General features: G+C 42.0%; 4 protein-coding genes across 8 annotated transcripts; 2 read left to right on the top strand and 2 right to left on the bottom strand.

The window, feature by feature from the left end:
* Positions 1–35,494: 35,494 nt before the first annotated feature.
* Positions 35,495–163,441, bottom strand: rreb1a (ras responsive element binding protein 1a). 4 transcript variants are annotated; one of them, XM_060922493.1, is made up of 13 exons: positions 162,908–163,440; positions 116,525–116,589; positions 91,600–91,701; positions 89,212–89,432; positions 64,833–64,922; positions 64,500–64,663; positions 50,075–50,228; positions 48,614–48,759; positions 45,134–45,323; positions 40,855–43,387; positions 40,534–40,698; positions 38,491–39,243; positions 35,495–38,387 (listed from the first exon to the last, which is right to left on the bottom strand). In XM_060922493.1, the coding sequence occupies exons 3-13, from the start codon at positions 91,697–91,699 to the stop codon at positions 37,942–37,944; spliced, it is 4,962 nt and encodes a 1,653-aa protein (XP_060778476.1). In that variant the 5' UTR covers positions 91,700–91,701; positions 116,525–116,589; positions 162,908–163,440; the 3' UTR covers positions 35,495–37,941. The 4 variants fall into 4 exon arrangements, with proteins under 4 accessions (XP_060778476.1, XP_060778475.1, XP_060778474.1 ...); XM_060922492.1 differs by lacking the exon at positions 116,525–116,589 and having other exon boundaries at positions 48,614–48,756; positions 162,908–163,441; XM_060922491.1 differs by lacking the exon at positions 116,525–116,589.
* Positions 163,442–170,665: 7,224 nt separating this feature from the next.
* Positions 170,666–179,448, bottom strand: ly86 (lymphocyte antigen 86). 2 transcript variants are annotated; one of them, XM_060920721.1, is made up of 6 exons: positions 179,255–179,448; positions 174,593–174,676; positions 174,379–174,507; positions 171,405–171,454; positions 171,197–171,301; positions 170,666–170,750 (listed from the first exon to the last, which is right to left on the bottom strand). In XM_060920721.1, exons 1-5 carry the CDS (start codon positions 179,424–179,426, stop codon positions 171,218–171,220), a joined length of 519 nt encoding a protein of 172 aa, XP_060776704.1. In that variant the 5' UTR covers positions 179,427–179,448; the 3' UTR covers positions 170,666–170,750; positions 171,197–171,217. The 2 variants fall into 2 exon arrangements, with proteins under 2 accessions (XP_060776704.1, XP_060776703.1); XM_060920720.1 differs by having other exon boundaries at positions 170,671–170,754.
* Positions 179,449–191,040: 11,592 nt separating this feature from the next.
* LOC132886304 (coagulation factor XIII A chain-like) lies at positions 191,041–225,780 on the top strand. Its single transcript, XM_060920855.1, has 14 exons — positions 191,041–191,179; positions 191,793–191,972; positions 198,410–198,661; positions 198,759–198,877; positions 200,330–200,437; positions 200,640–200,817; positions 207,857–207,992; positions 208,513–208,616; positions 214,649–214,737; positions 214,937–215,087; positions 217,220–217,255; positions 224,166–224,357; positions 225,179–225,339; positions 225,640–225,780. The coding sequence occupies exons 1-14, from the start codon at positions 191,041–191,043 to the stop codon at positions 225,778–225,780; spliced, it is 1,986 nt and encodes a 661-aa protein (XP_060776838.1).
* A 14,412-nt stretch (positions 225,781–240,192) lies between these two features.
* Positions 240,193–247,686, top strand: nrn1a (neuritin 1a). Its single transcript, XM_060920719.1, has 3 exons — positions 240,193–240,638; positions 243,527–243,671; positions 245,483–247,686. Exons 1-3 carry the CDS (start codon positions 240,584–240,586, stop codon positions 245,712–245,714), a joined length of 432 nt encoding a protein of 143 aa, XP_060776702.1. The 5' UTR covers positions 240,193–240,583; the 3' UTR covers positions 245,715–247,686.
* Positions 247,687–278,205: the final 30,519 nt, after the last annotated feature.

Genomic DNA, 278,205 nt, shown 5'->3' with positions numbered 1-278,205 from the left:
CTGCAAAGTTTGAGACAACAGTAATATTCTTTTTATGAGGAAAAGAAGTTTTGTAGGTTTACTGAAAATTCTGTTCGTAACTCATGGCCAAAACATATCATACAACACGGCTGTGACGTCACATTGGTTGCAAATTTCCTGTCGCATATTATTATGGCGGACATCCATCCATTATCTGTAGCCGCTTATCCTGTCCTACAGGGTCGCAGGCAAGCTGGAACCTATCCCAGCTGACTATGGGCAAGAGGCAGGGTACACCCTGGACAAGTCACCAGGTTATCGCAGGGCTGACACAGAGACAATCAATCATTCACACTCACGATTACACTTACAATCAATTTAGAGCCACCAATTAGCCTAACCTGCATGTCTTTGGACTGTGGGGGAAACCGGAGCACCTGGAAGAAACCCATGCAGACACGGGGAGAACATGCAAAAACCACACAGAAAGGCCCTTGCCGAACCCAGGACCTTCTTGTTGTGAGGAGATAGTGCTAACCACTACACCACCATTCCGTTATGGTGGACAATAAACGCAAAAAAAAGAGGAGGTTGATTTTTGTATTGCCGGAGCAGCAAATAATGTTAGTTGTATGAACACAGCTTTTACCCTTGGTTTAAGGATGCATCAGTTCCCATCTGATCTAGCTCTGAGGAAAAACTAAATCAAATTTGTGCAGTAGCAGCATCCAGACTTTCATAAACCTCTGAGCAAATATACTGCACTATCCTCAGCACATTTTGAAAATGGCTATTAAGAAAGAAGGTATTCTATTCCAACTAGAGACTCCGTCACAATAAAACCACCAGAAATAATCAGTGAACACCAAAAAAGACAAGTATGTTTAGCCACTTGGTACCAAACTTCAGCTTGGTGTTCTATACTGTGTATACCCTTTTCAGGTCTGTTGCACATCAACTTCCTGTTTACTGACTTAATGTATTTACAAAACCTATAACGTGGCTTTTTCGTAACACTTTTCTCAGCAATTGCAAATCACAACTGCTTGATATTTGGTAGTCAAGTTTATTTTTATAGCACTTTTAACAATAGACATTGTTGCAAAGCAGCTTAGCAGAATTTAAATGATTTTAAACATGAGCTAATTTTATTCCTAATCTATCCCCGATGAGCAAGCCTGTGGCAATGGTGGCAAGGAAAAATTCCCTCAGATGACATGAGGAAGAAACCTCAAGAGGAACCAGTCTCAAAAGGGAACCCATCCTCATTTGGGTGATAACAGACAACGCGTGATGATAACATTAACAGTTTTAACATGAAGTCAGTTTCGTTGATGTTATAACTCTTCATTGATGGAAACTTGAGTGCAAAACTGTTCATGGCAACTGCAGTCCTAAAGTTAGCAAGTCAACTGTAGTCCACAGCCATAAAAGCATTACTGTAAGTGTCCAGAGGGTCTTCCAAGTGTGACTTTCAACTGTCCATATGGGGCCGTCCTACACAGGAGCGATGTGATGAGACTCCAACCAGACGTAAGGCATCAGGATGGATCAGGCAGGTCCGAGGAGCAGAAGAAGTCAGCATCTTGATCTCAGGATAGATATGCAACTCAGAGGGACGGGGGGGACTCAGGTTGTTAGCAGTGTCACCTGATCAGTAGAAACAGTATACATTTTGCGCTGAGTGAGCTTGAGCTTGGGGTTCTATACCGTTTATACCATTTTCAGGTCTGTCGCACATCGACTTCTTGTTTACCGACTGAATGTATTTCTGAAACAAATAGCGTGTATTTACAAAATTTTTGTAACATTTTTCTCAGCAACTACAAATCACAACTGCTTGATATTTGGTACCGAGCTTCAACTTGGGGTTCTATATTGTGTATACTGTTTTCAGGTCTGTCGCACATCAACATCCTGTTCGCCAACTTAATGTATTTATGAAACATATAGGGTGGATTTTGATGCTATTTCAAGAAGCAAAATGCTATTTCAGAATGACAGTTTACCAGGAAATCCCTGGGGAGAACACTGCTCTTTACTTACTTGTTTCAGGGTTAATTATTTGTTGAAGTCAACATTCATAATAAGTGTCCGAATCCTTCAATTGCTTGCATTCTGATATAAATGAGAGTGGGGGTATACGTAAGTGAGCAGTAGTTCACAGTTGATCATGTTTTTCTTACTGTTCGTTGCATGGACCTTTGCTGCAAGTAAGACTATTAAGACATATTCTTGTAGAGATGGAATAATGAATAAACATTTAGACTTGCCTATTTAATATTCATTATGCAAGAAAACTAGGTATTGCTTCGTACAGAGCCTCATCCATATCACTAAAGGTAAAATTAAAATGAAAGGCTAGGTGTCATGTTGTATTTCATGCTGTTATGCCAGCGGTATCGCTCGTTGTCATGTCACAGCACTGATCTCTACAGAGATCCGTCTATCACTGTCATACAAATGGCACTGCATACAACACACAATTTGTTTTGCTTTTCCTTTCCTTCAAGGAATGGTTTTATTCAAATAATGCAGTTTAAAACTTACCAAACCTCATCTGCTACCGTTCTTTCAAAATGTGCTTCTAATTATTACATTACATAAACTCAGAGGGACGGGGGACTCAGGTTGTTAGGTATGCCCAGTGTCACCTGATCAGTAGAAACTAATATTGACTAATATTGTTTAAGACCATCAATATCGGCTTGTTCATCCATATTGTTGTCTTGGTCTTGCTCATCATTGTCTTCAACATCAGTGAGTAGTTCGTCTTTGTATGGTGGATGCTTTTGCTTGCTTGGTCCTGTAACCCTACCCGGGGTTGTGTGGGCTCTGCTTGAGTGAGTGTTTCACCAGCCTTCTCCACTGTGTGCAGTCATGGGCAATTCTTTGTGTTTCTGCAAAGGTCTTCTTGGTCCATTCACTGATGTCGGCCCACTTTTTTTCTGTCTGCCCCACCTCCTTGCTTCATTGACTGTTCCTTGAAGGATGGTCTTTGACAGCCCATGTGATCTCATTATGTGTCCATACCAATTTACCTTTCATTTTTTCACTGTTGTAAGCGGGTCCTCCTACTGTCTCATGTGGTGTTTGATGGTTTTGTGTATGTCCTCATTTGTAATGTGGTCTGTGTACTTTATGCCAAGAATCTTCCTGTAACATTTAATTTCTGTTAGGACTGGGACTGTTTTGGCCTCTAGAGGCTGCTGTTATCTTTCTTGTCATGTTTGTTTTGGCCTCTAGAGGCCGCCACTGTTCCTGTGTTTTGTGTTTGTCTTCATTGCCTGTTTTGTCTTCATTAGTGTCACCTGTGTTCAATTTATTGTGTGTATAAATACCCCTCTGTTTGTTCCCTTGTCATGGAGTCTTTTTCCTATGCTATGCTGTTAGTGCTAGTTCCCTCTGGCCCATGTACCTTGCCTGTGTCTTTGTGTTTTTGCTTCTTTCTTTTGGACTTTGTGAATTTTGTTTTGACCTTTTGATCTTCTGAGCGTTTGAGTTTTTGCCTCTTCTTTTCTTAGTTGGATTTTGGACTTTGACCCTTTGGATATTTTTTTTGTACATCTTCTGAGCTTTTGGATTATCCTTTTGTTTTTTCCTTTGGACTGTATATAGTGTAAATAAACTGTTTTTGATACTCTACTTTCGCCTCATGCCTCTGTACTCGAGTCATCACCCTGGTGGCCTAGTGGGGGTTTGCTGGATTATCACGCCAGTGACTTGGGTTTGAATCCCAGCAAAACCCTAACAATTTCTACAGCTTGTATTCTCCTTTGAAGTTTAGCAGTCAGTGTCTAGGACTTGCCTGTATACAGAAAAATGGAGAGCACAAGAGCATGTAGTAGTTTGGGTTTAAGGCTGATGTTCTCATCTTTCCAGATGGGTTTTAGTTTGTCTCAGGCTTTAGCTGTTAATGCTGCTCTTGCCAGGACTTCTGTCTTGGAACTGTCTTCACTGATTACTGCTCCCAGATATTTGAATTTCTTTACAGTCTCAAGTTCATGGCTGCTAACTGTGATTTTTGTTTTGATTGGTTCCTCCTTGTTTGTCATCAACTTTTTCTCAGCACTTATTTCCATGCCATACTTGGCGGATGTTGCATCCATACAGTTCACAAGTTTTGAAAGTTCTTTTTCCGACCCAGCCAGCCCGTCAATGTCATCAGCAAATCTAAGATTTGAGATGATGCATCCTCCAGTACTGACCAAGCAAGAATGATGCTCAAGTGCATCATACGTTATGTTCTAGAAATGCATTGAACAAAGTAGGTGAAAGGAGACATCCTTGGTAGACCCCTACTGATGTGTGAAACCATTTCCCCGCTGTGCCTTGGACAAGTACAGTGCTGCTAGCTTTAGAATACAGTTGTCTCATGGTTTGAATCAGTTTTTTGCCCATGGTGAATTTATTTCATTGTTGCCCATAGTGCATCATGCCATACCCTATTGAATGCCTTTTAAAATCAATGAAGATGTGGAAGCTGTGTTGATGTTGGTACTTTTTGCCTAGGAATCTAAGATTGAATATTTGTTCAATAGTGCTTTGCCCAGTGGCATGGTGGTGTAATGGTTAGCAAGAAGGTCTTGGGTTCGAGCCCAGCAGCCGATGAGGGCCTTTCTGTGTGGAGTTTGCATATTCTTCCCGTGTATGTGTGGGTTTCCTCTGGGTGCTCTGGTTTCCCCCACAGTCCAAAGACATGCAGGTTCGGTTAATTTGGTGGCTCTGAATTGACCATAGGTGTGAATGTGGGTGTGAATGGTTGTTTGTCTCTGTGTCAGCCCTGCGATGACCTGGAGACTTGTCCAGGGTGTACCCTGTCTCTCACCCATAGTCAGCTAGTACAGGCTCCAGCTTGCCTGTGACCCTGTACAGGATAAGCGGCTACAGATAATGGATGGATTGATGGATGGATAGTGCTTTGTAGTTTTGACATTGCTGTAGGTTACCTTTCTTGGGGATTGTAATGATGAGCAACTGGGTCCATGGTGTTGGCCATTCCCCAGTCTGCCAGATCTTGTTACAGATCCTGGTAAGAATATCTATCACAGTGTCCCTTCCATGTCTTAACAGTTCAGTAGGCAAGTTATCCACACCTGGAGATTTTCCACTTTTAAGTGATCTTATGGCTATTTCCACTTCCTCACATAGGATTGGGAAGTCCTTGTCATTTGATGATTCTTGTCCTACAAGGACACCAATGTCTCCTTGGATTCTGTGGTTGTAGAGATCTGCACAGTATTCAGTCCACCTCTCTATAATGGCTTTTTCCTCTGTTAGGCAGTTCCCTCTTTATCCTGGATAGTAGCAATTCCTGACTGTCTCTACCTAGTGAGGTCCTTTACCACTTTGAAAGCTTTTCTGCTATCATTCCATTCCAGGTTTATTTCAATTTCTGAGCACTGGTTCTCAATCCAAGTTTCTTTTGCTTTTCGCATGCCTTTCCTAATCTCTTTGGAGATCTTTTTGTATTGGGCTGCTCCTGTTGTGTTTCTGGTTTTCTTCAGGTTCTTATGTGTGTCACACATTTCAAGAATGTCATTTGTGGCCCAGGGTTGAGGTTTTCTACACTGTTTCCCTAGTATCTTGCATGTTGTTTCCGGCATCACATCATTAAAACTAGTGGTCACTGTTTCTACATCTTTGTCTTCGTCTATGGCAAGCAGTGGAACAAACTTGCCTCTGATCGTTGCTTGGAAGGCTTCTGCAATGGCAGAGTCCTTCAGTCTGTCCAGGCTGAACTTTAGCCTGGTGTTCTTAGGGTTTTTTTTTTATCATATTTTGAAGTTCAGGGCAGCACGGTGGTGTAGTGGTTAGCGCTGTCACCTCACAGCAAGAAGGTCCGGGTTCGAGCCCCGTGGCCAGCGAGGGCCTTTCTGTGTGGAGTTTGCATGTTCTCCCCGTGTCTGCGTGGGTTTCCTCCGGGTGCTCCGGTTTCCCCCACAGTCCAAAGACATGCAGGTTAGGTTAACTGGTGACTCTAAGTTGACCATAGGTGTGAATGTGAGTGTGAATGGTTGTGTGTCTATGTGTCAGCCCTGTGATGACCTGGCGACTTGTCCAGGGTGTACCCCGCCTTTCGCCCGTAGTCAGCTGGGATAGGCTCCAGCTTGCCTGCGACCCTGTAGAATAGGATAAAGCGGCTAGAGATAATGAGATGAGATGAGATTTTGAAGTTCATGATCACTGAACTATATCTGCACCTGGGAATATCCTTGTCTTGGCCCTGTTGATACCAGATCGGAACCTGTTTTGTACCAGGATGTAGTTGATCTTGTTGTGGTGCATGCAATTTGGTGTATGATGGATACTGGCTGTTTAAAAACTTCATACTCTGCTTCTGCTTCATTTGAACTACTTTGAGTGCTAGACACTGGTGATTCACATAAACAAAACTTTGTGAAAAACAAGCACTTTGCAACCAATGTGACATCATCAAAGTGCATCCCAGAATAAAACCCAGCCCCTTCCTCCAGACATTTTTTTTTTAGCTATAGCTGGGGTTGTTGACTAAAATTTAAGAATGTTTTCTTTTTGTTCTTATTAACTTTCCACATACAAGTGTTTTTATTTGCTTCTTGCACAGTAAGTAAAAACAAAAAAATCACTTCATGTACACTTTAAAGTTAGTCTTCTTTTATATATAGAACTGTGACAGTGTTGAGTGTTTAATGGCTTTTTTGCAGTTGAGAAAAAGGCTCTTTTTTTGTTGTTGGTGACATTCAAACTACATCACAGTTGCCTTCACGCAGCCTGTTATTATATTCTGTCTGTCAATTACACTGTAAAAAGTAATTTATCACCTTAATTAAAAAGACAGTGAAGTTAATTCATTTTTGCATGGTTTTCACTCCAAGCTGTTGTCTCTTTGTTCTAGCATCACAAAATTTAAGTCAAACGGTTACCAGATACCTGTCATTTTTCAACTAATTCATTCATTTATATTCAATAAGCGCTTCATCCTGGTCCATATCAAAAATCCAGAGCATGTCTTGGGAAAGCTGAGTGTGATGCTTGAATTGACACTAGACCATCAAGAACACATACAATTCTAGTTTAAAATAGCCAGTCTACCTAACATCATGTTTTTTGGAAGTGAAAGGACATTTGGAGAACATGCAAAACGCCACACAGTCAGTAGCCCAAGCTCAGGAATGATACAGCAACCCTGGAGCATGATGTTTGATATTAGTTATCTTAATTACATGGTGGTGTCATAGGTAGAAATGGGGCATTACAACTTCAAGGTCTGCAGTTCGATCCTGAGCTTAGGTTATTGTCAGGGTGGAGTTTCAATATGTATCATATGGTATGTTTCAATATGGTATCAATGTGTCAGTGGGTGAACGTGTGTGCATGGTGCCATGCAATGGATTGGCATCCCATCCAGAGTCTATTCCTGCCTCATACATAGTGTTGCTGCATTAGGATCTGTAGCCACTGCCTGACCAGATTAACATGCTTACTGAAAATAAGTGAGCAAATGAATTGATTAAATGCAAAAAAAAAAAAATTTGCCATACCATTGTGTTTCCTGCTTAAACTTCTAGAATTTCCAGCCATAAATGCCTTTCCACATCCCAGAAATGTAGCATCATGTCATGGTTTTGCTTTCACTTACTGAAATTCACACCAACACTCTTGGTAACTGATGTGTCGTTCTCTTATAACATGGGTAAAGTCTTACTTGCTTGAGTGTCCTGGCTCCTTAGTGGTGGACTAAACATCCCCTACCAGTCTGATGCTAGACAGCTGAAGTTCAGTAAAACATTGCCTTGTCTTTTTCCAATCTTCAACTGTCAAGTTTCAGTCAGTGCGTTTATACGCACATAGAGAAAATCGAATTTCTGCCATTGCTCGACTGAAATTGAAGTTCTAAATGCCATGGAAACACCTTAGCTCGGATGAAATCGAACCAAACTTGATTTCTCGTAATCGAGCTACACGACCTAGATTATGCGATTTTAGCCGAGCTACTTAGTGCATGTAAACCCAATCGAGCTACGTAGTCGAGCTACTTACTTCAGCACTGCCCCTTCCGGAAGTGACGAGTGATGAGACCACAAGCGGGAAGCACAACAGCCTCAGTCGGCATGACAACGGCATGAATCTTTTCTTTTTGTGGCATTGTTTGCACTGTTAAAATTTAGCTCACTTACTGTATCACCAAATACATCTGTACAGCTGTTGCATAGCTGTGAATTGTGTACATAAACAAGTCATTGTATTTGTGTGTGTGTGTGTATATATATATATATATATATATATATATATATATATATATGTCCAACATCTGAAGAATGTCAATAAAAACAAAACAATTGAACTTTGTGTTTATTAAGATAAGTTAAATTGTAAGCAAAAAGCAAAAAAAAATTTTTTTTGTAAGCAAAAAATGGACTTTAGAAAAATATACAATTGTGCAAAATACATTGTCTTACAAAACAGTGGTCTGTGCAGGACAGTTTGTAGCCATACAGTCTGTTAGAGCAAGCCTAACAGCTTGAGCACGGAACTTGTGAACATGGAACTGCCAGTGTTGCCAGATTGGGCGGTTTTAAGTGCATTTTGGCAGATTTGAACATGTTTTGGGCTGGAAAACGTCAGCAGTATCTGGCAACACTGCTGATAACTTTGTTTATACTCTTGAATAGCTCTTCTTCATGATGACAACCGGAAGTGTGCCAACACGATGGGGCGTGTAGCGCCACCTGTGGCTCGGGTGCACAATGAACCTCACACAATAGCTCGATTCCCTTGTGTGCATGTAGGATTGGATTTCTCTGGCACCCCTGCTGGGACCCTTAGCCTGATTACCGACAGTAGCTCGATTTGGATGTGCATGTAAACGCACTGACTGAGCCTGAGCCTGTGTTTGCCTCAGATTCCTGTTCATTGTGATCTGCTGCTGTTATAGACCATCTGCCTCAAGTGATGTTTAATGTCTTGCGCATTCTGAGCTACTTTTCCACTCACCACAGTTGTAATGTGTGCTTATTTGAATTGCTGTAGCCTTCCTGTCAGCTTGAACCAGTCTAGCCATTTTCCTAAGACTTCTCTCATCAACAAGGCATTTCTACCCACAGATGGTTGGCTGGCTGGCTGGCTGGTTAGTTGGTTGGCTAGCTGGCTGGACGGTTTTCAGAATATTCTTTGTACTGTAATCTCTTTGTAGATACTGATATATATATATATATATATATATATATATATATATATATATATATATATATATAACATACATACATACAGGAGGTTAGTATTTTCTGAAATACTCAAACCAGCATCTACTGCAACCATGCTATGGTCAACATCAATGAGATCACAATTTTTCTCCCATTCTGATATTTGATCTGAACATTAAATGAAGCTCTTCACCTCTATTTGCATGATGTCATATATTGCACTGTTGCCCCATGATTGGTTGACTGGATAACTGCATGAATGAACAGGTGTGTTCCTATTAAAGTGAGTGTATATACTCGTATAGAACTCTAAATAAACTATTCAACTATTACCTTACTTAGGTTTAAAATGTGAACGATCCTCTCATGCCTGTAAAACCAGCATTAGTATTTCAGCTTGTTAATCCTTCCAGCTTCTCAAAGTCCTTTGTGCCATTGTACAGCCAGCTGTTTGCACTTTCTACAAATCTTCCAAATGACTTTAAGTAAATATACAGCCTGATGTATATTTTCAGCAAATGCTTCAAACTGCATAATAAAGACTGGGGGGGGGGGGGGGGGGACATATTATCTATTACTTGAAATAAGAAACATTAAGACCAATAGGACTTCTGGGAACTGAAGGTACATATGTAATCAAATCTGTTTCTTTGCCTTCTTGCTGTGAGGCGACAGCGCTAACCACTACACCACCGTGCCGCCTGGTTATAAATATGTATTTATATAAAATAAATAATTTTAAAAAGGGCGGCACGGTGGTGTAGTGGTTAGCGCTGCTGCCTCACAGCAAGAAGGTCCAGGTTCGAGCCCCGTGGCCGGCGAGGGCCTTTCTGTGTGGAGTTTGCATGTTCTCCCCGTGTCCGCGTGGGTTTCCTCCGGGTGCTCCGGTTTCCCCCACAGTCCAAAGACATGCAGGTTAGGTTAACTGGTGACTCTAAATTGACCGTAGGTGTGAATGGTTGTCTGTGTCTATGTGTCAGCCCTGTGATGACCTGGCGACTTGTCCAGGGTGTACCCAGCCTTTCGCCCGTAGTCAGCTGGGATAGGCTCCAGCTTGCCTGCGACCCTGTAGAACAGGATAAAGCGGCTAGAGATAATGAGATGAGATGAGACATTGTTCTACTCTGAGGTTTTATTCTTTCACCTGTACTCCATCTAGTGGACTTGAAGTCCTATTACTCCACACACACATCGTAGTGTGTGAATTAATTCATTCCTTTTCCATGGTACATGAAGTTTAATTTTCCTAAAGCGTGTGCAAACACCTGAATAACTAAAAACAAAAGCTTGCTAGTGTTCAGAGGTGGACAGTAATGAAGTATATTTACTTGAGTACTGTACTTAAGTAGACTTTGAGTATCTGTACTTTACTTAAGTATTTTTTTTTTTAAACTTATGACTTTAACTTCACTACATTTGAAAGACAAATATTGTACTTTTCACTCCACTACATTTCTGTCAAGGTCCTCGTTACTATGAAGCAGCTTTGAAAGTGGAAGTTTTTCCTTTTCTTTTCTAAAACGTGATTGGTTTTTTCACACGTGACACTGAGACAGGCTATCAGTAATCACTAGGGTCACGTCACATCCACAGACTGTATAAAATCAAGTTCATTTTTTTTCTCCACAGCATTATTTAACACGATCAGTTGATGGCAGAATGGAAGGAGGCGGTTCTTCTGGAGAATGCACACGCACCCATGACTTTACCTGGAAGCCATGTTTCAGTTTTCTGAAAGGATTAAAGATTTGTTTCGTTTTAAATGTTTGCTTTGTTTGCCAAAAACGAACCACATCACGGCCTACAAAAACTCGCCATCCGACCTGCAGAAGCATATTGAGGTATATAAATGTTTTATTCCAAGAGAAAGCTTGTAATGAAGTTGTCTGTGCTTTTAGAGCATAGCGATAACGTTGCAATAGCTATGCAGTCTGGTTAGTCAAATGAGTTTCTGTGGATTTGGCTGCCAGGTTGCCATCGCCTTGTCCACGGCTAACGTTTACACATAGCTAGTTAACTTGGACACTGTTAGTTAGCATGTAAAAACAGAGTTGCGCTAACATGAATAACGTTAACTTATCTGAAGTCCTTTCAGAAATATGTTTTAGCATAATCTTGCCAAATAAACAGAATGTAGAAATCTTTCTTTCCTAGTAGCGTTAGCTACCCAATATGATTTCAAACTTGAAAAGAGTTTGCTAGCATGTCAGGTGGAGTTTCACTGACTAGCTAGCTTAACATTAAACCACCATGATGGCACAGCATGCGTTCATTTTGTGAATTCACATTTCTGTCTTTGGTAACGGCATTGGGTTTTGTCAGTGTTGTGGCAATAATACAACAATACGTTGACAGAAAATGTACTTTTAATACTTAAGTATTTTTAAAAGTACCGGTAAGTACTTCAGTACTTAAGTAAAAAATTGACTGGACAACTTTCACTTGTATCAGAGCAACATTTGATGAGTGGGCTCTGTACTTTGACTTAAGTAATGAAGTTGGGCACTTTGTCCACCTCTGCTAGTGTTATGAAAAATTTGTTAGTGTGACCAGTCTCTTCCACATTCTGGTTTGATGAACAGTGTTGGAAGAAAGGAAGAACTAGTTTAAAATATTCCTTAATCTAACTGAAAATTATACTGAAGTCATATAATATTGGTTAACCTACATGACAATGTGGTCAATAAGAGTAACCCCGACTACTAAATTTATGACTTGCAACAAAAACATGGATTTAATTATATTTCCTATCCTATTTCAGACATTTTCAAGACTTTTAAAATACAGTTATCAGCAAAGTGGTATGAAAAATCCTCCTGTAGAGACTAGACCTACTCTTCGTTCACTTCCTGTATTCACAGAATTGAATAAGATTTCAATGGTCTGCTAACAAATTCCCCTTTTGATGATCCTATCACTGTATACTTTTAAAATATGTTATAAAAATATGCACCTCTGTCTTAAAAACGATCTCATAATTAACTACTGCAAGCAGGCTGGATCCTGCGATTACTAGATGACTTTTTAAACAAAAATAAATCTTCCTTTAAAGCATGACATCTGTGTTATTTTGATAAATGATGATGAGTTGCAGATGTCACACTCAGAAAGAGGTTTTATAGATGAGCTCAAAACCATGACAGTTTTAATTAATTACCAAAAAAAGCTCGTTAAAAGCACATCAGCATCATGAGTAGCATTGCTACAGCACAGTGCCAGGGTCCTGGGTTCGGGTTGTTGTCTGCGTCCAGTTTGAAATGTTCCTTTTGTGTTTTGTGTGGGTTTCCTTCCACTGTTCCTAAACAGGCGTGTACGGTAGGCGAGATTGGTTATACCAAAGTGGCCAAAGGAACCTCGAACTAAAGCAATGCTCTAACTGAGGCTGAATGTGATGCAGACTGGAGGAAGACCAGGGAAAGGAAATGAGTTTATATTTAAATGACTTTCATGACTCTAAAGCTAATCTGCCTCATAAATAAATATCAAGAACAACACTTTTGTAAGCCTGGACTTATGATCATATTGATCAGAATCTGTAAGAGCACTTTTGAGAGTTATGATTTTTTAAAGGAAAGGAAATGAGACCTTTCTCCTGTGAATGATGAATCTCGATCAGCATATATTTGAAAATGGGCATGGTTTCACAAACTCCCACTCACAGGCTTTCTCTTTAGGGATCTAAATTTCAATCTATATACAGATTACTGTAAAGCTGCTTCGTGACTATATTCATCCATTATCTATACCACTTATCCGTCAGGGTCATGGAGGAAGCTGGAGCCAATCCCAGCTCACTTTTGAGCAAGAGATGGCGTACACTCTGGCCTGGTCCCCAATCTATCACAGGGCTAACACAGATGTTCACACTAAATATAACCTAACATAAACGACCATTCACACTCAGACAATTTAGAGTAGCCAGTTGATCTAATCTGCATGTGTTTGGACTATGGGAGGAAACCGGAGCACCTGGAGGAAACCCACACAGGCATGAGGAGAACATGCAAACTCCACACGTCTCAGTTTGCACCCAGAACCTTCATGCTGTGAGGTAACTGTGCTCACCACTGCACCACCATGCTGCCTTTATATATATATATATATATATATATATATATATATATATATATATATATATATATATATATATATAAAGTACCAAACTGTTGACTCATATGTCAGCATCCACCTTGCAATGTTCAGGATGGTTTTAACCAGTAGGGGGCGTTTTGAGCCTTTTCAACCCATAAAATGGTCTTTTTTTTTTTTCCATATTAATAACAGTATTGATGTAATCCAGCTACTTGGGGTGCATAAGCGTACTCTTGGTGCTGGTCCCAAGCCCGGATAAATGGAGAGGGTTGCGTCAGGAAGGGCATCCAGCGTAAAACTGTGCCAAATCTAACATGTGGATTGAAAAGAGAAATACTGTGCCCGACTGATCTGGTATGGGCCCGGGTTAACAACAGCTGCCTCTGGCACTGTTGGTCAACAGGGTGCCAGTGGAAAGTATGCTACTGTTTCACCAAAAGGGAGCAGGAGAAAGGGGGGGGTTGTTAGGAGAAAGCATGAAAGATGGAAGGGAAGGAGCTTAGAATTGAGGATAGGAACACTGAATGTGAAAACATTGACTGGCAGAGCGAGAGAGTTAGCAGGTATGATGGAAAGAAGGAAGTTGGACATTTTGTGTGTGCAGGAGACGAGGTGGAAGGGAAGCAAGGCCAATAACATTGGAGGTGGATGCAGGTTGTTTTATTATGGCGTCGATGGAAAGAGAAATGGTGTTGGTATTGTTTTGAGGGGAGAGTCGGTCAACAGTGTGATTGATGTGAAAAGGGTGTCAGAGTGATGGGCATGAAGTTGGAGATTCAAGGAGTGGTAATCAATGTTGTGTGTGCGTATGCCCCACAGGTTGGATGTGAGAATGAAAAGAGAGTTTTTCTGGGAAAAGATGGATGAAGTGGTAGAAAGTATACTGAGGGAGGAGCGCATGCTGATAGGAGCAGATTTCAACAGACATGTTGGCGAGGGAAACAGAGGAGATGAGGGCATGATGGGCAGATATGGTGTAAGAGAGAGAAAGGTAGAAGGGCAAATGGTGGTTGATTTTTTTTCAAAGAAGATCTCATCTCATTATCTCTAGCCATGTTATCCCGTTCAAATGGTCTCCCAGTGGCCAGATTTGGTCTCCTAGTCAATGCCAAACCAGCTTCACTGGGAGACCAAATTTTAAACCAAGTTATGTCTTATCATTTGGTTCAATCTGTTGCAATTAATTAACCAAGTATCATGTAAGTATACATTTAACAAGGAAAACTTGGCACTGCATTAACTATGTTGATATTATGCTGGCTGAAACAAGGATTCGTAATGCGGCAATTTGCATCACAGAATATGCCGCAGCGGTGCAGCCGCATGGACTCTGGGGCCTGTGATTGTATTGCCCAGACCAGTTGGTCTCCTAGTGGAAAATCCTTAAAAAATGCTCTGGCAGAAGGGGTAACCTGAAGGAGATTGGAGACTGTAAGATGATGGCAGGGGAGAGTGTAGCTACAATACAATACAACAATACAATTTGACGTTGACATCAACGTCAACACGTGTCACGTTTGATCTCCACTGCTTAATTAAAGAACCTACAAGAGTTACTCCAACAACAGAAACCTTAATTGATCTTATTTTGACCAACAATAAGCATCGTTTCCTATCTTCTGGTATCACTGAGTCTCATATTAGTGATCATTGTTTGGTGTACACCGTTATGAGAGTTAAATCCACATTTAAAAGGTCAAGAAAAGTCACCTGTCGTAATTTTAAGAATTACGACAAAGATGGATTTTTTGCCGACTTGAACACTGTTCCTTTTCATGTTTCATCTATCTTCGATGATCCAGATGACAGAGTATGGGCTTTTCAGAAGCTGTTGTCTAATGTGATTGATGAACATGCACCAGTCAAGACTTTTCATATCCGAGGTGGACATGTACCATACATGACTCCTGCCTGGAGGAAAGCCATTAGACATCGTAAAAGACAATGGAACAAATACAAGAAATCTCCTACAGATGAAAATTGGAAGTCTTACAAGCAACAAAGGAACATTACTACTTCTATGAGAAGAAAATTGATCTCTAACTACAGTGGTGCTTGAAAGTTTATGAACCCTTTAGAATTTTCTATATTTCTGCATAAATATGACCGAAAACATCATCAGATTTTCATACAAGTCCTAAAAGTAGATAAAGAGAACCCAGTTAAACAAATGAGACAAAAATATTATACTTGGTCATTTATTTAGTAAGGAAAATGATCCAATATTACATATCTGTGAGTGGCAAAAGTATGTGAACCTCTAGGATTAGCAGTTAATTTGAAGGTGAAATTAGAGTCAGGTGTTTTCAATCAATGGGATGACAATCAGGTGTGAGTGGGCACCCTGTTTTATTTAAAGAACAGGGATCTATCAAAGTCTGACCTTCACAACACATGTTTGTGGAAGTGTATCATAGCATGAACAAAGGAGATTTCTGAGGACCTCAGAAAAAGCGTTATTGATGCTCATCAGGCTGGAAAAGGTTACAAAACCATCTCTTAAGAGTTTGGACTCCACCAATCCACAGTCAGACATATTGTGCACAAATGGAGGAAATTCAAGACCATTGTTACCCTCCCCAGAAGTGGCCAACCAACAAAGATCACTCCAAGAGCAAGGCGTGTAATAGTTGGCGAGATCACAAAGGACCCCAGGGTAACTTCTAAGCAACTGAAGGTCTCTCTCACATTGGCTAATGTTAATGTTCATGAGTCCATCATCAGGAGAACACTGAACAACAATGGTGTGCATGGCAGGGTTGCAAGGAGAAAGCCACTGCTCTCCAAAAAGAACATTGCTGCTCATCTGCAGTTTGCCAAAGGTCACGTGGACAAGCCAGAAAGCTATTGGAAAAATGTTTTGTGGACGGATGAGACCAAAATAGAACTTTTTGGTTTAACCCTTTGGTGACTGACCCCTTGAAAATGGTTCCTCCAGGAACTATGACTTTTCAGTTGTCAAGACAACAGAAGAACTAAAATACAAAAACAGAAAGATACGTCACAATGCTCTTGTGCACAAAACAAAATGCTCTTGTATTTTAGTTTTTCCGTTGTCTTGACGACTGAAACGTCATCGTTCCTGGAGGAACCATGTTCAAGGGGTCGGTCACCAAAGGGTTAAATGAGAAGCGTTATGTTTGGAGAAAGGAAAACGCTCCATTCCAGCAAAAAAGCCTTATCCCATCTGTGAAACATGGTGGTGGTAGTATCATGGTTTGGGCCTGTTTTGCTGCATCTGGGCCAGGACGGCTTGCCATTATTGATGGAACAATGAATTCTGAATTATACCAGTGAATTCTAAAGGAAAATATCAGGACATCTGTCCATGAACTGAATCTCAAGAGAAGGTGGGTCATGCAGCAAGACAACGACCCTAATCACACAAGTCGTTCTACCAAAGAATGGTTAAAGAAGAATAAAGTTAATGTTTTGGAATGGCCAAGTCAAAGTCCTGGCCTTAATCCAATCGAAATGTTGTGGAAGGACCTGAAGTGAGCAGTTCATGTGAGGAAACCCACCAACATCCCAGAGTTGAAGCTGTTCTGTATGGAGGAATGGGCTAAAATTCCTCCAAGCCAGTGTGCAGAACTGATCAACAGTTACCGGAAACGTTTAGTTGCAGTTATTGCTGCACAAGGGGTCACACCAGATACTGAAAGCAAAGGTTCACATACTTTTGCCACTCACAGATATGTAATATTGGATCATTTTCCTCAATAAATAAATGACCAAGTATAATATTTTTGTCTCATTTGTTTAACTGGGTTCTCTTTATCTACATTTAGGACTTGTGTGAAAATCTGATGATGTTTTAGATCATATTTATGCAGAAATATAGAAAATTCTAAAGGGTTCACAAACTTTCAAGCACCACTGTATTTCTCTCATAAGACATTAAATTTGTCATCCAAGTCTAAGCAGTTTTGGAATACATTTGGTCCTCTGTTTCACACTAAACGTAAACAAATTAATGACATTATACTTCAGAATGATGACAACAATCTCATATCTGATAAGACCAAAATTGCTCATTTGATGAATGACAATTTTACTAACATTGCTGTTTCTGTGCAACAACCTGATGCTCTTCAGTATGGAACTGACTTTTTCAATCATCCAAGTATTCGACTCATCAAAGACAAGATATGCACAAATCATTCACAAGATGCCTTTACCTTTACATCAGTTCATCATGGTGTTCTTACTGATATTGTTATGGCACTTTCTTCATCCAAGTCTATGGGGTATGACAATGTACCCATTCGTCTCATCAAGGACGGTATTGATGCTATTGCTAAACCATTGGCTACATTGTTAAACTCGTGTATTGATGCTAATTACTATCCTACTTGCTGGAAGTATGGTCAAATTACTCCCATTTTCAAGAAAGAAACTGAACATTATAGAACTGATTATAGACCTATTACTGTACTTCCTATTTTAAGTAATATCTTTGAACGTGTTTTAGCTTATCAGTTAAATTTTTTTCTTTGCCGATAAGTTATCTGATTTTCTGCCGGCTTATCATAAGTTTTATAGTTGCCAATCTACTTTATTACGTATTGTTGAAGATCTTAAACTTGCACTCGACAATAAGAAATTATCTGCGATATTTGGTTTAGATCTTTCTAAGGCTTTTGATTCTCTTCCTCATGACCTCTTACTTGCTAAACTTAAGGCCTATAACTTATCTAATAATAGTATAGGCCTTTTAACTAGTTATCTTAGTGATCGATCCCAGAGGATTAAAATCGGTGACACCACATCGGAGTGGTCCACCGTATCCAGAGGTATCCCTCAGGGATCGGTCCTATGACCTTTGTTGTTTAATATTTTCATTAATGATCTTATGTTTCTTGACCTTACTTCTAGTGTTAGTTCCTATGCCAATGACACGCAGTTATACTCCAGCGACACTATAGCTGATTCATTTCAACAAGCAATTAATGCTGATCTTGATATTATCAATGAATGGTTTACTAATAAATGGTATGCTTGTCAATGCTTCTAAGAATACTTCAATGCTTATGAGTCGTAATCCTAGTTCTCTAGATAATATCTCATTTAAGCTATGTAATGAAGATATTGCTATTTCCAACACTATGAAATTACTAGGTGTTACTACTGATAATAAATTTAATTTTAATGAGCATGTTGCCGATATAGTTCGCAAGGTTAGTAATAAACTTCAAGTTATGAAACGCCATAAGCATCTAATTCCTGAACATGCCAAGGTTACGCTGTATAAAGCATATTTCTTATCGCAATTAAATTATTGTTCCGCTGTTTGGCACCATTGTGGTAAGCGAAATTCTGACAAGCTAGAGAATTTAAATCAGCGCTGTTTACGATTTGTATTTAACAATTATCAGGATAGTTATGATAACTTACTTAAACGCATTGATCAACCCAGCCTATTGCAGTCTAGATATTGACATTTTAGTTTTAGTATACAAGGCTTTACATTCTTTATCTCCTCCCTATATAAGTAAACTTTTTAATAATAGACAGACATCATATAATTTAAGTGGGGCGCGAGCTCTAAAAAATACCTTTTCTTTGTACCACCAAATATGGTTTACATTCCTTAAGGTATTTCAGAGCTAAGCTTTGGAATTCTCTATCTGATTCTTGTCACAAATTATCCTTTAATGATTTTAGATCTGCCATTAAGGAATTAAATTTTATAGCATAGTGCTGATTATTCTGTAATTTTTAAATAGATGAATATTTTATTTATTTAATTTTATTAATAATTGTATTATGTTTTTTTAATTACATTTATGTGTATATTTTTATTATATTCGGAGATATTAGCATGTATTTGCTATTTTAAATTCGAATTTAAATAAAGTTTATTGTATTGTGTGGAGTGAATGAGAAGTATATTAGAGTGGTGCAAGACATGTATGAGAACAGTGAAACAGCAGTGAGGTGTGCAGTTGGAACGACTGAATGGTTCAAGGTGAAGGTGGAACTCCATCAAGGATCTGCTTTGAGTCCTTTCTTGTTTGCCATAGTGATGGATAGCTTGACGGACAAAGTGAGGCAAGAGTCACCATGGAACGTGATGTTTGCGGATGATATTGTGATATGTGGTGAAAGTGGAAAGGAGGTTGAACTGGGTTTGGAGAGATGGAGGTATGCATTGGAACGAAGAGGAATGAAGGTGAGCAGTAGCGAAACAGAATACATGTGCATCATTGAGAATGGGGATGAGTGTAGTGAAGATGCAAGGAGTAGACGTAAAGAAAGTTGGTGAACTCAAGTACCTGGGGTCAACTGTGCAGGAAAATGGGGGCTGTGATAGTGAGGCGAGAAAGAGAGTGCAGGCAGGGTGGAGCAGTTGGAGAAGGATTTTGGGAGTCATTTGTGATAGGAAAGTCCCAGCAAAAGTGAAAGGTAAGATGTATAAGACAGTAGTGAAACCAGTTGTGATGTATGGATTGGAGACCGTACCCTTAACGAAGAGACAGGAGGCAAAGTTGGAGGTGGCGGAGTTGAGGATGTTAAGGTTTGTAATGGGAGGTTGGACAGGATAAGGAATGAGCACATCAGAGGGACAGCACATGTGGAGAGGTTGGGAATTAAGCTAAGAGAGATGAGACTAAGATGGTATGGGCACATCCTGAGAAGAGATGCAGAGCATGTTGGAAGGAGAATGCTGAGGATGGAGCTGCCAGGCACACAAAAATGAGGAAGGTCAAAGAGGAGATACATGGATGTGGTGAAAGAGGACATGAAAGTGGCAGGTGTGGTAGAGAAGGATGCGGAAGACAGGGAGCAATGGAGATGAAAGATCTGCTGTGGCTACCCCTAATCGGGAGCAGGCCAAAAGAAGAAGAAGAACAGTATTGATGTGTTTCATCATGGTAGTCACATCATTTAGTTTACAGCTAAAAAAAAAAACAGTTAAACATACCTCTTTAATGTTCCTGTCAACTAGAGTTATGAACAATTGCAGTCTGTTGCAGATCAAGTCCCTCCCCATAATTAACCACCACTCAATGGAATAATCTGTTTCCATGGAACCCTGCCACACCTTTTAGAAGGCCAATCACAGTCGAGCAACCAAAGGCACACCTATTGTTAATAATAATAATAATAATAATAATAATAATTTATTATTATTATTATTATTATTATTATTATTATTGTTATTACATTTGTTAGCGCAATTTTGTTTGAGCAAATAAATTTCCAGCAATAATAATAATATTATTATTATCACTATTATTTTATTATTATAGTGGCACGGTGGTGTAGTGGTTAGCACTGTCGCCTCACAGCAAGAATGTCCGGGTTCGAGCCCCGTGGCCGGCGAGGGCCTTTCTGTGTGGAGTTTGCATGTTCTCCCCGTGTCCGCGTGGGTTTCCTCCGGGTGCTCCGGTTTCCCCCACAGTCCAAAGACATGCAGGTTAGGTTAACTGGTGACTCTAAATTGACTGTAGGTGTGAATGCGAGTGTGAATGGTTGTCTGTGTCTATGTGTCAGCCCTGTGATGGCCTGGCGACTTGTCCAGGGTGTACCCCACCTTTCACCCATAGTCAGCTGGGATAGGCTCCAGCTTGCCTGCGACCCTGCAGAACAGGATAAAGCGGCTAGAGATAATGAGATGAGATGAGATTGTAATTTTAATTAAAAGCAAAACTCAAGGTGTTGCACTAAATATCCACCAGGCGGCGCCAAAGAGAGGCCCGAGTGTAAATTGGTCAGACTTGATGTAAGGGTGATTTTATACCCTTATGTAGATCACCTATGAAAGCAGTTTTAGGGATCAGATGTTTATTTACACACACACACACACACTCATATATTATGTACCTGTTAGAAATATTGAGTTGATTTTGTACTAAAAGAAAAGTAGATATATTTTTAGATCCTTTTGATCTTTGTGTACTAAGAGTAAGAATAAAAATCCAACTTTTCAGAATTTATTTATCTCATTCTCATCATCTCTAGCCACTTTATCCTGTTTTACAGGGTCGCAGGCAAGCTGGAGCCTATCCCAGCTGACTACGGGCAAAAGGCAGGGTACACCCTGGACAAGTCTCCAGGTCATCACAGGGCTAACACATAGACACAGACAACCATTCACACTCATGTTCACACCTACGGTCAATTTAGAGTCACCAGTTAACCTAACATGCATGTCTTTGGACTGTGGGGGAAACCGGAGCACCCGGAGGAAACCCACGCGGACACAGGGAAAACATGCAAACTCTGCACAGAAAGGCCCTCGCCAGCCACGGGGCTCGAACCCGGACCTTCTTGCTGTGAGGTGACAGCGCTAACCACTACACCACAGTGCCGCCCAGAATTTATTTATTTTGTTTTTTTTAATTCTGTATTTATTTATCTGGGTTTAGCATATTTGCTCTACTTACATGGCAGCGCCTGCATGTTGTGCACATGGATGATGGCCAGATCCCCAAGGACATACTCTATGGCAAGTTGGTTACTGGCATATTATTCTTCTCTTAGGATTGGCTATGTATCCAAATCCTTTAAACTTGCAGTTATCAAACCTCTGATTAAAAAACCTGACCTTGATCCCTGTCAGCTGTCCAATTATTGGCCAATATCAAACCTCTCCATCTCCAATATCCTATAAAAAGCTCTGGCACAGCAGTTATGCTCATATTTGCATCCATGCAATGTATCAGTCAGGATTTAGACCTCATCATAGCACAGAAACAGCACTGGTTAAAGTAGTAAATGACTTACTGTTGGTGTCTGATCAGGGCTGTGTCTCACTGCTTGTGTTGCTTGACCTTAGTGCAGCATTTGATACCATTGATCATTCCATTCTTTTGGATAGACTACAAAATGTTGTGGGAGTTAAGGGAACGGACCTCTCCTGGCTCAGCTCTTATTTAACTGATCACTATCAGTATGTTGATGTAAATGGTGATTTTTCTAAACCTACTGAAGTAAAGTTTGGTGTTCCACATGGTTCTGTCTTAGGCCCACTGCATTTTTCTTTATATATTTTACCTCTGGGTGATATTATTTGTAAACATGGTATTAGTTTCCACTGTTATACTGATGACACACAGTTGTATGTTTCTGCAAAACCAGATGAGACACCAGCTTAATAGAATTGAGGAATGTGTGAAGGACATCAGACACTGGATGCTTATGAACTTCCTTCTGCTTAACTCTGACAAGACTGAAGTACTTGTACTAGGACCACATGCAGCAAGAAGTAGGTTTTCTGATTACACAGTAACTCTGGATGGACTTTCTGTTTCTTCATGTGCAGCAGTAAAAAACCTCGGGGTGATTGACCCCAGTCTTTCATTTGAAACTCATATCAATAACATTACCCAGATAGCTTTCTTTCATCTCAGAAATATTGCTAAGATAAGAAATTTTATGTCACTACATGATGCAGAAAAACTAGTTCATGCTTTTGTTACCTCTAGGTTGGATTATTGTAATGCCTTACTGTCTGGATGTTCCAATAAGTGCATAAACAAGCTCCAGTTAGTTCAAAATGCAGCAGCAAGAGTCCTTACTAGAACTAGAAAATATGACCACATCACGCCTGTTTTATCCACACTGCCTTGGCTCCCAATCAAATGTTGTATTGTTTATAAAATACTACTATTGACCTTTAAAGCACCGAATGGTCTCATGCCACAGTACCTGAGCGAACTTCTGGTCCTCTATGACCCGCCACGCCTACTTAGATCAAAAGGTTCAGGCTATCTGTTGGTACCTCGTAGAGTGAAGGCTACATCAGGGGGCAGAGCCTTTTCTTACAAAGCCCCACTGTTATGGAACAGCCTTCCAAGTAATGTTCAGGAATCAGACACAGTCTCAGCGTTTAAGTCTCGGCTGAAAACATATCTGTTTAGTCAAGCCTTTTGTTAATAGTGTTTATGAGGTAAAGGTGTAGATCTGAAGGGTCCTCAGACAGTGTTTGGTAAACTGGGATGTATGGATGCTGTCAGTCCCCCACTCACTTGCTCACTTGAGTTTGTTAATGGTGTAATGGCTGCTGCTTTATGTCCCGGGGCACTCTCATGCCTGTGTTACCTTCTGGCTCTCCCCTTTTAGTTATTTTAGTTAAAAATTAGCTCTTGTTTAAAGTCATTAAAATTCTATCATATGTCATATGCTGTCATAGTTAGTTTTGCCGGAGTCCCTGCTTGCGCTGTGTGCAAAATATATACTGTTCTTACTCTTTAGGTGACATTGAGCATACCTAACAACCTGTGTTTTCTCTCTCTTTTTCTCCCCCCCCGTCTGTCCCTCGGAGTTACAAGTCAATCCTGAGATCGAGATGCTGACCTCTTCTGCTCCTTGGCCCTGCCTGATCCATCCTGATGCCCTACTTCTGGCCGGAGTCTCATCACATCGTTTCTGTGGAGGATGGGCCTGTATGGACAGTAGAAAGTCACACTTGGAAGACGCTCTGGACACAGACATAAAAGCATTACTGTAAGAGGACTACAGTTGACTTGCTAACTTTAGGACTACAGTTGTCATGAACAGTTTTGCGCTCAAGTTTCCATCAATGAAGAGTTATAACATCAACAAAACAGGATTCATGTTAAAAATGTTATCACGTTGTCTATCACCAAAATGAGGATGGGTTCCCTTTTGAGTCTGGTTCCTCTCAAGGTTTCTTCCTCATGTTGTCTGAGGGAGTTTTTCCTTGCCACTGTTGCCACAGGCTTGCTCATTGGGGATAGATTAGGGATAAAATTAGCTCTTGTTTAAAGTCATTAAAATTCTGTAAAGCTGCTTTGCGACGATGTCTATTGTTCAAAGCGCTATACAAATAAACTTGATTTGACTTGACATGTTTGAAGGCCTGCCCTTCACTACAAAGATGTCTGTAAATGAGATCTGACAGCAGGTGATATTAACCCAGCAGACCTGGAGACTGTGGTCAGCTATCACAGTATCTAGAGATCAACTGTCAAGGAGTGTATTGAGTGAAGTGAGGAAAAGAGAGAGGAGAGATGAGTAAAGAGAAGAGTGCAGACAACAGAGGACTGTACTGGCACCTCCAAAACCAGGTGCTGAATTCACTTGCAGAAACTGGAACAGAGCCTGCCGATCCAGGATCGGTCTGTACAGCCACAGCAAACACTGCAAGCCCATAGATTGAAGAGGTCAAGACACCAAGGCGCACTACTCCATTGTCTCTCGAGACCGATGGATGCTGACAATATCTGGGTTTTTAAAGTTGGATTTATTTCAGTTTGTTAGCTGTTAGAAATAGAGTTAATTTTCTACCAAAAGAAAAGTACTAGGTCTATAAAAAATCTTAAAGTAAGTACAATTAGTAAATATCCACCTTTCAAGAATGTAAAATGTAAAGGTGTTAATAATTTTGGCATACATTTTGGGAGAAAATATGTTTCGTAAGTAGTTGCAATAAATTTAAAAAAAAAATGTTGGGTTTTTTTTGTTTGATCACAGGTACTTTCTTCTCATTTATTTATTAAGTGTAAATTATCGATTGGTGCGCGTTGCCGCAATGGGCAGCACTGCTGCTTCACAGTTCTCGAGGGTCTCCGATTTGATCCTGACCTTGGGTTACTGCATTGATGAGGTTCACATGTTTTCCTCATGTGCCTGAGTTTCATCTGGGTTCTCCAGTTTCCTTGCACTGTCCAAAAACTTGCCAGTAGGTGGATTGGCTACACTATATTGGCCCCCAAGTGTGAATGACTGCATGAATGTGTATGCGTACATGCAATGTACCGATATCCCATCCAGGGTGAGTTCTCTCTCCTTGCTCACACTGTTACCGGGATATACTCCAGCTCCATCACACCCCTGACCATGATAAAATGCTTACTAAAGATGAGGGAATAAACATGTTATGTTTATTGTACACAATATGTTGTGTTTATTGTACACAATGATTTGATGAAGGGTGAGAGTAATTCTGGAGGGTACAGTAGTGACAGGTCAGGTTGAATAATAAGTTGTGAGTCAGGCTACGAGCTGAGATATCAGTAAAAATTGGTGGCATTATAAAAACATTTGCTACATGCTGGTAATCATGCATCACTCTTGTGGCAGGAGCTGTTTATTGTCTCTCAAGTGAGACGTGAAATCTGTTGTACAGTTCTGTAGAGCAAAGCTGCCTTAAGTTATATAGTTTATGTATTAAAACTATACTAGAAAGAGCAGTAAACAGTAATAAATGAAACGGTCAATATTTGGTGTGAGACGACCCTTTGCTTTTAAAAAAAAAAAGTAGTCTCAGGTCCAATGAGTGCAGTTTTATGTGGAAATGAGCTGTAGGTTTTACTGAGCATCTTGCAGAACCAGCCACAGTTCTTCTGGACACCTTGACTGTCACACTTGCTTCTTCATTTTGCACCAAAACCCAGCAGCCTTCATTGTTTTCTTTTTTAATCTGAAAAGTGCTCGCTTATGTAACATGCTGCTCAGATACAAACATTTTTTTTTCTGTAACATTTAATTTTGTGTTGGAAAATGAACATTTGGACCCTAAAATGTTTTTGTACTGAATCAGTAATGTAGAAGTCATAAAATAACACACGACCAGCCTAGCTGATTGTTTCACTGAGTATCTGTGTACCATAGGAAGGAAATATTTCTGCTTTCCACAGGTGAGACACTCGACCACTGGACACAACATTAATGAGAACTCTGTTATGAGTCGGGATTATGGGAGGAAAAGTAAGAGCCTTAGTGTGTAACTGGAAAAATCTACTATGTTTTGACAAAAACGATTACAGCATCAACCACTTGTGGTAAATCTGTCCTATCTGCTAGTTTCACCTCCTACAGCCTGATAACACTTTGCTTGCACAGGAGAGGAAGGATTTTTGTCCAAAAACATTGTTTCTCTTGAAACTTTGTGTACGAAGATGAAAATTTTCTAACTTCTACCTTTAACACTGATATGATTAACTAATTAATTGGAAAACACCTTGCTAGCATGACAATTCAGTATAGATATTGTTTTAAATCAGAATTTAGAATAGTACAGTGTCTTGCAAAAGTATTCATCCCCCTTGGTGTTTGTCCTGTTTTGTCACATTACGAGCTGGAATTAAAATGGATTTTTGGAGGGTTAGCACCATTTTGATTTACACAACTTTAAAGGTGCACTTTTTTTTATTGTGACACAATAAGATGAAAAAACAGAAATCTGGAGTGTGCATAGGTATTCACCCCCTTTCGTATGAAACCCCTAAATAAGAGCTGGTCCAACCAATTCACTTCGTAAATCACAATTAGTTGATTAAGATCCACCTGTGTGCAATCAAAGTGTCACATGATCTGTCACATGACATCTGTATAAAGCAACCTGTTCTGGAAGGACCCTTACTCTGCTACACTACTAAGCAAGCAACATGAAAACCAAGGAGCATCCAAACAGGTCAAAGACAAAGTTGTGGAGAAGTATAGATCAGGGTTGGGTTATAAAAAATATCCCAAACTTTGAATATCCCACAGAGCACCATTAAATCCATTATAGCAAAATGGAAAGAATAGGGCACCACTCCAAACCTGATAAGAGAAGGCCACCCACCAAAACTCACAGATCAGACAAGGAGGGCATTAATCAGAGATGCAACAAAGACAACACTGAAGGATCTGCAAAGATCCACAGTGGAGATGGGAGTAGCTGTCCATAGGACCACTTTAAGCCGTACACTCCACAGAGCGGGGCTTTATGGAAGAGTGGCCAGAAAAAAAGCAGTTGCTTCAAGAAAAAAAAAAGAAAATATGTTTGGAGTTTGCCCAACAGCATGTGGCCGACTCCCCAAACACATGGCAGAAGATTCTCTGGGCAAACTACACTAAAATTGATTTTTTTTTTTGCCCATTTGAGGAACTGCCATGTGTGGCGCAAACCCAACACCCTGAGAACACCATTCCTACAGTGAAGCATGGTGGTGGCAGCATCATGCTGTGGGGATGTTTTTCATCTGCAGGGACAGGAAAGCTGGTCCTTATTCAGTACTTATTCAGGTGACATTGGGCATACCTAACAACCTGTATTCCCCCCCAAATCTGTCCCTCTGAGTTACATACATGTCGGTCCTGGGATCGAGATGCTGACCTCTTCTGCTCCTCGGACCTGCCTGATCCATCCTGATGCCCTGTGTCTGGTTGGAGTCTCATCGCATCGCTCCTGTGGAGGGCGGCCCCATGTCAACAGTTGGGGGTCGCACCTGGAGGATGCTCTGGACTCTTGCAGTGGTGCTTTTGTGGCTGGGGACTGCAGTTGGCTTGCTGACTCTGGGACTACGGTTGTCGTGAACGGTTTTGCGCTCGGGTTTCCATCGGTGGGGGGTTTATAGCATCAAAGAAGCTGACTTTATGTTAGGACTGTTAATGTTATAGTCATGTTGTCTCTTGTTGCCCGGATGGGGATGGGTTCCCTTTTGAGTCTGGTTCCTCTTGAGGTTTCTTCCTCATGTCATCTGAGGGAGGTTTTCCTTGCCAGCGTCGCCACAGGCGTGCTCATTGGGGATAGATTAGGGATAGAATTAGCTCATATTTTAAGTTGTTCAAATTGTGTAAAGCTGCTTTGCAACAATGTTTATTGTTAAAAGCACTATACAAATAAATTTGATTTGACTGGTCAGGACTGAAGGAAAGATGGATGGCACTAAATACAGGGCAATTCTGGAGGAAAATCTGTTTAAGTCTGCCAAAGGTTTGAGACTGGGATGAAGGTTCACGGTCCAGCAGGACAATGACCCTAAACATACTGTTAAAGCTACACTGGAGTGGTTTAAAGGGAAACATTTAAATGTCTTGGACTGGCCTAATCAAAGCCCAGACCTCAATCTAATTGAGAATCTGTGGCATAACTTGAAGATTGCTGTACACCAACGCAACCCATCTAACATGAAGTTGGAGCAGTTTTGCTTTGAGGAATGGGCAAAAATCCTAGTGGCTAGAAGTGTTAAGCTAATAGAGACATACCCCCAAGAGACTTGCAGCTGTAACTGCAGCAAAAGGTGGCTCTACAAAGTATTGACTTTGGGGTGTGTGAATACCTATGCACACTCCAGATTTGTTTTTTCATCTTAATTATTGTGTCACAATAAAAAAAATAAAAATTTTCACCTTTAAAGTGGTAGACATGTTGTGTAAATCATATGGTGCATAAATACACTTGTTCTGTGAAGGCCTCAGTGGTTTGTTAGTGAACACTGAAGAACAAACAGCATCATGAAGATCAAAGAACTCACCAGACAGGTCAGGGATAAAGTTCTGGAGAAGTTTAAAGCAGGATTAGGTTATAAAAAAAATATCCCAAGCTCTGAACATCTCAAGAAGCACTGTTCAATCCATCATTCAAAAATGAAAAAAGTATGGCACAACTGCAAACCTACCAAGACATGGCCATCCACCTAAACTGACAGAGCGAGTAAGGAGAGCACTGGTCAGAGAAGCAGCCAAGAGGCCCATGATCACTCTGGAGGAGCTACAGAAATCCACAGCTCAGGTGGGAGAATCTGTGCACAGGACAACTATAAGTCATACACTCCACAAATCTGGCCTTTTTGGAAGAGTGGCAAGAAGAAAGCCATTGTTGAAAGACAGGCATAAGAAGTCCCGTTTGCAGTTTGCCAGAAGCCATGTAGGGGACACAGCAAACATGTGGAAGAAGGTGCTTTGGTCAAATGAGACCAAAGTTGAACTTTTTGGCCTAAATGCAAAGCGCTATGTGTGGCGGAAAACTAACACTGCTCATCACCCTGCACACACCATCCCCACTGTGAAACATGGTGGTGGCAGCATCATGCTATGGGGATGCTTTTCTTCAGCAGGGACAGGGAAGCTGGTCAGAGTTGATGGGAAGATGGATGGAGCTAAATACAGGGCAATCCTGGAAGAAAACCTGTTGGAGGCTGCAAAAGACTTGAGACTGGGAAGGAGATTCACCTTCCAGCAAGACAATGACCCTAAACATACAGCCAGAGCTACAATGGAATGGTTTAGATTCCACACCACCTCCATCCTTGTACACAGTCTTGTCACTTCCCGCATTGACTACTGTAATTCTCTCCTCTTTGGTCTCCCTCAAAAATCCCTTCATAAGCTCCAATTGGTCCAGAATTCAGCTGCCCGTATCATCACCAATACGCCCTCTTTTCATCACATCACCCCAACACTACAGACTCTCCACTGACTCCCTATCAAATACAGGATCAACTTCAAAATTCTCCTCCACACATTCAAGGCCATCCATAATCTTGCTCCTCCATATTTGTCCAATCTTCTCCACATTGCTACTCCCTCTCACTCCCTCTGATCCTCCTCCTCCATCCTCCTCACTGTCCCCTCTGCCCGTCTCAGTACTATGGGGAGTAGAGCTTTCAGTCGCTCTCTCCCCCCCCCCCCCGACATACGTAATATCGACTCTCTACCTCTATTCAAATCCAGACTGAAAACTCACTTGTTTCAGTTAGCATATTCACTGTGACTTTTACCATCTTTAAATTCTCTGTTTACTTTCTCTGTGCTTTTATTGTGTTTTGTTTTACTGTTTTTACTGTTGTTTTTATTCTTGTTTTTACTGTTTGTATAGTGTCCTTGAGTGTTTTGAAAGGCGCTTTTAAATAAAATGCATTATTATTATTATTATTATTAGATCAAAGAATAATATTCTTTGATCTAATAATAATAATAATAATAATAATAATAATAATAATGTCTATGGTAGAGACATACCACAAAAGACTTACAGTTGTAATTGCAGCAAAAGGTGGCTCTACAAAGTATTGACGCAGGGGGGCTGAATACTAATGCACATCACATTTTTCAGACTTTTGTTTTAAAATTTTGAAGACCATTTATCATTTTCGTTTCACTTCACAATTATGTGCTACTCTGTGTTGGTCTATCACATAAAATCTCAATAAAAAACTTAGGTTTGTGGTTGTAAGGTGGAAAAATGTGAAAAAGTTCAAGGGGTATGAATATTTTTAAAGGCACTATAATTTATCATGATGATATATATTCATCATTGTGGCAGCGGGGGCGTGGTCAAGCGTTGGTCTGTGACCGAAGGGCAGAGTCAGGGAAGGTAAGTGGCAGAATCACTACACCTGATGTCAATTAACCTGTGTTTGTGTGTCTTCCCAGCGACCACGCCCGATATAAGGAGAGAGAGAGCAGAGGAAGAGAGCTCTCTCCCCAACCAGATGACTTGTGTGTGTGCGTATGCGTGTGGCTGGGAGAGGGTGTTTGCTACTGAAAAGTGCAAATAAAGAGTTTTTGGAAACTCAGTTCTGGCTTGCCGTACTTCTGTGCTCCACCCACCCGCGCAAAGTTCAACAGTGGTGCCGAAACCCGGGAACGGAGCACAGAGGAGAACAGCCCCATGGAGTCCTCCCCCTTCGTAGACCTGATCCACGCCCTTGCCACGGCCCAACAGAGCCAGCACCAGGCGCTGCTCGCCCTCCAAAAGGAGCAAGAACAACAGTTCGAGGCCCTGGTGCTGGCGCAACAGGAAGATCATCAGGCGTTCCAGCACCTCCTCGCGTCGGCGGGGTCCACCACCTCCACGGGCCCACCCCACCTCACCATAACGAAGATGGGCCCGCACGACGACCCCGAGGCCTTCCTCACACTATTCGAACAAGCAGCAGAGGCCTCGGGCTGGCCGGTGGAACAACGCGCGGCGCGCCTCCTCTCCCTGCTAACGGGCGAGGCGCAGCTGGCCACGCTACAGCTCCGCCGACAGCCGGTTGGTCTATGCGGACCTGCGCCGGGCCATCCTCCAGTGTGTGGGGCGCACCCCCGAACAACAACGCCAGCGCTTTCACGCTCTATGCCTAGAGGAGGTTGGCTGGCCATTCACGTTTGGCCAGCAACTCCGGGACGCCTGCCGGCGATGGCTAAGGGCTGACAACCGCGACGCCGAGGGAATCATCGATCTGGTGGCACTGGAGCAGTTCATCGTCCGGCTTCCCGAAGGAACAGCGGAGTGGGTCCAGTGCCATCACCCGGCGTCGCTGGATCAGGCCATCGAGTTGGTGGAGGATCATTTGGTGGCTGTTCCCACAGCAGGACAGCAGATCTTTTCTCCTCTCTCTCCCCCTCCCCTTCTGTGTCTTGTCCTCGCTCCGTTCCCCCACCATGGAGGCGGGGGCCGGCTCCACCCCAGCCGCCCTGCCGCACCTGCGGTGCCCTCCCATTTCCCGCTTCCATGTCTGTCTCTCCCCCCCTTCAGGTGAGTGAGCCCCAGAGCGCCGGTGCAGAGAGAAAGCCCGGGCCGGTTTGCTGGCACTGCGGGGAGCCGAGGCACCTCCAGCATCAGTGCTCAGTAATGGAGGTGGGTGTGGTGGTCCGGATCCCCGACGCGCCAGGAACCGCTCTCGATCGGGCCGGAACGTATCGCATACCAGTGAGTGTCCAAGGGGATTCGTATCAGGCTTTGGTGGACTCTGGCTGTAATCAGACCTCAATCCACCAAAGCCTGGTGCAAGGCGAGGCATTAGGGGGAGCACAATTGGTGAAGGTGTTGTGTGTGCACAGGGATGTTCACAACTACCCTTTGGTGTCGGTCCACATTCAATTTCGAGGGGAGAAATCTAGTGTAAAGCCGGCGGTTAATCCTTGCCTTACCCACTCGATAATTTTGGGGACTGATTGGCCGGGATTTCGGGAATTAATGACTCATTTAGTAAAGAGTGGGTCCTGCTGTAGTTCAGCGGGGGGAGGTCCCGGAGTGGCATTGGCAGGAGCAGCTGTCACAGAGCCGTCTACGTCATCTTCGCGTCAGAGTGAGGAGCCGCAGGCTCCTCCTCCCTCTCTCGGGGAATCCCTTGCAGATTTCCCATTAGAGCAGTCACGAGACGAGACTCTGCAGCATGCATTTGACCAAGTGAGCGTAATTGATGGTCAAATGCTCCAGCCAAACGCCACCCCGTCCTTCCCCCATTTCTCCATTATGAGAGATTATACTGAGTGACGCAGGACACTCAGACTAAGGAGCAGATTACACAGCTTTTGATTCCAAAGAGCCGCTGGGAATTGGTTTTCCAGGCGGCTCACTTTAATCCCATGGCTGGACACTTGGGGCAGGATAAGACACTAGCCTGAATAATGGCCCAGTTCTATTGGCCAGGGATTTGCAGCGATGTCCGTAGGTGGTGTACGGCATGCCGCGAATGCCAGTTAGTAAATCCAGTGGCCATTCCAAAATCGCCTTTGCGCCCTCTACCATTAATCGAGACCCCATTCGAAAGAATTGGGATGGATCTCGTCGGGCCATTAGATCGGTCAACACGAGGGTAATCACTTTATTTTAGTTTTGGTGGACTATGCAACGCGATACCCGGAAGCAGTTCCTCTTCGCAATATCTCAGCATGCAGTATTGCGGAAGCACTCTTCCACGTCATCTCCCGAGTCGGAATCCCCAAAGAGATTCTGACTGATCAAGGCACTTTGTTTATGTCACGCACACTGCGCAAACTGTATGGGTTATTGGGAATTAAGCTGATCCACACCAGCGTTTATCACCCACAAACGGACGGTTTAGTCGAACGGTTCAACCGCACCCTCAAGAATATAATTTAAAAATTCGTCAGCGAGGACGCACGCAATTGGGATAAATGGCTCGAACCCCTGCTATTCGCAGTGTGAGAGGTCCCACAAGCCTCCACGGGGTTCTCCCCATTCAAATTATTATATGGGCATAAGCCGTGCGGCATCCTAGATGTACTGCAGGAAAATTGGGAGGAGGGACCTTCACCAAGCAAAAACAAAATTCAATACGTTATTGACCTGCGTGCAAAACCACACACACACACACACCTAACCCAGGAGAATTTGCAGCAGGCCCAAGAACAGCAAATCCGCCTGTACGACAGGGGTACGTGCCTTTAGGGAGTTCGCACCGGGAGATAAAGTACTCGTACTGTTGCCCACGTCGAGCTCCAAATTGATCGCCAAGTGGCAAGGACCCTTTGAGGTCACACGGCGAGTCGGGGACGTTGACTATGCGGTGAGGCGAATGGACGGGGTGGGGCGCTACAGATTTACCACCTCAATCTGCTTAAACCCTGGAACGAGGAGGTCCCTGTGGCATTGGTATCGGTGATTCTGGAGAAGGCAGAGCTGGGGCCAGAGGTTCAAAAAGGAACATTGACATCGCTTACCTCTCCGGTCCCCTGTGGAGACCACCTCTCCCCGACCCAACTCATGGAGGTTGCCCAGTTGCAGACCGAATTTTCGGACGTGTTCTTGCCCCTGTCCAGCCGCACCCGCCTCATAGAACACCACATTGAGATACCCCTGGGGGTGGTAGTGCACCACCGCCCTTACAGGCTACCTGAACACAAGAAAAAGGTGGTTCAGGAAGAACTCAAGGCCATGCTCGAAATGGGCATCGTCGAGGAGTCCCACAGTGACTGGAGCAGCCCGGTGGTCTTGGTTCCCAAGGCCGACGCGTCGGTCCAGTTCTGTGTGGACTATAGAAAAGTCAACGCGGTGTCTAAATTCGACGCGTACCCAATGCCTCGCATTGACGAGTTGCTGGATCGACTAGGCACGGCTCGCTTTTATTCAACACTGGATTTGACAAAGGGTTATTGGCAGATCCCCTTGACTCCATTATCCCGAGAAAAAACGGCCTTTTCCACACCGTTTGGCTTACACCAATTTGTCACACTTCCTTTGGGGCTGTTTGGGGTGCCCGCTACGTTCCAGCGGCTCATGGACAGGGTCCTCTGTCCCCACGCCACCTACGCGGCCGCATACTTGTACGACATAATAATCTATAGTAATGACTGGCCGCGGCATCTGCAGCACCTGAGGGCCGTCCTTGGGTCACTGAGGCGAGTGGGTCTCACGGCCAACCCGAAGAAGTGTGCAATTGGGCGGGTGGAAGTATGGTATCTGGGCTTCCACTTGGGCAATGGGCAGGTGCGTCCCCAAATTAATAAGACAGCAGCGATTGCGGCCTGCCCGAGGCCCGAGACCAAAAAGGGGGTGAGACAGTTCCTGGGGCTGGCTGGCTACTATCATAGGTTTATACCTAATTATTCAGATGTCACCAGCCCGCTGACTGATCTCACTAAAAAGGGGGCACCAGATCCGGTCCAGTGGATGGAGCAATGCCAGCGGGCTTTCTCTGAGGTAAAGGCTGCACTGTGTGGGGGGCCACTGTTACACTCCCCTGACTTTTCTCTCCCCTTTATGTTGCAGACAGATGCATCGGACAGAGGGCTGGGGGCTGTTTTGTCCCAGGAGGTGGAGGGGGAGGACCGCCCTGTGCTGTATATCAGCAGGAAGCTGTCAGTGCGTGAGGGGCGCTACAGCACAATCGAGAAGGAGTGCCTAGCCATCAAGTGGGCGGTCCTTGCCCTCCGCTACTACCTGCTGGGACGCCCTTTCACCCTCTGTTTGGACCACGCGCCCCTCCAGTGGCTCCACCGCATGAAGCCAATGCGCGGATCACCCGTTGGTATCTGGCACTCCAGCCCTTTAACTTCAAGGTGATCCACAGGCCGGGGGCGCAGATGGTTGTGGCGGACTTCCTCTCCCGTCGGGGGGGGGAGTCAGCTGCAGGCCGGACGGCTGCCCGGCCTGAGTCGGGCAGTGGGGGTATGTGGCAGCGGGGGCGTGGTCAAGCGTTGGTCTGTGACCGAAGGGCAGAGTCAGGGAAGGTAAGTGGCAGAATCACTACACCTGATGTCAATTAACCTGTGTTTGTGTGTCTTCCCAGCGACCACACCCGATATAAGGAGAGAGCAGAGGAAGAGAGCTCTCTCCCCAACCAGATGACTTGTGTGTGTGCGTATGCGTATGGCCTGGAGAGTGTGTTTGCTACTGAAAAGTGCAAATAAAGAGTTTTTGTAAACTCAGTTCTGGCCTGCCGTACTTCTGTGCTCCACCCACCCGCGCAAAGTTCAACAATCATATTGCCCAGCCTGAGTCCCTACAGCTGCAATCATTGTCATTCTGGTGCATGCCCTATAAATTCAGATGCTGTTCAGGAAAATAAGAAATGACTAAAGAAAATTGACACTACAACCAAGAGTGAACGCCTCACAGTTTATAGTTGGGCTACTGAGATTGAGAATATTTCTCCTCAGACACTCATGAGCCACACATGTGCACGTCGATGCATCTGTCAGCCAGGAGAATAACTAGTTAAAATTCATTAGTTTTATAAGTACAGTCGAATTCCTTTCTTCACGTATTAAGAGTCAAAGTAATGTTCTAGCGCCCCGGGAGTTTTAATCACTTCTCTATAACCAAAGCAGGCACATGAGACATGTTTGCATTAATACAATTTTATTGCTTTAAAGGTTTGATACAGAACAGCTTAAATTTCTGATTTCAAAGCACTCATGTGAAGAGCAGGAGTAGTGTACCAAAATACTATCCATGATTCTGGTTCCGTTCAAGTCCAGTAGAATTACTTTTTGTGTGTAGCAGCGACACAAAGCTCCCTTTAATATCAACCAGGTGGGTAAGACTGTACATTTTGTAGTTTTTGCCATATGAGAAGGAGAAAAGGGCATGGAGGAACCAGGAAGAAAAACAACCGGGGGAAAAAACATGGAAAATAAGCAAAGTGATGAGAGGAATGTGGGTGTGCATGGATTCAGTATATCCACCCCACTCGTTTTAATTCACAGTCAAGTGCTAGAAGTAGTGATTGACAGTTCAACTTGTTCCAAAATCAAGAGTTGGGGAGAATATTTGCAACTCAGGAAGGTACATTACAAATAAGCATCATGTAAAAACCCTGAGAGCAAAACAGTGTGAGAAGGAAGGGACAGAAAAATACCCACTTAACATAAAAAGGTTAACATGCAAAACTATCCTAAAGATTTACCCAGAACAGAACAATAAATTTCACAGTTTTATATGCCTCGTATATCAAAGAAAGAAAGAAAAAGAAGAAAACCAAAACAAAACCATGAACTCATATCTCATCCAAACTGATATAATAGTGATAATAATAGCCCCCAAAAAAGAGACAAAATAGATCAGAGTCTATAAAACATAAAAACATCTACATAAAGCCTTTGGATCAATAGTGATTATTGCTGGGGGGGAAAAAAAATAAACACCCAGATCAGCTGGGCGACTAAAGTATTGAATTTGAATCATTTCTCTCTGCAGCATATTTAATACATGGCTTCTCCATATTTTTACTTCTTGACCCACACTGGGCTACAATAAATACATTTAAAACAGTCCGTGTGCATTCTCAACAGGAATATATACACATGTGGATACACACACAACACACTCACACACAACAACCCAGGAAAAGGCATTAGGAGAAACAGAGTCTGAGAATACAAAACGCAGACTGAGAAAGAGATTGCATTATTTTCATTCAAGTTCATCCAACACTAGTCTTGCACCAGTGGCCACTGTGGTGAGGAAATACGTCATCCAATACTGGATTGCTCATCACCTGTCAAAGAAATGCTCGCTTATTAATACTCTTTCATAGCACTCTCACCACAATTTCATTTTTTTTTTGTTTCCTGTAAAACACCAGAGGTGACTGTGGTAAATGGGAGTTGTCCAGTCAGCGAGGACTAGTCTGGAAAAACGCCGTAATTACTCTGCCAGTTCGGTTTGCTGCTGCTCTTTGAGGTGAGGTTCACTTTGAGTCTGAGGTTTACACATTTGATGGAAAAAAAAAAGAAATGTAAAGTTACAGAAATACCCAACTCCACATATGATTGACCTGATATCCTACCAGGAGAGATGCTCAGGAGGAGGAGGAGGATCCTGGAACTGGTGCTGTATCCAGACAGGAGGCAGCAGGGTGACAGCTTTCAAGTAATGAGATGAGAAAAACTAGCATTTGGACACAAGAGGCTTGTCTAAAACCTCTGCAGGAATACAAGTAAGGCTTGAAGTAGAAGAGTTTTGGAAGACATTTGATCTGGATACAGGACTAGTTCTTTTTTTTTTTTTTAACTCTCTTTGTGTGTTCTAGGTGATATTGGAGCTAGAGCCCTTCTTCTTGAGCCCTCAAGATTATTAAAAAAAAATAAAAATACGCTTCCCTCAGTAAAATAAAACCCTGTCCTTCACTTTCTTCCAAAACAAAAAACGAAGGTTAAAAACAGGACATCTGACATGGTCAGCGTAGCTGGAAACAAAATCATGCTATTATAGGCAAATATTGCCCAGATATTAGATGCTGAGAGTTGTTGCACACTGCTCAGAGTGTTACCCATAATGCAGCTTTTCCTTCCAGACTCAAGCCTCTGTAACTCGCTGTGCCCTCTGGGATGTAACACAAAAGCCAGAACACAAACAATTCACTGTTTCAGACATTCTGGAGACTTTTCTATTACTAAAGCTGAAAGGTGGATTGGAGTCCATGAACAGCCCTTTCTTTGAAAAATAAGCACAGTTGTACATATTCCAGTTATACACAAATCGTCACACAGTAGTCTCAGTAGCCATGTGCCAGCTTGTTTGCAGCCTCATATGATCATTCTCTGTTCTGTCCCTTAAATCATATACAAATCATTATACTCAATTGTTCATTTATTTATTGCTTAATGTGGCATTTAAAAAAAAAAAAAAAAGATTTTTATAAAATACTCTAAAAATCAACTAGTAGTAGATAAAGATATAGCCAAAAAAGTAGCAAGGCACTTGTAAATGGTCTTTTTGTTGCTGTTTAAAAATGTCCTGCAGTACAAAAGTACTTATTGTATGGCACTCGCATTTGGAGTTACTCTTTCACTCGACCCCGAGGAGACGAGGCTCACTGGTAGGGAGGATGCGCTCAATGTCGGGCTTGGAATGGATCTCCAGCAGGCCTTGCAGAAATCCGGCCGGTTGCTCCGCTTCTGAGGGCGAATCCGAGGCGAGGTCCTCTTTGGGTGTTTCTGTAACTGGTGTGGTTTCTGCCTTCTCTGTGACAGAAGCTTCTTTATTAAGTTCACGCTTCCTATTTGTAGCAGAGGCAGACTCCTGCTCTTTCTCCTTCATGCTTTCACTCTCGTTTTCAGATGGAGGGTTCGTGCTGTTAGGGGTGGATTCCCTCTCGCTAGCCGAGCCCCCGCTGAATCCCTCCTCCTCTCCAGTTGCACCACGGGGTTTCTGGTGTATACGCTGGTGCCTGACCAGGCTATGTTTCAGAGTGAACGTGCGCTCGCAGGTCTGACACTTGTACGGCCGTTCACCTGTGAAATATGATGGTTGAAGCATCTGATGTTACTCATACTCTATGAATCAAAGAGACCTAGGTTATAAAATTCAGCCCTTATTCATTCAAATTGTTCTTACCCGTGTGAGAGCGCATGTGTCTCGTCAGATCCTGAAGGCTCCAGAAGCGTTTGCCACACACCCCGCATATCTTCTTCCTCTTGTCAGTTTTGCTCCTCGACAATCCAGTGCGCCCTTCACAGATCTTTGGTTCAGTCACACCTCCGTCTTCATCACTCCTCTCCTCCCTGTCCTCCTCAGAGCCACTGTCCATCACACTGCCTGCTCCTTCACTTTCTGCCATCCCGTTTCGCTCCACTTTCTCCACCTCATCTTCTACATCATGCTTTTTCAGTTCACAAGACTCCGCTGCATCGTCCACTTTAGAGTCCACGTTAGTGATGTCGGCTGCACTTTCTAACACGTGAACTTTTTCATGTCGCGCCAGAGTGGCGGCGTATCTGAAACTCTTGTTGCAGCTCTTGCAGATCAGCTTGGACTCTTCCTGTTCATGTGAATCGCTGTCTACAGCAGGAGAGGACCTCTGTTGTTCCCCCTCTGAGAATGTAAAGTCAATTAATTTGCTGGCAAAGTTCAGGTCCAGGCTCTTATTACTGTGGGTATCCTCATCAGTGACTGTGCTTTTTCTCTTCAATGACTCGTGCACATCTTGGTGTTCGGGCTCCCCCTGGTGGAGGAGAGGCTTTACTGCAGCTGCCTCTGTGGGCTTGGCTGGGGAGGGTTTCTCAGCATCCGATGCGCCTGGCTTTTCAGCTCCAGAATGCGTCAGCTCCATTGCCTCACCACTAGGGAGCTCTGTTTCAGACATGCTTTCTAAAACAAATTTAAAATACATTAAACATTGCCACTGAAAGCATATAAAATCTAGGGTCACATTTTATGCCTGGAAAGAAAATTAAATGAATAATGTCTGTGATGATATTATACAAAATTTAATATTTTTATTTTTTCTTGCATTTACTCAACACATGTCTAGCTTTATCCCAAAGCAAGTCCAAGACATACTGTAATATCCAACATACCCTAAACACTGTAGAATATAAATCAGGGGTCTTCAATCCTATCCACAAAGGGCCAGTGTGGCTGCAGGCTTTCATTCCAACCAAGCAGGAGCTACACCTGATTTCACTTGTTTAATCATTTCACCCTCGTCTCCAGTCAACAATCAAGTGAGCCTCCAATTTGGCTGTAATGAAAGCCTGCAGCTACACCGGCCCTTTGCGGATAGGATTGAAGACCCCTGATATAAATATTTATTCTATCCACATTCACTGGATATGAGCAATCATGCACTCTGATTGGCTACTCTACTACTAAGCTATCAGCTCATATACCACGAGTAGAGAAAAACAAAATAGAAAAGCGTGTTGCTGAACCAACCGAGGACGAAATAAAAACTCTACTCAAAAACAAAACCCCCAAAAAATACAAAAAAAGGAAACACAATATGGAATAAAAGTATATGATGGTAAGAACATAACTTTTTTTATTTTAAATTTTTCAAGAATCATTATTATTATAGCATTTTTCACAAATTGCTACTGTCATTTCACCGGTTTCTTTACATTCTAAGCAGAAATTATTTTATCGAACGTTTTGTATAAAGTTTTTATTTATCGCGTTTGGGAAAAAAAAAGCTCCGTTTCTCAAAATCCAGTGAATGTGGATAGAATAAAACAGTTATTCCACTCAATCTCGTCATACATGGCTTATAGCCAACTCGGTGCTACGCACCTCATCGGCTATCAGCTCATGTATGACTCGATTTCATGGAATAACTGTTAAATATTCTAACAAGCAGCTTATCTTACAAACAGCAATCTGACAGTCAACAATTACAGGCAATAAACATGTTCTGTATCTACTGTATTTCATAATTTGTCCCCATTTAATCCCAAACATGACTCAGTATCTTTAAAGCTTACATTATGTCACTTAATACAACAGTGATTTCTATTATTCATTTTATTTAAGATGAAATTTACAGACGAGTTTAACCACAAAATTTTACTGCCTATAATTTCCAGGACACTGGCCTCGATAATTGTTATTTAAAAACATAATAATAATAAAAAAAATTTCGATCTTACTCTCTCTCCTTACCTGCACTCTCTTGTGAGCACTCCTCTGGCTCCTTGGCTTTAGTTATTGCACCATTCTGCCGGAGGATTCTATTGGTTACACCGTGCTTGCGCAAAAGATGGCGCTCACAGTTGGACTTGGTTGAGAACAGAGCTTCACATTTAGGGCAAGGGTACGGCTTTTGACCTAAACCACACAATTATTTGACCAAATTATGCCACATGGGAAAAAAAAGCGCTAAATTCACATCACATTCATATCACACTATTTTTAAAACTAAACGATATTTAAATAAATATCGAGACATCCAAAGACCTTAGAAACAGATGATTTGCATGTTACCTGTGTGTGTCAGCATGTGTCGTTGGAGTGAACTGGCCCATGGAAAGACTCTGGGACAGAATGGGCAAGTCATCTTTTGCACAGAGTTTGAGTATGCATTCTTCTTCCCTTTGGACTGCTGGGGCTGTGAGGTCTGCTTGATGTGCGTCTGGTTTTCATCTTTTGCGTCTTTCTTGTCACCATTGCATGATTGGTCTCCTTCTTTCCTTTCTAGCTCCATTATGTTGGTTTTTAAGTAGGTGCTAAATTTATTGGCATTACTGGTAGCCAGCATCTTCTCCACACTGGCAAATTCCCCACTGGACTCAAGATCAACACTCGGGTCTGTTGAATTCATTGCAGGCTTTTCCCTAGCCATGTTTATGGCTTGCCTTTTATTGCTTCTCCTTTTGGATCCCTCTTGGAGAAACTCCTCAGCTGAGGTATCCGAGACAGATTCAGGACAGCCATTAGGGCTGTCTCGTTTCAGGAGGTCGGGAGCACCAGAGACAGAGGAGATAATCTGGGCAATGGAGGCCAATGGTGGGAGCTCCTTCACACCAGAAGAATTGGGTTTAGGTAGCAGGGGCTTTAGCCGCAAGGCACGACCTGCAGAACTGGTTGTACCAATGGTGGTCAAGACAGCGGGAATATGGTAGCATCCAAACTGCTGTGGTTTCTCATCAATAGCTTTATCTGTTACCAGGCCTGGGGCAAGAGTGTGATCCATTATATTTAGGGATGTTTGTTCATTTTTTACTTCTCTTTGCAACACTGGATCAGTATTTACCTTCATCTTTTTATCAGGATTCTTGGGAATAGATAGATCAATGGGCTCCATGGAATCATCATAAGTGGAAGACTCCATTTTGATTCTAGGAGAAACACTGATGTTTCCAGCATTGTTACCTATCCGGTTTTTGTTTGAGAAGTCCAGCGGTTCATCCTGATCTGCACCATAGAGGCTTAGATCCTCCACTTTAACAGGACAGAGCGAAGCACTTAGTGGCACTCCATTGAGTGGAGGAAATTTGGGAGTTGTTTGAGGAAGAGGAACAGTGATGGTAGCTATATGCTCTTCTATGTCCTGCTCTTTAATCTCAGGGTGCTGTTTCAGTAGGTGGTGGATACAGTTACGCTTAGCCAAAAAGGTTGCTCCACAGCATTTACACTCAAATGGCTTTCTCTGGAAACCATTGTGGACACGCATGTGGATCTGTAGGGCTCGGTAGGTCTTACGGTCCTCACCACATAAACGACAGATTGTGTCGCCTGAGCCAGTTCGTTCTAATGCATCAGGTGTTGACGTGGATGAGGTAATGTATTTGATATTTTTCTCAATTTCCTTACGAGTGTTCTTCATGTGTTTCTTGCGAAGGTGGCGCTCACAGTTGGCTTTAACAGTGAATGGGTAATGGCAGACTCGGCAGACGTAAGGTCGCTCACCACTGTGGGTGCGCAGATGACGAATCAGTGTGGCTTTGTCAGGAGCAACATAGTCACAAATATTACATTGATGGGGCAAGATACCCAGATGATAACGCATATGTGCGTGTAGTACCCCTGAATATGCAAAGACCTGGTCACAAAAGCGGCAGGGGTATGACCCTTTGCGACCTGCTCCCTTTTTTCCAGATGACTCCCTTATCTTGTCTTCTGCCGGCTTAATTTGTTGGTCATCTGTGTCCATGGGTGTGTGGGCATCACCCATGCAATCAGCTTCCATTTGCATTTTTTCCATAGAAGCCTGGTTGCAAGTAGAAGATGATGAAGAGGAAGATGGAGACAGTTCCTTGGCAGCCTTTGGGAACTGGCCAGCAGGTGGTGGTAGACTGGGGCTGATGCAACCTAGTGATGCCTGCTGGGTGCTTAAAAGGGGAGGAGGAGTGGAGGTTGTCATATTGGTCCTGGGAGCCACCAGAGGCTTTGGCTTGAGTGGGGGCATCTGCTTGTAGTTTGACTGCACTGCACTGCATGGTGCTTTGGACAGGGGAGGGAGGCTGATCTGGTTTGGGGCAGCAGAAGCCACTTTGAGGATCTGCTGTATGTCAGCCAGTTCTATTCCAGTCTCACCACAAACTGGCTTTACTACCATTCCACCATCCGGCTGGACAAGAAAACCAGTCTGAAATGGCTGTAAAGAAAGGAGTTTAAGTGCTTCATGCTGAGGCAGACCCCGGAGAGATGTTGGATCCACCAGAGACAGACTAATCCCACCAAGAAAGCTAGACTCCTTTTGGACCAACGATGGCTCCACATGAATTACACGGATATTATCTAGCTCTGCTTGTAAGGCATCCTCCTTTGAGGGTACAGGTTTGACCTGAGCAATGTGTTGCAAACCTATAGAGGCCATGAAACTATTTTTCTCAGATACAGGGGACTCTGTATTGGAAGGCTGGCAGGAAACAGACTCTTCCTTGGTTTCAGGAGTGTCATGCGTGAACTTGTGCAAGTCTAATGCAACATTTAAAGGGAAAGCTTTGTCACAGGTCTCACACACAAAGCGATGAAGCTGGCTGGAACAGCGGCGTAGATTGGTTTCACACCAAACCTATTAATTTGAATAATTAAATAATTAAGTATGACTAATATACAGTAGAAACACCAAGAACTTGAATACTACATAATAAAAATTTTATGATTAACATTCAATTGGAGCTGAATATACAACCCCGATTCCAAAAAAGTTGGGATAAAGTACAAATTGCAAATAAAAACGGAATGGAATGATGTGGAAGTTTCAAAATTCCATATTTTATTCAGAATAGAACACAGAGGACATATCAAATGTTTAAACTGAGAAAATGTATCATTTAAAGAGAAAAATTAGGTGATTTTAAATTTCATGACAACACATCTCAAAAAAGTTGGGACAAGGCCATGTTTACCACTGTGAGACATCCCCTTTTCTCTTTACAAAAGTCTGTAAACGTCTGGGGACTGAGGAGACAAGCTGCTCAAGTTTAGGGATAGGAATGTTAACCCATTCTTGTCTAATGCAGGATTCTAGTTGCTCAACTGTCTTAGGTCTTTTTTGTCATATCTTCCGTTTTATGATGCGCCAAATGTTTTCTATGGGTGAAAGATCTGGACTGCAGGCTGGCCAGTTCAGTACCTGGACCCTTCTTCTACACAGCCATGATGCTGTAATTGATGCAGTATGTGGTTTGGCATTGTCATGTTGGAAAATGCAAGGTCTTCCCTGAAAGAGACGTCGTCTGGATGGGAGCATACGTTGCTCTAGAACCTGGATATACCTTTCAGCATTGGTGGTGTCTTTCCAGATGTGTAAGCTGCCCATGCCACACGCACTAATGCAACCCCATACCATCAGAGATGCAGGCTTCTGAACTGAGCGCTGATAACAACTTGGGTCGTCCTTCTCCTCTTTAGTCCGAATGACACGGCGTCCCTGATTTCCATAAAGAACTTCAAATTTTGATTCGTCTGACCACAGAACAGTTTTCTACTTTGCCACAGTCCATTTTAAAGGAGCCTTAGCCCAGAGAAGACGTCTGCGCTTCTGGATCATGTTTAGATACGGCTTCTTCTTTGAACTATAGAGTTTTAGCTGGCAACGGCGGACGGCACGGTGAATTGTGTTCACAGATAATGTTCTCTGGAAATATTCCTGAGCCCATTTTGTGATTTCCAATACAGAAGCATGCCTGTATGTGATGCAGTGCCGTCTAAGGGCCCGAAGATCATGGGCACCCAGTATGGTCTTCCGGCCTTGACCCTTACGCACAGAGATTCTTCCAGATTCTCTGAATCTTTTGATGATACTATGCACTGTAGATGATGATATGTTCAAACTCTTTGCAATTTTACACTGTCAAACTCCTTTCTGATATTGCTCCACTATTTGTCGGCGCAGAATTAGGGGGATTGGTGATCCTCTTCCCATCTTTACTTCTGAGAGCCGCTGCCACTCCAAGATGCTCTTTTTATACCCAGTCATGTTAATGACCTATTGCCAATTGACCTAATGAGTTGCAATTTGGTCCTCCAGCTGTTCCTTTTTTGTACCTTTAACTTTTCCAGCCTCTTATTGCCCCTGTCCCAACTTTTTTGAGATGTGTTGCTGTCATGAAATTTCAAATGAGCCAATATTTGGCATGAAATTTCAAAATGTCTCACTTTCGACATTTGATATGTTGTCTATGTTCTATTGTGAATACAATATCAGTTTTTGAGATTTGTAAATTATTGCATTCCGTTTTTATTTACAATTTGTACTTTGTCCCAACTTTTTTGGAATCGGGGTTGTATTTGCAGATTTGATGCAAGTAATTACCTGGGCAATGTGAGGAAATTTGTGGCAGGAGAAGTCAATGAAAGCCAGATCATTGAAGCCTAGCGGTATGGAAGGGTTGTTCTGAATGAATGGGTGTCCATCGGGGTCAGTTGGCAGCTGCTTATGGATAACTGCATTGTGACGGAGCAAACCTCGATGTGTCCGAAATGAGATGCAACAATTCTCACACCTGTGAGTAAGAACGTTTTTTAGAAAAAGGACTGTCACTAAACAAAGACTGTTTAACCCTTAATACAAAATATTTAACCAATATTTGTGACTGTTGAGTAACACTCAGATGTTTGTGTTTAGAAACAAGTATTACTGAATTATAACCAGTGTTGTACTCGAGTCACTAAACCTTGAGTCTGAGTCCAGTCTCGAGTCCCCAGTGTTCAAGTCCAAGTCATTAAAGAAAATTTTGAGTCGAGTCCGAATCGAGTTCACTACTGGTCCGAGTCGAGTCCAAGTCGACTCCGAGAACAAGACCATTTGACGGTGGCCTTTGCTGCCTTTATGTGAAACCTTCTCTGCTACTGTGTTGGACTAACATTACTGCTTGACTGCCCCATTTTAGTTAATAGGCTACAGACAAAAAGCTTGTTCATCGCTCAGCAAGCCCCGCCCACTATCAACAGAGCAAATAACATGAGAGAGGGTTAACACTAGCTAGTTCATCGCTCAGTAAGCAAGCCCCGTTATCAACAGAGCAATGAACATAGCACTTCACTTACTTCTCCGGGTGGAGTCTTACCAAATGACAACTGAAGTTCGAGGTTGTCCCCGTCGTCTCCTCAATAGTTCATCTACATATGGAACACATAGCAGTGCATTTTTTCCCCACTGCACGAGAAGTCTGTATAAGCAAAGTGGACAAACCTATGGGCGTTCTCTCCAGGCATTTTAGCACCATTAACATTAGTTTCATCCTGAAAATGACATATGAACAGGTGAATGTGCACGAAATTAGTATAAATTTTAATGTCGATATAAATATCTTATGGGGCAGCACAGTGGTGTAGTGGTTAGCACTGTTGCCTCACAGGAAGAAGGTCCTGGGTTCAAGCCCAGTGACCGATGGGGGCCTTTCTGTGTGGAGTTTGCATGTTCTTCCCATATCTGGGTGGGTTTCCTCCGGGTGTCTTTTTACAGTGTAATCTTTGTATTACCGTGTTTTAGCATGTAGGGGTTTGGTGGTGGGTGGCATGATGGTGTAGTGGTTAGCACTGTTGCCGCACAGCAAGAAGATCCTGGGTTCAAGCCCAGTGACCGATGGGGGCCTTTCTGTATGGAGTTTGCATGTTCTCCCTGTGTCTGCGTGGGTTTCCTCCGGGTGCTCCGGTTTCCCCACAGTCCAAAGACATGCAGGTTAGACTAATTGGTGGCTCTAAATTGACCGTAGGTATGAATGGTTGTTTGTCTCTATGTGTCAGCCCTGCAATGATCTGGCGACTTGGTCCAGGGTGTACCCCACCTCTCGCCCATAGTCAGCTGGGATAGGCTCCAGCTTGCCTGCGACCCTGTAGAACAGGATAAGCAGCTACAAATAATGGATGGATGGATAAATATCTTATACCAGATTATTATGGCAAGTTACAAAAAATAAAGAAAAAAATCCAAGTCCTCATCTCCAACGTACGAGTCCGAATGCAGTTAATGCATGAGTCCGAGTCATCAGTGCTCAAGTCCAAGTCAAGTCACAAATCCTTAAAATTAGGGCATGAGTCGAACTCGAGTCTGAGTCCTGGGCTCGAGTACTACAAGCCTGATTACAACTGACAATTGCAAACATGTCAGTGAAAACATGGAGTAAAATCTGGGTAAAAATGGAGCTGCAAATAATGAATAATGGTTGGTTGGTATAATGAATGACGGTTGGTGACAGACAGCTTCCACAATAACTGTGACAGTTCTCCATTTCTGTTTGCCAGGCATTATAAGAGACAGCTGGCTGGTGTCTATGACGTTGCACACAGCTCTTATCAATGGCCACACCTCTCAATACTGTCCCAAGGTGCATGTGGTGACCGTAAGCTGCTTTATCTAAAAGCGCACACACACACAGAATGGTGTGACCAGGCCAACAACATAGCAGGTGTGCCTTCACTGTATATATTTTAATGTCAGTTTATATTTTAGCAAACATAGGTGCACATTTTTGTGAGTGCTAGTCATGAAAAACAGCAACATAACTGCCAAACCTGTTCTCCGCTTGTGTAATGAGTCAGTGAGACATTTTGTTTATATTGTGCATGTGTGTGTGTGTGTCCCCGAAGGGAGTCTCATATAACCGAAGTGCTAACTCCCTTCATTACTGGATGCCTCTGAGTGCGTGACTAGACGTGTAACAGTGTGCAACTGAAAGAGACAGATGACAAGTCCTCATCATGTGAGCATCCCTGTACTTGCATGCTTGTGGTCTACACTCAGCCGTATTAAGCACCCGGTTCACTGCAGCTCAGATCCTCTTAACTAGCTCTCTTAGCTCTAGTGATTACACGGGATTAGTCCTAAATTTGCTTCCATACAATAATGGTGTTGTGAAACCGAATCCAGGCAGGCTCACCTCACAATGAACCAACTCCATGAAGCTACCCATTAACTTGTGTTCAGAGAAGTTGGTCATTGCATGAGTGGGTTTTAGGGCTGGAGTCTGTGGACTGTGATGTCTCCAAGGATACTCATCCCTACCCCCCAACAGAGAGGTCCAGCCGACTGCGTCCTGAAGTCCAATTCTGTGACTCATTAAATCCCCTCACCACACACACACACACACAACCATCATGGTACTTTCCCCCTCCTTCCTCTTTCCTCCCCGATTTCCTCCCTCTCTCTTCTCAACACCACTCCCTACTCTGGCGCCTAGGGGCCAAACGGGGGGGAAGGGATGAATCCGTTAAACTTCTTGTGACTGAGAACACACAAACACCATTAGAAGCAACTCAGGTATGACCCTTCTCCATACACATTACTCATTAAACTCTGAGTTGACCCTGGAGACCTTGAAATAAGACCTTCTGCTTCGTTGTTAATTCAATTTAGAATGCAAACAGGACATCAGAAGTCCTTAAAATGTTTAATGATGAGGAAAACTGCAGCAACTATAGGAACCAAGCTATAAGCAAGCTTGTGAAACAACACCCCAATTGGTATGCAAGAAGATTCTGCTCGGATGTGTTAAATTATGACCATCTTTCAGCACAAAGAATGCCTCTATAATCTCCCAGCAACTGCTGCAGTCCTCCCCAAACCTCCAACCTCTCGAGTCCTCTTTCAACACGGCTCTCAGGTCAAGGACAATGCAGTCTTTCCTGACCATAATGATATTTACATTTTGTCGAAAAGCAGTGAAAAATTGGCATAATCTGAATAAATGGGGACTAATCTAAACTTTTCATCACCGTTTACAACTTTTGAGGTTTACTACAATCCAGGTTGGGAAAACAGAATATATTTGTTGTGTAGAGGTGCTGTTCGAACCTCAGTGCAGTGTCAGGATGGGTTTCCATATGAGTTTCCAGTTCATGTTTGGAGCTGAGAGTCTTGAAGCAGATGGGGCATGGGAGCTGCTCCTCCTGCACCTTGCTCACCGTCTGATCATCAACTCCACTATCTTCTAAAACCTGCTACAGCAAGGACAGAGTAGTGTCGGTCACACTTGCTGATGTTAGAAGGTATGGGTGGTCAGGATGTAATGAGTAATCGATTATGCAAATTACACAGATTTTTAGGCAGCCAGACATAATCCATATGCATAACATTCTTCCTCCAGCGGATTTATTCTCAAACTTATTTTCAGTAAAAGTAGTCACAGATTTCAAAAATCAAACTTTCATTTTCAGAGACCAAATAGTGTTCGAGCAAAATGAATTTTCTTTAAAGTGCCGGATGGGCTTCCTGCGGTGGTGACGTATGTGATGACGTCAGGTAGTGGTCGCTTGGAGCAACTCAGCTGTTTATATTCCCTGTTTACATCATAGTTTTGCTAGTTTTACAAGTATTTTTACCGACTTTAACAGTTTTTAAATAAGCATGCCTCATTGTGCAGCATATAAATGCCACGATGATGCTAAAAAGAAAGCACAAGCTGGAACTAGACTGCATTTCCACAGAGAAAATGCAAAGTGTGCTTGCTCAGCTGTAGCAGAGGCTCACTGACAGAAACTGGATCAGACATGAGACCTCGCGCTGTAAAATCTTTTTTTTTTCACATGATCTACAGAAAATGTGTGCGCGGCAAAGTGTGTGTAGTGTGTGTGTGGTTGCGTGGTCTAAAATCTCGGTTTAATGGCTCAGCTTGCAGCTTAACATGGCACTTTGTGCTCTAAAATCTTTTTTTTTTACATGATCTACAGCTGGTGCTGGGTAGATTAACAGAGAGTGGATGTGGCATGGTTTAAAACAGAGCATGAAGCATCATGTCACACTGCGAGCTGAGCCATTTTAAACCGAGATTTTAGAGCACGCAACCACACACACTTTGCCACACACACACACTTTCTGTAGATTACGTGAAAAAAAGATTTTACAGCGCAAGGCCTCATATCTGATCCAGTTTCTCTCGGTGAGCCTCTGCTACAGCTGAACAAGCACACTTTGCATTTTATCTGTGGAAATGCAGTCCAGTTCCAGCTTGTGCTTTCTTTTTAGCATCACTGTGGCATTTATATGCTACACAGTGAGGCATACTTATTTATTTAAAAACTAAATATGGCAAAAATACTTCTAAAACTAGCAAAACTATGATGTAAACAGAGAATATAAACAGCAGAGTTGCTCCAAGTGACCGCTAGCTGACATACGTCACCACCACAGGAAACCCCTCTGGCATTTTAAAGTAAATTATTTTTTCTCAAACACTATTTGTTCTCTGAAAATTAAAGTTTGATTTTTGAAATCTGCGCCTACTTTTATTTAAAATAAAACAGCCACAAATCTAACCCGTTTGCTGGATGGCTCATCAGCTTGTTCTCCATCATCACTCTGGCTGGGTTTCTTCTTGGAAATAACAGCACAGGGGCGTTTCCGTTTACCGGATGATGGAGGGCTGGTGGGGCTGGAGAGGGAAGGATCTTTATCATGGATCTTCATGTGCCTGCAAATTAAGAAGGAAAAAAAATTATGGTAGAACTTCTCCATGCATTTAAAATAAATAACTGGCATCTTTTAAATGCATTACTTTTAATAACGGAAACTAGAACCTACATTAATATCAATAGTCACTAATTTTCTTGAATAAATTACACTTCATTGTGGCTGAGATTTGAGCTTGATGCTTAAATGACCTTCATGGCCTCCATTAGAATGGCAGTTTATTTGCGAATCAGATATCTGAGCCCACTGGGCGGGTTGCTCGTTTGGAGTGCCTAGTTGATGGATAATCTCCAAGTACAACTGGACCGAGGAATCTTTCATGCTTCCTGATGGAAATGGCACCAAGAGGAAAAGTACTAATGGGCTAAAACCCCCTGCAATTATCCCGGTGCATGTGCATGCCCTTACATGGATAACATGCACAGGAACAGGCAATGTTCCATGAAGAGATCCAGAGGCAAGTCCTCTTCATTTTAGTAGTCAGGAAACTAAATGGGAGCTTTTTGATTTGTAAACATGTAGGAAAAGCATGCTTCTACCCTCTAATGACACCACCATCTCTCGCTCTCTTTTCCCTTGTCTTTTCTACTACGGCTCCCACGCTCCATGCCAATGAGAGGTATTAAAAAAAAAAAAAGATCTAAAGCAATTCAACTTGGGCAAAGAATCAAAGTTTATAGAAAGTGTTATGTAACAGGCCTGTGCTGACAAGAACATATTTCCAATAACACAGAGCATCAAAACAGGTATTGCCTGTGCACATCTTTTACAAATGTCTCTATTAACCCTCTGTGGCTAGATTTGTGCATATAAATATATAAATATTAGATCTGCACTTGTGCATGTGTGAAAAAAGGTCAGCCATCGCAATCTGTAGTCCTGCAAGTTTCATCTTTCACTCACTAGTTTATTAATAGCAGGCTGTGAATTGGCTACCCATGTTGGGATTTGATTCTTTCTCTGCTCTGGACTCTGACCTCAAGCACAACAAATCACAGCAGACCTGCACTGCCAAGTCAGCGAACCACAACTGGATGGAGATCACCAAACGCGTCCCAGACGTACATACGTTTAAGCTGTTTGAACATACTTTAATAGCAGAAAAGCATTGACCATGCTAAACATATTATTTAAACTACATAAAGAAATCATAATAAGCTTTGGGACCAAAAGGTCACCGGTTCGATTCCCTGGACCAGCAGGAATGGCTGAAGTGCCCTTGAGGAAAGCACCTAACCCCTAACTGCTCCCCAGGCTGCTCTGGGTATGTTGTACATCGCTCTGGATAAGATTAAGAGTGTCTGCTACATTCCTGTAATGTAATGTAAAAATCAAGTGTACAAATTTTTCCCCAGTGAAACTCAGACCCAGTTTTATTTGTTCTCAGCTTCTTGGCCTTGGATCATGAGTGTTTCTTTAGAAATTATAGGAGTCAGCTAGCTAATCTGTAAAGGATCATAAAACTTGTTGATGCCTCAATGAGTCCATTCCTGACATTCCAACACAGCACCACGGTGGAAGGCAGGGGGCGCTGTGTGGTCAGGTTCCCAGTGCAATGTCACATCAAAGGCACTACTCTTAACTCTGTGCCTGTTTAGCAGTGTAACCAACGCCGGAGGAGTTTAAGCAAATAAAAGCAGCCAATCAGCTCGCGTGTGGCCACCCTCCTCTGTCAGTTGTGATCTCTGTCTCTCTCCTTGACAACGGCGACTCCCTCCTCCCTGCCCCCATTTCCATGTGATGCTTGGCACAAAATGGTGGCCTCCTTGCCAACAACATAGACAACTTCCTCATGCATCAGAGTTTGCAACAGCATGAAAACTTTAACATAAACTGTCATGAGTTCACGACTGTGCATTATGAATAAATAAAACGAACAATACTGTTGAGCTCGATCAGACAATGAGTAAGAAAAGGGAGGAAGATTACATTCTTACAGCCACACAGACACCAAGAGACAAGAACACACAGTAAAGGGAGGCAAACAGACCAGTTTCTTGACTCATCACTCATCAGGAAGCACAAACTCTCAGCAGCTCTGGCCTGATTAACAGCCTCACACTGAAAACCAGGTTCATATTTCTTTTTTTTTAATGTTCATTCAGGTGAAAACTGTTGGGGGTAACATTCTCTCTGTCCTCCATGCCTCAACACCATCAGCCCCTGAGCCTCGGGGAGGATGTTGGTGTTTGCCCCCTCCACCACCACAGCTTGGTGGAAGAAGATACCACATGTGAACAACGAAGACGGAAGCGCTTCAAAGACGTCCATTTCCTGTGCGCAGTCCTTCTTTCATAATAAACTGTCTCTGTCCTGTGCACATTCACAAGTACCTTAACATGCACAACACACACACCAACGCCCATCTACTATCTCAGTGACACCCTTTTTTTTTTTTTTTTTTTGTGTGTGTGTGTGTGTGTGTGTGTGTGTGTGTAATCCATGGAGGCAGGGTGGTGGTGCAGCATCAGGGTGAGGTTCTGACAAATTACTCAGAAAGCCAGAATCAGGAATTAATGATCAGTTTTGTTTTTTGGGTTTTTTTTTAAACAGATCTTAATTAAATAACTTTCAGGAAAAAAAAAAAAAACATTATATGATGCATCACAATATCCATGTCAAACTATTTACTAATTATTGAGGTTTTGCTACCAAAGCGACAGCAAATCAGTTATAAAAAGAAGGCTGTTTAAACTTTTTTTTTTAAATGCATGTAAATAAATAATCAGGAACCAATCACAGTGAGTAACACTGAAGTCATTATAACTCTCTTATGCTGTCGTGGAAGAACCACATTGCGCTGATCCAAGTTTAATCCACTCTTTCCTATTAGCAGCCATACACAGTGCCTCGTTATAATTAACTGATGTCTCTTTTAGGTCTCTTTTAATTACGTCCTTCCAACTTAATTTTTGACGCCCAATTCTTCTCCTGCCGCTAGGCTCCCACAACAGTAATCTTCGTGGCATTCTTAGCAGATGACCAAAACCATGTCAATCGCTTTCTTCTAAGGTGGGTGATAAGTGGAACCCGTTTAGTCCTTCTCCATACTTCACCTGTCACTCGATCTCTCCAAGTAACTTCTAGTATCCTTCTTAGACATCTGTTATAAAACGCACATAGTCGCTTCTCATCTGTTATGGTGATGTTCCATGCCTCAGCTCCATACAACAGTGTTGACAGTACTACCGCTTGAAATATCCTGGGTTTAGGTTTTAAATTGATGGACGCATGTTTCATCAAAGGCTCCATTTTATTGTAAGCATCCGCTGCCTTTCCTAATCGATTGTCCACCTCCAAAGTTAGGGCCCCATTAAAACTTCCAAGATATACAAATCTATCCACATTCTCCAATATGATGTTATTATCTATCATTATACTAAGTGGTGTTTTTTTTTCTTGTCCAATTGACATAACTTTTGTCTTCTTGGAGTTTAGCAGGAGACCAACTTTAGCACTTTTTTCTTCTATTTGACTGGTGGAATACTGAAGCCGCTCTTGGGTTTCATCTATGATGGCACTATCGTCACTTTTGACACATAAATTCAATAATATTGGAGTAAATCAGGCACCTCCATATTCCAGCTTTCGTGACATACAGGGTTAGTCAAAATTATATTAACACTAAGGGATTATTTTTCTCCTGAATGTGTGGTGCGCCGTGACCGCTGCTGGTGTAATTGGGCCCTACTATTTTGACACCCCAACAGTGACGTCAGACGTCTACTTATAGATGGTGCAGCAGTACGCCATTGATGAACTTCCACGACAGATCCGATTGGTTTCTACCATTTAAGTGTTAACATAATTTTGACTAACCCTGTACACTGACCCAAATAAAGCCGGCACGAAGCCGCACCAGTGTGTGTGTTTTACATCGTTAGCCGGCGTTCCACAACCAAAGGCGTGACGCATTACAATGGAATGTCAGTGTCTAGGGTGATGCATTTATGCATCAGAAATATGAACACACCAAGAATACTGGAATTGCTTTGAGAACAGCAGCGGGTGAACTGAGTGTTGAGCTGCTTTTGTTAACTGTGCAAACGACATGATGACTATGTTCTTTGAGCTATTTCTGTTAAATACTTGATAACGTGATATATCTGACTTGATGCGCTCCACCATTTTGTTTTTCTCTACTCACGGTATATGAGCTGATATCCTAGCAGAGGTGGACAAAGTACCCAACTTCGTTACTTAAGTCAAAGCACAGATCCCACTGGTCAAATGTTACTCCGATACAAGTGCAAGCTGTCCAGTCAATTTTTAACTTAAGTTAAAAGTACTGAAGTACTTGCTTTTAAAAATACTTAAGTATTAAAAGTACATTTTCTGTCAACGCATTGCTGTATTATTGCCACAACGCTTACAAAACCTAACGCCATTACTAAAGACAGAAATGTGAATTCACAAAATGAATGCATGCTGTGCATCATGGTGGTTTAACGTTAAGCTAGCTAGTCAGTGAAACTCCACCTGACGTGCTAGCAAACTCTTTTCAAACTTGAAATCATATTGGGTAGCTAACGCTACTAGAAAAGAAACATTTCTACCTTGTTTATTTGGCAAGATTATGCTAAAACATATTTCTGAAAGGACTTCAGATAAGTTAACGTTATTCATGTTAGCGTAACTCTGTTTTTACATGCTAACTAACAGTGTGCAAGTTATGTATTAATGTTAGCTGTGGACAAGGCGATGGCAACTTGGCGGTCAAATCCATAGAAAGTCATTTGACTAACCAGACTGCATAGCTATTGCAACATTAATCGCTAGCTCTAAAAGCACAGACAACTTCATTGGAAGCTTTCTCTTGGAATAAAACGTTTATATACCTCAATATGCTTCTGCAGGTTGGAAGGCAAGTTTTTGTAGGCCGTGATGTGGTTCGTTTTCAGCAAACAAAGCAAACATTTAAAATGAAACGAATCTTTAATCCTTTCAAAAAACTGAAACATGGGTTCATGGGCCCTGAGTGCGTGCGTTCCTCAGAAGAACCGCCTCCTTCCATTCTACCATCAACTGATCGTGCTAAATAATGCTACTGAGAAATCATTGAACTTGATTTTATACAGTCTATGGATGTGACGTGACCCTAGTGATTACTGATAGGCTGTCTCAGTGTCACCTGCGAAAAAATCAATCATGTTTTAGAAAAGAAAAGAAAAAAACATCCACTTTCAAAGCTGCTTCATAGTAACGAGAACCTTGATAGAAATGTAGTGGCGTGAAAAGTACGATATTTGTCTTTCAAATGTAGTGAAGTTAAAGTCATAAGTTTCCAAAAAATAATAACCAAGTAAAGTATAGATACCGCGAGTTGGCCTAGTGGTTAGCGTGTCTGCCTCTCGATCGGGAGATCGCGAGTTCTACTCACGGTCGGGTCATACCAAAGACCATCATAAAAATGGTACCTACTGCCGCCTGGCAAGGCACGCTGCAATACAGATGCGAGTGGGGAGTCAAACTCTTGCGGTTACCAGAGGACTAGCCCCCCACCATAACCCTAGCTGTGAAATAGGCGAGAGGCCGAGGGCTACGGAAACGGGGATCGGCGCCGCCCTATGGCGTGGGAAGGACTTTGATTTGAAAGTACAGATACTCAAAAAGTGTACTCAAGTAAATGTACTTCGTTACTGTCCACCTCTGTATCCTAGTAGTAGAGCAGCCAATCAGAGCGCGTGATTGCTCATATCCAGTGAATGTGGATAGAACAAATAATTATTAATATCTAAATGTCAGCTTTTCTATCCAATTCCTGTGCATGTTGCATGCATACAGAGATATGTCCGCATACTCAATCAAATATGATATTACTCTGCTTCAATCTCTGGCAATTGCATATCAAATTTCATTGCACACGTCCAATAAGCAAGTAATTTCTATTCACTTTTTATAGAAAGCAAATCAAGCAGATATTTTCATTTCCATGTCTAAGAGAAGCTCACACACACAAGCACAGTGTACACTGTTTGAACATTCCCCTCCTCAACCATTCCTGACTAACCTCATTAGCTAATGAGAGCCTTTCAATAGTCAATTAGCTGTGTTAGAAGAGTGAGGAAGCTGAACCACTGAGCAGTGCTGCTCTGCCAAACCAACACTAGGGAAAAGGAGCATCATGTCTTTATCTCTTCACAACACACTGAGGCTTGGATTATCCTTCTGCACCCGTGTAGTTATGAACACATGAATGTACTCTGCACAAGTGAAACATGAACATGTCCACTAGGGGGCAGAAAATAGAAAAATTCAAAAATTAATTTCACTGCAGAATGAATGGAGGAGCAGCAGCAGCCCTTTACTTTCTGGTTCGAAAATCACAGATAACATACTGGAAGGTATTAAATTAGAAAAGACCTGGAACAGTTTGAGATTGTTCAGATTTTCTCCACAGACAATGATCAGGAAGTCAACTGTGGAATATTGTATATTAAAGAAGAACTGAAGTCATTTATAAACTTGCTTTATTTCTTAATTAACGTGTTATTCAATTATGTTTTCGGTTTTAGTAACCTTATATCGTGACCCGTATTGGCAACTAACTGCAATTAAATATTATGCTTATCGGCCTATTCGGTTTTTAGCCATGTTGAATTTAGTTCGTTTGGTCCACGGCAGGCGTCGCTTATCCGCACGATCTTCACGAGACTTGTGCGAGACTTCGAAACATGAAGTGTCAGCCAGGTGTCAGTGCCGCCATTTTGAAAACTGTTTTCCAAATGAAATATTGCACAAAAACGAGTTTAAATGACGATTACTGCCGACTTTTTTCAAAACTTTCCTGATTGCTATCAAAACAAACAACTTCCCTCTTGATTACATCAGCATTTGAAAGAGGGCACGCGTGTCTTTTGACAACGTTGGCAGATGTTGGTGACTTTGATTTCCGCTGTATGTTTTACTTCCGTCCTACGATGTCTTGCACAGGTCTCAGCGAATCTCATTTACAGCCATTGCTTTGACATATGGACATATGGACATATTACAGAGCATATTTCAAACACTCATAACTTGCTATAGCAGTGACAAAATAGCGATCAAAAATGCATTCCTATGTTTAATAAAATGAGATAGAATTTTGATGATAAAAAATTTGCCTTCAGTTCCCCTTTAATATAGAATTTTATAAGCAGCCCTAACCCTTCCCTTGAGCGGCATTTTTTTTTTTTAAAGTCTCACCTAACATTCATGTTTACTACCAGATGACCATGAATTATATAAACAATATTACTCTGGAACCCTTGAGATAACATGCTCTCCATGGAGCAGATTGTGCCCTGTTGCACCACTGTACACACCATGCATACCCTTACACCCCCTCCTCTCCATGTCCCAATGCAAAACCGCTTCAACGGAGAGGTATAAACCAGCCCTGACTTGTCACGTCTACCGAGTGCCTTCAGAGAGGAGCTAGAAAATGTGAGCCACTAAGAATCTTGCATCACAGTGGGAGATGTCTCCCTCACACACACAAATGCTGAATCCTCCAGGATACGCAGTCATTGCTAATCTTGGGATTAGACCTCATTGTTGGGAGCCTAAGCATGAGGCAGAAAGCCACAGGTGTCTGTCTGGATGGTCCAGTTCACTCACTCACTCACTCACATCCCTGTCTCACACTCTCTTTGTCATACACACACGCACGCACACAAACTCCTGCTTAACCACCACAGATGAGTCACCTGTACAAATACTCACCAGCACTGTTCAGACGTGTGCCCTTGGCTCCATCACAAAACCATTTCAGCATTTCCCATCAATATAAACCTGGATGTTTTTTTTTGCTTGTTTTTTGTTTTTTTTTATGGAAAAGTTTCAGTGCCTTGTATTGAGCAATTTGTCAGTCCTCAACGTGAATAATATAATGTGGTAAACGAGTGCCAGCCATCTTGGATCAGAATGGCCTTAAATGGAATCTCAGTGGTTTGTTTCTATTTGGATTGAGCTGCATTTGAGGGATGTGTGGGTCTTTTAGGGTGGGCACAGTTGTCTCGTACAGTGCCCAAGTATGATCGTCCATCATCCTCGCTGCACTCACACTGCTCTGGGCCCGAGTACGATTACAGGGTTTCCCCTAATGTATCATAGCATAGTGGCCCTGCTATGTTTAATTTATTGACCGATACGCTTAGTGACATGCTGTGATGCTTACAATTTAGGCCTACAGAATAAAGCTACAATCAACATGCATGTGCTTTGTAGCCTTTGAGCAGGTAATCAATACAGTCCATGCAAACCCATGGCCCTGAACTTGGCCTAAGTTCACAGCTGATGTCAGAGAAGGGTATTCCACACTGATTGGCTGAGTGTGTGCGGTATCCCGCATTGATTGGATGATCTATCCATTATCCATAACCGTTTATCCTGTGCAGGGTTGCGGACAAGCTGGAGCCTATCCCAGCTGACTATGGGTGAGAGGCGGGGTACACCCTGGACAAGTCACCAAATCATCGCAGGACTGATACATAGAGACAAACAACAATTCACACTCACACCTAAAGTCAATTTAGAACCACCAATTAACCTAACCTGCTTTGGACTGTGGGGGAAACCGGAGCACCCAGAGGAAACCCACACAGACATGAGGAGAACATACAAACTCCACATAGAAAGGCCCCCGTCGGCCACCGGGCTTGAACCTGGAACTTTCTTGCTGTGAGGCGACAGTGCTAACCACTACACCACTGTGTCGTCCTGATTGGATGAGTAATGCGCAATTAATATTCATAGGTAACTTATGCAAAAATTGTGGAGCCGTCAAGCTCCACCACGAGTGAGCAAAACATTGACAGGTTGCAACTTAGAGTTTTTCACAAAGAAAACTGCGGAAAACAACTCAGCAACAGTGGTAGACCATAGTTGTGAGACCGCGATGGCCAGTTCGCTGCATGTTGCTGACCAGCTTGAGTCTGACAGTGAGAGTATTTAGTCACCCGCACTATTGGCCAAATTTAATGATCAGTATTTTGAACAAAAGGTGCCATGTTGTAGCACCACAGTGTTTCCCACAGAAATTTTGGAGACTATGGGGGCAGCCCATTGGGGCGTGGGGGGGGGCATGGCGTGCGTGTCCAGTTGAATTGCAGGGGTGCGCGGGGGGTTGTTTAGCGCGTGGCGCGCGTGTCCGGTTGAATTGCAGGCATGCGCGGGGGTTGTTTAGCCTACTAATGGCCCTTTTCCACTACCCTTTTTCAGCTCACTTCAGCCCGACACAGCTCGCATTTCGACTACCTTAGAGCAGCACGACTCAGCTCGCTTCAGTCCTACTCAACACCCAAAACTCGCACGGTTTTGGAGTAGGGCTGAAGCAAGCCAAACCGAGCCGAGTGGGGCTAGGGGCATGAGGAGACACTCCCCTGTGCACTGATTGGTGAGGAGGAGTGTCCTCACATGCCCACACGCCCCGCGAGCACACTGGGATCTGTAAACACCGTAAACCCGGAAGAAGAAGAATTACGAGAATTTTTGAAGCCTTATGCGCCTCGCCTCATCTATGCGCTCTTGCCAGTATCTGTTGGCGTTGTCAGTGAGAACAAGCCACAGCACCAAGACCAGCAACACTAACGACTCCATGTCCTCCATGTTTATTGTTTACTATCCGGGTCGTGAGACTACCGCTTAAAAGGTCACTGATGTCACTGTTTGCGCCGCCTAACGACATCACGTGACGTCCACCCACTTTCGCTAACTCCACCCAATGTGTCCACCCACTTCCGGCCAGCACGGTTCAGCGCAGTTGTAGTTGAAATGCAACTCCAACAGCCCCACTCAGCCCAACTCAGCACCGCACGGCTCAGCCCAACTCAGCCGCGTTGGTAGTGGAAAAGCGGCATAATACTACTAAACTAAGACTAACAAAGAACAAATACGTTGGTATTGGTTATGCACCTTGTATTTTAGCATGTTGCTACAGAGGGCAGTCCTACAAGAACAACATATTACAGATAGCAACCAAACCAAACCAAAAATCCTACAATACTTCACACCCTGAACTCCTACAAAACAATGACTTCTAGCTCTGCTGTATGTCAAAAGTGACCCTGACAAATGCCTGCGCTATTTACAAAGGCCACATCCTGCACTTTTGCATTTGATTTTTCTTGGCTTTGAGGAAAAAAAAAAAAAAAGAGTTTGAGTGCCCCTTCATAATTTATATCTTCTGGTTGTGGCCCGTTAATGGAAATCCTCAAGCAGGCGGCCAGGTGCTTTCTTTGCAGTCTGTTACGAAGGTCTGTTTTGACCTAAAATGGCAAACAACTTGTTACTACAATGAGTCATGTGATTGTAGAGCTAACTCAAATATTTAATTAAGTGAATGTGAGATTGAACTTGGGTGGGATTTGAGCATAAAAACAATGGGTAAATGTAAATTGAAATTCACATCACTGGTTTGCCAATAACACAGAAAATATACATAAACAACTGAAAGAATCAATTACTGCTCCTCTCTCATGAGTTGAACTTACCTGTTTTCCCTCCCTCAGGAGAGACGGTCTCTCCTGCTGCCCCTATGGTACTTGGCCCTGCTGCCCCTGTCTGTATGTCTGTCCCTATACGAGAGTCTGCTTCCTCTGCCCCTGCTGTCTCTTCTACTACCTGAAGAAGCTGTCTTTTCTGGTACAAAGCAATAAATTACATAATTACAATTGCAATTACTCAAATTATGTATTTAAAAAGCCTATGAATACCAATTTGACATCCTGACAAAGACAGAAAGCAGTTGATGTTAGGCCTACCTCAGTCACTACCTCTTCATCCTGAGGTGAATTTCGATCCCTCTTTTTGAAATAATTCAAAATGCTCATGATCTGAATTAACGAAACAAATTTAGCATCAGTTTAATAAGGATCGGAAATTTTCTGTTACAGCTGTAGCGTCTACAATAAAGCTGACATCGTCACCTGACATTCACCATGTTGCATTAAGGCCTACGTTAGTGGAGAAACACTCTTCATCAGTAAATTTGAAAACGATCAAATTCGAGTCAAGAAGTTAATTTAATTAAGTAGGTAACTAACATTACATTCCCTTAATTATGTGGCCTAATAGCTTCACCTTTAGAAGGTAGCCTATTAGAAAAGGCTAAAAATAATTTAACGTCTTCCGTCTCACCAGTAACAAATCGCGTTAAGGCTACTAGCACTAATTCTCAAAAGTGGCATCGAAGTTCGCTCTCTGTTAGAATAGACTACTTTTCCCTTTTCACATGTACATGCAGACCTAGATTAGTTTATCACTGCTGTCACTTCACGTCTCCATCACTTGGATAGACTGCGCACATACAATGTCAAGCGGGAAGCACTTCGCCGGTGAATTTGGAAACGACCTGATCCTGGTAGGATGATAAAGTTAATTTGATGAATTAGATAACTACGTAGGGCTAACTAATATTCCCTCAAAATAGCCTACTGTTGCCTTACAGAAAAGGTAGGTTTGCCAGTACGAAATGAACAAAGTAATTTTACTGAAACAACACACTTAACATCATCCATCAATCAGTCCCCCCAGGATTTCGCAGGCCTTTTCTGTGATTGTTGCGGGCTAAAATGTCTGATGTTGCGGGGGTTTCCAAAAAAATTGTGATGAAAGTTGCGGTGTTTTTTACGTTTTTGTTGCGATTACATTGCGGGAGGAAGTGAAAGTTGCGAGAAATTGCTGCGATTTTCTCTTTTTGTGATTAAAATTGAGTGATATATTAAATATTAAGTTATTACTGAAAAACTATTAATTAAAAAAAACCAGACACTGAGAAATGGTCCTATAAACAACTTTACCAATATAAAAGATTACCAGGAATACAAAAATGCAGAAAAATAGGCTTTACTTATCCAAATGCACCTGTTGGTTCAAAAGTTAAAGTGCATAGAACCTCACAGCACAACATGAAGTTACCTTAAAATATAATATAAATGCCTCAGCTTTCATGTAAGAAAAAAAAACTATTAATACTAGTACTGTGTGCAGGCAGTCTCTCCTGAAGACTAAATTAAACAATAATTATAAACTAATAAAATAAATGCCTCAGGCTTCATAGAAGAAAAAAATAACAATTTGAACAGAATCTCACAGTATGATGCTGAAGCTGCCTAAACAATGGAAAATAAAATACCATTTTGGCAAAAACGTTGGCATCCATTAATTTCTTGTATTAAGTAAAAAAATAATGTAAAGTGCACACAGTCCTTCACTGTAAACATAACACACTTTCAGTAACAGAATTTAAGCCTATGTAAACACTGACTCGCACATGCAGTGTTGCCAGATACTGCTGACGTTTTCCAGCCCAAAATATGTTCAAAACCCGCCAAAATGCACTTAAAACCGCCCAATCTGGCAACACTGCGCACATGCTGCTTCTCTTGAACGTATACACGGAAGTAAGGCGGAAGGTAGTTTGTCGACGTCACCTCAAGACGACGCCAACGATTGGTCAAATTTGTGGGAAAGTTGCGGTGATTGGATATAATTGCAACCCCGCCCTGAATTTGTGGGGATTGGTTGAATTTGCGTTGAAGTTGCAAATCTCAATATCGCGAAATCCTGGAGGGTCTGATCAATGCGCTCTCCATATGCCTATAAAGCGCAATAGCATAGCCTAAATGTCACCTTCTCAATCGTGTCAAAGGCTACATAAAGTTGCATAAACTTACGTTAACATGTAGATGCAGACAGGATGTAGCTTATCAGAGTTGTCTCCTCACACTGTCTCAGATAGGCAACGCACGCAATGTCAGGCCGGGTGCGTCAGTGTCACCGTGCGGGCAGGCGCGGACTGAGACTATGGCGGCCCAAATTAGACTGTGGCGGGCCGCCATAGTCTCGTCAATGTGTGGGAAACATTTCACCATTCAATTTGTTTGATGTGAAATAAACTGCAGTCTCCTTTGGAACAGGACACTGCTCATGAGATTCAAATGGGTATTGTATTTGGGTTTTTTTTCTTGTTTGTAGGGTGGGAATTCAGTAAAATTCTAAGTAAAATATAGCCTTTTCCCCAACATGTTGACCTAGTAAAAATCAGCTCTACACGTCACCAGAAGCCACGAAATGAACCCTTCTATTTCAACATTTTCCAGGGGAGCATGCCCCCTGGACCCCCTAGCTTACACACCGCCTCTGACGGCGTGTTCTTTGCACCTCGCTGCACTCAGGGGACCACTACTCTTTTCAGTTTTTCTAGGTGAAACTCTGGATTACATCGTCACAATGCAACTTTATGTTGAAGCAAAACACTCACATAGGATAGAGATGATGGAGACTGTTTTTACATTGTGGCTTATTTGGAGTTGTTTCAGGTCTGGTGACACACAGCCTTCTCACATGCCATAGGACTACACACTGATTTTCGTTAAATCATGCTGCATTCATAAGCAGATTTTTACAGAGGCAGCTGATGTTGAGGGAAGGATTTGCAGCTTTACCCGGCAACTAAAATTCGCATTCATTAATAAGGTGAGAACCAGACCAGTTATTCACCCAAACATTCACAAATGAATTGAAAAGTGCATGTCACAGGGTTTGAATTCTGTGCTAGGGCACGGGTAACGATCAGACTGATGCGTACTGTGCCCGAGTCCAGCTGAACGGTGCCGGCACATGGCAATCAAATTAGTCAAACAAACCGGACATTGGGGGTCAAATGTGCTCAGGTACAGTACATTGCCTAGTGTGTATTACACCCTTAATCTCTGGTCTGAAATCAAAAACCTGGAAGCATGCACACTGATATCAACAGAACACAAAGATGTGGTAATAAACTATGGCTTGCTTAAATAATTAATTAATTTTTGCAAGTATCTAAAACTATCAGTATTATCATGCACCGTATTCAGCATTTCCTTTTGTTTCTCACTTCAGTTACCCAGAACACTGTCCTCCAACACCTATTTTGCATATTGCATGCTCAATACTCTCAACCTGTAAAACAGCATATTTGGTTCAGTTCCCGATGAATCATCATCTCACTGCAGTGAAAAAGGATCAGACCAATTCAAGGTCCTTATTCAAATGTGTTTGCTGTTGTGTTCACGCCTTCCCAAATGACCCGTATGCCAGGGTTCAAATGAAAAAGACTAAACTCTGCAGAAGTGAAGATACAGTACAGCAGAATCCATCCAAACTTCAACTCTCTAAAAGAGAGTGTTAAACTAACACATAGTTTTGAAGGCCTCAGACACGCAGCAGCTTCCAATGCCCTGAGAAGGAGTTGTTTTATGGTAGCCGTCTTGCTGAACAAAAACGTGAAAGACTTTGCCATGTGTCTGACCTGTGCATGTTGCCGTTGGTGGTGAAGGTCTGGCCACACACAGAGCATTTATATGGCCTCTCACCGCTGTGCACCAACATGTGGCGGTCCAGAGAGCTGGCCGAGCTCAGACACTTTCCACAGATACTGCACGAGTGATCTGAAGCTCCAGTATCAGAGTTATGCTAAATAAATAAATAAATAAAGAAAGAAAGAAAGAAAGAAAGAAAGAAAGACCTCATTATAATCATAATGTGGTTGAATCTCAACTGTGGCTTAAAACATACACGTGTGTGTGTGTGTGTGTGTGTGTGTGTGTGTGTGTGTGTGTGTGTGTGTGTGTGTGTGTGTTACCTGGCGAATATGCATTGTAAGCTGGTGCTGAGTTTGACAATTTTTGTCACACAGTGGGCAGATGAGAGATGAGGTGTCATCCTTGGCATCCTAAACACATAAAAAAATTACATATGAGTGGAATAACTGTCTTATTCTAGCCACATTCACTGGATTTTGAGAAATAGAACATTTTTAATTTTTTTGAAAATTTGATAAATTAAATCTTTATACAAAACGCCCGACAAAATAATTTCCGCTTAGAATGTAAGCGAAATGACAGGAGCACTTTGTGAAAAATGCAATAATAATAATTCTTGAAAGAAAAAAATATATATATATTATATATATTTTTTTCTTTCATAATATATATGTATTATATATATTCTTATGCTTTTTTATTTTTAGGGTTCTGTTTTGGAGTTGAGTTTTTATTTCGTCCTCGGTTGGTTCAGCAACACGCTCCACCATTTTGTTTTTCTCTACTCACAGTATATGAGCTAATATCCTAGTAGTAGAGCAGCCAATCAGAGTGCACGATTGCTCATATCCAGTGAATGTGGATAGAATAAATAAACGTATTTTTTTCGCGGTCCGGTTTCCATCAAATCCTGCGCTCCGATTGGCTGGCGAGCAGGTCCGTATCCTACGATACGGACCCCGGTTACGGACCCCGGATATGGACCTCTGGCGACTCGCTTGTTCACAACAACAACAAACAACATAGTAGCAATTTTTGTCAACATTTATTTTCGCATTTCTCAGAAGAATAGCATTAATTTTACATCATGGATAGCGATAACGACAGTGTTCACAGCGAAAGCGAGTTTTACTACCCTGAGGAAGAAGAAATAAAAGAAAACATTTCAGGAGAAAGCTAAAAACCTCTAACTGTTGCTAACGCCAAGCAAAAACATGGCTGAATCCTGAATGACTCAATTTTGTATAAATAGGGGACTACATAGGCGGCAAAATGTAGTTTTTTTCCTGCCATGGAAGTGCACTTGTATACCGAGGAGGAAGCCATTTGCATTACAGCCGTGAATGAGGATTCAAAATGCCGGCTCGCATCGGCTCGGTTTTCCCTTTCGGGAGCTCTCGTTTTCTGTTAGAATTTGGTAAAGAAAAAAAATTATATATTATTTACCAGCTTAAGGTCGGTCCGTATGGTGAAATACCGTGACCTCGGCCTTGAATACTGACCTCGGCCCAGAGGGCCTCGATCAGTACTTTCAAGACCTCGGTCACGGTATTTCACGATATGGCCCTCCCAGCTGGTAAATAACATATATATGTCCACACAACACATCATATGATGACAGTGAGACAACACAGGTAGGTCAGTGGTTTTTTTAGGATTAATCACCAATACAACATAAAATTAAGACTGTGGTTTTATGTCTCAGTCTGGCAGATACTAAATTTAGAACAACAATAGAACCATGGCTGTATATAATACAATCCCAGAATTGACAGAAGTGCCGCATGTCTGTTTTTGTCTGCCTGTACTAAAAACAGAAGGGAGTGTGGGTAAAATCCCATCTGGTGGCCTTGTCTTCTGCGTTTGACTGTTTCATTAATCCTTGCTGTATGTAGATTCTGGGCTAAATAAATACTCAGCTCCATAAATAAGACAATATGATGATGTGGCCTTTCAGCCACATGCATGGCTGCTCTTCTATGGGACACTCTGAGCCTACAGAATTAATCCAGATATCTTATTCATCAGTGTGAAGTCAGATTGAAACAAACTGTAAGCCTTTCTGAACCCTATACATGGTACCAGTGCCGACTCATTCATAGATTTTTCTGTATTGTGACTATTTTCTACATTGTAGAACAAGACTGAAGACATCAAAACTATGAAAGAACGTATATGGAATTATGTGGCAAAGAAAAATGTGTTATAACACATTATTTAATATCCCCCGCTGGAAACTATGCCATAACTCTGGTAAAATGCGACTGAATTGAACAAAATTGCAATATGTGTATTACCGACATATAACAAAGAATCCTGTCAAGTTTCCTGAAATTCCTTCAAAAATTGTGAGAGGAGTTGATTTCAGAAGGTGAGCACCCTTCCCGGGACAGACGGCCGGACATTACCAAGATATAATCCCTCTTCAGTACAAGTTATTTAATCAAAAGGTAATCAACTCTGGTAAAATTTTCACAAACGAAATTAAATCACAATATGCTTATTACCGTCATATAAAAAGGCCTTTTGCCAAGCTTCGAGAAATTCGTCCAAAAATTGTGAGAGGAGTTGATGTCAAAAGGCAAGCACACCTTCATGAAATTGTCAAAGTACAAGGTTGTTAATCAAGGGCTGTAACTCTGGTAAAATGTGACCAAATTGAACAAAATTGGAATATGCGTATTACCAACATATAAGAATGCCTTTTGCCAAGTTTCATGAAATTCCTCCACAAATTGTGAGAGGAGTTGATTTCAGAAGGAAAACGCACTCTCTTGAAACTGTCAAAGTATAATTTTGTTAAATTATACTTTGACAAATTCAAAATATTATACAGACGGGCATAAAAATTGTGAGGGAAGTTGATTTGAAGCAAGCACACCTTGATGAAACTGCCAAAGTACAAGTTTGTTAATAATCAAGGGCATAACTCTGGTAAAAATTGCCCAAATTAAAAGAAATTTCAATATGCGTATAACTGTCATATAACAAAGCCTTTTGCCAAGTTTCGTGAAATTCCTCCACAAATTGTGAGAGGAGTTGATTTCAGAAGAGCGTACACCCTCATGAAATTGTCAAAGCACAAGTTATTTAATCAAGGGTCAAAAGTCTGGGAAAATTTTCACAAATGAAATTAAATTGCAATATGCATATTACCGTCATACAACAAGGCCTTTTGCCAAGCTTCGAGAAATTCGTCCAAAAATTGTAAGAGGAGTTGATGTCAGAAGGCGAACACATCTTCATGAAATTGTGAAAGTACAAGGTTGTTAATCAAGGGCTACAACTCTGGTAAAATGTGACCGAATTGAACAAAATCACAATATGCGTATTACTGTCATATAACAATGCTTTTTCCCAAGTTTTGTGAAATTCCTCCAAAAATTGCGAGAGGAGTTGATTTCAGAAGGAAAACACACTTTCATGAAATTGTCAAAGAATAATTTTGTTAATCAAGGGCTGTAACTCTGATAAAATGTGACCGAATTTAATGAAATTACAATATGTGTATTACCCATATACAACAAAGAATCCTGCCAAGTTTCGTGAAATTCCTCCAAAAATTATGAGAGGAGTTGATTTCAGAAGGTGAGCACCCTTTCCTGGGACGGACAGACGGAAATTGCCACGACATAATCCCCATTCGGGCCTTTCAACCAGCAGGGAATAAAACCTCAATATGTTTCATATTTTAGATTGTTCAAAGTAGCCAACGTTTACCTTCATGACGCTTTGCACACTATTGGCATTATCTTAACCAGCTTCATGAGGTAGTCACCTGGAATACTTTTCAATTAACAGATGTGTCTCTTCAAAAGTTAATTAGTGCAATTTCTTGCCTTCTTAATGCATTTGAGATCAAACAGTAAATAGTAAATAATAAAAATACAGTAAATAGCCCTATTCAACACCACAACTGTAGTAATCCAGATTATGTCAAACACCGCTCGACTAAGTAAAGAGAAACGACATCCATCATTACTTTAAGACATGAAGAAGTGTCGTTTAATTCATAAAAATAAAGTAATGGCATTGAATTAGAAAGTGCATCCAAACTTTAGAATGGTACTGTGTACTATGCAACTCTCTTACTTTACATCTTACTTTTGTTTCAACCAGATTCTTTTCACAGGAATGGTCCATTTTCCAATATGTGGCTAAAACAAGTTAAAGGTACATTTGTGCGAATGTGTGTCAAATGTGTGCGCGTGTTCCTCTTTCACCTTGAGTGGCAGATCATTGTAACCCAACACCCTGTGCTCCCTCCCACTAATGTTGACAGTAGAGCAGATCATTAACTCGGAGTTCGGTGTGTAGCCCTGCTCGACTCTTACTGCACTCCCACAAGGCCGCATCCAAGTTGCACACCATGCCATCGCAAACACACACGACTCCAGAACAAAATCACACAATCAAGAACATGAGCACTTCAGATACTGTGACTCGTATGCTATATAGGTTTTCCCTCCAGTAACATACAGACCCACAGGATAAAGGCCAACTCACATCAAACCAACAGAAAATGATACACACCATCAGCATCTCAAAAATAAATTGTTCACTGCTCAAAAACTGTGTGCAACACTTCTCCTAAAACAACTTCACCAGCTTTATCAGGTCAAGTCGCAGGATCGTTTCAGGGTTAGAAGGCTTATATTATAAAGCATCTCATCTCATCTCATTATCTCTAGCCGCTTTATCCTTCTACAGGGTCGCAGGCAAGCTGGAGCCTATCCCAGCTGACTACGGGCGAAAGGCGGGGTACACCCTGGACAAGTCGCCAGGTCATCACAGGGCTGACACATAGACACAGACAACCATTCACACTCACATTCACACCTACGCTCAATTTAGAGTCACCAGTTAACCTAACCTGCATGTCTTTGGACTGTGGGGGAAACCGGAGCACCCGGAGGAAACCCACGCGGACACGGGGAGAACATGCAAACTCCACACAGAAAGGCCCTCGCCGGCCACGGGGCTCGAACCCGGACCTTCTTATTGTGAGGTGACAGCGCTAACCACTACACCACCGTGCCGCCCCATTATAAAGCATCACTGTCTTTAAATAAAACACTTATTTAGAAAGCTTTAGGATCTGAGAGCAGCCATTTTTTTTACGTTTTTACTGGTTGCTCTTGGGCCAAATCCTTCAAAGAAGCTTAAATTCTTTGATTCAGTTCTAAAAATACTTATTTGGTATATTCCCATATTTATCCGTAACAAAATATACAATTCTGGCAACTCTGTGTGATGAGAGGTGCTGTTGTTCTGCTGTAAGAGTTTATAAAAAAAAAAAAAAAAAGGAGTTGCTAGTTATAGTGACTTGCAATCACAGATCAAATAGCAAACTGAAAAGGATTCAAAAGAGCCAAGGCCTCAAAGCTAATCATTACATTTTTACATTCTCCAAATATATACTATTTACTTTTCCATGTTTTATTTATTTTAGTTTAAGATGGAAAAATTGGAACTGTTATACTTGCTGGGTCACTTGTCAGTGTGTGTGTGTGTGTGTGTGTGTGTGTGAGTGAGAGAGACGATCATGTCTGAGCTGAACAGGTCCTCTACACACAGTTTGTGTATGCTGATTAATGCATGCTGATTGATGCAAAGTTAATCCAGACAATGTACCATAAGCCACTTCTGATTTCTCCAAAAAATAAGAGAAGCCTGAGCAAGCGAGCAAGAGAGAGACCATAAGGTCACCCTTTTTTCTCAATAAACCACTACTTAAAGGAGATACGCAGAACCATGGCCTCACTTTTTGTTTATAAATGCCTTGAAACCTCAAGAATGGCATAAGAATAGTTTTAAGCATTAACAATAAATTAAGTAATTTTTACGATTAAAATGATGCATATCAGTAGCCGTCTGAGTGAATGACCCTGACATCTGTGACGTCACCGCAGGAAGGCTAATCGGTCTCATCACCATTTCCACTATACTAAAACAGAGCTAACTGGAACTTCGAGCTTCCATTTTGAGCTAATTTATCGCCATACCATGTAGATGTGTTGCTGGCCGGTGCAGCAACACAACAGAAGGTGGATTTACGTTGCATTCGTGGAATGTTCAAACTGCAAAGATTTGGACGCGTTTTGCGAGAAATTCACAGGCACATTGGGCGCCTATGAAGTGGTCTCTCCTCTGCTCTGCACATTTTACTGAAGACTCGTACGAAACCTCTGATCTGTTGAGGAGCGTTGGCTATAAGCCCGTATTGAAAGAGGGTGCAGGATCAACAATTAAAGGAAAAGAAAACTACAAGAAAAAGAAAGTAAGTTCAGTTGCACCAGTTCTCCCGGAGTGTGAGCCGAGGGTTGTTGCTAAAACCTGGAACAGAATGGGACGGGACGGGACATATTATCACTCAGGCAGTGACTTCCCTGCGGTTGTTGCTAAAACCGGTGACGTCCCGTCCCGGGTTTTAGTAATTGCCTGAGCCCAGCAGTAATCGCAGAGTACTCAGTATGGAGAAAATGGAGAATGAGTGGACCAGTCATCTGATTTTTCTGCTGGATATGCTTGCCTCAGTAGCAATATCTCGCCCTTACGTGGAAGAAGTGAATGAACGAACAACTGAAAGTCAGATTGTTTCAAAACAAATCGGCCACAAGATCGGCCTTCAAGAAGCGAGAACACAGACAGGTAAGAAGCGACTTTCCTTTGGTTACCTGCATTTAGATTAAGGGTTGTTTTACAATCAGGGTACGCAAGCTAAAAATCACATTTAACACTTATTATCTTCAATATCAAAACGCTTGACTAAATAAACTTGGTTGTTTATTGTAGCCCTGTGATAGCTCTATTTACCATGCAAAAAAAAAATTTGGTGATAACGTTATTTTTGGTGAATGTATGGCAATATGTGTCATATTTAGCAAAATTACTCGTGTCATTTAGAAAAAGTGCTTTTTTGACCACAGGTAGCTCCAAAAGGGATGCACTTACATCATTCTTTATACCATAAAACACATATTTGGTTCCGTATCATTGGAAACATAGTTAAGTTTTAATGTTGAATGCCAGTAAGTTTTCAGACTATTTTGATCAAATTAGTATGCAATTGTGTCAAAAAAATGTCCTCTCCGAGACAGCTAATTTTTCAATATAAAATAATATATCTAAAATGATTATTTTCATCCTAAAATGTGGTCAAGATAATGGGACATAAATATTAGAGACAACTAACACAAAGCTTACAGCCTTATATTTAAAAGCACTATGGAAGTAGTGGATTCTGAATTGTCAAAAAAAAAAAAATGTCCTCTCCGAGAATCACTTCATTTGTTTCTCCCATCCCTGCTTAAAGTGTTGATGACACGAAAATGACTCTATGCAATTTCTTAAATAAACTATACAACATGGCAAACATGTTAGATTTCTGTTATAATTACGTGAAAAGAAGCTGTTGTTACGCAAATATCCAACTTTTAATTGCACAGCGCAAGAAAACTGGGTCCGTGGCTCGCGGCCATGTTGTGACGTCAGCGGGAGAACACGCTGCGGTTCACTGGCTGTTCTACTCTGGTTCTACTCAATGGAAATGGCGCATGAAAACGCCGGTGAACTCTCTAGTGGTAGCTCTTCCTCTTCTGGGAGTCTCGAATTGTGTTGATCTCTTCCGAATAGAATCTATGATAGCCTACCCTCTTTACCCTTTGCCTCTCGTTGCTAGGCGGCAGTTACATGAAAGCCGCAAGCTTTCACAAGCAAATACATGACTGATATCACGCCAACTTTATGATTACATTTATGATTATCATGTAGAATCTATAGCTCTACGTACCTTTATCTTATGTCGTTTCACAACACATGTTCTGACAGGAGGACAGTCTTTGGATCCGGCATAGCTACTAGTAGACCCCCTCCGGAATACTGGCAGTGTTGCCAGATTGGGAGGAATCCTGCCCAGTTGGGCGGTTTCAAGTGCATTTTGGTGGGTTTTGAACATATTTTGGGCTGGAAAACTTCAGCAGTATCTGTTGCCAGATACTGCTGACGTTTTCCAGCCCAAAATATGTTCAAAACCCACCAAAATGCACTTGAAACCGCTCAACTGGGCGGGAAACCTCCCAATCTGGCAACACTGTGTAGGCACTGCTGATGGTAGTAACACACGTTTGTGCTGAACTGAACATCCAAGAGATTCTTTTAAGCTGGGAAGGGTGTCAAAACAATCCAAATCGAAGTGTTCAGAGCACAGAACGGATGTTGGTGAGGGCTCCCACTTGTCACGAGTGCGCCTGACTTGCTTCACCCACTTCGCATCCAGCTCGGGATCTCTGGGAAACTTGAATAAACTTACCCCATCCTTGTGGGTTTTGGAGCAAAAGCCGGCAACACAACGTGAAAGCATAATAACACATATATATATATATATATATATATATATATATATATATATATATATATATATATATAATAATGTATAATAATAATACTAATAATGACAAACTGAACACCTGTCGCATCAACAACAAACTGGTAAGTTAGGAGGAAGGTTCTTTCGCTGACGTCATATAGCTCCTCCTCCTCTTTCGTCTCCTGGGTGCTGCAGCCCCGTCAAATTTGCCCAAATAACCGCGTTTATCATAACTTGTAAAATAGGCGCCTTCGTGAATTAATATATGGATCATCGGGAATTACTTTTTATGTTATAAAACATCGCCAAAGACGTCAAAAACGTGTCATCAGCACTTTAAAGCTACACTTAATCTTCTTTATCTTATAGCAAATTACACAAAACTACCATACACACGTGTCAAAAAATTACCTGAAATCTGTTCTTTAACTTGTCCTTCACTTAAAAACTGGTACAAGAACCAGTTTGAATCAATTTGAATTTTGGACCCCTGTGACACAAACTTTGTACCCTGATTGTAAAACAACCCTAAATACATATAACTTGTATTGTGTATTTAAGTGACCGGTATGAGATTATTTAATTTGCTTCAGAATGCGATTGTCTCAGTTCATCTGATTATTTAATTAGCCTTTTACATTTTATCAGTGAAAATGCATGCATGTACATGTGTGTTGCATAAGTTATAACACCTATCCTGTTTTAATGAGAGTCAACCCACAATCAGTGAAGTCAAATCAGTCTTAGTTGAGCAAGTCGGTGACGGTATTTATTACTTTCACCATCAATTTTTATTTATATGACTTTGGTCTATAGCTGTAAAAGGCCTCGGCCTTAAAACCGGTTCCTACTGTGACGTCACGCACTCAGGGCTGGCTGGCTCAGCGGGGCAGCTCGAATGCCAACTTTGCGGTCGATTTTAACTCTCAAAAATATATACTTTTTTATTCCCATTTATGCAGCATGCAAGATTCAAGGATGGAGATACTATCAACTTAGAAATGTATTTAAAAATAAAGGTTCTGTGTATCTGCTTTAAGAAGGCTTTCAGGACAAGTTTTACTCTTTAAATACTTTTCAACTTATATTTATGTGTAGACAAATGGGAAAAAAAAAAAGTCAGAATTCAAATCTTCTTTAACAGGGATGGATCCAGACCAATGCAACAGATGCAGATGCATCGGTCAGGAATATATGTGCACCACTTGGCATCGGTCACGGAGCGTTTGTTTACTTTACCGCTAGCCGACTACATGGGCCAGGCTCAACCAACAGACCAATGGTTCAGGATCCGACCACCTGTGGTAAGTGGTAATGCTCACCTGACCTAATTACCTGTATTCTCATGATGCTTTGTATAGTGTGACCTGAGACAATGGATCTAGGTCAAACCAATAAAATGCTCCAGAAAGAGGTCGAAATTTGAAATTTGCCACGAATAACGGGCTGAGCCACGGTTGTAGCAGACCGTGCCTCAGCTGTTTCGAAAGGTCTCGGGGAGCTAGGACTTTCAGTGGCTGAGTTATGAATTTTTAAATCCCTGTGTGCGCGCGGCTGGAGCCAGGGCTCATATTAAAGCTTTCAGCGAGTCGCACTAGTGCCGGGGGGGGGGGGGGGGGGGGGGGGGGTGTCAGCAGGCCGAGCCGCGATCATAGCGGGCTATGGCTGCCCTCTTCGGAAAGGGTTCGGTATACTCTATGCTCCTGTGAAAATCCATAGCGATCTGGTAAAATTAGTGAAAATATTTCTGCAAATGTGTATCTGTCAGATTCTTGGGTTGGATCCGTCCCTGTTTAGGAGCAAGATCAATGTAATTCTCCTATTTTATATTAAACTTTGATCAAATATCTGTAACATTCTACATTCTCTGCATTTTTTTTTACCTTGCACAATACCAGAAAAATTCAGTTGAAATCGAGCCATTTGAGGCGAATTGGTCCGCCTCTGAAAAAACTTGGCATTTGAATTTCCTGGGAAACATTGATTTTCGTGACGTTATCTGCGGGACGCCTCCTTCTGAATCCTACGTAAGCGCTGGTTTGTTTCTGAGAAAACGACCTGGTGGTTTTCTGCAAATTTCTTCAACATGATAACGTAATTATTAAAATGGTTAACAGATGTATCGTAGAAGGGTGTAGCAACACCAATCTTGATAGGATTAGTACTCATCGTTTCCCAAAAGACCGGACAATGAGAGAGAAACGGGAGCGCTTGGTCTACACAGGCTGTGCACTGAAACCGTGCAAAGCTCGCGCAGCCTGCTGGCACTTCCGCAGGTGACGTCACGAGTCTGGCTCCAGACTCCCTTGGGATTTTTCCAGAAGCGTTTTGTCATTTTATTTTTTTCTGCTGTAGACAGATGGCCTTGTGCAAAATTACCCTTCTGGATGAGTGTGTAAAAGGGACATACTTTCATATAAAAAAAACAAACAAAAAAAAAACAACACAAAATTGGTCCAGAATATGCCCTTTAAAGATCTCAGATAACGAGGAATGTAAAATCTAGTGGCAAGAAGAATAAATAAAAATGCAAATGCATACGAAACCTTTATGATAGAACTGCCACTGCCTCCTTATAATATTCTTTACTTAAGTCAAAACTTCAGTTGAAGGCAGTTTCATCTTCCATGATTTACATGATACAAATGCTATTACTTTCAGTCAAAGTATAAAACTCATAAGTAACTAAAATGCTAATTTTAATGATTATACCATTCCTACTATCTAATAGTTTGAAAATGCATGTTCAAACCTGTGTTTATCCATTCATCTATTTCAGAGGTGGACAGTAACGAAGTACATTTACTTGAGTACTGTATTTAAGGACACTTTTTGAGTATCTGTACTTTACTCAAGTATTAAACTTCACTACATTTGAAAGACAAATATTGGTACTTTTTACTCCACTACATTTCTATCAAGGTCCTCGTTACTCATTACTATGAAGCAGCTTTGAAAATGGATGTTTTTTCTTTTCTTTTCTAAAACGTGATCTTTTTTTCGCAGGTGACACTGAGACAGCCGATTAGTAATTACTAGGGTCACGTCACATCTATAGACTGTATAAAATCAAGTTCAGTGATTTCTCAGCAAAAATATCTGAACTAGATCAGTTGATGGCAGAATGGAAGGAGGCGGTTCTTCTGGGGAATGCACATACGCCCATGGCTATACCTAGAACCCATGTTTCAGTTTTCTGTACAGATTAAAGAGTCATTTCGTTTTAATTGTTTGTTTTGTTCGCCTAAAATGACCCACATCATGGCCTACAAAAGCTCGCCGCCCAACTTGCGGAAGCATATTGATCTAAATAAACGTTTTATTCCAAGAGAAAGCTTGTAATGAAGTTGTCTGTGCTTTTAGAGCTAGCGATAATGTTGCAATAGCTATGCAGTCTGGTTAGTCAAATGACTTTCTATGGATTTGCTCGCCAAGCTGCAGTAGCCTTGTCCACGGCTAACGTTTACACGTAGCTAGTTAACTTGGACGCTGTTAGTTCGCATGTAAAAATGGAGTTACGCGAACATAACGTTAACTTATCTGAAGTCCTTTCAGAAATACGTTTTAACGTAATCTTGCCAAATAAACAGAAAGTAGAAATCTGTGTTTAAAGGCGTTTATTCTACAGGTTCTACAAGCTAGTCAGTAAATCTAGTCGGTTGCTTCAGAGGCATTAGGTTTAATAAGCATTGTGTCAATAATATAACAACGCGGTGAAGAAAATGTACTTCTAATACTTGAGTATTTTTAAAAGCAAGTACTTCAGTACTTTAACTTAGTAAAAATTTGACCGTACAACTTTCACTTGTATCAGAGTCACATTTGACCAGTGGGATCTGTACTCTGACTTAAGTAATGAAGTTGGGTACTTTGTCCACCTCTGATCCATTTCACTGAGATGAGTTTAAAGGACTAGTGGGGACCAAGGGGTCAGAATTAACACCTGTTATCCCCACATGAGGGCACTTCCAGGCCTGAAGTGCACGCTTTAATCGGCACCATGTGATGATGAGCTTCGGGTACAAAAGGAGGATTGAGGGGCTGAGGACCATGTGTCCTTCTGCTTCAACTCACGAGGACACACTGTCTGCATGAACACGCACACACTCACCTGCGTCATCCTCCCCACTCTCAATGCAGAAAAACACACACACACACACACACACACACACACACACACACACACACACACACCTGCTACTGGTCAAGTGAACAATACAAAAGCAATGCTGTATCATTCCAGCTGACGCCTATGGTTTATCTGTGCCCGTATGCTGCGTATCAGCTGCGAGACTCTTGCCAAGCTGCTACTCTGATGGACATCTCATATATCTGTTGAGCTCACTTGCACGTTTGAAATACCAGACACCAGCATAGAACACCGTCATTATCCACCTCCTACTACGTATATCTGGTTAATGACTTTATAGTCTGGGTAACAAATGCATGTGCATACACAAGCACACATTTTTATATAGAACATGTTCTGTCTAGAACACATTTTGTACTGAACTGAGAAGAAATAAGCAGTTCAGTGAACCCATAGAAATGGTATTACCATTCTGGATTTTATCCAATTATACTGGCTAGCTTGCAAGCTTTTCTCCTTAATAATAATAATAATAATAATAATAATAATTTTATCATTCATTTTCTATACTGCTTATCCATTCAGGGTTGTGGTGGATAGGGCTGGGTAAAAAAAATCGATTTAATCGATTTTGGATCGATTTCATTTAAATTTCACACTATCGATTCACAGGGGATGAGATCGAGTTTGGTTTTTTTTTTCCCACAACACAATCTCGTGTGTTGTGTGATTTTCCTCCCTCAGCCGTCTCGTGCGTGATGACGCAGCTGCGCAGTCGTACGTCGTGACGTTCAAGCACGCACACAAAATGGCTGAGGCCAGAGCCATGGCTGAGGCAGGGAAAACACCGCTCGGCAAGCCGTCTCAAATGAAATCTGACGTGTGGAATCACTTCAAATTTAAAACGACAAAGGACAAAGAGCTTGATAAAACCAAGGTAGTTTGCAAGATATGCCAAGCAGAGCTCAGTTACATGTGAACTGTCAAATTTACAAAATAAAGATGTGTATTTTGCAACGTATTGTATGGAGATATTTTCATTATTTAAGAGCAGACTGAATTGATTCAGATTGAATCGAATCGAATCGTGATTAATCAATTTAAAACCCTAAGAATCGAAATCGAATCGATCTAGGAAATTGACTGTGATACCCAGCCCTAGTGGTGGAGCTGGAGCCAATCCCAGCTGACTTCGGATAGGAGGCGGGGCACAACCTGGACAAGTCACCAGTCTATCAAAGTTCTAACACAGAGAGACAGACAGCCATTCACACTCACATGACATTACATTACAGGCATTTAGCAAACGCTCTTATCCAGAGCAACGTACAACACACTAGGGTTGGGCGGTATTACGGTAAGAAGGTATCCCGAGGTATCCAAAAGTACCAACGGTATCGGTCTCATTACCATCATTTAAAAAAAATATATAATATCTAAATAAATATGGAGTACATGAGGTCATAATATAAAATAATAAATTGAAGATCATCCCGAATAACTGTGTGATCGTATTTTCACTAATTCTATCAATTTCCTAAAGAAGTTCTCATTGCGTGCAGGGTTGTTTATGTCGTTACCATGGCAACCCTGCGTGATATTTGGAGTCTGACAGAAAGCTTTGCAAGAGACTGAGACCGCGGTTGAAAGATGGCAAGTCAAGATAACGAGTTAGTGGCAAAAAAAATACAACATCGGCAGTGTAGCAGTATTTTGGTTTCAAACCAAACGAAAAGGGAGAGCCAGCAAACACAGATGAAGCTGTGTGTAAAGTATGTAAGAAGACGATCACGGCGCGAGAGGGGAACACCTCCAATCTGAGTGTTTTGAGTAGGTTACATGAGTAACAACAAGGTAAAATAATATAACGTATGACATTTGGGATGTGGGTAATAAACGTTTGAAATGTCATCTACTGAAGAAACGGAAGAAAACATCGTAGCGTAAAGTGTTAGGTTTCTGGTGGGAATTAGCAATGCGCTTGCTATCTTTGTTGGGTGTGTTAAACCGTATGGATTTAAGTGGAATAATTGTAAGGAGTTATGTGATCAAGACAACGTTTTAAGCAAGGTAAGGCCATTTGATTATTAATTTCCCCGCCATGGCATGATGTGGGCCCATATGATTTTGCCTTGTGCAGCTATCATGCATTTGAATTAGGTTCGCCTCATTTGCGCTGAAGAATATGGTTTATCGCGCAGTCTAAACGGACTTGGGTGTTGGTTGATTCTTTTTCTTTTCTTTTTTTTTATTTCCCATGCTTGAAAGGGTATGATCCTGCTCATCGTGCACTTTTTTTTGATGGAGTAGGTGAAATAGTGCTGCAAATGGCGTTTCAACGCAGACATGTGTAAACGACAGCTGAATGCTATTTTCAAGATGAAGGAAGAGTTGCGTGATGCTTTGAAATATCTCTTAATCCATTCATCAATGCACAAAATTCGCTTTGCTGCTTAATCCATACCACAATGCACACAATTCGCTATGCTGCTTTTAAATAGTACATTTGAGGCATAGGCGCAGGTCTGGACAAGGTCCGCCGGTATAGGCGCACGTTACACAGTAGGCCGAAACAAAATATTTTTTTCTTGGTAATACCGTATACCCCGGGAAAACACAGACAGTTTAAAGGTATCAAAATTTGGATACCGCCCAACCCTACAACACACCCAGAGCAGCCTGGGGAGCAGTTGGGGGTTAAAGGGGAACTGAAGGCAAATTTTTTATTATCAAAATTCTATTTCTTTCATTTTGTTAAATATCGGAATGCATTTTTGATAGCTATTTTGTCACTGCTATAGCAAGTTATGAGTGTTTGAAATATGCTCTGTAATACATCAGTCCATATGTCAAAGCAATGGCCGTCAACGAGATTCGTTGAGACCTGTGCGAGACATCGTAGGACGGAAGTAAAACGTACAGCGGAAATCAAAGTGACCAACATCTGCCAACCTTCCGTGTCTGAAATCACTCACTCGTTCACTACTTCCTATATAGGGAATGACTATATAGAGGACTATATCGTGAGCTCATTGGTAAAATGAAAAAACGCTTTCGGACACTAGTCCGTCGCGCTGGTATTTACGTCATTACTGTCGCACAATTAAAACGTGCCAGATCAGTCGGCTGGTTGGTTTTCAAAATAATAAATACACGCATGTATTTTGTGATAAATCCATATTATACTGAGCGCATTTCCCACATTAATCAATACAAAGCACCTGCATCTTTCAGTTTTGTTTTGTTTTAAAATCAAGGCTGAATACTTTCTTCTTGCCGGCTGCCTTTTATTAAATCAAATATGAGACTTTTAATTTGATTTCTTTTGGCGTGACCGCAATGCATGATGGGATACATTGCTTTGGTTAGTGACCATCGGTTGTACACTGCTTTTCGTGATTCATTGTGGGATACTTTGAGTGCACTATATAGGGTGTAAATAATCCTCACTAAGGTTTCGGACAGCACTACAATATGGTGCCCTCACTATTGTTAGGGTTTTGCTGGGATTCGAACCTGGTTCGTTGGTGTGATAATCCAGCAAACCCCCACTAGGCCACCAGGGGGATGACTCAAATGCAGAGGCGTGAGGCGGAAGTAGAAAAAGAATCAAAAGGTTTATTTAAACTATATACACTATATACAGGGTAAAACAAAAGACAAAAAAAAAACCAAAGAGTATAATCCAAAAGAAAAGCAAAGTGCAAAAATTCAAAAGCTAAGAAGATCAAAAAACATAGTACAAAGGAAACTGGAGATAAACATAACAGCACAAAGACTCCGTGACAAGAGGACTGAACTCAGGGGTATAAATAGACAAACTAATTAAGGACACAGGTGAAGATAATTAGGCAATTAACACAAACACAAGACACAGGAACAGTGGCGGCCTCTAGAGGCCAAAATGAACACGACATGAAAAGGAAATAACAGCGGCCTCTAGAGGCCAAAACAGTCCTAGTCCTAACAGGACCCCCCCCTCTAGGAGCGTCTCCTGACGTTCCCAGGGCGATCCGGATGGGCCGAATGGAAGTCCCGACATAGTTCTTTATCAAGGACATCCCGAGCAGGAACCCAGCAGCGCTCCTCAGGACCATAGCCCTCCCAGTCCACCAGATATTGCAACCCGCCGCGGACCCGGCGGGAGTCAAGCAGGCGATTCACAGTGAACACAGTCTGCCCCTGGAAGATGCGGGGGGGGTGGGGGGTTCCTAGGGGCAGGGGCATACGTAGACGTCAGTACGGGCCGTAACAGGGAAACATGGAAAGTGGGGTTGATCCTCAGAGTCCGGGGCAACTGGAGCTGGTAGGAGACAGGGTTCACCCTGCGCACCACCTTGAAGGGGCCAATGTAGCGAGGAGCAAGCTTGCGGTTCTCCACCCGCAGTGGAAGGTCCTTAGTGGACAGCCAAACACGCTGCCCAGGGCGGAAAGCGTGTGCAGGTCTTCTATGGCGGTTGGCCTGAGTCTGGTTGGTTCTGGAGGTCTGTATGAGGGTCTTCCTGACCTTGCTCCAGGTCTTGCGACACCGTCTCACATATTGGTTGACCGAGGGCACCCCCGCGTCCTCCTCCTGGTCCGGGAACAGAGGTGGCTGGAACCCGAATTGGCACTGGAATGGCGACAGCTTGGTGGCCGATGACTGCAGGGTGTTGTGGGCGTACTCCGCCCATGGCAGCCAGGTGCTCCACGATGTCGGGTTATCCATAGCCAGGCCTCGCAGGGTGGTTTCCAGGTCCTGGTTGAGCCTCTCCGTCTGACCATTGGACTGTGGGTGAAACCCAGAGGAGAGGCTGGCAGTGGCTCCGATGACCTTGCAGAACCCGTGCCACACTCGGGAGGAGAACTGGGGCCCTCGGTCTGAGACGATGTCCTGTGGAAGACCAAAGACTCGGAAGACATGATTAAACAAAAGTTTCGCAGTTTCAAGAGCAGAGGGGAGTTTGCACAGTGGTATGAAGCGGCAGGCCTTGGAGAATCTGTCAACTAAGACCAAAATGACCGTGTTACCTTGTGACTCAGGGAGACCCGTGATAAAGTCGACTGCCACGTGGGACCAGGGACGCCGGGGAATGGTCAGAGGATGCAGGAGACCCTGGGGACGCTGTCGTGGGTTCTTGGTTCTGGTGCAAACCTCACAGGACAGGACAAATGACCTTACTTCCTTCTCCATGTTAGGCCACCAGAAGCGTCTTTTCAGGAAGTCCAGGGTCCTCCGAGCTCCCGGGTGGGCGGTGAGAGGGGAAGAGTGACCCCACTGGAGAACCTTGGCCCGGGCTTGATGTGGGACGTACAAGAGGCCTGGTGGCCCCATCCCAGGACCGGGGTCCTGGCGTTGGGCTCGTCGGACAGCCTCCTCAATACCCCAGCGGACAGGGGCCACAATCCGGGACACAGGGATAATAGGCCCGACTTCATTCTCCCTGTTAGTGGCAGAGAACAGTCTGGACAGTGCGTCAGGTTTGGTGTTCTTGGAGCCGGGGCGGTATGAGAGGGTGAAGTCAAACCGACTGAAAAACAGGGCCCACCTAGCCTGTCGAGGGTTCAGTCTCTTGGCTTGCTGGAGGTACTCCAGGTTCTTGTGGTCAGTCCAAACCAGGAATGGATGTTGTGCTCCCTCCAGCCAGTGCCTCCACTCCTCAAGGGCCAGTTTGACCGCTAGCAGTTCTCGATCCCCCACATCGTACCGGGACTCAGCAGGACTCAGGCGGTGGGAGAAGTAAGCGCAGGGGTGCAGTTTTCCTTCCGAACGTTGAGAGAGCACCGCGCCGACACCACTGTCCGAGGCGTCCACCTCCACGATGAATGGTTGGGAGGTGTCCGGGAGAACCAGAATGGGTGCCGTGCAGAAGCGGTCCTTGAGGTCTTTGAACGCCTTTTCTGCCTGAGGAGACCAGCCATAAGATCCACCTGTCTCTTTGGTGAGGTCTGACATGGGTGCTGCCACAGAACTGAAGTTCCTGATGAACTTGCGGTAGAAGTTAGCGAATCCTAAGAACCGCTGAACCTCCTTAACGGACTTGGGAGTAGGCCAATCCCGGACGGCCAGGGTCTTGGCAGGGTCCATTTGGAGTTGGCCTGTCCGTACAATAAATCCCAGAAAGGAGACCTCGGGAACATGAAATTCGCATTTCTGGGCCTTGGCGAACAGATTGTTCTGTAGCAGCCTCTGGAGAACCTGGCGGACATGGTGGCGGTGCTCCTGCACGGTCTTGGAAAAGATAAGGATGTCGTCGAGGTAGACAAAAACGTATAGGTTAATCATGTCCCTTAAGACGTCGTTGATTAGGGCCTGAAAAACAGCTGGTGCGTTGGTGAGTCCGAAGGGCATCACCTGGTATTCGTAGTGCCCAGACGGGGTGTTAAAGGCAGTCTTCCACTCGTCTCCCTGTCGGATACGGATGAGGTGGTATGCGTTCCGTAGGTCCAACTTGGTGAAGACGGTGGCGCCTTGGAGCAGGTCGAAAGCTGTGGACATCAGCGGAAGGGGATATCGGTTGCGCACAGTGATCTTATTCAGGCCCCTGTAATCAATACATGGTCGGAGCCCCCCATCCTTCTTGCCGACAAAGAAGAAGCCGGCTCCAGCAGGTGAAGTGGAGGGTCGAATAAACCCAGAGACCAGGGCGTCTTTGAGGTATTCCTCCATGGCCTTGCGTTCTGGCTGAGAGAGTGAAAACAGTCTGCCACGAGGAGGGGTAGTCCCAGGGAGCAAGTCGATGGCACAGTCGTAGGCCCGGTGCGGAGGAAGAACGGCGGCCCTGCTCTTGCTGAATACCTCCTTGAGATCCCAGTACTCTGTGGGAACTTGAGATAACTCGGTGAGATCAGGGGGCTCGGCAGGAGACACAGGAGAGCTAGAGAGCAGACAAGAGGCATGGCATGCAGGGCCCCATTCCACAACCTGGCTTGTTACCCAGTCTATGCGAGGGTTGTGGCGAGTAAGCCAAGGAAGGCCTAGAATAACTGGGAACTCAGGTGAAGGAATCAGGTGCAGGGATATTTCTTCCTTGTGACCTTGAGACTGGAGGAAGACTGGAGAAGTAACTTGGGTGACTCTTCCATCACCTAACGCTTGGCCATCGAGGGCAGACACAGACAGTGGGACTTCAAGAGGTGCAGTCGGAATATTGATGCTTTGGGCGAAGTGAATATCCATAAAGTTCCCAGCCGCCCCTGAGTCTATCAAAGCTTGACAAGAGTGGACAGACTCACCCCAGGAGATGGAGACCGGGATGTAGATTCCTTGGCCAGGGAGTCCGGGAGAGAGGGTAGGCCCCGTCACAACCCTCCCTCGGCTGGACGGGGCGGTCCTTTTCCCAAGAGTTCGGGACATGATGCTCGGAAGTGACCAGGCTTGCCACAGTAGATGCAGCACTTGTCCCTCCTTCTGCGCTCCCTCTCAGATGCGGAGAGGCGAGTACGACCCACTTGCATGGGTTCTGGACAGTCACTGAAGGAGGTAGACGGTCTCCAGGTAGAGGTAGGGAGGCTGGGGGGGCTCAAGGCTTGGTGGCGTTCTCTCATCCTGTTGTCCAGACGAATAGCATGTGAGATGAGGGTTTCGAGGTCACTTGGGCATCCAATAGAGGCCAGACCGTCCTTGATGGGGTCAGACAGACCATGGTGGAAGGCTGACACCAGGGCAGTCTCGTTCCATCCACTTACTGCTGCGAGTGTTCGGAACGAGATGGCGTAATCTGCGACGCTTCCTCCTTGCCGGATGGACATGAGCTTTCGGGCTGCGTCGGTACTGATGTCTGCCTGATCGAAGACCCGAAGCATCTCTTCAGAAAACAGCTGGAAATCAAAGCACTCAGGTCCCTGTCTTTGCCAGATAGCAGTAGCCCAGGCTCGCGCCTTACCAGCTAATAAGGTGATCACAAAGGCAATCTTGCGGCGATCCGTAGTGTAGGTGGTAGGCTGAAGCTCAAAGGTGAGTTGACACTGGGTAAGGAACTCTCGGCACTCACTGTGCTTGCCGTCATACCTCTGTGGTGCAGGAAGGCTGGGTTCGCGAGGTGAAGAAGGCAGCATTGCAGGAGGCACTGGAGCAGGAGTGGGAGCTGGATCAGGAGCAGGAACTGGATCAGGAGCAGGAACTGGATCAGGAGCAGGAGATGCAGGCAGAGATGTCAGCTGTGCCAGGGTTTTCCCAATTTGCTGAAGCAGTTCCTCGTGGCGAGCGAGGGCCTCACGTTGGCTGGTGAGCGTACGTCCATGAGCGTCCATGGTCGCTCCGAAGCGTGTCAAAGCTGCCATAATTCCCTGAAGGTTGGCCGGGTAGACAGTTGAAGCAGCCTCTGCTGAGTCGGTCATGACGGAGTCTTTCTGTTAGGGTTTTGCTGGGATTCGAACCTGGTTCGTTGGTGTGATAATCCAGCAAACCCCCACTAGGCCACCAGGGGGATGACTCAAATGCAGAGGCGTGAGGCGGAAGTAGAAAAAGAATCAAAAGGTTTATTTAAACTATATACACTATATACAGGGTAAAACAAAAGACAAAAAAAAAACCAAAGAGTATAATCCAAAAGAAAAGCAAAGTGCAAAAATTCAAAAGCTAAGAAGATCAAAAAACATAGTACAAAGGAAACTGGAGATAAACATAACAGCACAAAGACTCCGTGACAAGAGGACTGAACTCAGGGGTATAAATAGACAAACTAATTAAGGACACAGGTGAAGATAATTAGGCAATTAACACAAACACAAGACACAGGAACAGTGGCGGCCTCTAGAGGCCAAAATAAACACGACATGAAAAGGAAATAACAGCGGCCTCTAGAGGCCAAAACAGTCCTAGTCCTAACAACTATATAGTGAGTAGGGAGAGATTTCGGACACAGGGGTAGTCAAAAGACGCGCGCGCCCTCTTTTGAATGCTGATGTAATCCAGCCGGAAGTTTTGTTTGTTCTGGTAGCAATCAGGAAAATTTGAAAAAAGCAGGCAGTAATCGTTATTTAAACTCGTTTTTGTGCAATATTTCGTTTGGAAAACAGTTTTCAAAATGGCAGCACTGATCTGGCTGACACTTCATGTTTCGAAGTCTCGCACAAATCTCGTGAAGATCGCGTGGATAAGCGACGCCTGCTGTGGACCAAATGAACTAAATTCAACATGGCTAAAAACCGAACAGGCCAATAAGTATAATATTTAATTGTAATTAGTTGCCAATATGAGTCACGATATAAGGTTACTAAACCCAAAACGTAATTGAATAACATGTTAATTAAGAAATAAAGCAAGCTTAAAAATGACTCCAGTTCCCCTTTAAGTGCCTTGCTCAAGGGCACTTCAGCCATTCCAGCTGATCCAGGGAATCAAACTGGCAACCTTTTGGTCCCTAAGCTGCTTCTCTAACCATTAGGCCATGACTAACTTCATTCACACACACCCTCCTCTAGTCACACCTATGGGCAATTTAGAGTAGACAGTTGACTGAGGCTACATCCACACGACAACGGCAATGAGATTTTTTTTTTTTAAATATCGCGTCCACATGGGCAACGGATCAGTAAAATATCAGGTTCATATGGCAACACAATGCTTGCTGAAAACGATGCAATACACATGCCACACCTCTACGTGCGCTGTAAGACGGTCCCATCGGAGAAACCAGAACAATAGAAGAAGTAGACGCATGCGCATAAACCCCTTCTTCTGTAGCATTAGCCACAAAGTTTTGATTATTAATCAGTAGTGTAAAACGAAAGATGCGGAAAGAGGAATGAACGGGGGTAGATGGAAGCCGGTACGCCAACATTCTGAGATCCTCCAGAATTCTTGAATGGTCCGGAATAAATTGAATGCTACACGTTGATGGATTACTTTGTTCTTCTATGCCCTTTTTGAGGAATGTATTGTCGGACTTAAACCAACATCTGAAGAGGCGAGATCACTCCTTTTTTTTTCCCTATTTTTGCTGGTGGGATTGTCATGTGGTTGTGACGTCATCGTAAACAAATCCGTTCTACTCATCCAGATGACTTCGCAACGGCGCCGTTGCCAGATTTTTTCACTCTGGAACCCGTTCTCAAAAGATTTCGTTTTGGGGCACCCAAAACGCCGGTGCCGTGTGGACGCCAGGCCGAAACGATAAACAATTTTATCAGATTCACCTGAATCCGTTGCCGTGTGGACAGGGCCTGAATCTGCATGTCTTTGGACTGTGGGAGGAAACCTGAACACCCCGGGGGTTAAATCACACAGGTATGGGGCGAATACGCAAACTCCACATGGAATAGCCCCATTCGACTGGCAGGTTTGAACCCAGAACCTTCATGCTGGAAGGTGACCATGCAAATCACTGCACCAGCATGCCACCCAAATACTCATAAATCTTAGTTTTATTTCTCAACCTTTAAGTCTTACCCTGGATTTGAGGTTGCTGCCTTTAGCTTTACTCCCTTAGGGGGTTACACAGAGTTATATAGCATTACACACTGCCTTAAAGTGAGCCATATTTAAATACTGCTCTCTAAATGTGTTAGTTTCAGCATATTAAGATTCTTATATTTATTCACGGGGTGGCACGGTGGTGTAGTGGTTAGCGCTGTTGCCTCACAGCAAGAAGGTCCGGGTTCGAGCCCCGTGGCCAGCGAGGGCCTTTCTGTGCGGAGTTTGCATGTTCTCCCCGTGTCCGCGTGGGTTTCCTCCGGGTGCTCCGGTTTCCCCCACAGTCCAAAGACATGCAGGTTAGGTTAACTGGTGACTTTAAATTGACCGTAGGTGTGAATGTGAGTGTGAATGGTTGTCTGTGTCTATGTGTCAGCCCTGTGATGACCTGGCGACTTGTCCAGGGTGTACCCCGCCTTTCGCCCGTAGTCAGCTGGGATAGGCTCCAGCTTACCTGCGACCCTGTAGAACAGGATAAAGCGGCTACAGATAATGAGATGAGAGATATTTATTCACCTACAAGAAATTTCCCCATTTTCAACACCGTTTTGGTTTTTCCATTTGCCCTCGACACCGCAACCGGACAGGTCATGTGACAAAAAAAATAAAAAAAAGTGCTAAAAATTATGCCAGCTCCAACAAAGAAACATCAGTTGTATCACTTTTTAAAACTGGTCCTGTTCTGACCACCTGGTGCCTTCCTGTATGTTTACATGTAAAGATATGTGTGGCCTAAAATAGTTCCTTCTCCATGGTTACATCACCTCCATCAGATTTTGATGTTTGGCTGAGTTGACTTATCTCAGAGTTTACAAAAGCCCAATGTAGGGCTGAATTACAGGAGAACTGAAATCATTTTTAAACTTGCTTTATTTCTTAATTAATGTGTTATTCAATTACGTTTTCGGTTTTAGTAACCTTATATCGTGACTCGTATTGGCAACTAATTGCAATTAAATATTATACTTAATCGGCCTATTCGGTTTTTAGCCGTGTTGAATTTAGTTCGTTTGGTCCACGGCAGGCGTCGTTTATCCGCGCGATCTTCACGAGACTTGTGCGAGACTTTGAAACATGAAGTATCAGCCAGGTGTCAGTGCCGCCGTTTTGAAAACTGTTTTCCAAACGAAATATTGCACAAAAACGAGTTTAAATGACGATTACTGCCTACTTTTTTCAAACTTTCCTGATTGCTATCAAAACAAACAAAACTCCCGGCTTGATTACGTCAGCATTCAAAAGAGAGCGCGCGTCTTTTGACAACGTTGGCAGATGTTGGTGACTTTGATTTCCGCTGTACGTTTTACTTCCGTCCTACGATGTCTCGCACAGGTCTCAACGGATCTCGTTTACGGCCATTGCTTTGACATACGGACTGATATATTACAGAGCATATTTCAAACACTCATAACTTGCTATAGCAGCGACAAAATAGCGATCAAAAATGCATTCCGATATTTAACAAAATGAGAGAAATAGAATTTTGATAATAAAAAATTTGCCTTCAGTTCCCCTTTAAGTGGTGTAAATGTAATCAGTAGAAGCATGCTGATAGGCTTCATAGGCTTTAAAGGAACAAACAAGAACATCTATGAAAGTGAATTAAAAAGCTTTGCATGTGAGTGTAAAGTCACTTAAGGGTTATTTTAAATAGTTCATTGTTGTAGCATTTGACTTGGAACCTTTTGTGAAAGGAAATGCTTCGTAGAAGCCACAGGACAAATCTATTGTGCTAGACAGAACTTTTTTCCCCCTCTGACAGTTTATATGGAAGTTTCTGAGCACGAGCAACATGGCTGAGCCAAGCTGGTTAGTGTATGTGAGTGCCCGAGGCTCTATATATACCTGACTCTTCCTGCTGTACCGGCTGGCACTGGGGCTCTTACTAGAAGTCTTGTTGGGGGGTTTGGTGGAAACCTCCACCCCTCCGTTCAGCTGGGCTGCTTTCATCACAGTGCTCATCATCGAAGTGATGGACGACAGGTCTGCTCCATCCGTTCCCTCTTTCCCTGCCTCCACTCGGATCTGTGCATACCCTAGACTCACCGCCGACTTTCTGGGACACTCTGAGGAAGAATCGCAGATGGTTTGCTGATGTGGAGTTCCACAAACAGGCTGTTTCTCATAAATGAATAACATGGCTTATTATTATACATACAGGACGCTTTTTCAATGGAATAAAATCATGTATTCTATTCTCTTCTAGCAGGTTTCATTCATTTGGTTCGACAGCAGGCAATATTGTTAGCATATTGCTTATCCTAGGTGTATTACGTCACTCTACCTAATGGAGAATGAGTGTTGAATATGGTTTACGATATTGCATGGTTGTCAAGACATGACGTCACATGTCGGAGCTGATGTGAATATCCAATGACAAAACTTTTCTGCTGTGCATGCGCAGAACCATTTCTTTGTCTGCCGGGAATGAAAGAAAACAAGGCTAATCCAGTGCTACTGCTTGTATCAGCTATGCTATAATTAAGCACTAAATAAGTAAACGGAAAACTGAAACTAAAGACGTGTTGAACACCCGAAAGGCTACCAAAACGTCATTATAAAATTTTCACGCATATTTACAAGAGAAAAACATACCAACGGACATCGAAAAACTGGAAAATAGACACATCGGAGATGTAAAACTTCTGTGCGAGTCAGGGACTGTGACAATTTGTAAACAAACATGGCCGCCAAGTTTGCTTAGTTAAAAACGGAAGATTTTGAGAGAATGTTGGCTGCCAGGTCACTCTGTTGCATGTAGCTGTCGATGTTGATTTTAAAAGTAACTAAGTAGATTATGTAGGGAAATAAATACTTAAGTATGAGTGAAAAATACTGTGGTGACCGTGCGTGGAAGAAGAGTCTGGAGACAGAAATCTTAGTTTCTCAGTCGTTAGCCTATGCTGCTAACTCTCAATAGCGCTGCCTTGACTGCACTAGCATTGGCCTTCGCTAACACTACTGCTGAATGCTACACTGGTGGGAAGGTGACTTCACTGCCATGCTAACAGTACCAAGTCACAGACAAGCTAGCGTTGGCCTTCACTAACACTACTGATGAATGCTACACTGGCTGGAAGGTGACTGGACTGCTGCGCTAATAGCACTGAGTCACAGGTAAGCTAGCGCTGGCCTTCGCTAACACTACTGCTGAATGCTACACTGGCTGGAAGGTGACTGGACTGCCACGCTAACAGCACCGAGTCGCGGGTAAGCTAGTGCTGGCCTTCACTAACACTATTGATGAATGCTACACCGGTGGGAAGGTGACTTCACTGCTGCACTAACAGCACCAAGTCGCAGATAAGCTAGTGTTGGCCTTCGGTAAGACTACTGATGAATGCTACACTGGCTGGAAGGTGACTGGACTGCCACGCTAACAGCACCGAGTCGTGGGTAAGCTAGTGTTGGCCTTCACTAACACTATTGATGAATGCTACACCAGTGGGAAGGTGACTTCACTGCTGCACTAACAGCACCGAGTCGCAGATAAGCTAGTGCTGGCCTTCGGTAAGACTACTGATGAATGCTACACTGGCTGGAAACTCACTGGACTGCCACGCTAACAGCACCGAGTCATGGGTAAGCTAGTGTTGGCCTTTGCCAACACTACTGCTGAATGCTACACTGGTTAGGTGACTGGACTGTCGCACTAACAGCACCGAGTCGCAGGTAAGCTAGCATTGGCCTTTGAGTATGCTGATATGAAGAGGGTGTGTATGTATAATTAATAATAATAATAATAATAATAATTGCTTTTTTCGTGGTATATCAGATATATTCCATTCAGCTAGCATGATATTGAACTCATCTGCAACTCGTTCGGTATCATACTAGCTGAATGGAATATATCTGATATACCACTCAATGCTAGCCAATATTATTTAACTTTGAAAGTTCAAATATGTATACATCGTGTGTCATTGTTATTACAATAAATAATGTAATGGGGAATATCAGTAGTCCTACATCCTCATCGAGCCTCATTTTTGCTCAGATTAACAAGTAGCTTCTCTTTTCTACCTTAAAAATATTTTACCTTAAATATTTTAGCTGGGATATATTCTTTAATAATTAAAAAAGGACATATTATAGCACTGTCAATTCATTGGTGGATTTAAGATGAGCAAAACAAAATACTGTGGTGATATCAATTATATGATGTGCACAGTTCCATATCTTGAAGCATTAAAATGATAGTTCTAGGTGTAGGGTTTCCAGTGTGTGTCTTACCAGTGTGTTGATCTGTCTCCTCCGTCTGCTCGGCCTCCATGGTGCCGATGGCGGAGCTGACCTCCTCCCTCATCTTCTTCTCTTCTGCTGAACTCTCCATCACTGCAATGCAACACAGAGAAGATAAGAGATGTTTAGACAGAAAAGATGAGAGAAGGCTTGTGTATGGATGTGTTTAGAGATCTTTAGACACTTGCACCATAAGCAAAACCATCCACAACTGTCCATGTTCCGGAGTAAGCAAAGTAAACTAAGCAGATACGGGGACATTTTAACTTTAGAATATCTATTCGGGGTTCGCTCGGCTAATCTTTCAACACCCAACATCAAACCAGAGGACAGCATCAGGAGTCTGAAACTTATTTCCAGAGATGCATGCCTCACAGAGCAGAATGTCCTACCGCTCACACATGGACATGGCGCTGGCACAGTACGTGCTTTATGACTCCAGCACCTGACTCCAGAGCACAAGGGAGGGAGGGAGTGTGCGCGTGTTTGTGTGCGCATCTGTCTATCTCATGACACGACAAGTGTGGCAGATCCTAACACAAACACACAAGTGATCTCACAAGAGGTCAAAATCAAAATATTGTCCCCACTGAACCCAGGGGCCTGTACTTATAAATGTTTCTTGTTTGCAATAGACGTCACTTCCTATAGTGATCCGCTTCATTATGTATTCAGATTTCCAGCTGATGGGCAGGCGTCGTATTTGTTTAGTCGCTTTGCAGTAGTTTCTTGTGTTTTGCTTCCAAATATGCCCGATTGTTGCTCTGTATTTGGATGTTCAAACCGATCAAATTGAGAAAAAGACAAAAAGGTATTATAGGATACCAAAAGAAGTCGTGCACAAGGGTGAAAAGAACAAAAAAATCTCAAAAAGACACCATGAAAAATGGCTCGCAAAGTTTTCACTGTGTTCAAAAGGAATTGCTAGTGTTTGCAGCGATCACTGTGTTAAAGGTACATACATCATGATACTTTGTGTATCTAAAATCAAAACTTCGAATGCGAAATGAGTTTTCTTACATTTTGGATATCGTAAAACAAACCGTTGATGAAACGATGAAACTAGTTTGCAGGTCGGCCTTGACTCAAATTTATGTATTTTTTCAGGTTGTCCAATGATGTCACTTCATTAGTGTGAGGTATGTCTGAAATGTCATGAAATAAAATGCAAGTTCATCATCTAACACCATCTCTGCCTGCGGCAGATTGCGCACTAATATGAGAACTCTCCTTCCATAGTTTCCTGTTATGTGTAGCTTTGTTAAGGTCGTTGACTATTGAGACCGGACCATTGGTATATATCAGACCCGGGCATTTTACGGCCCGCGGGCCGCATCCGGCCCTTTGGTTCATTCTGACCGGCCCGCGTAAGATTAATTAGAAATTACAAAATAAACGTATTTTCTAATTTTACCTCATGCATGGACTGAATGTGCATTGCTTTTATTTTGAAGTTGTGTTCAACAAAAACGCAATGCGCGCGACATGAACATGACATGAAATCCCACGAAACCTAATCCCGCGATAACTACTTCCGTAATTTGTCCAGACCAACCACAAACTTGTACGTCATCCTTCAAACGGTCCAGCCAATCACATAGTGTGACGTCACCAGCAGGCGCCGGAGCCCGAGCCGATCTGTAGATCTGATACCTACACCGAATCAACTGATGATCATCTGTCAGCTGTGCTTCACATCTCCACCTCAGACATTCAACCTGACTCTGATGCACTCGTTAAAGACCAACAGAGACTAGATTTCTCTCACTGAACAAATAAAAAACTGAAAAACACCAAATGAGGTGATTAGACTACAAATGTGGGCATCATTATTATAATATGATGTATTTTGCTTGATATGTGGAGTAGAAAGACAATATTGTGATGTCTTTATTGTGTTTTGGGGTGAATGTGACTGAAAAAAAAAAAAGGTACAAACGTTCACATTTTGTTAACCATTGTTTTGGGAAATTTGATTGAATAAATGACATTTTTTGTATGGCAACCTCGATTTTTCCATACTCTTACCAGTCTTAGCAGCTTGTAAAAACAATGTTATTTATTGCTTTATATAAAGAAATACAATTAATATTATGCAGAATTTAGTTCAGCCTTTTGGTCCGGCCCTCCACTAAATTTTCTGTTTCTCATGTGGCCCCATGGAAAAAATAATTGCCCACCCCGGTATATATTGTCTCGCCAACGCTTTCTCGATCTTCCTCTGTTCCGTTTGCCTTCGACACAGATCTTAGCAAATCTTCTTTCTGCTTGTTTTACATGGCCAAAGAGTTTGAAGGTTTGGCTCTTGATTACATTCATTATGGGAGTCATTTTAGTAGCTTCAAGAAGATCCTCAATTTTGACGTGGTCTGTTAACCTGTGGTTTTTCATGAAGCTCAAAACTGTAAGCTATCGTTGCAAAAATGCCAACAGCAGCTCCGACTTGAATCACATACTACACTTCGGTTTACATTACTGACCCTCGCAAAAATTAAATGATTATTGTCCTTTACAAGTCTTATTCCAGCATCATGAACCCAACCACAAATGAAAAAGTTATCAGCGTCAAGACTTTTGAAAGCTTTCATTTGATTCTTTGTGTAAAACAATGCTTGATGTTTGGACTACCAGATAATTGGAAATGTCCGGAAACTCTTATGGTTGGAAAGTTGCTGAAATTGCTTGAAAAAGTTGTAGGGGTCCAATCCATTGCATAAATATATTTTTTCTTGATATCTCGAGTTTGCTTTTGGTTCTAGTCCGTTAACATGGTCAGATGGAAAATGTTTTCCACAAGATGATGACGGACGCGTACTTGGCTTGGACGCCATCTTTGATTGTTGCCTGTCACTTGGAAACCCGAAGTGAACCAGGAGGCAAAAAGTTATGTGATTGCAAACAAAGAATTAAACGAGTAGCAGTTTTTCCCCAAAGTTGAAGGAATTTAATTATTTGAGGGTTTTTTTTCTCATCCTCATAGGTAGAGAGATGTGACTGGTAGAAACTGATAAGCATCATTAAAGCGGATGGGGTTTTATGTGAAGTACTGAGTGCTTCTTAAGAGGCAACACACACACACACACACACACACACACACACACACACACACACACACACACACACACACACAGTTACATACTGTATGAGCTGGGCAGCAACAGGCTAGCTTTGACACAACTTGAGGAATGGATCCCATTGCAGAAAAAACAAGAGGCGAGAGAAAGAGAAAGAAGAGTCAGAGAGAGTGAGAAGAGGGAGAGAGGAGAGGGGTGAAGTAACAGGCTTCTCCCTCGACTAATTGCCGTTTCCCGTTTACAGCCCCACAGGAAGCTCTTCTCCGGTCCAGGCTACTTCCTCCTCACCAGAGAGTGGAAACAGATGGACAAAGAGATGGGGAGAGAGAGAGAGAGAGAGAGAGAGAGAGAGAGAGAGAGAGTGAGTGAGTGTGTGTGTTGGTCGGTGCAGATGATGAGAATGCCATGACACTGCAGTGAAATGGATGTGCTTATCAGGAGATGCTACTCAACACCAACAGGACAAATGTTGGTAAATTCACACACACACACACACACACACACACACACACACACACACACACACACACACACACACACAGGTTGTAGATCAGAGTCACACTGGGTGCTGCTCGACTCACACCCACATCTACAATTAAATTTCAGTGCAAAATTAATGAACTGAAGGCAAATTTTTTTAATCATCAAAATTCTATTTCTCTCATTTTATTAAATATAGGAATGCATTTTTGATCGCCATTTTGTCGCTGCTGTAGCAAGTTATGAGTGTTTGAAATATGCTCTGTAATACATCAGTCCATATGTCAATGCAATGGTCGTAAACGAGATTCGTTGAGACCTGTGCGAGACATCGTAGGATGGAAGTAAAAAGTACAGCGGAAATCAAAGGTGACCAACATCTGCCAATGTTGTCAAAAGACGCGCGCGCCCTCTTTCGAACGCTGATGTAATCAAGCCGGAAGTTTTCCGTGTCCGAAATCGCTCCCTACTCACTATATAGGGCATGAAATAGTAGGGACGCCATTTTGTAGTGCTATCCGAAACCTTGGTGAGGATTATGTGGGAAATGCGCTCAGTATAATATGTATTTATCACAAAAATACATGCATGTATTTATTATTTTGAAAACCCACCAGCCGCCTGATCTGGCACGTTTTAATTGTGCGACAGTAATGACGTAAATACCAGCGCGACGGACAAGTCCTTATCCTATCGTCTTTCCAACTCTTCTCTACTCTACGTTGGTTCAAAGTCGTATGGAATAATTATCATCACTGATGAAGCTGGCAAATCTCAAAATTAATCTAAATTGGAATGATCTGGCTGCTGTGTAAACAGTTTTCAAAATGGCGGCGCTGACACTTCATGTTTGAAGTCTCGCACAAGTCTCGTGAAGATCGCGTGGATAAGCGATGCCTGACATGAACCACACGAACTACATTCAGCATGGCTAAAAACTGAAAAGGCTGATAAGTGTAATATAATATGCCAATACGAGTCACGATATAAGGTTAATAAAGCCGAAAACGTAATTGAATAACACGTTAATTAAGAACTAAAGCAAGTTTAAAAATTACATCAGTTCCCCTTTAACATCAAATAAGCTTCCAATCAGCTTGTAATTTCCATTAAAAACACAAAAATACTGCAATATTTCTGAAAAGTGCATTTGTCTCAGTTTTTTTAACATCAATATTATTTTATGCTTTTTTTCCATTTAAAAAAAATTAATAAATCAGGTAGCGCGTCGCTGAAGCTACCGAACTAGTTTATAAAGACCTTGGAAAGCACTGCTACAAGAGCTAGCTAGCTAATAATAGCACAAAACATGGCATTCAAAATATTACACCAAGGGGTTGTTGTTTATTGGTACCAGAGGGGAACCATCAGGGCCTTCTAGTCCTTCAGATAAGGCCCAAACATATCAGCATTTCAAATGTTATATTTCATTTCTTTCATTCTTTCATAATTTCATGAATTATTCTCTTCTAATTTGGCCTCATTTTCTATCAAATTTGCTTCAGAAATGAAAGGGCTACTGTCCTAAAAACATTAAAATAGAGTTTTAAAAATGAGATTTGTTTGTTGGATGGATGGATGTTTTTTGTTTGTTGTGTCTAGGCTGAGAAGAGTTTAGAGCTGCCCACTCACTGGTTAGAACTTCATTGCTGGGACAGAAGGCCATGGCAGTGTATGTTTATGTAGGAAGTAACAGATGAATTAACCAATCAGATTTTGATTCATAGTGGGAGGGGCCAAAAATGTATCGCCCTCAGCCTTCTCGAAGGCCAACGTGAGCTTAACCATGAGTCGGTGCCGTCAGCGCAGCGGTGAAGTCACCTTCCAGCCGGTGTAGCGTTCATCAGTAGTGTTAGCGAATGCTAATAAAGCGGTCAAGCCAGTGCTATCGAGAGCAAGTAGCACAGGCTAACGACCGAGAAACTAAGATTTCTGTCTCCAGACTCTTCTTCCACGCTGCACACTCGCAACAGTATTTTTCACTCAGACTTAAGCATTCATTTCCCTCTGTAATTTACTCAGTTACTTTTAAAATCAACATCAACAACTACACACAACAGAGCGACCTGGCAGCCTGCCGCTAATCGCTTACAAAATCCTTTGCCCTGTTGCTTTTTGGTGTCTGGCTAAGGTTTGGCTGAGCTTAAGTCCCAGCTCTAATAGTAACAGTCCGTCACTGGTTGTGAGGTAGCCATAAGTAAGTATTTAAACAAAATACGGCATTAAATAATTGGCGCTGAACTGAAACACTGCCAGTGCAGTAGTGAGTGCAGATATTTCCGGCATAAATCTATTTCTGATTGAGTTATCGCTAACGCAATGCCATTTGTACTGCAGGGCTCGAAATTCGCGGTGGTCCGGTCGCCCGAGGTGACTTAATTTGTCATTTGGCGGGTAATTCCTGTCACTAGCCAGCCTGGCTGGCTAGTTGAACATAAAAAATATATATGAAGCGAAGATTCAGACTAGGGCTGTGCGATATATCAAATATACTCGATATATCTCCGAAAATTGTGTGTGAGAGACATATACTTATTATATTGTAACTATCGAGTATTTTATGGTCATCTGCTGACTTGCGTTTGTTTCATGTTTGTTGCGTTTGTTTAAAACATTTTCCGGTGGTTTTCTCCTTGTCCCTCAGGCAGTAACGTGAGAGGCTGCCTAAGGGTAAAAAAAACAATAACGTCACGCACTCGCCAACCAATCTCAGGCAACATCTCGGTGCTGAAAGGAACTTGCGGGGAGATTTCCTAGTTTCGGTTTACAGCGCTGACTCAGTTCGTGCAATCGCTGGCGTTGCATAGGCTACCGTGTAAGCTCTGTCAATTTCAGCGACAAATTAAAAATGGAAGCGGACGAATTGGCTCCTAAAAGAACTAGTAAAGGGTCAGTCATCTGGCATTTTTTTGGATATCGCGAGGAGGACGTGGAATAGCAAATGCCAGTTTGTAAAGTGTGCAAAAAAAAAAAACCAGTATCAAAATACTCGGTCTTGAAATAAATGCACATTAGTCATGAACAATGGTAACTACTCTCTTTTGTGTTATTTTTGACAGAAGTAAAATTCATACATGAAAAAATTTTGGCGAGCTGATTTTCTGTTTGGCTAGTTACTTTGGAAGGTAACTAGTCCGGCTGGCTGGTGAAAAAAAATGTATGAATTTCGAGCCCTGTACTGGCATTACTAGGAAACCAGCAATGTATCTTCATAATCAAAAATAAACTGCACAATTGTCCCATTTTCCTTATGTTTATTATTATTATGCAGATTGCAATTTATAATCAACACTACACTGTTCTTTCTGGATTCAGCCAGAAGGTGTAATAAAACGCTGATCTTCTCAACATGGCACAAACTTCAAATCAAATCAAAGTCCTTCCCACACCATGTGGTGCATAGGGCGGCGCTGAGCTCCGTTTCCATAGCCCTCGGCATCTCCCTATTACATAGCTAGGGTTACAGTAGGGGGCTAGTCCTCTGGTAATCGTGAGAGTTTGACTCCCCACTCGCATCTGTATTGCAGTGTGCCTTGCCAGACGGCAGTAGGTACCATTTTTATGATGGTCTTTGGTATGACCCGACTGTAAGTAGAACTCGCGATCACCCGATCGAGAGGTGGACACGCTAACCACTAGGCCAACTCGCGGTATGGCACAAACTTGACCGTATGAAAACAGTATACCCCCAGATAGAAGACTATAACTGAAGGGTACTTCTGTAAGGGTATCACCAGGGAGGACCAGCTCAGTGGTCCATCAGCTCGGTGGAGGGCATATATCTGCATTCAGCACACTGTCTGGCACTTTTATGGCCTGCAAAATGAACAGCAACAGATGATGGTAGACGGGAATTAAGCAAAGAAGTGATGTACCAGATTGAAAGAAAATGCTGAAAACAAGGAAGATAAAAACATGATGAAAAGGCAAACTGGCCAATTAGGGGACCTGTAGAGACGAGACAAGATAGTAAGGACCTGGTGTGCATGGTGGAGAGAAGTTGTCGAGGATTTCCCAACACTGGGGCAGGTTTGGAGTTGTGTGAAGCGAGAGAGAGAGAGACTTGTTATTAGATTCTTGCAGCTCAGCCAGGAGCATGTTGGAGGGTGGGGGTGCTACTGTTACTACATCTGTTCCCACCCATCACTCTCACTGAAGCAAAGCACAACACACACACTTACACACACACCACAGTTTTTAAACATCCTTGTAAGAAGAAACCATCCACAGGTGACACTACAAAGGTCATGCACAGCGTGATGCGTGTGTTGGTGCGTGTTTGTGTTCAGTAGAAACAGAGGCACATGAGGCTGGAAAAGTCCTCACATGCTGCCAAACACTCTGGAAAAGAATGCCCCCTTCCTCACCAGCGCGCCCTCCGCCCCCTTTCCTCTCTCTCTCTCTCTCTCTCTAACAAGCTGAACTGGCATGACTAAACTCACAGCTCTGCGAAAGCATCACCAACATAACAACTGATGCATGAAGGAATGAATCTATGAAGTGCTCACTTGGATTACAGTCAGAAAATCTTGTCTCGAACAATTTCCCCAACCCGGAGTAAGCCCCCTCGAGACGGGTGGACAAAATTCCCTGTGAGCTTGCAGCGTCAGGGGGAAGAATTAAAGCAGCCAAAGTGCATTGTTTCCTGACCACCAAATTTCAGCTGTCATCAATAATCATGGCGGATTTTTTTCCCTAACAGGGTGTGGACATGGGCATGAGCTCCACGGCAGTAGCCAGATGTTTCCGACCAATCGGACGTCCTGTGAAGCAGACTGGAGGTGAAGGAAGTCTCCGGTGGGGGACGATGGAGGTGCGAGACCCCTCACTGGAGGGGCTCCAATGATTAGACGGCTCATTCAGGAGATAAGATTCCTGCAGTGCTAAATCATCCAACACACACCATACAAGCTATACTGTAGATGGGTTGAATGCGACACATCATGGAGGGAGAAAGAAAGACTTCTGCAAGTCCATCACTTGTGGTGGATGATACATTAGTATGAAATGCGATGAAGTATAGTACCAGCAGAGGTGGACAATAATGAAGTATATTTACTTGAGTACTGTATTTAAGTACACTTTGAGTATCTGTACTTTACTTTTTTTTTTTTTAAACTTATGACTTTAACTTCACTACATTTGAAAGAAAAATATTGTACTTTTCACTCCACTACATTTCTGTCAAGCTCCTCATTACTCGTTACTATGAAGCGGCTTTGAAAGTGGATGTTTTTTTCTTTTCTTAAACGTGATTGGTTTTTTTGCAGGTGATACTGAGACAGCCTATCAGTAATCACTAGGGTCACGTCACGTCCATAGACTGTATAAAATCAAGTTCAATGATTTCTCAGCAGCATTATTTAACACGATCAGTTGATGGTAGAATGGAAGGAGGCGGTTTTTCTGAAGAATGCACGCACTCATGGCTATACCTAGAACCCATGTTTCAGTTTTCTGAATGGATTAAAGATTCGTTTCGTTTTAAATGTTTGCTTTGTTTGCCGAAAACGAACCACATCACGGCCTCCAAAACCTCGCCATCCAACCTGCGGAAGCTTATTGAGGTATATAAATGTTTTATTCCAAGAGAAAGCTTGCAATGAAGTTGTCTGTGCTTTTAGAGCTAGCGATAACATTGCAATAGCTATGCAGTCCGGTTAGTCAAATGACTTTCTATGGATTTGCTCACCAAGTTGCCATCGCCTTGTTCCACGGCTAACGTTAACACATAGCTAGTTAACTTGGACAATGTTAATTAGCATGTAAAAGCGGAGTTACGCTAACATTAATAACGTTAACTTATCTGTAGTCCTTTCAGAAATATGTTTTAGCATAATCCTGCCAAATAAACAGATTATAGAAATGTTTCTTTTCTAGTAGCGTTAGCTACCCAATATGATTTCGAGTTTGAAAAGAGTTTGCTAGCATGTCAGGTGGAGCTTCACTGACTAGCTAGCCTAACATTAAACCATCATGATGCACAGCATGCGTTCATTTTGTGAATTCACATTTCTGTCTTTGGTAACGGCATTAGGTTTTTTAAGCGTTGTGGCAATAATACAACAATGCGTTGACAGAAAATGTACTTTTAATACTTAAGTATTTTTAAAAGCAAGTACTTCAGTACTTTAACTTAAGTAAAAATTTGACTGGACAACTTTCACTTGTATCGGAGTAACATTTGACCAGTGGGATCTGTACTTTGACTTAAGTAATGAAGTTTGGTACTTTGTCCACCTCTGAGTACCAGTCAAAAGTTTGTACACCCCTACTCATAAGTTTTTCTGTATTTTGACTATTTTCGATAAAACTATGAAATAACATCTGGAACGTGTATGGAATTGTGTGGTAAACAAAGAAAGTGTGTTATAAAAACTATGTTTCAGATTATTCAGGATGTCCAGCGTTTACCTTGATGACGCTTTGCACACTATTGGCATCATCTTAACCAGCATTATGAGGAATGCTTTTTGATTAACAGGCGTGCCTTGTCAAAAGTAAATTAGCACAATTTCTCACCTTCTTAATGCGTTTGAGATCAAAACAGTAAATAGTAAATAATAAACAAACAGTAAAGAGCCCTATTCCATCCACAAGTGTAGTAATCCATATTATGTCAAGAACTCATAAGTTCAACCAAATAAAGAGAAACGACGTCCATCATTACTTTAAGACGTGAAGAAGTGTCTTGAATTGAATTCGAGGGTGTTCAAACTTTTGACTGATACCGTACGTCACAGGACACTTTTCTGATTGCTGTTTAATATCATCATTATCAGCTGCAGTTACGCAAAGCAACAAGAAGGCATTAAAGTGTATTCATCAAGCTCACGTGGTTGAATTTATTCTTGGTAAAATGACAAATTTAAGCGTTTTCTATTATTTTAGTAAGATTTTTATGTATTTTACTAAGACCCCCCTGACCACGGTGCCCGTATGCAGCACTGATATCAAGGATGTCCTCCAGTACTGCTACATGTGACTCTGCCACATGCGAAACAACACCTGGTTATTTATTAGACTAGCCAGCCTTCATTCCCAATCTAAATTTAACTATAAACACAGGCCAGGGTCCAAAGTCACAACTTGGTCTTTCATAGTATCAGAACTAGCGTGATTCTCATTGCGTGCTGGATTTTTTTCCTTCTCGATTCGAGAGCTGAACCGCTCCAGGAGAAAAATGCAGAGCGGTTGCTTTAGTAGTCGTCCTGCTTGTCTGAAGTTCCCAGGCTGGAGCTGCCGTGAGCTTTTTCTAAACACGGTTGATAGACAATGGCTCAGAGCCAAACTGCTGAAAGTGACACATACACTTCAAAGCTAACAGGAGCGAGGATGGTGCTGCTAGTGTGTGAGGGGAGGGGGAGGAGGTGCTGTACACTTTTACCTGCTGAGAGGAGAGCACCCACATGTGAAGAACTGAGGGATAAGGGGAGGAGGAGAGAAAAATAAAGAAGAAAAGCAGTTTTTTCCACTGCACCTTGAAAAAACAATAACGGACCCAAACAGGCGCCATCTGATTTGATCTGATCTCAGGCTGCTGGTTCTTTTTTCGCTAGTCCGAGAGGAATTGCACCATTAATATAACGCTTCAGGACGTTCGTTAATCCGTAGGTGCTAAAGAAGGCAACTGGACTTGCTTGAAGTCTTCTTTAGCACCTATGGATTACGATGACCTGGATGGCTGAGAACCTTATCTATTAACAAATGTCATATATGACATTTGTTAATAGATTAATTAATGAACAGTGAACTCAAATTGTGTCCCTTTGACTGATTCAACATCCTCAGAACCTACTTATATTAGATACAACAAAATTCCTGACGCAAAAGGTTTTATTAATGGGGTTTGTACATTTCTACAAAAGGTGAAAATCTAGGCAATGAAAACAGAACTTAAAGGGGAACTCAAGGCAAATTTTTTCTTATTATCAAAATTCTATTGATCGCCATTTTGTCACTGCTGTAGCAAGTTATGAGTGTTTGAAATATGCTCTGTAATACATCAGTCCATATGTCAAAGCAACGGCCGTAAACGAGATTCGTTGAGACCTGTGTGAGACATCGTAGGACGGAAGTAAAACGTACAGCGGAAATCAAAGTCACCAACATCTCCCAACATTGTCAAAAGGCGCGCGTGCCCTCTTTCGAATGCTGATGTAATCAAGCCGGAAGTTTTGTTTGTTTTGAGAGCAATCAGGAAAGTTTGAAAAAAGTAGGCAGTAATCGTCATTTAAACTCGTTTTTGTGCAATACTTCGTTTGGAAAACAGTTTTCAAAATGGCGGCACCGACACCCGGCTGACACTTCACGTTTCGAAGTCTCGCAGAAGTCTCGTGAAGCTCGCGTGGATAAGCGCCGCCTGCCGTGGACCAAACGAACTACATTCAACATGGCTAAAAACCGAATAGGCCGATAAGTATAATATCTCATCTCATTATCTCTAGCCGCTTTATCCTGTTCTACAGGGTCTCAGGCAAGCTGGAGCCTAATTTAATTGCAATTAGTTGCCAATACGAGCCACGATATAAGGTTACTAAAACCGAAAACGTAATTGAATAACACATTAATTAAGAAATAAAGCAAGTTTAAAAATGACTTCAGTTCTCCTTTAATTTCAAAATAAAAGCAAAAAGTTTGTTCGGCACAAAATTAAATTCTTCTTGAAGCTGGATGTGTGGATATACTTTACATTTCAGTTCATGGTCCAGTCAGGGAGAACTTACTGAAAAACACTATCCAGGGTGAGAAACAAAAACTACTCAGTGTTGTTTTTCATGCCACAAACTTGGCACCAAGGAACGAGAGGATTCTGGGTTTTCCGTTTTCTTTTTGTTTTTTTAAATTCAATGTCTGTGTAAATAGTCGCTCGTAGTACAATGCATATGCAAAACCAAGCAGCGCTGAATAGTACCCTACTGTTAGTAGCTCTGCCTCCAGTTTCTGGGGATACCAACTTTAAACCATAGGAGGAAGCCAGTAGGAAAAAAAAAATTAATAATAATAATAATAATAAAAGAGGCGGCACGGTGGTGTAGTGGTTAGCGCTGTCGCCTCACAGCAAGAAGGTCCGGGTTTGAGCCCTGTGGCCGGCGAGGGCCTTTCTGTGTGGAGTTTGCATGTTCTCCCCGTGTCCGCGTGGGTTTCCTCTGGGTGCTCCGGTTTCCCCCACAGTCCAAAGACATGCAGGTTAGGTTAACTGGTGACTCTAAATTGACCGTAGGTGTGAATGCGAGTGTGAATGGTTGTCTGTGTCTATATGTCAGCCCTGTGATGACCTGGCGACTTATCCATGGTGTACCCCGCCTTTCGCCCGTAGTCAGCTGGGATAGGCTCCAGCTTGCCTGCGACCCTGTAGAACAGGATAAAGCGGCTAGAGATAATGGGATGAGAATGAGATGAATAATAAGTCAGTCTCATGGTAGCTGAATATAAAGATGAAAAGTTTCTTCATGATGAGAGAGAGAGAGAGGGGGGTGTATGTTAGGAGTAGGATTGAGGGGCCTGTGGGGCCTGTGGATCCGATGACCATATGTTGGCTATTTATTTCAGCCTCCTGTGCATCTGTCCTGACACTACGCTTCTCAAACAGACTTGAGGTAAAAAGACAGAGAGGTGGTGGATGGGAGGATGGATACAACCCCACTCGAACAGTGTTGTGTAACAGTAACGCAGAGCAGAAGAGTGAGCGCGAGGAGACGGAGGAAGGAAGCTGCCCTCTCCCTCCCCCGTCCCCCCATCTCACTCTCATACAGTTTTAGAGAAAGAAAGCTGGCCACAGCAACCTCACTCCAGCACTGCACCAAAACCCACCAAAAATACAGCTCAGTTTTACCACAACATGGCTGGGAACAGTGTGTGCGCACATGAGGTCCTATGGGAAAACTGGAGTCATCCATGTCTGCTGTTACTGCTGTTCTCTCGTCTCCACTGAGTCACTGAGCTACCGAGGCCTGCACATGCCTGCATCCTGCCTCGACATGCCAACAGTCCTCTCTCTCTCTGACACACACACACACACACACACACACACACACACACACAAAGTGCTGGGGAAATTGCTCCAAAATTCTATTTAACTCGCTCTGCACTCAAAGTAGTTAAGCAGCAACAATGCTTCTATTATAACGTAGACAACAGAAGGAAACTACATTTAAAAGTACCACTAAACTGAAAAACATGACTTTTACATGTCTAATACCTCACCGTCTCATTATACAGACTGGAATCTGTTTTGGTTGAATTTGTTAACGCAGTGCTAAAGTCTCGGACACGTCTCAGGTTAAAAGACGTGTTGTTACAAACGAGCTCTGTTCATTCACATCCAAGCTGTTGCAAAAATGCTTCGTGACAGTTAACAGGACTGGTTTTTCAGCACCAAACCAGAATCCTACAGAACTGCCACATAAAGACGAATATCCTGGATAAACCAGAACGTCAACACTGCCAAATTTCAATAAATCAAAATAATTAGAGATTATTTCCACTGTGTAACTGCGTATCGGTCGAAACCAACCCAGACTGTGTACTGTCTAGCCTGGGGTTAGCCGCTGGAGTTTTATTTTTTTCTACCGAGCTGTACTTTGTCAGTTTGTTTGTATGGTTGGTTTGTTTCCTTGGCTGGTTGCTGATTGTTGGTATTTCAACAGATTATTACACAAAGTGTGATTCTGTCACTTGATCAGTCGGCACTAGAAATTTTTTGACTAGAAATTCAGCACTTTGTGTACCTGACTTCTGCACTTGTTGTACGTCGCTCTGGATAAGAGTGTCTGCTAAATGCCATGTAATGTAATGTAATGTAATATTTAAAATAAATGAATAAAAACACCTCTGGTTGGAAAAATAATATTCTTTCAGAAAGAAAGGGGGAAAGAAATAACCCGGGGGGGGGGGGGGGGGGGGGGGAATACATTTTAACATTCAATCAGCAACTGTTAGGTGTGAAAAAACCGGCGCACATGGGCGATTTTCCGTCGCTTGGTCGCACAACTTTTTGATGCAAGCGGAAAATCGCTTCATTGTGGCGATTTTTTGTTGCCTGCAACAGATCGCAGGTATCAAACATGCTTGATATTCTGAAAAAAATAAATAAATAAATAAATACATCGCTGACTTGTTGCAGAGATATAGCAGCGTGTGCGTGTCTTTGCGATAAGGAAGCGATCACCTCCAAAGGCTAAGCCAATCCCTGCCCGCAAAGTAGTCACGTGATTTCCATGTGACTTACATCCCCCTCCCCAAATCGCCCACTGGTCGCAGATAACGCGCACACAAGAGGGGAAACTTGCGTCCAAAAATCGCAATAGGCTTGCGACGGAAAATCGCCCGTGTGCGCCGGGTTTATCAGTGTGGACGACACCAGTGACATCTCTGAGAGGGAATTTATCACAATACTTGGATCATGTGATCATTTTTGCACAACCCTGCTTACAAATGCATCAAATTGTACTGAAGCTTCTTGAGAAACATTCATTACCGGAATAAAAAGTAATTATTATTATTATTATTATTATTAATAAAGTACAACAACAACAACAGAAAGAGACTGTGACTAAAGTCACAGTAATTTGCGCTAGCTGTTACAAGCCGGGACGTCTGGTCACTGTACCCTATAGATCCGGAACGGTAAGAGATAAAGAATGACGCTTAGTGAGGAAAAGTTGCGCCCTGCCACCCTGAACAAAATTTAAAAATATATAATTGCAAAAAATCATGAAAATTGAATGGAAAAAAGCCCGTTTTTCATGGATCATTCTGGATCAGTGATCCAGATCAGTACCAAAAGTCACATCAACGTAATTCAGCCCAGATGTGTTCATGTGAAATTTGGTGATGACTGGCTGAAAACTGAGGGAGAAACAGCGTCCTAAAAAACGTTACAAGAAGAAGAAGAAAATAGAAAGATCCTGAATGAGAGTAACAATTTGCACCAGCGCCACTAGCGCTAATTAAGAAGAAGAAGAATGAGCATTAACAACAGAATTACAGTTGAAAATACCACGATATTGGTCAGCGTTGTTAAAGTACTGCCAAATTTAATTATAAGCCAGCAACTCCTAAACACACACACACACACACACACACACACACCAATCCATTCTTTACACTCACTCCCAGCAGCCTGACTGATCCTATCTGACTCGCTCAAACTCCACCAACCAACTGCTCAGTCTTTCACACCGATAAGAGTAAAGGGGAGTCACTTCACCCTCACACACTCGCCTTACTGTTGTCTCCATCTACACTCCTCCATTCCTATATTCCCTCGCCTCACACACTCCCTTGTTCTCGCTCAGCCTCTCTCCCTCTGTCACAGGGCAAAGATCAGTGTATCAATGCAGAGGCACGTTTGCAGAGGCAGAAGGGGTTGATCAGATGCCAGGCATGGACAAAGTGTCAGGAAAAAAGTACATCATGCTCTTCCTCCACGTTCTTCTCACTCTCAGTGATGATTTATTCACAAGGTCTTTCACATCTTGCCCTGAAACACTCGTATTAGACAAAATTGCTGTACATCACACACCGTTTTTCCTCATTCGGGCACGAACAAGCCTCTATAAACGACTTGTGTTGATTTTGTGCTTCAATACAATGAGGCTTTGTAAAAACTGTAAGTGACACGGACAAAAAAAGTCTGGATGGACTTTTTTTTTTGTCCTTGAATTGTGTATAATGCAAGAAAACATTGTGTTCCTCAGTGGAGATTATTTCTAATTATAATAGTGAGAGCTTGTTAAATTAGAGAGAAGGGTTTCCTTTTTTCCTTGTCAGTTCAAAACCAAGCGTTGCAACACTGCAAAATAATTCCTACTAATAATAAATAACACATCTGTGTAAGCAGTTTAAAGTCATCCTGCACCTCAGAAATGCTCCAACATAAAATTGGAGCTCCGTCCATGTTTTTTTTTTTTTTAAAGACTCAATGGAAATATGGTGAAGGTACAAAGTCTCTTTGGCTTAGTTTGCTCCTTGCAAGTCAGTTTAACAGCTCATAACTACAAAATATGCTGCCTGCCACCCATAACGCACTGCATGCCTAGTTTACTTCATGTATTTGAACTGGTTGAGGGTTGAATTGCTTCCTCACTGCAGTCACTAGGAGTTTCCTCGTCTGAGCTAGGTGGTCTCAGAACGGTTATTTTGCCGCACCAGCATCCGATCTCACCTCGCCAAACAAACTGCATCAAGGGGTGAAAACGTAGCAGGGTTTGACTCAAACTCACAAAACACTACAAATGTTAAAAAAAAGCAAAAACAGCCTTAAAAGGTTATGTAATTTTCTGTATGAGTTTCAAGTAAGATCACTTCAGCGCTAAAGTTCAATCTGTTCATTATAATTAAATGCACTGAATCCTGAACCTAATAAGTAAAATCATTCAAATTAAAATGCAACATTTAAAGGATTTAAACTGGTCAATGTTTCTTGTTTATCATGAATGTCTAATACTGTTAACACATTTAACAGTTATTCCACAAAAATCGAGCCGTACACGAGCTGATAGCCGATGAGGCGCGGCGCGTAGCACCGAGTCGGCTATAAGTCGTGTACGACGAGATTGAGTGGAATAACTTTTATTCTATCCACATTCACTGGATTTTGAGAAACAGAGCATTTTTATTTTTTGCAAATTTGATAAATAAAAACTTTATACAAAACATCCAACAAAATCATTTCCGCTTAGAATGTAAACAAACCGGCGAAATGACAGGAGCAATTTGTGAAAAATGCTAGAATAATAATTCTTGAAAAACTGAAGGAGAACTGAAGTCATTTTTAATCTTGCTTTATTTCTTAACGTGTTATTTAGTTACGGTTTCGGTTTTAGTAACCTTATATCGTGACTCGTATTGGCAACTAATTGCAATTAAATATTATACTTATCGGCCTATTCGGTTTTTAGCCATGTTGAATTTAGTTCGTTTGGTCCACGGCAGGCGGCGCTTATCTGCGCGATCTTCACCAGACTTGTGCGAGACTTCGAAACATGAGCCAGGTGTCAGTGCCACTATTTTGAAAACTGTTTTCCAAACGAAGTATTGCACAAAAACGAGTTTAAATGACGATTACTGCCTACTTTTTTTCAAACTTTCCTGATTGCTATCAAAACAAACAAAACTTCCGGCTTGATTACATCAGCATTCGAAAGAGGCCACGCGTGTCTTTTGACAACATTGGCAGATGTTGGTCACTTTGATTTCCGCTGTATGTTTTACTTCCGTCCTACGATGTCTCGCACAGCTCTCAACGAATCTCGTTTACGGCCATTGCTTTGACATATGGACTGATATATTACAGAGCATATTTCAAACACTCATAACTTGCTACAGCAGCGACAAAATAGCTATCAAACATGCGACCCTGTAGAACAGGATAAAGCGGCGAGAGATAATGAGATGAGAGAAATAGAATTTTGATAATAAAAAAAATTTGCCTTCAGTTCTCCTTTAAAAAAATGTTCTTACCATCAAATACTTTTATTCCATATTTTGTTGATGCTTGTTTGTTTTGTTTTCGAGTAGAGTTTTTATTTTGTCCTCGGTTGGTTCAGCAACACGCTCTACCATTTAGCTTTTCTCTACTCATGGTATATGAGCCGATAGCCAATCAGAGCGTGCGATTGCTCATATTCAATGAATCTGGATATATATGCATGCATATACCTATAGTACTGTGCAAAAGTCTTTGGCACATGCAAAGAAATGCTGTAGACCAAAAAAATTGCTTAAAAAAATAATGAAATTAAAGGTTTCAATATTTAAAAAAAAATACTATAAGCAATAAGCCATAATAAATGAAACAACGTCAATATTTGGTATGAGACGACCCTTTGCTTTTAAAAAAAAAAATAGTAGTCTCAGGTCCAATGAGTGCAGTTTTATGCGGAAATGAGCTGTAGGTTTTACTGAGCATCTTCCAGAACCAGCCACAGTTCTTCTGGACACTTTGACTGTCACACTCGCTTCTTCATTTTGCACCAAAACCCAGCAGCCTTCATTATGTTTTCTGTTTTAATATGAAAAGTGGGCTCTTATGTAATATGCTGCTCAGATACAAACATTTCTTTTTCCGGTAACCTTTAATTTTGTGCTGGAAAACGAACGTTTGGACTCTAAAATGTTTTTCTACTGAATCAATAATGTAGAAAAGTCATAAGATAGAAATCTATAACAAAGTTTGTATGGAAAAAAACAACAGGATGCACAGTACTGTATGTACAAGTGTGATTAAATGAATTTATTACTTTTCCCATCACTAACTTGTACGTATTAGTGTAAGCCATCTCATTCTGTGGGAAAATGCACTTATTTAAATGCTTCCTGTCTAGGTTTGGCTTGAATTGTCCTCAGAGCAGAACAGAAACAACCCTTCAAGCATACGTGGCTATCTTAGCGCGCACACACACACACACACACACACACACACACACACACACACACAAGCTACTGTTTAACTCATCTAAGGCTGTTGAGATAGCATTGTCCTTCTCTCCACTCCTTGCGTTCGGTGCTGAGGGGGAATGAAGGGTGTGTCTGTGTGCTCCAACCACAGAGCAGAGAAACTCAGCAGCCATGTACAGCGGCGTCTCCAGCAGAGAGCAGGGTTTCCACATCTCTACAGTGACACAATGCAGTGCCTGTCATTATGGAAAACCAGGCTAATCCTCTCATATTCTTTATGGTTTCATTACGGTTGCTGGCATGTTCCCGCTTCATAACCCCATGTGAGGAAGAAACAGCTTTCCCACTAAAGCTCATTTCAGCTTCTCCTTTTGCATCTCTCCTACAAGCAGGCAGCTGATCTTGCCTTACAGTATTCATGAGAGTTTTCTTTGCTGATGTCTGTTTTAATAACAGGAAGCCTTGTCCGTTGATATGATTATATATCATATATGCGCGAGAGAGAGAGAGAGAGAGAGAGAGAGAGTGCACTTTTAATGGTGATCATAGCTGTATTTATTACACAGACATGAGTGTTTTACTGGGAAATGCACCACTTGTATTTTTCATACGAGTTACAGCTGGGACATGGAGAACCAAAACCATGACACAAATCTCTACATGTTACTCATGAGTAAATTGATGAATTGTTTTGATAAATTTGTCGACTTTGTTTGTGAATGTATCTATATCTCATCTCATTATCTCTAGCCGCTTTATCCTTCTACAGGGTCGCAGGCAAGCTGGAGCCTATCCCAGCTGACTACGGGCGAAAGGCGGGGTACACCCTGGACAAGTCGCCAGGTCATCACAGGGCTGACACATAGACAGACAACCATTCACACTCACATTCACACCTACGGTCAATTTAGAGTCACCAGTTAACCTAACCTGCATGTCTTTGGACTGTGGGGGAAACCGGAGCACCCGGAGGAAACCCACGCGGACACGGGGAGAACATGCAAACTCCACACAGAAAGACCCTCGCCGGCCACGGGGCTTGAACCCGGACCTTCTTGCTGTGAGGCGACAGCGCTAACCACTACACCACCGTGCCGCCCTGTATCTATATAATAAAAAGAAAATCACAAGTTGGTTTGAAGATATGTTGTTTATCTTCTCGTGTCGAAAAACTTACATTTTTCATACGAAATACATCATGGATCTGAGTGACATATTTAAATAATATTGGCTTCGACTCCTTCAACTCGTTCAATATCATGCTAGCTGAACGGAATATATCTGATATACCATGAAAAAAAGCCAATCAATAATAATAATAATAATATACATACATACACATTCCTTTCGGGTGCTCAATGCGTCTTTCTCTTTCAAAATTCTCTCAAACTCTTCCGTATTTAATGAAGCAAACCTGGCAGCCATGTTTGTTTACAAATTGTCGCAGTCGCTCGCTAGCCCGAAGTTTTACGTCTCTGACGTGTGACATCATGTTGTCTTGACAACCATACAATATCGTAAACCATATTCAACCTTCATTCTCCATTGGATAGAGTGATGTAATCCATGCTGGATAAGCGATATGCTAACAATATTGTATGCTATCGAACCAAATGAATGAAACCTGCTAGAAGGGAATAGAACACATGCTTTTATTCCATCGAAAAAGTGTCCTGTATGTATAATATTTTCCGATGTTTCACTCCCATGATGTCACTCCCAGTGTTTTCCCGCTGACAAGATGTGCATTATCAAAGTGGCGAGCCAGTTCAAAATTTACATTTTTGATTAACTTGCGTTTTTGTTTTTTTGTGGATGTGTCCATATAATATAAAAAACATTACACACCGGCATGAACATATGAAGTTTATCTTCTCGTGTTGAAAATATTTTCACATGGTCACTTCGCTCACTCGTGATATATACGTTCACCACTCGAAGATAAACTTCATATCCTCGTGCCACCATTTAATATCATCTACATATGTACCATTGCTATCCGTGTGTGTTTTAATAGGTGCTTTTGGACCGGAGGAACTTCTTCATAGTTCTTAGACCTGTTGGAGGAAGAAGTTCCTCCTTTTTGTGTGTCCACACTGCAGGAACGGAGGATGATTGTAGTTCTTAGAATGTCAATTTGAGGGATTTTTTTAGCACCTACTTGAGGCGAGGTACTCTCCCAGCACAACAGGAACCATGAGTGATGTAAGTGTTTGGTGATTGGCTCGTGTTCGACCATCGACATGCAGCAAAGACAACCGGCATTTTTAAAAATCCATGTAAAACTTTAGCCGTGTAAATAACATCTCTTCACATTAGTGCGAAAAACTAATAAAAAAAAAAACCCAGACAAACGACCTGACAGAGAAGTCGTCCAGGCTTTAATGAGCGCATGTGTGACAGAGGAAATAAATACAGCATGATTTTGACGTGTCTAGTGAAAAAAAAAAATCTTCGCTCACATTTCCTGCTTCTGTCACGCTAGAAAGCTGGCTTACGTCACTTCAGCATTCCTACAGGTGGTGCCGTGAAGGTATTTAGTTATCGGGGGAAGTCCACAGTGGGTCGTTCTTCTCAATAATTCTGTAGATCGTCTGGTCCAAAAGTGCCTAATGAGACCATTGCGTCTAGGAGCTCCATCTTTGCATTTCTGCCTGCAGCTGCTTAAACAGGTTCTCACAGGCTGTCAGCATGCCACAGCACACACGCCTCAGGGGCAGCAGTACACAGCCACAACCGCGTTACATCTTCACAACACCACCACATCTACAGAATCATCATCATCTGTGCAAGTGCATCAAAACTAGAAACCAGCGTTGCCTAATGATCATCTATCATTCTGGCACAAAGACAGAGCAAACAAATGTTTAACCTTTAAACACACAGCTACACGAAGGACAAAAGTGCATTCATCCAGGCACATGACCTTGGGTTACAGTTGGTGAAGGGAATCCTTGGGACAGTACAGGTCTTCCAAGTCAGAGGGAGAGTTTGGCACGTTTTGTCAATAAACACAGCCAAGAGCTGCCTACTTTCAAAGATTTATTCACCAATAAGTGCTTCAACTAAAACTTCTATCAGTCCAGTGATGATGTCCGGCTCTGAAAATTTCAGTGTGTGTGAAAAATAGCACGCAGAAGTGCAGGTGCAGACAGCTGAACATATTGCGACTATTACTAAAAAAGCCATAGCCCAAAGGTTTGAAAAGCAGCTTTGTGACCAAAAGGTCGCTGGGTCGATTCCCTGGACCAGCAGGAATGGCTGAAGTTAGTCTGGCTAACGCGACTTCAAAGCTCTACGAGCTATTGGTCTGGCCAAGATATTAAGTCCAACCATTTCCCAGAGCCCGTGGTTGGCCCGCCTCCCTGAAATGCCTCAGTTTGCTACTGGTCGAAGCCAGAAAAGGTTGTGACGAAGCTTAAACCAATCACATCACTCTTTCCTCTGACGTATGTGACGCGACGATAGGATTCTCGCTGAGCCCCATTGATTTGGCTACTAGCGGGGCTAACTGGTAGATTAAACTCTTACCGAAGCCGGTCGGGAGCAAGGCGAAAACGTCCTTCCTTTCAATAAATACCTCCAGGGCTGCTCTTTGCTCCGTTTTCAATGAGAACTTCCTGTTGAATGCTTTCAATACAGCATGATTCTGTAAACAATCTATGGCTTCCGGTCGCAGTTCTACTACGTCAGTGCCTTGAACACGCCTCTACCCAGGGCCGTTGGAGATGCTCAAAGTTGATTGGCTCCCGATTTTTCCGGAGCTTGGAAGAGCTGTAGATAGCTTGCCTGGCCAGACTAAGCTCGCAACAGGCCCTCGTGTTGCGTCACGCTTAGGATGGGCGGGCCCAGGCTAGGCTGAACTGCCCTTGAGCAAGGCATCTAAACCCCTAACTGCTCTCCAGGCTGCTGCTCTGTGTGTGTTGGGTGTCTTGTACGTCGCTCTGGATAGGAGCGTCTGCTAAAAGCCTGTAATGTAATGTATTATGATCCTTAAGTTCGCGGCCAGAAAAGTGTCCAAAAAAAGAATTAAGATCCTGTGACATTTGAGCACCTGAGGCCGAGATGACAACACTAAATAAGCAATTACAGTGACTGAAGTGTCAGTGTTATGACAACAAAATAAAACCGTCACTTACATGTCACAATCTCAAAAAAACCTCTCAATCAATTTCACTTTTTTTAATTTGCGCTAGCAGTGGTAGCGCAAATTGTTGCTTTCACTCTAGATCTTTCTACTTTTTTCTTCTTTATTATAATTCTCCTAACATTTTTAGGATGCTATTTCTCCCTCAGTTTTCAAACAATCACCACCAAATTTCACATGAAGAATATCTCTGGGCTGAATTAAGTTGCTATGACTTTTGGTGCTGATCTGGATCACTGATCCGGAATGATCCATGAAAAACAGGCTTTTTTCCCCCCTCACTGAGCATCATTCTCTATCTCTTACCGTTCCAGATCTATAGGGTACAGTGACCAGACATCCCAGTTTGTAAGAGCTAGCGCAAATCACTGTGACCTTAGTCACAGTATCTATCTAGTTATTATTATTATTATTATTATTATTATTATTATTCTCCTAACGTTTTTCAGTATGCTATTTCTTCCTCAGTTTTCAACCAATCACCAAATTTCACACGAAGAATACCTCCAGGCTGAATTACGTACGTTGGACTTTTGATGCTGATCTGGATCACTGCTCTGGAATGATCCATGAAAATTTTTTCAATCTTTTTTTTTTTTTTCAGGGCGTCAGGGCACAACTTTTCCTTGACCTTCAATTGACAAAGGTCAGCTAGCGCAAATTACTGTGACTTTAGTCACAGTATCTATCTAGTTTCCATTTTACAGTACAATTCAGAGCTCTGAGTAACATCTGATAACAGAAAACCTTTGAGTAACCGAGCCCGTGTTCTGCAAGGTTCTGCTGCTGAGCTGTGTGAAACATCATCGACGTAACGGCAGTGAGCTTGCAGACAATTTGTCTTCTGTGTTCATGTCAACACCACACACATTCGCAACTTAAAATACATCTGTAGACTGGAAAATACTATTCGTGTGAGCTCCAGACGGATCCAGCTTCGCTCCGTACCGATCCTGACTTCAATACTGTATCGATTCTGAGTAAAGGATTGGTACAGCTCTAAAAACTACAGTATTAGGACTGTTCTCTAGCTTTTAACAAGCTTCTGAACTCTATACCTCATGTCAATACAATTTAATATGATGCCATTACAATAATTAGAAAGTAGTGTGGAGCAGAGTCTGAGCATCCAGCAGATATGAGACTCAACTCCTGGACGGGGATTAGTGTTGCTGACTGAGAAGATCCAAAATGATATGTGAACACAGGACACGAATTATATTTAAACCTTCATCACGCCTGCAGTGCTTTACATAACTTTGCATCAGCAGGCTGCAGATTGGTTTGGTTTGGTTTGGTTTCGGTGAGAAAGTCAGTATCAGAGTAGATCCTCAAAAAGTCATACTGGTTTCATAATGAAAACGGAATAGCGCTTGCAACTTTTGAACAGTGCAACCAAAAGAAGCGAGCACATGCTCTCTGACCAGGGTGGAGGAATGAGCACGAGCGTGACGTGCACAGTGCAGTCTCTCTGCGTGCAAAAGAGGGCAGCAAGCAGAGACACAGAGGCATGAAATGGAAGAGCCATGTCACTGGGTGAAGAACTGAAACTGTAACTAAGATAAGAAAAAAAAAATGCAACAGAGCTGTCAAGGTGACAAGAAGTTGTGTGAAAAAGGTAAAAAACAGACACTCTGGGGTAAAGTTTCAGATGATACTTTGCATGCTTGCCCAGAAAGCAAAGTTTCAAAAGTTTGGCTCATCCATGCTGTAATGGTGATGTATTTAAAAAAAATTTTTTCCAGAAATTGAGGATGTGCTGAGGCTGTGTGTGAGGTTGAGGAGGCACGGTCTGAGAGGGAGGGATATTTACCAGTCCTCGAATGAGGCTGTAGAGGGACCACCGTGCACCTCGAGCGTCAGCACCCACGGCTCACACTGCAGGAAGACCACAGACAGGGTTTAATACACACACACACACACACACACACACTCCTTCCTCAATATAATAAGCAGCTATTACACAAGACCTGCTTGTATAATGTGACTAGTGAAGAAATGGGGATATAATACTGAGGCTCAAGAGCAAAACTAAATTCTCACCTCCTGTGACCGTCTAATCGAGTAATAAATCATACAGTGACGCTTACTATGTGAATATACCGTGTAAATATTAGAGCTGAGCACGAGTGCTATAATACTCACAACAGTATCATACACAAGAGTATCTTTTGTTCCAAACAACAAAACAAATCCTTAGATCAAACCAACTAGGGTTGTCATGATAGCAGAACTTTGACTCTGACTTTGACCCATCAGGTGTAATATCACAATATCCATCCATCCATTACTCATAACCGCTTATCCTGTGCAGGGTTGCAGGCGAGCTGGAGCCTATCCCAGCTGACTACGGGCGAAAGGCGGGGTACACCCTGGACAAGTCGCCAGGTCATCACAGGGCCGACACATAGAGACAGACAACCATTCACACTCACACCTACGGTCAATTTAGAGTAGCCAGTTAACCTAACCTGCATGCCTTTGGACTGTGGGGGAAACCGGAGCACCCAGAGGAAACCCACGCGGACATGGGGAGAACATGCAAACTCCACACATACCCCTTTTCTACCAAATCAGTTCCAGGGCTGGTTCGGAGCCAGTGCTGGTGCTGGTTCACAACTCGTTCAACTTGTGAGCCAGCTGAGAACCAGTTTGCTTTTCCATAGCTTGCGGAGCTACGTCATTACGTCGCTGTATATGTCATTACGTCGCTGTATACGTCAGTTACGTCGCTACGTTTGCATAAACCTTGGCGCGAATATCGAAGCAAAAACAACACGGAAGCAGCAGCAGCAACAACAACAACAATAGTAATAATGGATGACTTCGCATTTGTACAGCTGCGGCTTCTCGTCGCTTAAAAATGGCGATCTCTCGTGGTCTTGTTCTTGTTGTTGGTCTTAACAACTCCACCCCCCCGCTGACATAAGCGGTTCTTTCTTCTGGCCCAGCAGAGTTGGTGCTAGCCTGGAACCGGTTTTTCTGGCCCCAGAGCCAGTTCTTTGTCAGTGGAAACAGAAAACCCGGTTCCAAACTAAGCACTGGCCCCGAACCAGCCCTGGAACTGCTTTGGTGGAAAAGGGGCAACAGAAAGGGCCTCATCGGCCACTGGGCTCGAACCCAGGACCTTCTTGCTATGAGGCGACAGTGCTAACCACTACACCACCGTGCTGCCTAATATCACAATACTGAACACCAAAATGATGAAAAATTAAAACAACAAGCTAACAAATAACACACACTGCAGTCACTGAACAATAAATTTTGTTTACAGCTAAATGTCTGACTTTTTATTAATACAAAGCTTTTAACAAATCAACTTAATTTCATTAAATTCTGAAATTGTGTGTTTTCATGTAACACTGACCAATCAGGACTCGGGAGTCAAGGCTGTTGTTGGAGCAAAAATGTAATATATAATACAATATATTATTATATCCACATTCACTGGATATGAGCAATCACGCACTCTGATTGGTTACTCTACTATTAGGCTATCAGCTCATATACCGTGAGTAGAGAAAAACAAAGTGGCGAAGCGTGTTGCTGAACCAACCGAGGACGAAATAAAAACTCTACTCGAAAATAAAACCCCAAAAAATACAAAGAAAAAACAAAAAACAAAATACGGAATGAAAGTATTTGATGGTAAGAACGTATCTTTTTTTTATTTATCAAGAATTATTATTATAGCATTTTTCACAAATTGCTACTGTCATTTCATCAGTATGTTGGCATTCTAAGCAGAAACGATTTGGTCGGATGTTTTGTATGAAGTTTTTATTTATCGAATTTGTAAAAAATAAAAAAATGTTCCGTTTCTCAAAATCCAGTGAATGTGGATAGAATAAAACAGTTATTCCACTCAATCTCATCATGGATCATGGGTTGTTTTACAATCAGGGTACAAAGTTTGTGTCACAGGGGTCCAAAATTCAAATTGATTCAAACTGGTTCTTGTACCAGTTTTTAAGTGAAGGACAAATTAAAGAACAGATTTCAGGTAATTTTTTGACACGTGTGTATGGTAGTTTTGTGTAATCTGCTATAAGATAAAGAAGATTGAGTGTAGCTTTAAGCAGGGCTGGGAGAAACAAATGAAGTGATTCTCGGAGAGGACATTTTTTTTTGACAATTCAGAATTCACTACTTCCATAGTGCTTTTAAATATAAGGCTGTAAGCTTTGTGTTAGTTGTCTCTAATATTTATGTCCCAATATCTTGACCACATTTTAGGATGAAAATAATCATTTTAGATATCTCATCTCATTATCTGTAGCCGCTTTATCCTGTTCTACAGGGTCGCAGGCAAGCTGGAGCCTATCCCAGCTGACTATGGGCGAAAGGCGGGGTACACCCTGGACAAGTCGCCAGGTCATCACAGGGCTGACACATAGACACAGACAACCATTCACACTCACATTCACACCTACGGTCAATTTAGAGTCACCAGTTAACCTAACCTGCATGTCTTTGGACTGTGGGGGAAACCGGAGCACCCGGAGGAAACCCACGCGGACACGGGGAGAACATGCAAACTCCACACGGAAAGGCCCTCGCCGGCCACGGGGCTCAAACCCGGACCTTCTTGCTGTGAGGCGACAGCGCTAACCACTACACCACCGTGCCACCCCATTTTAGATATATGTTATTTTATATTGAAAAATTAGCTGTCTCGGAGAGGACATTTTTTTTGACACAATTATATACTAATTTGATCAAAATAGTCTGAAAACTTACTGGCGTTCAACATTAAAACTTAACTATGTTTCCAATGATACGGAACCAAATATGTGTTTTATGGTATAAAGAATGATTTAAGTGCATCCCTTTTGGAGCTACCTGTGGTCAAAAAAGCACTTTTTCTAAATGACACGAGTAATTTTGCTAAATATGACACATATTGCCATACATTCACCAAAAATAACGTTATCACCAAATTTTTTTTGCATGGTAAATAGAGCTATCACAGGGCTACAATAAACAACCAAGTTTATTTAGTCAAGCCTTTTGATATTGAAGATAATAAGTGTTAAATGTGATTTTTAGCTTGCGTACCCTGATTGTAAAACAACCCTTATAGCTATCAGCTCATATGCAACTCGATTTCGTGGAATAACTGTTAAGTATAATATTAGTATAAATACACAGGTGATTACAGAAAATTGCACACGCTGATTGTTTGAGAAATTTTGACTATTTCTTGATAATCATCTCGAGCGACTTGGCAAAACGGCGGCTAATTGCTTCATCACGGTAAGTGAGGAAGAAATAGAAATGATGAAAGAAAATGTTGTTCCTAAAAGCACTAAAGATGCTACAAAGTTTGGTCTAAAACGATTCAAAGGTAAGGTGGAATTGGGATTTATTTTATCTGACTTGGTGTGGATAAGTGACAAGTCTGCGCCGCATCATTATTATAAGTTTGAAATAATTTTTTTTCAAATTTTTTTTTTTAAAATAACCTCAATTTCATCTCAATTATTATTCACTGATATTCACTTCACCTTCAGGGAATAATTGTTAAATATAATATAAAATAAATCAACCTTAGACATGCACAATAAACTGACTGGATGACCACAAACTGCACTGTTATGAAGATAAAACCAGAAGAAATTATTTTGTTATTTATGGGCTTGTTTGCAAATCTTATAAACAGGAAACACCAGACTTGTTCTGGGTCAAGCAAGAAGTTTAAAAAAACAAAAAAACAAATCATTCGTAACGCTGAGCGCAATATAACATGCCGAAGGCAAGGCAAGGCAAGTTTATTTATATAGCACATTTCATACACAATGGCAGTTCAATGTGCTTTACAGAAGCAAAAACAAAAACAGTAAACAATAGAGAAATAAAATTACATAAAATAATTTTATTTTTATTCTAAAACAATTAATTAAAAGAATTAAAAGAATGAAAAGAAAATAATAAGAATTAAACAATAGTAGAAATAAAATAATAAAATGCCAAAAAGAAAAAAGGAGAAAAAAAAAAGAAACCAGCGGAATAAAATAGAATAAAATTAAAGTAAATTTAAAACATGCAGAGAAAGTAAAGATTATAAAAAATGTAAAAATATTAATTATTTAACAGAAAGCATCTGAAAACAGCTTGGTCTTTAACCTAGATTTGAAGCTGCCAACAGCAGGAGCATTTTTAATGTCCTCTGGCAGTTGGTTCCATAGCTGTACTGCATAGTAGCTAAAAGCTGCTTCACCACACTTTGTTTTAACAACTGGTTTTAATAGTAAATTTTTCTGTTGCGATCTGGTAGATCTGATTGGGTTAGGCCGCTGCAACATATCAGAGAGGTAATTGGGCCCTGTACCATTTAGAGATTTGTACACCAGCAGCAATACTTTAAAGTCAATTCTGTAGCTTACTGGAAGCCAGTGAAGGGACCTTAGAATTGGAGTAATGTGCTCTGTTCTTTTTGTTCGTGTGAGAACCCTAGCCGCTGCATTTTGAACCAGCTGAAGTCGTTTGATGGTCTTTTTTGGCAAGCCTGTGAAAAGGCCATTGCAGTAATCAACCCTACTAGAGATGAAGGCATGTATTAGTTTTTCCAGATCATTTTTTGACACAAGTCCTCTTAGTTTGGAAATGTTTTTTAGGTGATAAAATGCCGTTTTAGTGATTGCTTTCATGTGACTGTCAAAGTTTAGCTTGCTGTCAATGAAAACACCAAGATTTTTAACCATTTCTTTAGTTTTAATCCCTTTTGTGTCAAGAATAGTGGTAATCCTGAGTCTTTCGTCTTTTTTTCCAAATAGAATTACTTCTGTTTTATCTGTGTTCAGCTGAAGAAAATTTTGTGACATCCAGCTATTGATTTGATCGATACACTGGTAGAGACATTCAAGGGGGGCATAGTCATTAGGTGATAGAGCAAAATAAATTTGGGTATCATCTGCATAGCAGTGATACAAAATTGAATTTTTATTGATAATTTGCCCAAGTGGGAGCATATAAAGGTTGAAAAGTAATGGTCCAAGAATCGACCCCTGGGGGACACCACAGGTCAAGGGCATTGACGTTGAGGAACAATTTCCCAGGGTAACAAAGAAGCTTCTATCTTTTAAGTATGATTTTAACCAATTGATAACTTTACCAGTCAATCCAACCCAGTGTTCAAGTCGATATAGCAGTATGTTGTGATCAACAGTATCAAAAGCTGCACTGAGGTCCAGTAATACCAGGACCGATGTTTTGCCTGCATCAGTATTAAGATGTATGTCATTTATAACTTTAATCAGCGCTGTTTCAGTGCTATGATTGGCACGAAATCCTGACTGAAAATTATCAAAACGGCTGTTTGATATCAAGAAGGCAGTTAATTGATTGAAGACAATTTTTTCCAGGATTTTCCCGATGAATGGTAGATTTGATATTGGCCTGTAGTTATTTAATACTGAAGGATCCAGATTATTTTTTTAAGAAGGGGCTTTACAACAGCTTTTTTTAGGGACACGGGAACAACGCCAGTCTCCAAGGATGTATTTATAATTTGAAGCACATCTGTAATTATAAGATGAAGAACAGACTTAAAAAAGTTGGTGTGCAGAATGTCCAGTTCAGATGTTGAAGAACTGAGATTTTGTACAGTTTTTTCAAGAGTCTCATAATCAATTAAACAAAATTCTGACATTGTGTTAAAGTTATCTATCTGTGTCATTGGTGATTGCAGTTTTTCAATTTTTTGCAACTGAGATATATTATGATAAATATTCTGCCTTATTTTATCAATTTTACCTTTGAAAAAAGATGCAAACTCATTGCATTTATTAACCGAGAGAAGTTCAGGTGCTAATTGTGGTGGGGGATTAGTTAGCTTCTCTACTGTTGAAAATAGCACACGGGCATTGTTCATATTCCTGCTGATGATGTTGGAGAAGAAAGACTGTCTTGCTTTACGAATTTCATAATTATAATTACAAAGCATCTCTTTATGGATTTGATAATGGATGTGAAGTTTAGATTTGCGCCATTTTCTTTCAGTCTTTCTACATTCTCTCTTTAGCAGTTTAACAGCCGGGTACTGCTTCCATGGTGCTTTCTGCTTATCATTGACTCTTTTTATTTTGAATGGAGCAATATCATCCATAATTTGGGTCATATTTAAATTAAAAAATTCCAGTAAATCATCTACAGAGTCTGACATTTTGGTTGAGTTCTGAGAGAGAGCTTGCCCAAGTTTGACACGAAAATCATTTTGGTGAAGTAAAAACTTAAATCACTACATAAAGCGTTCCCAGAATTGCTGAATCTCCTCACTATACATCCGTTGAATCTTTCTAGAGATCACCATCAATGTCTGTGCTCCACATCTAATCTGAGACGTCTTTCTTCTTACTTTGTCTTTGAAGTCCCTCGTTTAGCTTCAGTTCCTGTCTGTGTGTTTATGCAAATGTGTGTAGAAAAGACAGCGAGATACAGATGGGCAGAGACGAGGAGGAGGAGGGCAGATTTACGGGGCCACTAACAGCTTATCGTCTTTGTGAAGGAGCTTTTGAAAAGACGGACGAGACGGGCGGATGGAGGAAGAGGACTGAGAGGGAGAGAGGATGCGTGATGTTGCAGACCCAACCCTGAGGATCAGAAAGGAAAAAACACTGGTCACTGAGCAAAAACTTGGAAATGGTTGAGAGGAAAGGAAAAGTGACAGAGAAAGAGACAGCGATGTGTGGACGAGGGGAATAAAAGAAGCAGAGAAGGATGAAGGGAGGGAGGGATGAGAGACAGAGACATGACAGTGATTATCAGATTAGTGGCTGGTAAGACTGTCTAATTGAGACACACAGAGGTAGTTATAATGGCTGGGTGGAGGAGACATTTTAGGTTGCAAAGATCTTGAGCCACACCAGTGTGTGTGTGCGCGCGCGTGTATGCGTGCGCAAAGAACACACCCAGTCTCTGCATCATCTCCAGCCTCAGCAGCTGAATACCAGCAATGTGTGAGGCTGTGAAACAGAGGATGCAGGGGAACGAGCCAACAGGAATGTGCAGCTGTGGTTAGTGCTGGCGATGGAATGACGCTGACGTAATCGGCTCACTATAATCAGCTCTAATCCTTGAATAATGATGACATTTCTTACAGTTTATTTACAAACTACTTCGCAAAAGGCAGCAGGAGTTCTCCTCACTAAACGGTTGCACATCCTTCACCAGGTCTTTCCACCAATCACATGCGATTATGTGCCATCTAGTACACTTCATCGTGCTTTCAGACAGGGCCTCAGGCAGTGCGGACCGCGAGCTGGCCTAGTAGTTAGCGTGTCCGCCTCTATATCGGGAGATCACAAAGTTCTACTTGCGGTTGGGTCATACCATCATAAAAATGGTACCTACTGCTGTCTGGCAAGGCATGCTGTAATACCGATGCGAGTGGGGAGTCAAACTCTCGTGGTGACCAGAGGACCGGCCCCACCATTGTAACCCTAGCTATGTAATAGAAAGAAACCTTTATTTGTCACATGCACACTTCAAGCACAGTGAGATTCATCCTCTGCATTTAACCCATCTGAAGCAGTGAACACACACACAGAGCAGTGGGCAGCCATACTACAGCACCCGGGGTTAGTTAGGGGTTAGGTACCTTGCTCAAGGGCACTTCAGCCCAAGGCCGCCCCATGTTAACCTAACTGCATGTCTTTGGACTGTGGGGGAAACCAGAGCACCCGGAGGAAACCCACGCAGACACGCAAACGCCACACAGAAAGGCCCCCGCCGGCGGCTGGGCTCAAACCCAGAACCTTCTTGCTGTGAGGCAACAGTACTAACCACTACACCACTGTGCCGCCTGTGTAGCCCTAGGCAAGAGGCCGAGGCCTATAGAAACGGAGATCGGCGCCACCCTATGCGCCATGTGGCGCGGGAAGGACTTCCGACAACTTTCAACTCAGGCAGTGATCTGGAATCATCAGTACCATAAACGCTTCATGCTTGTTAAATCAGCCTGCCAGTTAATACCAATTATGAAATATTACCGCAATACCACAGGCTACTGAGGTAAGCCAGTATTCAGCATTAGACCTATGACTGGGTCATTACCCAGTGCTGCTGCTTAGTGAAAATTTATTATACATACAGGACACTTTTTCAATGGAATAAAAATGTGTTCTATTCCCTTCTTGCAGGTTTCATTCTTTTGGTTGGATAGCATGCAATATTGTTAGCATATCGCTTAGCCTACATGTATTACATCACTCTACGCTATGGAGAATGAGCGTGCAATATTGTTACGATATTTCACACTGTCAAGACAACACGATGTCACATGTCAGAGCTGATGTGAATATCCAATGACAAAACTTTTCTGCTGTGCGTGTGCAGAACCATTTCTTTGTCCACCAGGAAAGAAAGAAAACAAGGCTAATCCAGTGCTACTGCTAGGATTAGCTATGCTATAATTAAACCCTAAACAAATGAACGGAAATCTGAAACTAAAGACACACTGAATATCTGAAAGGTGACCGAAACTTCATTAGATATTCTTCACGCATATTTACAAGAGAAAAACACACCAATGGACATCGAAAAACTGAAAAAGAGACACGGCAGACATGTAAAACTTCCTTGCTAGTGAGCGGCTGTGACAATCTGTAAACAAACATGGCTGCCAGGTTTGCTTCATTAAAAATGTAAGATTTTGAGATAATTTTGGCTGTCAGGTCGCTCCGTTGTGTGTAGCTTTCAATGTTGATTTTATCAGGAAATATACACACAGGACACTTTTTCAATGGAATAAAAACGTGTTCTATTCCCTTCTAGCAGGTTTCATTCATTTGGTTTGATAGCATGCAATATTGTTAGCATATCGCTTATCCTACGTGTATTACATCACTCTATCCAATGGAGAATGAGTGTTGAATATGGTTTACGATATTGCATGACCGTCAAGACAACATGACGTCACACACCGGAGCTGATGCAAATATCCAATGAGAGTTTTCTGCTGTGCATGTGCTGAAGCATTTCTTTGTTCGCCAGGAAAGAGAAAGATGCCTTGAACACCCAGAAGGCTACCAAATCTTCATTAGATACAGGGTTCTAACTTGGTCTTTGCAGTACATAGGGATGATATGCAGTGTTTCCTTGCTGCTACGCCCACAATATTGACGACACACCTGTAAAAAGTTGCCGCTATGCTAATAAAAACACTTGTCAATCTTGAAAATGTGGTCTTTTGTTTAATTTTCTCTTGTTATCCCTATGTGGTGATGATGGTGTGCCGCCATGCGAGTGTTCCACATTCGGATATACTCCACTCCCTGTCCATGTAAGCGCTCAGTGCAGAGCTGCCCAAGTAGTTCCATGTGGAGATCATCACTGATCATGCTAGTCCGCTTTACCTCCTTCCTTATGCCATATTCGCGATAAAGTGCCATCCGTGTTAAGAGGCGCTTACGCACCATGCACGTAATACGTGCCAGTCCCTGAGTTGGATCTGGATAGTCCTGTATTGTAATTGAATGACTGAAGCTGAAAATAAAGCTGACACTTGGTGAATATCAACTGGTTGTTTTATTCTTATTCCATAAATGTGTCACCAATATAGATGAATATTAATTATAAGTCTTCAATCAAAAAATAAAATCACAGCAACTTTTGGCAAAAAAACAAAACAAAACCTCATTAATATTATGAAAAAAGAGTGACTTACAGGGAGGCCTGTAAGTGCCAGGAAATGCACTAGAATGTATCCCCAAGCATATAGAACCCATGAGCTTTCGGGGGCCTAAAGCAGCCCCGAACCCCTGGCCGTTATGACTGGTTCCACTATGCTGATATTTTGGTCTAGTTCGAACCCTGAGATATTCTTCATGCATATTTACAAGAGAAAAACATACCAAAGGACATTGAAAAACTGGAAAAGAGACACATCGGAGACATAAAACTTCCACACTAGCGAGTGACTGTGATAATTTCTAAACAAACATGGCCGCCAGGTTTGCTTTGTTAAATATGGAAGATTTTGAGAGAATTTTGAAAGAGAAAGACGCATTGAACACCCAAAAGGAATGTGTATGTATAATAATGCTAATAATATTGGTTGGCTTTTTTTCATGGTATGTCAGATATATTCCATTCACCGACTCGTCTTCGACTCGTTCAATATCATGCTAGCTGAATGGAATATATCTGATATACCATTCAACGCCAGCCAATATTTAAATAATTAGCAGACCTTTTGAATAAATGCTTACAGTTTACATAACGTCTGCATGTGTCATGCTAGAGCCATGTTTCTTAAACTGGCCCTTGGGGCCCACAGATGTCCACATTTTCAGTCCAAGTGTGTCTGAAGGAAGCAGCAGCACCAGCAGATCTCTAACTTACATTTTGGCTCTTTTTAACAGCTCGGATCTTGTTCACACCTGGCATTAACACGCGTCCTGAGTGATTGGGTCAAGCGGTCAGCTCCCAGTACAGGTGTGAACAAGGTCAAATGCATCCCGAAGACACGTTATGACCCGATTGCTCAAACCACATTCGGAGGTGGTCTGGGATGCATATGAGAACATTTCATTTGCAAAAATGAATTCGTCTTGATGTGTCCTGGACTACTAGGCTAACGGATAAAGGCGAGATGAAAGCAGCTGCTTTTTATAGCTTCATTCGTCGTCTCTTTTTGTATTTATAGGTTTTGTGAGCAGACCACATGAGCAAAATATTTGAAACTGTCCGTACTGTTTGAACATCAAAAATTGTTTGGAACAGTGGTAGGATTCGTGGGACATTTATGCCTGAAAATAAATGCAGAGGAAGACCGCACAAATCGTCTGAAACAGAATGGAAAGGTGCAGGAAATAAAATATAATTCATGAGACATTTCTTCCTGAAAATGAACACAGGAAGATGAAGAGAATACGTGTGTGTGAGACAGTCTTTGTGGAAGCCAATTGAACAGCCAGTGGAAACAATGTCCAAAATCCAATCACAAGTGCTCGCTGAAGATGCAGTCAGAAGGGCCCTGGTCCCACAACACTGATAACTATAACTCCAACTCTAACTATCCCTCTGGCTGAATTTAGTTCCAGTCTGGAGCAGTCACACCACAACTATAATCCCGACTAGAATATCACTTGGTCCTGACACTCAGGGAAATAAATGCATGCAACTTAGGAATAGTCATGGAAGTTTTTTACAAGTAGTAGCACATTATTCCGGGTCGTACTGTACAACTTGGACTTCAAAACAGCCCATGTACATACTCCGGTTGACAAAACACACAGTGCGTTTACATGCACATCCAAATCGAGCTACTGTCGGTAATTGAGCTAAGGGTCCCAGCAGGGGTGCCAGAGAAATCCAATCCTACATGCACACAAGGAAATCGAGCTATTGTGTGAGGTACATTGTGCACCCGAGCCACAGGTGGCACTACACGCCCCATCGTGTTGGTACACTTCCGGCTGTCGTCATGAAGAAGAGCTATTCAAGAGTATAAACAAAGTTATCAGCAGTGTTGCCAGATACTGCTGACATTTTCCAGCCCAAAACATGTTCAAATCCGCCAAAATGCACTTAAAACCGCCCAATCTGGCAACACTGGCAGTTCCGTGTTCACAAGTTCCATGCTCAAGCTGTTAGGCTTGCTCTAACAGACTGTATGGCTACAAACTGTCCTGCGCAGACCACTGTTTTGTAAGACAACTTCTTTGCACAATTGTATATTTTTCTAAAGTTCACTTTTGCTTACAAAAAAAATTTTTTTTTGCTTACAATTTAACTTATGTCTTAATAAACACACAAAAAGTTCAATTGTTTTGTTTTTATTGACATTCTTCAGATGTTGGACATTATATATATATATATATATATCTCATCTCATTATCTCTAGCCGCTTTATCCTTCTACAGGGTCGCAGGCAAGCTGGAGCCTATCCCAGCTGACTACGGGCGAAAGGCGGGGTACACCCTGGACAAGTCGCCAGGTCATCACAGGGCCAACACATAGACACAGACAACCATTCACACTCACATTCACACCTACGGTCAATTTAGAGTCACCAGTTAACCTAACCTGCATGTCTTTGGACTGTGGGGGAAACCGGAGCACCCGGAGGAAACCCACGCGGACACGGGGAGAACATGCAAACTCCGCACAGAAGGGCCCTCGCCGGCCCCGGGGCTCGAACCCAGGACCTTCTTGCTGTGAGGCGACAGCGCTAACCACTACACCACCGTGCCGCCCATATATATATATATATATATATATATATACACACACACACACACACACACACACACACACACACACACACACACACACACAAATACAATGACTTGTTTATGTACACAATTCACAGCTATGCAACAGCAGTACAGATGTATTTGGTGATGCAGTAAGTGAGCTAAATTTTAACAGTGCAAACAATGCCACAAAAAGAAAAGATTCATGACGTTGTCATGATTCGTTGTCATGCCGACCAAGGCTGTTGTGTTTCCCGCTTGTGGTCTCGTCACTCGTCACTTCCGGAAGGGGCAGTGCTGAAGTAAGTAGCTTGACTACGTAGCTCGATAGGGTTTACATGCACTAAGTAGCTCGGCTAAAATCGCATAATCTAGGTCGTGTAGCTCGATTACAAGAAATCAAGTTCGGTTCGATTTCAGCTGAGCTAAGGTGTTTCCATGGCATTTAGAACTTCGATTTCAGTCGAGCAACGGCAGAAATTCGATTTTCTCTATGTGCACATAAACGCACTGACAGATAGATCACAGACTACTAAAAAAAGATACAAAATACGGAGTGATTACGGATTTTAATACAGATGTTAATAATTTACGGATTGGTCATGGACGTTTCAGTATATTACAGATTGGTTACCAATTTCATACGGGTGATCCATCACGGATAAAAAATTAAGAAGTCTAAAACAATTAAATGTTTGGACTGCCGAAGCTCATAATTAAAATATCTTACCTGCATTTATATAATGTTTACTTTCTTAATTTATTATTGATATTTCACGGAAAAATCACATATCCGTGAATAAAAGATCCGTGCTTTGTATTATATTTTTTATTTTCCATGAATCTGTATTCTATGACTTCATGATGCAATAAAGATGCCCGGGGAAAAACAGCACGTGCTCAGACAACGTCATATGTAAACAATTACCTGATTGGTTAGCAGATGTTTATCGGATCAGGTCCAGACCTGGAAAAACGGCTCCAAAAGCAATCTCAGCGATACGGATAAACCCAGGCCTGGGCTATAGGTATCGTTATCAGTCTGGTGTGACCACCAACCACATCGACTGCAGGGGACTGATTTATTTATAGGTTATCGTCTCTATGTGTCTCGGCTGTCCACATGTGATTCGATCATCCAGGACGCATGTTAATACCAGGTCTTGTCACACTGCATTTACGCCAAATTGAAGTTACAAAAAAGTCTTAGAGACTTACGAGCACCTTTTTCTGCTCAACGTGTGTTTAAATATGAAATGAAAAGTCATCTAACTCACACTGTACTTTGCTCATTTTCCACACGTTACTGTGGGTTTACGTTACCACAGCCTACAATAAGCAGCCAATGGATGGATATATTTGGATGGAAATACTTCGACAGGCTGATGTTGATAACACTGGTTGTATCACTCAACAAGACGACATGGTCATCACTACGCCCTGCCACGAGCATTTTATGAAGACCTCTTAACACGCAAGCCCATTGCTTTAATATTGACTTATGATGTCACAAGTGCTATGACACCTTCATAAAACACTACCCAGCTTTTTCAGCAGTATGAGCACGCAAAGTTTAATTGATGTAGCTTATGTCGTTTCTGAGAAGACGTCCAGATTGAGTCCACTTCTACAAAGTCCAATAACATAGATCAAGGGCCATAACACTGACAATAAATTCCTCGTAAGTGATTTTCGAACTCAACTTAGATCATGAATAGTAATACGAACATGCAAAGTTTCTTTGATGTAGCTTATGTAGTTTCTGAGAAAACTGAAACGGACGGATGGACGGACAAATAGACAAACTCCATTCCTATATCCCCTTGTGCAGTTCGTGGCGGCGGATAATAAAGTCATAGATGCATCGAGACACCGTGCAAAATAATGATCTACACGTTTTGTGCACTCATTCTAAATTTATTCCGTCCTATTTATGTTGACGAGTGTAAACACAGCAACGTAGCAATTTTTGCCAAGAATATAATTGTAACTGGAGACGCAGCAATGTTATTATTAGTGTCTCTGTGTGAGGTGGATATTACTGATCGACACTGAATATTACGGTGTGTGTGTGGGTGTGTGTGTGTGTGAGAGAGAGAGAGATTGAGTGAGTGAGAGTGTGTAAAGAATGCTGCCGTGCCGTTTCTGTGCAGGATGACAGGCACGGACAAGTGCAGGAACCGAGGGCTTTGAGAGCAGTTGGCTCAGAGAGATATCACAGTTTCTCCACCTGCCCATATCTTCAGCCTCACAGTGTGTGTTAACACTAAACACACACACACAGGAAAAGAGACAGAGACACAGAGAGACTGCTGGACACAGACTGAGCACTCGATGACGATGAAAAAGCAGATGCCGGAGCTGAAAGTTAAAAGCTGAAAGTTGTGTGTGTGTTGGGGGGGGAATGTAAATGTAGGAGTGTACAGCAGCACATCAGAGGAAAGTTGATGCATAAATCTGGATTAACAAGAAAGTCCGGTTTCCTCCTCTCTACGGAGACCGAGCGACGTCAATACCAACAGCTCTCTCCCTGACTCACTCGCTTTCTCACTTTGTGCAAGTGCCACAGAAAGGACGATGTGGAGAACAGGGAGGAGAATAACATCCTTATCAAAGCAGACCGTACACACTGGCACACACTTATTCAGAGACCGTTTACTCAAATGTTACACGAGAGCCAAAATACCTTTCTCCTCTTCTCAGCTAAAAATGAAATAAAAATGTTTTTGGTGAAATCCGAGCGTCAAACACTTCTGCATCTGAATATTTCCTGCTGGAATTGAACAACTTAAAGCGACACTATCTGACTTTTTTTTTTTTTTAAGATATTTTTTGGGCTTTTTTCACCTTTATTGGATAGGACAGTGTTGAGACAGACAGGAAATGAGCGGGAGAGAGAGATGGGGAAGGATCGGGAAATGACCTCAGGTCGGAATCGAACCTGGGTCCCTGGATTTATGGTATGGCGCCTTATCCACCTGAGCCACGATGCCCCCACTATCTGACGTTTGAAGTTTTTTTGTTGTTGTTCTTTTAGTCTGCATTAATCTTTGCAGAAATCCTGTCTCTATGTCCTTGAGTACATGTGTACTTGCAGCACTTGCACATCAGAAAAAAGTCACGTAGGTTCGCAAACTAGCAGGAATCAGATCAAATCGACTAGCACCAGGGCTTCTGTTAGCTCAGTTAGCCCCACGACCTTTGTTAGATCTGAACTGCTCAATTTACAGCCAAGTGCAGTGCTGATATTCACAGAGACATTACAATTTTTTCATGGAATGTATGAAATTCAGTCATAAAATGAAACGGATACAGATAGGATATCATTTCTTAATTTTGGATTTTATTAAAACGTAAACTAGGTGGTGCAGTGGTTAGCACTGTCACCTTACAGCAAAAAGGTTCCGGGTTCGAATCTCATGGCAGACAAGGGTCTTTCTGTGTGGAGTTTGTATGTTCTCCCTGCGTATGTGTTTTTTTCCTCCGGGCGCTCCGGTTTCCACAGTCCAAAGACATGCAGATTAGGCTAACTGGCTACTCTAAATTGTCCATTGATCAAGCTTGGAGAGGGATGGGCTCCGCCAAGTTTAAGTGCCCGAGACACACCAATGATGGACTGTTAAAATGTCATCATTGGTGCCCTTGTTGGCTATGAGGAAAAGTAAACTGATCCTACACAGATCTAATCACACTATATTATACACACGCGTATATTTTTATATTACATAGACACGACTGTGTTACTGGGAAATACACCACCCATATTTTTCATACGAGCTACAGCCGGGACATCAAAACGAATTTCATACGAAATACATCGCGGATCTGAGTGACATATTTAAATAATATTGGCTGGCTTTTTTCGTGGTACATCAGATATATTCCATTCAGCCAGCAGGATATTGAATTGACAGTGCTATAATACGTCCTTTTTTTAAATTATTAAAGAATATATCCCAACTAAAATATTTAAGGTAAAATATTTTTAAGGTAGAAAAGAGAAGCTACTTGTTAATCTGAGCAAAAATGAGGCTCGATGAGGATATAGGACTACTGATATTCCCCATTACATTATTTATTGTAATAATAATAATAATGACACACAATGTATACATATTTGAACTTTCAGAGTTAAATAATATTGGCTAGCATTGAGTGGTATATCAGATATATTCCATTCAGCTAGTATGATACCGAACGAGTTGCAGATGAGTTCAATATCCTGCTAGGTGAATGGAATATATCTGATCTACCACAAAAAAAGCCATTATTATTATTATTATTATTATTATAATAATACATACACATTCGATGGAACAATTACAGATTTTACAAAAAATTAAGAATGGGGGGGGTTTACTTATCAAAATTGTCACAGTCACTCGCTAGCACAGAAGTTTTACATGTAATATGTATCTTATGGCATTTTCAATTCACTGTGACAGTTTACTGCGGGCGCCATTGGCAAACAAAGAAATGCTTCTGCGCTTGCGTAGCAGAAACCTCTCTCATTGGATATTCGCATCAGCTCCGACGTGTGAGGTCATGTTGTCTTGACAACCATGCAATATCGTAAACCATATTCAGCGCTCATTCACCATTGGGTAGAGTGATGTAAAACACGTAGGATAAGCGATATGCGAACAATATTGCATGCCATCAAACCAAATGAATGAAACCTGCTAGAAGGGAATAGAACATGCTTTTATTCCATCGAAAAAGTGTCCTGTATGGATAATAATTCCCGATATTTCACTCTGATGATGTCACTCCCAGTGTTTTCCTGCTGACCAGATGCACGTGGTCAAAATGGCGAACCGGTTCAAAATTAAAATTCTTTTGATTAACTAGCGGTTTTATTTTTTTGTGTGTGGATGTGTCCAGATAATATAAGAGAACATTACAGAGTGGTGCGAAGAAATTAAAGTTGAGCATATATGGGTGATAAAACACTAGTGATATTTTTGTCATTGTTAGACACTTCACTGATAACAAGAAGAAACTTGCTCTATAGAATGCCCAATAGCTTCATTTAGCACATTCTGATTACACAAAGTTCGGTTGCACAAACAAACCCCAGGCCTGCTCCCTCCCTTACTCATAAACAACCCATCATATCTGTGAAACGTGCTGCAAGTGACATGCAAACAGCCAGTCGTTTAACAGGGTGAGGTATTTGGTTGCTCCATGACATTGCACTATGTTGTCAAGGTAACACTGACAATAACATGTAGCATCCACACTAATTAAGATTGTTTACAGCGTGAAAGCTCTCCGTTCAAGCGGTCAGCTATTTGGCCAATTTTTCCAGCACAAGTTCCTTTGAGCAATCGAGTACACCATGTTCATTTTTATTTATCTACTGCTCACAGAACATTCTAGTTCTTCAGATTTATTTGCGAAAACCGGTCGACAAATATCCTTTGGGCAGCCAATAGTATTCCTGGGTGGCCTGCTCGAGTAAAGTCCATGAGGGAAACACTGCAGATGATGAGGAAATTGCTGATAAAAGTCAGGTGTTTAAAGTCAAAAATAAAGTGGTTAAATTCAACTTTTTTTCCTGCTGGGAATTATTAAAAATAGGTCATTCAAATTATCAATAATTATCAATATTGACTTAAATGAAACATTTTATTGTGAAATTTTTCAGCTATAAATCGCTCAGCCCCAATACATACATGCACACACTAATATGGCATGGGTCTGTCTCAGAAACTGGGTACTGTGGGGGTCCCCCACTAAATATACTCACAGTCAATAAACTATACGGTTTTGAATGGTGATGTTGGTTTTAATTTGAAATAAAATGATGAAAGAAATCATACAGATAAAACTAAATCTTTGATGTGAATATTCAGAATTTGGCAAAAATTCTGCAAATTTGTGGAAAAATGGCGGCTTGATCTGGGACATGATAAACGGTTGACTACATCGCATTCCCTTAAAAAGGTCGTAGTCCACTGAAAAGTCTACAGTTATCACTAATTGTATTTTAAGTTGTAACTTTATACACCTAAGGATTGGTGCGCTCACAGAATAATCATAACCGTAATAAAACATCATGCAAAATATTTGATCACCATTGTAACTCCGTTTTCCGCAGACCCAAAACCAATACGATCGTGTGTTTTGATCTAAACGGAAAGCCTCAGGGTCAAGGTCGCTACCTCACCAAAAGTAGGAACTTAAAATCACTACGCCATATAAACATTTAGTTATAAATCTGCGATTTTGTTTTTTAAAACGAAAGCTGAAAGTTAGGTATAGAATATGTTTCTTACAGAATATGTTACGATGGTAGCTGGTCCTGTATGAATTTCTGAGCTATAAAATGAGTTGTGGTCTATTTTTTACCGTAGCGTGTTATTTGTGTGCGGGGAAGGACACATATTAACAATTTGCATGTGTAGAATGGAATTTTCCACTCCAACAGTTAGAAGTTGATCGTGCTTCCATTTGCGGTCTTTCTGTTACGCGGGTGATCTGTTCGGGCGTTATCGCTGAAAAGGTGAGTTTTGACAGTTTTATTTTGTTTTAGTCTTGCAGTATAAGGCAATAGAATGTTTCTTTTTCATCTTACTTTCATATTTCGTAATGTTTGCGTATTTTTGGCCAATATTTTGCAACCATGGTCAATTTAGATCGAACTTTTGATAGAATTTATGGCCAGTCATTTTGCCCTGCCCCCACTCCGTCCAGTATGGTAGTGATGTCCCAATGCTCGTGTGCCGCAGCAGAGACTCGCGTGACCTTCAGCCAGTACAGTCGCTGTTCTTTTATCAGCACCGTTATTCTCATCTTTCCGGTGTGTTCCTGATTTTTCCATTGTGTCCTATTGTCCTATTTCGCCATATCAAATACCCAAACTGTATCATATTATTCATATTTAAGTGAATAATCAATTCAGTCATCATAACTTGGCATTTTTAACCCAAGCAATCAAAAAGAGGAAATTTATTCAATATTTTCACTCATCTGTGAAGGAGGGGCTTTAATTCTTCATGATGTAGTTATTTTATATGTAAATCAATTTTACAAAAGCATTTTGATTGTAATCAAAAAAAATTCCACAATGTAGGCCAGATAAAGCAAGATACTATCTTTATTCTTATTAAACATGACAAAAGAACCATTGAGTGTTAGGTAAATGCAAAAAAAAAAAAAGAGTAAAAATAGAAAATGTATTTTTTGACCATAATGTCCCAAATGAGAGAGAGAGAGAGAGAGAGAGAGAGAGAGAGAGAGAGAGAGAGACAGACACACACACACACACACACACACACACAACCCTGATTCCAAAAAAGTTGGGACAAAGTACAAATTGTAAATAAAAATGGAATGCAATAATTTACAAATCTCAAAAAGTGATATTGTATTCACAATAGAACATAGACAACATATCAAATGTCAAAAGTGAGACATTTTGAAATTTCATGCCAAATATTGGCTCATTTGAAATTTCATGACAGCAACACATCTCAAAAAAGTTGGGACAGGGGCAATAAGAGGCTGGAAAAGTTAAAGGTACAAAAAAGGAACAGCTGGAGGACCAAATTGCAACTCATTAGGTCAATTGGCAATAGATCATTAACATGACTGGGTATAAAAAGAGCATCTTGGAGTGGCAGCAGCTCTCAGAAGTAAAGATGGGAAGAGGATCACCAATCCCCCTAATTCTGCGCCGACAAATAGTGGAGCAATATCAGAAAGGAGTTCGACAGTGTAAAATTGCAAAGAGTTTGAACATATCATCATCTACAGTGCATAATATCATCAAAAGATTCAGACAATCTGGAAGAATCTCTGTGCGTAAGGGTCAAGGCCGGAAAACCATACTGGGTGCCCGTGATCTTCGGGCCCTTAGACGGCACTGCATCACATACAGGCATGCTTCTGTATTGGAAATCACAAAATGGGCTCAGGAATATTTCCAGAGAACATTATCCGTGAACACAATTCACCGTGCCATCCGCCGTTGCCAGCTAAAACTCTATAGATCAAAGAAGAAGCCGTATCTAAACATGATCCAGAAGCGCAGACGTCTTCTCTGGGCCAAGGCTCATTTAAAATGGACTGTGGCAAAGTGGAAAACTGTTCTGTGGTCAGACGAATCAAAATTTGAAGTTCTTTATGGAAATCAGGGATGCCGTGTCATTCGGATTAAAGAGGAGAAGGATGACCCAAGTTGTCATCAGCGCTCAGTTCAGAAGCCTGCATCTCTGATGGTATGGGGTTGTATTAGTGCATGTGGCATGGGCAGCTTACACATCTGGAAAGACACCATCAATGCTGAAAGGTATATCCAGGTTCTAGAGCAACATATGCTCCCATCCAGACGATGTCTCTTTCAGGGAAGACCTTGCATTTTCCAACATGACAATGCCAAACCACATACTGCATCAATTACAGCATCATGGCTGCATAGAAGAAGGGTCCGGGTACTGAACTGGCCAGCCTACAGTCCAGATCTTTCACCCATAGAAAACATCTGGCGCATCATAAAACGGAAGATACGACAAAAAAAGACCTAAGACAGTTGAGCAACTAGAATCCTACATTAGACAAGAATGGGTTAACATTCCTATCCCTAAACTTGAGCAACTTGTCTTCTCAGTCCCCAGACGTTTACAGACTGTTGTAAAGAGAAAAGGGGATGTCTCACAGTGGTAAACATGGCCTTGTCCCAACTTTGAGATGTGGTGTTGTCATGAAATTTAAAAATCACCTAATTTTTCTCTTTAAATGATACAGTTTCTCAGTTTAAACATTTGATATGTCATCTATGTTCTCATCTCATCTCATTATCTGTAGCCGCTTTATCCTTCTACAGGGTCGCAGGCAAGCTGGAGCCTATCCCAGCTGACTACGGGCGAGAGGCGGGGTACACCCTGGACAAGTCGCCAGGTCATCACAGGGCTGACACATAGACACAGACAACCATTCACACTCACATTCACACCTACGCTCAATTTAGAGTCACCAGTTAACCTAACCTGCATGTCTTTGGACTGTGGGGGAAACCGGAGCACCCGGAGGAAACCCACGCGGACACGGGGAGAACATGCAAACTCCGCACAGAAAGGCCCTCGCCGGCCCCGGGGCTCGAACCCAGGACCTTCTTGCTGTGAGGCGACAGCGCTAACCACTACACCACCGTGCCGCCCATCTATGTTCTATTCTGAATAAAATATGGAATTTTCAAACTTCCACATCATTGCATTCCATTTTTATTTACAATCTGTACTTTGTCCCAACTTTTTTGGAATCGAGGTTGTATATACAAGTGTGTGTGTGTGTGTGTGTGTGTGTGTGTGTGTGTGTGTGTGTGTGTATTTTATATAAAATATATATAGGGTGTGTATAATATATTACACACACACACAAAAAAAAAAATTCTGTGAAAAGTCAAGACCTTTTCACAGAATTCGTAGCACATATTTTAAAATTTGAGAAACTTTTAGAATAAAATGCATGCAAACTTTCAAATTACAAGAACATAATTTTTCACACTTTCAAAAAATCTCATGACCACTGAGGGGCATTTCATCTGACTGGCTCCACTCCTCTGACTAGTGGAGGGCTACTAAAACTTATTAAAAATGGTAATGATGTTTGATAAGTTTATTTTCAGTAAATATTTCTGAAACAGGACAGCATTTTTGAAAATTAGTTAATACAAAAACACAATGTACATTATTTCATCACTCATAACTATTATATTGCTGAAAAATTACACATCATAAGTTGGCAGCATGCTTTTTCTTTTTCTTGGGTGGTTCACTGTCTGAATGGTTGTGATCTAACCATCTCCAGTGAACAAAGTTTTCCCCGGTCCATGAATCAGCTTGTAAGTTGTACTACTTCTTGCCATGTGAAGTGCATCCAAGGCTTTTTTTATCTTTAACTGCTTCTTTACACAAGGCTACAAGATCTTCTACATCACTCATGGCCAGAGTTTTCTCTGCAGCGAAAACTAAGATTAAAGCCTGAAAAAATAAGTTTTAAAAGAAGTTAAAATCACAGTACATATCTGCTAATATCAACATGTACAATATTTAAATTCAAGAAGCATTAAACCACAACATTAACAGTTTCATGCAAAAGCATATAGGCCTATAGTCTATTAGACTCACTAACTGTTCTATTGTGTATTACGAAGACTCACATGTACACGAAACTACATTTGATTAGTTAAACTTAGCCTGCAGTAGATCTAAATATTTAATAAAAGTTTTATCTGCATAAAATTACTTTAGTGAGGTATTTTCATGATTTTGCAATTGTAAGTAACTCAAAACTAGATCTAAATGTCAAATCAGTAGCATTTCATTGTAAATTTGAAACTTTTCTCTATAATTAGGATACATTATATTCTTTGCATTGTTTGACAGTTAAGAGGAAAGTGCCAAAAACTTTGGCAAAAAGTGGTTTCTTACCTCAACATGTGCTTTCCTGTCCACAAATGGTGTCAGACACTTGGACTGTGTAGCTGCAGGCTTTTCCGAGGCCTGTAAGTAAACAGGGCTAATGCCACATGTCAAATCTTATTTTTGTGCATCTTCCCGGCGAAGAGTGAAAAAATTACTTGGCAGTTGATGATTTGACCGCTTTTCATACAGTTTCTGTGCACGTCCTTTTGTTTTGATACGGTCGACCAGGGCAACGCAACCACGATCAGCATAGTTAGTCTCTGCATCACACAAGACGCACCTGCATTTACCAGCAATGTCAACTTTCCGGTAATATTCGCCCACAGTGGTGTCCATTTCTTTATCGTTATAAACAACTTTTAATGGTTTTGAACACCATTCCCAATTCCATTTCACTCTGCACCCACTATCAACTTCCCTTGCTCAGTTTTCTTCTTTTCGACCAATAATTTTTGCCATTGTTCAAAATATTTGCTTTCTAACTTTGAAATGCGGTTACCACATTGTAGACAAGCAAGAACGAGCTACAATATATTCACATCGCCGACTGGCTACATTACTAACGCTTGACACATTTTCTTCCAATCACGAACCTCGTTACACACGCATAATCGGAGTCAAGGTCAGTCCGTAAAACACGGAATGGGACACGGAATCGGATGCAAAATAGCAAATATTACGTTTGCACATTTACCGCAAGTCAACACCTCTCCCGATTTTTGAGTATTTTGGCATTTCACAAAATTTTCAAAATGTATTCAAATCCGTGAATTTTCGCAGATCTGCGACCAAATAGCATGGCTGATATATATATATATATATATATATATATATATATATATATATATATATATATATATATATATATAGTGCCTAAGACTTTTACACAATACTGTCTATAGACACCAAATCAATAATTAAAATATTCAAGCGAAATAAAATGAAATGGGAGAAAAATATAAAAACAGACACTCTTGAAGGTTTGATTCCATCAGCAGCTGTTTCTGAGTAAAGTAGAAAAGAGCTTTACCCCCTACAACAGGAGTCTCGCTGCCAAACCTTCATTATATTGTTTCAGAAACCATGAGGTTCATGAGGTTCCATTCCATCGCCTCCCCAATATTCTCCCCGACCCTCAGCCAAGAGCCAAATGAAATTCACTTTCAACTGCTCAATAAATGGCGGTGCATTCATTTTTTGTCTTTGAGAGAAAATTGGAAAGGATGTAAAAATGAGAGATTGCAACTGCAGAAATGTCTGAAGGAAAGCTGTGGAGACATGGCCTGACTTGTAGAGGTGCTGAAATTTTTCTGCAATAGACTGCTAATGTTTTATGCCGCTTTTCCACTACCAACGCGGCTGAGTTGGGCTGAGCCGTGCCGTGCTGAGTTGGGCTGAGCCGAGCTGAGTGGGGCTGTTGGAGTTGCATTTCGACTACAACCGCGCTGAACCGTGCTGGCTGGAAGTGGGTGGACACATTGGGTGGAGTTAGCGAAAGTGGGTGGACGTCACGTGATGTCGTTAGGCGGCGCAAACAGTGACATCAGTGACCTTTTAAGCGGTAGTCTCACGACCCGGATAGTAAACAATAAACATGGAGGACATGGAGTCGTTAGTGTTGCTGGTCTTGGTGCTGTGGCTTGTTGTCACCGACAACGCCAACAGATACTGGCAAGAGCGTATAGATGAGGCGAGGCGCATAAAGCTTCAGAAATTCTCGTAATTCGTAATTATTCTTCTTCCGGGTTTACGGTGTTTACAGATCCCAGTGTGCTCACGGGGCGTGTGTGGGCATGTGAGGACACTCCTCCTCACCAATCAGTGCACAGGGGAGTGTCTCCTCACGCCCCTAGCCCCACTTGGCTCGGTTTGGCTCGCTTCAGCCCCACTCCAAAACCGTGCGAGTTTTGGGTGCTGAGTAGGGCTGAAGCGAGCTGAGTCGTGCTGCTCTGAGATAGTCGAAACGCGACCCGTGTCGGGCTGAAGTGAGCTGAAGCGAGCTGAAAAAGGGTAGTGGAAAAGGGCCATTAGTAAGGATGTGCTGGTATGGACATTCCACACCAGTCGTGATGGGCTTAACGTTTCGGCAGCTTGACATGATATTCTCATCAGTTACTACCATTAGAGTTGTCCAATCCAACAAGCTAGGGATTAATAGTGAATAAACACTAGTAAGGATGTGTGATGAAGCTCCTAAATGCCAAGCTGCTGAGACTTTTTCATGGTTAAAATGTACAGGTAAGTACAATTTTATCAATTCTTTAAAACAGGAGGTGGAGAATGTTTCCATCAGAGGTTATGAACCCAAACTTGAGGCCCACTTAAAGCTATACTGCCTTTCAGATTTTTCAAAGGTAGGTCATAAAACGAATTTTCCCAACACCCAGTTAATTTTGTTTAGTGGACCGAAAGCTACTGAATTCGAATTACAGACTTCCAATTTTATTCATTTTTTAAAATAGAACCATTAATGAATTTCAGCCCACGTGGCCCTAAATTCTCCGCTATTTTTTCTTGCTTCACCATGACCCAATTCAAGACACTATGTCATGCATGACGTGGTGGGCTTTCCCCGTTCGCGCAAGGCATTGTGGGATACAAATTTGAAACAGGAGGGAAAAATGTAGGACGCGAGTGTGTGAATGAAACGTGAAAGAGTGACTACAGTAATGGAAAGCGAGAAGAAAAGACATTATGTTATATACGAAGGAAAGGAAACGCAGGACCAAACTAATAAATATCGGCGGTCAGCGAGCACCTCGGTGTGATCAGCTGTTCGTTTAGCGACAGAATGATGGAACTGTCAGTGCACGCTCAAAGGTAAACCTGCGCATGCACACACACGGACTTCCTGTGTCTGCTTGACTGCGCAAAGCGAGTAATTTCATGCACATTATTTGCTTGGGAATCCCCTCAAATTAAATACCTTCCCAACCACAGAATGGCCTGATATTTTGTGAGATATTACAGAAATAAACATATCACAATGACCAAATTTCAGATGGAACTAAATTTCACCAATTTTATGAAATCGAAAGGCCGTCTAGCTTTAAGCTTAGAATGGCCATAGATTGTGAGCCTTGTATACCAACATTTTGTTAGAAAACCACTAAATGACTCTGAAGTTTATGAAACCAAGCAAGATTAGTATTTTTGAACAGTGAGTGTGCTCGCTAACAAGAGATACATTTGGCTAACAGGCTGCATCTTCGGGTTCACTAAAGACTTGTTACGATTAGGCAATAATCAGATTAAATAATCAGATTAGGCAATAATCGAAACATACAACTTTATAGGCTTATACCAAACATAAACTCATGTTGGAACATATTTCCTTTGCTTTAACATCATACAGGCTTGATACTCAGCTGATGAGGTGTGCTTTAGTACTTGAGAGGGATTGCTGGCACAGCAGCTCTTGGCTCTGGAATTAAACATGGCTGCAAACTGACGGTCCTTGGCAACAGGTGCCAGCGACGGGAAGGGTTTTTTTCCCCCTCCATCAAGCCACTACATCTTTATTTGGGCCTGAATAGTGTGTACGCTGCCCAGGCTTGGCTGTGCTCACAGTGGAGCACCGATGCAGAGGTTGTCTGGTCATATGAGCCTGCCTAGGCGAAGGACACAGGCTCAAATTCAGCCTCCTCTCCATGTCCATGCAAATGCACAGCAACACTGAGCAGAGAAGAGCAAGGGTTCCTCACCAGGCACTGACTACAGGTCAGATCAACAAAGGACGATCTGGAAGGCATGCTCATACTAGCACACACACACGGTGTGAGTTACAAAGCAGGAGTACAGATGTAGACTGTGTGGTGACAGATTGGTGTACCACTGACAGCTGCCTTGGAAAAAAAAAAAAAAAGCATACACTGTCCACCACACACTACAGATAGGATGAGTGTATATGTATGCATGCATGTGTGTATGTATGCTCAGGCAGTCTTGCTCACAAACCATCACTATCCTTCCAATGCATTAAAACACTGCAGCCATTTGCGGACTGAAGTTCAATTCTCTTTAAGAGATCAATCCTAAATGAATAAGGTCACAATGAGGTCAGGCTACAAGGCCTCCCAGTCAGCTCGACACACACAGACAGAGAGAGAGAGAGAACAATTCTCCATGAGGTGCTGTTGAGGAAGCCATGGCCTAATGGTTAGAGAAGCAGCTATGGGACCAAAAGGTAGCCAGTTTGGTTCCCTGGACCAGCAGGAATGTCTGAAGTGCCCTTGAGCAAGGCATCTAACCCCCAACTGCCCCCAGGTTTGAAAAAAGTAGGCAGTAATCGTCAACTAAACTCGTTTTTGTGCAATATTTCGTTTAGAAAACAGTTTTCAAAATGGCGGCACTGACACCTGGCTGACACTTCACGTTTCGAAGTCTCGCACAAGTCTCGTGAAGATCGTGCGGATAAGTGACGCCTGCCGTGGACCAAACGAACTAAATTCAAACGTGGCTAAAAACCGAATAGGCCGATAAATATAATATTTAATTGCAATTAGTTGCCAATACGAGTCACGATATAAGGTTACTAAAACCGAAAACGTAACTGAATAACATGTTAATTAAGAAATAAAGCAAGTTTAAAAATGACTTCAGTTCTCCTTTAACTGGGGAAAACACAAAGTGTTCCCCCAATTTCACCGATGTTCTTCTGATTACTTTGTTTCGCAGACATGTTCCTGCAAGAAAATCAGATGGCCGACATTACAGCAGCATGCCTTTTTTCAAGGCAACAATGAGACTATGGACACGGAGTGGGGTTTTTTTTTTCCCACATCATGCATCACATACAAAGGTTTAAAACCACACATCCAAGATGCATTTAACAGATTTCTGATTAGTCATGCTCGAGTTGGTCCATCAAAGAAACAAGACTCAGAGACAGAAGTTACATGGGAATCTCTCCCGCCTTCTCCCCTCTCCTCCCTCCCTCCCTCTCCTCTCTCCCTCCCTCGGCCGGTTCCCTCCTTCCTTCCCTCAGCTGTATTTATGACAGCGAGGACGCTGCTGGCCTCAGCGCTCTTCTCTGACAGTTGTCTATCTGCAACAAATGGTGCATTCACTGAAGGGCGGCAGTGACGGCTCCACTCCATAAGTCACTCCTCCAGGATGTTTGTTCATGGGTTCTTAAGAGATATTAGCCTGATGGAGGTTTGATGGAATGGATGACATTTTGAAGTTAACCTCAATTTTTGTAATGTCTCTGAGGAATGTTTAGGAAGAAAAAGGTCTATGGCTCCTATTATTGGACACATTTAAAAATAAAAACCTATTATTTTATCTACATTCACTGGATATGAGCAATTGATTGGCTACTCTACTACTAGGATATGAGTAGAGAAAAACAAAATGGCAGAGCGTGCTGCTGAACCAACAGAGGATGAAATAAAAACTCTACCCGAAAACAAAACCCCAAAAATAAAAAAGCAACAAAATATGGAATGAAAGTAATTGATGGTAAGAACGTTTTTTTCCCCCAAGAATTATTATTATTGCCTTTTTCACAAACTGTTACTGTCATTTCGCTGGTCTGTTTACATTCTAAGTGGAGATGATTTTGTCGTACGTTTTGTATAAAAGTTTTTATTTGTGGAATTTGCAAAAAATAAAAATGCTCCGTTTCTCAAAATTCAGCGAATGTGGATAGAATGAAACAGTTCTCATCGAACATGGCTTATAGCTATCAGCTCAAGTACGACTTGATTTTGTGGAATAACTGTTAAAGATTTTAATAAATCTGTACTACATATATTTGTTGAGGGTATTTTTTTTAGTTTAAAAAAAGTTTAAAAGAGTTTCATGATCCACCCATTATCCGTAACCGCTTATCCTGTACAGGGTCACAGGCAAGCTGGAGCCTATCCCAGCTGACTACGGGCGAGAGGCGGGGTACACCCTGGACAAGTTGCCAGATCATCACAGGGCTGACACATACAGACAAACAACCATTCACACGCTCATTCACACCTACGGTCAATTTAGAGCCACCAATTAGCCTAACCTGCATGCCTTTGGACTGTGAGGGAAACCGGAGCACACCCATGCAGACACAGGGAGAATATGCAAACTCCACACAGAAAGGCCTTTGCCGGCCACTGGGCTCGAACCCAGAACCTTCTTGCTGCGAGACGACAGTGCTCACCACTACACCACCATGCCGCCCTGATTTATGATGGTATATGGAAATGCTTTCTTTCTAAAAACAATTTTTTTCTCAACTATAAGCTTTTGTTTAAATAGTGGTGGTTTCTCAATGGGACTGATCTGTTTTTAATTCCAAACATGCTTATCCAATCTCACTTTAGCAGGCGTTATCTTGAAGTTATCTGTCTGAGCACATTCTTAAAGAAATCAGCTCTCTGACACAGAACATGAAGTCGTGAATGAAATGTTCAGTGTTTGAGCTGAAACTAAGTGGATGTACTGTAGCTCACTGGTAGAAAACGATAACATGTAGGAATGCTGTGATATCATCATTGATTATATAAACCATTACAGCAAATATATAAATGAAGCCCTGTAGCTCACCCTGTCTTATCACATTGCACAGCACAATAAAATCAACGTTCAGGGAACGTACATGTTGCCTCAAATGTTTCAAACATCACACTGTCCATCTCTATTCCACAGCATGGAGTAGGTCATGTCCTTGGAACCAGTAACTAAAACATTATCTTCACATTCATGTTTTGATACTTGTTCTATTTGTTCTTTGATGGACAACGGATGAAGCCATAACACAGAGATGATGGATTTTATTCTATCCACATTCACTGGATGTGAGCAATTACGTGCTCTGATTGGCTAATCTCCTAGTAGGCTATCAGCTCATATACCGTGAGTAGAGAAAAACAAAATGGTGGAGCGCGTCATGTTATATTACTTTTTCATATTATCATATAGTCATATTACTTTGTTATCAAGAATTTAAAAGAAACAGAAATAGCTAAAAGAATATAGCCCCCCCCCCATATCTCCTGTTCCACACTCCAGCCCAGTCGGTGGCAGTAATGCACCTTTAAGTTGGTTTTCCAACCACCAAAAAAAACCCTAAAGAAGAAAAAGAAAATGGCGGCGCGTGTTGCTGAACAAGCTGAAGACGGAATAAAAACTCTACTGGAAAACAAAACCCCAAAAAATGAAAAAAAAAAAGGAATAAAAAGTATTTGATGGTAAGAACATTTTATTTTTCAATAATTATTATTATAGCATTTTTTACACATTGCTACTGTCATTTCACTGTTTGTTTACATTCTAAGCAGAAATTATTTTCTCGGACATTTTGAACAAAGTTTTTATTCATTGAATTTGCAAAAAAAATTACAATAATTTTTTTTTTAAATGCTCTGTTTCTCAAAATCCAGTGAATGTGGATAGAATAAAACAGTTATTCCACTCAATCTCGTCGTACATGGCTGATGGCCAACTTGGTGCTACGCGCCTCGTTGGCTATCAGCTCATGTACGACTTGATTTCATGGAATAACTGTTAAATAGATTTAGCACTGAAATTTCATTTTAAACCTAAACCTTTGGCGGTATTGTCCGTTTTTTTCTTTACCGGTCATTAAAAGAAGTTACTCTAATCTGCAAATGACATGCTGTCAGTTAGGGCGGCACAGTGGTGTAGTGGTTAGCGCTGTCGCCTCACAGCAAGAAGGTCCAGGTTCGAGGGCCTTTCTGTGTGGAGTTTGCATGTTCTCCGCGTGGGTTTCCTCCGGGTGCTCCGGTTTCCCCCACAGTCCAAAGACATGCAGGTTAGGTTAACTGGTGACTCTAAATTGACTGTAGGTGTGAATGTGAGTGTGAATGGTTGTCTGTGTCTATGTGTCAGCCCTGTGATGACCTGGCGACTTGTCCAGGGTGTACCCCGCCTTTCGCCCGTAGTCAGCTGGGATAGGCTCCAGCTTGCCTGCGACCCTGTAGAAGGATAAAGCGGCTACAGATAATGAGATGAGATGATGTCAGTTAAAAAAAAAAAAAGATGGGACACGCCTACAACAGGTTTAATCAGCAATCAATAGATAAATAGACCAAAACAGTGATTGCCAGTGAGAATAAAGGTGTCAGTGATGACTAAGTGGGTGTGATTGTATTCCCACTCCAAGATGGCAAGCAGAAGGTCAGACGTTTACTGATGAGTTTTACACATCAGGTGCTGGCCAGAGCTGTCTGAAAAACAGAGATGTAATATTTCAAGATTAGCTCTTGTTAAGTCATACTGAAGTTGAGCTCACAGCTACATCTCAGTCTTTATGTCTCTGGAAACTAAAGGACTAAAGATGCTTAGGATAATCTCTTTTTGAAGCAAGGTTAAGGCGTGGCAGCTGGTTTCATGAGGTAAAACCCAAAAGCCTCCCTACACCTGAAAAGAAAACGATGGCGGGAGGGATTGGGTGCTCCAAGAGCTTTTCAGTCCCGTTAAGCTGACAAGTCATTACACGCCGACGTGAACAGAGCCCCAATATGCCCTGAACACACACCGTGCTCCCGGAGCTACGGATCTCAAAGACATTCAACCGATTCAAAAGTTTTTGCTCTTGAAAGAAAATAGCGACGCTGACCAACAGCTACAAAAAAATTCAAAAACAGCCAGTCAGTCATCAAATTCAGCCTGAAATCTACAGCCATCCTTGATTTAGTTTTGCCCAGAATCTGTAAAGAACCATATTAGCTACGGTTACTGACGCTAAAGAGAAGCAAACGGCTGTATCTCCCAACATCTTATTAAAATAAACTCAAAGTAGTAGCTGTCAGGAAATCTCCTGTAATAACAATCTGGGTATAGACTGGCCGACTATGTGTTCTGCTTTCTAAATATTTTTTCCTGACCCTTTTTTTTTTTTTAAACCTCTTTAAAAAGAACCAAGCTCTACTGTAATGAATGTCAGGCAGGGTTTCCCACACCATGATCCCAACCAATCTCTCCTGACGTCTTCTTGGATCTTAAATTTGAAAATTCTAACCCTTGAACCTTCCTGGTGTTTAGGGGTGTGATGCCCAGACTACTATTAGTAGTGGTACAAGTTGTAGAGTTGTGCTACCGGGCGTCTGTGGGTTCCACCTTGTCTGTTTGGGAGACGAGGCGGAGGAAAACCGCTGGAGGGGGGTTTTAATGGAGCAGTGGGCAGATACGCCTCTTACAGCATGCTATAATGGAGCTCTTTGTGAAAGCAAGAAGAATACACCCTTCATCTGGACTGAGACCGAGGCTATCCCAATGTCTGTCTCTCTCTTGCACACACTCGCATACACACATTGAGCAAGCACACATGATTTGTGGCCTGCGAGACCTTTTTCCCCCCTCTGCTGAAGAAGCAGCCACTCGCGAGAAGAGGAAAACATACTCATTCTGCAACTAGATGGCACTGTACTTAGTCAGCACCTGTCCTTGTAATGCCAGAACAACTGCAATGTTATCTGCAGTTTCAGATGAGTCATTGTACACACCTTTACTTATAGTCCTCTCTTTCTCACTCACTCACTCCTTCCACACCACTTTGGCTCCAGTTCTGTTGTTATATGACCTAAACTCCAAAGTGAGGATGGAGGCCAAAGTACAAGGCCATAACATCAGCCAACTGTTGCAGGGAAAGCTATCACCCACCTACCTTTCAGGACCCACCCCCTAAAACCAAATCACATGACTACCATTCAGCCAATGAGAGGCTGAGCAGCCAGCTGTTTGCTATGGCAGGACGCTTTGATTGACAGGAAGACCAGCCTTCGCAGTGGGGGTTATCCATCAAACTCGGGGGGTATGTGGGCATGCTGAAACTTCTCGGTTACACTGAAGCAAGTCTGCGGCATCACATCGCGTACTCTGCTCTCCCCTCCTCTCCTCTGGCTGAAATAAGAGTCACATTGTTTTTTTTCCTTGCCACTCCACAGTCACTGTGATAGTCTCTCTCTCTCTCTCTCCCTCTCTCTGTACATAGGCCTCTGCCTGAGGACATGCTCTTACAAGGGAGTAATTCATCTGAAACAGGGGGTTGGAAAGACAGCTCTGGAACTTCAGAGCATTTTCAAAAGCCATAGTTATCTATTTATTTTTTTACATCATAATGAGATGCAACACCCCAGGATCGAATTGTATGCAATTCAACTCAATGTCAATGAGTAGATGGTTTTCTTAGGAAAGTGCCAAATTGCAATGTGGCGGCTTTGAAGGGGGAGGCTGTGTCTACACATCCCTGATTTCGTCATCCACAAAATTTCCAATCCACTGTGACTTTTGCAAAGAGAACGAGCATCACTCAGAGAAGAAATCCTCACAGAGAAAAGTGCCTTGCAGTTAGCACTTGATAAATAGTCCAACACACGAGACCATTTGGATTGGGCTATTCATTCCAGTGCTACTAGCGTTATTTTAAGTGGTATTAATGAGCTGGTAATTCTGTTCAAAAGACAGAAGTCAGCAATATGTGAAACAAAACCGATACCAACATGAAAGAACATATAGGAAGAGATCGCCGAATGAGGAACATCAAAACCTCTGTCATTCAGCATTGCAACAATCATGGGTTGGGGTCCTGACAAACCGGTCCCTTTTGTAATCCCATGGCACTCTGCGGAGGCGTTAGGGCAGTAGCATTTCGGCTGAGGGACTGTAAAGGCCTCATTTCCATCTGTATGGGCCCCCTCAATGTTTTGCCAACAGGGTGATAAAGAGAGTTCCATCAGATGTTCGCCAGCACCAGTCTGGGTACAGATTGGTGGGTGGGTGGGTTATAACCAACTCTCAACACAGTGAAGCCTTGAGAGAATGGAAACAGTTCATGGAGATGCAGGAAGGGAGCATACATCACTATCTGACTTTGGCTTGGTGGGACAGTCTTTGTCCACTGAAGCAAACTTCTCACAGGCCAGAGGACATTCTGCATTCATTCTCTGCCCAAATGTAGTCGTAATTATGAAATCCTGAAACCCTGAAACAACAGGGTTCAACCATTTCCTGTTCAGCAAACGTCTGAAAGACTTGCAGTCTGGTGGGAAAAGCCATTTCCTTACTGATGGATAAAATGAACATGGGAAACCACAACCTTAGAAACACACGGATGTTCAGAACTAATTTCTCCCGAGATCAACATGAAGCATGTCTAGGGTCTTGGTCATCAACTCGTACCACAACACCTCCCCGAGACTGTGATGTGTTGGCGTTGGCATTCAGGCTGCTGATGCTAGTTGATGAGATGCAAAGAGTTTTCTTAAAAGATACAAGATAAGCAGATACAGATAGGAGAAACAAGCCAAAAGTAGATATACAGTTATCGTCACTGACCATGTGTGGTAGGAGGTCCTGTTTATGACTTGAAATCAGATCTGTCTAAAACAAGGAGGTGGTTTCTGGGAGAAAGGACGGAGCTATATTTTCCCCATCTAATCACGCAACTCGAGCCACACACACTGAAACTGTGTGCCAATCCTTTGGCTTGATTTTAATTTAATACACAAGAGCATGAGTTTGGATCACTTCTATAAATCTTTGGTGTCTAATTTTCAGTCATAGTAAGCAAATAGGCAGTACATTTATATTTGAATCTGAGTGGTCTGAAATAATTCAGAAATTTCAATGACAATAGCTAACTGTTTGGCCTATTTTGTCCTAATAGTGGTCAGCAGTAATGGGTTGCATGTGACTATTAAAAACACAGATCCAATACACCAACTCCTAGTAAGCCTGTATGATTAAGGCAGTACAAAAAATTAAACATGATTGCAAAAGCCATTCAAATACCGACTATAAATGAGTGGAAAAATGTCTTTGAAGAACCCTTTGATACAGCTTCCTACTTATGATCCCATCAACAACCTACTTATCTCATTCTCTTTTGTTCCTGAACTTTATGACCATCTTTGCTCTAGTTCCCCCCCCCCCCCGATACTTAATACCAAAGTTCACGAGTCAAGGCCTAACTGAGTGGTTAATGATAAGACTCCTTTGAAAAAAATGGTCTGTTTGATGCTGAGGTCACAGGACAAAGTGTGACGGAGAAAGACAAGGTGACCAACTGACTTCCTGATGACTAAGTCTCAGCTGAAACTGTTTTGAGAAATGGTGGTTACAACTCATCCCTTTTGTAATCTAGACGGCAGGCATGGACAAGTCGGCCCTCGTTGTGTTGCATGTACTTTCTTACCCACCGCACCATAAAATATTCCGTGCACAACTCTGGAGCTGATAAAAACAAGATTATGGGGTTGGAATTACATTACATGGATTGTGAAGAACAAATTGAGTGCAAGTGAGCAAATATGTAAAAGGTAGGGCATGGGGAGCTGGGCTTGAACAAGACCGTGTTGTTCAGGAAGGCCTCTTTTGATATGTGTGAATTACTGATATGGAATAGGTGTTGAAGGTGGGTAGGGTTTGTGGTCGTTCTTTATGTGCTCAGATCCTGATCAAGAGGCCAGGTTTCAAGCAAGAGAAAGAATCCAAATCGCCCCTTTTGTGTCTCCTTCCTTAGAGGCGTGGCAGCAAAGCCAGGCCCATTGACTCCTTGTTTCTCAAGGGAGGCTGACAGTGTACCATTAACCCTAGTCTAGTGGGCCATCTTTACGTTTTACCTGCCCCCACATAACCACAACCTAAATTTAGGCCTAGACACACAGCCCTGAAATAGCCTAGTCCCCACCCCGAACTCTTCACCAGCTCGGGCTGCATTAGTGGACAGCATTTATTTTGGAAACGCTACTGGCTGCATCTGTATCCACCATCTTTCTAATGCTGCTGTACCAACACATGGGGGTGGGTTTCTCAGTCTTCTGTCAAATTGCTTGACATGACACTATTTTGGGGTGTGTGTTTGTTTTTCATCTTCTCTGCAATGGCATGATATGAACACATTAACTGAAACTCTGTATTTTCATTTGGACCAAGTAAGAAGTTAGTGCTGTAGTCAGAGATGCAAAGAGGGCTTGGGTGTGGCGTTAAGATAACAGTCATTCCCAGCCCATAGTTCAGCCACTGCTTTATATTTGCAAGACCAAGCTGATACATGTTTAATGAAGACAAACTGACCTGGAAATCCTTGTCCCTATTATCCTACAATGAACAAGATGGTGGGCATCTTGTCTGAATTGCTCAGTTGTGAAATACTTGCATGAACAATTTTTTTTTTTTTGTCTGAAACAGCAAAACATGCTGATAAAGTTTTTTAAAAAATGTGACCAACAGGCAATGACATGGCAGTTTCTCAGAATGGCTTGCTTCTGGATAATTTCTGAAAGCAAAGACGCAGCATATTTGATAGTTCCTTGTCCTTTCAGGTCATTAAGCAAGACTTTTTTTTTTTTTGGAAAAAGGGAAAAAAGTGCAGATAATGTTTCAGCGTGTCAAATTCCCCAGTCCCCCTCCCCATCACCAAGCCCCAATCCCATTGTTCAGTGCCTATCTCTGAGCCTCCACCTCCATTTCAGGTACTCCTGTCCTGATGGACCCCACCCTTACCTACCATCCCCCCTAGCCATACCAGTGGTTAGGGGATGCTTTCTTCCCTGAGAGGCTGCAAATAGTACATGGCTCAACTTTTTCACAAACCAAAGAGCAGCAAAAGTAGGGGCATGCACTCCTGTCTCCGTGGAGACGAGGTGTGTCCCGTGTTTGCAGAACAAACAATGGTACCTTTTCAGCCCAGTGTGAGTGGGGAGGCAGGACATTGTGTATGAGGGTGTGCATGGAGCACCTAGGGCGCTGAAAAGGTAACAAAACAACACACAGAGACAGTGGGGTTACCACAGGAGACTAACGCCAAAAGCCCACCCTTATAATTACGTGTTTTGCAACAGAACGGAACCACAAAGAGCTTTAAAAATACATTGCGCTTAGCTTGTGGGGGAAAACAACTGCAGACCAATCTTCTCAAGATGCAGTCAACATCAGCTGAGCCACATCTTTTCCCAGCATGCACTACGGTTCTCAGGTAGGGTGTCATTAGGGCAGCTCATCCTCCTGGACCAGGCTTGTCCAGATTAGTACTGTTTACATGAAGACTCTCGGCAGTTTTTGTGCATGTCCTCAAAAGTGGCAGATGCGGAAACATGCCGTACCACCCAGGGGTAAACTTTAGGCATATAGGGTCTTACTTGGCTGAAGGGGTTTGAGAGTAAAGTGAAAAGAATGCGAGAGGACAAGTCTGTCAAAACAAACGCAAATATGAAGCTGTCTTCTGTAGAAACTATATAACTTTGATTGCGGTCACAACAATCTGGCTGTAAAAAGATACAGGCAATTCAGCTGTGTAACATTTGCATTCTCTCTCCCTCAGTCTCGTAGAAACTGGTTGGGCGATGCTGTTGCTGCCACTCCCCCCCCTTCCTTCCTGCAGCCTCCCTCTCTCTCTCTCTCTCTCTCTTCCTCCCTTCTTCCCACCCTCTTTCTCCCTCCCTTCGTCGTTCTCTCGGTTCCACTGAGCAACAAGTGCTGCCTGGGAGTACCACCCCTCCCCCCTCGCTCCAACCTCCAGAAGCTATTGCAAATCCTCAGCTTGCGCACAACTGCCAGCTGACAAAACTGTTTAGTCAGCAAGAAAGCCAGGCAGGGAGGGTGAGCTACAGGCTTGAGAGAAGACAGACAGAGTGAGGGAGAGTTTCTAAAAGAGAGGGAGAGGGAGAGGAGGCAGCAAAAGAGACTGTCGTTAATGAACTCTCCATTTAGCTCTGTGTTTTTCTCCCATCAGTCTATGGGACTGTAGACACTATATAGCCTTTGAGTGAAATAGAGAGAAAGAGAGGAAAAAAAAATAGCTGTATTATAAGCCACACGCTGCAAAGGACACGGTTGAATGATCAAGGGCCGGCTGCTTTAACGCCATTGTTCTTCCACTTCCTCCATCGCTTCCCTGTCCACCTCAGTTAAGAGGCAGTTTCACTTCCTGATGACCCTCTTCTCGTCTCTGCATTTTTTCTTCTTTGCTCATTTCTCTCTTATCTTTTGTTCTTTCCTGCTCTGTTCTCTCCTCCACGCTGGCATTCTTTCACATCAGTGACAGCCCTTGCTTGAGTTAGACTTTGGACCCACAGTAAATACCTGCTCTATTTGCCTGTTCAGGCTGAAGGGGGTTGTTAGGGAAAGGTGATAGAGGCACAACATGCTGGAAGAGGAGGAGGAGGAGGAGGAGGTGAACCTAACTGACACGTAGGCTTTTGTGACCAGGTCGTCAAAAACTAAGCTGATGAGCCATCAAGATGAGCACATCAGTTCGGTCTGTTGACGGCTCAACGGCAGATGATTAGGTCAGGGTCATAATGAAAAGACTGCTGCATACAGTTCCTCAAAACTAGATGCTGTGCACATCAAATTAAGAGTTCACTGAAAAGAGGGAAACAAAGAATGGCCAAAAAATAATACTTCTCATTCTGTTTTTGAGGGCATCTTTAAAAAAAAAAAAAAATCTGTGGCATCCAGCAAGCAACCGTGGCACTAATAACGTTTAAACAGACCACGGTTTTGATTAAAAGTAGGTGACAACATGTGACTTTTGCACCACAATTAAAATGGAACTTGTTAGAAATATCATCAAAGTGAAACCATGTTCTTATATAATTAGAATAATACCAATAAGACTTACTGAGAGAGCAAACTACGATGTGGCCCGATTTATACATTACCACCGACGAAGTGCACGCCACAAGAAGCCATCAGGGACGGCCGCAAATACAGCCACTGCCGTAATGTCTGCGTCCAGCACTATTCTTGTGAGGACCCCCAGAGTGGGTTGGCCACAAACCATGCTGCAGCACATTTTTATTTTAACTTTTTCCAGCTGTAGCTCACTTTCGCTCTATTTTATCCTCATTCACAACTCCGAAAAGCATACTTGAGTGCTTAAGTTTTGCAGAGTAATTGCCTATCATGCACAAATTAATCATCTTTTCAGTTCAGCAGGCTATGGGCGATGAACAGAGTGCAAGTTGATCTATTGTGTGCATTTAAGTGACTTAGAAATCTTTCTTTCTTCCCCCCCCCACTCTGTCTGTCCCTCTCTGAGTTACATGTCGATCCTGAGCCCGAGATGCTGACCTCTTCTGCTCCTCAGTCTCACCTGATCCATCCTGATGCCCTATATCTGGCTAGAGTCTCATCACATTATCGCTCCTGTGGAGGGCGGCCCCATATGGACAGTCAAAAGTCACACTTGGAAGATGCTCTGGACTCTTACAGTAATGCTTTTATGGCTGAGGACTACAGTTGACTTGCTAACTTTAGGACTGCAGCTGTCATGAACAGTTTTACGCTCAAGTTTCCATCAATGAATAGTTTATAACTCAACAAAACAGACTAAATGTTAAAACTATAATGGATTTCCTGGTTACACAGTTATACTTTGTGACGATATAGGACACTGTTATAGAAGCGAGTTATTTATAATCACATTATCTGTTATCACCCAGATGAGGATGGGTTCCCTTTTGAGGTTTCTTGTTGTCAAAGGGAGTTTTTCCTTGCCACCGTCGCCACAGGTTGGGTCATTGGGGATAGATTAGGGATAAAATTAAAAGCTCATGTTTAAAGTCTTTAATTTTCTGTAAAGCTGCTTTGTGACAATGTGTATTGTTAAAAGTGCTATACAAATAAACTTGTAATGAACACCGACGATGCATCAATTTGACTACGGCTTTCATCAACTACACCTCAAACAAGACTTTTGGATTTTGAACATAAATTCAATAATCAACTGTAACTATCATTAGCTCTAGTCATATGTTTATGGTTTACCAGAAAGACAGCCACCTTATCAGCAATGAATACAAAGCTTAACACTCAAACCGTGTCTACTTTTGATTTACCCGCCTGTTCCATCCCACTGCACACACAAATTCAGTCCCTGCATCCGCTCTACGCCGTCAGTAAGAAGGAATATAATCTTATCTAAAAAAGGCAAGATAAATATAGCCTGGGAGCCAAAGGGCCAGCTCATCAATACCCCGGGGGTAACACAGGACCTTCTGCATCAGACGAGACACGCTGAAAGAGAGATTTACAATCTGAACCAAGATTCGTTTCTAGGTTTTGTTGAGCAGATCATTTTAATCTCATTTCCTTTTGAAAATAGAAGGAATCAGACTGACAAATCAGGCTTCGCTAGGTGAATAAACTGAATTTGTTTTCAGATGCAAAAAAGGAAAAAAAATAAATGAATAACAAAGCAAACAGTCCATGTAAATCCTGGGCTCTATGTATTAAGCAAATGCAAAGTGATACCCAGCAATTGTTTGGCTGCCTAAAAAAAGGGGGTTGGTTAAGTAGCCTGGGCGTCTGGGGATTGGACTTTAAATGAATTAGGAATTGCTAATGCCAGTACCCTGGGTGATTCTGAATCCCTACAGGGGAGAGGTGTACTTAATTAACTAGTCTAAGCCAAAAGGAGACAGAGATCCTTTAGACATCAAGCACTACAACCTTTTTTCTTTCATATCATAAAAAATGAATAGAAATATCAGTGTGTGTGTACACCATTTTCTGTAGCAGCCTGGCTTCCTGCAGTTTTCTTAACGAAGACGACGACGCATCATTTTTGGCATCAAGATCCTGTGCATCCGAATCTTACAATAAATATTTACAAGTTCATTCTGGCCCTCTCCTAATCGTGTATTTAAGGACGCGTAAGGAGGATTTTAAGCTGAACTCTCACTCAGATACGATGGTATTGTTCGTCTCAGCAGAAAGCTGCGATTTGTATATTTTGTCAACAGACCTCACAATAGAGCAGGCCACATCCAGCCTAGGCCTGCACACCCAAACATGGCGAACAATCATAAAAACGGAGAGACAGCAGCTCCCAGGCAACAACGAAAAAACACTATTCTATGGGATGAAAACAGCTAAAGTTTAACAACAACAAAAGCTGCTATCTAGACTATTTTAACAGCACCGGAGGCCACAGGGATCACAAACAACTGCAATCAAAAGGTACACTTCTCTGCATCAAGGCTAGATCTGGAGTACTGGTTTCGGTTTTTAGCGCCTATTGTTTCCCAGCGCAGTGTGTTTTCGCAGTGTGTAATAAATACAGGAACTACACTCCAATCTCTTACTCCTGTCACTTCAGTTCAAATTTGCATGCCCTCACATGATCACTGCTGCAGGGCCTCAAAACAAACATGTGTCAGACGTTTATTAAAAAAAAATAATCATAACGCATCTGCTTTTGCTCATTATCCAAGAGTGCTGCATCGATCAGCAACCTGACACACCTCATCAGTACTTCACGAGGTTACAAAGGGTGTGTTACAACAAAGTGACACAGTTCCTTTCACTCTTTCGAAGGTATTGGTTTAAAGAAATACGTTAAGACCAAGTATCTTTTCATTTCTAGCATCTGAAAAGTGCCATCTTATTCCTGCTGTACATGTGAACATGCTTTTATATCCATATGCAATGTTTCGTCAGTCTGAATCAATCCGTGGTGCAATTTCTGACCTGATTCAGGTTATTTAGGCAGGTGACAACGCCACAAACATGACTGGTCTGAGAGGGTCTGGGCGAGGTGGTCCCAGTCCGCTTCCAAGCCGGGAATACATCCAGGAGTATCGTTTGATTATAGTGAGAACACAATTAAGACTCTTATTCACCCAAATGCATTAAACGAACTAAACACAAGTATTTTGAGTTGCAGGCAACGTATTTCTGTACACGTGAGCTGCGAAACTCAGCCATGAGGCACAAACCGAGCCAAATGACAAGAGCTGTAGCACTGCACAAATGTGACGTGTTCTACATATTTGGACCATATTGGAATTTTTATGTAATTATGTAGTAATTTATTTACTGAGCACCAGTTAAGTGTTTTCAAGTGTCAGATGGTTTACTTTTTTTTTTTCCTCCATCACCATATTTCTGACCAATGAATGAAAAGATGCTTCCCCTCTTCCAATGTTTTTACTTTTTTTTTTTTTACTTTTCGGTTCCTTAAATTATGTGCAGTTTGAAACCAAATAATAAACAAATCAAAAGCATCATTTCATTCTGGCTACCTTCAGTTTCAGATTGCAGACAAACGTGACCCGAATCTGTTTTTGGGGTTTTGTTTTGCTTGGTTTTTTTTTTTTTTGGGGGGGGGGGGGGGGGAGGATATGACTCGGATCTGATTTTTTTCCCCTTTCCTTCTTCATAACCGTATGAACAGCACAAAATCACATGGATTCTAAACGGTTCGATTCTGATTTGGTCCACTTTCACACGTAATCCTAAATCAGATACAGAGCTTTTTTTTTTGCTTTTTTTTATTTATTTTGTGACCTCAGTCTGAACAGTCATCTAAGAATTCATGCGATTTTTTTTTTACATCACTCTAGATCGACATCTGTCACACTTCTGCACTGATGGGAGTCACTTGGTGAATACACAACTGTGATGGAGTTAAAATTAGCCCTTGACCTCCTGAAATTTGGGATGAAATATGTTTCGGTGCAGTCGTTCATATCATGATCCCACCAATCTGTACTCTGACTCCGCATCCACACAAAACTATACAGAAGTAGCAGCCATTGCTCCATGAAAAAAACATAATTAATATCTGTCTCTCTTTCTCCTCATCATCATCTGCTTCGCCATCTTCTAATGCACATCAACTTATAAATGAAACCGTAAACGCTGATTTCAAAAGCCTCCATGTTTACTTCTATACAACTATGCACTCTCAGAAAACAAAGTGCATCATTGTACTTTTACAGGTACAATGGCTCGTCACTGTGGTAGTACACGCTAAGGTACTTATTTGTACCATTTATATACTGATTGGGAACATACATGTACCTTTCTGGCCCTTAAAAGTTACACATAGTTACCCTGAAGTCCAATAATGAGCTCTAGGGGGTACATCAGTGTAGATTATACTTTAGGGGGCAGAAATGGACTCCTACTGTACCCCTGTTTCTGACAGTGTGTGCTGTATGTGACATCTTTGTAATTGTTCTTTTGAACATGCAGGTCAGTTCAGGACTCTAATGGCCCTTTTCCACTACCCTTTTTCAGCTCACTTCAGCCCGACACGGCTCGCGTTTCGACTACCTTAGAGCAGCACGACTCAGCTCGCTTCAGCCCTGCTTAGCACCCAAAACTCGCACGGTTTTGGAGTAGGGCTGAAGCGAGCCAAACTGAGCCGAGTGGGGCTAGGGGCGTGAGGAGACACTCCCCTGTGCACTGATTGGTGAGGAGGAGTGTCCTCACACGCCCACACACGCCCTGCGAGCACGCTGGGATCTGTAAACACCGTAAACCCGGAAGAAGAAGAATTACGAGAATTTCTGAAGCCTTATGCGCCTCGCCTCATCTATACGCTCTTGCCAGTATCTGTTGGCGTTGTCGGTGACAACAAGCCACAGCACCAAGACCAGCAACACTAACGACTCCATGTTTATTGTTTACTATCCGGGTCGTGAGACTACCGCTTAAAAGATCACTGATGTCACTGTTTGCGCCGCCTAACGACATCACGTGACGTCCACCCACTTTCGCTAACTCCACCCAATGTGTCCACCCACTTCCAGCCAGCACGGTTCAGCGCGGTTGTAGTCGAAATGCAACTCCAACAGCCCCGCTCAGCTTGACTCAGCCCAACTCAGCACGGCACGGCTCAGCCCAACTCAGCCGCGTTGGTAGTGGAAAAGCGGCATAAACATCCATCCATCCATTATCTGTAACCATTCATCCTGTACACGGTCGCAGGCAAGCTGGAGCTTATCCCAGCTGACTAGGGGTGAGAGGCGGGGTACACCCTGGACAAGTCGCCAGATCATCACAGGGCTGACACAGAGACAAATAACCATTCACACTCACATTCACACCTACGGTCAATTTAGAGCCACCAATTAGCCTAACCTGCATGTCTTTGGGCTGTGGGGGAAACCGGAGCACCCAGAGGAAACATGCAAACTCCACACATTAAGGCCCTCGTCGGCCATTGGGCTTGAACCCAGAATCTTCTTGCTGTGAGGTGACAGCACTAATGACACCATTGTGCCACCCGGACCGTAAACAGGAATAATAATAGTGGCCACATTAAAAAAAAAAAGTGACTAGCCAAACAAACAAAAAAACAGGTCTGGGTATCCATCCATCCATTATCTGTAGCTGCTTATCCTGTTCTACATGGCCTATCCCAGCTGACTAGGGGTGAGAGGCGGGGTACGCTCTGGACAAGTTGCCACATCATCACAGGGTTGACACATAGAGACAAATAACCATTCACACTCACGGTCAATTTAGAGCCACCAATTAGCTTAATCTGCATGTCTTTGGATGAAACCAGAGGAAACCCACACAGACACAGGGAGAACATGCAAACTCCACACATTAAGGCCCTCGTCAGCCATTGGGCTTGAACCCAGAACCTTCTTGCTGTGAGGTGACAGCTCTAACAACGACATCATCATGCCACCCGGACCGTAAACAGGAATAATAATAGTGGCCGCATTAAAAAAAAAATGTGACTAGCCAAACAAACAAAAAAACAGGTCTGGGTATCCATCCATCCATTATCTGTAGCTGCTTATCCTGTTCTACACAGCCTATCCCAGCTGACTAGGGGTGAGAGGCGGGGTACGCCCTGGACAAGTTGCCACATCATCACAGGGTTGACACATAGAGACAAACCTGCATGTCTTTGGATGAAACCCACACAGACACAGGGAGAACATGCAAACTCCACACATTAAGGCCCTCGTCGGCCACTGGGCTTGAACCCGGTACCTTCTTGCTGTGAGGTGACAGCGCTAACAATGACACCATTGTGCCACCCGGACCGTAAACAGGAATAACGATAGTGGCCGCATTAAAAAAAATGTGACTAGCCAAACAAACAAACAAAAAAAAAAAACAGGTCTGGGTATCCATCCATCCATTATCTGTAGCTGCTTATCCTGTTCTACACAGCCTATCCCAGCTGACTAGGGGTGAGAGGCGGGGTACGCTCTGGACAAGTTGCCACATCATCACAGGGTTGACACAGAGACAAACCTGCATGTCTTTGGATGAAACCAGAGGAAACCCACACAGACATGGGGAGAACATGCAAACTCCACACATTAAGGCCCTCGTCGGCCACTGGGCTTGAACCCGGAACCTTCTTGCCGTGAGGCGACAGTGCTAACCACTACACCGCCGTGCCACCCGGAGTATAAACAGAAATATAATATTGACTACATTAAAAAAAAATGTGAATAGACAAAAAAATCTGGATAATAAATCCAAATTGATCACTTGCAGTGTGAACAGAGTCAGACTAACAAGTGTCCCGATGTGCGCTCTTTCTCACACACACACACAGTTTAACCCCATGGAGTGTCCAGGAATGAGCTGATATGTTGAGTCAGGTGTGTTGGAGCAGGGAAAACATTATAATGTACCATGCAGGGAGACTCAACTTGGGAAGAAAACACACAAAGTGCTCATGGTGTGCTTGCTGTATGCAGAACGTGTGCACACTTCTGCTAAAGGCCTGCTCTCTCATGCAGTGTTGAATTTCGTAATGGAATGTGAACTGCTCATCCGGATCTGTCCTCCTCCTCCTCCTCCTCCCAGAGTAGCCAACTAAACGACCGGTTTCACCAGTAAACCTTACAACATCGCCTCATCGCCAGCAGTCGCGCTTTTAAACAGCGCTGTTGTCGTTTTGAGCTGCAATACTCCACACTTAGCAACGACGCATCCCCAAATTAGCTCAGGCGATGCCGTTTCCCCAGAGACCACAGGCCACGTCCCAAACCGCACACTACCCTACTGAATAGTAGCCTACGTCAGACTTGGACGCCACCTAGTAAGGACGCGCTACTTAGTGCGCGAGGGTGCGATTTAGAACGCAGCTCCATCCATTCCTTTAAAGTAACACAGTAACTTTTTTAAGGAAGCTACCAACAAAAAAAAAGGGCCATGCTTCAAAGAAAGTTTTTACAAAGTATCCGCATCCAAATTAAAGTGTCACCTCACCAAATAAACACTACAGAAATTATCTGAGGACTTAAACCGACCTGGAGGAGTCCAAACTCCTGAGGTGAACCAGTGCAAGAAAATATTTTTCAATTTTATAAACAAAAACACAATAAATTAAACACCAGGTGGTGTTTCTTTTCTTGCTGAACAGTTCTAAAGTGAAACCAAACCGGGAAGAGGACAAACAAACAAACAAACAAATAATAATAATAATAATAATAATAATAATAATAATAATAATAATGGTCGGATCAAAGTGCGAGGCGCACAGACAGACGGACAGAGATACGGATGCTCCAGTGAATTAGCAGAGGAAAGCTAACAGGGGCTGCGAACCCACATCCTTCAAACCAAAACTTCCCCACAGCAAAAAAAAAAAAAAGTTTACAAATGTGTCAATAAATAACTTTAGAGATGGATACAAGTGCAGTGATGTGGACAGGTTTGCAGAGGATGAGAGTATGAGTATATGAGAGAGAGAGAAACTTCTTTCTTGTGTTTTCGACTCAATTCTTCAACACAGGAAACAGAAACGCGCACGCGACTGGGATGACCAGTGCGTGAAAGATAGACAGATAGATTGATAGATAAATAAATAAAGTTGATAAATAGTATAGAAGTTGTGTAACTTACGTTTGACTTTGTTGGGGTTTGGTTGCTTTCGTCGAGACATGATGATGATGATGATGGTGGTGGTGGTGATGATGAGGAGGAGGAGGATGAGGAGTGATGATGAGTTAAGGAAAGGGAAAGAGAGAAGGGGGGGAAGAAGCAAAGCTGTTCCGGAGAGGAATCAAAATGGCGTTTCCCGAGGATGTGCAAAAAGTTCGTTAACTCCGTGTTTTCTCTCCTCCTCTTCTTCTGAATCCCCCCACAGGAGGAGAACGAGATGTGTCAGGGTGGGAGGAGAGGAAAACGCACTTTAATTCGGGGTTTTTTTCCTCCCTCTCCTCTCCTCTCTTCTCTTCTCTTCTTCTCTACTCTCTCTCTCTCCGCGCGTCCTCTTCAGCTCTCTCTCTCTCTCTCTCTCGGTGTCTCTCTCTCATCACGTGTTGCGCTCCTGCCGGAGTCTCCAAGGGGACCGAGGCTGCTCCAAGCATCTCATCTCATCTCATCTCATCTCATGTCATCTCTCCAAGTGAAAGAAAAGGAAACTCAACTTGCTCCTCAAACAATAAAAGAGCGAACCACCTGTAGCATCATGATGTTCCAAATAATAATAATAATTATTATTATTATTATGAATAATAATCATTACAATAATAATAATTATTATTATTATATTGTGCGCCAATATGGGAACGAAAGGGTTAAAAAGTTTATTAAATGCCCTCACACCTATTTTACGCACATGGATGCGCACTTTGTACAAAACCAAAGAAATGCAATGATGTGCACAAGGTTGCCATTGAGGTCTAATATAATCCAATTAAAGTACATGCATGGTTCACTCAAGTAAAAAAAAAAAAAAATATATATATATATATATATATATATATATATATATATATATATATATATATATATATATAATAAAATCAACAAAACTTTTTATAGACGCTGGATTGGATACTTCAGACCCAATGCTCAAATTTCCATTTCAGTGTAATGCCTGATAGATACAGCCCCCATCCCTCCACGTGTCTCACAGCTCATCAACTAGGCTAAAAGCCACTGAGATCCAGGTTGCCAGATTCACCACGACTCTCCATTTCATACACGGTTTCAAAGCCAGTTCCCCAAATCAGTCAAACCCGAATTATAAATAAACAATCATTGCATCTCCGAGTATTAGACTGTTTAAAATATAAACAGTGCAAAAACAAACAAACAAGGATTGAAAATGCAAAACCTGGCAACCAGAAGAGTTGCGCCGTGCCAGGCCTCCCCCTTCTTTTCTTCTTCCATCTCCGACTCTGGCAGCTCTCCCTACCTGAGCCTACAGGACCAAACAGGTTCCACTAGAGGCCATTTTATCAGATGCTCACACAAAGTTTTCCATTAAAAAACAAGAAGTTTGAAAATTGTTTACACTTTCACTGTGATTAAAAAAAAAAATCTCATCTCGAACAGCATTTATCATCTATCACCTATTTCAGTTTACTAATCCCTGTTTACACAGTGCATTCAATTCATCTGTGATTGAATCATGTAAATTCATTGATATGGTGATAAAGTAAGTGATTGTGTTTTAAAGCCTATAGCGTCCAAAGTGAGGCGGCACGGTGGTGTAGTGGTTAGCACTGTCGCCTCACAGCAAGAAGGTCCTGGGTTCGAGTCCTATGGCCGGCGAGGGCCTTTCTGTGCGGAGTTTGCATGTTGTCCGCCCGGGTTTCCTCCGGGTGCTCCGGTTTCCCCCACAGTCCAAAGACATGCAGGTTAGGCTAACTAGTGACTCTAAATTGAGTGTGAATGGTTGTCTGTGTCTATGTGTCAGCCCTGTGATGACCTGGAGACTTGTCCAGGGTGTACCCCGCCTTTCGCCCATAGTCAGCTGGGATAGGCTCCAGCTTGCCTGCGACCCTGTAGAACAGGATAAAGCGGCTAGAGATAATGAGATGAGATGAGCGTCCAAAGTATATTTATCCTACTTGTCTATTACATTAATAATGAGTAGGTGTATGTGTATCCATGATTTTTTTTTTAACCGCAGAGGTCAACAAATACAAAGTTCAGAATTTATGGAGTATTAGGCGAAAGTAACACAATGCATTGAGACATTAAGTATTTAACTGAAATGATGTCTCACTTTTTTTGCAATCTATCAGCTTACCAACATCAAACATGCCATGGAAATTCTTGTATGATAGCTGATTAGATTAAACCCTGGATGTCCATAGTTTCAGTTTTAAAGCACTTCCATATCATGAGCGTGATACTGTATATTTCATCATATACATGTTGTTATTGGGCGGCACGGTGGTGTAGTGGTTAGCGCTGTCGCCTCACAGCAAGAAGGTCCTGGGTTCAAGCCCCGGGGCTGGCAAGGGCCTTTCTGTGTGGAGTTTGCATGTTCTCCCCGTGTCCGCGTGGGTTTCCTCCGGGTGCTCTGGTTTCCCCCACAGTCCAAAGACATGCAGGTTAGGTTAACTGGTGACTCTAAATTGACTGTAGGTGTGAATGTGAGTGTGAATGGTTGTCTGTGTCTATGTGTCAGCCCTGTGATGACCTGGCGACTTGTCCAGGGTGTACCCCGCCTTTCGCCCGTAGTCAGCTGGGATAGGCTCCAGCTTGCCTGCGACCCTGTAGAAGGATAAAGCGGCTAGAGATAATGAGATGAGACATGTTGTTATTCTGTTTGGTCTCTTCACCAGTCAGGTTTGAGACTCGATGCATGAGGTGCTTTAACTGTTAAACACTGATGTTGTGAAAAACTAAAGCAATACTTTGTTTAGAAATGCAGTCATGGGTGGTCATTAGGTATATTAGATTTATAAGTCGCAGGATCGCAGGCAAGCTGGAGCCTATCCCAGCTGACTACGGGTGAAAGGCGGGGTACACCCTGGACAAGTCGCCAGGTCATCACAGGGCTGACACATAGACACAGACACCCATTCACACTCACATTCACACCTACGGTCAATTTAGAGTCACCAGTTAACCTAACCTGCATGTCTTTGGACTGTGGGGGAAACTGGAGCACCCGGAGGAAACCCACGCAAACATGGGGAGAACATGCAAACTCCTCACAGAAAGGCCCTCGCCAGCCACGGGGCTCGAACCCAGACCATTTTGGATAAAAGCCCTTTCTTCTGCTGTGCATCAGCTCTGTATTTATCTGTCATCTATTTTTTTTATAGTAATGATCTCAAAACTTTCTCAGTAAAATCACTCAGCAAAGGACACAGTTAAGTCCAGTCTAAACTATTTCAGTCAATGAGTAACTTATTCGTGTGCATTACATGCACTGTTTTACCCAAAACCCCAGTATAATTCTACTATTGAAAGTTATTTCAGTGATTATAACCTGAATGCAGAATAAAGTTAGTGTGCTCTATTTTCCAGTGTAAACTCCGTTGGTGGAGCTCATGTAGTAACTTCATAGTTTGGTATTTATACCATCAGCAGCACCAGAGGAAAGGTAAAGAAGAAGAAAAAATAATAAAACCACTAATAATACCATGCCACAATTGCAAAAAGTTCTTATAAAGTAACTGAAGACATGATGGCTGTCCGAGACTGAGAGGGAAACTTGAGAGTGATGTTATTTATTGACCTGTTGCCACGGCTCCCAAATGCAACGCTGTTGCTAAGAAACAACCTTTCACAGCAACAAAAGGTTTCCTTTATCCTTCATGAACCGAGGCTGAAAGAGCAGCTACCTCTCACAGGGGAGAGCAAACTTTGAGAGCATCCCACATTACAGCAGAGTCGCAAAAACTCATTTCTAGGTTTCATCCATCGCCTCGACTCATACAGCAACTCTTCAGGGCTGTTAGTTGAAAAGATAGCCTTTAATATCCCAAAGTGCATTATTATTAATATTATTATTATTATTATTATTATTATTATGGTCAGTATATCCTGTACTACTTAGTGTATAAAAGCTGTTCTTGAATTATTTAGGATGATCAGCACTAAACTGTAGATTGTAGCGTTCAGGATGACATCGATTACTCAAATTTCAGTCATTTGAATTCAACATTTGTCAGTCAGACAGGGCAGATAAACAAAATGATCAAGGTATATTTAAAATAAAAGTGCAAGTATACAGTATGGCAATTCTTCCCTATTAAATTTATGCATCACTTTTTGTGCAACTTGGTAGAGTTTGTGAAAATGTTGTGTAATGTGTAAAACTAGACAAAACTCTCCTGCTACAATAATAATAAGGCGGCACGGTGGTGTAGTGGTTAGCACTGTTGCCTCACAGCAAGAAGGTTCTGGGATCGAGGCCGGCGAGGGCCTTTCTGTGAGGAGTTTGCATGTTCTCCCCGTGTCCGCGTGGGTTTCCTCCGGGTGCTCCGGTTTCCCCCACAGTCCAAAGACATGCAGGTTAGGTTAACTGGTGACTCTAAAGGCCAATTTATGCTGACAACCCAGTCCTCGCAGACGGCATCGCAGATGGTGTCTGCGTAGCCCCCCCACCTTCGCAGACGCTCTGTGCGCACCTCCCAAAAATTGTGACCACCACAGAAGCCTCGCAGACAGCGTCGCAGACAAGAGGGCTCTGATTGGTCCACTCTACATCTGCTGTACACGCACTTCCGCTTCCCTACTTTCCCGGTTTGGTTTGTTTTCACGACCGGCATTTTTAAAAACACGAGTGAAGATGGAGCAGCACGAAGAGCGGTTGATTGAGGAAGTGAGGAAGTACGTACATCTATACGACTCCAGTTCTAGTCATTATAAGTAACCGGAGGATAAACACTCCACTAATCACACCCACCAACTACTCCTAGTGATTTCACGACTTCGCGCCTCTTTGCGTTGTGGTGGTGAATAACATCGCGCACGCCTATTACTCCCCACTCAATGATAAATTACAACTGTCTGCGAAAAGCTATCTGCGAAAGCCTTGTCGCAAGAGCATGCAGAGGCCCTAAGGCTACATCCACACGACAACGGCAATGAGATTTTATTTAAAAAAATATCGCGTCCACATGGGCAACGGATCAGTAAAATATCAGGTACATATGGCAACGCAACGCTTGCTGAAAACGATGCAATACACATGCCACACCTCTACGTGCGCTGTAAGACGGTCCCATCTGAGACACCAGAACAATAGAAGAAGTAGGACGCATGCGCATAAACCCCTTCTTCTACCCGGCGTGAAGTACTCAGAGGAACAAACACACAACAACAAGAAGAAGATGGCTGCAACTACGCGAGGAAATCGTGCCTTCTGTGTGTACAAATTAGTTTTATTAGTGTGCATAGTTTTATATAACTTAATTTTCTTATTGTGTGTGAACATTTTGAAAAGCATTTTTATATAATTTATATAACTTTTTATATTGTGTGTGAACATTTTGAAAAGCAGTCTTATCCAATAAAAAAAAGAAATTCAAGAAATGGTTCAGTTACTTGTTTATTTAAAAGAAAAGCTGTATACAAAAGTGAATGCAATGCAGTGGTTCATACAAAACAGCGAGAGTGCTGCTTGTTCTAGTCATGTGGTTGTGACGTCATCGTAAACAAATCCGTTCTCATCCAGACGACTTCGCAACGGCGCCGTTGCCAGATTTTTCCACTCTGGAACCCGTTCTCAAAAAATATCGTTTTAGGGCACCCAAAACGCCGGTGCCGTGTGGACGCCAGGCCGAAACGATAAACAATTTTATCAGATTCACCTGAATCCGTTGCCATGTGGACAGCCTCTAAATTGAGCGTAGGTGTGAATGTGAGTGTGAATGGTTGTCTGTGTCTATGTGTCAGCCCTGTGATGACCTGGCGACTTGTCCAGGGTGTACCCCGCCTTTCGCCCATAGTCAGCTGGAATAGGCTCCAGCTTGCCTGCGACCCTGTAGAACAGGATAAGTGGCTACATATAATGGATGAATGGATGGATGTTCTTGTTCCCCTAAAGATCTAAGAAAGTCAGTGTGTGTTTGTGTGTGTGGGGGGGGTCTGTCACATAAACCAGTTTGTCTCTATGTGTTTTATCTTGCAGCCCTTCACCACGTAGCTACACAACACAACTCCAACACAATCATCTAACACCCAGTGCACATGAGCATGAAGGTCCCTTTCTAATGCACAAGCTTTATATACACAGTGACCATGATTTCTAGCATACATTGTAAAAAGTTATTCTTTAACATGTTGTGTCTTACAGTGACTCATTGCCAGCTCTGTAGACGTCTCAGTCCAGAAATGCATACTGCATTGATTGATGTGCTTTTTCTCCAAAAATGAAATGCTGATTTTGCATGCATGGGTCACAGTGGTGTAGTGGAAGCACGGTCGCCTCACAGCAACAAGGTTTTAGGTTCGAGTTCTGGGTTTGCATGTTCTCCCCTTGTCTGCGTGGGTTTCCTCCGGGTGCTCTGGTTTCGCCTAAAGACATGTTGTTAGGCTAACATGGGGAAGACATGGCCTGAGGTTGGGCTGAAGTGTCCTTGAGCAAGGCATCGAACCCTCAGCTGCTCCCTGGGTGCTGTAGTATAGCTGTCCAGTGCTCGGGGTATGTGTGTGTGCTCATTGCTCACTTGTGTGTGTTCAGTGCTTCAGATGAGTTACATGTAGAGGAAACATTTCACTGTGCTTGAGAGTATGTGTGATAAATAAAGTCTTCTTCTTCATTAATTGGCTGTAGTAAGTATTTAATGTCATGTAACTCCTGGCCAAGTAGCGTGCATTGCATTATGATCTAAAGGCATCAAGTTTTTAGTACAAGTTTTTCGAAATGTTTCGAACTTATCTGAAGGTATTAGTAATTGAAAATTGGAAAAAAAAATTAACATTAGTGAGGGTTTTTTTTTTTGGTTGAACATGTTTCTGTTGGTTTCTATAATGATAATATTTGGTAGAAGATTTTATGTTTAACAAAATATATTATGTAAGATGTAAAATATATATAAGTTCCAGTTTACAGAAAGTACTAACATTTCAAATTCAGAGATGTCTTGAAAAGCAGAGAACTGAGGGAAAACTCACCCTTGAACTGGTTCATATTACTTTTTAACTTTTTATTAAAAACAAAAAAGTTTAATTCAAATATTTGTATTTGTGTATATAGTAAAATTACCCTCAAGAGAATGACTGATAAGTTTGATTTCACTGACGCAGTAATATTGTGTCATAATTTTGTCTCATTCCCATTTTTTTCAACCAAGAAACAGAGATTTGCTGTAATCCACATACTGAAGTATATTGCTTTATTTAACTTTTTATTACTCAGTAAACTAGATGGTCAGACAATGCACACTTTTTATGAGATCTTAAAAATTATTACCCCCATTTAACACCATCGTGAGATGAGGATGAACCTACGTTCAGATATGTCAATCCATAGCTGAAATTTTACAGCAATTAGAAGAACAAAGGACATATTCTCCCTGAGAACACACTGTTTAACGAGAGACAGAGAGAGAGAGAGAGAGAGAGAGAGAGAGAGAGACAGATACTACTATACTATGAATTCTGTCGAACAATCTTGATTGCTGAGTGTGTTTAGTATGCTCTTCAATCACAAATAATATCTAGTGTGTGGTTATGTGCATGTGTGATTCTGAGAATACATGAGTTACAACATAAGTGACATAACTGACTGTTTGTTTGGTGTTATTATTTGTTGCCAGAGGTATAAAACCTTTGGCCGAATTTGGAAATTAAGTCAATCAAGACCAAACAGAGTAGGATTGGGTAACCAGTGTTGCAGAACATGGAAAGGTGTTTATTACAGAATACTCATTGTGTGTGTGTGTGTTTGAGAGAGAGAGAGAGAGAGAGAGAGAGAGAGATCCTCGGTGATGAACTGGCATCCCATCCTGTCTGTGTTGCCTGGATAGGCTTCGGACCCAGTGTGACCCTGACTGGGATAAAGCAATTCATGAATAATGAATGAATGAATGAATGAACTTTAATTAAGGTAAATCATCACTTAGCAGCCAGAGGGATTGGCTTAGTATAGCTAGTTAACCCAAAGTAGAATTGCTTGCTAAGAAAAGTTCGAACAAATTCCTGAAAATTAAGCAGGTTGAAAAATAAACTGAGTTGTACCAGAGAGAGAGAGAAAGAGAGAGAGAGTGTCTGCTAAATAAGAGAAAGGGGAGTGTTAAAATGTACCACTGAAAGCAATGACTAAGAGGTTAGTAGTGCCATCTTTTGGTAAATATCAGTAATGTAGTCCAGTCCAATCCAATCCAATCCAATCCAATCCAATCCAATCTTATTCTTAAACAGATTTTACTTAAGTTATTTGTTCAAGTCTGGGCAGCATTTTGTGAACAAACTCCAAATAATATACACTTTTACCTGTTCATTCTTTTTCTGGTGTCACTGAAATATAGCGGTGGCATTCACACAAGCAATTTGGAAACCATTTTGGTTTATGACGTGTACATTAATGTTGTAGTGGCCCTGCAGAGGAGCAAAAGGAGAGAAAAAGACAAAATCAGGGGTATAACGAGAGAGAGAGAGAGAGAGAGAGAGAGAGAGAGAGAGAGAGAGAAATCAAACAGACCTTTAGTGGAAGCTTCGTCTCTTTCAAAAGCGTCTGGATTGTCACCATTTCTGAAATATATATATATATACAGTGGTGCTTGAAAGTTTGTGAACGCTTTAGAATTTTCTAGATTTCTGCATAAATATGACATAAAACATCATCAGATTTTCACACAAGTCCTAAAAGTAGATGAAGAGAACCCAGTTAAACAAATGAGACAAAATATTATACTTGGTCATTTATTTATTGAGGGAAATCATCCAATATTACATATCTCTGAGTGGCAAAAGTGTGTGAACATCGAGGATTAGCAGTTAATTTGAAGGTGAAATTAGAGTCAGGTGTTTTCAATCAAAGGGATGACAATCAGGTGTGAGTGGGCACCCTGTTTTATTTAAAGAACAGGGATCTATCAAAGTCTGATCTTCACAACACATGTTTGTGGAAGTGTATCATGGCATGAACAAAGGAGATTTCTGAGGACCCCAGAAAAAGCGTTGTTGATGCTCATCAGGCTGGAAAAGGTTACAAAACCATCTCTAAAGAGTTTGGACTCCACCAATCCACAGTCAGACAGATTGTGTACAAATGGAGGAAATTCAAGACCATTGTTACTCTCTCCAGGAGTGGTCGACCAACAAAGATCAGTCCAAGAGAAAGGCGTGTAATAGTTGGCGAGGTCACAAAGGACCACAGGGTAACTTCTAAGCAACTGAAGGTCTCTCTTACATTGGCTAATGTTAATGTTCATGAGTCCACCATCAGGAGAACACTGAACAACAATGGTGTGCATGGCAGGGTTGCAAGGAGAAAGCCACTGCTATCCAAAAAGAACATTGCTGCTCATCTGCAGTTTGCTAAAGTTCACATGATCAAGCCAGAAGGCTATTGGAAAAATGTTTTGTGGATGGATGAGACCAAAATAGAACTTTTTGGTTTAAATGAGAAGCATTATGTTTGGAGAAAGGAAAACACTACATTCCAGCATAAGAACCTTATCCCATCTGTGAAACATGGTGGTGGTAGTATCATGGTTTGGGCCTGTTTTGCTGCATCTGGGACAGGACAGCTTGCCATCATTGATGGAACAATGAATTCTGAATTATACCAGCAAATTCTAAAGGAAAATGTCAGGACATCTGTCCATAAACTGAATCTCAAGAGAAGGCGGGTCATGCAGCAAGACAACGACCCTAAGCACACAAGTCGTTCGATCAAAGAATAGTTAAAGAAGAATAAAGTCAATGTTTTGGAATGGCCAAGTCAAAGTCCTGACCTTAATCCAATCGAAATGTTGTGGAAGGACCTGAAGCGAGCAGCTCATGTGAGGAAACCCACCAACATCCCAGAGTTGAAGCTGTTCTGTACGGAGGAATGGGCTAAAATTCCTCCAAGCCGGTGTGCAGGACTGATCAACAGTTACTGGAAACCTTTAGTTGCAGTTATTGCTGCACAAGGGGGTCACACCAGATACTGAAAGGAAAGGTTCTCATAGTTTTGCCACTCGCAGATATGTAATATTGGATCATTTTCCTCAATAAATAAATGACCAAGTATAATATTTTTGTCTCATTTGTTTAACTGGGTTCTCTTTATCTACTTTTAGGACTTGTGTGAAAATCTGATGATGTTTTAGATCATATTTATGCAGAAATATAGAAACTTTCAAGCACCACTGTATGTGTGTGTGTATATATATGTGTGTGTGTATATATATATATATACACACACACACACACACACACACACACACACACACACACACACACACGTCACAGCACCAATAATTAAAACTTTTTTCTCTGTCCTTTAAATATTTTCTATTGCAAAAATGTCCTTAACATGTATTTGTACAAGTGATGGGTCATGAATTAAGAAATAAAAGAAAAAAAACTTTTTTTTGAAGCAACATTTAAATTCATTACAGGATTTTAAACTCACTTATATTTACATATGGGGCAATATCATGATTACAGCTGTCTATTTAACAGTTATTCCACAAAATCAAGATTGAATGGAATAACTGTTTTACTCTATCCACATTTACTGGATTTTGAAAAATAGAGCATTTTTATTTTTTGCAAATTAGATAAATAAAAACTTTATACAAAATGTCCGACAAAATAATTTCCGCTTCGAATGTAAACAAACCAGTGAAATGACAGTAGCAATTTATGAAAAATGCTATAATAATAATAATAATAATAATAATAATAATAATAATAATAATAATAATAATTATTATTATTATTATTATTATTATTAAATAAATAAATAAATAAATAAATACAGATACGTTCTTACCATCAAATACTTCTATTCCATATTTTGTGGCTGGTTTTTTTTGGGGGGGGGTTTGTTTTCGAGTAGAGTTTTTATTTCATCCTCGGTTGGTTCAGCAACACGCTCTGCCATTTTGTTTTTCTCTCTTCACGGTATATGAGCTGATAGCCTAGTTGTAGAGTAGCCAATCAGAACATGCGGTTGCTCATATCCAGTGAATGTGGATGGAATAAAAAGAAATACATAGATTGTGGCCTTCATCCAAGAAGTTTCTCAAAAGCATCAAAGCACAAAGAACATGAAAGTTTTGAAACACTAATACTTCAGTGTTCTTGGGCAACTGGGCTATACCACTCTGAGAAAATAAGGTTGTAAATTGCACCATTACTTATCCCTGTGCTGGTACTCAAGGGTACCTTTTATTCCTTTATTATTCATCATTCACCTGAAAAAATGAACACAGTGTACCTTAAAATTTTAAGCTGAACCATAAAAGTTTAATTATGTACATTAAAACTATTTCATTGGTGATACTTTCACCTTCCTTGGAGATAGAAATATATTAAAAGGGTGAAAAAACATACCCTTGAGTATACCCAAGCCCTTCGTCCCTCCCTCCATGTATAGTTTGCTACCTTTGTAACCTTAAAAGCAAGAATAAAAGTGTTCTTCTCTTCTATCACATATATCACAAGAAATTAACTCTTACCGCCTCTCCTGTTGCCACAGAAGGTGAAACGAGGGAAATTGGGTAAGCAGATGGGCTCATCATGACGGGTTATGATAACTCCTTTGCGAACCAAATCCACAGTTAGATAAAGTTCATCAATGGATTGCCCTATAGATGACACATGATTTACTTTAATTTCTCACAATGATAAAATCCTCTGTAATGCTGAACACACGGATGTGGGTGAACTTACTCAGGAGAATGGATATTTTGACATATAGCTGTGTCTGTAGGTCTGAGCAGGAGCTCAGTGTGAAGCCTACATCCTGTATGGGGTCTGGAAGGACAAAGTCAGATAACATCTTTTAGAGTCTTTAAAGTAAGTGTGTTAGTCCACAGTGTTGGACTGAACAGTTCGGCTTTTCTCTGCTAACTGAAATCACAAGATGAGCATTACATTGTTTGAGATGAATTAAGCATGTCATAAAGGCTTAATGGGAAGCCATGGCCTAAAGGTTAGAGAAGTAGCTTTGGGCCCAGAAGGTCACTGGTTTGATTCCTTTGACTAGCAGGAATGGCTGAAGTGTCCTTGAGCAAGGACACTAACCTGGGCACTATAGCACAGCCGCCCACTGCTCTGGGTGTGTGTGTGTGTGTGTGTGTGTACGTCCACGTGTGCTCACATCCCTAGATGGGTTAAATGCAGAGAAAGAATTTCACTGTGCTCTAATGTCTCATCTCATCTCTAGCTGCTTTATCCTGTTCTACAGGGTCACAGGCAAGCTATCCCAGCTGACTACGGGCGAGAGGCGGGGTACACCCTGAACAAGTCGCCAGGTCATCACAGGGCTGACACATAGACACAGACAACCATTCACACTCACATTCACACCTACGGTCAATTTAGAGTCACCAGTTAACCTAACCTGCATGTCTTTGGACTGTGGAGGAAACTGGAGCACCCGGAGGAAACCCACGCGGACACGGGGAGAACATGCAAACTCCACACAGAAAGGCCGTCGCCAGCCACGGGGCTCGAACCCGGACCTTCTTGCTGTGAGGCGACAGCGCTAACCACTACACCACCGTGCCGCCCCATATGTCATTCTATAAATGAAAAAAAGAAAGTAAATACAATGTCATGCTCCGCTCCGTACATCCACGCTGGAGATTATGAATCTCTCACGCCAGCGCCAATCCGGAACGGGAATTCCTTCATGCCTGCATTCACTTCCTGGTTTTCTCTGCTGTTATAAAAACGCCGTTCTCAGACAGGAACTTTGCCAAAATGTCTCACTTTGCTTCTAGCCGTTTCTGTGTCTCTGTTATGTTTCATGGTTATTTACTCAAGCTCATTTTTCTAGTTCATGGTTTTTGCACTAGGGTTTTGTTCTTGTTTTTGGTTTCTTGTCCTAGCATTTTTTTGTCCTTGCCTGTTTCGTGTTTTTGTCTAGTTTTCTGTCTCTTGTTATCTGGATTATTTTTGCCATTTGTTTACTCTTATGCCACGCCCTTTTCCCTGGATTAAGTCTCTCTATTTATTTGATAACTGTCTGTGTTCTGCTTGTGGATCCTTATCCCACCACACCTCCACGACCCCTAACACAATTTGTTGGTAATAACATTGTACGTATATGTCATCATTACATGACACTGTATTTATGGTTCAGGTCTTTTTACATTTTGAGAATGCAGAAAATGTTTTTCTTTTACCTGTGAAAGTCAGTATTTTAATAGTTATTCCACAAAATAGTCGTACATTAGCTGATGAGGTGCATAGCACCGAGTTGTCTATAAGTCGTGTATGACGAGATTGAGTGGAAAAACTGTTTTTATTCTATCCACATTCACTGGATTTTGAGAAACAGAGCATTTTTATTTATTTTTTGTAAATTCGATAATTAAAACTTTATACAAAACATCTGACAATCATTTCTGCTTAGAATGTAAACAAGTTGGCGAAGTGACAGTAGCAACTTGTGGAAAATGCAATAATAATTCTTGAAAAATAAAGACGTGTTCTTCCCATGAAATATTCTTATTCAATATTTAGTTGCTTTTTTTGTGTGTGTGTATTTTTTGGGGGGTTTACTTTAGTTTTTTTTTTGGGGCAGTTGGCAAACCAACTTAAAGTTGCATTACCACGACTGACTGGGCTGGAGTGTGGAACAAGCAATATTATGGGGAAAAACAAACAAGAAAACTATATTCTTTTAACTATTTATGTTTCTTTTAAATACTTGCTAACAATTTTTGGGGTTTTGTTTACCACTAGAGTTTTTATTTCGTCCTCGGTTGGTTCAGTAACAGACTCCACCATTTTGTTTTTCTCTACTGATGGTACATGAGCTAATCTCCAAGTAGTAGAGTAGCCAATCAGAGCACACAATTGCTCATATCCAGTGAATGTGGATAGAATAATATAGATTATATCAGTCTCTCTCTCTCTCAGGCATATCACTGCAGTGACATGGCTCTGATGGCTTTTTTTCTTCCAGTCATCAAGCTTTCTAGGGAAGAATTACAGTAGTGGTTTCCCGTTGCCTCCTACTGAATTATTATAGAGGTTTTCTTCTCTCAAGGCAAGGCAAGGCAAGGCAAGTTTATTTATATAGCACATTTCATACACAATGGCAGTTCAATGTGCTTTACAGAAGTAAAAACAAAAACAGTAAACAATAGAGAAATAAAATTACATAAAATAATTTTATTTTTATTCTAAAACAATTAATTAAAATAATTAAAAGAATTAAAAGAAAATAATAAGAATTAAACAATAGTAGAAATAAAATAATAAAATAAAATAGAAATAGGAGGAGAAAAAACCCCCAGCAGAATAGAATAAAGAATAAAATAGAATAAAGTTAAAATTAAAGTAAATTTAAAACATGCAGAGAAAGTAAAAATTATATAAAAAAAAAGAAGACAATATTAATTATTTAACAGAAAGCATCTGAAAACAGCTTGGTCTTTAACCTAGATTTGAAGCTGCCAACAGCAGGAGCATTTTTAATGTCCTCTGGCAGTTGGTTCCATAGCTGCACTGCATAGTAGCTAAAAGCTGCTTCACCACACTTTGTTTTAACAACTGGTTTTAATAGTAAATTTTTCTGTTTCAATCTGGTAGATCTGATTGGGTTAGGCCGCTGCAACATATCAGAGAGGTAATTGGGCCCTGTACCATTTAGAGATTTGTACACCAGCAGCAATACTTTAAAGTCAATTCTGTAGCTTACTGGAAGCCAGTGAAGGGACCTTAGAATTGGAGTAATGTGCTCTGTTCTTTTTGTTCGTGTGAGAACCCTAGCCGCTGCATTTTGAACCAGCTGAAGTCGTTTGATGGTCTTTTTTGGCAGGCCTGTGAAAAGGCCATTGCAGTAATCAACCCTACTAGAGATGAAGGCATGTATTAGTTTTTCCAGATCATGTTTTGACATAAGTCCTCTTAGTTTGGAAATGTTTTTTAGGTGATAAAATGCCGTTTTAGTGATTGCTTTCATGTGACTGTCAAAGTTTAGCTCGCTGTCAATGAAAACACCAAGATTTTTAACCATTTCTTTAGTTTTCATCCCTTTTGTGTCTCAACCTTTCACATTCACACCTATGGGCACTTTAGAGTAGCTGGTTTTTTTTTTTGGGGGGGGGGTGTTCTTCTTTAGGTTTTTTTTTTTTTTTTTGGTGGTTGGCAAACCAACTTAAAGGTGCATTACCGCCACTGACTGGGCTGGAGTGTGGAACAAAATGGAGTGTGTTACTGAACCAACTGAGGACGAAATAAAAACTCTATTGGTAAACAAAACCCCCAAAATTGTTAGCAAGTATTTAAAAGAAACAGAAATAGTTAAAAGAATATAGTTTTTTTTTCTAACTGCATGTCTCTGGACGGTGGGCAAAACCAGAGCATGCAAACATGCACACAGAAAGGCCCCCGTCAGCCATGAGATTCAAACCCGGAACATTCTTGCTGTAAGGTGACAGTGCTGTGCCGCCCAGTTATACCACTATCCTACAATAATAGAAAAACAGATTCTTCAAGTGTAAGGGTATTAGATATTTACAGGTTCTATATGTAACTCTATATTGACTGTCCCTCATCCACTCATTCATCCATTTTCAGTAATATTTTGTTTCTTTGTCAGGTTCACGGTGGATCCAGAGCCTATCCCAGGAACATTGGATACTAAGCAACTGCGTGCATGGGACTGTGATCCGTTACAGGACACTACACACAAACACACATTTGCACCTAGCATAGTTGATCCATTTACCAGAACCCACACAAAACCCATAAAGACATGGGGAGAACATGGACAGAAACTCCACACAGACCATAACCTGAGCTCATGATCGAACCGGGACCCTGGAGCTGTCAGACAGCAATGTACATTTAATTATGCACATCAACATGGTTTTAAAGATACACTACCTTCACTTTCCCGGTGAAAGCATCATCTAAAAGGACTAGTAAAAGGAAACATGTCCAGCAGCAGCAATGCTATAGTTGAGTACCTTGCTTTTCTGAAAGTCATGACGAGAGAAGACAACTCGCTAATTTAACCTTCAAGGAAATGTATATGTCTTAAAGTATATCTTTGTTAATATCTGGATTGGTTTTATGAAGGCTGTGGCTGAACTTATCCAGTAAGGATGAATATCTTTTAATAACTTCCTGTTTTTCTAAGATGTACATCATCATCATTATCATCTACCATGGCTTGCGAAGTATTTCCAGTATTTGCTTTTCAGATAATTGAACCAAATTAAAATTGAATAATTCTATATCATTCCCATATGTTGTTCTGAACAATTGTATAGACAAGAAATAAGTTTAAGAGGTTTTTTTTCCAATTACTGAGAAGACACACACGACACATACACACAATGTGAAATTCAATATGTACACATTTGCTCTCACCACAGCTCCTGTATATCACTTGGATCTTTTCTGATTTGCACGCAGTGTGAACAGGCCAGTAGTCTTCCTGTGTGTCCACTGAAGGTAGATGTAACATGCTCAGGATCACTACAATGATGTATAACTTCATAATAAAATATACACTTTTTACAGTGCTGGTAAATCGGTTCATCACATAGAGCTTTCCTGACTTCGGTTTATTTTGAACAGGAAATGGTACAAAATGGACTAGGATGAGAAACTTCCTATTTTGGTTTAGTTTCTACAATAATGTGAGGCACAAGCGAGTTCCACTTCCTTCTGCATGCTAAAACTAGCTGAACTGACCGCTCACAATGGAGTCTTGTTGTCCATCAGTGCAAACTGCCCTTAGATGTTTTTGTGCAACATGCAGTTTTTTTCTTTACTTGTTTGTACTGTATAAGGTTTGTATGAATATATATATATATATATATATATATATATATATATATATATATATATATATATATATATAAAATCATTATCTCTAGCTGCTTTATTCTGTTATACACACAGCTGTAATTGAAGAGAAGGAAAGAAAGAAACCTTTATTCGTCACATGCACACTTCAAGCACAGTGAAATTCATCCTCTGCATTTAACCCATCTGAAGCAGTGAACACATGCACACACGCCCAGAGCAGTGGGCAGCCACACCACAGCGCCCGGGGAGCAGTCAGGGGTCAGGTACCTTGCTCAAGGGTACCTTGCTCAAGGGCACCTCAGCCCAAGGCCACCCCACGTCAACCTAACTGCATGTCTTTGGATTGTGGGGGAAACCGGAGCACCCGAAGGAAACCCACGTAGACACGGGGAGAACATGCAAACTCCACACAGAAAGGCCCTCGCCGGCCACTGGGTTCGAACCCGAAACCTTCTTGCTGTGAGGCGACCGTGCTAAAGCCACCTTTTGCTATTGTCGCAAAAGGTGGCTCTACAATGTATTGACTTTAGGGGAGTGAATACCTATGCACACTCCAGATTTCTGTTTTTTTCATCTTAATTATTGTTTGTGCCACAATAAAACAACAATTTTTACCTTTAAAGTGGTAGGCATTTTGTGTAAATCAAATGGTGCTAACCCCCCAAAATCCATTTTAATTCCAGCTTGTAATGCAACAGAACAGGACAAACACCAAGGGGGATGAATACTTTTGCAAGACACTGTATATAAGAAGAAGAAGGCTTTATTTGTTATATGTACACTCAAGCACAGTGAAATTCATCTACTGCATTTAACCCATCTGAAGCAGCAAGAAACCCACACAGACACGGGGAGAACATGCAAACTCCATACAGAACGGCCCCCGTCAGCTGCTGGGCTCGAACCCAGAACCTTCTTGCTGTGAGGCAACAGTGCTAACCACTATGTAAAGCTATTCTGTAGATAGAAAGCTGTTTTGCATATTTTTACATAACTGAGCCAATAAATCAGGTCTTTTTTGAGTCACATTGTGTGTTAGAACAGAAAAACTAAATTATTCTTAACTCCAGGGTTGAAAACCAGTACATTAGCAGGTATTGCACAAGGCTTTGCAGTTTGAATATATATCAGATAAACAGGCCTAATATCTTTGCTCTGTTTAGCTCTCCAGTTTTTCCAAATTTCCTCTTTGGAGGAAAAATAAAATCCATCCATCCACATCGTCTTCTTCTTCTGTCAGCTGCTCCTGTATGTTCAGGATCTGTTCCGCATATGTGATTTGGCATAGGTTTTTACTCTGGATGCCCTTCCTGACGCAACCCTCCCCAATCTATCTGCATGCATGCACTGTTTTTTGCAACCCTAGTGGTTGGGTATTTTACCTAATCTGCATGTCTTTGAACTGTGGGGGAAATCGGAGCACCCAGAGGAAACCCACACAGACATGGGGAGACCACACAGAAAGGTCCTCATTGACCATAGGGTTTGAACCCAGAACCTTCTTGCTGTGAGGCGACAGTGCAAACCACTAAACCACCATGCCACCCTCGCCAACTATATCACATTGGATCAGAATTAATTTTATCAAACAGTACGTCTGAGTCCATGACATCTTTAGTGTTGTAATTCATTTCCCAATGGTGCCTGAGTGTTTAAGTCTCTGGGTTACTGATCAGAAGGTTAAAGCCCCAGCACTGCCAAGCTGCTGCTGTTGGCGCCTTGAACAAGGCCCTAACTCTCTCTTTCTCTCTCTCTCTCTCTCTCTCTCTCCTCTGCTGTTATAACAAGCTGGGATATGCAAAGAAAATAATCTCAATGTCTTGTGATGTATATGTCACAAATAAAGGCTTCTTCTTCTTCTATTTCCAGGTGATATGCTCTTAGAAAATGGTTCACTAGTTATTTAAAAGCTTGTGCCCTCTAGTGGTCAGTGTCAGAAACCACAAAGGACTTCATAAGTTATATCCAACATGCATCTTGTGTAGTGATCAAAAATGCATAGTACTGTCTCAAAATTTCACGACAGCTAGTAAAGCTCAAACTAAATTACCAATGAAACTCTCTTTCAACATACAGCATAAATATGAAAGCAGCTGAGTCTAATCATAATAAGCTCCACAATTATGAGTAACCACTGTTCCATTCTCATCAGGGTCATACTGGATCTAAGCATTTCTATACACTGGGTGTAATGTGATGTGATACACTTCAGTAAGCATGCTTTCCTTGGGGTTGTAGTGGATCTGGAGCCTATCCTGAGAACACTGGGCTTGAGATGGGCAGCACAGTGGTGTAGTGGTTAACACAGTTACCTCACAGCAAGAAGGTTCTGGGTTTGAGCCTAGCAGCTGATGGGGGGCCTTTCTGTGTGGGGTTTGCATGTTCTCTCCATGTCTGCATGGGTTTTCCTCTGGGTGCTCCGGTTTTCCCCACCATCCAAAGACATGCAGTTAGGTTAACATGGGGTAGCCATGGCCTGGAGGTTGGGCTGAAGTGACCTTGAGCACGACACCTAACCCCCAACCTCTCCCCGGGTGCTGTAGCATAGCTGCCCACTGCTCTGAGTATGTGTGTGTGCTCATTGCTCATTTGTGTTCACTGTGCTTCTTGGCTTGTCTTCTTGAATACATCCTGGATGGTTAGTCAACTACAGCATGCACAAAGACATGATAGCACATTCTGATAGTGGAAAACAATGCTTTTTTTTAAAAAAGTTTTTTTTCAATGCAAGTAATAACTGCAAAACAATGACTAAAGGCAGTGAAGATGAAAACCAGATTAGCCAATAAAAATAAATAAATATATAAATATATAAATAATACAGTATTAATAACCAAGGACAACATGCACAGAGAGACTTACAGGTGCTCTTCTCAAGATTTGTCCCGTGAGACATCTCAGGGAGGTTTTTTTTTCTTTCCTTTGTTGCCGTCGTCCTTCGTTTGCTCATTAAGAGTCTACGTTTCTATCAAGTCATTTTACGACTGTGCTTTGAATTTCCAGGCACATAGACAGGCCGTTTGTGAACCTTTGGGGGCCCTGTCCCTGGAAATATTATATTATGTATATAAGTTCTGTCTCAGGAGCCCTCAGTAACTGCTTACACTGCTTATATTGTTAGAAAGGCTCTGCATATCTAGTAGATACAGCGCTGTCCAGGTGTCATTGGATATAAATATATAGTTTTTCATATTTTGCTGTGTAGCATATTGTATTTGATGGAACAATAAGATTAAAGTGCAGTATATCAAATTTTATTTACAAATGATTATATATTGAGACCTTGGCAAAACAGATTTTTTGTTTATAACAGATGTTCTGTCCCTGGAATTATTTTGCTGACATGTAATTCAGTGACATGTCTTTGTGACATTTCTTAGGGGAAGTCATAATTCCATCACTGCTTATGATAGCATGTCACAGTAATCTGATGGGTCATTTCACAAGACAGACAGAGAGAGAGAGAGAGAGAAACAGGAATTGATGTGGAAGAAATTAAAAAATATAACCTCGATCTTTTGTGGCTTATTTTTTTGAATTGCTAAATCATAATAATCAGAAAATCAACTGTGTAAAAACAGTTAATCTAAAGTTTACATTTAATGAAACGTGTTACTGTAATAACTTTTAAGTTCACCAAAATTAAAATATTACATAAACCCAAAACAGCAAGACAGATTATTAAGTTAGCTGAACAACATTTGTATTAAGTTGATAGCAAATAAGGGGGAAAAAAAAAACCTTTGATACTTTGGAATTCTTGTTCTCTCTGTAGTTTGTTTAATTTTTTTCTTCTGAACTGAGTTAACATTATGAATTTTGTAATTTACAAGACAGGTTTAACAACAAATTTCTCTTTCTTTTCCCCCTAGCCAGCGAGGGCTGTAAGGGCACCATTTATGACATTTTAACAGTCCATCATTGGTGTGTCTAGGGCATTTAAACTTGGCAGAGCCCATACCGTACCTCTCCAAGCTTCATCAATGGACAATTTAGAGTAACCAGTCAGCCTAACCGCATGTTTCTGGGGCAAGTCAAGTCACGTTTATTTTTATAGCACTTTTAACAATGGACACTGTCGCAAAGCAGCTTTACAGAATTTTAATGACTTTAAACATGAGCTAATTTTATCCCTAATCTTAATATTAAATGGGAAAACCAAAGCATCCAGAGGAAACCCTCACAAACATGGGGAGAACATGCAAACTCCACACAAAAAAAGGCCCCCATCAACCATGGGTTTGAACCCAGGACCTTCTTGCTGTGAGGCAACAGTGCTACCCACTACACCACACAACAAACTCTATTACCTAAAACTTCAAAAAGTCATGTGGAAGATTTTTTGAATTTTAACTGCTAACAAATGAACAGTAAATCAATAAAGTTACAATTATGCTTTTTAAGCCATATAATATTTGTAATGAATGAATACTATCAGGCAGTGATAACAATAGTATCCATCCATCCACTTATCCTGTTCTACAGGGTTGCAGGCAAGCTGGAGCCTATCCCAGCTGACTATAGGCAAGAGGTGGGGTACACCCTGGACAAATCACCAGTTCAACGCAGGGCTGACACATAGAGACAAACAACCATTCACACTCATGGTCAATTTAGAGCCACCAATTAGCCTAACCTGCATGTCTTTGGATTGTGGGGGAAACTGGAGCACCCAGAGGAAACCCATGCAGACATGGGGAGAACATGCAAACTCCACACAGAAAGGCCTTTGCCGGCCACTGGGCTCGAACCCAGAACCTTCTTGCTGTGAGCCAACAGTGCTAACCACCATGCCACCCGACAATGATAGTAGAATAAATAAAAAATAAATAAATGAACAAGTGTTGCTAGGCAAAACAAACCTCCCCCGGCAGCACTTATTTTATTCCTATATGCTGATAATGGTAATTGTAGAAACGGCCCGGATGTGGGTGGAGCACAGAAGTACAAGAGGCTGTTATTTACTTGTAAGTTTGCTTTATTTTGCTTTTCAGCACAACTCTTCACGTTGGGGACACACTCATGCACACACAGAGTACTATCGTGTTCTGGTCACCGAGCACCCCTCCTCTATTCCTCTCACTCCTTTTATAGGGCACTATCACTGTAAGAGACACACAAACACACGTTAATTGACAACAGGTGTAGCGATACGACCACTCACCTTCCCCGACTCTGCCCTCCATTCACAGACTGACGCTTGGCCATGCCCCCACTGCCACATACCCCCACCACCCGACTCAGGCCGGGGAGCCATCCAGCCTGCAGCGGACTCCCCCCCGATGGGACAGAGAGTCCGCCACCACCATCTGCACCCCTGGCCTGTGGACCACCTCGAATTTGAATGGCTGGAGGGCAAGATACCAATGGGTGATTTGTGTGTTGGCATCCTTCATGCGGTGTAGCCACTGGAGGGGTATGTGATCCAAACAGAGGGTGAAAGGGCATCCCAGTAGGTAGTACCGGAGGGCAAGGACCACCCACTTGATGGCTAGGCACTCTTTCTCTATCGTGCTGTACCTGCCTTCCCGCATTGACAGCTTCTGGCTAATGTACAGTACAAGACGTTCCTCCCCCTCCACCTTCTGGGACAAAATGGTCCCCAGCCCTCTGTCCGATGTGTCCGTCTGTAAAATAAAGGGGAGAGAAAAGTCAGGGGAGAGTAACAGTGGCCCCCCACACAGTGCATCCTTCACTCGAGAGAAAGCCTGTTGGCATTGCTCCGTCCACTGGACCGGATCTGGTGCTCCCTTTTTAGTTAGATCAGTCAGCGGGCTGGTGATGTCTGAATAATTAGGTATGAACCTAAGATAGTAGCCAGCCAGCCCCAGGAACTGTCTCACCCCCTTTTTGGTCTTGGGCCTTGGGCAGGCCACAATCGCTGAAGTCTTATTAATTTGGGGACGCACCTGCCCATCGCCCAAGTGGAAACCAAGATACCGTACTTCCACCCGCCCAACTGCACACTTCTTTGGGTTAGTTGTGAGACCTGCACGCTTCAGCGACTTTAGGACGGCCCTAAGGTGTTCGAGGTGCCACAGCCAGTCATTGCTATAGATGATAATATCATCGAGATACGCAGCTGCGTAGGTGGTGTGGGGGCGGAGAACCCTGTCCATGAGCCGCTGGAATGTTGCGGGAGCCCCAAATAACCCAAAAGGAAGTGTGACGAATTGGTGTAAGCCAAACGGTGTGGAAAAGGACGTTTTCTCTTGGGATAGAGGAGTCAAGGGGATCTGCCAATATCCCTTCATTAGATCCAGTGTCGAATAAAAACGAGCAGTGCCTAATTGATAGACCAGTTTGTCAATGCGAGGCATTGGGTATATGTCAAATTTAGACACCACATTGACATTTCTATAGTCCACACAGAACTGGACCAACCCATCAGTCTTGGGGACCAGGACCACTGGGCTGCTCCAGTCATTGTGGGACTCCTCAATTATGCCCATTTTGAGCATGGCCTTGAGTTCATCCTGGACCACTTTTTTCTTGTGTTCAGGCAGGCGGTAAGGGCGGCTGCGCACTACCACCCCCGGGGACATCTCAATGTGGTGTTCTATGAGGTAGATGCAGCCGGGCAGGGGCAAAAACATGTCAGAAAATTTCTTCTGCAACTGAGCTACCTCTGTGAGTTGGGCCAGGGAGAGGTGGCCTCCACAAGGGACCGGAGTGGTTGGCAATGTCAATTTTCTTTTTTGAACCTCCGGCCCCAGGTCCACCTTCTAGGGGATTACTGACACCAACACCATGGGGACCTCCTCATTCCAAGATTTTAACAGATTGAGGTGGTAAATTTGCAATGCCCTACCCCTGTCAGTTCGTCTCACCTCATAGTTGACGTCCCTGACTCGCCATGTGACCTCGAAGGGCCCTTGCCAGTTGGCGATCAATTTGGAGCTTGACGTGGGCAATAATACAAGTACTTTGTCTCCCAGTGTGAACTCTCTAAGGCACGTGCCCCTGTCGTACAGTTGGATTTGACGTTCTTGCGCCTGCCGCAAATTCTCCTTGGTTAAGTGCGTGAGTGTGTGGAGTTTGGCGTGCAGGTCGAGAATTGACAAAAGGTGTAGCGATATGACCACTCTCCTTCCCCGACTCTGCCCTCCATTCACAGACTGACACTCGGCCACGCCCCTGCTGCCACAGTAATATTTCTCAATCATCAGCTGTCAGGTTATAGTCCTATGAAAATCCATGACCTTGAGTTTGACATGTCAATGTCATTCAAGGTCAAAGGTCATGGTGCCAAATGAAAACCCATATGGGACTTTTTATAAGCTGATAATGCTAAACATCTGTCTACCATCAACCATTTTCAAGTTACAGCCCTCTGAAAATCCGTGACCTTAAGTTTGACCTTTCAAGGTCACTCAAGGTCAAAGATCATGGTGCCAAATGAAAGGCCATATGGGAGTTCCTATATGCTCATAATAGTAAAAATCTGTCTATCAGCAACCATTTTTGAGTTATAATGGAAAATATGTTACTTTGACCAAAAGGTTGACCTTTCCAGTGACCTTAACCTTCATCTTGACTCGATTACCCAAATTTAGTCAGGTAATCTATGGACCATTGCCCACTTTCCCTGAAAATTTTAAGTCAATTGGTGCAACCGTCTAGACGCTAGATTGTTAACAGACACACAAACAAACAAACAAATGAAAGTTTGAAAGAAAATTATGAGAGATACCCATCATGTAACATATCAATGGAAGCAGAATTGAAAGATGAACATTTTGGAATTGGTTTGAAGTAAATACGATGAATCTGAAGGAAGATTTAGCGGGGAAAAACAATTTTGACCTTCTTGGTGACCTTGACCTTGACCTTGAAAATATGACCCTCAAAATGTTGGACGTTCTATTTGAGACCAAGGCCCATCTATCCTGAAAGTTTCATGAAGATTGGTCCAGACATTTTCCCGTAATGTTGCTAACAAAAAAACAAAGAAACCCCACCAAAAACAATACTTCACCCCCTGGTGGACTCCATCCCAGGTGAGGTAATAAAGTATATAAAGAGACCATAAAATAAGCCAAACTCAGAACTGCTTGTATGTTCCTTGGTATATATACTGTTTATTTTATCCACATTCACTGAATATGAGCAATCACATTCTCTGATTGGCTACTCTGCTACTAGGATATCAGCTCATATACGGTGAGTAGAGAAAAACAAAATGGCGGAGCGTGTTGCTGAACCAACCGAGGACAAAATAAAAACTCCCAAAAATACAAAATAAGCAACAAAAGATTGAATAAAAGTATTTGATGGTAAGAACATATCTTTTTTTATTTTTCAATAATTATTATTATGGCATTTTTCACAAACTGCTACTGTCATTTTGCCAGTTTGTTTACATTCTAAGCAGAAATTACTTTGTTGGACATTCTGTATAAAGTGTTTATTTATGGAATTTGCAAAAAATAAAAATAAAAATGCTCTGTTTCTCAAAATTCAGTGAATATGGATAGAATAAAACAGTTATTCCACTCAACCTCATCGTACAGTACATGGATTATAGCCAACTCACCACTACATGCCTCATCGGCTATCAGCTCATGTATGACTCAATTTTGTGGAATAACTGTTAATTATTGAACTCCATATTGCTATTTAAACATAATATCCAATATTTTGAACACTGATTTTCCTGGGATTTATCTAAAAGGATCATAGACGTATTATCAAGATATTTTTCTGTTTCAGGAAAATACTCCAGTACCAGTGCATACTAAATCCTCTTAAATGCATGCTGTAATTATAAAAGATAAATTTAATATGCAGAAAGATGACTTTTCACTGATTAGCCTATTCAATGGTATGATCCATTGTAAACTGTCATAGTGATATAAACTTTTGTAAAGTCCAAAATCTCAAGGCTCATATATAAAACTTTTTTGTTGTTGTTGCTGTTGTTTCAAACTATTCTTAAATATAGCCAACTCCTCAACTGTAATCACAATAAAGTCCTAACTCTGAGCTAAGGTTGTTGTTGATCACTATCATTAAATTATGAGCATGTCATTTTTATTTCAATTTTAATTTTTATGCCATCTGTAACATTTCATTTTTCATTTTAAATGAAAGCTGTGAAAAGTGCTTTTTACTTTATGATTGAAGTATTTGATCTGCTACAGGTGTCGAACCGGAGTCATGGAATCCAAAAGTTCAGTAGCATTTTAGAAGAAACATCACGAGATTACAGCAATCTTCATATAAATCATGTTAAACAAGTTGTTTATTTCCTCAAAAATCTGACAGTGCATTTCTTTTTTCCGAGGAACTGGGCATTTGATTGAGGGGAGGAGTGTGTTCGTACCCTATATAACCAGGCATGAGGTCAGTTTGGGGACAGCTACACACACAATCCTTAACAGAGCATCCTACAGTTCAACAAGAAGGGTGAGTCTGTGATTTACAATTCATATTTTATTCCTGTGACTGAGGTTTATTAATTTTAAAGTTTGACTGAGTGATGCCTGGTGCTCTGGCACGAAACCAAACTAGTGCCACAGGTGAATATGATTTGGAAACAGAGCCCTGTCTTACCTGGGTTATTAAATGGGTATTGTAGGCATATTAGGCAGGGGTACTAAAAGCACCCAAATTCTTAACTCTAGAAAAAGTGCAGCTACACATGGGGAAAAATACTCTTGTAAATGCTAAAAGGTAAAAGTACAATAGAAAAGTATAAACTCATTTTTTTTAAGTATGAAAACAAAAGTAGGCTACAAGAAAAATTCACAGACAAGAAAGACGTCAAATCACACAATGATTTAACAACCCCAATTTCAAAAAAGTTGGGACGCTGTTTAAACTGTAAATAAAAAAAGAATGCGATAATTAGCAAATCATGGAAACCCTATATTTCATTGAAAATAGTACAAAGAACATATCAAATGTTGAAACTGAGAAATTTTATTGTTTTTTGAAAAACATGCTCATTTTGATGTCAGGAACACATTTCAAAAAAGTTGGGACAGGGCCATGTTTACCACTGTGTTGCATCACCTCTACTTTTAACAACACTCTGTAAACGTTCGGGAACTGAGGAGACCAATTTATATAGTTTTGAAAGTGAAATGTTGTCCCATTCTTGCCTCATATCATACAATTACAGTTGCTCAACAGTTCGAGGTCTCCTTTGATGTATTTTGCGCTTCATAATGTGCCAAATGTTTTAAATAGGAGACAGGTCAGGTCCAATGAGTGCAGTTTTATGCGGAAATGAGCTGTAGGTTTTACTGAGCATCTTGCAGAACCAGCCACAGTTCTTCTGGACACTTTGACTGTCACACTCGCTTCTTCATTTTGCACCAAAACCCAGCAGCCTTCATTATGTTTTCTTTTTTAATCTGAAAAGTGGGCTCTTATGGAATACGCTGCTCAGATACAACAAATATTTGGACTCTAAAATGTTTTTGTACAGACTTGATAATGTAGAAGTCATAAAATAGAAATCTATAACAAAGTTTGTATGAAAAAAATAGGGTGCATAAGACTTTTGCACAGTACTGTATGTTCCATATGTTACTGCATAGTTTTGATGTTTTCAGTATTGTTCTACAATGTAGAAAATAGTTAAAATACAAAAATAGTTGTGTATATATATATATATATATATATATATATATATATATATATATATATATATATATATATATATATATTTACAGTGTCTTGCAAAAGTATTCATCACCCTTGGCGTTTGCTACACTGGAGTGGTTTAAAGGGAAACATTTAAATGTCTTGGAATGGCCTAATCAAAGCCCAGACCTCAATCCAATTGAGAACCTGTGCATAACTTGAAGATTGCTGTACACCAACGCAACCCATCTAACTTGAAGGAGGAATGGGCAAAAAATCCCAGTGGCTAGGCATACCCCAAGAGACTTGCAGCTGTAATTGCAGCAAAAGGTGGCACTACAGAGTATTGGTTTTCAGGGGTGAATACCTATGTACACTCCAGATTTCTGTTTTTTTCATCTTAATTATTGTTTGTGTCACAATAAAATAACCATTTTCACCCTTTAAAGTGGTCAGCATGTTGTGTAAATCAAATGGTGCTAACCCTCCAAAAATCCATTTTAATTCCATTTTGTAATGCGACAAAACAGGACAAACACCAAGGGGGATGAATACTTTTGCAAGACACACACACACCATATGGATGGCTACCAATCCACACCCAGTTCATCCAAAATGTAGCTCTTGCTCACAGACATCTTCTCTTCTTAATAGCCATCTTTCTATAATAATAATAATAATTATTATTATTATTATAACATCTGAATCTGAGCACAGGACAGAGTGACGACCACCTTTGTACAGACATCATGCCCATATTCGATCCCTGTGAGCAAAACCAAGGCCGGTTGAACAATCCAGTGTCCTGCAGCAATATAGAGAACAGCATCCTACCTGAGTTTGAAGCATTTGATGAAGCACAACCTCGGACCTACAGGCCCAGTGGTGGTATGGAATAAACTGTGTGTGTGTGTGTGTGTGCAGGTTTTATATCCCCAGAAGGATAGGAATATCTGACAGTTTGAGCTTATGTATACAGCTGGCGAGAAAACCTGCAGCTTTTCTTCATAAATAAATAAATACACACATACATACAATCCAGGGTGGCATGGTGGTGTAGTGGTTAGCACTGTCACCTCACAGCAAGAAGGTCCTGGGTTCAAGCCCAGCGACTGATGGGGCCTTTCTGTGCGGAGTTTGCATGTTCTCCCCATGTCTGCATGGGTTTCCTCTGGGTGCTCCGGTTTCCCCCACAGTCCAAAGACATGCAGGTTAGGTTAACTGGTGACTAAATTGACTGTAGGTGTGGGTGTGAATGGTTGTTTGTCTCTATGTGATGACCCGGTGACTTGTCCAGGGTATACCCTGCCTCTCGTCCATAGTTAGCTGGGATAGGCTCCAGCTTGCCTGCAACCCTGTAGAACAGGATAAGCGGCTACAGATGATGGATAAATAAGATCCAATAGTTTTCCTTTTGGTTACAGAATTATGGTTGGATTGATTTTAATTGAATTTACTGAGCATTTGTTATTCAAAAGCACTGAACATGTGTGTATTTCAGATGATCTTATTGTGAAGCATATTTACATGCATAAGACTACAAACAAGGTTGCCCATCACACTGATGCATACAGTTTGAGTAACCTGATTGTCCGTCGGGCTCAAGAATTCATCATGAGTGTTGTCTTCAATCGGACATTTAACCCACATACGGACTTGATGGTCATTGAGTTTCTGATTGGTGAGCTTGTGCTTCCTGTTTATATAAAATATTGAACTGTCTCTCTTTTATTTTTTTTAGTACATTGAAGTTTGTATCTTTCTCAAATGAAAAGGATAAGGGAGACTTTATTAATACAGAATGTATTTGGGGAACACTTTAATACAATAATGTCTACAAATAAGCATAGTGTCTTTACTGTGTGTTAAAGTGGATCAACATCCCGAAAGATCATCATAGCCATTTTTTTCAAACATCACATGGATAAACTGCTTTAATTTTGATCATGTGATCGCAAAGCAAATTGTTTTGAATTATCCAAAGTTACTTCAATAGCAAAAAGCTTTGAAAGTAACATACATTGTGCATAAAAAGGCTAAGTAAATTATCTTAAATTAGTGTGTAAGTCATGACATTAGTTAACAGGATGAGATAAGATGTCAGTACTTAATTACAATTATGAAAAGCTGTTCATATATACAGTGGTGCTTGAAAGTTTGTGAACCCTTTAGAATTTTCTACATTTCTGCATAAATATGATCTAAAACATCATCAGATTTTCACACAAGTCCTAAATGTAGATAAAGAGAATCCAGTTAAACAAATGAGACAAAAATATTATACTTGGTCCTTTATTTATTGAGGAAAATGATCCAATGTTACATATCTGTGAGTGGCAAAACTATGTGAACCTTTGCTTTCAGTATCTGGTGTGACCCCCTTGTGCAGCAATAACTGCAACTAAATGTTTCCAGTAACTGTTGATCAGTCCTGCACACCGGATTGTAGGAATTTTAACCCATTCTTCCGTACAGAACAGCTTCAACTCTGAGATCTTGGTAGGTTTCCTCACATGAACTGCTCGCTTCAGGTCCTTCCACAACATTTCAATTGGATTAAGGTCAGGACTTTGACTTGGCCATTCCAAAACATTAACTTTATTCTTCTTTAACCATTCTTTGGTAGAACAACTTGTGTGCTTAGGGTCGTTGTCTTGCTGCATGACCCACCTTCTCTTGAGATTCAGTTCATGGACAGATGTCCTGAGATTTTCCTTTAGAATTTGCTGCTATAATTCAGAATTCATTGTTCCATCAATGATGGCAAGCCATCCTGTCGCAGATGCAGCAAAACAGGCCCAAACCATGATACTACCACCACCATGTTTCACAGATGGGATAAGGTTCTTATGCTGGAATGCAGTGTTTTCCTTTCTCCAAACATGACGCTTCTCATTTAAACCAAAAAGTTCTATTTTGGTCTCATCCATCCACAAAACATTTTTCCAATAGCTTTCTGGCTTGTCTACGTGATCTTTAGCAAACTGCAGATGAGCAGCAATGTTCTTTTTGGAGAGCAGTGGCTTTCTCCTTGCCACCCTGCCATGCACACCATTGTTGTTCAGTGTTCTCCTGATGATGGAATCATGAACATTAACATTAGCCAATGTAAGAGAGGCCTTCAGTTGCTTAGAAGTTACCCTGGGGTCCTTTGTGACCTTGTCGCCTATTACATGCCTTGCTCTTGGAGTGATTTTTGCTGGTTGACCACCACTGGGGAGGGTAACAATGGTCTTGAATTTCCTCCATTTGTACACAATCTGTCTGACTGTGGATTGGTGGAGTCCAAACTCTTTAGAGATGGTTTTGTAACCTTTTCCAGCCTGATGACCAACAGCGCTTTTTCCGAGGTCCTCAGAAATCTCCTTTGTTCGTGCCATGATACACTTCCACAAACATGTGTTGTGAAGATCAGACTTTGATAGATCCCTGTTCTTTAAATAAAACAGGGTGCCCACTCACACCTGATTGTCATCCCATTGGTTGAAAACACCTGACTCTAATTTCACCTTCAAATTAACTGCTAATCCTAGAGGTTCACATACTTTTGCCACTCACAGATATGTAATATTGGATCGTTTTCCTCAATAAATAAATGACCAAGTATAATATTTTTGTGTCATTTATTTAACTGGGTTCCCTTTATCTACTTTTAGGACTTGTGTGAAAATCTGACAATGTTCTAGGTCATATTTATGCAGAAATCTAGAAAATTCTAAAGTGTTCACAAACTTTCAAGCACCACTGTACATCACTAGCTATCTATGTCTACAGTGTACTGGCTTGTTATTAGATAAAAGACAGCCAACAGTCAAAAGCAGCCATCCCCCTCAAAACAACCACATGCTTTCTGTGATGGTGGGTTTTTGTTTTTATAAGCTGTGACAGTTTGTATGGGTGGGTGGAGCACAGAAGGATGGCAGGCCAGAACTGAGTTCACAAAACTCTTTTTATTTTCAGTTTTCAGCAAAACTTTAACTCTCCCAGCCAACGCACACATGCACACACACAAGTCGCCTGGTTGGGGAGAGAGCTCCCTCTGCTCTCGCTCTCTCTCCTTAAATAGGGTGCGGTTACTGGGGAAGACACACAAACACATTAATTCACATCAGGTGCAGTGATTCTGCCACTTACCTTCACTGACTCTGCCCTCCGGTCACAGACCGACACTTGACCACGCCCCCGCTGCCACATACCCCCACCGCCCGACTCAGGCCGGGCAGCCATCCGGTCTGCAGCCGACTCCCCCCCCCTTGACGGGAGAGGAAGTCCGCCACGACCATCTGCGCCCCCGGCCTGTGGATCACCTTGAAGTTAAAGGGTTGGAGTGCCAGATACCAATGGGTGATCCACGCGTTGGCAGCCTTCATGCGGTGGAGCCACTGGAGGGGCGCATGGTCCGAACAGAGGGTGAAAGGGCATCCCAGCAGGTAGTAACGGAGGGCGAGGACCGCCCACTTAATTGCTAAGCACTCTTTTTCAATGGTGCTGTAGCGCCCCTCACACACCAACAGCTTCCTACTGATGTACAAGACTGGGCGGTCCTCCCCCTCCACCTCCTGGGACAAAACGGACCCCAGCCCTCTGTCTGACACATCTGTCTGTAACATAAAGGGGAGAGAAAAGTCAGGGGAGTGTAAAAGTGGCCCCCCACACAGTGCAGCCTTTACCTCAGAAAAAGCCCGCTGGCATTGCTCCGTCCACTGGACCGGATCTGGTGCCCCCTTTTTAGTCAGATCAATCAGCGGTCTGGTGACATCCGAATAATTAGGTATAAACCTACGATAATAGCCAGCCAGCCCCAGGAACTGTCTCACCCCCTTTTTGGTCTTGGGCCTCGGGCAGGCCGCAATTGCTGCTGTCTTGTTAATTTGGGGACGCACCTGCCCGTTGCCCAAGTGGAAGCCCAGATACCGTACTTCCACCCGCCCAATCGCACACTTCTTCGGGTTGGCTGTGAGACCCGCTTGCCTCAGTGACCTAAGGACGGCCCTCAGATGTTGGAGGTGCCTCGGCCAGTCATTACTATAGACAATAATGTCGTCGAGGTAGGCGGCCGCATAGGTGGCGTGGGGGTGGAGGACCCTATCCATCAGCTGCTGAAATGTAGCGGGAGCCCCAAACAGCCCAAAAGGAAGTGTGACAAATTGGTGTAAGCCGAACGGTGTGGAAAAGGCCATTTTTTCTTGGGATAATGGAGTCAAGGGGATCTGCCAATAACCCTTTGTTAAATCCAGTGTCAAGTAAAAGTGAGCCGTGCCTAGTCGATCGAGCAACTCATCAATACGAGGCATTGGGTACACGTCGAATTTAGACACCGTGTTGACTTTTCTATAGTCTATACAGAACCGGACAGACCCATCGGCCTTGGGTACCAAGACCACCGGGCTGCTTCAGTCACTGTGGGACTCCTCGACGATGCCCATTTCGAGCATGGCCTCGAGTTCTTCCTGAACCACTTTTTTCTTGTGTTCGGGTAATCTGTACGGGTGGCTACGCACTACCACCCCCAGGGGCATGTCAATGTGGTGCTCTATGAGGTTGGTGCGGCCGGGTAGGGGCGAGAACACGTCCGAAAACTTGGTCTGCAACTGGGCAACCTCCGTGAGTTGGGTCGGGGAGAGGTGGTCTCCACAGGGGACCGGAGAGATACGTGATGTCAATGTTCCTTTTTGAACCTCCGGCCCCAGCTCCGCCTTCTCCGGAACCACCGACACCAATGCCACGGGGACCTCCTCGTTCCAGAGTTTGAGCAGATTGAGGTGGTAAATCTGTAGCGCCCCACCCCGTCCGTTCGCCTCACCTCATAGTCGACATCCCTGACTTGCCATGCGACCTCAAAGGGTCCTTGCCACTTGGCGACTAATTTGGAGCTCGATGTTGGCAACAGTACGAGTACTTTATCTCCCGGTGCAAACTCTCTAAGGTGCATACCCTTGTCATACAGGCAGGTTTGTCGTTCTTGGGCCTGCCACAAATTCTCCTGGGTTAGGTGGGTGAGTGTGTGGAGTTTTGCGCGCAGGTCCATAACGTATTGAATTTCATTTTTACTTGGTGAAGGTCCCTCCTCCCAATTTTCCCGCAGCACATCTAGGATGCCGCGCGGCTTACTCCCATATAACAATTCAAATGGGGAGAACCCCGTGGAGGCTTGTGGGACCTCTCACACTGAAAACAACAAGGGTTCAAGCCACTTATCCCAATTAAGTGCGTCCTCGCTTACGAATTTCTTAATTATATTTTTGAGGGTGCGATTGAATCGTTCGACTAAACCATCCGTTTGTGGGTGATAAACGCTGGTGCGGATCGGCTTCATACCTAATAACCCATAAAATTCGTTCAGCGTGACATAAATGAGGTGCCTTGGTCAGTCAGAATCTCTTTCGGGATTCCAACTCGGGAGATAACGCGGAAGAGTGCCTCCGCTATACTGCGTGCTGAGATATTGCGAAGAGGCACTGCTTCCGGGTATCGCGTTGCATAGTCCACTAGAACTAATATAAAGCGGTACCCTCGTGTTGACCAATCTAATGGCCCCACGAGATCCATCCCAATTCTTTCGAACGGGGTCTTGATTAATGGCAGAGGGCGCAAAGGCGCTTTTGGAATGGCCACTGGATTTACTAACTGGCATTCGCGGCACGCCGTACACCACCTACAGACATCGCCGCGAATCCCTGGCCAATAGAACTGGGCCATTATTTGGGCTAGTGTTTTATCCTGCCCTAAGTGTCCAGCCATGGGATTAAAGTGAGCCGCCTGGAATACCAATTCCCGGTGGCTCTTCGGAATCAAAAGCTGTGTGACTCGCTCTTTAGTTTGAGTGTCCTGCGTCACTTGGTATAATCTATCCTTCATAATCGCGAAGTAGGGGAAGGACGGGGTGGCGTTTGGCTGGAGCGTTTGACCATCGATTACTCTCACTTGGTCAAACGCATGCCGCAGAGTCTCGTCTCGCGACTGCTCTAACGGGAAATCCGCGAGGGATTCCCCAATAGAGGGAGGAGGAGCTGGCGGCTCCTCACTCTGACGCGGAGATGTCGTAGACGGCTCTGTGACAGCTGCACCCACCAACGCGACACTGGGACATCCCCCTGTTAAACTACGGCAGGACCCACTCTTCACTAGATGACTCATTAATTCCCCAAATCCCAGAGAGCTCCCTCTGCTCTCGCTCTCTCTCCTTAAATAGGGCGCGGTTACTGGGGAAGACACACAAACACATTAATTCACATCAGGTGCAGTGATTCTGCCACTTACCTTCCCTGACTCAGCCTTCCGGTCACAGACCGACGCTTGACCATGCCCCCACTGCCACATAAGCATTAACCTTATTAAAGAATAAATACAATGCATTGACTTATAGGGCCATATTATAAGTAGATGATGACCTGAAATTGTATCTTTCCATTATAATCATAAAGGTTTTGTGCAACCATTTTCATGCCTCCGCTACTTGGTTGTGCACCCATCCGTGCATCTTTCCGAGATTCTCAGTAATGCTATATATAAAAGAATGAGTGGTTTGTAGAATTTATATGGGATTATCATCATAACCACCGCAAGCTGGCCTAGTGGTTAGCGTGTCCGCCTCTTGACCGGGAGATTGTGAGTTCTACTCGTGGTTGGGTCATACCAAAGGCCATCATAAAAATGGTACCTACTATCATTTGGCAAGGCACGCTGCAATACAGATGTGAGTCAGGAAGTCAAACTCTTGTGGTTACCTAAGGACTGCCCCCCCCACTGTAATCTTAGCTGTATAGGCAAGAGGCTGAGAGAGATAGAAACCGAGATCGGCGCCGCACCCATACGCCTCAAAGAGCTGGTTAGTACTGGGACAGGAGACTGCCTGGGAAGACCAGATCCTGGTGTGGAAGGGACTTTGACTTTTGATCATCATAACCAGGAGATGAATTAAATAGATTTTGGAATTGATCCAAAGAGCATCCATGTCACAGCAGCAAGGTCAACTGTCTGAAATCGTTTTGTTGTTCTTGAAAGATTCTCTTTCTCCCAAATCACTCAAAAGAGTTGAAAATGTTTGTGTATTTGAACTATGTTTTACAGGTGTTGGCTCTTCAGTCCAAAACATTATGTGTCATGTTTGTCCTACAGGCAATAACCCCAGCAATACCCAACATACTTTAATCAGTTTGTCCTATGGCACAAAACAATATACCAGTGACTGGGAGATCCGTGCTGTGGAGACCAATAACACCTGGCTTAAGATGGGCATCACACCTGCCGCTGACTGCATTGTGGGTCTGTACAGCACCTATGTAAGTGTGATAACCAATTTTGGAAAACAGCGCTCTCAAAGAAATCAGAATACAGACTTCTACGTGCTGTTCAACCCCTGGGCACAGAGTAAGCACAACTGTCTTAGCATTTTATCATTAAGTTCAACTTAATTTTCATTTAGCTGAAAAGATCAATGCTGATTTGTGTGTCTGCTGCCCCACAGGGGATCAGGTTTTCCTGGACAGTGATCAGGAGAGGCAGGAATATGTGCTGAATGATGTGGGAATAATGTACACTGGAGTCTATAATAACATTGGCAGGCGACCATGGAACTATGGACAGGCAAGGAGTTACACTGTCTAGCTTATTTTTTCATCTCATCTCATTATCTCTAGCCGCTTTATCCTTCTACAGGGTCGCAGGCAAGCTGGAGCCTATCCCAGCTGACTACGGGCGAAAGGCAGGGTACACCCTGGACAAGTCGCCAGGTCACCACAGGGCTGACACATAGACAACCATTCACACTCACACCTACGGTCAATTTAGAGTCACCAGTTAACCTAACCTGCATGTCTTTGGACTGTGGGGGAAACCGGAGCACCCGGAGGAAACCCACGCGGACACAGGGAGAACATGCAAACTCCACACAGAAAGGCCCTCGCCGGCCCCGGGGCTCGAACCCAGGACCTTCTTGCTGTGAGGCGACAGCACTAACCACTACACCACCGTGCCGCCCTAGCTTATTTTTTAATTTCTAAATATCTATTTATAGCAGCTACCTTCCTGCTCTATAATATCTGTTAAAAAACAGCTGATTAACAAACCTTTCAGAAAAATTACAGAAGAAAAACCTGCACAGTCTGCTGGGTTTGGACATCATTAATCCAAATGTCATATGCACACACTGATCAGCCATAAAATTAAAAACACTGACAGGTGAAGTGAGTAACATTATCTCATTACAATGGCACCTGTCAAGGGGTGGGATATATTAGGCAGCAAGAAAACAGTCAGTTCTTGAAGCTGATGTGCTGGAAGCAAGAAAAATGGGCAAGTGTAAGGATCTGAGTGACATTGACAAGGGCCAAATTGTGATGGCTAGATGACTGGATCTGAGCATTTCCAAAATGGCACACCTTGTGGGGTGTTTCTGGTATGCAATGGTTAGTACCTACCAAAAAGGGTCCAAGGAAGGACAACCGGTGACCCAGTGACAGGGTCATAGGTTTCAAAGTCTCACTGATTCGCATGGGACACCAAGGTGAGTCCTCATGGTCCGATCCCACAGAAGAGCTACTGTAGCACAAACTACTGAAAAAGTTAATGCTGGCTAAAACAGAAAGGTGTCAGTATTAACTTTTTCAGCAGTTTGTGCTACAGTAACTCTTCTGTCGGATTGGACCATATTCAACACCCATGACCCTGTCACCAGTTCACCGGTTGTCCTTCCTTGGACCCCTTTTGGTAGGTACTAACCACTGCATACCAGGAACACCCCACAGGATGTGCCATTTTGGAGATGCTCAGACCCAGTCATCTAGCCATCATAATTTGGCCCTTTTCAAAGTCGCACAGATCCTTACACTTGTCCATTTTTCCTGCTTCCAACACATCAACTTTGAGAACTGACTGTTCTCTTGCTGCCTAATATATCCCACCCCTTGACAGGTGCCACTGTAATGAGATAATCAATGTTATTCACGTCACCTGTCAGTGTTTTTAATTTTATGGCTGATCGGTGTAAACAGTACACAACAGTGGTTGTATTCAGCTAACAGATAACTTGTTCTGTAGTTTCAGGATAGTATTCTGGAAGCTTGCATCTTCATCCTGGATTTTGGGAAAATGCCCCTCCAGTTCAGAGGAGATGCTATAAAAGTGGCTCGGAAAGCCTCTTCTCTGGTATGACATTTAGTATCACAAATTCCCAAATAAATTTACCTTTAAAGACAGTAGAGGCACTCAAAATACTTCCTATTTATATTTGAATAAAATACCAAAAATGGGTTACCATTATTTCCTGCCAGTTATTATATGAAAACAGAGTTGCTGGCTAATATTCTAACATTGCTTAACATTTATATGTGTGTCTATACATGTTCAGATCAACTCCTTGGATGGTAATGGGGTCCTAGTTGGTAGCTGGGATGATGATTACGGCAATGGTACTTCGCCATCGGCCTGGACAGGAAGTGTAGAGATTCTGCGGCAGTATTTTTCAGAAAATGGTGTGCCTGTCATGTATGCCCAGTGCTGGGTGTACGCTGGAGTGTTCAACACTTGTGAGTATAGCACATATGCACTGGTATATTTTATAGGTTAACCCCTTAAACTCACTGAACAGCAGGTCAGAACAAGGGGACATACTGTTACAGGTAAATAATCAATGACAGGGTGATGTGGTGATTCACTATATTGTCAAAAGTTTGTAGACAACTAAGCATCACACCCACATGTACAGTGATGCTTGAAAGTTTGTGAACCCTTTAGAATTTTCTAGGTTTCTGCATCAATATGATCTAAAACATCAGATTTTCACACAAGTCCTAAAAGTAGATAAAGAGAATCCAGTTAAACAAATGAGACAAAAATATTATACTTGGTCATTTATTTATTGAGGAAAATGATCCAATATTACATATCTGTGAGTGGCAAAAGTATGTGAACCTTTGCTTTCAGTATCTGGTGTGACCCCCTTGTGCAGCAATAACTGTAACTAAATGTTTCCGGTAACTATTGATCAGTCCTGCACACCAGCTTGTAGGAATTTTAGCCCATTCCTCCGTACAGAACAGCTTCAACTCTGGGATGTTGGTGGGTTTCCTCACATGAACTGCTCGCTTCAGGTCCTTCCACAACATTTCAATTGGATTAAGGTCAGGATTTTGACTTGGCCATTCCAAAACATTAACTTTATTCTTCTTTAACCATTCTTTGATAGAACGACTTGTGTGCTTAGGGTCGTTGTCTTACTGCATGACCCACCTTCTCTTGAGATTCAGTTTATGGACAGATGTCCTGACATTTTCCTTTAGAATTCGCTGCTATAATTCAGAATTCATTGTTCCATCAATGATGGCAAGCCGTCCTGGCCCAGATGCAGCAAAACAGGCCCAAACCATGATACTACCACCACCATGTTTCACAGATGGGATAAGGTTCTTATGCTGGAATGCAGTGTTTTCCTTTCTCCAAACATAATGCTTCTCATTTAAACCAAAAAGTTCTATTTTGGTCTCATCCATCCACAAAACATTTTTCCAATAGCCTTCTGACTTGATCACATGATCTTTAGCAAACTGCAGACAAGCAGCAATGTTCTTTTTGGAGAGCAGTGGCTTTCTCCTTGCAACCCTGCCATGCACACCACTGTTGTTCAGTGTTCCCCTGATGGTGGACTCATGAACATTAACATTAGCCAATGTAAGAGAGGCCTTCAGTTGCTTAGAAGTTACCCTGGGGTCCTTTGTGACCTTGTCGCCTATGACACGCCTTGCTCCTGGAGTGATCTTTGCTGGTTGACCACTCCTGGGGAGGGTAACAATGGTCTTGAATTTCCTCCATTTGTACACAATCTGTCTGACTGTGGATTGGTGGAGTCCAAACTCTTTAGAGATGGTTTTGTAACCTTTTCCAGCCTGATGAGCATCAACAACACTTTTTCTGAGGTCCTCAGAAATCTCCTTTGTTCGTGCCATGATACACTTCCACAAACAGGTTGTGAAGCTCAGACTTTGATAGATCCCTGTTCTTTAAATAAAACAGGGTGCCCACTCACACCTGATTGTCATCCCATTGGTTGAAAACACCTGACTCTAATTTCACCTTCAAATTAACTGCTAATCCTAGAGGTTCACATACTTTTGCCACTCACAGATATGTAATATTGGATCATTTTCCTCAATAAATAAATGACCAAGTATAATATTTTTGTCTCATTTGTTTAACTGGGTTCTCTTTATCTCGTTTTAGGACTTGTGTGAAAATCTGACAATGTTTTAGGTCATATTTATGCAGAAATCTAGAAAATTCTAAAGTGTTCACAAACTTTCAAGCACCACTGGAAACTCTTTGCATTGCTTTGCAAGTCACAAGTAAGTCTCAAGTCTTGGCATTCAAATCCCAAGTCAAGTCAATTTATTTGTATAGGGCTTTTAACAATAGACATTGTCACAAAGCAGGTCTACAGAAAAATAAAGACTTATATATATATATATATATATATATATATATATATATATATATATATATATATAACCCCGATTCCAAAAAAGTTGGGACAAAGTACAAATTGTAAATAAAAATGGAATGCAATAATTTACAAATCTCAAAAACTGATATTGTGTTCATAATAGAACATAGACAACATATCAAATGTCGAAAGTGAGACATTTTGAAATTTCATGCCAAATATTGGCTCATTTGAAATTTCACGACAGCAACACATCTCAAAAAAGTTGGAACAGGGGCAATAAGAGGCTGGAAAAGTTAAAGGTACAAAAAAGGAACAGCTGGAGGACCAAATTGCAACTCATTAGGTCAATTGGCAATAGGTCATTAACATGACTGGGTATAAAAAGAGCATCTTGGAGTGGCAGCGGCTCTCAGAAGTAAAGATGGGAAGAGGATCACCAATCCCCCTAATTCTGCGCCGACAAATAGTGGAGCAATATCAGAAAGGAGTTCGACAGTGTAAAATTGCAAAGAGTTTGAACATATCATCATCTACAGTGCATAATATCATCAAAAGATTCAGAGAATCTGGAAGAATCTCTGTGCATAAGGGTCAAGGTCAGAAAACCATACCGGGTGCCCGTGATCTTCGGGCCCTTAGACGGCACTGCATCACATACAGGCATGCTTCTGTATTGGAAATCACAAAATGGGCTTAGGAATATTTCCAGAGAACATTATCTGTGAACACAATTCACCATGCCATCCGCCGTTGCCAGCTAAAACTCTATAATTCAAAGAAGAAGCCATATCTAAACATGATCCAGAAGCGCAGACGTCTTCTCTGGGCCAAGGCTCATTTTAAATGGACTGTGGCAAAGTGGAAAACTGTTCTGTGGTCAGACGAATCAAAATTTGAAGTTCTTTATGGAAATCAAGGACGCCGTGTCATTCGGACTAAAGAGGAGAAGGACAACCCAAGTTGTTATCAGCGCTCAGTTCAGAAGCCTGCAGCTCTGATGGTATGGGGTTGCAATAGTGCGTGTGGCATGGGCAGCTTACACATCTGGAAAGACACCATCAATGCTGAAAGGTATATCCAGGTTCTAGAGCAACATATGCTCCCATCCAGATGACGTCTCTTTCAGGGAAGACCTTGCATTTTCCAACATGACAATGCCAAACCACATACTGCATCAATTACAACATCATGGCTGCGTAGAAGAAGGGTCTGGCTACTGAACTGGCCAGCCTGCAGTCCAGATCTTTCACCCATAGAAAACATTTGGCGCATCATAAAATGGAAGATACGACAAAAAAGACCTAAGACAGTCGAGCAACTAGAATCCTACATTAGACAAGAATGGGTTAATATTCCTATCCCTAAACTTGAGCAACTTGTCTCCTCAGTCCCCAGACGTTTACAGACTGTTGTAAAGAGAAAAGGGGATGTCTCACAGTGGTAAACATGGCCTTGTCCCAACTTTTTTGAGATGTGTTGTTGTCATGAAATTTAAAATCACCTAATTTTTCTCTTTAAATGATACATTTTCTCAGTTTAAACATTTGATATGTCATCTATGTTCTATTCTGAATAAAATATGGAATTTTGAAACTTCCACATCATTGCATTCCGTTTTTATTTACAATTTGTACTTTGTCCCAACTTTTTTTGGAATTGGGGTTGTATATACTGCCTAAAAGCAGTGTTCCCAATGAGTGTATGAAAATCAACCTGAATAGAATAATAATATTATAGCATATGAACCATCAAACTGTGTAGTATTGTGTATTTCACAGCAATAAATTACTGCATTGTCTTGTGACAGTGAGACTAGTAATGAGGTATGCATTGCAGTTAAGAATACATATTTATTCCTTTCTTTGACACCGCATGCCATGCACCAGAAACAACACCGACATTTATTATGACGTGACTCTGCTGGGTGCCTGGTAGACAGCAGTGCACCAGCGCTTTCACTTTACATCATTACTATATAGTTACCATCCAATATCAAATTTGATATGTCAAACAGTTGGCTGGTTCCATCTTTCCATGCACTTTGGAGCTTGGCTCGTGCAGCCACAGATTGCAAAGTGCACACACGCCATTAGGACTAATTATCATGCACCTGTTCCTGATTAGAGCTCCATCACAGCACACACATATAAGGATTCTCAGTAACACACAAGCTTTGTGAAAGCTTTGTATTTTGTATCACTTTTCTGGTTTTGACCCTGTTTTGTGTTTGGATTGTGAGTATTGTATTAGATCTAATATCCTGTCTGTGCCTCACTCGACCACTGCCTGTTTTTTGACTCTGCCTTTGTCTAAGTTTTGGATCTGTTTGTGAGCGTGTTTTCACTAAAATTCTTCCTGCACTTACATCTGTCTATCGTCCTTACATGACAGAAACTATCAACTGTCCAACAAGCTAGTGGACTAATAAAACTGTTTTAACTGTTTTATATGAAAGTGTTGTGAGTATTTTCCATAAAATGTGTTGGTAAATTATCCCACGTAATTTTTTTTAAAACAAATTAAAAGTAAGCGCAGGATAAAAACCCATCTATCTTATGTAAATAAAAATACAAATTTCGTTATCCAGTGGTCAAGTGTTTATGAGATACATTGCCTTGCACTTACGATCAGGTGGTGGTACACGTTCATTCGTTTGTATGTACGGATGTCGTACGATCAAAGCCATCAAAAATCAGGTTGCTGCATTACCATATTCTCTTACATATGGGGCTCTGCTCCACTATAAACTGATAATTTTATCCTTAATAAATGTATTTTTTTATAGGCGGCACGGTGGTGTAGTGGTTAACACTGTCGCCTCACAGCAAGAAGGTCCTGGGTTTAAGCCCAGTGGCCAGCTAGGGACTTTCTCTGTGGAGTTTGCATGTTCTCCCCGTGTCTGCGTGTGTTTTCTCCGGGTGCTCCGGTTTCCCCCGAAGACATGCAGGTTGGGTTAATTGGTGGATCTAAATTGACTGTAGGTGTGAATGGTTGTTTCTCTATGTGTCAGCCCTGTGATGACCTGGTGACTTGTCCAGGATGTACCCCGCCTCTCACCCATAGTCAGCTGGGATAGGCTCCAGCTTGCCTGAGACCTTGTAGAACAGGATAAGCGGCTACAGATAATGGATGGATGAATTTAGGTATTTGAGAGATACATAACTATAAAAATATAATATTTCAGTTCAGTTTTACATGAGATGACTTGTTGACTAGGTGGCACGGTGGTGTAGTGGTTAGCGCTCTCGCCTCACAGCAAGAAGGTCCGGGTTCAAGCCCTGTGGCCGGCGAGGGCCTTTCTGTGCGGAGTTTGCATGTTCTCCCTGTGTCCATGTGGGTTTCCTCTGGGTGCTCTGGTTTCCCCCACAGTCCAAAGACATGCAAGTTAGGTTAACTGGTGACTCTAAATTGACCGTAGGTGTGAGTGTGAATGGTTGTCTGTGTCTATGTGTCAGCCCTGTGATGACCTGGCGACTTGTCCAGGGTGTACCCCACCTTTTGCCCATAGTCAGCTGGGATAGGCTCCAGCTTGCCTGCGACCCTGTAGGACAGGATAAGTGGCTAGAGATAATGAGATGAGATGAGACTTGTTGACTATTTTCAATAAGGGTACTCATCTCACTCAATTCAATTTGTTTTTGCTTTGGGATTCACTGTGTGTAAATTCAAATGACAAACAAAACCTGAAATCCTTTTTGGTTTCTGATTTTGGTGTCTGATATTCTAGTACCACAGCTTCTACATGTTGCAAATCTTTTGTTGTTGACAACAACATAATCTTTTTAGGTGAAGGCTACTAACTTTGGGAGTATGGCTACCACAAAGATTTGCTGAACGTTAATTTTTGGTTGGGAAAGACAGTAGTTGCTTCACTGCACAGGGTTAAATGTATCATTTTTTAATCTTTGGTTTTGAAAATGTGTCAAGTCTTTCCAAGTCAAAGAACTCAAGTCCAAGTTAAGTTAGATATCAATGATGTCAAAGTCGAGTCCTATGTCTTCTTTAATAAGATTTGATAATTTGTGACTCAAGTTCAAGTCATGTGATTTGAGTCCACATCACTAAACATAAGTGGTGAATAGTTGTTACGATATCATGATGCTATCTATCATGATGTTCCTGACATGTTCTAAAATTTTCTATTGTGTTAAGGCTTTGCTTCAGTGTTGTTACACTATGCTTGCTTCACCAGACATGGATATTGTATGTAACATTGCCTAGACCAACAGATAGTGTCTTATACTTTATCATGTAGACCATACACCAAAATGTTATACTCTGTGCAGTAGAACATAGACCACCAGACATGGAGCAAAGTCTAATACTGTAGACCATCAGACATTTAACAGTTATTCCACGAAATCGAGTCGTACATGAGCTGATAGCCGACGAGGTACGTAGCACCAAGTTGACTACAAGCCATGTACAACGACATTGAGTGGAATAACTGTTTTATTATATCTATGTTCACTGGATTTTGAGTAACAGAGCATTTTTATTTTTATTTTTTTGCAAATTTGATAAATAAAAACTTTATACAAAACGTCCGACAAAATCATTTCCGCTTAGAATGTAAACAAACCGGCGAGTAGCAATTTGTGAAAAATGCTATAATAATAATTCTTGAAAAATAAAAAAGATACGTTCTTCCCATCAAATACTTTCATTCCATATTTTGTTGCTTTTTTTTGTATTTTGGGGGGGCTTTCTTCTTCTTCTTCTTTAGTTTTTTTTTGGTGGTTGGCAAACCAACTTAAATGTGCATTACTGCCACTGACTGGGCTGGAGTGTGGAACAGGAGATATTGGGGGGAAAAAACAACAAACAAAAAGTTATATTCTTTCAGCTATTTCTGTTTCTTTTAAATAATTGATAACAATTTTTGGGGCTTTGTTTCCGAGCAGAGTTTTTATTCCGTCCTCGGTTGGTTCAGCAACACACTCCGCCATTTTGTTTTTCACTACTCACTGTTTATGAGCTGATATCCTAGTAGTAGAGTAGCCGATCAGAGCGCGTGATTGCTCATATCCAGTGAATGTGGATAGAAATAAAAACCAATATTTTACAGTGTATGATGTAGACCATGTATGATGCTTGAGCTGATTTTCACCCGATGTGGTCTGCAGTCCTAAGGTGCCTTGGCCTTCCTGCAAGGGTGATTACCAACTACTGCTCTGCGCATGACAATGGTGGCGACCTGATGACTAACATTGTGCTGGATGAAGATGGGAGCCTGAACAAAGAACATTCAGACACTATCTGGTGAGATATGATGATGAGTGCAGGTTATCTGGTTTCATTTAAAAAGGGGGGGGGGGGCGGCAGCTAGTCAAGACTCAGAAATGTGAAACAGGCACTCAGTCAGGCAATCAGCAAGCAGGTGTAAATTAGACAAGAATAAATCAGTAATGTGAAGCATACTGAGGTCAAAACACTAATCATGCCAGGCAGATAAAAGCTGAGACTGATCACAGACACAATGCTGGAATGAGACTTCAGGAGGTAACACTGAGAGTCTGGGTTATTTAAAACGAGTAGTATCACTACAAACAAGTGAGTATTATTAGTACTCAAGTGACTGAGTGGGAATAGATGCTTTACTGGAGGTCATGTGATGAGGTTGAGGGCTGATTATTATAGGTGTTGTAGACACTTGGTTGAAAAATTGTAGTTCTTTCACTATATTGTCCATATGGTGATAATGGTGGTGCTAAAGAAAATCAATTAGCCTGGCTAGTTCATTTAAATTACAAAACATAATTTTTTGTCTTTGTCTTTGAAGGAATTTTCACTGCTGGAATGAAGTGTTTTTAAGGAGGGATGACATTCCTAATCGGTACTCAGGCTGGCAAGTGGTGGACGCCACTCCTCAGGAGATCAGTGATGGTATGACTATCCATTTTCAGTTACACTTTTCCAATAGAGGAACTCACTATAAATATGCAAATCTATAAATCTTACTACAGATGTGTATAGGTTTCAAGTCATGTGCAAAACGCAATCAAGCAAAGTCTCCACTAAACATTTGGTCATTAAAAACACAGCATTTAAAAAAAAAGTGTGACCATTTTAGAAAATAATTCGTTCATTTTCAATACCTTCCATAAAAAACTCACGTTTTGAAACAACAGTATTACCACGTTGAAGTTTTGTTATTTTCCTATCACAGCCCATTCCCAACGTGTTTTATTCCTCTTATACAACAGCAATTTATGTATTAATGTTTGACACCAAGTACAGCTATAAATTTAACAATTTTTTCCCTACAGTTGCAGTCATAAATTTGCATACACGCACATGACTGTTATCATGGACGTGAATGTCATGGCAATATCAGGCTTTGAGTGATTTATTTGAACTGTTCTTTTTCTGGAGCCAAATTATTAGAGATTATCATAGATTATACAGCATACATCATGGACGTCACTAGGATTGAGAGATGGGGGGGGGCTTAGCCCCAGGAGTGTGTTCAGTAATGCGCGCGCCGAATTTTTTTTAATTGCTCCTACATAGGCTTCGTCAATTATTCATTATTTGAAGAACATTTATCAGAATCTGTTATCTGGATCACTTTGTTTTTCTACCCTGCTGTTTCTCTCCTAAGTCTTCAGGATATCTTCTTTATATTAACAAAATAAGTCTAAATCAGTTCATTAGAGGCTGGGGCTATGTTTATGAAGAAAGATGTTTGCAAATATCTCCATCAATGCATTTGGTAAAAATTAATTAGGTTATATTCCTAACAGGAGACAACATAATGGTGTGGTGCTTTATTTAATTAGTTTAGTTACAACTAGCTTAGTTCAAAATCCTAGTGAAATCTGACAATACAGACAAATTTGAATGTTTCTCAAACAAGATCTATTTGCTCGACCTCCTCTGAACTTGGATTCACTTCCTCTCTCTGACTTGAACTTGCCTGATACTCGTTTTCCTCCTCAGCCTCTCCTGCCTCACCCTTCAAGGAGTTCAAAAACAAAATTAACATGATGAAACCCTGAAGTTAAATTAATATCATATCTCCCAAGATGGCGGCACGGTGGTGTAGTGGTTAGCGCTGTCGCCTCACAGCAAGAAGGTCCAGGTTCGAGCCTCGTGGCCAGTGAGGGCCTTTCTGTGTGGAGTTTGCATGTTCTCCCCGTGTCCGCGTGGGTTTCCTCCGGGTGCTCCGGTTTCCCCTACAGTCCAAAGACATGCAGGTTAGGTTAACTGGTGACTCTAAATTGACCGTAGGTATGAATGTGAGTGTGAATGGTTGTCTGTGTCTATGTGTCAGCCTTGTGATGACCTGGCGACTTGTCCAGGGTGTACCCCGCCTTTCACCCGTAGTCAGCTGGGATAGGTTTCAGCTTGCCTGCGACCCCGTAGAACAGGATAAAGCAGCTAGAGATAATGAGATGAGATGAGATGAGATCTTCCAAGATTGCTAGATGACTTTGGGAATGGGGTTAGCCTACCACGAAAATAAATGCATTGGCCGATTATCTGACATGGCAATGTACAGGAGGCCTACAGTAGCCTATGACTGTTCTCATTAAATTAAATTATAAAATAATCATTAATTCATTAAATATTTTGTTGTGTAGGCCTACTGTATGTAAGCTGGCCTATTTTTAACATCCAATGAGACTAGTTTAGACTATAGGCTAAGCCTAGACAGGGAATACAAGTCAAGTTGGCCAGAACTGAATATGAAATAAGGGGCTAGTTTATGCCATGCAAGACGGTTAATTCAACAGAAACAGAGGTGCACTAAAGGCGTTGATCAGACAGGAGCAGCTGAGTGGGCCATCGCTTGCCATTTGCTTTTATCCAAGCTTGATTAAGGCATATAAATATGGGGATTACTTTATTTTCACTCTTATAGCATTCAACTGGAGGTGGATAGCCTACTGTGCATGTTGTCTTTTTTCTTTTTAATTCGGTGGGTTTTTGATAGCCTGCACATCAGTGCTGATATGGTGACTTCTGACACATCCACCAAACGAAAGAAAACAAACTCAGAAGCCTATTGCAAAGGCCAATGTGGTCATAGTGTTTTGAAATGTTTTCCTACAGTTTCCATTCTTATGCAACGTGTTGTCATCTTTAACTTGAGGAAAGCATTATGGGCTACTACGTTGCTACCTCGTTCAATTAGTGGCCTAGATCAAACCGGAGCTAAACCGTCTCAAAATGGTGCATTGGTTGAACTCGGCCCTGTTTTCTCTGTTGACATTTACTGACCTCGATCACACAGACCTCTTCAGCATCAGCTCCCTTGTCACTCTCCTGTTCCTCACTCACTCCCTTAAAAAATCGTCGTATATCCATCTAGCCAATGAATTGAAAGGACACATTAAATCTTCTCTAGCCATAACTATTGCTACAAATAGCATTTAGTTTTCACTTGCAATAGTTGAAGAACATACCAATACACAGATGGGACAGAATATAGAAAGCTGTCAAGTTTAACTGTTCATGCTAATATTGGCTAACATTTTCCATAAAGTTCAATTTAGCTGCCATAATGTTAAAAGGGACAAGTAGCCTACAACATCACATTTTCTTCCCCTTAGATAAACGTAGGTAACGTTAAGCAATTAACAATGACTGACATCAACTTACAATCTCTTGTTCACTGTATCATTCACTGCGAATTAAGTCCTCTTCTTCTCTTAACAACTCTGCTGGCCTCAGGAATGTAACGTTACAGCAAGTAGGCCTAATAACATACAGCTCCCGCCTGAACCGTGCATGCCCGCTTACCTGGCTATGCTGGGAAACATAACGATAATTTTATTCAATTTTATTCATGTCGTAGCTAGAACTTGTAGACATATTATTGTTTGACTCGTTTTCTTGCTAGTTTGTGTTATGTGCAAGTCTGCACTATTTTATATATATATATATATATATATATATATATATATATATATATATATATATATACCGTGTGTATATATATATATATATATATATATATATATATATATATATATATATATATACCGTGTGTGTATATATATATATATATATATATATATACCGTGTGTGTATATATATATATATATATATATATATACCGTGTATATATATATATATATATATATATATATATATATATATATATACCGTGTATATATATATATATATATATATATATATATATATATATATATATATTTATTTATTTATTTATTTATATATGGTGTGTGTGTGTATATATATATATATATACGGTGTGTGTATATATATATATATATATATATATATATATATATATATATATAAACACGCGGCACGGTGGTGTAGTGGTTAGCGCTGTTGCCTCACAGCAAGAAGGTCCGGGTTTGAGCCCCGTGGCCGGCGAAGGCCTTTCTGTGCGGAGTTTGCATGTTCTCCCTGTGTCCGCGTGGGTTTCCTCCGGGTGCTCCGGTTTCCCCCACAGTCCAAAGACATGCAGGTTAGGTTAACTGGTGACTCTAAATTGACCGTAGGTGTGAATGTGAGTGTGAATGGTTGTCTGTGTCTATGTGTCAGCCCTGTGATGACCTGGCAACTTGTCCAGGGTGTACCCCGCCTTTCACCCATAGTCAGCTGGGATAGGCTCCAGCTTGCCTGCGACCCTGTAGAACAGGATAAAGCGGCTAGAGATAATGAGATGAGATATATAAACACTGAAAATTATAGGGGGGCTTGGGGGGGCTTAAGCCTACGCACAGTACACATAATATTTGGTTAAAGGAGAACTGAAGGCAAATTTTTTATTATCAAAATTCTATTTATCTCATTTTATTAAATATAGGAATGCATTTTTGATAGCTATTTTGTCACTGCTATAGCAAGTTATGAGTGTTTGAAATATGCTCTGTAATATATCAGTCCATATGTCAAAGCAATGGCCATAAACGAGATTTGGTGAGACCTGTGCGAGACATTGTAGGGCGGGAGTAAAACGTACAGCGGAAATCAAAGTGACCAACATCTGTCAACATTGTCAAAAGACGCGCACGCCCTCTTTCGAAAGCTGATGTAATCAAGCCGGAAGTTTTGTTTCTTTTGATAGCAATCAGGAAAGTTTGAAAAAGGTAGGCAGTGATCGTCATTTACAGTAAACTCGTTTTTGTGCAATATTTCGTTTGGAAAACAGTTTTCAAAATGGCAGCACTGACACCTGGCTGACACTTCACGTTTCGAAGTCTCGCACAAGTTTCATGAAAATTGCATGGATAAGTGACGCCTGCCAATGAACAATATTCAATATGGCTAAAAACCGAATAGGCCGATAAGTATAATATTTAATTGCAATTAGTTGCCAATACTCGTCATGATATAAGGTTACTAAAACCGAAAACTTAATTTAATAACACGTTAATTAAGAAATAAAGCAAGTTTAAAAATTACTTCAGTCACCCTTTAAATGTTGCTTAGCAAGTTTCACCTTGCTCAGACGCTTTTGGTAGCCATCAGCTTCTGGCAGAATTGGTAGAGTTCAAATTAAATTTGTGTGTTTCCTGGGACCCCACTTTTAAGCACAATCCGCATATTTCAATAGGGTTGAGGTCAGGATATGTTTTAGGCTTAATATTAGCCTGCTTTATCCATTCCACAACCAGCTTTGATGTGTATTTGGGGTCATTGCCCTCCTGGAACACCCAATTGTGTCCAAATTTCAATCATATAGCTGATGGTTTGAGGTTATGCTGAAGAATTTTGAGGCTCTTCATTATTCCATCCACTTTGTGCAATGCACCAGTTCCACTAGCAGCAAAACAGCCCCAGAGCATCAAGCTACCACCACCATGCTTAACAGTATAATGGTACAGTGTTCCTTTATACCTCTGGTCATTGTGGCCAAGCAACTCAATATTTGTCTAATCTGACCATAAAACTTTCCTCTGGACAGCTTTTTCTTTGTTCATGTGGTCAGCTACAAACTTTACTCAAACTTGAATGTGTCAATTTTAGAGCAGGGGCTTCTTTCTTGGATGGCAGTTCATCACAGGCCTGTGTCTTGGTGGTTCCTGGATTGTTCCTGCCCATCCAAAGAAATTTCCTCTCACCTGAGGGTGACAGCTTAGGTCTTCTTTCAGCAATGTGGCTTGGCAATATGGCTACACCTCCCAATAACTTGTATTTATATTGTGCAATTGTTTAAGCTGATGATCTTAGAATCTGCAGTTGTTTAGAAGTGGCTCCAAGAGACATCCATCTGTCCATCCATCCATTATCTCTAACCGTTTATCCTGTGCAGGGTCACAGGCAAGCTGGAGCCTATCCCAGCTGACTATGGGCTAAAGGCGGGGTACACCCTGGACAACTCACCAAATCATCTCAGGACTGACACAAAGAGGCAAACAACCATTCAGACTCACATTCACACCTACAGTCAATTTGGAGCCACCAATTAGCCTAACCTGCATGTCTTTGAACTGTGGGGGAAACTGGAGCACCCGGAGGAAACCCACGCAGACATGGCGAGAACATGCAAATTCCACACAGAAAGGCCCTCATCAGCCACTGAGCTTGAACCCAGAACCTTCTTGCTGTGAGGCAACAGTGCTAGAGACATTCCTGTGTTGTGTAAATTTATGATCATCTTTCTCAGATCTGCACTGAGCTCCTTGGACTTTCACACTGTACTTTGTGTTGGTCAATCTAATGAGTCCTGTCAAACAAACCCTTTTTATGTTGGTACAGAGGAGCTACCAGCTGTAGCTAAACATGATCCTTAACAGGAAGTTAAGCGACCTTGGCCTAGACAAGTTAAGACATTTTGGAACTTTCAGCACCATGAGATTTCTTAATATAAGGGAAAAAATATTTGAATACAAAAATGCTAATGTGATAATCAGCTCAAAATAAAAAAAAAAATGTTGCATCACCTTATACCATCAGATGCAATACAGATGTTTGACTGTTTTTATTTATGCTAGGTTATTTCCGCTGTGGTCCTGCAGCTGTGGCAGCTATCAAAGAGAAAGCTCTGAGCTATCCATTTGATGCAAAGTTTGTGTTTTCTGAGGTGAGCAGTATTTCAGATCTATCTGCTATCTTTTCAACATCTCAAATTACTCAAATGATTTACTGAAGTTCTTGAGTAGCTTATGATATAACCATTATGTAGCGGGAACTGCTTTATTTTATAATATAATATCTCAAAGAAGTATTATAAGCATACCAACCTGAAGTACCAATCCTGTAAAATATTTTCTCACCACCAGGTCAACAGTGATGTGGTTTTCTCTCAAATAGACAAGTACGGAAACATGAAAACGATCTATGTGAACACCACCTATGTAGGAAAGTTGATTGTGACCAAAATGATTGGCTCTGATGATTATGCAAACATGACAGACACTTACAAATATAAGAGTAAGTTGCTTTTTTCTTTCACATTTGTAATTATTACTGTATTTACCAGTTTTTTAAGAGGAAATAATTAGTCTTAACCCCAAGCCTCTCACTCTACAAACAACAGAGCTTCTCAAAAATATAATCTGTGATATGAGATGTTTTTTTTTTTTATCCTGTATTTATCTAGGTGAGTCTAAATGAGATTAGAAAACAAGGTCCAACAGGTAGTCAGATTAAGTGCAGTGATAAAAGTGCTTATTTTTGTCACTAGCAACAGAGGGATAATATAGCAATAGTGATAAATCTGAGATATCAGCAGAGTTACAAACTCAAGCTTTTGGTCATGAAACACACTGTTTAAAATCAAACAAAACCCCCAAAATAAACTCCTTTATACTGACAGATAATATCTATACAAGACATGTTCGAATGTTCACTTGTTCATATTTGTACCTGTATACTATGCACAGATTTTATTTGAAAAGAAAACAATGTCCCGGGGTGCCACCATCTTACTTCCTTTGAGGTTTAAATATCACACTCTGAGTACAAATTACGCAAGAGAATCTGAGATTGTAGCGTCACCTACACACTACATGACTTACCATGGCGGAGATCTAGTGGATACATCACTTCCAAATTGTTGTAACCCTGAAGATGCCTGAGTGTTAAGCGTTTTGGTGTAAAAATAAGCCCGATCATCAAAGCAGTGCACACACACACACACACACACACACACGTAAACAGTGAGCACACTCATACCCAGCCTTTGGAAGCATTTTGCTGCCTATAAACTCTATCGCTGACTACTCACAGTGTAAAAATTGAACTTTTTCCTTGTATTTTTATATGAAATGTTTTTGTCTGTTTTTATCCACTGAGAAAAGCGATCTTTTCAACGCCAAGAATCACATTGTTATGACCAGATATCATTTACTAGTATCTGTCTCAGTACTTCGCGTTTTCTTGCTGAGTGAGATTTAACTTTCGTAAAAGTGAAGTCTGTTGATTCATGTATTTTGTTGCCAGTAAAAATCACATGGTTACAGAAAATTTCTGATTAGAGTTTTAGATTTTCTGTTTCCCTTAGTAACACAGAGCCATGAAATAAAGGCTTCTAACTTAAAAAAAAAAGTCCCTGAGTGTTATAAAGTCTCCGCGGTATACGTGACAAATAAAGGCTTCTAATTCTAAAAAAAAAAATAATAATTTTTTTCCCCTCGATTGGGAGATCGCGAGTTCTACTCACGGTTGGGTCATACCAAAGACCATTGTAAAAATGGTACCTACTGCCATCTGGCAAGGCACACTGCAATACAGATGCGAGTGAGGAGCCAAACTCTCACGGTTACCAGAGGACTAGCCCCCTACTCTAACCCTAGCTATGTAATAGGCGAGAGGCTGAGGGCTATGGAAACGAAGATCAGTGCTGCCCTATGCATCACATGGTGTGGGAAGGACTTTGACTTGTCATGTATACATTACAGCACAGTGAAGTTCTTTTTCTGTATTCAACCCATCTGAAGCAGTGTACACACACACACGCACACACACAAACAAACAAACACCCAAGGGCAGTGTACTACAACACCCAGGGACTTTTTTTTTTAAAGTTAGAAGCCTTTATTTCATGGCTCTGTGTTACTAAGGGAAACAGCGTACTAGTAAGTCGGTTATGTCACAAGCAGATATCCAGTTTCAGTGCAAATGTCTGCATCCAGGTAAAACTATTTTTAGCAAATTCAGAACTTTTAAAATGGATAAATTGCTGTTGTAAAGTTTTGTTTTTAATTTAAATGTATGGACAGCACATCAGGGCACTTGATCGCAAAAAAAGTCATTTATTAATGGGTTTTGTTTGACTTTAAGGTCCTGTCTAATGCTCCCATGCTACCCAAGCACTCCCAGTCACAGAACAATCCAAATGAAATGGTCTTTTAATGAAGAAAATATATCAGCGCTTATGAAACAATCAGGAATTTTCCTATAACAGCATGTCCTGAAGTATTTTATTTTATTAATACTAGAGCAGTGTGTCAATTTTTTTTACATTTATTAATGAACAACGTATACTTTTAACCACTGATAACTGCATTCAGACTGATGGTGTGAAATGTCTATGAAACAATTTGTCATCACTTATGTTCCAGGTGTGTCACGAAGGCAGAATGAGACGCAACAGAAGGGTAAGAAAACTTTATTAGAAAGCGTAATAACAACAATACCAAGTCTATAGGCAAAATCATACACAGGAAACAGGGGTAGGGTCAGGTGATCAGCAAGCAACTTGAACTAGGCATATATAATCTGAAAAAAGCGGAAAAAGACTTTAAGAGAGTGCAAGACTTTGTAACAACAAGTGCAATATAATACATAATGTGTGTGTGTGTGTGTGTGTGTGTGTGTGTGTGTGTGTGTGTGTGTGTGTTAATAATACAAATATGCAGCTTGTCAGGAAGAAACCCTAACTTAAAGGAACACTGCTGCCTCTGTTACAAATTGCTGACACTGGAGACTCCTTCCAAAAATGTAAAATAATCATCTCCTTACATAAAACATCACTATTATTAGTTTTAGATTATGTGGAACATCCATCATCCAAGCCCTTGTGAATGAGCTGTACTATAGAAATGATCACGTATTAGATGGATCAAATTACTATACACCTGTGAATTAAATTACAGCCAGCAGTATTGTCCAAGCTGCTATTATTTAATAATTATTCACAGAAGGCGAGGTGAATAATAACTGAGACGAAGTCAAGGTTATTATTCACCGATATTCACTGAGCCTGAGGCAGATAATTGTTTTAGTGTAAATATACAGGTGATTATTTTTTTTAATTGTATTAAAAAATTATTTCAAACTTCAAAAGCGGCATGCAAATGTAATAACAGTGCGTGCAGACTTGTGTCACTTATCTATGCCGACTCACATAAAGTACTTTGTTTTGAAATGGATAAAATAAATCCCAATTCCACCTTACCTTTGAATAGTTTTAGATCAAACTTCATAGCATCTTTAGTGCTTTTAGGAACAGCATTTTCTTTCATCATTTGTAATTCTTCCTCACTTACGATGACAAAGTGCTTGGCTGCCATTTTGCCGAGTCGCTCGAGGTGATTATCGAGAAATAGTCTGAATTTCTTGACCAATCAGAGTGCACAATTTCCTATAATCACCTGCATATTTATACTAAGAAGTACTTATTAACTGAGTGCGAGGTCTTTACGGGAAAATATCAGACCAAGGTCTTGACAGTACACACGGAGCTGTACAAAAAGACCTCGGTCTGATATTTTCCCATAAAAGCCGAGCAAGCGGAGTTAATAAGGAGTTTCTTATATGGCTTTTTTTATTTCTAAGATGAAAATAGACTCTCATTATAGTGAGGCGTGGCGCTGCTTTCTTTCAGTTACGTCATATGTGTAATGTAGTTGAGTCACGCATGCAGAATAGACACCTAGCGGTTTCAAAACCGAATTTCTGTTAGCGGTTAGCGGTTTCTGAATGCTCCTCATTGCTCATTTCTTGAATAACTTGGCAACTCTTGTTTGTCTTTTGTGTTTCGGCCATTTTTGATTTCCAATTAATCATTTTTTGTCGTTTTGTTTTTGTTTATTTTTTGCAACATTGAAAGCCAGTGCCTTGTAAAGAAAGTCTGTAATCACCCACGGGCATTACAGGAAAATTCTGCCCGCCAAGGAACCAATCAGAGCGCACGATTTTACCAGAAGTAGCTTGTGCCATATAATAATAATAATAATAATAATAATAATAATAATAATAATAAAATGTTATTCAACACCTTCTGCCCAATCAGATTCAAGAATTCAATAGCACTGTAGGATAATGCAGGAATATTGCACAGAGTTGGTATATCCTGTAATATAGAACATATTTTCAGCTTGCATTCTTTCACCTCTGTAATATTGCTCACCTTCGTCCACTTCTGACTAGTAATGATGCACAAACTCTGGTTCATGCTTTCATTACATCTCTTCTAGATAACTGCAATTCACTCTTCATAGGCCTTCCTGCAAAGTCTTTACAAAAGCTATCATATATCCAGAACTCTGCAGCTAGAGTTCTAACTCGTACTAAACACTCTGCTCACATTGCCCCCATCCTCTCTCAGCTACACTGACTACCAGTTCTGTCCTGGATCAAATTTAAAACCTTGCTTGTGCCTTTCAAAGCCATGCATAATCTTGCTCCGATCTACCTTAGGGAACTACTGACCCCCTACATCCCTTCTCGCTCATGAAGGTCTTCTAGCAACAATTTATTTGCTGCCCCATACACCAGACTTTCCACCACGGGGGGCAGGTCCTTCAGTGCCATTTCCCCCAAACTCTGGAGTTCTCTCCTCAATCTCTCCGTGACTGCTCTTCTTTCTCATCTCAGTTTAAGACTTTATCTCTTCCTCTAAGAACATTTCTCTTCCTCTCTTACTGCTTAGTCTTTTTCCCCTTGTAAAGCGACCTGGTATATTGAAAGGCACTGTAGAAATGTAACTTATTATTATTATTATTATTATTATTATTATTACCGGGCGGCACGGTGGTGTAGTGGTTAGTGCTGTCGCCTTACAGCAAGAAGGTCCGGGTTCGAGCCTCGTAGCTGGCGAGGGCCTTTCTGTGCGGAGTTTGCATGTTCTCCCCGTGTCCGCGTGGGTTTCCTCTGGGTGCTCCGGTTTCCCCCACAGTCCAAAGACATGCAGGTTAGGTTAACTGGTGACTCTAAATTGACCGTAGGTGTGAATGTGAGTGTGAATGGTTGTCTGTGTCTATGTGTCAGCCCTGTGATGACCTGGTGACTTGTCCAGGGTGTACCCCGCCTTTCGCCCGTAGTCAGCTGGGATAGGCTCCAGCTTGCCTGCGACCCTGTAGAACAGGATAAAGCGGCTAGAGATAATGAGATGAGATGAGATTACCGGGCGGCACGGTGGTGTAGTGGTTAGCGCTGTCACCTCACAGCAAGGAGGTCCGGGTTCGAGCCCCGTAGCTGGCGAGGGCCTTTCTGTGCAGAGTTTGCATGTTCTCCCCATGTCCGCATGGGTTTCCTCCGGGTGCTCCGGTTTCCCCCACAGTCCAAAGACATGCAGGTTAGGTTAACTGGTGACTCTAAATTGAACGTGTGTGAATGGTTGTCTGTGTCTTTGTGTCAGCCCTGTGATGACCTGGCGACTTGTCCAGGGTGTACCCCGCCTTTCGCCCGTAGTCAGCTGGGATAGGCTCCAGTTTGCCTGTGACCCTGTAGAACAGGATAAAGTGGCTACAGATAATGAGATGAGATTATTATTATTGTTGTTGTTGTTGATGTTAGCTCATCCAGCCAACAGACGATGAGCTTATGCCATCCTCCGTCGTCTGTCCGTCATCCGTCATCGTCCACATTTCATGAAAATCGCTTCTTCTCCCTCAATTCTTCACCGATTTTGATTCTTTCTGGCATGAGTGTAGGGGTACCTAGGGTGCATATAACTTCTACCCAGATTTGCTTACTTACAATTATTAATGAAGTTATGGACTAATTAAGTCTTAAAAGAGAACTGAAGGCAAATTTTTGTATTATCAAAATTCTATTTCTCTCATTTTATTAAACATAGGAATGCATTTTGGTAGCTATTTTGTCACTGCTATAGCAAGTTATGAGTGTTTGAAATATGCTCTGTAATATATCAGTCCATATGTCAAAACAATGGCCATAAATGAGATTCGTTGAGACCTGTGCGAGACATCGTAGGACAGAAGTAAAACGTACAGCAGAAATCAAAGTGACCAACATCTGCCAACATTGTCAAAAGACGCGCGCGCCCTCTTTCAAATGCTGATGTAATTAAGCTGGAAGTTTTGTTTGTTTTGATAGCAATCAGGAAAGTTTGAAAAAAGTAGGCAGTAATCGTCATTTAAACTCGTTTTTGTGCAATATGTCATTTGGAAAACAGTTTTCAAAATGGCGGCACTGACACCTGGCTGACACTTCACGTTTTGAAGTCTCGCACAAGTCTCGTGAAGATCGCATGGATAAGCGATGCCTGCCGTGGACCAAACAAACTAAATTCAACACGGCTAAAAACCGAATAGGCTGATAAGTATAATATTTAATTTCAACTAGTTGCCAATATGAGTCACGATATAAGGTTACTAAAACCGAAAACGTAATTGAATAACACGTTAATTAAGAAATAAAGCAAGTTTTAAAATGACTTCAGTTCTCCTTTAATGATCAATTCAACAAAAATCGCTTCTTCTCGGTCAATTCCTCGCCGTTTTGGATTCTTTCTGGCAAATAGATTGGTATTCTTAGGGTGTATATAGCTTCTGTATATAGCTTGTATAGAGTGTATATAGCTTGCAACATTTATTGCATAATGTGGCCCACTTTAGATCGTTCCTTTTGGACTAGACGGGGCCGGAGTGAGCTACGCCGTCATTGACGTTCTCGTTATTATAAATCAATCAGGGCTGGAGTGAGAAGTTCATTTTTGTGAACACAATTAAATCACTGCAGTTCATTGTATCATGTTGGTTACAGGAAAGGTGCCAATACTCACCGCACTCCCCTTTTTCTCACTTTGCCTTTTAAGTCTAATCAAATATTAATTCAGACAGTTTAACTCATCCCTCGAGATTCATTTGTCATCATCAGCATGTGGAACATCAAAACCATTTGATGTCATCCTAGCTTAGTTTCTTTCCCCCTCTCTCCTTTGGGCATGATCAGCAGTATCAGATGCTACAGGAACCTGCAGAGAGAAGATAGAGATGACTTCTGATAGAGGAAACAAGTTTGGATTAGATTTGTGGAAAAGTGAAATTTGTTTCTTTATTGATGAACAGAGAAAATGATAGAAATCAAACTATTCTATCAAACTATTTTACAGCCCTCTCACATGGGTTAGGGTTCAGAATAGGCACCAATTATTTATTATAAATGGTTTCGAAACATTTGGAAAGTCAGAAATGTGTCTTATAGGTCATTTGGAGAATGGATAAGCTGAAGGGTTCATAGCTGATGAATTAGTAGAAAAAATAACAATGTGCTTTTGTAAAGTGTTGGACTATAGGCCTCCACTTTACTATAGGCATAGTTTCTGCAAGTCTCTGGAGATATCTTGGAAGGATGAATAAAATTCTTACAAAATATATTCCCTTAGGTGTTTTTTTGATAATGGTGGTGGTGGATAGTGCTGTCTGACACATTGCTCCAAAATCTCCCAGTTATGTATATATGAATATAGGTGTTTTATCTGAAGTATTGGCACCCTTTGTAAAGATATTTTAAAAATGTCTGCATGGTTACCTTACTTTGGATACCTTGGATTGGCTTCAAGCTTGATCACTCAGGCCAAGCATATCTCATATCTCCACTGCTGATTCCCAGGGTAGCAGCTATTAACACTTACTACCGACCCACTCCAACAGCGAGTTCCTATTTGCCCCAAGGTACTCGGATGTACGTGGAGTGTCAGAGAATGATCTGAGCCACTTATCAAGTTCCGTCTTGAACCTCGTCAGGGTAGGGATCAACTTGATGTTTGCTGGCATCATATTGTAGAGGGTTGGTGCAACTGATGAGAAAGAGTTGAATATCATCATGTTGACACTTCTGTACCATGAGTTGCCAAGAGGTCTGATACATGTCATTCCTCTTCTAGCAGATTCACTGAACTCAATATTGATACAATTAAGGATAAGGTTGTTCTGGATCTTCTAGATCAAGATGATGGTGTATCACTCATGGTGCCTTTGTAAGGAATAGAGGTTGAAAGCCTTAAGTCTGTCTCAGTAGTTCATAGTTCAAAGACAATTGATTTTTGTTGTGAAGGATCTTTGTATACTCTCAGTCTTGATGATATCACACTGAAGATGCAACGACCAGAGTGGACAGCAATACGCTACTATAGACCTTACTATATATGACTTGTATAAGAGCATCAGTGTGCCCTTGTCCCAATATGAGAATATTGGGACAAGGTTCTCAATACCCAACTGGCTTTTTGGGTTTCAAAACCCAACTGGCTTTTTTGCTGGCTTCAGCTGCCTTAATATTGATATGGGCTCTCCAGCTGAGACTTTGGTTCACATAGAATCCAAGATCTTTACCACACTCTTCACTTGAGAGTACTGCTCCAGATGGTAAAGTGTAAGGGAGTTTAAGATCTTCATTCCTGCTGTGTTGGAGGTTAATTAGATAAATCTCACAGAAACATTTATTTGAATTAGAGCTATCCTAAGAAAATAAAAACGTATATCAAAAATACTTTTATAACAAAACCAAATGTGTCACAACAGTCTTATGAACAAAATGTAAGTGAAATGTGTTACTTAGTGCTCCAAATATTCATATGCATGGCCTAAAATAGTAGGGTTTTTTTAATACAGATGTGCACAGAACTGTTTTTTTACAATCATGCTTGAGCATTTTTTTTTGCTTGTACCTGCCCACAGCATCTAACTAATTTAGTTTATTTTTCAAAATATAAACAAATCTAGTAACTTAATATCAAGTCAAAGTCCCTCTCACGCCAGAATCTGGTCTTCCAAGGCAGTCTCCTGTCCCAGTACTAACCAACTCTTTAAGGCGTATGGGTGCGGTGCCGATCTCCGTTTCGATAGCCCTCGGCCTCTCACCTATACAGCTAGCGTTACGGGGCGGGGGGTCCTCTGGTAACCGCGAGAGTTTGACTTGAGAGTAATTTAATATAAACCATCACAACCCTGACCAGGCAGTTACTAAGGATGAATGAATGAACAATGTAAACATATCAGTGTACGGTATATGCATCGTTCACGTTCACGTTAATGAACATGGGCTTCCTTCTATATCTGACTCATATCTGCTCATCTACATGAAAGTACTGTAAAAGATTCTTCCTTATGCCATGTGAACCTTGGCAGTTTTTTTTTCTCAGTTTATATGCTGTATATAATAGATTGCTTTGACTAAAACTGGAGTTTCTAGTTCCTTTTTGGTGTCATAATTTTGGTGTTATATGTAAATCTATAAAAACAAATATGAGCGTAATTAATGATAGCCTTTCACCTGTGTACCCTAATTCCCATCTCTTCCTATCCGTCATACTGCCAGAAATTGAAGTGCAGCTGTACATCCAGGTCCTCAAAAGTGGTGATCTAATGTTAACCATGACCTTCACCAACTTGACCAGTGACTCCCGCACCATCACCTGCAAAATCCCGGGCAGAGTGGAATATTACACTGGAGCCACCCGCACCCAGTTCATACTCCTCACTCATGAGGTGGCTTTGCAGCCTTTGGAATGTGAGTCAGATTATGATGCCTAAACAATATGAAAAGCATTATGAACAGTTCATGATTTATCAGAAAAAAAGAACAATATTGGTTTTCACTTCTTCTGTGTTTCCACTGAAATCATAAAAGGATGATATTTAACAGTTATTCCACGAAATCGAGTCATACATGAGCTGGTAGCGCTGAGTCGGCTACAAGCCGTGTTTCGACGAGATTGAGTGGAATAACTGCTTGATTCTATACACATTCGCTGGATTTTGAGAAACAGAGCATTTTTATTTTTTGCAAATTCGATAAATAAAAACTTTATACAAAACGTCCGACAAAATCATTTCTGCTTAGAATGTAAACAAACCGGCGAAATGACAGGAGCAATTTGTGAAAAATGCTATAATAATAATAATTCTTGAAAAAAACATACACTCTTACTCTTCTTTTCTTCTTCTTTAGGGTTTTTAAAGGTGCATTACTGCCACCGACTGGGCTGGAGTGTGGAACAGGAGAAATTGGGAGGGGGAACTATGTTCTTTTAGCCATTTCTGTTTCTTTTAAATACTTGATAACAAAGTGATATATCTGACTTGATGTGCTCCGCCATTTTGTTTTTCTCTACTCACGGTATGTGAGCTGATAGCTTCATAGTAGAGTAGCCAATCAGAGTGCGCGATTGCTCATATCCAGTGAATGTGGATAGAGAAACTGCTGTAAAAAAATTAATGCATTTATTAAGAATATAATTGTTTACTAATTTATGTAGAAAGTGTGATTGAGTGATCAAGGATGTTATTTACAAGTTGAAGCTTCTGAGACTGTCTGTGTGCATTACATAGCTAAGCAGGAGGTCATCACAGTGACAGAAGATAAGTACAAGAGCTTCATCATCGGCCGGTCTTTCCTGTCCTTCATTGTATATGCCTTCATCCATGAGACTACAGTGTCAGTCACGACCATGGAATCGATCTGTCTGGAAACCCCTCCCCTTCTCATTGAGGTACATACGGAACATACATCATGCTGTACTTCTTCTTTATATCCTCTAGGATTTGCAACTGACCTTAGCATTACAATAAACTATTATAAAATATGATCAATGATCATAAGTGTTTTTCTTTTTTTTCTTTCATAGTATGATCATGATATTGGATAGTACATCCCTATATTTGGAAGCACTATTAAGAAAAGTATTGTGACAAAACTCTGAAATGTGCAGGGTAGTGGACTTGAAAGAGTGGTACTGTGAAGGCCTAAAGTATGCTCTGCGTTGATTTTAACTGTATTTATTGACCATCAGGTGAGCAACCACTCTCAGGTTGGAAAGGATATGTTTGCGATCATGAGCTTCACCAACACACTTGGCTACGACCTGACCAATGTCACTTTGCGCATCGAGGGGCTAGGCCTCTTTCCTGTGAAAACCAAAATCTACAGGTAACACACTGACAGGTGAAAAAGAAATGGACAAAGAATAGATCAGCTGGTTCAGGCCAGATTACAGTATTTAGTATGAAGCCTTGTAAAAAGCCTACATTGTAGTGTAGATGTGTTCCAATCCCATACCATAGTCTCAGTACTGTAATCAGTCATGTATAGTGAACTGGTTAAAGGAACAGTCCACCGTACTTCCATAATGAAATATGCTCTTATCTGAATTGAGACGAGCTGCTCCGTACCTCTCCGAGCTTTGCGCGACCTCCCAGTCAGTCAGACGCAGTCAGACGCGCTGTCACTCCTGTTAGCAATGTAGCTAGGCTCAGCATGGCCAATGGTACGTACGTACGTACTAACACCTTCTGCGCACTTCGGCAGCGCATTGATATGGAGCTCAGATATCAATGCGCTGCCGAAGCACGCAGAAGGTGTTAGTACGCCTGTCATTATAGTGCGGACTTTCCATAGCATAGAAAATCGCTACGTTTCAATTTGTGTAACTGAACTTGTTTCATGTCACTGGTCATATAAACCTATGTAAACAGGAAAAACGCGGAAGAGTTTGGTCGCATCTAACTACAGCCCCAAAAAATACCATTGGCCATGCTGAGCCTAGCTACATTGCTAACAGGAGTGACAGCGCGTCTGACTGCGTCTGACTGACTGGGAGGTCGCGCAAAGCTCGGAGAGGTACGGAGCAGTTCGTCTCAATTCAGATAAGAGCATAATTCATTATGGAAGTACGGTGGACTGTTCCTTTAAGGAGTGGCCTGACGTATATGGTTTTATTTTTTTAAAATACTATCACTTTGTGAAAACATGCTTACATGAGCTGAATGATTTACTGACCTTAATCAAAGATGGAATGAAGTGAAGAGATGAAGTAAGTAATAAAACTCTTGGGGCATTCTGTTATAGCAAAACAATCAACAATGGGGTGGGGTGATGCAGCTGGAAGTAAGGTGGAGTTACTGGTAGCACCCTGAAGTTGATTATTTTCCTTTTACAGCACGTCCCAAAGTGTTTTATTCCTCTTATACCACAACAATTTATCCCTGTTGAACATTCAACAGTGCTCTGGGATACCAAGTGCAATATAATATTCTGTGTGTGTGTGTGTGTGTGTGTGTGTGTGTGTGTGTGTGTGTGTGTGTGTGTGTGTGTGTGTGTGTGTGTGCACGCGCGTATGTGTTTGCCTTGTAGCACCATTCAACAAGGTTCTAAAATAAAATGGATTGAGTCATTCAAGCCTCAACAGGCCGGCACCAAGAGGCTGGTGGCCTGCTTGGATTGTGCTACTCTGAGAGGTGTGTCTAGATACCTGGACATCATCATACAGCCTGGAGAAAACTAAGCAAGAAGACAGAGAGAGAGAGAGAGAGTAAACAATGTCTTTTTTTCAACAAATTTTTTCGCTCATCTAATCATGATATTGAAGGTTTTGTATTGATTGAGTAAATATCTATCATACCAAATACATATGGAGACTGCTTACAGAGTCTTTCAGAAAAAAATGACAATGATTGATAAAAGTCTGCATAATTACATAATGACATAAAAATTTTTACAACACGCAATTGTGTAAACGAATAATTAAAAATGCATAATTATAATTTGATTTGCTATTACAATGTAATTAATTAATGAATTCTACATACTGATGCTGTTTTGTTTTTACTAATGCATACTGACAATAAATTTAATCTCAAAAGCAAATTTGTTTTCTTTTTTATTATTATTATTATTATTATTATTATTATTATGAACGCCTGAATATTGATAGCAAGAGTGTGTGTATCACTAAAAAAGTTTTTAAAAAAAAGCAAATATGAAACTTTGCTTGTTAGTTTATCGAATACACGGGATTCTGTCTTTATTTAATCATCGTTTCAGTATTAAAGTCTCTTTTTCTTCTTCCTCCTTGTCCAGCACTGTTGATGGGTCGGGGTCCATGTGGACCCTACTGATCCACATCGTATTAATTGGAGCAAAGTTTTATGATGCCAGATGCCCTTCCTGCCACAACCTTCCCATTTCTGGGCTTGAGAAACAACCATTCACACACACATTCGTACCTATGAGCAATTTAGAGTAGCCAGCTAACCTAACCTGCATGTCTTTGGACTGTTGGGGAAACCGGAGCACCCGGAGGAAACCCACACGGACACAGGGAGAACATGCAAACTCCACACAGAAAGGCCCTCGCCGGCCACGGGGCTCGAACCCAGAACCTTCTTGCTGTGAGGTGACAGTGTACTCATTGTATGTCACTCTGGATAAGAGTGTCTGCTACAGTGGTGCTTGAAAGTTTGTGAACCCTTTAGAATTTTCTATATTTCTGCATAAATATGACCTAAAACATCATCAGATTTTCACACAAGTCCTAAAAGTAGATAAAGAGAACCCGGTTAAACAAATGAGACAAAAATATTATACTTGGTCATTTATTTATTGAGGAAAATGATCCAATATTACATATCTGTGAGTAGCAAAAGTATGTGAACCTCTAGGATTAGGAGTTAATTTGAAGGTGAAATTAGAGTCCGGTGTTTTCAATCAATGGGATGACAATCAGGTGTGACTGGGCACCCTGTTTTATTTAAAGAACAGGAATCTATCAAAGTCTGATCTTCACATGTTTGTGGAAGTGTATCGTGGCACGAACAACGGAGATTTCTGAGGACCTCAGAAAAAGCGTTGTTGATGCTCATCAGGCTGGAAAAGGTTACAAAACCATCTCTAAAGAGTTTGGACTCCACCAATCCACAGTCAGACAGATTATGTACAAATGGAGGAAATTCAAGACCATTGTTACCCTCCCCAGGAGTGGTTGACCAACAAAGATCACTCCAGGAGCAAGGCATGCAATAGTCGGTGAGGTCACAAAGGACCCCAGGGTAACTTCTAAGCAACTGAAGGCCTCTCTTACATTGGCTAATGTTAATGTTCATGAGTCCACCATCAGGAGAACACTGAACAACAATGGTGTGCATGGCAGGGTTGCAAGGAGAAAGCCACTGCTCTCCAAAAAGAACATTGCTGCTCGTCTGCAGTTTGCTAAAGATCATGTGAAAAAGCCAAGAAGGCTATTGGAAAAATTTTTGTGGATGGATGAGACCAAAATAGAACTTTTTGTTTTTAAATGAGAAGCGTTATGTTTGGAGAAAGGAAAACACTACATTCCAGCATAAGAACCTTATCCCATCTGTGAAACATGGTGGTGGTAGTATCATGGTTTGGGCCTGTTTTTGATGCATCTGGGCCAGGACGGCTTGCCATCATTGATGGAGCAATGAATTCTGAATTATAGCAGTGAATTCTAAAGGAAAATGTCAGGACATCTGTTCATGAACTGAATCTCAAGAGAAGGTGGGTCATGCAGCAAGACAATGACCCTAAGCATACAAGTCATTCTACCAAAGAATGGTTAAAGAAGAATAAAGTTAATGTTTTGGAATGGCCAAGTCAAAATCCTGACCTTAATCCAATCGAAATGTTGTGGAAGGACCTGAAGCAAGCAGTTCATGTGAGGAAACCCAACAACATCCCAGAGTTGAAGCTGTTCTGTACAGAGGAATGGGCTAAAATTCCTCCAAGCTGGTGTGCAGGACTGATCAACAGTTAATGGAAACGTTTAGTTGCAGTTATTGCTGCACAAGGGGTCACACCAGATACTGAAAGCAAAGGTTCACATACTTTTGCCACTCACAGGTATGTAATATTAAATCATTTTCCTCAATAAATAAATGACCAAATATAATATTTTTGTCTCATTTGTTTAACTGGGTTCTCTTTATCTACTTTTAGGACTTGTGTGAAAATCTGATGATGTTTTAGGTCATATTTATGCAGAAATATAGAAAATTCTAAAGGGTTCACAAACTTTCAAGCACGACTGTAAATGTAATGTAATATCATGCTAACCACTACACCACTGTGCCGCCTTCAGTATTAAAGTTTAAGTCTGCTATTATGTTTTCCAAGTGAAAAAGTTTGTATCCCTGATGACATGCTCTAGATACTTTATGTGCCTCATTATGAAGTACAACACTGTAAACACACATTTACTTCATTAAGCTAAAAACATAGTGTTCAAACAGGATCAAGCTAGTAGTCCATGGGACTAGAACTAGATATTTCACAAGGTAGAATTTTAAAAATAAAAGCTTTAAACGACAAACCAGTTTGTCTAAAAGATGTTTAAGAAAGCCCTTCAGAAGTTTAGATATAAATAGAAATAGGTGACATGTTTCTGAATGGTTTGCATTGCAGACTGTGTACTGATAGGTGTGGCTTTGAGAGAGACAGATGGTCATCTCTCATTCAAAATGACTCAAAAGCAACATTTAAGCAGTTGTGAGTAGGCAACCAGTCATCAAAAATGTTCCAGTGTCAAAACCAGTCATCAAAAATGCAGCTTAGCGACATTAGCTGGCTAGATAGTGTTAGCAGTGACAAGTTTGTGACATGAATATGACTTAAAAATAATTTTAAAAATCTAATTTTATGCCGATTGTAGTCCTTCCAAGTTAAATACTTTGAAATATAATAATAATCTCTAGCCGCTTTATCCTCTTCTTATTATTGGGTGGCACGGTGGTGTAATGGTTAGCACTGTCACCTCACAGCAAGGAGGTTCTGGGTTCGAGCCCAGCGGCCAATGAGGGCCTTTCTGTGCGGAGTTTGCATGCTGTCTGCGTTGTTAGGGTTTTGCTGGGACTCGAACCTGGTTCGTTGGTGTGATAATCCAGCAAACCCCCACTAGGCCACCAGGGAGATGGCTCAAGTGCAGAGGCGTGAGGCAGAAGTAGAAAAGTATCAAAAAGTTTATTTACAATATTTACAGTCCAAACAAAAATATAATCCAAAAAACGCTCAGAAGATGAAGGGAAAAATAAAATATCCAAAAGGTCAAAGGTAAATACAAAAGCAAAAAACTAGAAAAGGCAAAATACCAATGCTCAGAAGATCAAAAAACAGTAAACACAAAGTCCAAAAAGAAAAGCAAAGTGCAAAACCAAAGAGACAACGGCAAGGAACACAGAACAGAGGTAACTGGAGCTAAACATAACAGCACAAAGACTCCGTGACAAGAGGACTGAACTCAGGGGTATAAATACACAAACTAAAATAGGCCACAGGTGACACTAATGAGGACTAGGCGGGGCACAAGACACATGGAAAACAACAAACATAAAACACACAAACAGAGGCGGCCTCTAGAGGCCAAAACAAACATGACAAGAAAATGAAATAACAGCGGCCTCTAGAGGCCAAAACAGTCCCAGTCCTAACAGGACCACCCCCCCCCCCGGGGCGTCTCCTGACGTTCCCAGGGCGATCCGGATGGGCCGAATGGAAGTCCCAACACAGTTCTTTATCTAAGACGTCCCAAGCGGGAACCCAGCAGCGCTCCTCAGGACCATAGCCCTCCCAGTCCACAAGATATTGCAGCCCGCCGCGGACCCGGCGGGAGTCAAGCAGGGGATGCACGGTGAACACAGTCTGACCCTGGAAGATGCGGGGGGGTGGGGGGTTCCTAGAGGCAGGGGCATACGTGGACGTCAGTACGGGCCGCAACAGGGAAACATGGAATGTGGGGTTGATCCTCAGAGTCCGGGGCAACTGGAGCCGGTAGGAGACAGGGTTCACCCTGCGCACCACCTTGAAGGGGCCAATGTAACGAGGAGCAAGCTTGAGGTTCTCCACCCACAGCGGAAGGTCCTTAGTGGACAGCCAAACCCGCTGCCCAGGGCGGAAAGCTTGGGCAGGTCTTCTATGGCGGTTGGCCTGAGTCTGGTTGGTTCTGGAGGTCTGGATGAGGGTCTTCCTGACCTTGCTCCAGGTCTTGCGACACCGTCTCACATATTGGTTGACCGAGGGCACCCCCGCGTCCTCCTCCTGGTCCGGGAACAGAGGTGGCTGGAACCCGAATTGGTACTGGAACGGCGACAGCTTGGTGGCCAATGACTGCAGGGTGTTGTGGGCGTACTCTGCCCATGGCAGCCAGGTGCTCCACGATGTTGGGTTATCCATAGCCAGGCCTCGCAGGGTGGTTTCCAGGTCCTGGTTGAGCCTCTCCGTCTGGCCATTGGACTGTGGGTGAAACCCAGAGGAGAGGCTGGCAGTGGCTCCGATGACCTTGCAGAACCCTTGCCACACTTGGGAGGAGAACTGGGGCCCCTGGTCTGTGACGATGTCCTGTGGGAGACCAAAGACTCGGAAGACATGATTAAAAATAAGTTTGGCTGTTTCAAGAGCAGAAGGGAGTTTGCACAGTGGTATGAAGCGGCAGGCCTTCAAGAATCTGTCGACAATAACCAAAATGACAGTGTTACCTTGAGACTCAGGGAGACCCGTGATGAAGTCGACTTCCACGTGGGACCAGGGACGCCGGGGAATGGTCAGAGGATGCAGGAGACCCTGGGGACGCTGTCGCAGGTTCTTGGTTCTGGTGCAGACCTCACAGGACAGGACAAATGACCTTACTTCCTTCTCCATGTTAGGCTACCAGAAGCATCTTTTCAGGAAGTCCAGGGTCCTCCGAGCTCCCGGGTGGGCGGTGAGAGGGGAAGAGTGACCCCACTGGAGAACCTTGGCCCGGGCTTGATGTGGGACGTACAAGAGGCCCGGTGGCCCTGTCCCAGGACCGGGGTCCTGGCATTGGGCTCGTCGGACGGCCTCCTCAATACCCCAGCGGACAGGGGCCACAATCCGGGACACAGGGATAATAGGCCCGACTTCACTCTCCCTGTTAGTGGCAGAGAACAGCCTGGACAGTGCGTCAGGTTTGGTGTTCTTGGAGCCGGGGCGGTATGAGAGGGTGAAGTCAAACCGACTGAAAAACAGGGCCCACCTAGCCTGTCGTGGGTTCAGTCTTTTGGCTTGCTGGAGGTACTCCAGGTTCTTGTGGTCAGTCCAAACCAGGAATGGATGTTGCGCTCCCTCCAGCCAGTGCCTCCACTCCTCAAGGGCCAATTTGACCGCTAGCAGTTCTCGATCCCCCACATCGTACCGGGACTCCGCAGGACTCAGGCGGTGGGAGAAGTAAGCGCAGGGGTGCAGCTTTCCTTCCGAACATTGAGAGAGCACCGCACCAACACCACTGTCCGAGGCGTCCACCTCCACGATGAATGGTTGGGAGGTGTCCGGGAGGACCAGAATGGGTGCCATGAAGAAGCGGTCCTTGAGGTCTTTGAATGCCTTTTCCGCCTGAGGAAACCAGACATAAGATCCACCTGTCCCTTTGGTGAGGTCCGACATGGGTGCTGCTACAGAACTAAAGTTCCTAATAAACTTGCGGTAGAAGTTAGCAAATCCTAAGAACCGCTGAACCTCTTTGACGGACTGGGAGTGGGCCAGTCCCGGACAGCCAGGGTCTTGGCTGGGTCCATTTGGAGTTGGCCTGTCTGTACAATAAAACCCAGAAAGGAGACCTTGGGAACATGAAATTCGCATTTCTGGGCCTTGGCGAACAGATTGTTCTGTAGCAGCCTCTGGAGAACCTGGCGGACATGGTGGCGGTGCTCCTGCATGGTCTTGGAAAAGATAAGGATGTCGTCGAGGTAGACAAAAATATACAGGTTAATCATGTCCCTCAAGACGTCGTTGATTAGGGCCTGAAAAACAGCTGGTGCGTTGGTGAGTCCGAAGGGCATCACCTGGTATTCATAGTGCCCAGACAGGGTGTTAAAGGCAGTCTTCCACTTGTCTCCCTGTTGGATACGGATGAGGTGGTATGCGTTCCGTAGGTCCAACTCGGTGAAGACGGTGGTGCCTTGGAGCAGGTCGAATGCTGTGGACATCAGCGGAAGGGGATATTGGTTGTGCACAGTGATCTTGTTCAGGCCCCTGTAGTCAATACATGGTCGGAGCCCCCCATCCTTCTTGCCGACAAAGAAGAAGCCGGCACCAGCAGGTGAGGTGGAGGGTCGAATGAACCCAGAGACCAGGGCGTCTTTGAGGTATTCCTCCACGGCCTTGCGTTCTGGCTGAGAGAGGGAAAACAGTCTGCCACGAGGAGGGGTAGTCCCAGGGAGCAAGTCGATGGCACAGTCGTAGGCACGGTGCAGAGGAAGAATGGTGGCCCTGCTCTTGCTGAAGACCTCCTTCAAATCCCAGTACTCTGTGGGAACTTGAGATAGCTCGGTGAGATCAGGGGGCTCGGCAGGAGACACAGGAGAGCTAGAGAGCAGACAAGAGGCATGGCACGCAGGGCCCCATTCCACAACCTGGCTAGTGACCCAGTCTATATGAGGGTTGTGGCGGGTAAGCCAAGGAAGACCTAGAATAACTGGAAACTCAGGTGAAGGAATCAGGTGCAGGGATAATTCTTCCTTGTGACCTTGAGACTGGAGGAAGACTGGAGAAGTAACTTGGGTGACTCTTCCATCACCTAACGCTTGGCCATCGAGGGCAGACACAGACAGTGGGACTTCAAGAGGTGCAGTTGGGACATTGATACTTTGGGCGAAGTGAATATCCATAAAGTTCCCAGCCGCCCCTGAGTCTAACAAAGCTTGACAAGAGTGGACAGACTCACCCCAGGAGATGGAGACCGGGATGTAGATTCCTTGGCCAGGGAGTCCGGGAGAGAGGGTAGGCCCTGTCACAACCCTCCCTCGGCTGGACGGGGCGGTCCTTTTCCTGAGAGTTCGGGACATGATGCTCGGAAGTGACCAGGCTTGCCACAGTAGATGCAGCACTTGTCCCTTCTTCTGCGCTCCCTCTCAGATGCGGAGAGGCGAGTACAACCCACTTGCATGGGTTCAGGACAGTCACTGGAAGAGGTAGACAGGCTCCAGGTAGAGGCAGGGAGGCTGGGGAGGCTCAGGACTTGGCGGCATTCTCTCATCCTGTTGTCCAGATGAGTAGAATGTGAGATGAGAGTTTCGAGGTCACTTGGGCATCCAATAGAGGCCAGGCCGTCCTTGATGGGGTCAGACAGACCATGGTGGAAGGCTGACACCAGGGCAGTCTCGTTCCATCCACTTACTGCTGCGAGCGTCCAGAACGAGATGGCGTAATCTGCGACGCTTCCTCCTTGCCAAATGGACATGAGCTTTCTGGCTGCGTCAGTATTGATGTCCACCTGGTCGAAGACCCAAAGCATCTCTTCAGTAAATAGTTCAAAATCAGAGCACTCGGGTCCCCGTCTCTGCCAGATAGCTGTTGCCCAAGCTCGTGCCTTACCAGCTAACAAGGTTATCACAAAGGCGATCTTGTGGCGATCCGTAGTGTAGGTGGTAGGCTGTAGCTCAAAGGTGAGTTGGCACTGGGTAAGGAACTCCCGGCACTCACCGTGCTTGCCATCATACCTCTGTAGTGCAGGAAAGCTGGGTTCGCGAGGTGAAGGAGACAGTGTGGCGGGAGGCACTGGAGCAGGATGAGGGGATACAGGCAGAGGTGTCAGCTGTGCCAGGGTTTTCCCAATTTGCTCGTTCACCCATGAGTGTCCATGGTCACTCCGAAGCATGTCAAAGCTACCATAATTACCTGAAGGTTGGCCGGGTAGACAGTTGAAGCAGCCTCTGCTGAGTCGGTCATGACGGAGTCTTTCTGTTAGGGTTTTGCTGGGATTCGAGCCTGGTTCGTTGGTGTGATAATCCAGCAAACCCCCACTAGGCCACCAGGGGGATGACTCAAGTGCAGAGGCGTGAGGCGGAAGTAGAAAAGAATCAAAAAGTTTATTTACAATATATACAGTCCAAACAAAATTATAATCCAAAAAATGCTCAGAAGATGAAGGGAAAAATAAAATATCCAAAAGGTCAAAGGTAAATACAAAAGCAAAAAACTAGAAAAGGCAAAATACCAATGCTCAGAAGATCAAAAAACAGTAAACACAAAGTCCAAAAAGTCCAAAAAGAAAAGCAAAGTGCAAAACCAAAGAGACAACGGCAAGGAACACAGAACAGAGGTAACTGGAGCTAAACATAACAGCACAAAGACTCCGTGACAAGAGGACTGAACTCAGGGGTATAAATACACAAACTAAAATAGGCCACAGGTGACACTAATGAGGACTAGGCGGGGCACAAGACACATGGAAAACAACAAACATAAAACACAGAAACAGTGGCGGCCTCTAAAGGCCAAAACAAACATGACAAGAAAATGAAATAACAGCGGCCTCTAGAGGCCAAAACAGTCCCAGTCCTAACATGCGTGGGTTTCCTCCGGGTGCTCCGGTTTCCCCCACAGTCCAAAGACATGCAGGTTAGGTTAACTGGTGACTCTAAATTGACCGTAGGTGTGAATGTGAGTGTGAATGGTTGTCTGTGTCTATGTGTCAGCCCTGCGATGACCTGGCGACTTGTCCAGGGTGTACCCTGCCTCTCACCCACAGTCAGCTGGGATAGGCTCCAGCTTGCCTGCGACCCTGTAGGACAGGATAAGCGGCTACAGATAATGGATGGATGGATGGATGGATGGATAGATTATTATTATTATTATTATTATTATAAAGACAATCTTTATTTCATTAAAAATAAACTTCAAATAACTATAACTGTACAAAATTATTTCTATAATCTTTGTTTTAGTTTTTATTTATCATATATTTTTTATCAATTTAATCTATATTCTTTAGCTTAGTTTCTATTATATATAGTTTTTATTAATTTAATCTATATTCCTTAGTTTAGTTCTTATCATATATAGTTTTTATCATACTTGTTATATATTATTGCAGTTTTTTTATGATATCAGAAAAAATTGTGTAATTTTGAACAATTATAGAAATCATTTTGTACAGTTATATTATATTTATTTGAAGTTTATTATTATTATTATTATTATTATTATTATTATTAATTTATATAAATAGCACATTTCATACATTTACAATGAAACTCAAAGTGCTTTGCAGTATGATTAAAAAAACAGAAAGAAAAAGGTATTAAAAATAAAATATATGCAACCTATAAAACTGATAGGAAAAAAATAATATAAAACAGAAATATACACTGTAAAAAATTTTTTTTTAGAATTGCTGTTTGTTTTTTGTTTTTGTTTTTTTAATCAGTGATTGATGGAGCCTCCTGAATACTAAATGTTCATGTGTTCCAGATTTCTTGTGCATGAAATCATAAAGCTCCTTCACCATAAGATGATCTTTAGACACGCCCACATGCCCATCTATGGCCTTTAAAGCCCACCCACTCACATCTGTTCACGTCCATATTAGAACAGAGACAGAGCCTGTTGTATTGAATACCAGAATATCTTTGCACATCTGTGAATCTGTGATGAGCTGGTACCCTTCATTTGCCCTTGAGTCTTATGAATATCATCCTGTGCATCACTAATTTCTGCTTTTGCATTCTTGATGCTGTCTTGCTTTTGTCTGTAGGTTTACCTTCGACCACTAATCCAACTCAAATAGCTTGAGGATGCGAAATCTTTCATTACTCTGCAGCTGTTTAGCATTTTGGCCATTTTCTTTCTCTTTCCTCTGTCCAAATCCTTCTATCTTTCTCTGAGGTAATTCCAGGACACACTCTACTTCATGTTGGTGCAGGGGCAGGGGGAAAACTCCTCCTCTGACGCAAGAGGTGTCTTTTTTCATTTGGACCAATTTCTCCATATTAATGAGATGTAGCTGGGTTTAGACAGCTCCAGCACCAGTCTGCTGTGTCTTCACTCCTGGAATTCCCTTCCTCATTTTCTCTCCCTCCACCCATGTCTTTCTGACTGTTTCTCCTGCAGTCACCTAAATGAGTCATCCATGAAAGCCTACTCAGGCAATTCCATAACTAATGTGTAAAGTAGGCTACACACAGCCTCTGCATATTAAAATGGAGTCCCTTATACAACAACCCCAGTTTGTACCTGCTCTCTGCTTCGTGAATAAAAGTCCTTTCATTCGGTTTCATCACTGGATTTGGACAAACTCATACCTGATACCATATATGAGCTATTTCACTCTCCAAACCATATCACTTCGAAACAATTTGAGGAGAAATGTATGCCATGTTGATCACATTGATTTGGCATAATCACAAACAGGTGAAAAGTGTCATTGCAAATACTCACCATGAGAGGGCGCAAACACTGAGCACATGGACGCGTTTTAAATATACATGGCATCTAATAAAAGCAGCAACACCAGGCTCCCCTCCCATCATCTATTATCAATATCACCAGTCATATGCAATGCTATAGAAGCCTTTCCAACACGACGAAAGACTATCCATGATGATGATGATGATGATGATGATGATGAATGAATATTTCATCCCAAAACTAAATTGTTGAGGTGTTATACAACTGAAAACACCGAGAGATTTACATCCAAATAAAAAGTCTCCCTTGAGACGAGCTCGCTTTAGTTGTGTTGCCTTATGGTTTAAAATCCAACATGAAATTATAATTAATCCACACTTATCTGGTTAAATGACTTGATGAATACGTTTAAAATGTTAAATTGAATTGCAAATAAGGAAACCTGCAGCCAAATTGCCCCAATTATCCAACATTTTCAAAGATATAAGAAAATATATGCTTGTGAATAGCAGTATATGATTTATTTGGATATTCGGTCATTGCTGCCAGATTTTCCAGCTCTTGGAGATATTACAGTAACGTAGGCCTAATAGTCGTGATGTTGGACTTGTAAACAGCATACTTGGTATATTTATATAGATAGAGATATATACAGTAGGTTCATATGTTTTATAAGAGGAGCACTGACTTTTAATAGCACGGACTGTTTTAGGGGTGATTTTGTGAATGGACCTGGCAACCTTGTATTTTCTAGTTCAGTACTGGAAGATTGCAACCTCAAACGATATGATGTAGGTGTGCATTTATAGAGCATAAAATACTAATGATTAAACGATGACAAGTCATATATAAAATACAACTTTATTATTAATTCCCCCACAGGGTTTTTCAGAAATAATTTACAATTACAATTAGCCTAACCTCTCTCTCTCTCTTTATATATATATATATATATATATATATATATATATATATATATATATATATATATATATATATATATATAGAGAGAGAGAGAGAGAGAGAGAGAGAGAGAGAGAGAGAGAGAGAGAGAACACTGACTTTTAATTGTGCAGGATGGATTTTGTGAATATACCTGGCAACTCTGTATTTTCTAATTGAGTACTGGAGGATTGTAACCTCAAACAATGTTGTGTAGGTGTGCATTTATAGAACATAAAGCCTTCAGACAACAACTAGACTCATACTAATGAATAAACGATTACAAGTCATTGACAGGATCCTGGAGCTGAGCCCAAATAGAATAAGTGTCAGATCTCAGTCCTGAAACGTTAGACTACTTCATTTCACCATGGGATTCATTTTCAATTCTTCTAAATCTTCTTTAATCACTCAGCAGAGGAGCGTGAACCGGAAACAGGGAGCAACCACACTCACACACACACACACACACACACACACACTGTACTCCCTCAGTGGAAGGGAGGGGTTTTCCATCGGCTCGAGAAAACCTGGGAAACTTTTTTTTTTTCATGCTCAAGACCACGTGCTATTACACATACATACATACATATATAAGCTACTTCAACACATATATGCACACATATAAGCATGTGCAAATCCACCACAATCTAAATGACCCTGAAAGCAAAACCATGTTCAGTGAGGAGTGCATCCTTCCTTGTTGTAGTAGACTATACTTACTCAACGTAACAGCCGAATCACGACCGGTGACGTCATCCCCATTCATAAGAACACCACCCAAATCTAACACAATCTGATTCACATGACATACACGACACCATAAATTATTATTATTATTATTATTATTATTATTATCTCATTCTCATCTCATCTACATGATTAGTCACATTGATTTATGAATAAACTCTAAAAAGCTTTATCTGAACATAACTAAACCCATGCAACATTTAGTCGATCTCGATCTACAGTCGGTAAGCTGTATCCTAACTCTAGGATGGATGGATAGCCCTGGTGAGCGTCCATCAATGCATGAATGTAATAACCTATACTGCACTGCTTTATAAATCTGTAGTATAAAATGTATTTGCTCTACACAGGCATTACACGTCTATACATTCTGTCTTGGTCCATCCTAAACATCACAGTCGAAAGAAATGGACCACAGTTTGGAACAGAGCCTGAGTGATGAAACTGCATATCCGTAATATGCTTGTCTTAGTTATAGGACGCGTCCTAAAGCATGCAACCTACTGATGATGCAGTGCTATAATCTCCTTAGTGAAAGAGTCTAAGTTTTTGATATAGCCTACAGAATAACAGAGCACGCCCTATGGTGTTGTGGAAGGAGCAGTGAAGTTGAAGGTCTCCCAGGACAGGTGTGCAGTCACGGTGGTCTCTAAAAGTGATTGGACAGCAGTGTGCTTGCGGATGGTAGGTAAGAGTGGAGTCATTCCCCTGCACTTTTAGGGGGAGTGGAGGGTCAGTCTTGTCTAGCAAATGAGAAAACGAAAAAGCGGGGAGTCCGACGGGGGACTTTTACGTCAACCATGCCATGTGGGCGTGAAGCACCATGAGAGAGAGAGAGAGAGAGAGAGAGAGAGAGAGAGATTACCGCACTCCTTTAACGGGGTGCACCATTTCACTCCGCTCCACTGTGCGCGTAAAAAAGGCAACACGCACCAAAAAAAAGCAGAGAGGGAGAGTAAGAAATCTAGAGAGACACACACAGAGAAAGAAAGAGAGTCCTTGAATTGCCACTTGAAACAATCGGCTATGTCCTGCGCTCAGTTTTTGCAATCTTTTCCTTGTACAACTATCTAAAGGTAGGCACACTCTCATGGTTCTACTCCCGTAGGATGGGATTAACTTTGTCCGGAAGATACATCTCACTGGTGCTTGCTGTACAAATAGGTGAGTGGTAACAAAAATAGCTCTCCGTGTGTGTGTGTGTGTGTGAGGCACTGGTTTGTCCTTTGCGACCTGTGTTTATAGGTTTATTGTGAATTAAATCTTATTCATGTAAGGCACTTCTGGTATAGATTATATAAAATTACGCATGCAGATTAAAATTTGCACGCCTAGCATTTAAAAAAAATGCAACATTTGAAGTGTTCAACCTTGAGTAGCTGTGTCTTGTTTCCTTGTTTCTTCATGCTAGCCGTTGATTTTGTAATTATATATATATATATATATATATATATATATATAGAGAGAGAGAGAGAGAGAGAGAGAGATGTCCAGTGCGCATTCTTCTATCATCCCGTTCAGTATTCAGTACTATAGTTGATCCTCATATGGTCTGGTTCGTCAAAAACAAGGAGCAGTAATTCTATCAGGAACAGGACCGCCTGCTGTCTGTTATACTGGAGGCGTAAATTATTCACACCCCATGCTAGGGGGAAAAAATTATATATATATATATATATATATATATATATATATATATATATATATATATATATATATATATATATATAATTTATCTGAGTGGGGTCATAACTGAAGAGTCAAACAAAAACAAATGCAGGCAGGCACATAGAGAGATTTATTTTAAATCATGCTTAATAAATCTATATTCATTTGTAAAATTATATGACAAACTTGTTATCGTTAGTCTGCTAAAATAGTCTATTTGCAAAGCACTTAAAGGCTGCATTATATATATATATATATATATATATATATATATATATATATATATATATATATATAGTTTTGATAGTGTGGAACAGTAGCACTGCTTTAATTTTTATTTAACCTTTAGAAGGTGTATAAATTCTTGTCAGATCAGGTGTGATTTGCAGCCGGACAGTAACCCGGTTGAAGTGCATTAATTCACCATTCTCCTCCTCCTCCTTCTTCTCCTCCTCCTCCTCCTCCTCCCTTTTCCACTAAGCTCCATGCTACACTCGTTTTCACTCCGATGAGGTTGTCGTGACCATCACAGGCGAGTCTATTTCAGCTGCTTCTATATATAGACGTGCGGTGGATTAAACGCATATACGAACAAAACGGTGCGTTTCGCAGGAACAGGTTCATCTGAGGAAGGGGGGGGGGAGCAGGGCGTGAAGACTGTGTAGAAAGAGAGAAAGGGGGGAAAATATGTCTGATAAACGAAATGACTATCCAGGACAAAGAAAAAAATCATCCGGCAAATGGATTAATTAAAAAACCCAACCCGCGCGTGATGATGAAGTACAGTATAATGACAGTGATATCTTGCGCATCTTGATAAAGCAGCAGCAGCAGCAGCGCTGGAGAGATTTGTGGGCGCCATGTTTAAGTCAGTAACTAGGATACTACTGAAGGAACCGTGGTTACAGTTAATTATACACCACAGGACCTGAGAACAAGTGGACCATGTGCACTATGAGCAGTTCATCTGGGTTGACAGGATCCATCGAGGGAAATGATTTCCAGTCCTTAGATAGCCCACATATATACACACACATGTCTATATATAGATGCATCTGAATTTCTGAAATTGCTGAGATTTATTTATTTATTTATTTATTTATAGAGTCATAGGGAACGTAACATTATACGTTTTATATATCAGGATTGCATGTAACTGCCAATGTCAAGACTGTGGTCATTCTGGAGAACAAAATTCAGCACTCTGGGTTATGCAATACTGGAGCAGTGAAACGTGTGTATGCGTAAAGTAGATAAAGGCTGGGCCCTGAGCCCTATTTTAGCAACGTCGCGTTTTTTATTATTTTTTTAAATTGAAAAGAGGAATTTGATAGTCGTCCTATGAGCAAAGCCACCTCCATATTAAACCTCAAAATATAGTTTAGTGCAAAAGTAAAACACTTATGCCAAATTAGCTGTATTATTATTATTATTATTATTATTATTATTATTATTATTATTATTATTATTATACTCTCCTACGCTCTTTATAAGGCATTGTCTCGGAGATTTAAAAAAAAAAAATTTTTAAGAATAATACGTTATCTCTTGGGATTAATCCTATAACATTTTGATCACCTGAGAAAATCCCATGTTTAATGAACCGGGATTCGATACAACCTCACATTCCAAATGTCATTTCCAGTAATAGAATTCAGTAATACAAAGAATGCAATAATAATAACCACTATTACAACAACAACAATAATAATAATAATAATAATAATAATAATAATAATAATAATAATAATAATAATAAAACATGCAGTGAAGTAGGGCAGCTTGTGTGCTAAAAATCTTTGTTTAGAATCCATCTCACACAATGCCACATACACTGCAGAAACACACACCCCGTTTCCTCCCAGCCAAGTGCATTACTTCATCTATCTATCTAGTTATCCATCCCTCCCTCCCTCTCTCCCTCCACCTCCCGCGCAAAAATGATGAAATTATTTCAGCAAGGAACAAATTCCTATGTAACATGGCTACAGTCATACAACTCTAGCAACCTACTCAAAAATAGATAGATAGATAGATAGATAGATAGATAGATAGATAGATAGATAGATAGATAGATAGATAGAAGTAAGCCGAATCTGGGTGCGTATATATATATATATATATATATATATATATATATATATATATATATATATATATATATATATCAATCACCTACACACATAACGAATTAGGATTCATGTCTCTTTACCCTAACTGCAGAGAGCAAATAAAGTGCATGCAAATAAACCTGTCTTTTGAAATTAACCTGAAAAAACTGGCCACACATGAAATATTATTCAGCACCATTTCCAGCCTGGTAATGTTGAACGTTCACATTTCTGAAAGCGAGCTTTTAGCCTCACATCCTCCTCTTGTTGCAGCATATTTGCTCCAGACGGTTGGAGCGACGGGGAAATGTGACACCGTGTTTAAGGGCTTCTCAAACTGCCTGCTTCAGCTGGGAGAGAACATGGCCAACTATCCACAGGAGCTGGGTGAGAAGGAGAACCTGCAAACTATCTGCGGGTAAGGGTCACATTTTCAGCATCCAGTTTTGTCCATGGTTTTGAACGCGCGCCTGTTATGTGGGGTGCGTGCGTAAGTGCGCGTCGTGTGTGTGTGTGGAGCCAGATGGCACGGGGAAGGGTGGAGGGGGTCGGGTAGCTTGTTTAACTCCACACCTCCGTCATCAAAATCACGTTAATGCAGCCATCCGCGGTTCCTCATATCCATCCCCATCAATTAAACACCGCGCCATGCGTCAAGGGTGAAAATCATCTCTAAAACACACAATACACAGCACAACTTACAGTAATAAAGCTATTAAAACAGGAGTTCAGCGCTCAGTAGCGTGTAGTGTGTGTGTGTGTGTGTGTGTGTGAGCCCACATAAAGGGAGAGAGAGAGAGAGAGAGAGAGAGAGAGAGAGAGAGAGAGAGAGAGGAGGGACTGTAGTCACATGCTATGATTTTTCCCTGCAGGCTTGCACTGTTGCACTGAATTACTCCTGCTTGGGTTTCCCTCTTTCTCCTGGGTTACACAAGGACAGAAAAAAAACAGTTATGTGGGATTAATGATTTTTTTTTTAATATAGTCAACATCAAACCAAATTATTTTTGAGTAACTTATTTCATTGTCAATTATTTATAAGGGGAAAAAACCCCCAAAATAAATTAATATATGAAAGGTGATTTAAAGGACAACTGACTAGATAATATAACCTCATGCTTGAAACCTAATCAGCACATCTGAGATCCTCAAGCCATGTGTTATCATCTTCCTTTATCTTTTCAATGAGGCTTCCTTTTTTTATTGCCATGTGCAATCAGAGATCCTGTACATATGGAAACTCTTTAAAGAAATTATTTATATTCTTTCCAGACTGACGCATAGCTAACACGCTAATGCACTAACACACCCACTTTCCCTATAAGATAATTAAATAAAACACTGAGAATAAACCAAACCTTGGGGTTATTTAGGCTTGGTGCTGCTCCAGACAAAGCCTGTTTTATGTATTTGATACAGTATTCCTTTACACTAGCCTGTGAAATAATAGATGTGGTCCTTATATGATCAAATATTATTAACTGTTATGGATTTGTTTTGTAATGATCTTGCCCACCCTGCCATTCAGTGGTACAATCCATTTAAATAAATAAATAAATACATACATACATACATCATCCATAACCATTTATCCTGTTCAGGGTGGCAGGCAAGCTGGAGCCTATCCCAGCTGGTTATGGGTGAGAGGCGGGGTACACCCTGGACAAGTTGCCAGATCATCACAGGGCTGACACATGGAGATAAACAACCATTCACACCTACGGTCAATTAACCAAAGAGCCACCAATTAGCCTAACCTGCATGTCTTTGGACTGTCGGGGAAACCGGAGCACCCGGAGGAAACCCATGCAGACATGGAAAGAACATGCAAACTCTGCACAGAAAGGCCCTCATCAGCCACTGGGCTCAAACCTAGAACCTTCTTGCTGTGATGCGACAGTGCTAACCACTACGCCACCCGTGAATAAATAAATAGAATAGTATTAAAAAGAATAAGCATTCATTAATTTTTTATATATGTAGGGTTTTTTTGGTTTTTTAACCTTTTTAGACTTGTATATGCTTTATAACGTTTTATTTAATGTCATATAAAAGCAATTCACTCGACTATACTGTCTTCTTTTTTATGATTTATCTCAAATCATTATCATTTGAGATAAAGGCATGTGGGTGGTTTTTTTCTTGTTTTTCATTCTCAGTAGCTTGTGTCCATCGGCTCAGTGGTGTATGTTCAAGCCCTAACGTTGATGAAACATTGCCTTTTCACAGATATTGGGAAGACTTCCATGCGTGTGCCACCACAGCACTGGCAGACTGCCAGGAGGGAGCGACAGAGCTGTGGGAGAAACTCAAGAAGCAGTCGAGAAACCTTGAGTTTAAAGGCAGTTTGTTTGAACTGTGCGCTGGAGGGAATGATGCGAGCACACCTTCAGTGTCTCTGAGCGGCCTCCCCCTGCTGCTCAGCTCCATCTCCACCCTGCTCACATGGATCCAGTTTTAGCGGCCAACACCAAATCCAGAAGATCCACAACACAAAGACATTTTTAGCTCACATGAAAAGAAGAGTATGGGAAACCTTGGGTGGGGAAGGGGAAAACACACACACAAGAATGAGTGCTCTATCACCACGACCATATGAAGAAAATGAAATAATAGCAGAAAATATGAAGATCAGAAACCATCTTCAGCCAAAATGGATTTATTACTATAGCTACAGCGCTTCATCCGGAGAAGACGACTTGATTTTGCTGTAGACAATGGCAATAAGGCGTCTTCAGGGAATGCTCCATCTGCCTGACCTGGGAGTCCACTTCATCAAATATTTAACAGATTGAAAATCACTGTTTTTTTTTATTTGTTTTTTTTAAATGATGATGATGATGAATTTGTGGAATTACATTAATGCCTACAATGAAGTAATTATTACTGTAGGCTTTATAATCTAATCTATCATGCATAGAGAAATTAAATTTCCTCTTACACACACGCACACACACGAGCCAAATTACACTCAGTCTCAGTTTCCACTGAAAGGTGTTGTTCTGTTCTGGGTTGTTGTTTTTTTTTTGTCAAATCTTTGGATTTATTTATTTATTTTTAGTAATTTACAACGCCACGATCATGGATGTATAGTTGTGATGGAGAAACAGCCTGTGTGATGTTTTGACCTGTAAACAAGGCTGAATCACCACTGTAGGAAAAAAAAAAGCTAGGGAAGGAAAAAACACTCCATCTTGAATAATGGTAGATTGATAAAAAGCACCATTATTAATAATAATAATAATAATAATAATAATAATAATAATAATAATAATAATAATAAAACCTCAGGAATGATTTTAGGCATTTAAATGGAGAGTTCAATCAAACAGGCGAATGCAGCTAACAGTGAATGAAAGCTAGGACTTTAGGTGGCAGTTATCATGAATGTATGTAGCCTATTTGCTTAATGCTAATTGGTGGCTATTCGCTTTCATACACTGTTAGCAACATTAGCATTTTTTTTTTTGATGGAATTATTCTTGAATCGATAGTAGATTGTATGTTCCCTAAAGAGAGGAAACTGAGGGAGATGTTAGGGGGAAAGATGCTAAACATGTCAAATGTAGCGAGAGAAAAAAAATGGTGAATGATTAGACTGTTGACCAGTGTTTCAACCATTCAAATATTTATTTATTTATTTATTTATTTAAAAACAAAATGTATTTAACGGGACGGGGTATTTAGGTTATGAGAAATAGAAGAGAACTACGTCCAAAACCGCATACCACCGTACAAAAAAAAAATAATAATAAAAATATTTTTTTCCTTTAAAATGCGCAATTAAATGTTATGACGTCATAATCCGAGTAGGTTGTGTGTAGTTTACATCTGAGATATTTGTATTTTCAAGCTTAAGATTGTCATTTGAAATGGTGACTATTACGTTTTTCTTTTCTTTTCTTCTATGTGTTCTGTATTTATTTTATTTTCCACAATTATAAAGTAATAATTAAAAAAAAAAACCGCCAGCATGTCAAACCAGTGCACCACTGCGTAGATTTATTTTTCACGCATGCGCAGTACACTAAAGTCAAATCCCATGTAGTACAGTAGTATGCAGTTTTGGCCGTAGGATAAAGTAGCATGAAATCACCGAGGATGTGAATTCATCAGCTGGATAACGGGGATAAAGTGAAGTTATTTAGCTGTAGGCTGCTATCTAATGTTGCCAAGGCATCTTGTTTCACTGCCTTCAAAAAAAAGGGAAAAAAAGAAAAAAAAAAGAAAACCAACACCAACAACGTGTATTTTATTTGTTCGTTCGTTCGTTTTGTTTCTCCAGGGGATGTTGCATATAAATATATAAATATTCCAAAAATCATACAAATATAAATAAGAGACGAATTATGTGAGTAGAATTTGAGATAAAGAGAGGCTACTTTAACAGAAAGCATTTTAAAACAGATTGATATACAGGTATATAAAAGATTGCTAATAAAAGAGGTATAAAAAGCATTAAATAAATGAGTTATTGTTTGAAAAAGATATGTGCATGGTCTGTTTTGTTTATCTTAATCATGACTGTTTAAAGGGTTATGATACTGGGATGCTTCAGAGCTCTGTGTGTGTGTGTGTGTGTGTGTGTGTGTGTGTGTGTGTGTGTGTGTGTAATCTCATAAATCTCACAGATCTTGGTGTGGTACTGCACCTAAATCATGCTGTACCTACACTAAAGCCATACAGTAAATAGGGATCTTTTGGGTCATTAGAAATTAGGATCAGCTTCGTAATAGTGTTCTACATGGACCAGTTTCTGAAAGAGGGAACACTCCAGATTTCCTAAACGGGATAAAAAAAAATGTCCACTTTATCCCAGTATAAATGTTCCGTTTGGCATTTATTCTAATAAATGTCCCCAAACCACAGGTCCTTACTGGCATCAGAAATCACCATAAATCAACAAATAGACGTGTGCAAACACTCACATTGCTTCGTTCAGTGAAATTAGGTTAAATAGCTGCTCATGACCTCTGCTGAACCAGGTTAGCTAACATTACTGTGCCAGCATGCATTATATATATATATATATATATATATATATATATATATATATATATATATATATATATATATATATATATATATATATATATATATATGATAGCCTATATGTATCTGTGTGTGTATGTGTATACACCAAATTCGGGGTTACTATAAATAAATAATAATAAATAAGTCTAACGTTGATATTAGCGTTATTATGAAGTTAGCGTTGTAAAGAAGAAAAAAAAATCCCCACCAGCTTCCACCTTCATGCATAAAAAATGATCAAGCCTCTATTATTTTTTTTCTTTTAAAAAATATATGACACAAATAAGATGGCTTAGCAATTTGGCTCCCTATAAAACATGCAAAAATCTATTTAAAAAATATTGATGGGATAATTAGCCGAAATAAACACTATATATGATCACATCATTAACAGTTCAAGTTGAACTGTTTTCCCATGGCTTATGTCTCAGAAAGGTGTATTTGATTCCTCCTATTTGAAATGTGAACAGAAGGCGCATTGCTCCATTATTAATAAAGCACAAAACAGACTGAGTGTATGTAGTGTGTAGGTTCCCACTAACTATCACCTGCAGGGACACAACCGAACTAAGAGAAATATCAGTGATTTAAGATAAGACTTTAAGCTTTAATCAACATTAAAAAAAAATGATTTATCCAACCTAAAATCTTTACAGTGTTGCTCATTACCAGTTTGAGTAAACTGTAAGAAAGCAGGTGCTAAAAAGGAACTAAAGGAGACTGAAGGATTTGGGATGCGATCTAAAGTGTAAACAATGCAAGAACTGTGCAAAAGAAGCAAGCTGTCGAAAATGTAATACACGGTGCGTTTCTGGCTGACCGACATCGAGGCTCAAATAAATGACAGACTATAAGCTGACAGTTTGAAATAATAAATAAAATATGAGCGCAAGGGTTTTATCATAAATTATTCATACACTGGAATCTCTGTAAATCGGGGCTTCACAGAATTAGACCTAGAAGTGGAAATAGTCACAAAATTCTAAATGAAATCATGAATAATCAAAGGATGTCATTTTAAAATAATCAGATATTATTACTGATTAGAATGAGATGGTTCATGTTTATCCCATTATAATGTAATGTTGATATTTGGCATGCTTACTTTTCCATTTGGTTGTATTATGCAGATAGATTTGTGAAAATATTTGCATAGCACTTAAAAAAACATGCAAACTTAGCTTCACATAGAAAAGAGGAGGATAAACAACAACAACAACAACAACAATAATTGCTATTTTTGGTTTCCATATAAGGACTAAAGATTTCAGAAAATGACTGATTATTCATCTTGGTCCAGATTCCAATAGGCTATTCACCAGAAAAAAGAAGATCCATTATTACATTTATGTAATAAGATTCATGCAGATCGTTTAAACACCAGAATCAGCATTTCTTTCTTTTTTCCCCCTCTCTGGTGACCAAGACCAGGTTCTCCTGTCATGTTCCAGCCTTGTTAAAGAGCTGCAGCTAAGGAAATGAAATGGTAGGCATACACGCAGAGTTTTATTCAAACATGAATATTGAAATAGGATACTCACTAAGCTAATATTTTAATCTGCATCTGAGTTAGTGCTTTCATGGGTCACATCATGCTCCCAGCAATTTTCTTGACAAGCCACTAGAGAGCTTCAGTAGAAAAAGCGATGGAGAGGTGGGTAGATATGCCATAGAAAGGACTCCATCCATCTATCCATCCATCCATTATCCATAACCGCTTATCATGTGCAGGGTCGTGGGCAAGCTGGAGCCTATCCCAGCTGACTATGGGTGAGAGGTGGGGTACACCCTGGACAAGTCACCAGGTCATTGCAGGGCTGACACATAGACACAGACAACCATTCACACTCACATTCACACCTACGGTCAATTTAGAGCCACCAATTAACCTAACCTGCATGATAGAAACAACTGAATCCATTATATCAGCATGGAAGTCAATTTTACATTTTATCATTGGGGTTTGGGAGGCTTGATCAATGTGTTCAACTGGCCACATTTCTTGAGGTTACATTCTTGATGTATGATTTTTTTATTCATCAACAAATTCAGATGATATGCGATAGTCCAATATAATTCATTCATTCACTCATTTTCTATGATTATTATCCATTGCAGGTTAGAGGTGGGGCGGCATGGTGGTGTAGTGGTTAGCACTGTCGCCTCACAGCAAGAAGGTCCGGGTTCGAGCCCCGTGGCTGGCGAGGGCCTTTCTGTGCGGAGTTTGCATGTTCTTCCCGTGTCCGTGTGGGTTTCCTCTGGGTGCTCCGGTTTCCCCCACAGTCCAAAGACATGCAGGTTAGGTTAACTGGTGACTCTAAATTGACCGTAGGTGTGAATGTGAGTGTGAATGGTTGTCTGTGTCTATGTGTCAGCCCTGTGATGACCTGGTGACTTGTCCAGGGTGTACCCCGCCTTTCGCCCATAGTCAGCTGGGATAGGTTCCAGCTTGCCTGTGACCCTGTAGAACAGGATAAAGAAGCTAGAGATAATGAGATGAGATGAGATGAGATGAGATGAGATGAGATGAGATGAGGTTAGAGGTGAGCTGGAGCCAATCTCAGCTAACTGGGTGGGAAGCAGGGTACAACCTGGCCAGGTCACAAATCTATCACGGGGCAGAGACACAACTATTCACACTCACACTCACACCAATGAACAATTTAGAGTAGTCAGATGACCAAGAGGAAACCTGGAGAAAACCATGCAGGCATGAGGAGAACATGCAATCTCCATACCTGGTCAACCAGCAGGTTCAAGCTCAGAACCTGCTTGCTGTGATGCAACACTGCTAACTACTGCTCCACCATGCCAGTCTCAATATAAACCAGATTAATGGAAAGAAAGCAAGGTTTGCATGCATTATCCATGGTGCAGTTTAGGTTGGTACTTTTGATCAGTCACCCTCTCTTTATCTCATACTTCAAATCTGCTAAGCGGGTAACATAAAACCACCTTAAAAGCACTCATTAAAACCCTAATGAGCAGATGTTATTGAGAAGTTGCTGGTTAGATGATGAGGAAAGTATCAGAAATGAACCAGATATGTAGATACACAGTCAAATAGGAGACGTTATGTTTTAATTTTAAGGCCATTTAACTGCACAAGTCATTCCTCGACAAAGTAGCTTGTGAATTTAGGAATGAATGAGGCATGGCAATATATTCATTCATTTTCAGTAAACACTTTATCCTGGTCAGGGTTGTGGTGGACCCAGGAACAGTGGAATCCCATCACAATGGGTTGCCAATCCATCACAGGGCACCATGCACACATGTTCACACACTCATTCACACCTAGGGGAAATTTAGAAAAAAACAATTCTCCTACTAGCACATCTGGAGGAATCCCATATGGATATGGAGACAACTTACAAAACTCCAACCAGATATCAGGGTCAAATTGCTTGGGAACCCTGGAGGTGTGAGAGATAGCAATACTAGCCACTGCCCCACCATGGAGCAATATAGAGCCAGGAAAACACCATTAAAATCCCAGGGTCGAGACTTCTATTTTTCACAAACCATTCCGATCATTTATATTCACACACTAAATAATGTTCCAAGAGGAACAACTAAATAATACAGTTACATTTAAAGAGTTAATCTGTACGTTCATCTCCATTTTTTTCTTCAAATAGCTGGCAGAATGCCTCTAGCAGAAACAATGGCAATTTTATAAACTTTACTTGGCATGATATTTGGAGCTCTCTCAGCAGAGAAGTCATAACTATGATTAATCAGCTGTCATTGCTGGGCTTGTAGAAGAAAGAAATACACTGTTCCTCTTCTCTGCAGAAAGCTCGACTCATTGCCAGAGGCCTGGGGACTTTGCTAATTACTTTATTACGTTATGCCTACAGCAAATAAATGAACAAATCAATCACATTACTGTCACTGGAACATTGTGTATGCAGTGGTCACATTACTTATAGAGTAGTTCAGAGTGCTAATTAAGCTATTAAGTAGCATGTTAAAGGAACATAGCACCTGAGACTGTGTTATAAACTCACTGGCCACTTTAATAGAAACTTATTCTTGATTCTAAGACTCCTGTTCTTGGAATCCAACGTGGTCTCCTGCAGTTGCATGCTGAGATGCTTTTCTGCTCACCACAGTTGTAAAGAGTTGCTATGAGTTAGTATATCCTTCCTGGCAAAAAAGCTCAAACCAATCTGGCCATTTTCCTCTGACCTCACTTATCAACAAGACGTTTCCATCCACAGAACTGGCGCTCACTCACTCAGTGGTTTTTTTTTTTGGCACCATTCTGTGTAAATTCTAGAGACTGTTGTGTGTGAAAACCCCAGGAGATCAGCAATTTCTGAAATACTCAAACCAGTCCATCTGGCTCAAGCCACAGTGAAAGAAAGTCACACTTTGAGATCACAATTTTTCCCATTCTGATATTTGAATTGAACATGAACTGAAGCTCTTGATTTGTATTTGCATGATTTTATGCATTGTGTTGCTGCCAAGGAAGGGATTGGCTGGTTAGATAACTGCATAAGACAGTAGTGTATGGGTGTTCCTAATAAAGTGGCTGGTGAGTATAAATGTCAAGCCACCGCATCACATCTAACGGATGTCTGATACAATGCAATATTACCTGCAGCTTGAAAACTCACAAGATTTGAATTAAGATGAGTTCATTTGGTGACTAAAAGCCTGAAACAAAAGTTTAAGGAGCAACAAGGAAATTCATCATAGAATTCATTGTGTATTCAGCTATTCCAACATATATCTAAGTCAGAGTATGTTTTGTGAAGATGGATTTGCTGATGCTCAGACTCATATGATGAGGTTTCTAAGATGCTCCACATAGCTCGCAACCTTAATTGAGCTCAAACTGCATTATGACCCATTTCTGTCTTGGGGATGACTCGAGCATATTCTTTCTCTTCTCTAACACCGGATGAAGACCTTTTCCTTAGAGGGAGATACATACAGGATTTTAATCAAAATAATTCTCTGAATTGCAAACTCAAAACTGGGAGCAAATAAGACAGAAAGGATGGCAGAAATTGTACCAATTCAATAAGCCTTTAAGAGAATTTCATACAAAATCGATAATTTAATTATGCATGATTCTCCTGTTGGGAAGGCAGCGTGGAGGAATCCATCCAGCATTTCTCTGGCACACTTTAGCTGCAATGAGGTCTGGTGATTCTGGAGTTTCTAATGGAAACAGCTTTTCAGTTCTTTGGTTATACAAGTTATTGTCTCCCTTGCCTTAATAATAATGTCAAGTAAGGACACAAATAGTGCCTTATGATAGGTCTTGTACATTTTAGCCCCCCCCCCTTTTTTTTTAACACTGACTCTCTTACTATTCATCTTATTTCAGCATTTCATCTGCTGTTCCAAATAAATTCGATGGCCATGGTTCTCACAGTGGGGTCTGGAATCCCACAGGGGTTCATGAAGCATAGCCAAGAGTCTATATGAAGAGTTTGGTTCCAAAATGCTATATATCCAATTCCATTCTCATTTCATCTCATTATCTCTAGCCGCTTTATCCTGTTCTACAGGGTCACAGGCAAGCTGGAGCCTATCCCAGCTGACTACGGGCGAAAGGCGGGGTACACCCTGGACAAGTCGCCAGGTCATCACAGGGCTGATACATAGACACAGACAACCATTCACACTCACATTCACACCTACGGTCAATTTAGAGTCACCAGTTAACCTAACCTGCATGTCTTTGGACTGTGGGGGAAACCGGAGCACCTGGAGGAAACCCACGCGGACACGGGGAGAACATGCAAACTCCGCACAGAAAGGCCCTCGCTGGCCACGGGGCTCCTTAATGATAATAAACTTCAAAAATGAAATCCAGAACTAGTTAACAGCTTTTAACTGAACCAAGTAATTATTTTTTTGTCAAGTCGCTACATATCCACACCTTGGCATCTCATCTCATCTCATTATCCCTAGCCGCTTTATCCTGTCCTACAGGGTCACAGGCAAGCTGGAGCCTATCCCAGCTGACTATGGGCAAAAGGCAGGGTACACCCTGGACAAGTCACCAGGTCATCACAGGGCTGACACATAGACAACCATTCACACTCACTTTAGAGTCACCAGTTAACCTAACCTGCATGTCTTTGAACTGTGGGGGAAACTGGAGCACCCGGAGGAAACCCACATGGACAACATGCAAACTCCACATGGAAAGGCCCTCACCAGCCACAGGGCTCGAACCCGGACCTTCTTGCTGTGAGGTGACAGCGCTAACCACTACACCACCGTGCCGCCCACACCATGGCGTTTTCCCCCAAAATGCTACATATCCCTTTCTATTTAAAGTGCATTTAACTGTGTTCTTTCATGACGGATTATTTAATTTTTTTAGATTATTTTATCAAAATTATTCATAATTCAGCATGAAATTGTCCAATAAATGCGAGAAGTGATAAAGTGAGTTCCTACTTCATGGGCACAGCCATCTTAGAAGACTTCACGCCAATGGCGCCCTCTGATTGGCCAAATGGATATGTCTGGTTTTGAGAAAAAACGGTGATGGTGCTTGTTGCGTTTTGGAATGAAAGGCCGTAATGCAGTGTGTAAATCAATGGCAGATGTTGTATTTTGGCAAAAACTGAATATGGTATGAGTAACATATGATAATTGCTGATGGTTTGGTGGCGGGAGTTTCAATTTTTCAAATTTGGCGTTTATCGCGTTTTGGAACCAAATTCTTCATACATATTTTTTATTACTGTGGTAGAAATCACAAGAACACCATTATCAAAATTATTCTATTTGTTATTTAGTGATTATCATTATTATCATATTTGATTCGTCACTTGAATTCAATGGTTTTAGTCCAAACATTAAAAGGGCTACCGTATGTGTAAAAGGAAGCTATGTCGACAAAAAAAAGAAATTTGTTTGAAATATTAAAAAAAAACTAAAATTATGAACAGAATGTGAAGAAGTAACAGCTTTGACATTATGTCAAAGTTGTCTATGTATTGTATCGCATAGATATCTACTGAAGTTAGCATGATAACCAGCTAGTTCCGAAACAGGACAGCCCATCCATCTCATAATACCACTTTGTACCTCAAGAAGTGATAGTGAGTAATTATAATGTCCAGTTTGCTCTCAGTCCAAAATGAGAAGAGAACTCATGTGTTAGGAGTGGCTGCATACACATTAGCCTCTCAGCTCAGACTGCCGAAAAGTAAAGAAAAGAAAAGCAAATAGGCCACTGCAATTTGCAGAAACTACTGGATTTCTAGGCACCAAAATGTAAATTTGCGGTTACCATTTTGTGTCTCTGTAGGTTGTATTTTTGGAGTAGGAAAAAGAGAAGGAAAAGGGAGCCTACCGGAAGAAACTGAATCACAATGCCAAACACAAAACAACAGTGAAAGCCTAGATTACAGAGCCTCCACTCACATACCCAGTCATTTTAATCTTGTTTTTGGGCTGAGTGTATACACTTTGTGTGAGTTTAAAAGTTACTAATCCCTAAAAGCTCATTAACAGTTTTTTAGTGGCTGTAGGGAAGATCTGCTAATTCACAAGCCGGCAACTTCAAGAGCACATTATTGTAAGTCTAAGGTGGAACTTCCTTTTTTTTTTGGCCAGATTATTAAACCAAACATATCATTCAAAAACATTCAGCTATGTAGTTATTTTACTGAGTCAAAGGCAGTGTGTATAATCAGTTGCCTGATTAATAAAAAAAAGTTACATATCTGCTGTGTCACATGCAGAAGCAATGTCATGCAGTACTGATGCAAGAGTTGCTGTCGTTGTCTTCTTTCCAAACTTGAGCTACTGCACTACCAATGCACTAGTTGCTGTGGCTGGTTTCTTGCTGAAAACTGAGCTAAGCAAGCTATAACGTAAACAATGGGCTGATGACACACATGAAGATAGCAGTGTTATCTTTACTAGCTCTCAGAGTTTCAGCAGCTTGGTCAAATTTTGCATATTCTTGCCCTGCTGTTAGGAAGTAGTTGGCTTTTTTAATAAATGATGACACTAAAGTTAAATTGTATGCACTCAGTAGTGCCCATCCATCCATTTTCTGTAGCCGATTATCCTGCTCTACAGGGTCACAGGCAAGGTATCCCAGCTGACTATGGGCGAGAGGCGGGGTACACCCTGGACAAGTCACCAGGTCATCGCAGGGCTGATACAGAGACAAACAACCATTCACACTCACATTCACACCTACAGTCAATTTAGGTGGTGTTTACATTAGACTGTATCCGTCTCATTTTCGTCGCGGATGCACTGTCCGTTCACATTAAAACGCCGGGAAACGACTCCACAGGCGGAACAACTTGAATCCGCCAGGGCCCACGTATTCAACCCAGTTCGTATCTGATCCGGTGCTGTGTAAACATTGAGATACGAGGAAACGCAGTGCTGAGCTCTAGCTGACGTCATCATTGGACAACGTCACTGTGACATTCACCTTCCTGATTCGCTGGCGTTGTTCATGCCACGTTGGTCATGTGACGCGACAGCTGAAAAATGGCGCGGACTTCACTTCCTGCTATTGTTTCCGCCTTGTATCACCTTTTTGTTTTTCATTAAAGAGTATAAAAGTATGAATATAATGCTTTGCTTTGTCATTCTTAATGTTGTTCATGGTAAGATGCAAATACTGCCCATTGTGTAGTTATGATTGTCTTTAGGCTTGCCATCCTTCCACTTGCAAGTGGTGAGTGACTTGCGCATGCCCGATATGCACTGGGATCACACACACAGCGGCTCAGTCCCGAATCACTGCTCGTGCGCTTCACTCGCGCGCTCTGTGAGCTGCGCAGGGCCGGAGTGCACACCCTCCAGAGGGCACTCGCTGTTCAGGGCGGAGTGATTTGGAGCGCAGCCGCTGAGGAGGAAGTGCCGAGCCGTACTGACACATTTCAACTTACGTGCCGTCTAATTAGTCATGTGATTAGCGTATCCATGTATTGGCCTTGCTGTGTGCACGCGAATCGTGTTTTGGCGTTGCTGTGTGCACGTGAATCGTTTTAAAAACGTTAATCTGATGAGCCGCTGATATGGTCTAATGTAAACACCACCTTAGAGCCACCAGTTAACCTAACCTGCATGTCTTTGGACTGTGGGGGAAACCGGAGCACCTGGAGGAAACTCACACAGACACGGGGAGAACATGCAAACTCGACACAGAAAGGCCTTCGCCAGCCGCTCAAACCCAGGACCTTCTTGCTGTGAGGCGACAGTGCTAACCACTACACCACTGTGCCGCCTGCACCCAGTAGTGGCTCAACTAAAATGGCTTTATGCTATATTCAGTGAGTGATAATTCTATGAGAGTGGTGATGATGCATTTGGGGGAAGGGGGAAGAAGGACAGTGCATTTCCTTGCTTTTTATAGGGATGGGCAGACCAACTTTCTGGTGAAATGTTCCCTATTTGTTTGGAATTTGGAGTATGTATTTCACCAGGTGGCCAATTCTTACACATAGCACCTTTAAATAGTTGAAAACAGTTGTTTAAAGTTTTTGTCATTGTATAATAGATAATACATAAATTTAAATCAAATTACAATTTTACTAAAATGTGTTCTGTGGGTTGAAAGATCAGGAAGGAAAAAAAATTCACATGGCTCCAACAAACCAGCAAATATTATTTTACACATTTAAATAATAAACCAAATACTCTATTTGAATAGTTGGATTATGTCCCTCAAACAAATATGTGCTATGGGAGGATTTATTATTATTATGTAAAGGGTCCATAGCTACAAAAAAAAAATGGAGAACTCCTGCTCTATTAGACTGAGGGGCATCAGGGTCATGAAACAAGTCACATAGAGATTTTTCCTTTTTCACCCTTCATCTTGGAGCGCAAGCGTGCCAGGGCTGTGTTCTGCAACAACACAACAGATCATCCAGTTTTATGCTAAATGCCATTCGTCCAGGTGCACAATCTGTTGGCATGGCACAACAAATGCTGCTTTTGTCGGATGCAACAGATTTGTTTTTGTCTGAGGAGCTTATGCTAGTACTTATTCTTGTCACCAAGCCATTCATATAGAATGCCACTAATTTAGTTGTATCTTATGAATATCTTTATTAATAGTAGACAGGATGCATACAACTTCCAAATGAGCTATGAATAGTAGCTACCTGTTATGAACCAGGCAAAGGAGCATGTAGGAACACATCTCTTTGGTTATTTGATTTGTTTGGGTGGAAAAGGAGCGATTGGTACTTCAGGAGGACAGATTCCATCACAGTACGATCTGTTGAGGTGATAAGGTCATGTGAAAGTTGATGCTAACCTCCATTTAACTTTCCTGTAACTAAATATTTTGATATAGAATGACCTGACAGCAGCTGGGTTTGGACTCTGGAGAGTTCTGTTTTCTCTCACAGACCTTCGCTTTTAAATAATACCACTTGTTTATTGTATTTTGTCAGTCAGTTGGCACATAGCTCCTATTAGGGGACATACTGTCCAACAGACCCAATGTGTTAACAATATATGACTCACTATGTCAACAAAAGTGCATGTGTGAGAGCGAAAGTTTAGATTTGCAAACTGTAGTCTACCTGTAGTGCACAACACTAAAGTAAATTAAACACAAACATAATTATGATGTTATTATTCTGTATAATGACATGAAATATGAGAGCTACTGAGATCACCAAGAAGACCAAACTCCTACACTCTTAGAAAAGAAGGAACCTATAGGGTATTTTGGATGGTTTGACTCTCTAAATGGACAATTTCTGGAAGGAAAAACCTGTGTTGTAGTGTTAGATATAAAACATTCAAGGGTTTATCCTGAGGGACAAAATAGAGAATGTTTAGGGTGATCAATGAAATATGTGGACTGCATCTGGAATAAAAAGCAGGTTCCATTAAAAGAAAAGATTTCAGTCCAGACTTCTGATTTGAAGCAGGAATGGCTCAGCGGTTAAAGTGCTTTGCTACTGATCAGAAGGTAGTGAGATCAAATCCCACTTGTGCCATCAAGAAGAAGTCAAGTCAAGAAGCCTTTATTTGTTACACATAGACTTAAGTACACAGTGAAATTTAACCCATCTGAAGCAGTGAACACACACAAGTGACCAATGAGCGCACACACAAATACCCAGAGCAGTGGGCAGCTATGCTACAGTGCCCAGGGAGCAGTTGAGGGTTAGGTGCCTTGCTCAAAAGCACTTCAGCCCAACCTCAGGCCATGGCTGCCCCATGTTAACCTAACCGCATGTCTTTGGACTGTGGGGGAACCCAGAGCACCCGGAAGAATTCCACACAGAAAGGCCCCCATCAGCTACTGGGCTTGAACCCAGAACCTTCTTGTTGTGAGGTGACAGTGCTAACCACTACACCAACGTGCCACCCACAAGGTCAAGGATATCCCTTAACCCTCATCTGTTCAACTCAATTGTAATTTGATTTGGAAAAAATGTGTATCAAATGTAAACAATTCTTTAGATACTTTTTGTTGTTGCCACAATAAATTGAATTTTCTGTCACATACCTCCTTCCAGATAATGGTAACATTCATTTTTAACCCTATATTTTAACCCTAGAATTTCTGGAATTCTATAGCAGAGGGTTTCAGAAAGTTTAGAGTCAAACATTTGCATGAATGCTAAGTTCTCACCTCACCTCACCAGGTCGAACGTCATCGGTTATCATAACAGATCTGTTGCCACAGCTTTCTATCCAGCATTGCTGCCTTAAGGCCCAGGATGTCTAGCCCAGAATCATCCACCAGTTTGTTGATGTAAGTGACAGGCGGTCTACCTCCTCCTCTTTTGCTATGAGATGGTTCCCAAAACAGAACAGCACTAATACATTCATTTTTAGCCTGATAACAATGGCCAGAAAACTTAAGTCAATGTTTTCTTACCACTTTGCTGAGTTTAGATAGATCTTGGTAGAGCTCCTTGTTTGACATTCTTTGTTGCCATTTGATGTTAAGAGCATGACACAAGAGTCTGGTATAACAGCCATCTAAACATTTCTCAAGGGTCTTAGTAAGAGTTAGTGTTTCTGATCCATACAAAAGGACTGATTCAACTGTTGCTCTGAAGAACATAACTTTTAATCTTCTAGGGAGGGAAGACTTCCAAATCGTATCTAACTTGTGGGCAGCAGACCAAGCTTGTCCTTTTCTGATGTTAAGTTCCTTAGTTGACGATAGGATCCATGCCTCTAGGTATTTAAAGTCCTCAACATTTCTTAGATGGTCACCTGTTTTTGACTTTAATACTCCTGTGGTGTTAAAGAACATGACTTTAGTTTTAGAAGGATTAACACATTAACTGACCTCTTCTGCAGCTTCCTCCAGTCGTGTTAGGAACAATTGAGCATCTCTGATGGTGTCTGATAGTAAACACAGGTCATCTGCGTAGTCAATGTCGGTTATGGTATTACTATGTAAGTGCTGTTGTCTACTTGTTGTTCTATTAAGAGTAAAACCCAGATGTCCATGGTCTTCAAGTGTGCATCTCATGATATAATCCACAACTATTATGAACAAGAATGGAGCCAGTGTATCACCCTGTAGAACTCCAGCACTGATATTAAAATATTCTGTTTCCCCATCTACTGACAAAACCTTTGCCTTGGTGTCCAAGTACATGATCAAGATAGCATTAATCATTTTATCAGGGATTCCATACGCTGCTAAGATAAAGAACATTTTAGATCTATCAACTGAGTCAAATGTTTTTTTAAAGTCAACAAAGGTTAGGACTGCTGGGATGTTTTTAACTTTTATTCTTTCTATAATTCTTCTCAAGGTAAGGATCTGAGAGGTAGTGGCCCTTCCTTTCCTGAACCCATTCTGATTCTTCCTTGGTATTGGATCTACAAAAGGACGAAGTTGTTGTAATAAAAGCTTGTTGTAAATCTTATCAGCTATTGGTGTCAGACTAATTCCTCTGTAGTTCTCCGGGTCACTGAGGTTACCTTTCTTGGGGATAGGGACAATTCCACTTAGAGATCATATCACTGGTTTGTCTCCATTAAAGGTCCTGTTGCAAACATCAAGGAGCTGTGCTTTAAGGGTTCCTATTTTCCAGACCTCTCCAGGGATTTCATCCAGACCACTAGCTCTGTTGTTAGGGAGTTCTTTCAGACAGCTCTCAAGTTCCGACATAGTGAACTCTTCTGTATCAATTTTTAGTTCATTTTCAACAATTCTTTTGGCTTCAAACTTGTTTGTAATGTTGGGTTAATTAGGGGGTGTAAGCAGTTTTTCAAAGTGTTTTTTCCAGAGATCCCTCCATTTGTCTAGTAAATCAGCCTTAAGTATACCACAGTAAGAAACCTTCCTTTGTGTTACTTGATTGCAGACTTTCCAAACTTGCGATGTTTTGTAGTTTTCATTAGCTTCTTCAATCTGTTTTATGCACCTCTCAACATATTGCCTCATACCATCTTCATAAACCTCCTCTAAGTCTTCAACTGCTTTGTGAAATTCCTTGATATTTTTGTCAGAAGGAACAGATCTTTTGGCTCTAGATATCTCACATAGTTTTTCACACTTCTTAATGACCTGAGCATCTTCCCAAGGTACTCTTCTCCTCAGTTTGGGGGTTTTTGGTAGATATTTTTTGCGGCCATTGAGTGGGCTTTTATAATGTTTTCATAGATCTGAGTGCTTGTTAATAGTGTCCAGATCAACATAGTTGCTCAGGTATTCATAACGATTTTGTACTTCCACGAGGTACTTCATACGTACTTCTTCATCCTGTAGAAGTGCAGACCAGTTGTAATGCTTGGTCTTTCTCTTGGGTTTGTTGGCTCTTAAGCTTAACCATAATTTTGCAGTTACAATACGATGATCAGAATGGATGTTAGAATTGTAAGCCTCACAGTTAAGTGCACTATTTTTCCATTTTCTGTTGATTAGAACATAGTCAATCTGCCCCTTTGTTCTGTTGATGTATTCTATGGTCCATAGTTTCCCTTTTCTTTTCTGATAGCGAGTGTTAAGTGCTATAAGTTCACATTCTGATAAGAGTTCAAGGAGGAGAAGGCCATTTCTATTTGGAATTTTATGATAAGTCAAGTTTTGGATTGGATGTACTTGCCCTAGTTGTGCATTGAAGTCTCCCCCAACTGTTAAGAAATTGTGGTTAGGCATAGATTTAATGATATCAGTGAGTTGTTGGTAAAAATCATCTGCCTCTTGTTGATCGGAACAGTTTGTTGGCCTGTAAGCACAGACAACAGTTGTTATAGGGTTACCTTGTAGGTTTCCCTGCATAATGCGAGAGTTGTGTACTATAATACTGTTAACACACTTAGCAGTTTTGGGGCTTAAAAGAATTCCAATACCACTCTTAGGACAATCAATAGAATTTAACCATCCAGATGCAGTAACAAGTAACCAACCTTTAGGATGTTGCCAATATTTTGCTTCAAAGTCTTCATGTATAAGCCTGTGTTCTTGAATACAAATGATTTCTTGAGAAGTTCTTTCAACCAGTGCTATGATTTCATTTACTTTGTGTCCTGTTAGAGTCCTTGCATTAAATGTGGAACGGTATATGGTATTTTTCAGTTTGATAAATTTATTTGGAGAGCCAGCCATTGGTGCACCATCAGGAACAATCCCTCCCAGGGTATTTAAAGATTACTCTTCTGAGGGGTTTAAGATAGTGCCGTCATCTTCTGCTGCCAAGGAGCTCAGTGTTAATGCAGGGGCTTTAACCCTGGTGCTGTGATTCATATCCATTATTTAACTTTCAGTTGCTAATTGCCTGTAGACTGGTGGACGCAACCCCTAACCAGACATCCTGGCCTGTCTTAGACTGGCCAAGTCTAGATCCGTAGTCTTCTGTTGTCTTTCACCTGTTTAGTCTGGAATCACCCAGAACAGGCTACTAAGCTTAACAGGGGCACCTCGAGAAGGATGTGGCTCTTCACCACGGACTACGGTCTTGGTATAGGAGAGATTATGTATTACACTTCACCACACCCTGGAGCAAAAGCCCCTTAGCCCCTTAAGTTCTAATGTTTGGGTAATATTACATTCACCCTTAACATTTAATTGAATATATGTTACTTTTGGTAAAACAACTTACAAATACATATCACAGCTATATGTCGATGCATCAGTTTTCACCCCTTTGACAGTAAGCAGATGCAGCATTTATTTATATATTTATATATGTATAGGCATATTTCATGTAAAAAAAATATCCAGTTTAATTAATAATTAATTTGTGATTCCTATCTGCGAGCTGAGTGACCTCTACCAATCTGGACAATGAAGGCCAACACATGCTTCCATGGAGTGACTGTATCTTTTTGAATTGCTGGTGATGTAACATGGAGTATCTAAACGTGCTTGGATAAGATGCTTCCTTGGAGGAGGTGTTAACTTCTCTATTTTATATACAATACTTGAGCTCACAGATATGTGTGATTGGGTAGTGTTGCTGTAATCAATAAGAAGGACAGAAACACCATCCATCTCACACAGATAACAGGAGCAGTTCTGCTCTCTCTGACTCCAGGAAACAAATGGCTGTGGCATTGTCAGGATTCTGACCAGCTACAATACTGCAACTGCTGTGCCACTAGAAACAAAAAATTTACAGTTTTAATGAAATGAACAATTTCTTCATTTAAATGAAGCTGGGTTTTAACCAAAGGTTGAAGTTAACAAAGGAATCCAATATATCTGACTCACCAGAAATTTCAATTTAATAGAAATACAAAATCTACAGAGCTGCAAGACAAGAGACAGCTGACAAGTGACATCATTGGATAGTTTGTTGTGAACATAAAGCAAATTATCAGCATGCAGTCATTAAATTAAAATCATTAGGTCAATTTTTGTTGTCATCTCATCAATGTAGACCTTCTATTGTACATGTAAGGTGACCAGAATTCTATTCTTTTCTGTTCTATTCCACTGTGTTCTATTCTCTTCTGTTATATTCTACTCTATTCTCTTGTACTCTGTTTGGTTCTATTCTATTCTGATATGATCCATTCTATTCTATAATATTTTACCATATTCTATTTACTCTGTTCTGGTCTATTCTATTCTATTTGATACTATTCTATTCTGGGTGGCACAGTGGTGTAGTGGTTAGAGCTGTTGCCTCACAGCAAGAAGGTCCGGGTTCGAGCCCCATGGCTGGCAGGGGCCTTTCTGTGCTGAGTTTGCATGTTGTCCACGTGGGTTTCCTCCGCGCGCTCCGGTTTTCCCCACAGTCCAAAGACATGCAGGTTAGGTTAACTGGTGACTCTAAATTGACCGTAGGTGTGAATGTGAGTGTGAATGGTTGTCTGTGTCTATGCGTTAGCCCTGTGATGACCTGGTGACTTGTCCAGGATGTACCCCACCTTTCGCCCATAGTCAGGTGGGATAGGCTCCAGCTTGCCTGCAACCCTGTAGAACAGGATAAAGTGGCTACAGATAATGAGATGAGACTATTCTATCTACAGTCTATTCTATACTACTCTGTTTCATTATATTCTACTCTCTTTTATCCTATTTTATTCTATTCTTCTCTATTCCATTATATTCTGTTCAACTGTATTCTATTCTATTCTAGCTATGTTCTATCTCATCTCGTCTTGTCTTCATCCACTTATCCGGGGCCGGGTCATGGAGGCAGCAGTCTGAGCACGGAAGCCCAAACTTCCCTTTCCCCAGACACCTTGGCCAGCTCCTCGGGAAGAATACCGAGGCGTTCCCAGGCCAGCCGAGAGACATAGTCCCTCCAGCATGTCCTGGGTCTTCCCTGGGGCCTCCTCCCGGGGGGACATGCCTGGAACACCTCCCCAAGGAGGCGTCCAGGAGGCATCCGAAAGAGGTGCCCAAGCCACCTGAGCTGATTCCTCTCGATGTGGAGGAGCAGCAGCTCTACTCTGAGCTCCTCCCGAGTGACTGTGCTTCTCACCCTATCTCTAAGGGTACCCAGCCACCCTGCGAAGGAAACTCATTTCGGCCGCTTGTATCCGCGATCTTGGTCGTTCGGTCATTACCCAAAGCTCATGACCATAGGTGAGAGTCGGAACGTAGATCGACCGGTAAATCGAGAGCTTCGCCTTTTGGCTCAGATCCTTCTTCACCACGACGGACCGGTGAAGCGATCGCATCACTGCGGAGGCTGCACCGATCCGCCTGTCAATCTCACGCTCTATCCTTTCCTCACTTGTGAACAAGATCCAGAGATACTTAAACTCCTCCACTTGAGGCAGGACTTCTCCACCAACCTGGAGAGGGCAAGCCACCCTTTTCCGGTCAAGAACCATGGCCTCGGACTTGGAGGTGCTGATTCTCATCCCAGCCGCTTTACACTCGACTGCAAACCGCCCCAGTGCATGCTGAAGGTCCTGGTTTGAAGAAGCCAACAGGACAACATCATCTGCAAAAAGCAGAGATGAAATCCTGTGGTTCCCAAACAGGATTCCTTCCGGCCCCTGGCTGCGCCTAGAAATTCTCATCTCATCTCATCTCATCTCATTATCTCTAGCTGCTTTATCCTTCTACAGGGTCACAGGCAAACTGGAGCCTATCCCAGCTGACTACGGGCGAAAGGCAGGGTACACCCTGGACAAATCGCCAGGTCATCACAGGGCTGACACGTAGACACAGACAACCATTCACACTCACATTCACACCTACGGTCAATTTAGAGTCACCAGTTAACCTAACCTGCATGTCTTTGGACTGTGGGGGAAACCGGAGCACCCGGAGGAAACCCACGCGGACACGGGGAGAACATGCAAACTCCACACAGAAAGGCCCTCGCCGGCCATGGGGCTCGAACCCAGACCTTCTTGCTGTGAGGCGACAGCGCTAACCACTACACCACCGTGCCGCCCGCCTAGAAATTCTGTCCATAAAAATTATGAACAGAACCGGTGACAAAAGGCAGCCCTGCCAGAGTCCAATATGCACTGGGAACAGGTCTGACTTACTGCCGGCAATGTGAACCAGACTCCTGCTCCATTCGTACAGGGACCGGACAGCCCTTAGCAAAGAGCCCCGAACCCCATACTCCCGAAGCACCCCCCACAGAATACCACGAGGGACACAGTCGAATGCCTTCTCCAGAGCCACAAAGCACATGTGGACTGGTTGGGCAAACTCCCATGAACCCTCAAGCACCATATGAAGGGTATAGAGCTGGTCCAGTGTTCCACGACCAGGACAAAAACCGCATTGTTCCTCCTGGATCTGAGGTTCGACTATTGGCTGAATTCTCCTCTCCAGTACCCTGGAGTAAACCTTCCCAGGGAGGCTGAAAAGTGTGATTCCCCTATAATTGGAGCACACTCTCCGGTCCTCTTTCTTATAAAAAGAGGGACCACCACCCCAGTCTGCCACTCCAGAGACACTGTCCCTGACTGCCATGTGATGTTGCAGAGGTGTGTCAGCCAAGACAGCCCCACAACATCCAGAGACTTGAGATACTCAGGGCGGATCTCATCCACCCCCGGTGCCTTGCCACCGAGGAGCTTGCAAACCACCTCAGTGACTTTGGTTTGGGTAATGGATGAGTCCACCTCTGAGTCATCAGTCTCCGCTTCCTCAATGGAAGACATGATGGTGGGATTGAGGAGATCCTCGAAGTATTTCTTCCACCGCCCGACAATGTCCCCAGTCGAGGTCAACAGCTCCCCACCCGCACTGTAAACAGTGTTGGCAGAGTACTGCTTCCCCCTCCTGAGGTGCCAGATGGTGTGCCAGAATTTCTTCGAGGCTGACCGATAGTCCTCCTCCATGGCCTCACCGAACTCCTCCCAGTTCTGAGTTTTTGCCTCCGCTACTGCCTGAGCTGCGGCACGCCTAGCCTGCCGATACCCGTCAGCTGCCTCAGGAGTCCCGGAGGCCAACATGGCCTGATAGGACTGCTTCTTCAGCTTGACAGCATCCCTTACGTCCGGTGTCCACCACCGGGTTCGGGGATTGCCGCCACGACAAGCACCGGAGACCTTGCGGCCACAGCTCCGAACAGCCGCATCTACAATGGAGGTAGAGAACATGGTCCACTCAGAGTCAATGTCCCCCGCCTCCCTCGGAAGCTGGGAGAAGCTCTCCTGGAGGTGGGAGTTAAAGACCTCCCCGACAGAGTGCTCGGCCAGATGTTCCCAGCAGACCCTCACCATACGTTTGGGCCTGCCAGGTCTGTCCGGCTTCCTCCTCTGCCAGCAGATCCAACTCACCACCAGGTGGTGATCAGTTGACAACTCAGCCCCTCTCTTCACCCAAGTGTCCAAGACATAGGGCCGGAGATCCAATGAAACAACAACAAAATCGATCATCGACCTCCGATCTAAGGTGTCCTGGTGCCACCTGCACTTATGGACACCCCTATGCTCGAACATGGTGTTCGTTATGGACAAACCGTGACTAGCACAGAAGTCCAATAACAAAACACCACTCAGGTTCAGATCGGGGAGGCCGTTCCTGCCAATCACGCCCGTCCAGGTGTCCCCTCCCACGTGAGCGTTGAAGTCCCCCAGTAGAACAATGGAGTCCCCAGTCTGAGCACCTCTCAGTACCTCTCCCAGGGACTCCAAGAAGGCCAGATACTCTATACTGCTATTCGGCTTGTAGGCACAAACAACAGCAAGAGCCTTCTCCCCGATCCGAAGGTGCAGAGAGGCGACCCTCACATTCACTGGGGTAAACTCCAACACATGGCGGCTGAGCTGGGGAGCTATAAGCAAGCCCACACCAGCCCGCCACCGCTTACCATGGGCGACTCCAGTGAAGTGGAGAGTCCAGCCTCTCTCGAGGAGCTGGGTTCCAGAGCCCAAGCTGTGTGTGGAGGTGAGCCCGACTATCTCTAGCTGGTACCTCTCAACCACCCGCACAAGCTCAGGCTCTTTCCCCCCCAGCAAAGTGACATTCCATGTCCCAATAGCTAGCTGCTGTGTTCGGGGATCAGGTTGTCGAGGCCCCTGCCTTCGACTGCCGTCCAATCCACGCTGCACCAGCCCCCTACGGCTACCTCTGTGGGTGGTGAACCCACAGGAGGTCGGGCCCACATCACCGCTTCGGGCTGAGCCTGGCTGGGCCCCGTGGGCAAAGGCCCGACCACCAAGCGCTCGCATACGAGCCCCAACCCCGGGCCTGGCTCCAGGGTGGGGCCCCGGCTGCGCCATACCAGGCGACGTCACGGTCCTTGATCGATTATTATCCACAAGGGTTTTGGTGAACTGCTCTTGGTCTGGGCTGTCACCTAGGACCTGTCTGCCTTGGGAGACCCTAACAGGGGCATAATGCCCCTGACAACATAGCTCCTAGGATCATTCAAGCACACAAACCCCTCCACCACAGTAAGGTGGCAGGTCTAGGAGGGGAGTTATGTTCTATTTAAAAAAAAAATTATATTTTTTATTTCATTCTCTTCTGTCCCTACCTATTTTACTCTGTTCCATTCAGTTGCATTCCAATTTGTTTTCCTCTATTCTAGTCCATTAATTTCTGTTGTATTCTACTCCATTCTATTCTATTGTATTCAATTCTATCCTATTCTATGCTAGTAATGTTATAGAATGTTCTATTCTACTCTGTTCCATTCTATTTTGTTCTATTCTACTCTCTTCTATTCTATAGTATTCTGTCCTACTCTGTTCTGTTTACATTATATCCTACTATATTCTATTCTATTTGACTCTATTTTATTCTATTCTTCTCTATCCCATATTCTGTTCAACTGTGTTCTATTCTAATATACTCTATTCTATTCAGTTATATTCTATTTTTTATTTCATTCTCTTCTGTTCCTACCCATTTTACTCTGTTCCATTCAGTTGCATTCCAATTTGTTTTCCTCTATTCTAGTCCATAATTTCTGTTGTATTCTACTCCATTCTATTGTATTGTATTCAATTCTACTCTATTCTATGCTCGTAATGTTATAGTATGTTCTATTCTACTCTGTTCCATTCTGTTTTGTTCTATTCTACTCCCTTCTATTCTGTCCTACTCTGTTCTCTGTTTACATTCTATCCTACTATATTCTACTCTTCCACTCTATTCTATTATATTCTATTCTACTTCACTTTAAACTGTGGGATGAAGTGCAGTGTATCCGGGACCAGGGTCTAACACAGACTGTGTTACACAGCTCTGTATGCAGGATAACACATTACTGTAAAAGACAGTGTGTAAAGTCCAGGAGAATGAGAGTGCAATTCAATAAACCCATGGGCAAGCATGAGTAATTGCACACTACACACTAGTTAAAGAGAACAGCATCAAGATACAGACAGGAGCAAAAGTTTTTATACTTTTAGAACAAAAACAAGAAGACAAAGAAATACGTTATTACTTTGACAGTAAATCTGGAGGCCAAGTTCATAACTGTATTGTGTCAATATGACTGTAAATTAAGATAATTTACAGGACACCTTCATTGATTTAAAGTGAATCTGGCAACAAGCAACAAGACATTTACTATGCTGGGTTTCACAGATGTTCTTTCATGATCAAGAAGCAAATGTTGTGTATATTAGTGGAAAATAACAAAATTATATCAGTATTTTCCTTCCAGAAAGTGATCTAAATATCCTCTAATAACTTGTATGCCCACTCTTTCTATTTATAACCATCACTTTATAATGTATTTTGTCTCCTCTAATGACATTTGGATCATCGTAGTTGTAATATTTGGCTCCCTGCTATACTGCAAAATAATAACAACACAAACATTAGTCTCAGTGATGAACATAACTGTTCTGAAAGCCATATATTCTGTTTGTTAGTAATTTATTTATTTAGCCTTTATTTAACCAGGAAGTCCCTTGAGATTAAAATCTTTTTTTTTCGAGGGAGATCTGGCTAAGAATGCACAACATTACAAGGTTACAAACATTATGAAATCAAGCATTCATAATGTCAACAGTACCAATAACATTGAGTAATAATTCATCACACTGGTTGTTATGAAAAGAAGCACTCTGATATGATCAGTTTGAAAGTCTCTTTTATATGAAGGCTTCAGAATGATTGTTGATATTGTAGGAAGGTGAGGTCAGGTTGGATTTCACTGTTCTTCCCACAACCCCCCTCCACCACCACCACTCATTTCCACTTTCTTTTTTTGTATATTGAGGCTAGTCTGAAAGAAGAAGAATTTACCAAATTGTAATTTGCTCAAGGTTTGTCTCATTAAAGTCACCCATCTTACAGTATACTGGTGATAGCTGATACATAGGAAGCTATGTCCTGCTGTTAGGACTGGGACTGTTTTGGCCTCTAGAGGCCACTGTTATTTCCTTTTCTGGTCATGTTTGTTTTGGGCCTCTAGAGATCACCACTGTGTTCTGTGTTTTGTTTTTGTCTTATTGCCTGTTTCCTGCCCCGCCCTGTCCTTAATTAGTTTGTGTATAAATACCCCTCTGTTTGTTCCCTTGTCACGGAGTCTTTTTCCTATGTTATGCTGTTAGTGCTAGTTCCCTCTGTCCCATGTACCTTGCCTGTGTCTTTGTATTCTTGGTTTTTGCTTCTTTCTTTTGGACTTTGTGGATTTTGTTTTTGACCTTTTTTGATCTTCTGAGCGTTTGAGTTTTTGCCTTTTTCTTATTTGGATTTTGGACTTTGTTCCTTTGGATATTTTTATTTTTGGTTTATCTTCTGAGCTTTGGATTATTCTTTTTGTTTTTTCCCTTAGATTGTACATAGTGTAAATAAACTGTTTTTGATACTTTTCTACTTCCGCCTCACGCCTCTGCACTTGAGTCATCCCCCTGGTGGCCTAGTGGGGGTTTGCTGGATTATCACACCAGTGAACCAGGTTCGAATCCCAGCAAAACCCTAACAGAAAGACTCCGTCATGACCGACTCAGCAGAGGCTTCTTCATCTGTCTACCCGGCCAACCTTCAGGGAATGATGGCTGCATTAACATGCCTCGGATCCACCATGGACACTCATGGACGGATTCTCGCAAGCCAACGTGAGACCCTTGCTCGCCACGAGGTACTGCTTCAGCAGATTGGGAGAACCCTGGCACAGCTGACTTCTCTGCCCCCATCTCCTCCGCCTGATTCTGCTCCTGCTCCACCATCCGCTCCAGTGCCTCCTGCCATGCTGCCTTCTTCACCTCGCGAACCCAGCCTTCCTGCACCACAGAGGTATGATGGCAAGCACAGTGAGTGTCGAGAGTTCCTTACCCAGTGTCAACTCACCTTTGAGCTTCAGCCTACCACCTACACTATGGATCGCCGCAAGATTGCCTTTGTGATAACCTTGTTAGCTGGTAAGGCGCAAGCCTGGGCTACTGCTATCTGGCAGAGACAGGGACCTGAGTGCTCTGATTTCCAGCTGTTTACTGAAGAGATGCTGCATGTCTTTGATCAAGCAGACATCAGTAAAGATGCAGCCAGAAAGCTCATGTCCATCCGGCAAGGGGGAAGCGTCACAGACTACGTCATCTCGTTCCGGACGCTCGCAGCAGTAAGTGGATGGAACGAGACTGCCCTGGTGTCAGCCTTCCACCATGGTCTGTCTGACCCCATCAAAGATGGTCTGGCTTCTATCGGATGCCCAAGTGACCTCGAAACACTGATCTCACATTCTACTCATCTGGACAACAGGATGAGAGAATGCTGCCAAGTCCTGAGCCTCCCCAGCCTCCCTGCCTCTACCTGGAGCCTGTCTACCTCCTCCAGTGACTGTCCAGAACCCATGCAAGTGGGCTGTACTCGCCTCTCCGCATCTGAGAGGGAGCGCAGAAGAAGGGACAAGTGCTGCATCTACTGTGGCAAGCCTGGTCACTTCCGAGCATCATGTCCCGAACTCTCGGGAAAAGGACCGCCCCGTCCAGCCGAGGGAGGGCTGTGACGGGGCCTACCCTCTCTCCCGGACTCCCTGGCCAAGGAATCTACATCCCGGTCTCCATCTCCTGGGGTGAGTCCGTCCACTCTTGTCAAGCTTTGTTAAACTCAGGGGCAGCTGGAAACTTTATGGATATTCACTTCGCCCAAAGTATCAATGTCCCAACTGCACCTCTTGAAGTCCCACTGTCTGTGTCTGCCCTGGATGGCCAAGCCTTAGGTGATGGAAGAGTCACCCAAGTAACTTCTCCAGTCTTCCTCCAGTCTCAAGGTCACAAGGAAGAAATATCCCTGCACCTGATTCCTTCACCTGAGTTCCCAGTTATTCTAGGTATCCCTTGGCTTACCCGCCACAACCCTCGTATAGACTGGGTCACTAGCCAGGTTGTGGAGTGGGGTCCTGCTTGCTATGCCTCTTGTCTGCTCTCTAGCTCTCCTGTGTCTCCTGCCGAGCCTCCTGATCTCACCGAGTTATGTCAAGTTCCCACAGAGTACTGGGATCTTAAGGAAGTTTTCAGCAAGAGCAGGGCCGCCATTCTTCCTCCACACCGTGCCTACGACTGTGCCATCGACTTGCTCCCTGGGACTACCCCTCCTCGTGGCAGACTGTTTTCCCTCTCTCAGCCAGAACGCAAGGCCATGGAGGAATACCTCAAAGATGCCCTGGTCTCTGGGTTCATTCGACCCTCCACCTCACCCGCTGGTGCCGGCTTCTTCTTTGTCGGCAAGAAGGATGGGGGGCTCCGACCATGTATTGACTACAGGGGCTTGAACAAGATCACTGTGCGCAACCGATATCCCCTTCCGCTGATGTCCACAGCATTCGACCTGCTCCAAGGCACCACCGTCTTCACCAAGTTGGACCTACGGAACGCATACCACCTCATCCATATCCGACAGGGAGACGAGTGGAAGACTGCCTTCAACACCCCGTCTGGGCACTACGAATACCAGGTGATGCCCTTCGGACTCACCAATGCACCAGCTGTTTTTCAGGCCTTAATCAACGACGTCTTGAGGGACATGATTAACCTGTACGTTTTTGTCTACCTTGACGACATCCTTATCTTTTCCAAGACCATGCAGGAGCACTGCCACCATGTCCGCCAGGTTCTCCAGAGGCTGCTACAGAACAATCTGTTCGCCAAGGCCCAGAAATGCGAATTTCATGTTCCCAAGGTCTCCTTTCTGGGTTTTATTGTACGGACAGGCCAACTCCAAATGGACCCAGACAAGACCCTGGCCGTCCGGGACTGGCCCACTCCCAAGTCCGTCAAAGAGGTTCAGCAGTTCTTAGGATTTGCTAACTTCTACCGCAAATTTATCAGGAACTTTAGTTCTGTACAGCACCCATGTCGGACCTCACCAAAGGGACAGGTGGATCTTATGTCTGGTCTCCTTAGGCGGAAAAGGCATTCAAAGACCTCAAGGACTGCTTCTGCATGGCACCCATTCTGGTCCTCCCGGACACCTCCCAACCATTCATCGTGGAGGTGGACGCCTCAGACAGTGGTGTCGGCACGGTGCTCTCTCAACGTTCGGAAGGAAAGCTGCACCCCTGCACTTACTTCTCCCACCGCCTGAGTCCTGCAGAGTCCCGGTACGATGTGGGGGATCGAGAACTGCTAGTGGTCAAACTGGCCCTTCAGGAGTGGAGGCACTGGCTGGAGGGAGCGCAACATCCATTCCTGGTTTGGACAGACCACAAGAACCTGGAGTACCTCCAGCAAACCAAGAGACTGAACCCACGACAGGCTAGGTGGGCCCTGTTTTTCAGTCGGTTTGACTTCACCCTATCGTACCGCCCCGGCTCCAAGAACACCAAACCTGATGCACTGTCCAGGCTGTTCTCTGACACTAACAGGGAGAGTGAAGTCGGGCCTATCATCCCTATATCCCGGATTGTGGCTCCTGTCTGCTGGGGTATTGAGGAGACCGTTTGACAAGCTCAACGCCGGGACCCTGATCCTGGGACGGGGCCACCGGGCCTCCTGTACGTCCCTCGTCAAGTCCGGGCCAAGGTTCTCCAGTGGGGTCACTCTTCCCCTCTCACCGCCCACCCGGGAGCTCGGAGGACCCTGGACTTCCTGAAAAGACGCTTTTGGTGGCCTAACATGGAGAAGGAAGTGAGGTCATTCGTCCTGTCCTGTGAGGTCTGCACAGAACCAAGAACCCGCGACAGCGTCCCCAGGGTCTCCTGCATCCTCTGCCTATTCCCCGGCATCCCTGGTCCCACGTGGTGGTCGACTTCATCACGGGTCTCCCTGAGTCTCAAGGTAACACTGTCATATTGGTCATAGTGGACAGATTCTCCAAGGCCTGCCGCTTTATTCCACTGTGCAAACTCCCCTCTGCCCTTGACACTGCTAAATTGTTGTTCACTCATGTCTTCCGAGTTTTTGGTCTCCCTCAGGACATCGTCTCTGACCGGGGGCCCCAGTTCTCCTCCCGAGTATGGCACGGCTTCTGCAAGAGCATCGGGGCCACTGCCAGCCTCTGCTCTGGGTTCCACCCCCAGTCCAACGGCCAGACGGAGAGGCTCAACCAGGACCTGGAAACCACCCTGCAAGGCCTGGCTATGGATAACCCGACATCGTGGAGCACCTGGCTGCCATGGGCAGAGTACGCCCACAACACCCTGCAGTCATTGGCCACCAAGCTGTTGCCGTTCCAGTGCCAATTCGGGTTCCAGCCACCTCTGTTCCTGGACCAGGAGGAGGACGCTGGGGTGCCCTCAGTCAACCATTACGTGAGACGGTGTCGCAAAACCTGGAGCAAGGTCAGGAGGACACTCATCCAGACCTCCAGTACCAACCAGACTCAGGCCAACCGCCATAGGAGACCTGCCCACATTTTCCGCCCTGGGCAGCGGGTTTGGCTGTCCACCAAGGACCTTCCGCTGCGGGTGGAGAACCGCAAGCTTGCTCCTCGCTACACTGGCCCCTTCAAGGTTGTACGCAGAGTTAACCCTGTCTCCTACTGGCTCCAGTTACCATGTACGCTAAGGATCAACCCCACATTCCATGTTTTCCTGTTGCGGCCCGTACTGACGTCCACGTATGCCCCTGCCCCTAGGAACCCCCCGCCCCCCCGCATCTTCCAGGGTCAGACTGTGTTCACCGTGCGCCACCTGCTGGACTCCCGCCGGGTTCGCGGGGGCCTCCAATATCTTGTGGACTGGGAGGGCTATGGCCCTGAGGAGCGCTGCTGGGTCCCAGCTCGGGACATACTCGATAAAGAACTTTGTCGGGACTTCCATTCGGCCCATCCTGATCATCCTGGGAACGTCAGGAGACGCTCCTGGGGGGGGGGGGGGGGGTCCTGTTAGGACTGGGACTGTTTTGGCCACTAGAGGCCACTGTTATTTCCTTTTCTGGTCATGTTTGTTTTGGGCCTCTAGAGGTCACCACTGTGTTCTGTGTTTTGTTTTTGTCTTATTGCCTGTTTCCTGCCCTGCCCTGTCCTTAATTAGTTTGTGTATAAATACCCCTCTGTTTGTTCCCTTGTCACGGAGTCTTTTTCCTATGTTATGCTGTTAGTGCTAGTTCCCTCTGTCCCATGTACCTTGCCTGTGTCTTTGTATTCTTGGTTTTTGCTTCTTTCTTTTGGACTTTGTGGATTTTGTTTTTGACCTTTTTTGATCTTCTGAGCATTTGAGTTTTTGCCTTTTTCTTATTTGGATTTTGGACTTTGTTCCTTTGGATATTTTTATTTTTGGTTTATCTTCTGAGCTTTGGATTATTCTTTTTGTTTTTTCCCTTAGATTGTACATAGTGTAAATAAACTGTTTTTGATACTTTTCTACTTCCGCCTCACGCCTCTGCACTTGAGTCATCCCCCTGGTGGCCTAGTGGGGGTTTGCTGGATTATCACACCAGCGAACCAGGTTCGAATCCCAGCAAAACCCTAACACCTGCAGTTTACCGCAGTAAGAAATAACTAGGGAGGTAGCTGTGGCCTACTGGATATCAGTGGGGCATATGCTTATACAATACTGTGCTCTACAAAGTGTTTTTCTTAATAAGACACTTTCTCCAGTCTCCTTCTCTCCCAAGCATTTGCAGGATCACAGCAAAAACAGAAAGTAAATGTATCATGTCAACATGATTACTTCTCCTTTCTCTTATGTGAAGCTAATTTACAGGTCGGCTTAATGGATGTAAAGTGAGTCTTGCACAGTGTCCTTTACTCCTCGCCTGAAGAAATAGCCTCGGTGACCCACAGATGTAATTATATCAGAAGAAATTACACCCACCTTGTCAGTTTATTAGACATATACAAGAAAGTGGACTATTCTCAACACAGCAGTGACACTGACTTGATAGTGTGGCAATGGTACAAGTATATCAAACACAGCAGCATTACTGGGAATTTTAAGCAGTATTGTCAGTAATAGCACTGAAAGTGTAGGTTCAGAGCAGCCTTCAAGCATGGCCGCAATGGACTCCCAAGTGCCACAGCCCCCCTCCTCCCCGGAATACTAATTACACCTGTTTCCAATTTCCTAATCATCTACTGGCCTATATAAATTCCATGCAAACAAACAGACAATGCAAAGTATCACTCAGTGTTATGACCTGACTTTACCAAGCCTTGATTTCCTGTTTCTGTATTCCCGTGACTCTGACCTCATTTCCATATATTCCCGACCTCCACTTAGTTTAGTCTCCAATATTCTGTTCGTACATCAATTGACCTTTGTTTGACCCTGACTACGCTTCCTGGATTATGACTTGGATTTGGTTGCCAGTTTGCGATGCACTCGCTCTCCCCTATGCCTGCATTCAGTAAGTGCCTGAACCCTGACAAATATGTATTACTGTATATATAAACACATAAGATTCCTCAGTGGTTTAAAACCATTCTACACTAACGATATTTTTTAAAAATTAAATTTTTAAATATTTTTAGTTTTTGTCAAGGCTGGAGAGAAGCCGCAATAGCATACAAACCTGACATGGAGGCTTCTGGCAACAGCCTGGGACTGGCAGTTGAAGGTTGACCTGGGGAGCTGTGGCCATGCTTAAACCTGACATGGTTCTTGTGTCAGAATCATCAAGGCAGGTGGTCCTGCTGGAATTGGCTCTGCCCTGGGAAGATTGAATGGGAGAAGTGTTTGAGAGGAAGAGGGCCAAGTACAAGGAGCTCACAGGCGAATGCTGAAGCAGGGGATGGAAGACCTGTTGCTACCCCATCGAGGCCAGCTGCTGAGGATTTGTTGGCCAGTCGCTCTGCAGAGCCCATAAGCTATTGGGGATTAGGGGACTGTACAGAAAGAGTCATCAGGAACATCACTGACGCTGTGGAGAAGGCATCAACATGGTTATGGGTCAAAAGGGGCAATCTGATGGTGACCACAATATTAGTACCAGGCTGCAGATGGATCCTCCAAGGTCTCAAACACCTCATCAACTGGGTCTGGATGGATTTTAAACCATCCAAGACCCAATCCCTAGTCGTGAGGAAGGGGAAGGTAAATGACCAGTTCTGTTTCTCCCTAGGAGGATTTCAGATCCCATCAATCACTGAGAAGCCAGTTAAGAGCCTGGGATAGGTCTTCAGCAGCATATTGGGGGACATGGCCACACTCCAAGAAGCTGGCAGGGAATTGGGAACCTGGCTTGTAGCAGTGGACAAGTCAGGGCTACCAGAAAAGTTCAAAGCCTGGACTTACCAGCATGGCATCCTGCCAAGATTCCTCTGGCCACTGCTGGTGTACAACATCCCATTGACTAGCACTGTGGGCTTCAAGAGGAAGATTAGCTACTTTTTTTTTTTTTTTAAACGATATTTTTTTGGGCTTTTTGCACCTTTATTGGATAGGACAGTGTAGAGACAGGAAATGAGCGGGAGGGAGAGGCGGGGAGGGATCGGGAAATGACCTCGGGCCGGAATCGAACCCGGGTCCCCGCATTTATGGTATGGCGCCTTATCCACCTGAGCCACGACGCCCCAGATTAGCTACTTTTTGCACAGGTGGTTGGGTCTTCCCCATCGCCTCAGCAGTATTGACTTATGCAGGAGTAAGAGCAAGCTATGTCTCCCCTTTAGCAGCCCATCAGAAGAATTTATGGTTTCCTGGGCAAGAGAGGTGCTGCTGTACAGAGACTCCAGTGATATCAGAGTCTCCTTGGCTAGTATTGAG

Source organism: Neoarius graeffei, chromosome 5, assembly GCF_027579695.1.
Source record: "Neoarius graeffei isolate fNeoGra1 chromosome 5, fNeoGra1.pri, whole genome shotgun sequence".
NCBI classification, from domain to species: domain Eukaryota; kingdom Metazoa; phylum Chordata; class Actinopteri; order Siluriformes; family Ariidae; genus Neoarius; species Neoarius graeffei.
This window is presented reverse-complemented; position numbering and strand designations above follow the sequence as displayed.

Coding starts and splice junctions, on each gene's coding strand:
- rreb1a (XM_060922491.1), bottom strand. CDS start 162,947: ATGTCTCGACGAAAGCAACCAAACCCCAACAAAGTCAAAC. Junction 91,702..162,907: donor AAACCCCAACAAAGTCAAAC/GTAAGTTACACA, acceptor GTTGCATTGCAG/TGATGGAGAGTTCAGCAGAA. Junction 89,433..91,599: donor GGAGACAGATCAACACACTG/GTAAGACACACA, acceptor ATTCTTCCTCAG/AGTGTCCCAGAAAGTCGGCG.
- ly86 (XM_060920721.1), bottom strand. CDS start 179,426: ATGAACCGATTTACCAGCACTGTAAAAAGTGTATATTTTATTATGAAG. Junction 174,677..179,254: donor AGTGATATACAGGAGCTGTG/GTGAGAGCAAAT, acceptor TTGTCCTTCCAG/ACCCCATACAGGATGTAGGC. Junction 171,302..171,404: donor AGACGAAGCTTCCACTAAAG/GTCTGTTTGATT, acceptor GCTCCTCTGCAG/GGCCACTACAACATTAATGT.
- LOC132886304 (XM_060920855.1), top strand. CDS start 191,041: ATGCCCATATTCGATCCCTGTGAGCAAAACCAAGGCCGGTTGAACAAT. Junction 224,358..225,178: donor GGCTTTGCAGCCTTTGGAAT/GTGAGTCAGATT, acceptor TGCATTACATAG/CTAAGCAGGAGGTCATCACA. Junction 225,340..225,639: donor CCCCTCCCCTTCTCATTGAG/GTACATACGGAA, acceptor ATTGACCATCAG/GTGAGCAACCACTCTCAGGT.
- nrn1a (XM_060920719.1), top strand. CDS start 240,584: ATGGGATTAACTTTGTCCGGAAGATACATCTCACTGGTGCTTGCTGTA. Junction 240,639..243,526: donor GGTGCTTGCTGTACAAATAG/GTGAGTGGTAAC, acceptor CTCTTGTTGCAG/CATATTTGCTCCAGACGGTT. Junction 243,672..245,482: donor AACCTGCAAACTATCTGCGG/GTAAGGGTCACA, acceptor GCCTTTTCACAG/ATATTGGGAAGACTTCCATG.